The following is a 241,292-nucleotide window of genomic DNA, read 5'->3' as shown; positions in this document are numbered from 1 at the left end:
TCTCTAAAAGACATGAATAAAGCAGAGCGGAGAGAAAGACTTCCATACATACAGTGGGATTGAGAATGTACTATATTAACTTATGCTCCTTGTGGAAGAAGACGAAAGGCACCATTTTACGTCAATGTCTTATAAGCTAAAAATCAGCTGAAAAAGTGGAGGAGACTGAAAATGTGCAGATTGTGGTGAACCAAACCAAGCTAGTTAGTCTGCTAGTCTGTTTTCCAAAAGTATAGGCACTCTTTGTACAACAATCTATAAAGGTCTCTTCTCAAGTCTGGTTCGCAGGCGCCTGTATTTAAATATGGAATGTCACTTTTAGTAATATGTGAACCAATGGTGTTCAGTGTCACTGACATCAAACCAGAGACCATGTGAGTAGGCAAAAACATGGTTGTAACCAGGAATTAACCCTTCAACCATTGTTGCTTAGTTCTATGCAGTTCAAGATACTTTATAATATATATATATATATAAATATAAAAGTGAATGCATCATAGTAATGATTCATAACCAGGTTTCACAATTTTTTTTTATTCAGTCCTGAAATATTCAGCACATTCTGTTCAAAGGTCATACAATCATATATCTGGAGGAAGAAAGATGGCTCAAGTTACTTGTGTAGCTGAGACTAGAACCTCTACTAACCGCCTAAGGTCTGACATGTTTATATACTGTAATAAAAGATGAATGCGGTCCTTTATGCGTTTCCATTGCTAACTTCAGGTTCCTGCATACAATCATCGGTAATAATGTAAACAAGGTGAAATGCATTCCTCAAGTTTTATTTAAAATGAGTTATGAAGGTATCAATAGCAAGTGTTTGTTGTTCTCTGGTTAAATTAGTTACACATTCATTAACACAATTTTATGTAGATCCTTAAAGGGACCCAAAAATTGAAAATCTGTCATTATTTAACCTGAATTTCTCTCTTCTGCAGAACACAGAGAACTGGTAACCTTTGACATTCATTGTATAAACCAAAAAAAAATTAAAATCTTCAAAATGTATTCTATGTTCCTCAAAAGAAAGTAAGACATACAGATTTTGAAAAACTTTTCACAAGACGACTTCACCGTGTTTGGTTGAACTTCGATGACTGGATGATCTGTGCAGCGAAGTTCACAGCATCAGGGTGAATTTCCCGCGGTCAATATCAGTAGGTCATTTAAGGCCACCTAAATGAGAATCAAGACGTTTAAGCCATCTTAGGGTTGCAGTAGTTGTCAGTTCAGGTGCTGTTAGTCTGATCCTGTTCAAACAGAGCCATCGCTAGGTGTGAGCGAGAGGCCAGCCCCTCGAGGTTACTGAGCACACAGCGGTGATAGATGTCCTCACTGAACCGCGGGTTACATTCTCTGTGCACATACTTCTGAACTAGTGCTGGCTCGACAGCCCGAAACACGTGCAGCCCCGAATAACGCACAAAGATCTCATAGACGTCCATGCTCTCAAGCAACTCATCATTGTCCAAGATGTCAGCCGCCATTTTTGTGCGGGCAGCCATATAATCTGCATTGTAGAAGCAGGCTTCTTCAAAGACGTGGCGGTCAAAGTGGCCATCGCGCAATGACTCGGACGCAAATGATGAAGCGGCGGAAGGCTGTTGGTCGCGGTAGACCAGGGCGGGACTGTACTCTTGAAAGTGGATCGGGAAGAAGACCTGCCAATTGCTGATAGCATTCATACGGCAGCGATTAAGGAAGTCAGCATTGATCTCGGTCCAAACGCTGGCCAGGAAGAAAAGGGTGTCTACTGGGTGCTTCTTGGAGATGATGTCCATCAGTTTGACCTGTGTGGGAACTTCAGTCTTTACACTAATCCAAGGAATCTTTACATCACCGTAACGTTTCTCTACCTCACCAATCATGGCTTTGATACCTGAAAAGACGTCCGTCTGGCTGACTCTTTGGGCATCGAAGGGGTCGTACACAAACAAGAAGGTGAGAAGGGCATTGTCATGGGTATCCAGAGCATTCATGACATACATGTCAAGGAAGTTACCCACAAAGTCTTGATCGTGTGCCGTCACAGGGAGGATCACCTGTACCTGAGTCGCTTCTGTTACATATGGCATTGGGATGATCTCGACAGCACTGAGCGGTTTCAGCAGACTCACCCGTTTGGCGATGACCTGACTGTGACCTTTCTGCGTAAAAGCTTCCAGGGCCAAATCCAGCACGTACTCCATGCCTCGTGTGGGATCGAAGCGCCGGTAACCATTCAGCAGACGCCTCTTACGGAAGCGCAACTGAGGCTGATAGCGCTCATTCAGATGCCCCACTGCCATCTCCAGGACTGAACTGACGTCTGCCCTGTCTGCACCTCGAAGCTCACACTTTGGAGAGCTGTCGGCACATGAATAAATGTGCTCTTCGGTGAAGTATTCCCAGCTGATCACCTCAAAGCGAGTTTTGGGTCGGAAAGGTTGGTTGATTCCGATGGGCCAGGTGGCTCCGGCTTTGCCCTCTGGAGTGAGCTCACTTATGTTATTGATCTGGTTCTGTGGCCAAAACAACATAACACGTCATTGTAAGGACCTAAATTAACTGTTAACCTTGTAAAGAAAACAAGTTCTCCTTTCTGTCATTAGTCCAACTTTACTTTAGGTGGCCTTATCTAGTTACATTTAAATTAATCATTTGATACAATCCACTTATTGTGTACATACATGTTTTTACATTGTACTTCTATACATGTAATTATATCTTAAATTAATTTACATGTATAACTAGATTAGATTAGATGTACTTTACTGATCCCCGAGGGGAAATTAGATTGTCATGGCAGCTCAATAAAATCAATAAACACTTGGAATACATGTAATTACATAATTACATTGTTGACCCATTCCTTACACTTTAACCCACCCTTAAACCTACCCAATACCTAAACGTACCCGTATCCCACCTCAATAGCAACAGAAGTATTCTGAGATGCAGTGTGAACACAATAAGTACATTGTACTTATTTTTGATGTAAGTACATAGTAGTAAAATGCCACCTAATATAAAGTCTCAGTATTCCTGTCAATTGTCTTCCCACTTTCTTCTATTATGCAGAAACAAAAGTTTTCTCCTTGAGTCAAAGTCATCCTATCCAATCATATCCAGTTAATTTCCTGCAGTTATGTGATACGTGATGGCTGGCTGACAGCTGCAAACACCGTGCCCCATTACCTATGCCGCATCTTTGCCCAGACATGAAACTCTAAGTGTCGAAGCTAGGCATTACATTAAGTGAAATTTCGTTTGTACTAAAGTAATGATTCATCTTTTTAAAATGCAATGTAAATGCTATAGTCTGACTAAAATCTAAAATATTTTATAACCGGAAAAACATGCATATCGTGGTAATGTGATTGTAACATGTCTTTGTCCACATGTTTTTGTTTCTTTGCTCCCAAAAGACAAGTTCTTAATCCTACAAATATCTGATTAGACACGGTGTCACGTTTACTTGAAGACAAACAGATTAAGACTGCATCTTGACTGAGTTGCAGCTCACTGAGACGTAACATCAGATCCGTGTTCAGAATGCATATTTGTGTAGGTCTCAGTGAGGCTAGTCAAATTTGCATTGAGGTCTTAATATATTCTCAATCTAAAGGTGCTGGTTCTGCATATGATTGTGCAGACATGCAGTCAGTGAATTTAAGGCAAGACACAACAGGTGAGCAGGCTAAACACTGTGTCTTATAGATTCAGCATACTTTCCCCTGTTGATTTATCATTAAACATCATGACACACTGGATTTCTACTAAAAGTTCAAAATTCTTGTTTCTTTTTGTCGGCAAATTAAATGATAAACAAGTTAAAGGTTATTTAAGCATTTAAAGCATTTTTTATCACTCCATAATTCAGAAAATACTTTAAATAGTCAGAAAACAAATACATTTCTACCATACTTTTAAGAAAAAATGTTACCAGGCAAATGTTATATGTACAAACCCTTCTGCAATGTCTTGTCTAGAAGTTAGCAGCTTTATGAGAGTGAGAGAATGTTTTCTTCTATTAAGACGTGCAGTGACATACCTGTAACTGCTGTATTTGTGCATAGGTCCAGTCCAGTTCAATCTGGTTATAGCGTTTGTGTAGGCGATACATCAGTGCAGGTTCAGAGATGGGATGGACAGTAAAGGCGTTCTTAAACTGTGCACTGTCCTCGCGCTCAGGGTCCACGTTCTTCTGCAGCTCAAAGTAACGGTAGGTCATCTCCTACATCATTTTAAAAGATCACAACAACACTGATCATAACCCAGGTTTAAATGGATTCTCTCTCTCTGTGCTTCTGGTATGGATTAATGGATGACGGCTCAAACCACCACAGTTTAATAAAAAGGTTTTAGCTTTTCATTTATGTCCTTTTAAAAAAAGACATTTCCCCACCTGATGCTTCTCCACACAGCTGAGACCCAGGTAATCGATGACGCAGCGACCGAGCCACTCGTCTGGTCTGACACTGAGGATGTCATTTCGGCAAGAGTCGAGGTGGGGCTGCAGTCGAGCTAGCAGGCTACGTGACAGCAGATACCCGTATCCACCATGACAATACCGGGCACGTTCTTCGCCCCCGATAAACTCCTCGGCCCGTCCCATGTACATATCCTGTCCCGCACTAAGATGATTAACCAGCTCCATGACCCTTTCAGCTTGTGTGTATGTATCATCTTGTGCGAGGTAAAACCAGTCATACTCATTGCCGTGGTGCAGGTGGAGGTGGCGTATAGTTTCATACATCAGCCAGACGGGTCGGTCATCACCATGAGCAACAACAGCCATGCCATGCGGTGCCTTTGCACTTCGGAGGCCAGTGAAAAAGAAGGTACGGTGGAAATGGTGAGCTACCGTTTTATTGACAGCCACCCCTAGTGTGTTGAGAGTGGCGCGTGAGCTCAGGATACCCACCAGAAGACGTTCTCGGATGCCCAGCTCTGTGTGGATGTAGCGTGTCCTGTGGCAAACAAACAAACAAGTAGAAAATGTACCAGCATTTAACTGTTTCCAGTATTTAACCAGTTTAATGTTAGTGTACATAAACACTGCCATTCAAAAGTTTGGAGGGGTTTTTTATGGGGTTTTTTATTATACCCAACAAGGCTGTGTTTATTTGATCAAAAACAGTAATATTGTGAAATATTAACACTTTGTGCATTAAACACTGGTTTAGGCCAAGAATCAGGGGATAGAGATCTAAGCCAGTTACAAAGCTGAGAGACAAATGAGGGACAACTGCTACGATCTCTAAAGCAAACCGCTTCAGTGACCCTTAACCTCTGCTCTGACACCCTCGTTCCGTCAACATAATTATAATCTTTTCATACAACTGAATTTGTTATTGGTAATCTGATGGTAATGAAAATGGCAGTGTGCTTAACTCAAAACAGTTTCTGTCTCTAACTGAAGTCAAAACATGACATGTCAAAGTTAAAGACAATTGTGAAGATCAGCTGATATTTTTCTCACAACGATTTCTGTTTACATGTTCAGTTACTAATATCCACAATCATTTTGTAATGCATTATATTACAATATTAATAATGCCCTTCTGTTTATGCAAAGTTGTTTTGTAATCTAAATTGATGCAATTAAACGTGTATTTTTTTAGCTGTTAAGCTTAAAATGAATAAACAGGCACTGTCTTATTATTTTAATGGTGAGTAGTTTTTTTCAAGAAGCTGCAACACAGACAGTTACTGATGTTTCAGTCCCAGTTTACAGAAGTGAACTAAGATTTCCTAACACAAGTTTAACTGTACATCATCTAAAGCTCTCGTGGGGAAGCGGCATGGCTGCCCTGCATATGCAGCTGTGGCTGTTTTTATGAGAGGAATAATAAGACATAAGAGAAGTGATGAAGAATTCATCTGTAAGAAAAGCACAGAGGAAAGGTGAAAAATACTCGGCTGAGACATTACTAACTGACTGCCAAGTCAAACAAACCCAACTCGTAAGTCACAGTTCAATACTGGCTACTAATACCAAATATCATGGCTGATTAATATAATTGTAAATACTTTTAAATCTTTATAGCTCATTGCAATTTTATATTATGGCCTTCTTTCCTTTAAATCCTGAGATCTTGTCAGATTTTTTTATATATATAGCTCATTGCAATTTTATATTATGGCCTTCTTTCCTTTAAATCCTGTGATCTTGTCAGATTTTTTTATATATATAATTTATATATAACAACTAAAAGGACCATTTCTATTTGAGATTTCAGTCCTTTCTAATAAGAAATGAAGCCAAAGTGATATCCAGGGACTCACCTGAGGACTTTCTTGTGTGGTTTGTTGGGGTCCTTGTGATAGGGCACAATGCGAGGCTGGAAGTCCTCATTCCCATCCCCGTCTTGACCATCCTGGACATCCCTGATATGACCACTGTTTACGAGTCTCCCATTGCCCAGTTCATCTCCACAAGCATCATCGGTCTCCCCCTGTGTCCAGGACACCATCAGGAGGCTGAGGCTGCAGCCCAAAGAGAGGCCCAGGATGAGAGGCAGAGCAGGCCGAAAAACAGCCAGGAAAGAAGACAGGCGCATGGTGGAGCAAGCAATGGGTGTCAAGTCTCGACAGGGGTCTCCTTAGAGAGCAGTTCAAGTGACAGCAAATTCTCTTTTACAGATGATCACAAAAGAGGCATCTGACAGGGATTCTGTAAAGGTACGTATTTAAATTCCTGACACTATGCATGCAGTCTTAACATGACCAGTGAAGTCTTCACAATCAGATTAATAGACGACGAAGAAGTCGAGGTAAGCAGTGAAAAGCCAAAACAAAAGGAGGAGCGAGAGCAACCAATCTGACCTGCCACTTCACACATAGTCAGATGACTAACATCAGGACATATGGGTCTGATTTAACATCCAAACATGCAAAACCGAGGCACTACCACTCCCTCCGCATAAATTAACGTTAGTCCACTTTGATCTAGTCAGACATCCCCCAGTACGCGATATGCGTTATTACATTATTAGATGAGAAATCACCTCCACTGGTGATGCACAAGGGTTAACGTAGATCGCTAAGCAGTCGGCACCATTCGAAGCCAACCAGCAAAAACATTCAAGCACAGCTGACCGAGAACTGAAATACGATCAAGTTCAGCATATCTGGGTATAACAGCCTTACTGTCTTCCGAAAGACAACCGACGATGAATTACATTCAATAAAAGGAAGTCCTCCACTGTCTGGCGTAGCTTCGTAGCTGCTTTGCTTGCACAGTGAAGCTGAGCAACATTAGCAGCCACCAACGATATATCTATCCCTCAAAACACAGCAGTAATTCAGATGAAGCCCTGCGTCTCCTCGGAGGATTCGAGGAAATATACAAAAACAATCGCGAAATGACTTTCTTGGCTTTGCTGTGAATGTCTCTTGCATCGTCGACCACGTATCAAGTCTAACTACGGATGTGCTAAAGAGGAAGATTGACTCGGTGCGTTAAAAGGTTCAAACAGACCCAAGGAAACAAGCAGCATGCGCACAAGAGTTCCACGTATACACACACGAGTCCTGCTCCGAGTGCGTTCACACCGAGCCCGGTAGTTACCCTTCAGACAGGAACGACAAGCGCGCGCTGGGGCACAGGTCAAAGAAGCGAGGGGCAGTGACTCAGGGAGCAGATCATAGAAAATAACAGCTACAAAATGGAAAGAAAACAACAACAATAACTACAGAACAATTATCCCCTGGTCCTCAAAAGGTGTCAATTCAAAACATTATAAGGTAAAATAAAATTACAAATTTAATTGTGTTTCAAAAGAAAAGAATGAAAATGATGTTTTAGAAATGATGACATTTGAAGTAGATTTTTAGAGATGTTTATAAGGAGCAAACAAACAGATGCTAGACTGAAACCTATTTCCTCTTACCAGAAATCTTATAGTTGTTTGGTATAGTGGTATTGCTTTAAGTATGGCCCATTGACAGTTTATTTCTGAATCAAGTTCATCTGTCTTTTTCAATGCATTTCAACAAATTGCTTTAGATAAAATGCTTTGATGTGGGCAATAATGAGACCTCTCTCCTCTTCACAGAGATGGATGAGATATAAAAAGCAGAAAATACTGAATGCATGATGCAATGCAAAATATCTTCTTTGATATAATATGTATGTTTCTGTCTTTTTTAGGCCTACTCCTAGTTTCAAAAGGTCTCAAATAGATTTTAAAAATCTACCTAAAGGGGATAGTTTTAATTCGGTCATCAATTACTTAAAATATATAATTAAATTGAATAGTGAATTGAATGGTGGTCATTCTTCATCTCATTTTTGTGTTTCACAAAAGAGGAAAAAAGAGTTGGTTCTGTGATTAAACACTGACAAAATATTATTTTGGGATCAATTCAAGTACTGTAATTCTTCTACATCACATCATGCACATGAAACCCTTAATTATTGTAGTTTTATACTATTGCAATGTTTGGTACTACATATTGCTCAGTTTTAAAATGCATTTGAGTAGACTACTGCTGTTTGATGTGTTGTTGCATATTTATCAATTAAGACTAGTACCTTACCACTGCCATACTCCTAGTAAAATCCTTATCTCATTCCAATGTCATTCAGTACAAGATAAGCAGGTTTTATTAGTACGCAGTTATACCATGCATTGGTCAGCATGTGAAGCTCGGCTCATCTGACCAGCAGGCGGTGATCTGCTCTTCACCAAATACGGTCAGTGCGCGCTGAATGTGCGCGAGCCGCTGCCGCTGCTGCCTGGCGCGTGCTTGGTCCTCAGAAAGGTACGTCCATTCTGCACCTAATTTACTCTGTTTCAGTTTGTCAGTGTTTCCTTGAAACTACCATTACGTTTACATTGTACGTGAGACCTAAATATACTGTAAGTGAGGCAATAGCCGGCTTGTACAGTTTTGTATCTGAGCTGAACGCAGGGCCCTGATCGCCTCATGCTGTCACTTCAATCTGTCACCGATGCCAGGTGTAACCCTGATACAAATTAAGCCATACACGACTGTAAATGTTAATATTTTTATACATATACAAAACTGTAAACTCTTAAAACTAGAGATGTCAGTAAAGCGCTATAGTTAGCTAGCAAGGCCATATGCCGGTGATTTGTCATAAGAGATGTACGAGTTTAATTTGGGTTATTAAACTGCGAGGGTATTTATTTTATGTCATTATATAATGCATGGATGATGTCGCGCTTTCTACACAAGAGTTGTGGGTACACGTTGTTCTTTTAGTTGTTAGCTTAGCCTTGTCTTGAATGAATAGCAGTGTGACGAAGTTAAGCTGCAGTGACACCCACTTCACATGTACATTATTCATTTTCATACACTGCCACTCTTCAAGATCATATCAGCCTCTCAAAAGACACTCAAAGATCGAGGTCCTGCTTTTCATCAACTAAAAACGGTTAACGTTATGAAATTTTGGGGTATGAAATGTACTCAAAAACATCAGCTATGGATATGTTTTTCAGAGCGAGAAGTATTTGAGCGTTTAATGCAATAGAAAGAAGTAATGGAAGAATCTTATAAGCAAGTTCTCTTTGAAGAATGTCCTTATGTCATTTCACAAACCATTGCTTATAAGTGTCTTTGCTGTTGGTTTAGGTCCAATAAAGTGAGGTCAGCTTCATGACACCTTTATCTGTGTATAGTGGAGCAGTAATATATGAGTTCATAAGAGTATGAAAATATTATCATGCTAGACGTGGCATCACATTTTGAACAACAGATTACTGTACTCCACAGCCATGCCGTCAGATCTTGCTAAGAAGAAGGCTGCAAAGAAGAAAGAGGCTGCCAAAGCTCGACAGCGTGTGAAAAAGCATGATGACGTGAATGGAGAAGGAGCGCTTCAAGATGGCCAAGTGAATGGTGCAGTATCTAATGGGGAGACAAATGGAGGTGTGTTTATTAAAATCATACCTAAAGTTAGAAGAGGGCAAACATTTTGACAGTTCACACTCATAAGACAGTCAGACCAATTTAACATCCAACATACCTGTAGCTTTAGCTATTAAGCATAATTTACATTTCTATGTTGCATCTTTCACTTTTCCCTTTAGATGTTGCTGCTCTGACTAAGGAGCTGGATGAGTTTGAGATGCGTAAGATGGAGGCGCGGGCAGTGACGGGCGTCTTGGCCTCCCACCCCAACAGCACTGATGTTCACATCAGTAGTCTGTCACTCACCTTTCATGGCCAAGAGTTACTGAGTGACACAAGCCTGGAGCTCAACTCCGGCCGGCGCTACGGCCTCATTGGCCTCAATGGCACAGGTATGGACGTTAAGGTACATTGGGGCAGATACATCCAATGCTTCTCAAGCTTCATTAAGATTTGCACATAGACCCAAGTCTTAAAGTTAATATGATTTGTGGTATTTATGGTATTTACAATAGCTTATTAATTAACGTAAAAACCTTTTGAGCAAGTAAAACTATTTTCAGAATATTTGGGACATTTTGTAAAATGCAATAAAAACTAGGGGTGTAAGGATCCGTTGATATGTATCGATACATTGATTAAATGTCTAAAAATATATTGATATCTGTAGTATAAATAGACACCTTATTTTGACACTGTCCACATTTTCACCAATGTTCTGAATAAAAACCTGAAAAGCACTGTTTATTATTTAATTTGTGTCTTTGTTATATTGTATTTTTATTTTCTGATATTGCTTGTAATTTGGTTTTCTGTAGTACAGGTTTTTTAGCACTGAGCCCATGGTAGCAGCCAAAAAAAGCACCTCATTTGTGTTGTTTCCTAATGAGGATTTTAATTGTTTTTAAAACATTGCATATTTTAGCACAGAAACCTGAAAGACTGTCTTGACTGTTATCATCTTAAGATTCCTGATCTTGTGTGTGTCTTAATTTTTTCTTTTTTCGTTTCTTTATTTAAAGGAGGCATATTTTTTGTTGTGAATGTCCCAGTTGAATGTGAAAATGTCAAATTAATTGTTCATGCAGTTTTCACATGCAACACAATTGTTCATGTTTTGATTGTATTTGTGAGTTAATAAAAATGTGGATGGTTGTTGAAAATAGGTATATAATATAATAATATCTATATATCAATTGATATTCTCCTGTATCGAATTGTATTGAAATCATATCGTAGAATTTCTGAAGTATCTGCAAATATCGTATCGCAGAGTATAAGAATCGATATCGTATCATATCGTGATGAACCATCTAATTCACACCCCTAATAAAAACTAGTATCTGTAATTTGTTAATTTTTTTTAACCTTTATTTAACTGACAAAGTTTTAGAGAAAAGATCTCCAATGTATCATCAACATAATCATATTTTGTAAATATAAATTGATTTAGATTTGAATGACTGCAACGCACTCCCAAAAAGTTGGGACTGAGGTTTTACATCACCTTTCTTTTTAATCACGCTTTTTAATTGCATCTGAACTGAGGATACTAAATAAAGCAGTTTTAAAAGAGGACCTTTTGACCAAAACAAGAATTCACCTGCTCAACAGTCAGTGGTCAGTGTGGTCATCTTATTCTTCTCTTCATAGGGCTGGGCAATATGGCCAAAAACATAATATCTTTTTTCCATATGATACAATATTAATATTTATCACAATATTCATTTACAGGGAAGGAAATACTTTCCACATGTTAGTTAGACTTTGAGAATGAATGCAAAGGTAACTGGTTGGCTTATAATTAAACCCCACAGAGCTTATATTGTTTCTCCTCTGTGCCCCGCCTTTCTGAAACACATAGATTTAAAAATCAATCAAAATACAATAACAAATTCAATAAAACAGTGTTTCTGTTGCTCAGTAGTAGAGCATTGTGTTAGCAGCGTAAAAGGTCATGGGTTCAATTTCCAGGGGTACACGCATACTGGTAATAAAAATAAATGCATAGCCTGAAAGTCGCTTTTATCCGAACCATCTGCTAAATGCATAAATGTAATGTAAAACCTATTACAAGCGAGCCATTTGTTGCATTCCGTGGAGACATAATAACTGATTATAATGACTTGTACTGTCTTTTTACACATTGCGTTGCATCACTCACGTTTGAATCATCAGTGGTGAATCCTTTAAATATGTAAACATACTTACAGACTGTGAGTCTGAACAGACGGCATTGTAGTCTTCTTTCCCAGGATCAGGAAGCAGTCCTCCATAAAATGCACAGCACACATCTGAATATTTAGCTTGAACTGTTCTGGAACATTGTTGTAAATACAACTTAACCACTGATTTCTAGTTTTGTCTTCTTTTGGAAAACCAAACAAAGTAGTTTTGCTTTCACATTGAAACAGCGTCCCTACAACATGGAAGCGGCGGCGGCAGCGAGAATAAAAATTACGGCTTCTTTCTTTGCGTGAACATTTGTGCTGCGTTGTGCAAATCTTCCCACATGACGTAGACATGTAGGGTGTGTTTAAACAAAACATTTTAGCGGGGCGTGGACAAGTCTTAACTTTCATAAAGAATATCTCTTTGGGTCTGTGGATTTGAAAGTGAAGTGACATTCAGCCAAGTATGGTGACCCATACTCAGAATTCGTGCTCTGCATTTAACCCATCCGAAATGCACACACACAGAGCAGTGAACACACACACACACTGTGAGCACACACACTGTGAGCACACACCCGGAGCAGTGGGCAGCCATTTATGCTGCGGCGCCCGGGGAGCAGTTGGGGGTTCGATGCCTTGCTCAAGGGCACCTAAGTCGTGGTATTGAAGGTGGAGAGAGAACTGTACATGCACTCCCCCCACCCACAATTCCTGCCAGCCCGGGACTCGAACTCACAACCTTTCGATTGGGAGTCCGACTCTCTAACCATTAGGCCACGACTTCCCACAAGTCGTATCACGACAAAGAGAAAGGAAAACATGAAATCGCATCATAAGACCCCTTCAAGTGCCCTATGAAGTCTGTTTTATTTTCCCCTAAATTCTGTTTTCCATTTTATTTCATTTTTTCTGGATTCTGTGTTTTATGGTTCATTACAAATTTATCATAAAAATGGTATTAATGAAAAATACTATGGTTGTATTACATTCCTTAAAAATATTATTATTATTACTTCAGAGCTAAATTTTAGTGCACGATAGTAATATATTTCTGTCATAGTTTCTTCAAATTAAACCGGCTTTTATTTAAAGGCTTAAAGGTTTTTAAGTTTTACTTTCAGTTTTACAGTAGTTTTTGTAAAAGTAAAAGCTGAAAAGCTTGTGAAGTGACTCTTAAAGCTGCCCTGGAGATGAAGTTCATGTATTCATGTCCTCATGTATTGAGATATAAATGCTGAAATCACCGCCAGTGTAATGTGTTGGATATTGTGTATCATAGAAAACTGTGCCATTTATTTTTACAGAGTAAAATACCCTATCAGCTACAAGCACCGACTTGCTGATGTCGCATTTATTTCTGCTGTTAGACAATCCATACAGAGTAAAAATGTCCAAAGCTTATCATCATTATCGACATAAACTGTATCACGATCTCAACATATGTCTACGAATTTTTGCACAAGTAGAATGAGGCCTGGAATTGCATTGCACTTTAACCAGGAAAATAAATAATTTTGATGGTAGCATATGTCTCTGTACAATCATGATATATACCTCAGCCTCAGTGGTACAGTCACACAAATGCAAGTCACCCATGTTTCAAGTTGCATTTCTTGATACAGCAACATACAGTTGTACAGTATGGTTGGTGGTGAAAGACCTAAATTATGTCCAATTCTGAGAAATCTTATTTTTGAACAGTTTGACAATCCTCACAGCACAAATTCAGCACAAAATCATAAGCCAAGCCAAGCTTATATGTATAAAGACAAACGGTGGTCTTTGGTGGTGCTTTTTTTTTACTTTTCACTTTTATTTTGCCTTGTTTTTTGGATTTTGTTGCAGGCAATATAACAAAAAAATTGGTTTATAATAAATAAACAAAGGACAATTAGGCAAGTGAAAACATTCAGTCTTTTTCTTTGTCAATTAAATAAAGAGAGGTTGGGGGATCCATGAATGAGAATATTCTTCAACACTTTTTGTAGGCAAGTCCATGCTCCTGTCTGCCATTGGGCATCGAGAAGTTCCCATCCCAGAACACATAGACATCTACCACCTGACACGAGAGATGGCCCCTAGTGAGAAGACAGCGCTGCAGTGTGTAATGGAAGTTGATGAAGAGAGGATAAAGCTAGAGAAGGAGGCTGAGCGATTGGCTCATGAGGACTGTGAGTTACATACACACACATGCATCAGGTTTTTGCTATACTAATCTGCATGCTGACAAACCTGGTAATTCATCTCTTATTATTGGTTACACATATAAAATGTTAATAATGTGCTATTAATCAATTGTACAGTAAATTTGATTTAACAAGTAGCACAGCACTTAATCGAGTACAACATGTCCCATTTTCTCTATTCTTTTCTCTTTACTGCAGCAGAGTGTGAGAAGCTGATGGAGATTTATGAGCGTTTGGAAGAGTTGGACGCAGACAAAGCTGAAGTTCGAGCCTCACGAATCCTCTTCGGACTGGGTTTCACACCTGCTATGCAGCAAAAAAAACTGAAAGATTTCAGTGGAGGCTGGAGGATGCGTGTGTCCCTTGCCAGGTTTGAAAATGACATTTAAATGTTTATTCTGTGGCAGTACAAAATATGTATTATTTATATGTAGGGCTGGGTGATAAGGGCAAAAATTTCTCTCTATTTTTTGGCCAATTTGCGATATCCGATATATATCTCATTTGCGATATCCGATATATATCTCATTTGCGATATCCGATATATATCTCATTTGCGATATCCGATATATATCTCAGTATTTTCGTTTTTGCATTTGGATTTAAAAAAATCAGTATTTAATATCTATCTATTTCATACCGCCCAGTGTTGTCCAACAAAACAATACATATTAAAGCCTATGAAAACAAATAAAGTTAATGTTACTATGTAGGCCTTTATATTTTGTAAAAAAAAAAAAAAAAAAAAGAGTTAAAATCACACTTCATTCTAAAATTTTAACATTACAATCTAAAAACAAAAATAAGGCTTTTAAAGCAGAAGTTATTTTCTCTAAACTAAAATAAATGAGTAAATAAATAAATGAGTGCGCATGCGCAAGGCGGTGCTCGTTCACTGAAGTGTAGTGAAGAATCCCAGAACAGAAGGGCTATGCACTTCTGACAGAAAAATTTAAATATTTCCATGGCTTTCTAACATTTACAGATGGAGGATATATCTGTGAAATGTAAGTTATGCATTCAGGAAGACAGCACATCTCAAACGAATTAAACACCACGAGTAGCCTGAGTCTCAGTCAGAGGCACACGCAGCCTTTCTGTCTGAGCATATGACGGGCCGAGCCGCTTAAATTACTGCGAAACAAAACTATAAACTATGTCTTACCAGTTTTCAAAGGCCGGAATATGAAGCTTGTCACATGTTAAGAACAAACTGGATTAAGCACTTTCTCCAGCAGCTCAGTCTGTCCTCACTATATTTTCAGATGCGCTCGTATTAAACTACTGTATATCGATATAAATGGTATTGCCTCATATCGAATCGCTTATAAAGAAAATATCATACAAGAATATATCGTACAATCTCAATATACCACCCAGCCCTATTTACATGTAGAAATAGTGTTGAACATTTTTAAAAAGTCCAGTCTTGCTGTATAATGTAGTTTGTTGTTAGAATTGTTTTAAACATTAACATTTTAATAGTTTGTTTTATATATATATATATATATATATATATATATATATATATATACACACACACACACACAGTATATATAGATGGATGGATGGATGGTTGGATCGATCGATAGATAGATAGAGTTGTAATACCACTCACTTTTTTTATTGGTTATCCTCACATAATGAATGGACCAAAATCCAAGAGACTAAAAGTTATAATTTATCAATTTAATACAAACACAGTAGATTTTCTTAATATTTCCATTTTCTAATTTCCCTCTTTCAGAGCCCTGTTCATAAAGCCCTTCATGCTGTTGTTAGATGAACCTACTAACCACCTGGATTTGGATGCCTGTGTGTGGCTGGAAGAAGAACTGAAGTCGTGAGCACTGTCTTGTTTATCTTGTTTATTTCATTGTTTATTCGATTTTCTAGAAACACAAATCAAATGAGATGCAAATTGTCATGCACAGAAACAGAGCTAAATGTCAAAGAGTTTCATGTAACACAGATGCGTAGGAATTGTAGTTTGTCAACAAACAAAATTTTTATTAAGCAAGGAATTGACAGTACAATTCTTATAGATTACAGGGGGTTTTTTCTTCTTTTTTCAGTTTTAAGCGAATTCTTGTACTCATCTCACATTCTCAAGACTTTCTCAATGGTGTCTGCACAAACATCATTCATCTCCACCAGAGGAAGCTCAAGTACTACACTGTGAGTGATGTAGCACAATGTTCACAGGTTTTTTTTCCTTTATGCAGAGAAACTGTTGAAAGCAGTGAGGGATAGTTCACCCAAAATGAAAAAGAAAATCTGTTATAATTTACTCTCCCTCTATATAAACCTCTATGATCTTTACGTCTGTTTTTTGTCGATACAATGGAAATATAAATATTTTTTATACTCCAAAAGTCATATAGGTTTGGAGCAGCATGAAGGTGATGATAAAAATTATGACAGCAGTATGTTGTGTAATGTCATAGCTTTCTTGAAAATGTGTAAGTGCATCCAACTCACAAGCTTTGTTATCCTCAAAAAATCTGTACTATTGCCTTTAACAGGAGACTTGATCCGGAGGCTCCTCTTGTGCTCTTCCTGGTCTAGCAATAAAGGGCCTGAAATATGATGCTTTTATTACTGTTGCTAATTATGAACTGTTGCTGATCCCGAGTCTGGTTTATTAGCACACTCATCACTCATATTAAAAGTAACAAAGGTATGAGAGTGGTGTATGTGCAGAGCCGGATTAAATAAATGGACTACACTAGGCAGGCTGCATTTTTTGGGCCCCCCTCCATCGATGTTATTTATGAATTGAAATCTGAAACTTACCAAAGTTACTAATAAAAGTTAATTCACATTTTAAATAGCCTAGTCTTTGGTTACAAATTGGTTGTGTTGTATATTAAACAGTCTATCAGACTATTTTTTGATATTCATTATTTATACGTCATTACACGGCTCTATTAAATGCTATTAAATTATCCTCATCCATTGGGAGTGTCATTGTTAAGGCAGTAGTACCAGTAAATAACCAATAGGTGTCAGTAAACTATGTAAACAGAGCAAATAAGTTTATCTTATTTGCTCTGTTTACATTTAATCAACACATTTAATTAAGATTTTCTGCAAAATGCAATAGCTTACAATATTTATAAATGTTGTAATTAAGATTTTCTGCAAAATGCAATAGCTTACAACATTTATAAATGTAATTAAGAACAAGAAGGCAAACATGACCCCTTCACATTCATCAAGACCATTTAGAAACTGTCTAACAATAAATAATAATAAATATAAGGATGGAGGATTTAAACTATGGAAAACTAAAGGTATTCAGACTATTAAAGACTTGTATATGGATGGAATACTTCTTAAATTTCAAGAATTGTGTGATAAACACCAGATTCCCTCAAAACATTTTTTTTTATATTCACAGCTTAAAAGTTTTATGTCTTCCAGGTCTACAGATATTATGTACATTCCCAAACTGTCATTAATTGAGGAAATAATTGAAAAAAGAGGTGAAAAGGGCAAATTGTCAAAATATTATAATTTAAAAATGTATTATAATTCTAACTCTAAAGAGTCTGCTGTAGACAAATTAAACGCATGGAGGAAAGACATTCAGGAAGAAATAGAGGAATTTGAATGGACTGAAGCATGTTTAAAGGCGCAAAAACAAATCATAAACACGCAGCTTAAATTATTACAGTATAAATGGTTGACAAGGGTTTATATAACACCTGAAAAACTCAATCATATGTCTAGCAATATTCCTGATATATCTACAAAATGCCAAAATTATAAAGGAACTCTAATTCACTGTCTGTTCACTGCCGCATTTCCCGCCGCATCTTCCACCGCGTCTTCGGGCCGTGTCTCCGGGACTGGCTCGGCCTCTGGCTCTGCTGACTCGAGCAGGTTCACAGCTGTCGGACGGCTGCCCGACAGAAACTTCTGTAAAGCCCCCCGCTGTCTCTTCTTTTGTTCCTCTTCATTTTTTTTCTTTTTACGTTTTGCCACACCCGAAAGCATCTTGAATGTTAGCCTACTCAAAACACACCTGCCTGCTAGCTTTGTTGTCCCGCTCTGACCTCTGACCGCCGCTGACGTCTCCTCGTACTTAACTGGCTGGCGCCTCCATATACAGGTCCTTCTCAAATAATTAGCATATTGTGATAAAGTTCATTATTTTCCATAATGTAATGATAAAAATTAAACTTTCATATATTTTAGATTCATTGCACACCAACTGAAATATTTCAGGTCTTTTATTGTTTTAATACTGATGATTTTGGGATACAGCTCATGAAAACCCAAAATTCCTATCTCAAAAAATTAGCATGTTTCATCCGACCAATAAAAGAAAAGAGTTTTTAATACAAAAAAAGTCAACCTTCAAATAATTATGTTCAGTTATGCACTCAATACTTGGTCGGGAATCCTTTTGCAGAAATGACTGCTTCAATGCGGCGTGGCATGGAGGCAATCAGCCTGTGGCACTGCTGAGGTGTTATGGAGGCCCAGGATGCTTCGATAGCGGCCTTAAGCTCATCCAGAGTGTTGGGTCTTGCGTCTCTCAACTTTCTCTTCACAATATCCCACATATTCTCTATGGGGTTCAGGTCAGGAGAGTTGGCAGGCCAATTGAGCACAGTAATACCATGGTCAGTAAACCATTTACCAGTGGTTTTGGCACTGTGAGCAGGTGCCAGGTCGTGCTGAAAAACGAAATCTTCATCTCCATAAAGCTTTTCAGCAGATGGAAGCATGAAGTTCTCCAAAATCTCCTGATAACTAGCTGCATTGACCCTGCCCTTGATAAAACAGAGTGGACCAACACCAGCAGCTGACATGGCACCCCAAAGACACAGACTTCCCACTGAGGTGGCTTGATACAGCACTCTGGGAACAGCCTGTTCGTTCAGAAATTTCTTTCTGTGTCTTACCCTCTCGCTTGAGGGTGTCAATGATGGCCTTCTGGTCAGCAGTCGGGTCGGCAGTCTTACCCATGATTGCGGTTTTGAGTAATGAACCAGGCTGGGAGTTTTTAAAAGCCTCAGGAATCTTTTGCAGGTGTTTAGAGTTAATTAGTTGATTCAGATGATTAGGTTAATAGCTTGTTTAGAGAACCTTTTCATGATATGCAAATTATTTGAGATAGGAATTTTGGGTTTTCATGAGCTGTATGCCAAAATCATCAGTATTAAAACAATAAAAGACCTGAAATATTTCAGTTGGTGTGCAATGAATCTAAAATATATGAAAGTTTAATTTTTATCATTACATTATGGAAAATAATGAACTTTATCACAATATGCTAATTTTTTGAGAAGGACCTGTAAATACAGTCATGGGCTGGCGTTAATGTGACGTAATGTAACAGTCTATGGTTAAGATAAACATCGTCACTATTTTTAGTTAATTAATAAATATTGAAATAAATTGTAGGTAGGACATTTGTACATTTTATTTTATTTTTATTTTATTTTATTTTATTTTTTTTGTGCCTCCGTCTGGGCCCCATCCCGCCAATCGGGCCCTAGGCACGTGCCTAGTTTGCCTTTGCGTTAATCCGGCTCAGTGTATGTGTTATGGTTGTGTCAAAGGAAGGCAGACGAAGTTAAAAGGTACTACTTCCAATAATCTTGATTTAATTAATACAAGTCGCAAAGCCACAAGAAAAACACAACTGAACTTTAAGTAGAACGGACAAAGGCTTAGGGGAGGACTGAGAGTATTTGAAGGGGAGCAAACAGAAGACCTAATGAGTTAGTTAATCAAACACCGGTGAATTAAATGGTAATAAGGAGTAAAACTAGGTCACGGGAAAACAGGTGAACTGAAAACGGAACAAAACTAAACATAGCCCTAACAGTATGTAATGAATATTTGTTTTTTAGGGTAATTACGATCAGTATGTGAAGACCAGGGAGGAGCTGGAGGAAAACCAGATGAAGCGATACAACTGGGAGCAGGACCAGATAGCTCATATGAAGGTGAAACAGTGTAGCCCTTGTGACCTTATTGCTCTTTTTAAATTGTATTTTTTGTTTCATAGTTCTTGTACTACACTGCTGCTGTTCACCATAGGTATGTCATTGCAAAAATAATGTCATAATTATTCCCCTCATCTCCTGTAGAACTATATTGCCCGTTTTGGTCACGGCTCTGCAAAGCTAGCTCGCCAGGCACAGAGCAAAGAAAAAACACTGCAGAAAATGGTGGCCTCTGGCCTAACATCTCGTGTGGTGAACGACAAGGTTTGTCACATAAATACACACTCTGCAGCTGGTCAGTGGGACACTTGTGTGTTTCTGCATGCAATTTGCTCTTGCCCAAGACCTGTTATCATCATGAGGCATCAGTTGAGAATTGCTGAATCATTTTGTTCAATTGACCAATGCCATGACCAAGACAAAAGAGGTCAAAAGTGAGAACCATGTAAACCAGAAAACTGATAAACACAGGTTTGATTAAAAAATAGTTTTCACCAATAATGTACAGTAGAGCTAATCTAAGATATTTCTTTACAGTGGTTATATGTAATTTCTTCTACAGGAAGTTGCTGGTTTTACTAAAGCTGGGGTCAGACTACAGAAGTTTTTAAATCCTAAGCAATAATGAAATCTGGTTGCAGCACACACATAAGGAGAATCTTCGCAGATTCTCTTTTAAACATGTACACACTTTGCAACACGTTACCAGATAATCCAGGCTGAAAATCGGAACCAAACGAGGTCCTCAACAAGATTTTTTTCTCTGATTCTTTGGAGGAGAAAATCGGTCTAAAACTCCTGAGTCCAGCTGAAGCAGACATTTACTGTAGTAACTATATTAAAGGTATAGTTCACCCTCATGTTGATCCAAACCTGTAATACAGTACCTTCGGAGACTGACATGGAAGACAAGAAATTGTTGAATAAAGTCATTATTTTTGTTTTCTTTGTGCAAAAAAAGTATTCTCTTAGCTTTATAACAGTACAGTTGAACCACTGATGTAACATGGACTTTTTTAAAAGATGTCCTTACTACCTTTCTGGGTCATTTCAGTTGCATTGCTGTCTATGCAGAGTCAGAACCCAGGTAAAAAATAAAGTATACCTGAATGCACAAAAAAAAAAATACTTACAAGCATAGATCTTATTTGTTTGTGCTAAATAAAATTTGAAAAGTTATAAACAATAAATACTCTAATTAAAAGTTAAATGGCAAATGTTAAATGTGTACTAAAATTCACAATTTAACAGTAAGTATACTTTTAGCAAAGTAATTAGTGCTATATTTTTTAATGTGGAAAAATGCTACTAATGGCACAAATAGTGTGCTTGATTGTATTATTTAAAGACGCCATTGACTTGTAGTTAAGTATATCATATAAAGAGAATATTAACAGTTACAAAACATTTGAAATTGATTATTTGATGTATAGAAATATGTGGGCAATACATTATAAACACATTTTGTATATATTTATTATTATATATTATTATATTCATAATTCTATATTTTCTATGTATGATGAGTATATAAAAGTGTATGTAAGATGGATTCAAGTGTACTACAAGTGATAACCAAATACATTTTTTAATGTAGAGATATTATGTAAAAAGCAAATTTTAGTTTTTCATGGTGTCTCAAAATAGCACAGTTGAGTACACTTAGATATTCATAATATTATCTTAAGTGTAACAAGGAGTCAGAGGCGTTCGGATCCATATGCAGCATTTATTCAACAGAATGGTAATACAGGCAGAGATCAGAAATGGCATCAGGTGTGTCAGGGATAACCAGAATCGTAACCAGAAACAAGCAGAGATCGGGACAGGCAGCGGAGAATCAGAGTCGGAATAAACAGTCCAAAGGTCAAAACACAGGAATAACAAACACTGGGAAAACGCTCGGAAATGTCAGACTGGCTAAACAAGACTTCGCAGTGAGTGAGAGTGAGTGTGCTGCTTTTATGTGTGTGTGTAAATGAGGTGCAGGTGTGGCAAGGAAATTGGCTGGTGAATGAGGTGCAGGTGTGGCAGGGTGATTGTGATGCAGTGACTCATGGGTAATGTAGTTCGGGTGTGGTGCAACAGTATGGGAGGTGCTAGTGTCCAAGTGACAACTGGTGGTGAATGGGTGGAATGGTCCTGACTGGAGTGCCCTCTACTGAAGCTCATGGGCACTCCATCTCATGATCGTGACATAGCCCCACCCCAAAGGAGCGGCTTCCAGACGCTCAAAACAATATAGGAGGGCGGTGGAGCAGAGGCGGAACAGGGGGAGGGATGGAGGGCCAGGTCCATGAAGAAGTGCCGTGGTCGGGGACCGGGGCAGAGCAGGCAGAACTGGAGCCCTTCCTGGGCCTAACTCAGGAAAACAGGAGCCCCTCCTGGGCCTGACATAGGAGAAAGGGGCCCGCCATGGGCTTAACTCGGGAACAGGAGCCCGTCATGGGCCTAACTCGGGAACAAGGGTCCACCAAGGCAGAGCAGGTGGCGTGGGAGCCCACCAGAGTGGAGCAGGTGGAGCTGGAGCCCACCAGGGAGGAGTAGAGGACCACCACAGCCGAGAAGATGAGACAGAAGCCCACCAGGGCGGAGCAGAGGACCACCACAGCTGAGAAGACGGGACAGAAGCCCACCAGGGTGGTGCAGAGGACCACCACAGCTGAGCAGACGGGACAGAAGCCCACCAGGGCGGAGCAGAAGACCACCACAGTGGAGTCGATGGCACAGGACAGCAAGTCTGCTCAGGTGGGACTGAAACAGAGAACATTAACAGGTTAATAGCGGCCTCCGTGGCCGTGATGAGATGGTAGCTGGCCTCCGTGGCCATTACAGGGCAGGCGGCGAGTTCATGGAGGACCTCCGTGGCCATGACAGGACAGACAGAGAATTGGTGGATGGTCTCCGTAGCCCTGACCGGAATGAATGAGGGCTCATTGATGGCCTCCCTGGCCATGACAGGATAGGACGAGAGCTCTGAGATTTGACGAGGCTCTGGGAGCTCGGCTGAGATGTGACGAGGCTCTGGTAGATCTGTGGTGATTCGATTGGGTTCATGAAGATCAACTGTGACTTGACTGTGCTCATGAAGATCAACTGTGACTTGACTTCGTTCACGGAGGTTAATGGTGACTTGACTTTGCTCATGAAGATCGTTGGTGACTTGACTTTGCTCATGAAGATCGTTGGTGACTTGACTTGCTTCCTGAGGATCAACTGTGACTTGACTTAGTTCACGGAGGTTAATGGTGACTTGACTTTGCTCATGAAGATCGTTGATGACTTGACTTTGCTCATGAAGATCGTTGATGACTTGACTTTGCTCATGAAAATCGTTGGTGACTTGACTTGGTTCCTGAGGATCAACTGTGACTTGACTTGGTTCCTGAAGAACGACTGTGATTTGACTCGGTCCTTGAAGATCACCGGTGACTAGACTCGGTCCTTGAAGATCACCGGTGACTAGACTCGGTCCTTGAAGATCACCGGTGACTAGACTCGGTCCTTGAAGATCACCGGTGACTCGACTCGGTCCTTGAAGATCACCGGTGACTCGACTCGGTCCTTGAAGATCACCGGTGACTCGACTCTGTCCTTGAAGATCACCGGTGACTCGACTCTGTCCTTGAAGATCACCAGTGACTCGACTCTGTCCTTGAAGATCACCAGTGACTCGACTCTGTCCTTGAAGATCACCAGTGACTCGACTCTGTCCTTGAAGATCACCAGTGACTCGACTCTGTCCTTGAAGATCACCAGTGACTCGACTCGGTCCTTGAAGATCACCAGTGACTCGACTCGGTCCTTGAAGATCACCAGTGACTCGACTCGGTCCTTGAAGATCACCAGTGACTCGACTCGGTCCTTGAAGATCACCGGTGACTCGACTTGACTCTGAAAGGTCAACGGTGACTAGCCTTGGCTCTGGAAAGTCCATGGTAACTAGTCCTAACTCTGGAAGGTCAACAGTGACTAGCCCTGATTCTGGAAGGTCAATGGTGACTAACCCTGACTCCGGAGGGTCCACGAGCACCTGACTAGACTCTGGAGGGTCAACCGGAACCTGACTCGACTCTGAAAATCCAACGGTCACCTGACTCGACTCTGGAAGGCCGACAGGAACTAACCCTGACTCTGGAAGGTCGACGGTGACTAACCCTGACTCTGGAAGGTCGACGGTGATTAACCCTGACTCTGGAGGGTCCATGAGCACCTGACTCGACTTTGGAGGGTTCATGAGCACCTGACTCGACTTTGGAAGGTCAACAGGAACTAGCCCTAACTCTGAAGGGTCCACGAACACCTGACTCGACTCTGGAGAGTTCACTGGAACCTGACTCGACTCTGGAGAGTTCACTGGAACCTGACTCGACTCTGGAGGGTCAACTGGAACCTGACTCGACTCTGGAGGGTCAACTGGAACCTGACTCGACTCTGGAGGGTCAACTGGAGCCTGACTCGACTCTGGAGGGTCAACTGGACTCTGACTCGACTCTGGAGGGTCAACTGGAGCCTGACTCGACTCTGGAGGGTCAACTGGAGCCTGACTCGACTCTGGAGGGTCAACTGGAGCCTGACTCGACTCTGGAGGGTCAACTGGAGCCTGTCTCGACTCTGGAGGGTCAACTGGAGCCTGACTCGACTCTGGAGGGTCAACTGGAGCCTGACTCGACTCTGGAGGGTCAACTGGAGCCTGACTCGACTCTGGAGGGTCAACTGGAGCCTGACTCGACTCTGGAGGGTCAACTGGAGCCTGACTCGACTCTGGAGGGTCAACACATCTCATGATCGTGACATTAAGAAATGCTAAATAATAACTTTTTTTATATTAAGTTCAAAATTAGTGTGTGAAAAATTTTTATCATTTTAAGGACATTATGGAAGTGCACTGAAATAACGTGTATGTTAGTGCACTTTTTCGCCTGGGAAAGCTCTCGGATTTAATCAAAAATAACTTGAAGATGAACGAAGGTCTAATGGGTTTGAAACAACATGAGGGAAAACATTACTGAAAACATTTTTGTTTTAGGGTGGGCTATCCCTTGGGCTCTAGGTGCCACTGATGTTGCTGTTAAAGATATAACCATTGTCAGATGCTTATCAGAGTTTTAACCACACATTTCTCCTTCAGACATTGTCATTTTATTTTCCTCCTTGTGGGAAGATCCCCCCTCCTGTTATCATGGTGCAGAATGTCAGCTTCAGATACTCCAGTGACACAGTGAGTCCACAGCCTTTCAAACAGCCTATCATTGCAGATATCACATTTACACAAAACTGCCTGGTTTGGGATATTCATTTTCGTTCCAGCTCTCTTGGGTTGTCCTTTTCAGTGATTTGTTGTCACACTGTATATGTCTAAATTAGGTATGCACTGATTTACAGTAGTATCAAGCATCAAGGATTGTTTTCTCAAATGATGATGACTATAATGATGACTATAAAGTTTTAATAATCAGTTAAATTTTACAAGATTAGTCAAGACCACGCCACGTATAATATAACTGTAACAGTTATAACAGTACTATAATAATAATAATAATAGGAATTATATTATTTCAAATCATTTTCAGAATTATTTTTTCCAGCTAAAAAATAAAAAACATTGACAGGGCAATTAGAATCCACTTGACTTTACAGAGATCAAGTGTTTAAAGTGTCTGGCGACAAAACTGCAGTATGCTTATAATAAACAGAATGTTATTTTCCATCAGTATCTTTTATAGTTATTGTTCTTGGTGTGAAGGGGTTTTTAGAGTGGTTAGGTCTTGTAAGCAAAGTATAAAATATAACAGTGGTAGAAGCAAATATTTCATAAAATCATTTTTCTTTTTTCTTTTATTTCTTTTTTATTGCAGCATTTTATTTATAAGAATTTGGAGTTTGGCATTGACCTGGACACAAGAGTTGCACTTGTGGGTCCCAATGGGGCAGGCAAATCCACACTTCTCAAGCTACTGATGGGAGAGGTCAGTTATTAAAAATAGGCTAATATGATTGGACCGTTAAAGTCTTTTAAAGTTCTGAACAGTGATTCAATTTTAAAGCCATTGACATTCATTGGCCTGTGTTTTTGTCTCTCATAGCTTCTCCCCACAGATGGAATGATAAGGAAGCACTCACATGTCAAGATTGGCAGGTATCACCAGGTACCGCCTTCATAGAAATATAGAAATATGATTGGTTGTCTTGCTACTTGTGTTATTTTATCCATTTTCACAACAGTCATGTTATATAACATATCTATACAGCTGCATCACAATAAATTAGAATGTTGTGGAAAAGTTCATTTCAGTAATTCAACTCAAATTGTGAAACTCAGGTATTAAATAAATTCAATGCACACAGACTGAAGTAGTTTAAGTGATGATTTTGGATCACATTTAACAAAAACCCACCAATTCGCAATTTCAACAAATTAGAATATGGTGACATGCCAATCAGATGAGATCAAGTTTTGTCCTAAAGTCTGGAGGAAGGGTGGAGAAGCTCATAGCCGAAGTTGCTTGAAGTCCAGTGTTAAGTTTCCACAGTTTTGATTTGGGGTGCAATGTCATCTGCTGGTGTTGGTCCATTGTGTTTTTTGAAAACCAAAGTCACTGCACCCATTTACCAAGAAAGTTTTAAGCACTTCATGCTTCCTTCTGCTGACCAGCTTTTTGAAGATGCTGATTTTATTTTCCAGCAGGATTTGGCATCTCCCCATGCTGCCAAAAGCACCAAAAGTTGGTTAAATGACCATGGTGTCGGTGTGCTTGACTGGGCAGCAAACTCACCAGACCTGAACCCCAGAGAGAATCTATGAATGTTTTTAATTTTGTTATTGGTTTTATGAAGTATTCTAATTTGTTGAGAGTGAATTGGTGGGTTTTTACCAAAGATTTAAACTACTTCAGTCTGTGTGTATTGAATTTATTTATTTTCAATAATTAAGTTTCATAATTTGAGTTGAATCACTGAAAATAAGTGAACTTTTCCACAACATTTTAATTTATTGAGATGCACCTGTATAGATAGAGGCACGTCCTGATTTTGCTGAGTTAGATGTGTTCCTAGCTCAACATATTTTGTTGACCCTGGAACAACATTTTACTCCAATAATATATTCTTGACCATATCCCTACACCTAAACCTAACCTTAACCATGAGTAATCCCTAAAATCAGAGGAAATGATAGATGAATGACACTGATGTACAAGCACCAAACAGTGATTTTAAACGTAAATTCACAAAATCTATAAACTGGTTCTTCAAATCTGATTGGTTAATCACAATGTTGTTCCAGGGACAACAAAGATGTCGTCCCAGGAACATGTCTCACTTGGTAAAATCAGGTTCTGCACAGATAGAGAGATATAGATGGAGAAATATAGATAGATAGATATATGAGAGAGAGAGAGATAAATAATATAGAGAGAGGGATAGATGTATGTTTGTTACGGTTCTGAGGCATAAAACGTACTCGGTTACTAAACGTAACCTCGGTTCTCTCTAGAAGAGCGAACGAGTACTGCGTCTTAGCTAAGACGCTACGGGAAAAGTCTCTTTTCACGAAATACTGAAGCAAAAAATTATCCTTAATTTTGTATTTTTGTAAAGCGCATTTGCAGCAGTACACAGCCATAGGCGAGACGGCTCGCTCGCTCACTGGCTTGTTCTGCGGCAACTGCACAGCCTATCGAGCGCAGGCTGATGCAACATCAGACCAATAAGGGCGCTTCGCGCCCTTCTTGCCACTTCCCGCCGAAACGGGTGTGGCCCAACCTATAAAAGGAGCTCGAAAAGGCTGACTCACCTGATTTATTTAATCGCCGAAGCGAACCAGAGTGAATCGTACGCACGGCAGAGAACGCAGTACTCGTTCGCTCTTCTAGAGAGAACCGAGGTTACGTTTAGTAACCGAGTACGTTCTCTTACGAGAGCTCTCTCGTACTGCGTCTTAGCTAAGACGCTACGGGAACCCGATGTAAAACGCCGTGCGCGCAGGGATCACACACCGATAAACCTGAAGCAACGCCCAGGATATACAGTGCACAGTCACCTGAGGGACTCACAGAGAGTCCGGGACAGAAAAAGGGGGAAAAAACCCTCCGTCCCATATCTAGCAGCATCCGTAGATGCGGCAATATGACATCACACAGCCGAGGCAAGGCCTGACCAATGTGGCAATGCGGGTCTTACGCAATACTGCCCATATAACAGTCGGCAGCGTCTAGCGCTCATGAATTCAGAATTCCCCTCAGGGCCCTGATTCTTCTATACCGACAGCAGCCTTGCTTGCAAGGCGGGAACCTCCAGGTTATAGAACCTGATAAATGTAGACGGCGAGGCCCAACCCGCCGCCATACATATATCCTGCAAGGAGATCCCAGTAGACCACGCCCACGATGAGGCGACGCCTCTTGTGGAGTGTGCTCTGACGCCCAACGGGCACTGAAGGCCCCTGGAAGCGTAAGCTAACGCTATGGCGTCAACTATCCATCTGGATAGAGTCTGTCTCGAAACAGCCATTCCTTTGGAACGTCCACCGAATGAGACAAATAGCTGCTCCGTCTGCCTAAAGGCAGCAGAGCGAGACACATAAGCTCTTAAAACCCTGACAGGGCAAAGAAGACTCGAGTCTCCATCCTCCCCTGACACCGGCAGGGCGGACAGGGCAATAACCTGAGCCCGAAACGGTGTGTTGAGGGATTTCGGCACATAACCGTGCCTAGGTTTGAGTATGACCCTTGAGTCATTGGGCCCAAACTCCAAGCACGACTGGCTCACCGAGAGCGCGTGCAAATCACCCACACGCTTCACAGAAGCGAGAGCCAACAAGAATACTGTCTTGAACGACAGATGCTGAAGGCTAACCGATTGGATAGGCTCAAAAGGGGGACCCTTCAAGGCCTCCAAAACCGCCGCGAGGTCCCACATAGGGACTGACGGAGGCCTGGGAGGATTCAGCCTCCTAGCTCCTCTGAGGAACCGGATGACTAAATCGTTCCTTCCTATTGACTGACCGGACGCCGTTTCAGAAAACGCCGCGATGGCCGCCACATAAACTTTGAGCGTGGATGGGGCTCTGCCCTTATCCAACAGCTCCTGTAGGAAGGAGAGGACCTCCGTCACCTCACAACTAAGGGGTGAATAACCTCGAGCTGTGCACCAGCTGGAGAACACCGACCACTTCGAGGCATACAGACGTCGTGTCGACGGAGCTCTAGCCTGAGTGATGGTATTTAGCACTCCCACTGCGAGATCAGCGGGTAACCGTTGAGTGCCCATACATGGAGGGACCACAACTCCGGTTGAGGGTGCCAAATCGAGCCCCTGGCCTGCGAGAGGAGATCTCTCCTCAACGGTACCGGCCATGGGGCGACATCCGCTAATTGCATCAAATCTGGGAACCATGGTTGGTTCTTCCAAAGAGGTGCCACAAGCAGTATTGAACATCTCGTTTCTCTCACCCGTTCTATCACCTGCGGAAGGAGGGAGACGGGAGGGAACGCATAAAGCGGGCAGCACGGCCATTTCCGTGACAGCGCGCTTTCGTTCTTGGAAAAGAATGCGGGGCAGTGAGCGTTTTCGTGGGACGCAAAGAGGTCCACCTCCGCCTTGCCAAATCTCTCCCACAACAGCCGAACTGTTTGCGGGTGTAGAGACCATTCGCTCGTAGGGACATTGCCTCTGGACAGCCTGTCTGGACCCAGATTCTGCAGTCCAGGCACATGCACCGCTCTCAGCGAGCGCACGTTGCGCTGAGCCCAAATCAGGAGGCGTTCCGTCAGCCTGTACAGGTTTCGGGACCCGAGACCGCCCTGGCGATTTATGTAGGACACCACGGACATGTTGTCCGAACGGACTACGACGTGGTGATCCTTGATATGGGGACAAAAGCGCGTCAGCGCATTCTCCACTGCCAGCATTTCCAGGCAGTTGATATGATGGAGCTTTTCCCGTTCTGACCATAGGCCAAAGGACGGTCTGCCTTCGAGCAGCGCTCCCCATCCCGAAGTGGAGGCGTCCGTCGACACCATTTTCACACTCGGGGAAGTCCCCAGGCTTACACCTGATCGGTACCAGCCGTTCGCTGTCCAAGGTGCTAGAGCCGCAACGCAGCTCTGATCGACCTTGAAATGCAGCCGGCCAGACGCCCACGCTCTGCGCGGCACCCGAGCCTTCAGCCAGAACTGCAGGGGGCGCATGCGGAGCAGGCCCAGCCGCAGAACCGGAGATGCTGAGGCCATGAGACCCAGCATCCTTTGACAGTGTTTGAGCGACACAGTCGCGCCGCAGCGGAAAGAACTCGCTGCGCGCTGAATGCCCATCGTGCGCTGTGGTGACAGTCGCGCCGTCATGGAACACGAGTCCAGAACTATACCCAGAAACAGGATCGTCTGACTGGGGTTCAGCGAACTCTTCGCCCAATTGACACTGAGGCCGAGCTTCTCGAGGTGATCGAGTAAAACAGCCCTGTGGTTCACGAGCTCCGCTCGTGATTGGGCCAGAACTAGCCAGTCGTCCAAATAATTCAGCACTCGTATGCCTCTGAGTCTGAGAGGAGCGAGCGCTGCATCCATGCACCTCGTAAACGTACGAGGAGCTACGGACAAGCCGAATGGCAGGACTGCAAACTGGTATGCCTGGCCCTCGAAGGCGAATCTCAAAAACCGCCTGTGGTTTGACGCTATCTGTATTTGAAAATACGCGTCCTTCAGATCTATTGACATAAACCAGTCCCCTCCGCGAATCTGCGCGAGGAGCTTCCTGGTCGTGAGCATTTTGAAACTGCGTTTCATCAATGCCTTGTTCAGCTGCCTTAGATCCAGTATGGGCCTGAGACCCCCGTCTCTCTTGGGCACCAGAAAGTATCTGCTGTACAGCCCCCCCTCGCTTTGAGCTTGAGACACAGGCTCTACAGCCCCTTTGCTCAACAGTTTCGATATTTCGGCCCGAAGTATGTGTGCTACTTCTGTTTTGACCGTAGTTTCGACGCGCGCTGAGAAGCGCGGTGGGCGTCGAGAAAACTGTAGCGAGTAGCCTCTCTTTATAATGCCTAGCACCCAATCCGAAACCCCTGGAAGCGCTGACCATGCATTCGCATGAATGGCTAAGGGCTGGATGTGACACGCGCTCCATTGACTGGGCAACGGCGGCGCTCGAGTGTGCTGCGCATCTGAGGCGGGGAGCGTGCTGATCACAGCGGGCAGATCGCTCATCCTCGACCCCGTTCCGGCGCTTAACCGACTGGAGGGAGGCTGAGCGGGTCCCGTGGGACTCAATATATCTGCGAGTAACCGTGGGTTGCATGTGTGCACTTTTACCACTTCCAACTCGCCGTCTGCCTGTGCAGAATGTACGTGCACGGGCCTCGTTTTTACAGAAGCCCCGCGCCGTAAGTGACATAGTGTATGTGGGCACTGGGAAGTGGGCACGTTTACTATGCGGCGCGCTCGACCGATCTGTGTCGATCTTATGTGCGCCCGCCCTGTGTGCAGGGCTGTGCTTACATGTGGGGATGGGCACTGGGTAGTGGGCATCGTCACTGCATTTAAAGCACCATCGGCCGTGGCCGGACGAGCGTGCACGGGTTTCGTTTTTACAGAAACCGCATGACGCGTGTGACATAGTAATTGTGGGCACTGAGGGGTGGGCACGTTTACTATGTAGTGTGCGCGACCGACTTGAGTCGACATTATGAGCGCAGGCCCTGTGTGTAGGGCTGTGCTTACATGTGGAGATGGGCACTGAGGAGTGGGCATCGTCACAACATTTATAGCACCATCGGCCGTGGCCGGGACACCAGAAAAAACGCTGTTTTTGTGAAACATCTGGGTAGCCGTGATAACGGCTTTTGTGTGCAGGCAAGCGGGCACTCGTGCAGGCTTGCTCATTGCAGAAAACACTGAGGCAGTCGCAACTCTTGGAACTGCAACAGCGGCGCGCTTGGGTGAGAGCTCGGCCGCAGCGGAACTCGAACACCGGCGCTTTCCCAGCAGTGCTAGGATGCTTTCGGGGCTTCTGGCTTCACCGCAATCCTCTGCCGCGGCTCCCGCGGCGCGGGGCGACGGCTCGAAGAGCGAGAACGGGGTCCCGAGCTGCGTTGCTGACGCTGTCGTGATGGCGCAGCAGGAGGCGGTGGGCGTGACTGAGAGCTCTGTGGGGCCGGTCTAGAGCGGCTAGCTGCAGAACTGGAGCGCTTCGGCAAGAAGTGCTTGAACGCCTGTGAAGCTTTCTGGTCCTCGGCGAATCTCTCCACAAACTCGTTGACGGAAGATCCAAAGAGGCCGGTAGGAGTTAGCGGAGCGTCAAGAAACGCAGCGCGCTCAGACTCCTTGATGTCAGAAAGCGTCAGCCACAAATGCCTCTCAGCCACCGTAGCGGAAGCCATAACCCGTCCCATGGCCTGTGCAGCGGACTTAGCAGCGCGGAGGGAGAGATCCGAAGCACTCCTCAGATCCGCGAGACAGATCGCTTCAGGTCCCATCTCATCCAGCTTGCGGAGAAGATCGCCCTGGAAAATCTGTAGCGTCGCCATGGTGTGTAACGCAGACGCAGCCTGCCCAGCAGCAGAGAATATCCGTGTGAGCAGCGATGACGTCATGCGGCAGGCTTTGGATGGCAACGCCGCCTTAGTCCGCCGTCCAGCAGAGGGCGGGCAAAGGTGCGCTGCTATAGCCTGTTCCACCGGCGGAAGTGACAGGTAGCCTCTGTTCTTAGCACCGTCCAGTGTGGAGAATGCTGGCGAAACAGATGAGCGGATTCTCGCCGAGAATGGAGCGTCCCAAGCCTTCGCCACTTCTTCGTGAAGCTCAGGAAGAAAAGGGGCGTGTTTTGAGCTTGAGGAAGAGCGCTCATCCGGAAGATAGCTACCATCCAGCCGGGAACGTGAAGGGGGCGCTGGTGCAGACCACTCGAGGCCGAGGCTCGCCGCGGCCAACGAGAGTACACGCATCAGCTCCTTATCGATATCCCCCCGTCTGCTGGGCCTCTGAGCAGCTGGCGCGAGATCCACGGAGCTCGTCCAACCCTCACTGCCCGAAGCCAGCAGAGAGCACGTGTCTTCTTCCTCCGACGCGGGCCTGAGATCCACTTCCTCCGATGACGCGTCGGCAAGCAGCGGACACTGAGCATCGGGAAGCGATGCAGGGGAGACCGGCGAAGCGGAGGGAACCGGCGAGCTCGGCCGAGCTGGAGGCGGTTCTGGTAGGCGCTGCGAGCGGCGCTTCTTACGGCGCTGCGGCGCAGCGGATGATGCAGGCTTCGAGAAGTATGCCAGGCGAGTCCTCAGAGTCACCATAGGCATCAGCTCGCAATGAGGACATCCTCCATCAGCGAGCGCGAGCGCTGCATGGTCTTCACCCAGACAGGAGACGCAGATGACATGACGATCTCCTTCGCTGAGCGGGGTTCTGCACGAGCCGCACGAAGGCATCTTTAAAAAGACGCAGCTCTTTTGTGAACGTGCGTCGCAGGGCGAACACACACACAGATTATGACAGAACAAGGATTATAAAGGATATGGGCGCCGGATAGCGCAGCAGGAACGGCAGTGGAAGGCGGCGGTGCCAGCGGCTTCAGGATGGCTCGTCCTGCTGATGTGCTCTTCCAGACGGCGCTTGCTTCCTCGTGATCCAGCGATGCGTGAGCTTCGCTGAAGAGATGAAAATCAGGTGAGTCAGCCTTTTCGAGCTCCTTTTATAGGTTGGGCCACACCCGTTTCGGCGGGAAGTGGCAAGAAGGGCGCGAAGCGCCCTTATTGGTCTGATGTTGCATCAGCCTGCGCTCGATAGGCTGTGCAGTTGCCGCAGAACAAGCCAGTGAGCGAGCGAGCCGTCTCGCCTATGGCTGTGTACTGCTGCAAATGCGCTTTACAAAAATACAAAATTAAGGATAATTTTTTGCTTCAGTATTTCGTGAAAAGAGACTTTTCCCGTAGCGTCTTAGCTAAGACGCAGTACGAGAGAGCTCTCGTAAGAGAACTTGTGATCACATTATTTACGTTTCTTCATAATTTGATTAAGCATGTTCATTTAAGTTATTGTTTGTAATTGCTCTTGTGTTGTGTTTTTTCCTGCAGCATCTGACTGAGCAGCTAGAGCTTGACCTGTCTCCTCTGGATTACATGATGAAGTGCTTCCCAGAAATCAAAGAGAAAGAGGAGATGAGGAAGATCATTGGGCGCTATGGCCTGACAGGGAAGCAGCAGGTATGTGTGTGGTTGTGTTTAATGTGTAAGGGTGTTAACATGAGTCCTGCATTATTTTGAAAGCCAGACAATATAGCATACTACTGTACTTGATAAGTTTTTTTCTTTCTGTTTTAACATCATAACATATCCCCCTTTAACAGGTCAGTCCCATCAGGAACTTGTCAGATGGCCAGAAGTGTCGGGTGTGTTTCGCCTGGCTTGCGTGGCAGAATCCACACATGCTGTTTCTGGATGAGCCAACTAATCACTTGGACATTGAGACAATTGATTCTCTGGCTGAAGCCATCAGTGAGTTTGAGGGAGGAATGATGCTAGTTAGCCACGACTTCAGACTTATTCAGCAGGTATATCTTCAAAGCTAGTAAATATATCAGTACTTAGAGTCTTGTTTGTTTTCATATTTGACTAGAAGTCTGTGATCTGGATTGTGTGATGGGTGACTTTTTCCATCTCATTCTAGGTGGCTCAGGAAATTTGGGTGTGTGAAAAGCAGACCATCACCAAATGGAACGGGGACATTTTAGCTTACAAGGAACACTTGAAATCCAAAATCGACAAACAGACTCATGATATATAAAAACCCATGAGCGCGTTTCCCAACGGATTGATTACCCTCCTGTTTCCCAGATGTGCATGACTGAAGGAGTTTTAAATTGGACAGTGAAACCCAAATTTCCCAACTGTTGATTTGGATTCCTTTGTACTGTCATCTAAAATTGTTGACAACTTCCTCGAGAGCAATCGTTAAAGCGTTCCCTGGTCTTACATCTCTTAATGTACCTCTCAGATTTCCCAGCAACAAACAAGTCTGTTTTATTTAAAACTGTAAAGGCAATAATGATATATTGGAATAAATAGATTCAATTATGTTTGTGTAGAACAGTAAGAACATCAAAGTATGCAGAAAGCAAGTTTTTAGAATATCCCACATCAAATCATAACATACAGTATTCATAACAAAATAATGAATGTAGACAAATAAAATCACATTTTAAAGGCAGGGTCCAATGCTGTTTCATGCATGTTGAGAGGGCAGTCGTGGTCTAATGGATAGAGTCAGACTTCGGGTTCGAGTCTCCCATCCAGCAGGGATTGTAAGTGAAGGGGAGTGAATATTCAGCGCTCTCTCCACCTTCAACACCATAACCGTAGCAAGGCACCAAACTCCCAACTGCTCTTGGGCAGCAATAAAGTTGCGCAAGTGTGTTTGTTGACGAACATTTTAGAAGCAAGGCTGAGTTCAATGCTGGATTTGCACATCGTTTGATACTGAATGATGGAGCAGTTCCAGCTATAAAAGATCCCGGTTATGATTCAGAACTGCTGATGATAAGTGAAACAGACACAAGGTTGAATTTAGCTTCTTATTAGCAGAATCATAAAGCTATATTTTCTTTTATAAATATAATAAAACTAAAGATTTATGAAGGATGCAGTACTACTATAAAGGTTCTCAAGAAGATTAACATGAAATTGGGTGTGTGTTATGCCCTCTTTAAACTAAATGGTGTAATCCATCAATAGTGCATCCGTGTGAATACACATCCACTTGGAACAACAAGGGTGCTGCTGGAGGACTTACTTTTGTTACTTCCTAATTTAACTGTTAGTGCAACATGAGCAAACATTAGGCAAACCTGTGTTGGGGTCATTTTTAAATAGTTTCTCTCCGTAGCCATATGTGCAAAAATGCAGAATACACAAATATGTTAATGTTTCACAATGAGGTACATTTCTCAGTTCTAGTGAACCACAATATCAAAGTCATGCAAAATATCAAGTCATGCAGTGTCCAGTGGTTGAGAAATGTTCAACACTGTGTGTATTTCTAACCGAGCTAAATTTTTTTTTTGAAGATTTTCAGATTTTTCTTTCTTTTATAGTGTCCTTGTTACACATTACATGTACTTACTATAGTAATTAGTAAATTATGCATAACCACATGCAATAATCTTAATCAAAACTCTAATCCCAACTCTTAACCCTGTAATAAGTGTGTCGTTTATTAATAGTACTCAGTACAATTAAACCGTAACAAGAATGCAAAGAGTGAAATAGGCAACCGAATTTCTTCGCTAAATCTGATAAGACCCTCCTTCTAGGAACATCCTCCCTGTTAGGCAGGTAAACATGCAGATGTTCAACTGTCTCTAGTCTTGTGGTTGCACATCTGCATCTCTTGTCTCTTTATATTTCTATAGCACTCAGTGTGTTCCTCTTTAAGGTTCATTTCTTAGTTTATAGTTCTACTGTGTAAAAGGAGTGTGGAGTGTTTGATTGGGAGGGTGAGGGTGATTTGTATTTTCCTCCATGCACATCCTCACATCCACACACACTGCAATATCTACACTGGCTTTGCCAAAGCCTTTAGACTATATGTTTGGGATTCAGTGAGCTGAAAACTGTATGAGCACCAAGTGACTTATTCCTAAGATACAACTGGGAGCACTTTGACATGTGTTCTTAATACATGTACATTGTTTTATAATGGCATACCTAAAAATATGTTCTTATAAAGCAAAAACATGCAACATAATTGTCCTTGGGCACATACTTTATTTTCACTGTAATGCAGTAAATAAATTTGACATTCACTTGCACAGCTATATTAGATTAAATCTTAATACAAGATACAAGATAAATATTTCTTCAAGACTTTGCAGCAGCAGATGTCTCTAGTATTGATTTACTTCCATCTTTTAACAATTAAGGCAACCAAAAATTTGACAAGTCAAAATCCTTTAATAATGAATAATTCTCGTCCTTGTACAAGGAGCCATGTGTCACATGAATGATTCACAGGTAAGATGACCATGTACACATAGCAATATTATACAAAAAGTATTTTCCTCTTGAGCTGCAATACAGTGTTGCTTACTTCCCAGACAGCAATCAGCTTCGGCCCAGAACTTGCCCGCATCTGGCCCACGTGAAATCCATGCGGGCCAAATGTGGGCCAGATCTGGGCTGAAACTGCTTGCTGTCTGGGTTGCAACAGAGATAACAAAATATTAGTGAGTTAAATTAACATCAATTTATTGCAAAAGTAAAGTATTGCAACTTAGTGTTTTTTAAATCAAAATGGTTTGCTCAATTATTTTGTTTGTTTTTTTTCATCTTTATAAAGTAAATCTTTGATGAATGAATACAATCTGCACTCTTGCTCTTGCCGATATTTGAGATAAAAGGTATAGTTTTGATACTCTTAAAGTATCTACATCCACAGCTGGCAGTCAAATTAATAAATATATGAACTTGGATCCAAGAGTTTGGAGTCTGATTGAATACAGTTCCATTTCTCTACACTTTTTACCACATTCTAAAGCCGGAACAGCTTTGATTTCTATTTTAATTAGCCATCTGAGGATAACAACTGGTCAAGTCTGGTGATGAAGCCCCAGATCAGATGGAGGAGTCACTCATCACAGGACTTAATATAACGCAGGTAATACTAATATATAATTCTACTTATTGGCAAAAGATCCTTCCTTCAAATTTTTTTCAAATAAACGTTCTAAAAACAAATTATGAACATAATTCAGTGCACCAAACATGTTCATTTCAAGATGAAAGAACGGGATTAAATGGTGAACAATACTATACAAAGATAATAACTACCATAATAAGTTGCTTGATAATATATATATAGTGCATATAAAATGATAACTTCATTAAACGGAAGTGTCTTACCAAAGTTTTTTTTAAATATGTTTATCTCTTTGCAACATTTTTCTTATCAGGAACATGCACATGTTGTCATTATTGCAAATGTACATGACTCTATAAGAATGTTCAGTATAAATATTGCTGTGATACTTCCTCCTCACGCTCAGTAGAAACAGACAGCTCCAGTGTTTAGGCTCTAGTTATCCTGGTGCAATGAAGCAAAAATCAACCATACATTTGACTGAAATTTTACTTATTTTCATCTTCATTCAAGGAACCTTGGCAAATATGGTCGATAAACCCAGGGTGAGATGATAACTTTACTTGCAATATCAATATTGTCATATTAGTAATATAGTATAACAGCAATAGTACATTTTATATACACTTTCCTCATGAGGTGCAACTAAACTGTTTTAATTTAATTTAAACTGTAACTAATTTAATTTAATTGAGGTACAAATATAATATTAAGCATTATATCATTGCTTCTTTAATAAGTCATGTTAAATAATAATTAGCAGATCTATTTTCTTTTGTTTCTTTCAGTTTGCTAAGTCAAACAAAACATGACAAACGTTTATGAAAATTAACTTAGTAGTAATGTGCCTTATTAAACATCTTAATGTTTAAGATATGTTTTTCCTTGCTCATTTTTCCTCTCAGTTTCCTTGGTCCCACAAGTGGGCAGCTGATGATGTTGGATTTGCGCTTAATGAGGTGATGTCCCTACTGTGTCCAGCAATGTCAGATAATGTCACTCATACCCTTTAGAACATTTATTTTACTAAGGTTTTTTGAGTAAATGTTTGATCTAGGCTACTGTGTTCTGAGATTTAAAGCAGAACACAGCATCTGATTTCTCTGCTTTAACTAACTGATGGGACAGGATGTGTCAGGATCTGGATCCGGTGATGATGGCACAGAGAAGCCATTAAGCATAGGCGATGAAGACAAGATCAGGCAATTCTCAATTTTCATTTCTCTCTCTCCACTCATTATCATCTAAACAAATACATTTGAAATAAAATATAACTTGTGTATTATTTGTTTCTAAAGTTTTCCACCAAAATGAGCCGAGACGATTCAAAGAATAGCCAAGATGTCTAGAAGACCTTGTGGACCAATTTTCTCACGGCCTTTCTCTATTAAACATTTTTGTCTTTATTTTGGAATCATTGTCAGCCGTACTATAACATTTTGTAAAATTAAGTAATGAATTAAAATGTTAGATGCAAACAAAAAACATATTCAATAAAAAAATAATAATCAAATGATATTCGTTGTTTCATTTTTCTTGTCTTCAAATTCAGAGAATAAACTAACATTTAAAAAAATTACAATGTCATTGTTTTCTGAAGGATATTTGTAAAATTATACAGGCAATATTAAGCATATGCATGCATCTGGGATTATAAGCAGGAACAGATCTGAATACAATGTACAATAAATATTTATAACCATAACCCCTATACATTAAGATCACGGTCGTACATGTTTATCATGTATTATCTTGCTCGGGTGACAGTGAATGCTTGGAAATAATAGACTATTTAACTGCCTTTAGTCCATTCTCTCCAAACCTTCTCCCATTTTTTTCATGGACCAACATCTACTGCAGACTATTGGAGAATTTGAGTATTTACATGAGTATAATAAAGGCTACAGACTGGTCAGTGCAAATAAACTGGCTTTTTACTATACTAATTTAATGTTAGTTTAACCAGCATTTAAGTCATTATCTTAACTGCCTCAGAATACATGCTCTCAAGCAATAAGATGTTTTATACTGAAACCCACTTTGTAACTCTACTGTAAAACCAGCTATACCATCCCTATAAATAATTCATTTGTTATATCAGCAGTTGTATTACTAAGTTTAATCTTACGAATAATTTCTAAAATCTTCACCTTTACCAAATTATTTATCATAAACTTTCATCCTTGATCATATACTGCCCCTTTTTGTCTCAGAAAGTAAATATGTCCCTCTGGTGATAGAGGGACCGCACCCCCCCCCCACCCCCACCCCCCCGAAAATATATATTCCAGGCTTTTCAAGGGCCCTCTCTTTGGGGCCCTGATAATCAGTACTGGTTTTACCCCCAGTCCGGAGCCCCTGCAATTAACAGTAATAATAATAAATACAAAACAAAATCCATAGATATAGCTAAGTATAGTTATTTTTTGCACTGAAGTGTGGGATGAGGTAGGGTTATTTTCAGCACTGTAGAGAGTACGCTATACCAGGGTTGCTAAACCTGATCCTGGAGGAGCTTAACTTGCCTCAACACAAAGCTTGTGTCCCAATGTACATACTATCCATCCAAAATTATATGTCATATTAGTAATTTTCAATAATATTTAGGGCAGATAGGGTGGATAGTATGCACATTGGGTTAATTGTTTTGTTCACTGTACATATTACAATTTTATGTGGGATTATTTTCGCACTGATAGTATAGGGTTAAGTAAGCTTATTTTTTCACTGTAGATGGTACAGGGTTCTGTAGGGTTATTTTTTGCACTAATACTAAGGATTATTTTTCAATCTAGACACTATAGGGTTAAGAAGATATTTGTATACACTGCCGATAGTATAGAGTTAAAATACAGGGTTTTCCAGCATTAGCAGTTCTAGCTTGGCAAGCCTTTCCTAAAGCTTAGAATGGAGTCATATGAAGCAAGGCTGTTAATTTCACTTTGCTAGTGATCTGTTGGGAGCTTCAAAACAATTCTGCACGAGTACAGATAGATGTACAGTTATTACTCTGAGGTGAAGTGTTATGGCGGGAACAGAATCTGATGGCGTATGGCAAGCCTTTGTAATATTTAATCTATAAACTGTACTAGTATCTTTTTCCATGCTACTAGTACTTATTTTTTAGATACTAGTATCTTTTCCATTACGTACTAGTACTTATTCATTAGGTTCTAGTGTCTTTTGTGAAGTTACTAGTACTTATTCATTAGATACTAGTACTTATTCCAATAGTGACTAGTATTTAATTAAACTATTCGTGTTAACAAAAAATAGACCAGAGATATCCTGAACTTAATAGATACTAGTACTTTTTAAATTAGCATTTCTGCCCAGTATGGTAATTGTATGTTGAATATTAATGAGCCAGCAACATATAGGAGAGAGATTAAAAAGGAAACAAAAACAATGAGATCAGTTTTTTAACTGTAATTTCGTAAATATAGTAGCCTAATGTGTTTGTTGGTCTTTGAGTGACCTCTGCTGGCAGGATGGAGATACGAAACCAATTGTATTAGCTGTTATTTTCCTATTTTTTCTCCAGTAAAAACAATAAATATCATACACGAGCTGTATGTTAACTTTATTTTTATTTTTTTCATATACAGTCATGCCCAAAAATATGGACACCCTTGGTAAATATGATCAAAGAAGGCTGTGAAAATTAATCTGCATTGTTAATCCTTTTGATCTTTTATTTTAAAAATTCACAAAAATCTAACCTTTCATTGGATAATTATAATTTAAAATGGGGGGAAATATCATTATGAAATAAATGTTTTTCTCTAATACACATTGGCCACAATTAAGAACACCCCTAGAAATTCTTATGAGTAAAATAACTCTAAAGTATATTCACAGTCATATTCACAATTTTGAGCACTCCAGCATGATTATAAACATGAAATTATCCAGCCATTGCTTCCTGTTTCACAGAAATATAAAGAGGAGGGAAAACAAAGCCCAAATGCCCTTAATCATCCATCACAATGAGAAAAACCAAAGAATATATTTCTGAATTGCAGCAAAAGATAATTGAGCTTCACAAATTAGAAAGTGACTTTAACAAATGAGCTAGAGCAGTGAAAATTCCAATTTCCACCATCAGGGCAATAATTAAGAATTTCCAATCAACAGAAAATGTTAAGAAACTGCCTGGAAGAGGACGTGTGTCTATATCATCCTAATGTGCAGTGAGAAGGAGAGTTTGAGTGGCTAAAGACTCTCCAAGGACCACAGCTGGTGAACTGCAGAAAATAGTTGAATCTCGGGCTCAGAAAACCTTAAAAGAAAAATTGTCAAACAGCACCTACATCAACACATGTTGTTTAGGAGGATTACAAGAAAAATTCTCCTAGCTCATTCAAAAACAAACTAAAGCATATTCATTCATCAGACACGACTGGAACTTCAAATGGGACTGGCTTCTATGGTCAGATGAAACTAAAAAATGAGCTGTTTAGCAGCAAACACTCAAGATGGGTTTGGTGAACACAGAGATAAAAAGTACCCCATGTGTACAATGAAATATACTGCTCTATTTTTGATGTTGTGGGCCTATATTTGTACTGGAGGTCCTAGATAATCTTGTTTAGATACATGACATCTTTGATTATATCACATACCAACATATAAAAAATAAAAAAGTAACTGACTCTGTTAGAAATCTTATAATGGACCATGTTTGGATCTTCCAACCATACAATAACCCAAACACAAACCTCAAAATAAATACAGAAATGGGTCACTGGGCACAAAACCAAGCTTCTGCCATAGCCATTCCAGTCCTCTGACCTGAACCCTATAGAAAATGAGAGGAGTGAACTGAAGAAGAGAAGCACCAACATGGAGCTGGGAATCTAAAGGGTCTGGAGTGATTCTGGATGAAGGAATGGTCTCTGATCTCTTGTCAGGTGTACTCTAACCTCATCAGGCATTATAGGAGAAAATGTAGAGCTGTTAAACTGGCAAATGGAGGTTTAAAAAGAATTCAGTAAAAGGGTGTCCTTAATTGTGGCCAATGTGTATTAAAGAAAAACATTTATTTCATAATGATATTTCCCCCAATTTAAAATTCTTATTATTCAATGAAAGGTTAGATCTTTTTTGAATTCTTTAAATAAAAGATGAAAAGGATTAACAATGCAGATTAATTTTCACAGCCTTCTTTGATCATATTTACCAAGGGTGTCCATATTTTTGGGCATGACTGTAGCACTGGTGTTGCAGACACTGAATGTTTTTACATTAATATTCTGTAAAGGACACACTGGTGCTGCAGACACTGAATGTGTTTACTTTAATATTCTGTACAGGGCACCCAAAATCCAAACCTTGTGGTTTTCAGACAAACATTTTCTTTATTTGACAAGAAGGCCAAAAGGTATTAATAAAAAAATTATAATAATAAAACACCAGGTGTGCTGTACTTGAAGGACTGCACAGCTTTGCCCAATGTTTTTTTATTTTCTATTATATATTAAAAAAATCTATTATATATATTTTCTATTATATATTATATATAAAACTAATAATGGTTATGTTATTATTTCTAAATAACACAAGAACTGATGAAGTTCCAGGAAATTCAGCTTTCGCTGTAGATATAGCTGAATAACATTCAGATAGATGTTTTACTGATGAAACTTGATGAAAATAAACAATGACTGCGACAATATATGCTTTTATCTCTGCTCTTCATAAATAAGTACTAGTATCTATTTAATATGTACTAGTATCTAATGAATGAGAACTAGTTTTTAATAAATAAGCACTAGTACCTAATGAATAAGTACTAGTACCTAATAATAAGTACTAGTGTCTAATGAATAAGTACTAGCGTCTATTTAATAGGTACGAGTATCTAATGAATGAGTACTAGTATCTAAAAAATACACACTAGTACCTAATGAATAACTACTAGTACATAAAAATTAAGTACTAGTCACTAGTGGAATACATACTAGTCAACACTCAATAGTTGATATCTCAATGGCGGATCCCCATAGAAGTCAATAGCAAAATGTTTAAATTTGTTACTAGTAACAATATAAAAGTTACTAGTCACTATTGAATTAAGTACTAGTATCTAATGAATAAGTACTAGTGTTTAATAAATAAATACTAGTTTCTAATAATAAGTACTAGTATCTAATAAATAAGTACTAGTATTTAATCAATAAGTACTAGTATCTAATTAATAAATACTACCTAATAAATAAGTACTAGTAACTAATTAATAAATACTAGTACCTAATAAATAAGTACTAGTATTTAATCAATAAGTACTAGTATCTAATTAATAAATACTACCTAATAAATAAGTACTAGTAACTAATTAATAAATACTAGTACCTAATAAATAAGCACTAGTATCTAATGAATAAGTACTAGTATCTAATGATTAAGTACTAGTATCTAATGAATAAGTACTAGTAACTTTACAAAAGACACTAGTACCTAAAAAATAAGCACTAGTAGTTAATGAATAAGTACTAGTACTTAATGGAAAAGATATTAGTATCTAAAAAATAAGTACTAGTAACTTGAAAAAAGATACTAGTACAGCTTATAGATTAAATGTTACAAAGGCTTTCCATAGATGGCGAGCAAACAGCGTCATCAAGCGGTTACATAAGATATTGTTCTTCCAGACAGTGACGTGCGGTTCAAGCAGGAAGTGAGCGCGTTCACATGTGATTGTGTTGTTCTGTTTTGCCGCCTTGACGCAAACTTACTTCACTTACATAAGCTCTTAGTCAACTTTTATTCGTCTCGGATGTGAGCAACAGAGACAAATGATGTCTTCTGACACTTCCACTGTTGGAGGAATCCAGGGTTATCTCCTAAAGCTTCATTCATTCCTTGGAGACACAGAGAGCAGGAACGCTGCTATAGTTTGCCATGACATTATTGGAGACTTGGGGCAGGAATGCATGATAACTAAGAACGAGAATGAACTGGGTAAGAACTTCATGCAAAAAGCATTGCGTTGTGTTTATGCAAAATATAATTATTCTTCATTACTTTTATGGATAGTTAAGCAAAATAAGATTAATGGGGCGCATGCAGCAGATCGACAGAGATTTGAAAACTGTCTTATCTAGGATTGGCAGCTTCATGCACATGAAGTAACCTAAAGTTGTAACCTAAAGTAAAAATCACATTTTAGCTGAAAATAACAACGTTGTCCTTAACCACAAAGAGTGTGCATATAAAATAATTAATGATGTATAGGTATTTGGTATTTATAGGTATTTGCATAAAGTAATCAGTAAAGTTGATCTTGAAATGTCAATATGAATATACTTTCAGTTTTACAGACGTCTTTGCTTTTTGCAAAGGAAGAGGGATTGCTTAGCTTTCTCCGGAAGTCTCTTTCTAATGAAATGGTAAGAGGTGTTTACAAGCAAATTCTAATAATGATACATGGTAAATCATCTTGACATAATACACATTTACTATAAAGTATAGTTATTTCTCCACAGCTGCGAGATGCAAGAGTGGACATTATGAATTTTTTAGGGACGTTTCTGGAGAGAATGTCAGTCATTGTCCGAGGATGGGAGAAGAACTATGCAGTTGAACTTAAGGTACAGTACATTAAAACAGTAGTTGGCAGATTTCTTTCTGTGTTGTTGCCTTTTTTAAGCTTGTCTAAAATGACATATCACATTTGTAACACTAGCTTATTTTGCATGGATAGGACATTTGTATTGTTGTCTACACAAAGGACAAAGCTGCAAAGTGCCGAAACCCTGCTTTAGATCTGCTCATCAAAGTAAGTTCTGTTGATCGTGTCCTGTAACTTGCCCTTGAGACTTATCTTAGACTTGTAGCCAGTTGGCTTAAGGTCTGCAAGGAGAAATATTTTCTCTAAATTCATTATACCTCTGACTTGGAGACTGAGGATCTTTGCTAATGAGATATTTTGATATTTACAGACAAATAGCCTTAACACATCCTACAAATCTCTCTAGATACTGTATCTCACAAAAGACTCCAGCATCTCCCAGGATCTCAAAGTTGGTGATATGTTCAACAAATTTTATGGAGAGTTATCTCAGAAGAGTAAGATACCTGATACAGGCAAGTTGAGGCTAATTATTGTCTTATTTAATTTTCTGTTTTAGCAAAAATATGTTGTCATTAGTCATTTTAGCAAGACTGATGTTATGATGTATTTTCAGTTGCATGTCAGAATACAAATGAATCCGTTAGCACATACTGTATGCATTATTGAAATAAAAAATTCCCTACCAACAGTACTGGGTTGCATTTATGAACTTCTCGGAGTGCTTGGTGAAGTGCATCCCAGTGAGATGGTCAACAACTCTGACAAACTCTACAAGGCGTACCTGGGTGAACTGAAAGGACAGGTAAAGGACGTCCTATCAGCATATGGATTAGTGATCTTATATGTATGTATAGAAGTGCTAAAATCAATGGTTTTCAGATGACATCTACTACAAAGGAACCAAAACTTCCTGTTGTTGCGGGATGCCTGAAAGGAATCACAGCTCTGATGGTGAACTTCACCAAATCAATGGAAGAAGGTGGGCATGTGTAGATTGACTGTCCTGAACTGGTCTCGTCCTACTGTTACTGAATGAATATGCTCACTGCATTTCTTCAAACAGACCCAGTTACGTCAAAAGAAATATTTGATTATGCACTGAAGGCAATCTGTCCACAGGTAGGATTAATAAATGTTGTTAGTTTAGTCTTTTTGCGTAGTACTGTTCACATTTTTTGTTCAGGGCTCCCAAATACATACATTTCTTTCTGCTTTGCATCTCTAGACTGATATGAAACGATATGCAGTCATCTTTGGTGAGTGGAATTTTATATCGTCATGTTTTATGCAGTGCATCCCAAGTGTAGCCTATGCATTGTTTTTTTGTTTTTTGTTTTTTTACTCTTGACAGCCGGTCTCAAACTATTTGCTAAGCATTCCAGCCAATTTGGCAGTTGTCTCATGGATCATTATATGTCTATCTTTGATGTTATGTCCAAACATTGTGGACATATCAATGGAGAGCTGAAAAAGAGTAGTTACACAGCACTAGAGTCTTTCTTAAAACAGGTATTTTTCTGTTTATTGATTATTCAATCTATAAATGTTTTCTTTTCTCTTTTTTTTGGCGGGATGTTTAACTTGGTTATGATGACATCTTCCTCTCACTGTCGTAAAGGTAGCCACTCTTGTGGCAGAGAACATTGAGTTGCACAAGAGCAAGCTGAAGTACTTCATGCAGAAGTTCTGTGCTATCATCAGGACCATGGACTCCACTAATAAAGAACTGTCCATTGCTATCAGAGGATATGGCCTGTTTGCTGCAGTTTGTACATTTTAACAGAATATTAACAATAGTCTATAATCATTATAATTAGGAAGTCAAATAATATTACACTATTGTAGTTTTTTCTATTTTATGTTTATAGTTTTAAATTTTTCTAACTGTGTTCTTTGTTTGTTCACCTCTAGCCGTGTAAGGTGGTGTGCCCTCAGGATGTAGATCTGATGTATACAGAGCTGATTCAGCGGTGCAAGCAGATGTATCTGACTGAGACAGACCGGGATAATGACAATGTTTACCAGCTGCCAAGCTTTCTCGACTCCATAGCTAGTGTTCTGGTGCACCTTGACCGGGTATGAGAAAGCTGTGCAATGCTCGATCTAATCCATTTAAATGTTGATAAATTGGCATTTTAAATAAAGATTCAGTATGTAGGTCAGTTTTTAGTCCTCTGTTCTGTGCTTCTGCACCTAATAGGTGTGTTCATTGTTTTAATACCCCAGAAATTTAGTTTCAAGCATCTCGTGTCATAGAGTCAAATGAATATGGGCAGTTTTTAAATTTTTGTTGCTGTTGCCTTTCTTCAGTCTGTAGTTCAGCTGTTTTCACCGGACAGATTCTAATGTAATTTCTGTGACTGGATGCAGGTCCCTGAAGTGTACACTCCTGTGCTAGAGCGCCTCCTTGTGGTTCAGATGGACAGCTTCCCTCAGTACAGCCCGAGAATGCAGTATGCCACCTGCCGCTCCATCATCAAGGTGTTTGTTGCCATGGCAGTTCGAGGTCCGGTCCTCTGGAGTTTCACTAGTTCTGTGGGTAAGGATGAAATGGAGGTTAGCTTTGGCTGGTCTGATTCATGGTCAGATTTACTAGTGTTCACACTCTCCATTTCCTCAACAACAGTTCACCAAGGCCTGATCAGAGTGTGCTCTAAGCCAGTTCCTCAGTCAGACGTAAGTGTTGAGCTTTTGCTTTTCTGTTCATATTGTGATTATCGTGATATCATGATATGTATCTGCCCATTAGGAGCAGAACATTCCTTCTCAAACTGAGGAGGACTCCACCCTGGTGCGCTCTGGGAAATGGAAAGTTCCTTCCTCTAAGGACTACTTGGACCTCTTTAAGGGGCTTCTGGACTGTGAAAACCTTAAAGTAAGAAATTATTATTGGGTCATTCCGTGTCAAATCAACCAAATTTCAGAAACTTCCCCGGCTCAAATTTCTGATTTTGCTAATATTTTTTCTAAAGAAAGAGAAGCATGTATAGTGATGAAAGCCAAAATATTACATGTCATGGATGAATATTTACTGAGTAATCCACTCTTTTATAGAGGGGGGTGAAAATGGCAATTTTCGAGCCAATTTACAGGTTGCTTAAAATGACTTCAGAAAGATGGCAGCATCATAATGTTACTTTTACGACGAGATTGGTAGGTATATTAGTAAAATCTGTTGACTTTTAGCAATCTTTGTTGCATTATGTGCCAATGGTGACCGTTCAGAAATGGGGAAAGGGCACTTTTCAAGTTTTTTCTCCAAAGTTTGCAGGCCTGTAACTCAAGAAGTATTAAATATATCTTAATGCCCTTTTAGATTTTGTCTCTTAGCAAACATTTCTTTTGGCATCTTAATTTATAAGGCCCTATATGGTTTGGTTCCAGAAATATTGCGATCTCAATATGGCTCCTGGGGTAAATCGTTAAATTGACCATATGCACGATTACTTCCTGGTTTTAGATAAGCCTGCTCAGTCATTTCCAGTCAACTGTACTGTGCTGTAAGGGGAGTCCCCTTTGCTCGTTTTTTCTACATAATCCATTCACAATTTGGAGAAAAGTTTTGTTTGTCTAAGAGGACCATGCGTCCATGCATACCGTTTCAGGAATGACAAACACAAATGTTAAATTTCACGAGTGAATCCATTAAATCATGGCGCGAGTCATTGCTATGATTGACAGTAGCAATGGAATGAATCATCTGAGGAGCCTGTGTCAAAATAGAGATGTGCATTAAATAATTTAGATTAAATTCAGACTAACAAAACTACAGCGGCGATAAGTCTTTGTTGGATAAAACTTAAATTATGTAGTTATTATATTAAATCTAAACATTTCAAAATATTGAATGAATTATTTCATTGTTTTACCAACTTATTTAACTTGTATTTGACTATAGGTATTTAAATAATTCCGAATTATAGGCTGTTGTCAGGCCTTTATTTATTTAAATGACATGTGACTTTATACTTCGATGTGATAAAGTACTAAATTTGTTATAATTAATATCTATTTTATAGTAAAACAAAAGAAAAACTAAGGAGTTTCATTTTCATCTTAAAGGGTTCACCCAAGAATTAAAATTTGTCCATCTTTCACTCATTCTCGAACCATCCTAGGTGTATGTGACTTTCTTCTTTTGTAATAATCCAATCGGAGTTATATAAAAAAAAATGTCCTTGCTGTTCCAAGCCTTTCAATGTGGGAAAGCGGGTGTTTGATGTCAACAGTTCAGAAGACGTAAAATAAAGTGTGCACATCTGTAATAAAACATCCCTCACACGGTTCTGGGGGGTGAATAAAGGCCCCCTGCAGTGAATCCATGCATTTTTGAAAGATAAATATCCAGATTTCAAACGTAATAAACACTTTTTTTCTGACTTATGCTGACTGTTGGGAACCAGAAGACGTGAAGGCAGATGTCGTAGTTCGTCAGTGTGGCGTGGTTCGTGACAACCCCGGAGAGAGAACAAAACAAAAGAAAACGCTGGTCACGAATTAGAAGCACCAAACGAGGATTTGTAAAAAAAAAAAAAAAACGTCTGAGGATTTCGAAATAAGCCAAGAGGAGACTTTGCCAAAGTACATTTGCTTCTACATTTCCCTGAGGCGAACGCCATCCTCCATCATCCGCCAGCACGTGTTCTGCATCCCACAATCAGCATTTATTAAAAAAAAAGTGTTTATTACATTTGAAATCTGGATATTTATCTTACAAAAATGCATGGATTCGCTACAGGGAGCCCTTATTCACCCCCCGAAACCCTGCGAGGGATGTTTTATTACAGATGCAAACACTTTATTTTCACGTCTTACTCTGGAGCCTCATTGAGACTCCCCCTATCTTTCGGACTGAATAATGTAAGGCCTTGAAAATAAAGATTTCAAAAGAAAAGTTTATCAATAACTAGAATCTAAAAATATATTGGAATATCTTTATCTGTAATAATTCTTGAGTTATAGGCACGCAAACTTTGGAAAAATAATATTTATGGCACTCGGACAGTTATGTTCAATGCAGTAGTTTTGACAGAAGGAAATGAGGTGCATCTCTAGTTTCAACATTATTTGTTCTTCAGACATTCCTCTTTAAATGAAAAGAAGCATCATATTTTTGCAAATTGACTGACATTTGGTTTTTGACCACTGAAAATGTGTACAAATTAACAATTTACTCCTGGAGCCATATTGAATTTCCAAAATCTCTGGAACTGAATCATATAGGGCCTTAAAAATAAAGACGTCAAAAGTTTAAGACCCTAAATCTAAAAGGGCTCTAAGATATCTTTAATACTTTTTGATTTACAGGCCTGCAGACTTTGAAAAAAAAAAAAAACTTAAAGTGATCTTTCCCCATTTCTGAACGGTCACCTTTGGCACAAAATGCAACAAAGATGGCTAAAGTCAACAGATTTTACTAATATACCTACCAATGTCTAATATTGCTATTTTGATACCCCCCACCATCTGCAAAAAGTGGATTACTCAATAAAAATTTATTCATGACATTTAATATTTTGGCTTTCACCACTAAATGTTTATCTTTATTCAGAAAAAATGTTAGCAAAAACAAAAATTTGAGTTTTTGTTGCTACTTTACAAATATGTTATTTGCTTAGAATATGACCCTTTAATCACAAAATTTGTTTTTTGGTTTTGTTTTGAAAGTTTAATTTGATGTGTTTTTAGGATACAGGATTCATGGATGGAGCTTCAGCTGCCAAGAACTACAACCTAAGAGACATAAACCGGCATTTATATGATGCACTGGTGCAGTCAGTCATGAAGATTTTGGAGAAACTTGATCTTTCAGTGCAGAAAGTCAATGCAGCTGAGGAGGTACTGTTGCAGTGCTGCACCTTGAATGAACAGTAAAAATGTGGATGGTTAAAGAAACGGAGCATCAATTAAAAAACAAAGATTACTTTTTAATTTGTTTTGAGTTTTGGCCAGTTGAGTGAGATATTTCCGCTTTTTCTTTGGCACAGAGTGATGCAAGTTCTGGATTTATGCCCTCATCTGACCCCACAGCAAACCTTATGCCCAACAAACCCAAAGACTTCATTGCCTTTATCAACTTGGTTGACTTTTGCAGGTGTCAAAACTCTCATTTCACTGGAACAGTCAGACTCCGAAATCAAACAAACAAAACACACACTCTTATTTGTGCTCTTTTCTCATGAGATTGCATACATAATTATTGTTATCCTTTTTATAGTGAATTATTGCCTTCAAGAAAACCTGAGTATTTTACCCAGTGGATGTACCCCCTGTGTCATGAGCTTATTCTGCAATCGATACGTTTCCCTCTGGTCAGTGGCTTTTATAAGCTCCTCTCCCTTTCTATTGGAATTGGCAAGAAAATCCACTATTTTCAGGTATACACTTTCTAACATATTAATGTCTCAATTTAATGTCTTGATACACTTTGACAAAACCAGTCATAAAGCACCTATAATTTATAGGACCTGAAACAAGAGTCGAAAAGTGTCGGCGGTGGCTCAACTATGGAGAACGCCTGTTTTTCGCTGCTTGCAAAATTTGGAAAGGAGGTGTGTTTTTAACTTTTTTTGCCACTTTATTTCTGTATTGGATGCTTGAACATTACAGTGAGCTTTGTTTCAGTCTTAAAGGAAATTTTATCTAAAAGAAAGTTTTGTTCATATGGCCATTTATGATGAATGTGATGATGAAAAGTTTTTGTCATTTCCTCAGGTTTGTGTGCGTATGAAACAATATAAAGATGAGCTCCTGGCTGCCTGTCTGATGTTCATCCTCTCTCTTCATCCTGACATGGTGGCTCTGGATATCAAGGCATATATCCCAGCTCTGCAGGTTAGAAAATGAAAGCCAATTCTGTGATATTTTTTTAATTAATGGCAACTAGGTATCACATTCTGAAATCATTCAGAAACTATTATTAAGGAATGGGATATCATCATCTATTTTCATTGTTTTGGTGGCAGGCTGCTCTGCGGCTAGGTTTGAGTCATGCTCCTTTAGCCACAGCAGCGCTGGATGCTCTGGAGTCCTGGTCTTCTCTTATTCCTGCTGCCATCATGCAGCCACACTACGCAGACATCCTGCCACATTTAGATGGCTACCTCAAAACAACCACTAACTCAGGTCAGTTATTCATAATCTCCTTATATATTTCCTGTACTGTCAAAGAAATGTTCACGGTGTACTTTTGTAAATTTACTTTGAATATATCTAAGGGTCAGTGATTTATTACAGAATTCCTTTAGTAGCTGTTTCAGAGTCATTTTTTAATTTTGTATTTCTTTTTAATCATCCCATTAGAAAAAGATGAAGGCAATATGGAAGTGACATTTGTGTCGACGGGAAGTTCAAAAAGTTATGGAAAAGTCATGATGAGGCTTCTGAAGAAATCGAAACACTTTTCTGTGGTAATAAAAAATCATGTTTCGAATTCTGTCTGTTTTGTTATACTAATTGATTCCGAGATGTAACTCTAAAATAATAATATTGTCTATAGCGATGGTTAATTGGGCACATTGAGAGCAGTGTTGTGATGTTCCTGTGCTCTTCGTTAGGGAGATGAGTCTCCGATTGCTGCTGTGAGACGAAGGGTGGTCCGTCTGCTTGGACACTTGGGAGGACAGCTCAATAGGAGCCTTGTGACAGGTAATCATTGGCTTTTTTAAACATCCAGTACTTGCTAACTTTGTTTGCTTGTTTTTGCTTTATTTTGCTTAAAAACAAGCTCTTTTTAAAGTTTTCTCTTCTCCAACCCAAGCTGTTTCTGCGGAGGACATGATGAAGCGTTTTGTAGCATGGGACTGTGAGAAGAGGCTGAGTTTTGCCGTGCCTTTTAAAGACATGAAGCCTGTGATCTACCTGGACTCCTTCCTGCCACGGGTCACAGAGCTTGCACTGTCCTCCAGTGACAGAAAGACTAAAGTAATCATAGTCCTCAGTCATCTTATCTAGTTTTCTTCTTATTGTTGATAAGGTTCATTAGGGTTTTATTTATTAACCCAATAGATTCAGGCTGAAACTGATCGTTCTGTTTGGTGTGTAGGTGGCAGCGTGTGAGCTTCTGCATAGTCTGGTCATATTCATTGTGGGAAGAGGAGCCCAGATGACAGAAGATGACAAGTCTGCTCCTCCCATGTACAATCTACACAGAAAAGTCTTTCCTGTTCTTCTACGCTTGGCCTGTGACGTCGACCAGGTCTTTTACCTTATATGTGCTCTTTAAATGTGATGAACAGTTTTTGTCCTTTGTCGGAGACTGTAAAGCAGTGGTTCTCAACCTTTTTTGCATCTGAGGTTCCCCATGTAGGCCAAGATATTTCCTCTGTTATACTCCTGTAATGATGACACACCTGCTTCTTTTTTTAAAACATTTTAATTAAGTGTCTAGGGTGTTTCAATAATGAATGAATTAATGAATACATTTTTACATTAAGGTAATTGAATTGTTAAACCCCCCCAAAAAATATGTAATGAATGAGTGAGTGATTTACTTTAAGTAAATTCAAGGAATTTTTTTTTTATGGTTTGCTGAGGTCCCTGGGTTGAAAACCACTTCATGGTTCATGGTTTATTATGAACATTTTGTCCTCTTTCACCAGTCTATGTAACAGTCATGTGTAAGTTTGCCAAACATTGAAACTTTAGCACTTCTTCAGGTCACAAGGCAGCTCTTTGAACCTCTGGTAATGCAGCTTATCCACTGGTTCACCAACAACAGAAAGTTTGAGAGCCAAGACACAGTGGCAGTGCTGGAGGCCATTTTCGTGAGTAAACCCACTAGTAGAAAAACTTTATTTTATTTGAAATTGAGCCAGATGTCTCGTAATTACACCTCTAAATTAGTTTTTAACATGTGCTGTAATTGTGTATGCTTGTGGTGCACAGGATGGCATTGTGGATCCGTTAGACAGCACCCTCAGAGACTTCAGTGGCACCTGTATCCAGGAATTTGTCAAATGGTCCATTAAACAGACAACCCCCAAACAGCAGGAAAAGAGCCCGGCCAACATCAAATCTCTCTTCAAACGTATCTACAGCCTGGCCTTACACCCCAATGTCTTCAAGAGGCTTGGAGCTGCGCTTGCCTTTAACAGCATGTACAGGCAATTCAGGTCAGTGGTCGCATTAGATGGGCTAAATATAAAGCAACACTCCAGCAATATGGTCTATGCCATCTTGAGTAAATGTAAGAAATCTGTCTGTAGTGAATGCAAAGGTTATGCAGTGTTTTTTTCAAATATTATTGTGTTTCTCAGAGAAGAGAGCTCTTTGGTGGAGCAGTTTGTCTTTGAGGTGCTGGTGGTGTTTGTTGAGAGTCTAGCTCTGGCCCACTTTGATGAAAAATCCCTGGGTAAGAAACTAAACTGAACTATTTTCAGTATCAAGACATCTTGTTTGATGGTCATGCCTTATATCTTGGCTTTCATATTGATATCGTCCTATGCAGGAACTGTCCAGCAGTGTTGTAGCTCCCTGGATCATCTGAAGAGAATCATTAAACACAAGGCAGACTCGCTCAATAAGAATTCAAAGAGACGTATACCTAGGTACACGTATATTTAATTGTCATAGTTTCCTTATAAACTTAATTTAAAAATCTATGAGTAATGTGAGTAAGGTTAAAGTGTATACATTTTGTGTCGCTAGCTGACAGACCTGTATTTTCTACTTTTCAGAGGTTTCCCTCCAGATCAGTCCATGTGCTTGTCAGATGTGGTCATGTGGCTGCTGACCCAGTGTGGAAGACCACAGACTGAGTGCAGACACAAAAGCATGGAGCTCTTCTATGAGTTTGTGCCTCTGTTGCCAGGTACTGCCAGGAAATTTATAATGGAGGAAATACAGTGGTTTTATTGCCAACCAGGGACTCTCCTCTGTGGGAATCTCCTTCATAATTTGACCATAGCATAACATCACTATATAAAGAAACGTAAGAGAACTGGCATGAAATGACATTGCCAAATTGTTCAATAAAGCTTAAAATGAACAGCTGTAAAAAAATAAATAAATAAATCACTGGTAACAATTTTTTTGGGCCAATCTATGGAAAATATGTTCTGAATTATTTACTGTAATTTCAGTTGTAAATCAGTACAGGTTTTGTAGAAAAGCTTGTCTTTACATTTTTGCATGGGTGTGATTTAGGACACTTTTCACCTCTAACACTAGGATTGCATCAGAAATGAATATCAGAATTACCATTAAGATTATTAGGAAAAACAAAACATTTTCTTTATTTAACTTGCAGCTTTATTTCTATATGAATACGCAGTGTTTTCTTCCTTTTTTTTTTTTGTCAGGTAATGCTTCTCCTGCAGCATGGCTGGATGAACAGGTGAAGCAACGTGGTCCGGGATTTCTCATTTCGTGTTTAGAGGGAGGCGGTTTACTCTCCCAGCCTACTTTGAGAGAGGTTGAAGCCCCCTTTACCGTCAGAGGCACCTTACAATGGATGGATCTGCTGCTGGCCGCTCTTGACTGCTATAACACCTTCACAAACATGCGCTGTATGCAGCCCCAGAGGTTTCTGGGTGGGTGAATCCACATCAAGAAATGCCTTAACATATATTGCTAAAAAAAAATTCTATATCCCTGAAATGATGTGTAACTGTTAAATTAAGGCTATTACTGTCTGTCTCCCATTCCTCTCCTCATCCAGGCACTAGTGACAAGTCCAGCTTTTTGCCAGCACTCCATTTCTTCCTAACGGAGCTGTCCATGCAGGACGTTCAAGCTGCCAGGGCTTGCTTCAAAATGGGTAATGCCGGTCAGTCACACTTCAGCCCTCGAGAGACAGAGCAGTACAACTACAACAAATGCTCGATCATTGTCAGAATTCTGGAGTTCTCCGCCATGGTACTGCAGAAATGTCCACAGGACCTCTGGAAGGTAAATCATAATAAAGGCAACATAATAAATTGAAAAACAAAAGATAGTGACTTGCTTCAAAACATCCAGTGAAGCAATCAGAATGTTAAACCATGCTTCTCCACTTTCTCTTTAGGTAATGGAGCAAGATGTTTTCAACTCTTCTTTCTTCACACTGTTGGCGCTGACGGTGTGTGAGCCCTCTTCTGTTGGCTTTAACATGGCAGATCTGGAGGTGATGACTCAGCTGCCAGAGGTGTGCACTCCTTTGCTTAAAGCTTTGGCATCAACACCTTACAGGACACAGCTGGAGAGTGGCATTAGGAAGAGAATAACTGTACAGAGGTCTGTTCATTTTTTTGTACGTTTCGGTAAATTTTGTTGTGCTGTTTTGTGGTAGTTTCACCTACTCTTGCATGCATTTGAATCTGGAATCTAGTTTGATTATTCCCCCTAATCCATTTCCCACTTCTTTTTATCATATTGTCTCCACATTTTACATTACAATTTACATTTTATCGATGCCATTTTTAAATGAACAGATTTATTGAGTGTATGGTTGATATATGAACTTCTTCATTTATGTGTGTCTTTTTTTGGACAGTGTGGAGAAGATGTGTGCTATTGATCTGTATGAAGCAGATAACAGGGACAGTCATGCTAGCATGCATCTGTTACTCTTAGCCTGTAAGCAGCTTCACCAATCTGGGCTTCTCAACTCAGTTCTACACAGTCAGGTACACACTGAATTAATGAATGTCACTGTAATTCTGTTCAGTCTATACAATGATTACAATGACACTTAGGTTGTGATGTTTACCGTTTCTCTGTAGGATGCTGGTTATGGTTGCTCTCTGGGCTCCAAACTTCTCACTAGTGTGTATAAAAGCATTGCTCCTGGAAGTGACAGAAAGTCTCTGCCCTCCATGGATGTTGGCAGCAGGAAGTTGGCAGACAGGCTTGTGCAGTTGGCGTTCTGTTTGGGTGATCAGGCACGTTGATTGATTTACAGTTAAAATGAGGGACTAAGATTTTAAAGATCGTTGGCTCTTCGTGTTTTTGTATGCATCTGTTTAATTAATCAACTCTTCAAAAATTATCTTTATTTCCCTCAACAATTCAGAGTGAACAGACTGTTGGGCTTTTGCTGAACACCATTACGCTCTCTGTGCCTCTCTCTGGCAGTCTGAATCCTCACTTCCTCAGCTTCTCTCACGGAGAGTACTTCTACAGCCTCTTTCAGACATCTCTTAATACTGAGTTACTCCGCAGAGTGGAGCACACAGTGCCGCTGCTGCTGGCTTCAGCCAACCAGAACCCCAGCATGGTGAGACTTCAAACTAGACTGGACTATGTTTTCTAAAAGCATTGTAAGCCTATGTAGATTGAAGAAACCACTGGCACCAATGACCCTATGATATGTTAGATTAGCGGGAACTGGAGTCCTGGTGAAGAAATACACCAGCAGGATAAAATGTACTAGCTAACAGTAAACTCTAGTTGTTCTTCACTTATGGCTGAAAGTGTCTATCTTGGTTTACTGACATGCTCTTCATCTGTCTGATTGGTTAGATATATACTACAAATAAAGTGCTATTAAGAACAGCAAGACCATTTTGTGCATAAGCACTGAGATCTGAAAATTTGTTTGCCTGTCTCTTTAGGTTAGTGTGCTGCTGAACGGCATGTTGGACCATAGTTTCCGTGAGCGTTCAGTCAGAAAGTCCCAAGGCTCGCTATTGGCTGAACAGGTGCTGAAGGGTTGGGATTTACTCAGGCCGTGGTGGGAGGGTCCTGCTGCCTCACCTGAGAGCAAAACTTCAGTCCTTTCATTGCTTGCCAAAGTGCTCCAGGTACCACATCAATTATACTTTATTTTCTGTACATTTTCTGTACATGCATGAGATTTTAATCGCATTTTTTCCACAGATCGATTCCTCTGTATGCTCCAATATGGATCACAAAGCATTCAATGCTGTGTTCACCACTTTCACTGCCCTTCTCACAGATATATCTATGCCATTAAATCTCAAGGTAACTTTTTTTCCAGCTTTACTCTGTATTTTGCTAATATGCACTGAAATCTATCGGTTATACACATTATGCTCGTTCTTGTGACAAAATGATACTGACCCTAAAATCAAAACTTAAAAAAAAGTGCATTTTATTGCATGTTTTGGTTTATGGAGTATATATTTCTTCAATTTCTCTGATTTCTCTCTCTTCTCTTCATTTTCTGTAATTAGAGCCAGGCTCTGATCATGCTGCCCTTCTTCACTACATTACCCAGCATGCCCCTGGAGGAGCTCAGGAGAGCTTTGGAGACTCTGGTGGCTGCACATTTTCCTATGCAGTCGGATGAATTCCCTCGCGGATCCCTTCAGTGTAACAACTACATGGACTGCATTCGCAAAGTGAGAAGCTTAAACGAGATATCAGATACCAACGTTTATTCAGCTTAATGACAGTTCTACAGATGCCATGATTTACTTTTTCTTTTTTCTTACACAATTTCTTGAAATCAGTAACTTACCAACAATGACTTAGGTAGTTATTCAATAAGCGAACATTATTCATGTTCTTTTTTTCAAAAGGATAATAATTGGTCGTTCATTTTGATAACCTCAGTTTTTAGAGGCCTTGCAGCTGTCTCAGAGTCCCGTCTTATTGAAGCTCATGGCTAGAGTTCTGTGCCGAGACAAAAAACATATCATGGAGGAGCTCTTTCAGACCTGCTTTCAAAATATTGCTCGCCAGTAAGTTCAAAAAGATTTCATCTTTGTGTCTATATTTACAGTTGCTTAGATTTATTTCTAATATGCATGTTGCATATTATTTCTTATTGTCAGGTCTCAGTTGGAAAGACAGGTTCTTCTCCTCAGCTCAGTCTACCAGTCATTTCAAGCCAAAGATGTGCCTTCAAACTCCATGCTCATGGGTCTTATAGACAGAGTACTGCTACCAATGGCCTCTCACTGCATCCCTCAAGCACTCTCTCAGTTCTTCATTTCTAATATTGCTGATATTATGACTACTCTACAGGCACGCTTCACCAAGGTGACTTACATTGGGTTATTAAAGTACATTAAATATGTTTAGATCCGTTCAAATCTAAAAACATGTTTTAGTGCTTTCATTCAAACATACTGCCATTGTGTGTTTTCCTGTCATGTGTCCTCCAGTCTGTTGAGTCAGTGTTTGAGAGTCAGGTCATGATGAAGATTGGCTGCTATAAGCTGCTGGAGGTGTTATACTCTCGTCTGCCTAAAGAGGAAGTCTATTCTAAAAACTCCGCTATCAACCAGGCCTTCTGTGGCACAGGCGCTGCAGAAGGCAATGAGCTTTCCAAGAACCTCCTCAAGTATGCATTTTGCATCTTTTTTTTTTTTACCTTTTAAAAGCAGATATTACACTTTATATGGTCAGGCGAGTCAACTCTCTTGTGCCCCTTTTATGTTATTAAAGTATATATATGTTTATTATTTGGAAAGTTGTTTCAAGTCAGACAGGACATTATTTCCTTTCTTCATGCTGACTGTGAAGGAATAGTTCACCCACAATTAAAAATTATTCTGTGAAGTAACTCTTTGTATTCTACACAAAGTAGTTTTTTATTTGAGTGAGCTATTCCTTTAAATATGTTTATAAGTCTCAATTAAGTCTCAGGAATCTGGAGAAAACTGCTGCAAATGCCATAATTGTGGAGTAGATGTAATGTTTAATCAATACAACACATGTCAGATCGTGTTTTGAGGCCTTCACTGAGAACATGGCAGGAGAGACGGTTCTGCTGGAGCTGAGGAGACAGTATCACTGTGCTGCGTATAACTGTGCCATCGCCCTGATCAGCTGCAGCTTCAATGAGACCAAATTCTACCAGGGCTTCCTCTTCACTGAGAAACCTGACAAGGTCTGTTTCTGCGCCCACAAAGGACTCAACATCTACTCTGTACAAGCAGCGTTTATAATATTTGTTACATTTATTGTTCTCATTTTTACAGTGTAATTATGATATTTGTTAATTCCTAGTACATTCCTTGCACATTCCTAGTACAAGAGACTTATAACTTCAAGTGTATCCTCCTTTCTGATTGAAGTTGAACTTTTTTCTATATTTGTAAGTTAATTTTGCTGTTTGTTTTTAACCCAGAATCAATTCATATTTGACAACCTCATTGATACACAAAGGGTGTACAACTTTCCTATAGAGATTGACGTAAGTAGAGCTTTTAAATGTGTTATATTTTTATTTGTTTTGTGTTGTATTGTATCATGTTTACTTGCATTTACAGGTTCCTATTGAGAGGAAAAAGAAATATGTCATGATCAGAAAAGAAGTGAGTGGAGAAAATGGAGGTGAGTTGTCTGAGGTATCTACAAGCTGGTTAACTACATGTTTAGAAACATAAATGTCATCTATGAATGTTTATGAAAATGCATTTGTTGTCATGTATATATTCCCGGGCGGACTGCTTTAGCATAAATTCACGAGGCACTTTTATTGCTATCTGCTCGTTCTTTTTCAGATGCACCTGTATACCTCTCCTCTCAGTCCTACATGGCAGACAGCAGTCTCAGTGAAGAGATGAGTCAGTTTGACTTCTCCACTGGAGTTCAGAGCTTCTCCTACAACTCCCAGAATCCTTCAGGCGGGAGTGGCTCCAGCAGGACTCTGGTATGTCTCAGGAGAGATTAGTCGTTTTCTTTCTTTTGTAAACAGATGTTATAGTTTTTAGAATGTTATCTACAATTTTAATGCACAAGTGTCTGGGTTGTTAGGAGCGTAAGGAGGTTGTGTCTCAGGATGAGACTGTGGAGCTTGAGATGGATGAGCTGAATCAGCATGAATGTATGGCCAATATGACGGCACTGCTGCGTCACATGCAAAGGAACAACATCACCCCTAAAACAGAGGAGGTCAGTCGCAGCATGACCTCAAAGGCATAAACAGTTCTGCCTACATATCGAGTCGGAACACTTCTGAATATGTTTGTTTTAGGGAGTGACACCTAGTGATCTTCCTCCCTGGATGAAGTTCCTGCAGGGGAAGCTGGACAATCCATCCACCCCGCTGAACATTAGACTCTTCATAGCCAAACTTATCATCAATGCTGAAGAGGTACTGCTTCAGAGGGTTCTCTTTGCCTCTCTCTGGATTTATCGATATGTTGTGTAGGTTTTATTTGAAATCTTCATGTCCAGATATTTCGTCCATATGCCAAGCATTGGCTGGGCCCGCTGGTGCAGCTGGTGGTTTCCAGTAGCAATGGAGGAGAGGGCATTCACTTTATGGTAGTGGACATTGTAGTGACCGTCCTCTCATGGGCCAGTGTGGCCACACCAAAGGTGTGTATGCGATGGTATTTGACTCATGTATTGATTCTCTGGGTACATTATTTGTAAATATTTACTATGCATTGCACACATTTGAACATATTGTCTCTTTCTTCCCTTGTCTCTCTTTCTGTTTAGGGTAGCACAAGAGATGAGGTTTTGGCCAATAGGCTCCTTGGGTTTCTGGTTAGGAACTGCTTCGACTCCAAACGGGCTGTTTTCCGCCACAACCTGGAGGTCATCCGCACAGTTGTGGAATGCTGGAAGGACTGCCTCAAGATACCTTACGAGTAAGAAACAAATCGATCAAAGTACTTTATTATTTATTAGTTTGTAAATTAGGTGGAAATATTTCAGAATGTGAATATTTCAGTTACTGAAATTCTAGGAGTAGATGTTTGTGATTCCATGATGACCATGCATGCCAACAGAAAGCATGCATAGATGAATGGAATGGATGCAAAATCTCAAAGTTTTTTTTTCCGTTTTCTCCCATAGTTTGATATATGAACGGTTTGCTGGAACTGATCCTAACAGCAAGGATAACTCTGTTGGACTACAGCTTTTAGGCATTGTAATGGCCAATAATCTCCCTCCATATGATGCTGCATGTGGCATTGAGCATGACAGGTAAACATTTTGATATGTGTATTTATGTATGTTGGAGATTGTGTTTGTGTGTGTGTTTGCTTGCATTAGTATTGAATTTATCATACAAATGTTCCTTTTTTTTCTGTTATTATAAATATGAATTTAAAACCAGTTGTCCTCTCACAATTCCTGTGTTACAGATACTTTCAGTCACTGGCAAACAACTTGTCATTCATCAAATATAAAGAGATTTACGCAGCAGCTGCTGAGATCATTGGTTTAATCCTAAACTACATGACTGAGAGAGAAAGTGTAAGTGTGCCTGTTTGTTCCTGCCAAATTGTATCCCATTTTTCATCTGAGATATTTTGTTTTACAATGCAGTATACATATTGTTGTAAATGTAAAGGGGATCTTTAGAAAGTATCCAGTAACTATTGTTTTTCTTTGTTGTAGCAAAATGAAGGGCCCTTATTTAACATTACTATTACGAAGCTCATGGATTTGAGAAAGAAGGAGGTGGATGACAAATTTATTGTTTGCCTGAGCAAAGTGTCCAAACACTTCCCACCCTTAATGGATCGGTGAGATGAAAAGTCCATCGTTTGTAGTAAAGGCTTAATGTTATTTCTGTAAATAATGTTTGTCGTCTTAAATTTCCACAGATTTGTAAATCCAGTTTTTTACTTGCTGCCAAAGCTGCATGGCATTTTGAAGACACACTGCCTTGAATGTGTGCTGAGTCGTGCTGATGTCATCCCTGAAATCTACCTGCACCTGAAGACCAAAGGCCTCTCACAGATCATGAGCCACAAGTTTGTTAATACTGCAGGAGTTCATTTCATTTCCTTGTGATTGTAAAATATTACAGATAAACCCTCTTCACATCACATGCTGTGTCTTTCAGAGATGAAGGCCGGCAGCGGGTTTGTCTGGAAATCATACATAAGATCCTGGCATGTCTGAAAGCCCAAGAGCTGAAGGAGATTTTGGGAACCGTCACAGCATTTGTGTCTCACCCTTCTCCTGTCTGCAGAGAGAGAATGTATGATATCCTGATGTGGATCCAGGACAACTACAGGTAACTAACTCTACAGACCTCCTCTTCTCCAGTCCCGTTTCACTCCTTTTCATCATTCATCACAAATTACTTTTGTTGTTCATTTCCTCTGTCTAATGTGTTTCTACTGATTTCATGCTGTTCTCTCAGTCTCCCAGATTCTTTGTTGTTGTTGTGTTTCTTTTACAGTTGAATGTTTTACATTTTATTATTTCATCACACATGTACATTCCTATTCAAATGTTTCTGGTCGGTAAGATTTATGATACCTAGCTTGCATTTATTTGAATACAAATAAAATAAAAATGATTAATTTGTGAAATATTATTACAGTTATTTATGTAATTTATTCCTGTGACGGCAAGGCTGAATTGTTAGCAGTCTTTACTCCAGTCTTCAGTGTCACACGATCCTTCAGAGATCAGAAATGTTGATTTGGTGCTCAACAAACATTTGTTTTTATTAGCACTGTTGAAAACAGTTTTGCTGGTTAATACATTTGTGGAAACCATAATTAATTTTGTAAGCACGTAAAAGATCAGTAAATGTATTAATACATCTTTGCTAAATAAATCTATCTCTATATTTTTTTAATCTTGCTGAGAGTTACCGCAAACCTTTCAACAGTAGTGTCATCATGATGTGTTTGCAGTGACACTGAGAGCATGGAAGACAGCACCTCTGTTGAAGTGCTCAGTGCAGCCAGAGAAACTCTCCTCCAGGGGCTGACAGATGAAAACTACGGCTTACAGTAAGCAGACTAGTTACCAGCTATGATCATTTTAATTTCACTTAGATTTTTCATAATTTTAAATAAAATTATATCTGAAGTTTCTCACAAATCAATCTCAACACATGACCCTAAAGTATTTTCTCACGTTCCTGTGTGATTTCTCTTTAGGCTTTATGTGCGTAATTTCTGGAGTCATGAGAGCCGTTTACCTCCAGGCACACTGGAGCGCATGCTTGTGGTGCTGAAGTCACTGTATTCGTCCCGCATTGAAGAACAGTTCCTGAGTCTGGCCACTGACCTGCTTCTCGAGATGACCAGTCACAGCCCTGACTTCACACGCGACATCTTTGAGTTCCCACTCTCTGAGTGCAAGTTTCAGGTAAGAAATGTTGTTTATTACAGCATTGAAAAAAATTTACATGCTGTTTATTTTCCCTGGGTCTTTAAGTCATACCTAGTTGTTTCTCAAGACCATAATTCCGATGCTTTCTGTATTCGTATATTCCAGGACTATGCCATTGACTCTAACTGGCGTTTGCGGAGTACGGTCCTCACACCAATGTTTATGGAGACCCAAGCCACCCAGGGATCTGGCATTCAGGGTTCAGAGGCCACAGGAAGCCAGGCAGCCACAGTGAGAGGTCAGATCAGGGCCACACAGACGTCCCTGGAGTTCTCTCAGACTCTGGCTCCTGGTGCAGGTACCTCATGAACTTCAGTTCTTTCACTTTATTATTATTCAGTTGATTTTGTAACAGCAGACTCAGATTGGTCAAAAATGTGAAGAGAAATTTAGTGTAGGTTGACTAAGGACACTTCAGGTTTCTTTCAGTGTAATAACAACCATTTGTTTTTCAGGACGCCGTTCAGCATATAACTGGTTAACCGGCAGTAATGTAGACACACTGGCTGATTATTCGCTTTCATCTGATACTTTATCATCACTCCTGGTATTTGACAAAAAGAGATCAGAACGGCCCCAGGCTGCCTGGAGAGCCGTGGGTGCAGGGTTTGGCTCTAAACGCCTGACCGCTGCCAGTGACGAAACAGACAGTCGGAGTGCAGGTGAGACACCTAAACAATACGTTTGATTTGAATTTGATTCCTGACAATTCGCCATTAAAGGTTGGACTTGATTAGCATCAAGCACTTCCACAGTGAAACTCTGCTGGTTGGTTTTCCCACAGCGGAGCGGGAGCGCCGTGCAGACATTCTGAGGCTCAGGAAGAGATTTCTAAAGGATAAGGAGAAGGAGAGCATCAGATTCGCCAAGAAAGAAATTCAGTCCCAAAGAACTGAAAGGGTAGGTCTTTTTTCATAGATAGGCATGTGTTGTATCATTAATTATGTTTTTGATAACAGTCTGTGTTCTGCAGGAAAGAAGAGCAGATTTGAAGATCCGTCAGGATGCTCAGGTGACGCTGTACCGCAGCTATAGAGTTGGAGATCTTCCTGATATTCAGATTCAGCACAGCAGCCTCATCGCCCCGCTACAGGCTCTGGCACAGGTTCACTGTGATTCAGGATCATTTTAACAACATGTTTGAAAGTAATTTTCTTAATATAGACACATTTATAACCATCGTTTCTTGTTTAAATTTGTTTTACAGAGGGATGCCACATTGGCGAAGCAGCTGTTCAGTTCACTGTTTGCTGGAGTGCTGGTTGAAATAGGATCCAAGCCTAATAAAGAAAGAACTTCCATTTTTAAGGATCTAGTGCAGACCCTGAACACCTTCCTCAACAAGAGCACTGTCTACTTCCCTCCATTCATTTCTTGTGTGCAGGTGTGTGTGTGTGTACACAGTGCAGTGACAAGTGTGTTTATAAACTAATAGAAAGCAAGAAACGGTTTAAACCACTGGTCTCAAACTCAATTCCTGGAGGGCCACAGCTCTGCACCGTTTAGCTCCAACCCTAATCAAACACACCTCATCCAGCTAATCAAGCTCTTCAGCATTACTAGAAACTTCCAAGCTTCTAGTGATTTTGAGATGTGGCCCTCCAGTAATTGAGTTTGAGACCACTGGGTTAAACAGAGTTATTGTTTGCTTAATCTTATTCAGAAATTTGAACTCTGAAAGTCTTTAAATTGGATTATTAAGCTTGTTAATTGTATTACTAGCCCTGATGCAAGTACATTTTATATATAACAGGACATGAGTTATCATCATAAGGCTCTTCTTGGTGTTGAGCCGGCTCTCGTCAGTGCCAGCTGTCTCGCCAGTCTGCAGCAGCCCATGGGTATCCTGTTACTGGAGGAGAGTTTGCTTCATGGCACTGGAACGTCAGACGAACCTCCTTCAAAACGAGCACGGGGCAAACGAGAGCTGCCACCTGACACAGAAAGATGGATCCACCTTGCCAAGTAAGATCAAACTCCCTCAGAAATGTCTGAAGGGCTCATTGTTTCTCATGCTACAGCCTCAACAGTTCTTCTCTAATTTATACTACTGTGTAGACTTTACAGGTCTTTGGGAGATTACGATGTGGTCAGAGGAATCTTTAGTGGCAAGATTGGCACAAAGTCAGTAACATTCACAGCCTTGCAAGCAGAGGCAAAGAGTGATTATGCTGAAGCTGTGAAGCTCTACAATGAGGTACTGATGTGTGTTATCTTGGTCACAAACACAATATGGGAACATAAACCTCCTCAGACGGAAATGATTTTTGTGCAGCAGTAGTAGCTACACACTCTTGTCAGTGTCTTCCTTTTCCACTTTTATGACAGATGGCAACCAGTGCAATACTGGAGAAATCCCTTGTGGTTGCCGTCAGTATTGCTATTTTAAAATGCAACTGTTAGAGAATTCTAATTTATGAATATCTGTTATTTATGCAGTGCTAGTTTCTTTTGTTTTTTAACATATCAGAACATGTATATGAATTTCTGTAAATACAAATATATTTAAAAAATAAAAATTTACACTGGGCTGTATAGCTGACTTTTATAGCTGACCTAATTGTAATGTGCTGTTTTGATTCAACAGGCACTAAACAAAGAAGACTGGAATGATGGAGAGCCCACAAACACAGAGAAAGATTTCTGGGAAATTGCTGCCCTGGAGGCCTATAATCACCTGACAGAGTGGAAATCACTGCAGTATTGTGCCACGGTCAACATTGACGACAGCTCACCTGTCAAGCTAGAAAATATGTGGACAGAGCCATTTTATGTGGTACTACAAGTCATTTTGAGCAGTTTCAGTTTTGCCTATTTTGCCATAGATCATCTGAAATCATGCCCATGATCAAATAATATCTTATCCTACAGTAATTGCTTATGTTTTTGTCTCTAATAGGAAACATACCTGCAGTACATGATGCGCAGTATGTTGAAGCAGTTGCAGCTGGGAGAGAGATCTCAGGATCTGCTCAGCTTTGTTGATGCTGCTATGAAGAAGGAAGAGCACAAGATCATCATGGAGACCCATTACAGTCAGGAGCTGAGTCTGCTGTACATCCTGCAAGAGGACTATGACAGGGCCAAATACTATGCCAATAACTGCATGCAAGTCTTCATGCAGGTCAGTTTTGAGAATAAAGAGCAAATCAATTAGTTGTTTCACAGAAAGTATGCAGTTTTAGATGGAGTGTTACATAGCCATGCAGATAGACACAAACACAAACTTCTATTTGTGTCTGTTCGTCATTGAATAGTTTGAGATCTGACCTGGAGGAATGGAGGGCTTCAGAAATACAAATACCTGATTTTTTTCTCTACAACCTGGTTTTATGTAGAACTACTCAAGTATTGACCCACTGCTGAACCGCAGCCGTCTGACAGTGCTACAGTCTGTCCAAGCTCTGACAGAGATCCAAGACTTCCTGAATTATATCTCAGGAGAGGGTGAGTAATTATGCAAAAATAGTAAATTATGTAAAAACACAACTAGCCCTAAGTATATCTACTTGTAGTAGTACATAATACATTACATGTATTTAATTAATATTGCTTGGTACTTATTTGTTTTACTACATGGTAACAGCATCACTTTAAAGTGTAATTGTATCTGTTCTTAGTCTCGGTGGATTCTCTGAAGTTCATGGTCAGACGGTGGACCAGCCGCTTTCCGGATGCTAAATTGGACCCCATGAATGTTTGGGATGACATCATCACATCTCGGTGAGTCTGGCCATTTACAACACCTTACTGGGAATGCAGATTTCTTTTTGCTGTTATAGTGAAGAAATGGTTCGCCTTGAAATGTCTGTTATGCTATACAGCTTAATTGTGGAGAAAATTGCTTTCATCTTAGTTTTTTTGTTTTTTAGTTGTTTCTTCCTGGATAAGATTCTGGAGAGGCTGACTTCCACCCCTGAAAACAGCATGGAGGTGGATGGTGCAGAGCAGACGAGTGGAGAGGAACTCCGAGCGCTGGTGAACACCTGCAAGTTCAACATGAAACTACAAATGGCAGACAGTGCATGGAAGCAGGTGCTCAGGCTTCACAAATATCAGTGTTGGTGCCTAGATCCTATGTTTGTGTATAAACCACAGAATTACTAACAAGCTGAATGTAATGTGTTAAAATTGTTTGACAGAATAATTTTCCGGTGGCATCCAAGCTGTTGAAGGAACTTCACCGTGATGCAAAGACGGATGATGCCTGGTTGGTCCGCTGGGTCCACAGCTTCAGCCGTTTCACTCACAGGAGAAGCGCTGGACTTGGATCTGCTGAAAAGATTAACGCTTTGCTCAAGACTGTTCCACTTCTGAGTATGAATGATCCCCTTTTGTAATTTCACATCTTTTCAACACCTGAACCAGGCTTACTTTTCATGTTTAAATTTTTGCTGAAAGCAAGTTTAGGTTAAAAACCAAGTGAAAAACCAGTGTATGGAGCGATTTTCATGGTGGCTACATGATTTTACAGTTGACGCTGGGAGACAGAGTGAAGGCTCATCTGCTCGAATGCTCTGTGACCAGAAGATCCTTCTGGGCACCACCTATGACCTCATGGCCAGAGCTGCGGATCGCAGTCCTTCTGCTGTGGAGACTCTCGGGGAAGATAAAGTACAGAAGATTCTCCAACTGTCAGGGGCCTCTTCCATTACCCAGGTGATGAGTTACTTAGGTGTAGCTTTTTGGGATATAAACCACAGAATAGTTAATTGCTATCATTTCATATAAGCTGATAAAGAGATGTTTAGCTTTGCATTGAACCTGCATATTTGTAATGTCCTCAATATGAAAACATCCAGAAATGGCACCATGTTGTACACTACCGTTCAAAAGTTTGGGGTTGGGTTTTTCGGGGGGGTGGGGGTTTGGCAAAAGAAGTAAAAATAATATTATTACTATTTAAAATAACTTTTCCTTTTGCCTTTTATTTAATTTAACTCCTGTCTTCAGTATCACATGAACATGTTTATGCTTAATGTTTTTTGTGGAAACTAATACTTATTTTTAAGATATTTAAATGAATAGAAAGTTCAAAAGAACATTTATTTTTAACATTCAGATGTCCTTACTGAATAAATTGTATTTTTTTTTTTAAATCTTACTCATCACAAACATTTGCACTGTAGTGTACATGTTTGCACCTCTTTAACTGGGCAAAAACACATGCCATCTCTGAAATCAAGGTTAGATTCTTACAGTTTGTACACAAATGATTAATTGTAGTACACTAAGTAGACATTCAAAAGGCCCTTTTTACTGCCGCACGTACCGCGGCGGCGGCGGTATAAAGTGCATTTTCAGCCTTTGACCGCTGAGTGCCGCTTTAACCACAAGTTATCAAACAAGCGCATCAAAGCACATTTTCGCTAATAGACGTCAGTTTTGCCTCACTGATGTGTTAGATTTGACTGCTTCAGTCAGGGAAAATGAAAGAAAAACACTGTAGTTAAAATATTTCATATATTTAATATTTAATATCCACGGACGAAAGTTTGGTACTTATGAAGTAATGTGCAGTTATGTGCATGAACGAATTCAAGCAGGATAAATGTCAATCCTGTGCCTGAACCTGTGATTATATTTTCTCTAAGCTACATGGTATTAAACCATATTTTAGATTTGACACATTTAAAAGGTGTGCAGTATTATTTATATTATATTAATTATGCGCTATATTATTCAAAAGAAATTGTGGTTTACTTTGCATCGGAGCATTAAAAGTGGTAGCCTATTTTAGGGGGGTAGGCTACATGGATTCATTTGCAAAATGTCAATATTTTCATATATTATGCCTATATTTTAATTTATATTTTAAATATAAATATATTTTTTCCTTTAATAAAACAACATGCATTTTTGTTATTCGTTACCTGTCCTTTATTTTGACATAACTTATTGGGAAAAAGACATTTGTCTGTAAACTGATTAAGAAATTGTTGCATGTTTAAATGTGAAGCACTGTATAATTTCGTTCCCATTATTTAGGCCTAATTAGCCTAAAACAAGAAACGAATAAAATTAAACCTGCACGATTAAATCTTTGAAACTCTAAAGAATGGACGGATTAATAAAACGTCCTCACGATTAAACTCAAGTTTATAATTTTCTTTTATAATCAATAAAATACACAAGATGTAAAAAATAGCTTTAGTAATTGACAACTGAAGTGATTTTAAAGGAAGCCTTCTTTACTTGCTTTTAAAGTTGGGCAATAGCATATGGCCTAAAAAAAAAAAAATCCCAGAATTTTTTTTATTTTAGAAAAAAAATCTGATTTATGATTTAAACTGATTTTTAAATCAATATTCAAATGACGAATACATTTTACAAAACAAGTTTACAAAAAAAGTGTGTCTAAACTTGATGACATCACACTATAGTGTCAAATCATCTGAACGCAGTTTCAGTACATTTCATCATTAACAGAACGAGCATCAGTTCAATGATGGGGATCGTGTCCAGTGTATCCATCACTGTGTTCTGTTGTCTTTTGTTGGATCACTCCACTTGTGTCCGGTGTAGACCTGGCGTGCGTTTTTTATTGTTTTATGTTACAGCCCTGCTTGTTTTAATGTTTTTATTAAATAAATATTTTATTAAATATCTTAATGTTAATATTAAATATGACTGCATGGTCATATTATCGTATTATTTACTGCCATGCGACATACAAAAGTAAAGCTTGGCGAGCCGAGCAACAAGATTGATTTTTGGCGGATGTGCTGTGCTTGTGTTCCCGGTCGTCTTCATTTCGTCGGGTGAAACATCTCTCTCACTCGGCAGCAGAGTCTGTGAGCAGCAACAACTTCCCCTCCGCGCGCACTGATACCAGAAACACGCTCCGCCTTCACTCCATGGATAAAGGATTTCAGTATGTTTGAAATGTTATGTTCATAACGTAGCCAAAAAAAAAATTAAAATAAACTTTTTTTCCCTACCACATGCCAAACTAATAACATTGTAAGCATTACATCTTTGGTGATTTCTGCTGTGAAAATTTGTATGTGGTGAAAATAACAGTAAATTTTTGTCAGTTATTTTATCTAAACAGATCGATTAACTTCAAGTTTTCAAAATCAGATAGCATACTGATAATGTAGTAGCACTGTAACATTGCATTTGTTTGAAGACCTTGATTGCATGTTACCATGAAACTAACAATATAATTCGATTTTTTTTTTTTTAATTAACAATTGATGTATAAAATGGGACAGCAACCTTTATGTCAAACACTTTTACGTTGTCCACAACTGAGAAACGCGAGAGGAAGGTATTGCGTAAGAGCGCACAAGTGAATATGAAGAAAATTTTAGGGGGTAGGAGGATTTTTTTATTCTTAAATTTTCATATGCAATGAAAAAAATGGGATAAACACGAAATAAATAAGTAAATAAAATAAATTGATATACAGTATATCCACTTAGCTCACCTGTTGGGTTTACCTCTCTCATTCTGGACACATCCAAATGTTTCTATATTCGTGATGTTGCGTATTTGCAGCTAAACTATTATTTATTAGGTAAAATAGGCTTTGTGGTTCACGTGTGTTTCAGTATCGACAGGAAAAATATTATAATGAGCAAAAATATGCCACAGTAGACCGCTGCTCATGCTGAACTGCGCTGTTTACAATGAATATGTGCACGTGAGGCACCAGCGCATAAAACAGCTGAAATATACCATACTCAATTTTTGCTCACACAGTTAAGTCATAATTGGAGACCATTTGAAAAATCAAGAACAATAGCAGTTAATAAGAATTATTGCTGTTAGTGCGGTCTTAATGCTGGACCGTTCTCATTTCGTTCTTCATATGGAACTTGAAGGATTTTATTTATTTATTTTTGCTAAGAGCATGAATTAAAATATATATATATATATATATAGGAACACGCACATGGATTAGAACATTTAATATTTTTATTCTGGTTTGTTTATATATATATATATATATATATATATATATATATATATATATATATATATATATATATATATATATATATATATATATATACCTAGTAATGACTGTTTAATGACAATAGCAGTAAGACTTTATGTAAAGGTCTTTCTTTTACATTTTTACTGTAGCCTAAGACTATCCCACGTTTTTAAATTAACTCTTACTTTAAATTTTATAATGGTTTTTAAGGATGTTAAAATGTTATAATATAACGCTTTTGATGTTTTACTTGTCCTTTTATCTTCGTTTACAAACCGTCATTTTATTATTACAGTCAGTTCAAAATTCGTCCCTTTGCACCACCTGGCGGTAGTTAAGCGAATTATTTTAACACGCGACTGAATTCAGTTAATGCTGCGGAATGCGCGGCGGTAAAGTCCATTTAGCTTGTCCTCCTACTGTATATACAGATTTATTAAAAAGCTGTTTTGATAATTGTGGGTGTTATTTTCCTGCTCAGGTGGTGGAGGGTCTGCAGATGCAGGCTCTGGAGATGTTGCGAAGTGCTGCACGTAAGGCAGAAGAAGAAGAGCTGTCCTTCAGCCAGCAGCATGTGAACACACATGGTATTGTGGAGGCCTACATGACCTTGGTCAACTTCTGTGATCGAAGATTAAGAGAGAGTGAACAGAAAGAAGAAGGTGAGGCACCAGTGCAGCACCCAACTGTTCTGTTAATTCTAATAGAAAGTTCAAACGAATGTAGAGCACTCTATGAGGATTTGTGTCTTTTTGTGATTCGGTGCCTTCAAGTATTGGGTTGCAGGTGAAGTTGATGTGCTTATAACAACACTTTTGATGTTTGATTCTAGCAATCAGTTCTAAACTGCAGCCCTTGCCTGGACATGTAGTGAAGATGATGCTGAAGGCATTGAAGCTCAACTCAGTTGAGGCAAGGCTCAAATTTCCTCGTCTGCTGCAGCTAGTGGAACTCTACCCTGCAGAAACCCTGGACCTGATGGTCAGAGAGGTGAGGGAAGATCATTTGCTTGGATTTTAGGTCTCCTGTACAATAGAGTCAGCCAATCATTACAGCAAAATAAAGCCTGATGCAAAGCAGAAATCAGTGTCCAAAAGTGCTGAAGCTACTTAAATCAATATTTAGAGATTAGATATTTTAAAAGCTAAATCTGAAGGTATAAGGCATTTAGATATTCTAACATCTAGAGAAGTTAAAGAATTAGCGTGACAATGCTTTATCCTTTATCTTCTACAAGTATACATTTTTCTCTTTTTTTTGATAGGTTGTTAGTGTGCCTTGCTGGATGCTGATTGGCTGGATCAGTCAAATGATGGCTCTGCTTGACAAGCCACAGGCGACAGCAGTTCAGCATGTTATAGAGGAGATCGCAGAATGCTATCCTCAAGCCCTCATCTATCCATACATGATCAGCAGTGAGAACTACACCTTCGAGGAGTCTGCAAGTGGTCAGAGGAACCGGGAGTTTGTTGAAAAGTATGTAAAGGTCTGTGAGGCTTTGTAAGTGGGTTTGCCCTTGCTGGTACTGACAATGTGTTGTTTGTGTTCCAGGCTGAAGTCATTACTGGATAAAGGTGGTGTCGTCCAAGAGTTTGTAGACGCCCTTCAGCAACTTACTAACCCTGAAATGCTTTTCAAGGTACAAATTCCTGAAAAATTCCCTGAAAGACCCATTGGTTGAGCCAGTTTTGAGATGTCAGACCTTTTCAAGCTGAACAGATTGCAGTTTCAGTTTGTGCTGCTACTGGCACAGCAGTAATTATATGCTACATTTAACTTACTGAGACATGACATTTTTATGGCGCTATTGTGGTAGTCTTGATTCTCAAGGAATGGTTTGGCAGGATTGGTGGGATGAGGTGAAGAATCAATTGGACAAACCAGACATGGACAAAAAGAAAATGAAGCAGCTTTATGAGGAAATGGCTGGAATGCTTGGTGATTCAAAGTCTCCAGGATTTGGATCTTTCAGAAGGAAATTCATTCAGGTCCACAACCTATAATATTTATACTTGGGGGTGCCCGATTTATCAAAATAAAACCATAATGAGATTAGTCAGGCCTCTGATGGTTTCTCGGTTTCTTACATAGATACATTTTATGTCCTTGTTGCAGAAATATTGTAAAGAAGTAGAGAAGCTGCTTGGTGCTGGTGGGTCCAAGTTGTATGAAAAGCGAAAAGATAAGGAGTTCCTTCAGCAGGTGGACCGCCTGGCTATGTCAATGAGAAGTTTCCAAAAGGAACCAGGGAACATGAAGGAATATTCACCCTGGCTCAGCAGCTTCAAAACAGAAACACTCAAAAATGAACTGGAGGTACCAGGTGAGTTCAGTTTTTGTATTTTGTAAATGTCACTTCGTTAAAGTTCTGCATTTAGTGTGTTTGTCTTTTTCTCTGGCTCTGGTTTTCTACAGGTCAGTATGATGGCCAATCCAAGCCTTTGCCAGAATATCATGCAAAAATCACAGGTTTTGATGAAAGGGTACGAGAAATAATGTTCTTATTCTTAGACGTCATTTTGAGATGATTATTTCAGTGTGTAACGGTTCATCTTCCCAACCTTAGGTAAAGATTATGTCATCTATTCGTCGGCCGAAGCGCATCATCATTCGAGGCGATGACGAGAGGGATTATCCGTTCCTAGTGAAGGGTGGTGAGGACCTGCGACAGGACCAGCGCATCGAGCAGCTCTTTGGTGTGATGAACATGATTCTCAGTCAGGACACTGCCTGTTCTCAGCGGACCCTGGCACTCCGCACTTACCAGGTCATTCCCATCACAAGCAGGTACTTGGATGGGCTTCTCACGACTCAATTTGTTTTGCTGGCCTGTCTTTAACTGGTCCAGCAGGGTCTTTAATGTATGCTGACATCTACAGGATTGGCCTGATTGAATGGATGGAGAACACTTGCACCCTGAAAGACTTCCTCTCCAGCAGAAGGACTGAACAGGAGCAGAGGACAATAACAAAGTGAATATTCCTTCCTTATTCCAGCAAATAAAACACATCATGCTTTCATACCCTGCACTTGAGTGAATCAATCATTACTTGGTTTAATGTATTTTAGGCCCAATGAGTCCTATGATGACTGGATCAGTAAAGTTGCTGGGAAGGTGGATGGCATTAGACGATATGCTGAACTGTACAAGTAAGTCATCACTTTGTTTTAACATTTGTCATGGGACAGTGACTCAGCATTTTACAACGGCTTTAGAGCATGTATAAATAATAATACATCTTAATGCATTTACATTTGATTCGCTGCAGGAAAGCAAAACGTGTGGACACTGTGAACAACTTTAGGAGAATTGAGCAGATGGTGCCTGATGACTTGTTAAAGTATGGCAGCATTTCACTTATTTTGCGTTATACATTACAGTATTTCATTTCAATGTTACTGATGATCATGCAGTAATTTATTGATGTTTGTCCTAATTCTAAAAGGAATTGATGGCATGAATGCTTATTTTCAGACGTGCTTTTGTAAGGATGAGTACCACACCTGAAGCCTTCCTTTCGCTGAGGTCCCATTTCAGCTGCTCTCATGCTGTGCTCTGCATTAGTCACTGGATTCTGGGCATTGGTGATCGGCATCTCTCTAACTTCATGATTAACACGGAGACTGGCGGTATGATCGGCATTGACTTTGGTCATGCATTTGGATCAGCCACTCAGGTGGGCTTTTTGTCTAGTATTGATTAGATTGACTGACAGTTCAATGATTCTGTAATGAGACAAGTACTGGTACAAAGAGCTACTGTACCAATTTAGAGATACAAGGATGATTAAGAGTTCAGAACAATATCCTGTGTTACATTTTGCATTGTAGTTCCTCCTAGTGCCTGAACTGATGCCATTTAGGCTGACACGACAGTTTTTAAACTTGATGCGACCCATGGCAGAGTCTGGTCTCATTCAGAGTGTGATGGTACATTCACTGCGAGCCTTCAGAGATGACCCAGACCTGCTGCTCAACACCATGGATGTCTTTGTGAAGGAGCCTTCACTTGACTGGAAGGTAGAAGAACTCAATCAAAGCATATCTGAAGCATTTAAACCGAAATGAATAGCTTGCTTTCCTTATTGTCACATACAGGTAGCCCTCAATGTAATCATCACAGAAATCTGCCCTCGTTCTAGATGTTTCACATGTTCCAATTTTTTTTGTTTCACCATTGAGGTCTATAAAAAGCTTAGACAAGAGTCATTATCAGAGAGACAGGCTAACTTAATTGTGAAAACAACAGCTCTATTCTTCATGTTACAGAACTTTGAGCTGAAGCAGCTGAAGAAAGGAGGTACCTGGACAGAGAGTGTGAACACCAAAGAAATAAACTGGTTCCCTCTACAGAAGGTCAACTTTGCTCGCAGGAAGCTAGAGGGAGTCAATCCTTCAGTTATAACAAGGTAGATCCAACCACAATGTCTGGCAAAGAACATCACCATTTTAATATTTACATTGGCAGCATATCATAATAATGTTCACTCACATTAAATTAATACATTTTTCTTCCTAATTTTTGTTAAGTAATAGTTTTAAAAATAATTTTATGGACAAAATAATAATAAAATATAAATAATAAAAAAAAACTTGTATTTTCCAGAAAGACTTTTCTAACCATGTTGACTTATTAATGTTTTAGTGAGGAGCTTTGTCTTGGATTTGAGAAGAACCAGGAGTATAAGGGACTGTTGGCTGTTGCTCAAGGCGAAAAAGAGCACAACATACGAGCTCGACACAATGAGAAGGACCTGAGTGTTGAAGATCAGGTAGACTGTCTGCTCGATCAGGCAACTGACCCCAACATACTGGGCAGGGTGTGGAGTGGCTGGGAACCATGGATTTGAACCAAAGAGTGGGTAACAAAGCATTGAAATAGGTTTTTGTAAACCCTTTCTCATAGTGTGAAGACTGATTTCATGTGCTTTTATAGTAAAGTTTAGCTGTACTGCAGAATTTAACAAGATTACACTAAACGTGCCTCATGTTGTTGAAGGAAACACTGTTGAACACGGTTGTCATATCCCCTTGCACTGCTCTGAAGGAAACCAGTCATCAAATAAAGCATCTATACATGTCAACATTGTCAAAGCCCAAAGTGATCTTTTATGAAAGGGTGAGACTTCATCCTCCACTTATATTTTTTGACACATCAGCTCTTCTTAATCACTGGTGTAAAAATGATGGTGCTGGAAGTAACCACCTTGTTTGGTGGCACAACTTGGTATAGGATATTATTTCTTAATATGGTGAAGCGAAAGTGTAAGTGATAAAACCACCTAGTCAAGTCAATTGTCTTTATTGATCAACAACCTAAGAAATGTAGGCCACAGTTGGATTGGGTCAAAATATCTTCAGGTTTTTCAAAGGCTTTGGGTTTGAGCAAATAAAGTCTGTTGTGCAGGTACCGTAAGGTCAGAGAGATTACATAGAGATGGGTACAGGTTAATACACAAAGCAATTAATGTATAGATTTATATACATGTGTATATATATATTAAACAAAATGGCTATTAAAACCATTACAAGACTGTGCATAGCATTGAGATACAAAACGCAATACTGAAGGCCAATATTTGCGGCTGCAGCACATTGCATGCGTTTTGCTCTATACTGGCTATCTTGTTCAGCCTTACATTTTGGGCCTCCAGCCATTAATAAACTGCATGAGTTTCTTCACTTGAAGTTTGCTTAGCTTAAAGTCTTCTGACAGAATCTCCTCCGTTAGCTGCAGGAGCAAATTTCCATCTATTTTTTCTTGCACAAACAAAGAGAGGACGTCATCTGACATACCGATGAACCGTAGTGACTTAGAAACCTCCTCAATAGAGATACCTGATAGATTGCTTGGTGGCTGCCAAGACACTGTAGCTACAGGATATGAAATGGAGAACACATCTGTAGTGCCGTGAAGCGGTCGATCAAGCGAGCAGCTTTTGGACTCAAGTTCCAGGGCGTCTGTATCAGCTGTGGCTGTAGTAGCGGAATCTGCATCTTTATTTGTATCGTTACATTTAGGGGTTCTTGGAGGCAAGATAGGGCAGGACTGGTTTGGCTTAGTGTTACATTCCTCTGTAGATTTGTCTCTGCACATTTCCATGGTGTAGCTGGTGGATTTGGTGCAAGACTGGGAAACCTGTTGAGCCTTGGAGGCCGCAGCGCCCCCCTCACCATTTGCTCGCCTGCTGAAGTCTAACAAACCTGAGGGACAAGCCTTAGGAGTACCAGGGGTCCTCTTCCGAGGATAACTAGAGTAACTCCTGCAGTGGAGCGGCGTATAGTCCTCACCTTTGTACGTGTCTGCACCACAGAAATCATTTGGCCAGGAAAGGCGGGAGAAAGAGGCATCGACCAAAGGATTGAGGCAAGGGAGAGGCTTGGAGCCTTCACTGGCATCTGGTCTGACCCAGTTACACGGGTAACATGCATGGTTCTGATCATCGGACTCACTCGGAGACTCGCCCTCTCCACCTCTATTGAGAGACGGAGAAGAGGATAGTTCAGTCATAAGAAGTGCAGTTCACATAAAACTAATGTCCATTTTGTCAATTAAAACTTTGCATAACTCACATGTTGTGTAAGCCGGATGAGTAATAGGATAGAGTTGGGCTTGGGGAGCGTGTGTCTGTCTGACGTGGCTTGGCAGGAGGGTATGGCACTGTGGCACTGCTTGAGCCTGCCTGCTTGGAGCTCCGCGGTGGAATCGGTGGAGCGTTCAACAACCGGCACTCCTCCTTCACCTGCAAAGGTAAGAAGAAATAAAACTGTATGGCTCTAAAAATTTGAATATTACAATTACATTATTAATGAATCTGAATGAACACAGACAGATCTTTTAAGACCGTCTGTGTGAATTTATCAAATAGGCCTTGAAAACATAAAATGCGACCTTTGTTTCTACTTGGAAAATAATTAGACCTTTAGTGGTTGACCAACAGAGTACACAAATAAGTCACTATGTAAGCACAGAATAAACTTTGCCTTGCCTAAGATTGGAAAACAGACAAAGAGCCTTAAAAAAAAAAAATCATGGGGGTTTTGTTTTTTGTATGTCGGCGCTGATGGCCTCGTGTGTAACCCGCCGACATTAACGCCACTGCGCTTGGGTGTCTCAAGTTTGAGTCCTGGCTCGCAGGCCTTTCCCGATCTCACCCACTTCACGACCTACTGTTCTATCTAAATAAAATGGCAAAAATAAATTAACTTTTTTTTTTTACATGACAATCAATGAATAAAGATTTCTACAAACACTTTAATTTCAACTTAATATTCATAGTTCCCACTGGAGCAGTGATTTTTACAATTGTTTCTGTTTTACTGGTTAAGGATTTTTAAGAATCATTTTGATTTCACTGATTAATCTTTATTTTGTTAACCCTTGCCTCAACCACAAGAACAATTCTCTCACATTTTGCTATAGCTTGGCCTATGCTATGGCATACAACAATCATTCCAATATGCTGATTTGGTGTGCAAGCAACATCAACACCAAAAACACTTAAGATTTTTTTCAGGCTTCATTGATGAACAGGTATTTGAAATGGGTTTGTCTTTTGTGAAAATCTATCATGAAAAAACCTTACTGACCTCTAACAGTAGTGTAGATTTGTGCAATTGTTGAATACTAGTAACTTTAAATGGTTCTATTTGTTTCAAATCGAGACCATAAGGGTTATAAATGAACTCACAGCTTCAGACTTTGGAGGCACCGGAGGTGGAGGTAGATTGACATCTGCAACAAGCAAGGTGGTTTTGGGACCTGCTGTGGGGTATGGTAGTACAGTCGTGCAGCCAGAGACAGTCGAATTTCGGACCCCCTCGATGTGGTCTAGCACAGATCCAGCATTCTTTACATGATCCAGCCAAAGCTCCTCGTACGGCACGTCTGGTTTAAGGGAACCAGAAGAACTCTCCTGCAGCTCAGGGAACAGATAATCTGCATCCGGAGCTTCGGCTGGCACACAATCTCCACCTAAGCTAACGCAACCCTGAAGATTCACCTCGCTGTTCCCATGGAGATTGTTTCCATAGACGCACACAGACAGCCGATGAAAGGACTGCGTGAGCTCATCTCGGGCTGAGCTTAGAGAACTTGGCAAATGCACCTGAGAGGGGCAGCCATTGCTTCCGCTGCTGTTGCAGATGGCGCTCCCACTTCCCGTTCCACCTGCGCTACTTTTTTTAGGGCTCTTGCCATCGTCGATCCAGTCCACCCGCACGTCACGGACTGCCCTAGAGTAGTCATCGATGTCGAACTGCTCCTGACAGTAAGAAAACCAGCGGTGGACCACAGTCTCCAGCCAAGCTTCTCCTTGAAGCATCCCTTCAGGCACCAGTAAACGAGGCAGTGCTGTGGACACGTGCAAGGGGAAGTGCACTGGCAGTATTTTGTTCGAACGTAAGACACAACACACCACCACTGTCTTGGTCTGGATGTTGACCAGCTTGTATCGGTGGCCCTCGCGGATCAAATGGAGGTCGTGTAGATTACGTGGTGGGCTGCTGGGCACCATGACATTCACAGGTAACCTGGTCTTCTCCACAATTGTGCGAATAGTGTGTTCTCCTTCCTGCATCTGTAGCTCCAGCGGGGAGCAGGAACTGAAGCAACCGCGACACTGGAAAGGCAGGCTGATGCTCTCGTTGGTGCGGTGGTTCATGCAGATAAGGCAGGGCATCTTACCACGGCCAAGCTTACTGATGGAGTTAAGCTTGCCGATGCGTTTGAAGATCGTGTTGAAGCGTGACTTTTCTCGTGATGTTTTGGCATAGAGGATCTCAGCCTGGCCCATTAGTGTCAGCTCATCCCCAGTGCTCAGTGTGATGTTGTACACTTCTGTGTCCTCGTTGGATTCTCCTGATGCCATCTGGGAGAAAAACGACAGGAATTTGAACCGATCAACTAAAAATGTAGTCTAACTAATGATAGTCTAACAGAAGACTGCTACAAATGTTGAAATTAAGAATCAAAGAAATGTTGAATAGATATTTCACATTACAAACACATTGCCTGAGAGCCATTCTGATAAAGGCCTATTAGGTTATGCCAATATTAAGATACATTAGTGCTTAGTCTAAATCTAAGAACAAAACCAGACCTTGACATTGAAGGATATTTCCTCCATGACATAAACTCGCTCAGGGAATGCTTTGGCCACCTCCTCCACACTGTTGAAGTACTGCACTGGCTCCTTAATGTCCCTGTCCTGCTCCAGCAGCTTAAACTGGCCTTTAACAAACAACAGAGCAATTCTGTAACATCATGACATCACTTTCACTAAGGGGTGCATGATAAATGGCATGCGATATTTAATGCGCATCATGTAAGTAAAGCCGGTTCTGTAATCAGCGTTAAATCTCAATCACCTACGCGGTTTCACATGGAGCAGCATTTACTACACAGAGCTGTTGTACTTACATGATGCACATTAAATATCGCATGTGATTTATCGTGCAGCCCTACTGTCATTCCTCAATAATATTATATATACAATACTTTATATTAAGTATAAATCATTTAATGTAGATGTTATTCTGCCAAATCAGTGCAAAGCAAATAATTTTTTTTTTGGGGGGGGCATGTTGAAATTAAATAAAATAACATTTTACCAAATTATCTAAAAATGCTGCAACAGTAAAAGAAGCACATAAAATATGTAGTTTACTAGGTCTGCATGAACCAAATTCAGAGGAAGGTCTTTTTTTTTTTCTTACGGTAAGTGGCCTACTGGTCCCTCTCTATAGTCAGAGGATTGTCAATATGAAGAGACCAATTAGCTAATGAACTCCCAACTAAAAGCAGATGGCAGAAATACAGCAGCACATATCTTTGTTTTTTTCTGTTTTAATATAAGTTCTTCAAGTGTTGGAAAGATGTTTCTATGTACATCACACGCTGCACTACAACAACTGAGTGGCCTTACCCTCATAATGGACAGGGATCTCGATTTTCGGTCCGATGACATAATGGCCCTCCTCTAGGCTATGGGCGGTAATTGTGGTCCACTGCCGACATGAATGAATCAAGAGGTAGTCATTTTCTCTCAGTCCTTCCACCAACTCCCCTGAGGCAAAACAATATCACATCCGTATGGAACAGTTAACTTAATAGTGTGTACTTTTGTAGAGATATATGAAAAATATACAACAGTGCAAAAAAAAAAAAAAAACTAAAGCTGTGCTTAGGGTCATAAGTAATAGCAACTGCATCATAAACAGATTTTAACAGACATGAAGGGCGTAATTGACTCTTATTTAAATACTGACAATGTATTGTTTGTTAGCAGGTCATTCACATAAACTAATACGAGAGTTAAGATGCGTGTTGTGTCTGTTGTTCCCAGTGAGTGCTCGTAAAGGTTCAGTTAGAGTCTGATGATACTGATCTAGTTCCCCTGACATTATGACTTCCTCCATCTTTACACACAGAGGTCAGCTCACACACAACAGCACTTACAGCTTACACTTCAATCTCTTTATCATAAACCAATGAATAATAAACAACTCTGTTAAGTTATAATACTACAGTACTCGAACTTGACGAATATAATTTATCGAGTATAGAAAGCATCCCCCCAAACTAAATATTCACATAAAGTTGCTTGTATGGGATCCTTTCTAAAGTTTCAGACTAAAGGGGTTGTGGAGGTTGTTGTCTAGCTAGAAAAAAAATCTAAGAGGTTTGTAATAGATGATACACATGAAATATTACGAGTCCAGTGTTTGACTGCCTGCAGTCTGTATTTAAATCTCTGGCCTCTGGCTAATATGGGTTAGCCTGCTAACATCTAAGCTTCTCTTTTTCGCATTTTATTTGGCTGTTTTGTCAGTAACTGTGTTAGAATAACTACTAAACGCATCATTCCGAATGTCGACCCTGTAAGTTATGTCAGTTAAGCGCACTGTTTAGGTATCCCACTGAACGGGTTCAGAGACCGGAGGCTCGCGTTAGCTTAGCGCGCGAAGCGGCTAATTATTGGAATTCCACGGGAGAGCGAGCGCCCACGCGCAGCCGCCGCCGCACACAACATCACAACACCAGCACAGCTCCGGACAAACCTTACCGCTGTCCAACCTCACAATCTGCGGCAGTCTGTAGGCACTGACAAGTCTATCCAAGGGTAGTGTCGTCGTACTCCATGTCACATCTTTCAAACTGTTGTAGAGCATAGATCCAAGGTCCATGTTAGCTCGCTAACATCAGCGCGTTAACCCACCGCCGCATGCATCTGCAGTGGAGAATGGCTCTTTCATGGAGAAAGCTTCGTTAGACGTCCTTTTGTTTAATCAAAGGCAGTCGTGGATCGTAAGTGAAGCCATGTCTGCCGACTGTCTATTTACACTGACAGGAAATGCCATAAATCCCAAACGGTGGCGCTCTCGGAGCTGGAGTGACTGTTTCCTCTTCCCTGTCGCTCCAGCGGTTGCTCGGGCAACCAGCGCCCTCACGGTTGTACCGTGGGACATTTGTGACCTGGACCACAAAACCAGTCACTGTGGTCGATTTTTTTTTAAATTGAGATTTATACATCAATGAAAAAAGCGTATTTTTTTCTGCTTTCATGTGGTGTATGGTTTGTTAGGATAGGACAACATGTGGCCGAGATACAACTATTTGACAATCTGAGGGTGCAAAAAAAAAAATCTAAATATTGAGAAAATCGCCTTTAAAGTTGTCCAAATAAAGTCCTTAGCAATACATATTACTAATAAACAATGACGTTTTGATGTATTTAGTGTAGGAAATTTACCAAATATCTTCATGGAACTTGATCTTTACTTAATATCCTAATGATTTTTGGCATAAAAGAAAAATCCATAATTTTGACCCATACAATGTATTTTTGGCTATTGTTACAACCCGTGCTACTTCACCTTTGCAAACTTATAGCTTAAATGGCACACCTCTGCAGACTTTTTAATAAAAAAAAAGATATATATTCATAGTGCACTTTTCTGAACTGGACTCAAATAAAGCTAACACAAGTATTGTGTACTTTTGGACATAGTATCATGCTGGCAATAATGTTTTGTCCTGTTTTTGTTTCCTTCCTGAAAAATTAAGCCATTTAAGACAGACATTTAGGAAACTGATGAAAAGAAATTGAGGGCAAAGAACACAAATCCAGATGCTCTCATGACCCACATTTTAAAATGCAGTGCTTGCTTGTGTACTGATGTCAAGAACACTATTGATTAAATGACCTTGCAGAATGAATAAAACTGAATTAAACTGAATGATGTGTGATTGTGAACATCACAAGAGAACTGGAGGAAAATAATGTGATTTGTCTTTATTTTGAGTATGCTGATAAGCATGCTACAGGGCATTCCAGTAGCTGAAGAGCATATAAACATCTTTTTGATACAACTATCTTTTTGAGCCTTAATCAGAGTGATGTAAATACAAACATACCTGTATATGGTATTTAGGACCCTGATTTTTAGGTTGAAGGTTTTTTTTCTGCAGGCATTGAAGGGCCATGTAAATACCAAAGAACATTTAATTTGGTAATCATTTAGTAACATTAAATATATGAGGGCATCATAAAAGGTTTTTACCTCCTGATACAATCATGACACCACAGCACTTCTTTTGTAAGAGAATCCGAATATATGCTTCACAACCTATAAACAACTAGTATTTTTTTAATCCTTTAATAAATACGCCTTACTAACACCAAAAAGTGAAACTTACTCCACTAGCAAGTGAGGAAATGAGAAATAAAGAAGTCATGAAGCTGATCACTTCCTCTCTCTCAGAGCATGGGCTGGGCTTATCCTCTAAGAAAAGTTTCAGACTGGGCTCACAACAGAGTAGAACAGTGTTCATTTGTTCATCGCCAATAGTCCTCTGAGGGAGCATGTCATTTGTAAGCACTCTCCGTCAGTGGGACGAGGCCGTGGCTTGTGTGGAGCAAAGAGACCCAGCCTCTGCTCTCAGGATATTCCTCAACATCGAGGAGAAAAGCTCCAAGATCTACTTCAACATTGGCTGTCTTTATTTGAACAACAGTGAGTTAGATGAAGCTGAAAAGGTACAGTTAGCTACATGGCAGATTCTGTTTTATGCTACTAAAGAAACAGTCAGTTTAAATAAGATATTTTTAGACTTATATCCTCTTTGAATTATGATTTGACACTGTTTTTGCCATTTAAAGAAAAAGCTTGTGGCTGTAAAAAGGAAGTAAAAGTGGTTTCACTCTTTATGGGGAAATGTGTTTCTCTTATACATATGAAGGCATTTGACAGAAGTATTGGCAAAGACGAGCATCTGGCTGCGGCGTTTTTTCAGAGAGGAATAACATTCTACAAAAAGGAAAGGTAAGGCCATTAAATAAAAAAAATATTTTATGCTGTGTTAGAGGAGACTACAAAACACCACAAACTGTCTCTTCAGGAGAAATATATTGACACTGTTCGTATTTGTATCTTCAGGTTTGAAGAGTCTCTTCTGGATTTCCAGCAGGCGTTCAAGCAGTTACGAGGAAATCAACTAATAGATTACAAACCTCTAGGGTTGAGATATAAACTTTATGCTTGTGAGGTAGGACCAGAGATGTGCCGTACATTGGACACTTGATGTGCACAGAATCTTGTTTTTGTTTGTTAAATCTAATAGTATACCTAATATACTTAATAGTTGTGGTGTGAGTGATTAGTTAATTCCACTTGATGCCTTTTTCAGTCGTATCCGTCCGTTCTCTGATATGGTCATTTTTTCTCACGCATTTTAGGTGCTGCACAACATAGGACTAGTACAGGCTCAGTTGGGAAAATGGGAGAAAGCTCAAGAGAACCTTCTCACTGCACTAAACTTGAAGGCAGACGCCAAGTTCAGCCATATTGACCAAGCTCTGGATGCCATATTGGTATGTAACTGCTAGAAGTTTTCCACATAACATAATTATCAGTCCTACAATTTTAAACATCAGTCATTTGAATAATTTGCACAGTTTTTGCGGTGATATAAAAAACAATTTTAAAATTATTAGTTTAAAAACTATTTTAAATTATTATTAGTATCCAAGGTAACAACATCTGAGGGCATGATATTATATTTGCTGTTGTTTTGTAACATATTGCAGTTTTCCTCATTTGAAATTGGTGAAATCTGGTGTTGCATACTGTTTCTGGGTAGGTTTCATGGGAAGTTGTGTAAGCTGCAGGAGGGTCACAATTCACAAGACCGATGACTTTTACTCAGACACTAGTCACTAGTCATCTTTCTACTTCTTGTGACGTTTTTGTAAGAATTTTAATTAAAAATTAATATGACATTTTAAAATTGTTGCACAAGGATACCCTTGAAAAAGGAATACACTAATCTAAAAAATAATAGTGATAATAAACTCAAGTTATATTACACACACTGATGAGAATTGTGCAAATCAGTATGTTGTTTGCATAAAAACTGTATGTGGTGAGTGTCTTAATGCTGTGATTTCCTCTTTTCAGAAGCAGAAGCTCTTTCCTTTGGTAGAGATTCGAGCTGGGCTGCTGTTCAAACCCAATAAGCACTATGTGGCAGAGCTGGAGAAAAGGGACTATCTTGGAAAAGCCAAGGTATTCCCATTATCACATCAGTACAGTGTGCAATGCTACAGAAGAGATCCATTTTCTATTTGGCCAGTAAATCAGACAAACTGATTAAGATTAATGTTTTGTTTATAGGTTGTGTCTTCTGTTGTACCTGCAGATGAGTTTTCTGGGTTTGCTCCACTTCAGCCTCAAGTAAGTAGCGTTGTTAATAAGTTAAGTAAGTAATGAAATTGTTAATATGTTAATGTTAGCATAAAATAAGCATAACGGGGAGAGGTTTGAAGATAATGTTAATGATACACATTGAGTGTAAATACCCGAAACTGTAACTTTAATGACCACAGGGCATTTCTTTAATTTGTGTATTGTTAGGTTGATAATGTTCCATCTACACCAAAAGTGCCAGAAGTACTAAGGTACGTTTAGGGTCATGGACATGGAAAACTATTTAATGCATCTTAACTTCTAACTAAGCTTAAATATGTTTGCAATTGATGGAGTTTTTGTTCTCTTGTTTTTCACAAATGTAAATGTCATAATCACCAGGGTATTTGAAGGTGAGCCACACACTGTTCTCTATGAGTTTTACCCTGAGACCAAAGAGGAGCTGGCTGTGTTGCCTGGAAACATTGTCTTCGTTCTTCAGAAAGGAGCTGACAACTGGGCATCTGTTGTTTTCAATGAGAAGGTATATTTTTGGTAGATTAAAAAGGAAATTATAAAGGAAAGTAAATTGAGAACAGAAAAAAAGATCCACATGAGAGCTGAAGTTCACTGTCAAGAGAACATTCCAGTGTACAATGCTAATGTAATCACTGTGTGTTTAAGGGACAAATAATAATGCCCTATTATATTTTTTTGGTTCTCTTGTTATTTCTAGCGGGGCCTTGTACCTTATAACTTCCTTGTACCCTTGGATGTTGTTACAATGACATCAAAACCAATGCAGGTACAGTAGCTGCATTTTGAACAACTAATGCAGTATTTCAAACACCAGTAGGGACACAATAACAAATTTAATATTTGTCATACGGTCCAATTTTATGAATTCAAGTGCACCTGGGAAAGTCAGGCATTCATAATTATGTTTAGCATAAGCAAACATGATACATGAACATGAAACATGATCACAATAAAACAGCCAGACAGCAACATATAGTGTTGGCCCAGATCCGGCCCACTTCTGGCCCGTGTGAAATCCATGCAACCCAGATGTGGGCCAGATCTGGGCCGACACTGTTTTTGTTACATAAAGTAAACCATGCAAGTTGAGTGGTTTATTTTTAAATCGATAATGTCCTAGCATTTTTAGCTAAATTACTTGTGTCCTACATTAAGGAATATCACACGTGACCTCTTATAGATTGAACCATTAAATGAAAATGATGATATACCAGCTCCACCAAGAAGAGCACCACCCAGCAGACCAGTGGGTACAGAAGGCCTGAAGACTGTGAATGCAGAGGTTCAGTTTTCCCTACATACTCTTGATATAACCAGTTTATTAACAGTAAATGGATATCAACTAACATAGCTATCACACAATGCTTACATAACATATTGAAAGGCCAACTTTTATTAGATACAGCCTCGTTTTGTTTATGGCATCATGATTATTAGTAATAAGATTATATCTCAAGCTCTGCTTTATTTTTCACAGACTAATAACATTAGGGACTTCTCAGGCTGCATTGTGAAAGTGCATTTTCGGTTCACTATAGCAGTCAGAATTGCACATGGACAATCATATGGCGTCATTCTTCAGACGATAAGCGCTAAACTTAAGCTGCCTGCATCAACATTAACGTTATGGTAATTATACCAATTATAATATTTCCAGCACCACATCAAAACATTTCTGGAGAGAAAAAAAGGTGTAATGTGTTTTTCAGTTATGTCAAGGAAGGTGTTGATGAGAGAGTGCATCTGGAGGACTCTGAAATGGAGGCTGTGTGGAGTAGTGTGAAGGATAACCGTCTTGTGCTGTGGTGTTCAATGACTGAGGTAAAATACAACAGCTTGACTTATCTGCGCTCACTCAGATTGAAATAACGGCATACTATAGCTTACTGTACACTACACTGGAAAATAGTAATAAGACATACTGCAGTTCAGCTTAACCAGTAACTTAACCGCAAAATTTCTTTTCTGGCACTTCCCAAAACTGCTGTCTGAAAGGGTAAACGTGTGCCTCATGAGAAAGTGGTGGCACTGTACTCTTATGCTTCTTCTACCCCTGAAGACCTGGATTTCCAACAGGGAAACATCATCACTGTTCTTTCCAAAGGTAGGAATTGAAACTGTGATGCTTGTAATTTACTAATATTGGCATGAAATACAGTATGAACTATTAAGGAATTTCTATTGACTTTTGTTTCATTTTCAGTCAATGATGAGTGGCTTGAGGGTCAATGCAACGGGAAGACTGGCATATTCCCATCATCCTTTGTTAAAGCACTTAACGGAGATCAGCAATGTGACTAAATCCTTCATCCAACAGTTACAACTAATGTGTTGATTTGATCATATGATATTAATATTGTCAAATTCATGCCAGAACTTGCTGCTTCACTATCTCACTATGGTTGTGCAGTAGTCGTTACACATTTCACATAGTGAAGTCATATTGTAATCAGGAGAATGGGTTTTATTCTGTTTGACATTAAACATTAAATCACTTTTGAAATAATTTACATTTTTCCATTATTCTCTTTCTATAATTTGCTACCATTGGTAGCACAACAGAACTTTACATTCTTAACAAATATGAATTTACCTTCCTTGATTTACACTCACCCTTTTCAATGCAATTAAAACATGTTCCCAAAAGATATTCTGTATTATCACAGACAATTACATACTTTTCAATATATTGATGCAATTCATATGCTGCAAGTGTTGAAGTAGTCCTTTGATGATTTCCAACAATAAAGGACTTTTATGATTTTTGAACAGGTGTTGAAGCATCTTTATTTCCCACACCCTCCTCCTCATAAGCTATAGCAATGCCTCTCTGTCCTTCCACAGCTTTCATCACTGGCGTCTGCCCCAGTTTAGGCTCCAGTCCCTGCCAACTACGGCCAGACAAAAACGATGCTACAAAACAAAAAGATCATGATTACCTTCTGCATTTGCATGACTCAAACTTGTCAATTTCAAGTGACTAAGTTCAAGAATTACTACTGCAACTACAGTTCAGTACGGCCTCAGACTCTATACCTGCTGTGTTTGTATTGGCCACAGTGAGAGTCTGATTTCTGGGGACGAGTGAAGAAGACTCTGATGTGCCCTTTATGATCTCTGATGAGGTTGTAGAACATGTTCGCAAAGCTCCTGTGATTAGAGAGACATCTGTGGTCTCTTCCTCCATGACAGACTGGTCTGGTTCAGGGAAGCCCACATAACTGCTTTCACCTATAATATATGATTCCTGTTAGATGCCTAGAACAATAACATATGCACACAGTGACATCATTCAAGGCTATATTCTTAGTAGAAATATATTTAATGACACCATATCAATGTCACAATACTGTACTAGTGCTCTGTAGAATGACTTGTTGACATACCAGGCAGTAAATCTCTGAAGTCTGTCACATATTCTCCAGTCCACTCTCTGTGCTTATTGCATGCCAACTCCATCTCAAAGGGAGTCACCACAGGTTTGTAGAATTCACTTGAATCCAGCAGTGAGTTCTCTGGACAGGCAACTAGCACGTAAACATCAATTTCCAAGAAGTTAGCAAGCTTGGGAACATTGATCTTTCCCATAGCAAACATATAGCTCTTCTTTCCTGCTTTGTGAATAATGTCTTTCAGCTGCTCTATGATGGTCAGATAGTTGGCGACACCCAGGGTGCCCACCAAAATGCCCACCACACTGGCATCTTTGGCCCGCTCGATGGCATAATAGCGTTTCATCAGTGCCTTGTTGATTTGAACCGATTCCACTCGTCCTTTGTGTGTTTCTGGATTGAATGAGCTGAAGGCACAATGGTTCCAGGTCATCATGAAGTTTGTAAGAGTCAGGCCTTCCTGGCCAATGTAAAACATACCATAATTATCAACACTCTGCCCCGCTTTTACACTAAACTGTCTGCCAAATTTAAAAATGACTCTATCATCCTGTGAATCTATGTGATCACTGGCCACACAGCTGTCCTGTTTCAGCTCAGCAACGCAAGAATGATCTGTTTTTAGAAGGGAGACCACAACATTGGGGTAGATATCACACAAAAGTGTCCTGAGATCACCTGAGAAGAGATGAGATAAATGAACTTTCATGCACACGTTCATGAAAATGAGCATTATTAAACATTAGCATAGACTAAACAGTAACAATTACCTATAGCATGTGTATAGGTGACATCATACAGTATGATCACATGACTTTGGCAGTCAGGATAAAGCTCTTTAAAGGCTGTGGCACACAGCTGGACATCAATCGTTCTCTTCCCAAAAACATACAAAAGCGGTAGTCTTCTGCATGGGCTGAGGCAAGACGGCCCATAATGCACTATGCAGTCTGCTCTCACATGTTCTGCTGCTACCTCATCCACACAACAGCTGAAAAGAAAATAAACAGATAGACGGAAATCTGAGTTCTGCTTGTGCTGCCACACAAAAATGAAGCGGAGTCACTCTGGATAAAAACATCTCTGAAAATGTAGTGTAATGTACATGAAAACAGTTCTTACCTTCCATAGGATGTGTCTCCTAAAATGAATGTCTTGGCTTTGGTTTCCTTCTCTATTTCGGCAGAGACTCGGACGGCATCAGGCAGGAGTTCATCTGGAAACTGTAAGGCTACCTGTGATAAAAACAGACACCCTAAATAGATCGGTTTGACACTTGGTGTGACAAAAAAAAGACAGAAGACGTCTAAAGATGTTGTCTTGCCTTCTTGAACTGATTACTAGTGATAAATTGGCAGGTCTCATCTATCTGATACAGATTCCCAACATGACTGCTCCTCGTGATGAAGGACACACTGATGGTCCGCTGGAGCACTGCCTCACTGCTGCTGCTGAAAACATCTGTCATCTTCTCTCAGGAGTACTCTGGGTCTGAAGAGAATCAGAGTTAAGACTATTCTTCATACTACAGGAGAGACCAAACATGGCAAAGCAATTCACCTTCCCCACAATCACAATCTTATGTCCGGAATATTGACAGGTTTTACATTGTGATTATAACACTGACTTTCCTATAAGTGAAACACATTAATATTTTTAATACACTACTGCCATGTCTTCCAACCCTGAAGACCAGATTTGTTTAACTGCAGTCGACAGGATCATTCGAATGCATTATACATGCATTATAGCTGGCAGTTGCTATCGGAGTATCTACAAGCAGCTAAAATTAGATGACAGATGGATGAATCAATCTTATAACTTAATATGCGTGCAGGCAAATTACATATTATAATTAACTACAACCAAACGCAACAAACCTCAACACAAAAACACAATACATTAGTTTCCACGTGAGCTCCCTGTCTCGCAGCACGGCACGCTCTTCTTCATCGTTCAGCGCCTCTGACCCGCGTTCATCATTCTGCCCTCTAGAGTCCCGGAGAGACACTGACACAGCCTCACGAAGAATCTGCACAAACAACTCAATAATTCAAGACTAATGTTTTATTCATCAGAATAACTGTGACTTACATTGAATCAGGACCATATTACAATAAAAATATATACACTTTTTTTGTACATCTTGTGCGTTTAGTTTTCAACATGAATTGTAATCATTTTGACAAATACATGTAATAATATATTCCTTAAACCATTACCAGAACAACCCAAGGCACTTTAATTGACATCATACAACTGTTTGTCAGAGCTTCGTCACAGCTGTGCCTATATTCAGTACAACAGCACTATTGTAGGGGAAATCGTGGCCTAGTGGTTAAAGTATGATTCCTTACCCTAAGGTTAGTGGGTGGGGTCTCGGGCCGGCAATACCACGACTTAGGTGCCCTTGAGCAAGACACCGAACCGAACACCGCAGCATAAATGGCTGCCCACTGCTCTGTGTGTGTGTGTGTGCACTTTGGATGGGTTAAATGCAAGGTCACCATACTTGGCTGTCTTTCACTTCACACTATTGCTTAAACATGCAGGGTAATTAATCGGCATCATTCCATCACACATAAAAATGTGACTGATGCACAACATAAACAAATGCAAAGTTAATAGCTGTATTTAAAATAAATGGCTATGTATATTTTTTTTCAAGAATCTTTGATTTATCACATATCTTGCACCTTCTTTGGCATATTTGTGTACTGTATTTTCTTGGGATTGATTCATCTGTTGACACTGGTTTTAATAAGCATGAACATCATAAACTAATACAAGATGTAGCACTATGTATATAGGTACTATCTAGGTATGTAAATGTGCTTTGTTTTTTCCTAACAGAGCTTGATACAATAATGCAGGAATCAACATTTTCTCCTACAGGAGCTCTTCTTGTGACCCGAGGCTGATGACACATTTTCTCAGGAAGAACAAAGTCTGCTGATGTCTACATCCATAGCCGATAGAATCCAAGTATGACGGTGAGACACGTGAAGACTGAACCTAGAAAAATTACAAAAATAAAGCATGAATCAAAATGAATACTGAAGTCTCCTACAAACTTGTTCTTTTAATGACTTCATAAATTGATTTGTCAATAAAAGTTAATATTGACTTCCGAATCTGTATGATTAATACAGGGAGATTCATGTGTCTAAAATATCTTTACTAAGACCAGTGGTGGAAAAATCGCAATATACCGAAATATGATTTTAAGTTGCTGATAATTCAAGTGTGCAAACAAGTGAAATTAACAAAATATTCCAAAAAATATAACTTTTTTTTTTTTTTTTTTTTACCTGCCAGATATTTGATGGTATCCAGTTTATGTGACTCCAGCAAAGTCTTCAGGCCCGCCACTTCTGTGTCGATTTTCATGTTAGTCTGTGTCATGTGACGATCCTGCTCAGAATGCTAAGAAAGACTATCCAGGTTAAAACATTTCATACAAAAGATCAAGACGACATTATTGTCCTAAACACTAGCGTGTCTCACCATTTCCATCATTTCATTCCTGGTCCCTATGAGCTTTCTGTCAAAGTCGACTGTCTGTACCAAGAGCAAACATCTCTATTAAAGCATCTCTATTGCCAGCAACAACTCAAATAACCAACAAATCTTTGGATTTCAGAGACGGTGAAGCTTCCAAACCTGTTCTTCCAGTGAGTCATTATTTCACTGTACTTACCAACTCCTTCACGCGGCTTTTTTCTACATTCAAGTCCAAAATGGCATCTGCACGCCTTTTGTTTATCACATCCTGCAGCACAAAGCAAAATGGAAAATTACAATGACTATTGTACACAGTAAAGGCTTATGTATAAGGGTTATGTATGCCTCTTTGGCAAGCTCTGAATAGCAAAGAAAAATATATTTTTCATTAAAAAAATATTTTTTAATTTACTTACAGTGAGTTGTATTCTTAGCTGTGACAGCTCAACCTTGATTTTCTGTAAAATAATTGGACTGGATTAATTGCTGCTGAAAATTCATCTTTGCAAACCCAAGAATTAGATTTTTTTTTTTTTTAAATAGTAAAAATATATCTATTTTTGATCAAATAAATGCAGCCTTTGTGTGCATGAGACCTCTTTAAAAAACTAAAGCATCTTACTGACCCTAAACCTTTAAACAGTAGTGTTTAATCACACTGAATACAGAAAAATGATTTTAAAGTATAACAATGGGGTGACTGATGATGACAATGGATCACACGACACAACCTCACCTCATTCTCTGCTAGTAATGCTGAGAATTCACTCTTCTCCAGAATGATCATGTCCTTTTTTACAGCAGCAATATGAGACATGACTTTCTGTAACATGATTTCCTGTAAAAATTAAACCAGTTAAGTAGAGCAACTGACCTTCTTGACCTGGGCTCTGCTATGAGAGAAGTTGAACAGACAACAACAGAGACATTTTTTAATGTGTCCATTAATAACATCACACCATAATCAACTTTGGTAATCATTTACACAAAAAATGATACATCAAAAGTGGAAAGTTAAAACTTCATGAGAGCTCTGGTTCACAGAAAAGCATGGAAGGACAATGAAAATCTCACCTGCTGTGTTTTGGTAGCCATGTCACCGTACATAACGTCCATGTTTGAATTTGTGATATTTACCATCATATTGACAATGACCTCTGCCTGCTGGGTCACGAAGCCTGAAAGGACACACAAAATTTTGAAGAATCACTGAATTAGGAATTAGCCAGAGCATTTAGAAACACAGACAAGAAATCTTACCGCTTTCCTCAAGCAGCTGAACCATTGCATGAGTGTCAAAGAATAACTTCCTATTGCCAGACTTAGTTATGTCTGATTTCTTCAGGTCATACTGTAGAGTTTTAACTGAGGTACTCAAATCTGAAATAAAGACAATAGGTAACAATTAGTGAGTGGAATATGCAAATCAATGAGAACTGCTTATTAGTAAACAAACAGAACATCCGCAAACCGTGTCACTTCTAACAGCAAAAACAGAGATATGTGCATATACACACCTCTGACCAACATGCGTGAACCTCTCAAGTGCCGGAAGAAGAACTCCGTGTCAAACCTTAAATAATTAGTCCTTCTTCCGTTAAATACATATCTAATCGCTGAGATTAGATGTCTGCTATCTGCAGACCTCATTCTGCTGAAAATAAATACACAATATGTAACGTTAGAGGACTTTATAATGTTGCGGGATCGCGGCGGGGGACCTGATGTGACCGCATGATCTTGCTTTTCTCCTCTGTCTGTGTCCGTCCCCTAAAGTCATTACATACAGCAAAGCTTCTTAACTTCCTGAAATAATCCAGGAGAATTGTATACAACCGAAACTGTAACACATTTGTGTGATATAGTAAAAAAAAAAAAACACTATAAAGGTTTCCAGACTGTTCTAGTTCCTCTGTGACAGAATGCAGAGCCACCTCTGTCAAACTTCCTGGAACAGAGCGCGTAAACAATGACGTTTCACGTACACATGATGGTGTTCAATACAAAACGTACGTACGTTCTGAACGTAAGTACGTCATTAAGTTTATCTTCTATGCTAAAAATGGGCTTCACTTGTCTCAATTGAGTTCCAATGGGGTCGCTGTGTCCATTTCTTTTACTGTCTATTAGTTTAGCTAAGTTGTAGACAGGCATTTTAGAAGTACAAAATAGTGCCTCAAATGATTAAAAATTATTATTTTTATTGTTCCACAATTAGTAAGTGAAGAGAGGTGCTTCAGAACATGTTTATTGTCAACCTCAGGAGGTCAAACAAACGACATATTGTTGAAACAGTTTCCGAAACGTAACACCTCTAAAGCGTAATACCCTGATTGTGTGTATGTGATATTACAACTTTCTACCAATAAACATGAGAAACAGAGACTGACTAAAAATCATTCTGATGTTACCTGACAGATCTTACAACGCATTCAGTAAACTGGTTGTAACAGTTTAATTTTAATTATGCAATTAAACTTTTTCTTACTTATATTTTATTATCAATTAACCTCTGGTGTATTATTAGTGACTGAGTATTAATGCCAGTTAACTATGACTAACATTTTAAAACAAACAGTTCTATAGTTTCTGGCTATTGTTCTGGGTTTGATGTAAACTAAATAATTAGACACAATAGATAAAAACATGGATAACACATTAATGCCCAATGCATTTCTGTTGGTGGTGAAATGAGAAGACAGTACAGACTTGCTAGGCAATTGTTAATGGATTAAATTTTGTGTGAGTGTTGACACTGTATTTGCTATAGGCCTAGTCAAAAACTAAAACAAATGATGACTTCTGAAGGTACAACATGATAAACCAGCTTATGAACAGCACACTTATGTTTATAGACAGCATACTGAAGTACATCAATAAATCAGAAATTAAATCAGATTTTTCTACTTTGCTTGAATTCATTCATCTCTCTTTTGCTATGAAAGATCACGCACCCAAATTAATGGCAGTTTTTTTTATATGTAAAAAGGACTCACAGGCTCTGTTAAGATCAACAGCAAGGAACTGTTACATAGTTAATAAGTACACAGACTGTTGATGTTTGACTGCACACAACTGAAAAGACCTCTGGAAAAGAAAAAGCCTGCACAAGTGAAGATTAGACTTCAGACCAGGAACACCACACACACTGATAGCACCATGGCAAAGATTGCCACACTGCACAGCATCATTACTGCTAACATTTGGCTGTGACTGCTAAAGCCCCGAGCGGCCTCTTCGTCAATGGACAGCAGTGCTAGCGAAGCGCTGTCAGTGCTGACGGGGTCAGCATACTGAGGACCCAGCGCCTCCACTGTCCAGCGCAGCACATTGACCTTCTGCTCCATGTCCTCCAGCGTACGGTCCACCTGTGCTATCTCCTGCTCCAGCTGACTGTGCTCCTGACCCTCCACGCTGGACGTCTGGGACCCGTCACCTGCCTCCTGCAGGTCAGGCAGACTCAGAGCACGTGCTGCCACCTCTGTTGTCCCCCCTGCTCAAGCAAATACATGTATCAGGGCTGTGACAGCTAAGAAGCGGTCACATTTACTGTTACTCTGTGCAAACCAGTCAGTCCAAAATACCTTAAGGGTTTCTCCATATTTAATGTTTAAAGGGAATGAAGTACAGTGCTTTCAATGGATTCTACTGTTGTTTAACAACATATTGATTGTTCAGCTGACTAAATCCCTTTCCGAAAAAAAACAAAACAAAAAACCTTTGAGTAGAAAAAAAAATACATAACATAGTTTTAAAAAGCTGTAAGGCACTGTAAAGACTGTGAACAATGGACATCTGTCAATGGTTTTCCATGGCAAATTTTGCTGAAATTTTGTAAATCTGACATCACCTGTACATTCACATGTTTGAGGAATATACACAAGTTTGTCAGTAGTCTTAAATCTGATATGAAACTGCTAGAGTTATGCACTCTTACCCTGTATGCCTGTTTGCAACATGACACTGTTATTGGCAAGGGAAAAGTGCTTGACCATGGTGAAAACCTTGCACATGTCTGCATGCAAAAGCTCCAGACAAGAGGAGAATGCCACCCACAGCAGCCCTGTTTCCTTCCTCTCAGCTTCCGCTAGGGTTTTATCCCTCAGTCGAGCTGTCCGGTGGTTTCTGCAGGACAGCGCTAGTGTCTGGGCTCGCTCTCGTGTTTGCCGAAGATCACGTCGTAGGCTGGAGTTGTCTGTGCATCCACCAACACAGGAGGACAAGTGCCGATAACATGTCACCACCTGAGTCAAATCAGATCCACTCATATTAATAAAAAAAAAAGGTTTGATGGCACAATATGATTTAATATATAATAACAGGTCATACATTAGTCAAACTGTTCTGAGTGTAGTTATTAATAATGATTACATACCTTATTGACCCAGGTTCAGAAACATTGATAACCTCCATCCCAAGTTTTATAGAGCACAAGGCAGGTGGTTTACTTGACATTCATTAGGCCTTTTTTAGAATAATCAATACTGCTTGTGGTGGGAAAAAAACCTTCCCAAACATCATTATGGATTGACTTAAGTTAGATTAGTTTGAGTGACAAATATTACTTATAAATCTGCTTGTCACAAGATGGCTATTTCAGGATAAGCCTCTGAAACTTTTGGGATCTTGATTTAGTAAGCTACATGCTGTCTATGGCCATGGATTTGAAAAAGATGTAAAAAGATTTGATCAGTGCTAAACATTTTTTACATTTTACTTTAAACTGTATGTCTGAAGAGAATATATATTCATGCTGAAGTAGGTGAATGGAGTAAACAGGTACTTTTGCTGCTCAAATGGAGCATGGATCATCCATTCTCAGAGACAGTGTCTTTTCACCCTAAGGCTTGAGGAACACACCATTAAAAGATGCTTTCATATTCAGCCTGGAAATAAGGAGAAATGAGGACACACACATGCTTTGACATCCTCAATCTAAACCTCAATAAGGTTGTCATCAATGGAAAACAAACGGAAAATTATTTTCTAATTTATGTATTTCAGAATCTAATTGATGTACTCCCCTATTTTTAGTTAGAATTAGACCACACAAGAGAAAATATATGACAACATATAATATTAAGGGAAAGATTTATATGTATGTAGATTTATATGCATAAAAACAGAGAGGTGTGGAGCATTATGATGTGAAAGTCGAGTGTGATAATCCGAGCGATTGACCCCTTTGCACTGAAGCTGTGTGGTTAAGCTCATTACATGCTGCTGAGAGGTGCAGAGATACTGGGGCCTGGGAACACGTCAGGACCCCCTCTCTCCTTTCTCTTTGTGTGTGTGTGTGTGTGTGCCTGAATGACAGCCCAGGGCCTGAGGGGCAAGTTGTGGTCCAGTGTTTGCTTCGCTTCTTCTAACAGTCAGCCAACATGTCCAGAGTGACATTGCAGATTTGTCACGCATACACAAAATTAACTCTAATACATAGAACAGAAAGTTTCAAACTGAAAATACACAATAAATATATAAAAATAAAAACAAGGATTAGTCAGGCAATTGTTAGTCTCCTCTGTCTCAAGTCAAATTAGATTAGGGGCATGTTAAAATAATCCCTGAAATATGTCTGCTGGATTGGTCTGGTTATCCAATCTTAACCATAACCATACACACCATACAGGTGCAAATCATTTTTTTAACTAACATATGGAATATACATTTGGAAAATACAGTCATTTAAAGTACTAAATTACTTAAAATAAATGAATTTGACAGGAAATACAAACACATGAATGTGAGAAGAAATAGGCCTACATTTTCAGTAGTTTTGTAGGCTTGTTGGCTACTACATGTTTTTATTACTTATGAGAACATATAATCAGCGGATCATCACAGTTTGTATGAGACCCAGCAACTTCCCCAGTGGACAGTTTAATTAAATTAGTTTGACATTATCACCAAATAATGAAAATTACACTTTTGATTAGCATACATAGTCTAATAAAATCGTTATTTAACCCTTTAACTTTAATAATGCAATTATCAACTTTTGATATACTGTACTATAAAAATGGCTTACTCTCAATGTTTTATCATTCACCGTCTAGCATAACACATTATGACAATATTCAGTACAAAGGTAATTTGGTAATTAACTACAAAGATAATTTGTTCAACAGACATTAAAGCAGGTAATTTCATGATTGTTGAATGTTTTCCAGTTCTCTTTTCTTTACTTCTCTTTAATCTGAGAAGAAAAAGGGTTGGACAACTTATCACAAATGACAATGCAATTTTGTTTGTTTTATTATTTGAACCACATGAAACTTACCATAAATTGTCTTCAGGGTGTTTCTAACCATTGAGTTGTGTCTCAGACTTGTTTGTCATTTTGTTTCACATCATTCTGGTCAAAGAAAAATGTTCCAATTCATACATACATACATAATGGACTTAAAACCTCACTAAGATTTACTGAGGTGAGATAATTGAGCAAAGAAGAAAAACCCAAGACCTCATTACTCCATCTAATGGCTGACAGACAGCAGACAGAGAGCCCTGCTTGGTTTACGTTATTTTACTAAAAGCTGCACACAAGAAGGCCCTCGCCTGTTTTATTAAACAAACAACAAGCAGTTATGGCTCTAACACACATACATCACATCTAAAGTAATAGTTAGCCTTGTTATCATTTATTTACCCTCATGTCATTTTTTTTTCCAGAAGAGGTATGTGGTTGAATGAATATAGACATCAAACTACTGTACCTCCTTTTGTGTTCAATGCAAAAAATAATAACAGTATATGATTGGGAACAACAGGAGTGTGAATAAATGAAAAACTTCATATATCACTTTTCCTAATAAACTACAAACCCTAGATAAAAACGTATTCTGTATAGATTTATGAGGAGTTAATTTTTATTTTTCATGAGAAATGAAGGCACTGAAGGGTACCTCTGCAAGGTTCGGTGCAACGGTTGTTTCCAAAATACTTTCTTGTGTTATATTTGCATTTAAAGTGTGGTTTGTCATCTGTGGAAAAGAGTCAGGACATATATACATACATATATAATAATATAATTGAAATTTAATCTGAAAGCTTTTAAAGCTCTTTATCTTACTAGAGGTGAGATTTACAGCATGATATAATATAACTGTGGTTCCAATATTACTCTGTTTGATGCAAAAATGGCACTTACCTGCTCAGAATTACTTCCATTGACAGGATTTGTCTGTAGATATCAATGAGACAGTAACTGTGGTTTATTCTCTTAAACAGCAGCTATGGTATGCTAGCATGTATATGAATAAATGTTACGATGTCTCCATCATGAATTAACACAAAATAATTTTTGGGGATGTTCATACTTTTGTCATTTCAAACTGCATTTATAAATACTGTGTCTTGAACACAAAAGGGTTATTGGTTTTGTGTTTAGACTCTTGAAGGCAGCTAATTACCTCTGAGGGTATGTATGTCAGAAATATCTTTGGACTAATCTTTGGTGTCTGTGTAAAAATCAGAAAGTATTATTAAAAACAACACTTGTAGTGATAGTAATCAAACAGTAATAATAATAAAATAATGAAATAATGGCTTTTGATACAATAACAACTATAAAAGTTATATATAGAGCTAAACCAGTTCTGCATGGTACAATGTACATAGGCTTAATGACAAACATATTACTGATCAGTTACTTATTTTATTTGTCAGCCATTTATCAATAATTATAAATATACAGAAATCTCAGAACAGGAAAACATATATTCACTATGTTAGTGACTGATTTTTAATAATTGCAATAAATATTGCAAAAAATATACTAATAACTATTTTGACATACCTCATCCCCTAGAACTGCTACCAAACAGACACACAAAGCACAGATGAACACTTTAGTTTCCATCCTCATTGTCACTGTTTCAGTCGGAGGTTTTGTAGCCGAGATGTCAGACGGGTTTAGAAGAGGTTTTTTTGTGTTTGTGTATTTTTGGAGCTTGTTGTTTTCAACAGGGAGGAGCCTTGAACAAAATGATGGTCATTCAACTGTTGGATCAGTTGCTTTTTTTTTTTTTTATCTCTCGAGATGTCAAAACAAAAATGGACTCTAAAATTAAATCCCTAGAACGCGATTTAGTTTGTTACCATCTTATCCATCAATGCTCCAGATAATGCCAGAATATGTTTGATTAACATACACACATAATTCAGACTTTTTAACATCTACAGTAATTTTAACATGCCAAAAATATGCAGAAATATTGCCATATTGAATTTAACACATTTTTTATGTAAACAGCTGTTGTCGAAATGTAAAATGCCTTAGATTACATAAGTTTAACATCTCAAAATTTTCTAATTTTAACAATATTTTCAGTTAAACAACAATCCACTGAAAGCACTGCACTTCTATATTCTATATATATTATATATTACATATATTTGATCATTACTATATACCATATTGAAACAGACTTAGTAAAAGAACAACCTTTTGGTTTAATGGGGAATATTAAAGAAATTACATTTTCAATAAAGGCAATGGTATGTATTTTAAATGGCTTTGCCCTCAGTAATTTTCTGCATTTATAAAGAGACAAAGCAGCAGACCAAAAAGGTAAACTAAAGACCTTGAAAAAAGCATGTGAATTCAAAACATAGTGAAATGCCTCATTTACAAGGGAACATGTCATAATTCAAGCCTTACTGAATAATTGTGCTGCCTGTATGTCTTCACAAACGAGTTTCACACGTGACATTGTCTGATGGAACATGTGTGGTGCACGATCATTTGGATTAAATTTAATTAATTCATAAAAAAATATGGCACGAGTCCGTTTTGCCTTTGCAATAATTATAAAATCTTAATAATGAAAAATAAAAGAGAGACATAGAAAGAGAGAGAGAGAGAGAGAGAGAGAGAGAGAGAGAGAGAGAGTTGTCACGGCGACACACATGAGAAGTCATGTTTAAGACGTGCTGCTAGACAAAATGCTTGTTTTCGGTCCAAAAATTAGATAAACACCGATTTTTATGAGGAAAATGTAAGAGAAGTGACCACAACACACCAGAGGAGAGAAAAAGAGGAAAAAGAAGGAGAAAGAAAAAGACAGAAGGAAAAAAAATATACAGTTGGAAGAAGGAGCTCAGAAACAGAGCATCAAGCTGAAAAGAAACAAAGAGAAAACAAAGAGAAAACAAAAACAAACCAGAAGAAGAAGATAGAGGGACTCAAGCAAGTAACAGCAAGTAACTGGACACTGACATTAATAAGTTTTAATAAGTTTTTGCATTTATTACTATAAAACAAGTTCCAACTGAAAAAAAAAACAAAAAAAAAACTAATAGCTAACAAGCTAACATTGGACTGTGGTTACCTAGCAACGGCATCAATAACATCAGTAGTGGCAGTTGTGCTGTTAAACAAGGAACACAGAAGTTTGAAGATCAACAACTGTTTCATGATGTCTACACACGCTGACACCATTGAATACCCCCCAGCTATCAAAAGCAAAACTGCAAGAGGAAAATATAAACAGACAATACTTCGAGAGAAACCAGAAATCCTGTTCCTGGACCATTACAAAGATGGAAGGTCCTGTAATTTAATCTTCTGGACTGATGAACCATATGCCTGGCTGAATGTGTTCAGCTCTCACTACCCAGCAATAAAGAGAGCAGGCATTTGTAATGGATGGAAAATAAGTGTACTGGAAGAAAATGACTCTGACACCACCAGAATAACAGTGAACCTGTTCAAAAATGGAACTACCATGATACAAGGCGACCTGAGAGAGTTTGAGTGTGACTTTCCTGCAATGAGACTGAGAGCTGAGAAGGAGAAGGAGGTCCTCGCAAGCATCGCACCAACCCTGGGAGTCAAAGCCTCCTGTTCTGTCCCTCCTCCAGACACACAGCCTGACGATGACACCGATCCTCCCCTGCTACAGCACTCTGAGGCCCTGGACATCATGAGAGAACACTTCTCCCAGTTGGAGATAGAACTGGTACAGATCAGAGAGCAGCTGGACCAACAGCAGCCTACAACACCTACCGTCAGTGACTTCCAGGCCAAAAAAGAACTGGACAGTGTCAACTCACAGCTCAGAGAGTTTCAACAAGAACTAGATCGTCAGAGAAGACAGCTGGATGACCTCAGTGAGGAGATGGAAGAACTTAGGAAAGACAGAGACAACTGCAGAACTGAATTGGCTACTCTGAGAGAAGAGCTACAGGACAGGCTCAGCCTACAAGCCAGACTGAACCCCACACAACCCCCTGTGCCCACCTCTCAGATCCAGACCACATCCAACCAAACTCCCACTACACCTGCTGGAAGAAAACGCAGCCCTTTCCTCCAGGACTCCCTCCCTCTCACGAGCTGCCTCCATACAAACATCCCAAGCCAAGACACTAGTCACAACCCGGCACCTGTCCTAGGTCCTGCCTCTAACCAGACTCCAGTTAGGAGCTGTAGACCTGAAACCACCACCACAGCTCCACATCCAGACCCGACAGCTGAGAATGAACAAACACACACAGGCAGAAGGGCGGACATTATCCTCCTCATGGACTCTAATGGAAAATTCCTAAATGAAAAGACCTTATTCCCAAGGCACAGAACGGAGAAGATCTGGTGCCCCAACACCAGGAGAGCCCTGGAGCTGCTAACAGTACCTGAGCTAGGCTCACCTAGCCACATCATCATTCACACAGGCACCAACGACTTAAGGACCCAGCAAGACAGACTGGCGGACTCTCTTAGGAGAGTCATTGAGCAAGCATCCACAAATTTCCCTACCAGCAAGATAGTCATATCTACGCTGCTGCACAGGAGAGACTTCCACCCCCACACCATTCACAGAGTGAATATCAGCCTCTCCAGGGACTGTGCCCTCAAACCCAACGTGTTCTTAGCCCACCACCCGACCCTCCACCTGGACTGCCTGTATGATAACATACACCTACACAGAAATGCAGTCCCCACCCTAGCTAGGACCCTGAAGGATGTTGCTCTTGGAAGGAGCCCTATTACCACTCCAAGGGGTAACCACACAACACAGACCCCACGCAGACCTCCTAGACCTTCAAGACCATCCAGACCATCCAGACCTCCACCATACATCCACCCCCGGCCATCAGAGAGGACGGCCAGGCCACCAAACCCACCACATCACCAACATCACAACCCACAGCCAACACAACATTGGCCCCCGATACCCAGCCAGAGAGCCCCCCAGCCTGGAGGTCCTATACCCCCCCTCATCCCAACGGCAGAGCCAAGACTACAGGAGCAGCAGCCTACTGGACTGAGCTACGCTACAGCGGCGAGAAGAGCCACAACCCCACCCCCCTCTGGTGAACTCAAAGACATATTACACATGCTAAACCTGCTCTGCTCTCGCCTCATATACCGTCAGGATGAAGAGCAGAGGCCTCTTAGACAAATCAATAATTCATAGTATAGCATATTAGATATCATTTTAAATGGACAATTCTTAACAATATCTCACACATGATACATTATAAAATGTCACTCAAAGTTTAATATTTTGTTAATTTACCTACAACAATATTTTCCTTTTATTTATCTTTTATTTTTTTTTTATTTTTTTATTTATTTATTTTTTTTTTTTTCCTCGTTTGTTACTAGTATTATTATTATTATATTGTTTTAATATCTAGTTTACTATTAGGTGTTAGTTAGGATATAAGGTGTTTGTCTAATTTTTGAACAGATTACACTTGGAGATGAAATCGTTTACAATAACATGTTGGAACATTCAAGGTCTGAGATCATCAGCTTTTGGTTTAAAAAGCAGAAACTCAGATTTTAATAGAGAGTTAAAAGACTCTGACATCATAGTTCTACAAGAGACATGGTGCAGAGAAGATATTTCCACTGGTCGTCCTCATGGCTACACTGAGATCATTATATCATCAACAAAAAACCCCACAATAACTCAAGGCAGAGATTCAGGAGGCATGATTATATGGTGTAAATCAGAACTGAGCCAATCCATCACAGTAATTAAAAAAGAAGAATCTTTAATATGGTTGAAACTTAACAAACAGATGATTTGTGCTGAGAAACATGTCTACATATGTGCCATCTATATACCTCCATCAGAATCCCCCTACTACAACCCAGATATCTTCTCTATTCTTGAGGAGGAAATTAACCATTATAAAAGCATGGGAAATGTATTAATCTGTGGGGACTTGAACGCTCGAACAGGGGAAAGAGCTGACACTATGAACACCCAGGGAGACAAACACTTACCTGGAGGCACCTGCTTCCCCCTCCCTGAATGTCCTTCTAGAAAGAGCTTTGACAAGCTTACCAACACAAGCGGTGTGCAGCTTTTACAGCTATGCCGTACACTGGGTCTGTACATAGTCAACGGCAGGCTACGAGGGGACTCTCTGGGTCGCAACACTTACAGCTCAGCTCTTGGCAGTAGTGTGGTAGATTATTTCATTACAGATCTAGATCCAGTGTCTCTCAGAGCTTTCACAGTCAGCCCCCTCACACCCCTCTCAGACCACAGCAAAATCACACTATATCTTCAAAGGGCCCAGTCTAAGTCTAGAGCCCCCAATGCCTGTGAACTGTTCAACAGCACATACTCATACAGATGGACCCCAAACAGCGTGGGCGCGTACCAAAAGGCACTGGAAAATCAAAACATATATGATTTAACTCATTTATTTATAAATGAAACATTTCCCCAGAATAGTTCTGGTGTAAATTCAGCTGTGGACAAAATCAATTCAATATTTCATCATTTGGCTTCATTGTCTAATTTGAAAGCCCCCAAACCAAAACTTCAACAAATGAACAGTAACAAATGGTTTGACACTGAATGCAAAAACCTAAGGAAAACTTTAAGGAAATTATCTAATGAAAAGCATAGGGACCCAGATAACCACAATATACGCTGTAAATATGAGGCCACTCTGAAACAATACAAGTACACCCTAAAAACTAAAAAAGAACAACACAACAAAAAGCAACTCTGTGAAATTGAGGAATCTTTAGAGTCCAACCAGTTCTGGGAGAAATGGAACAACCTAAACAAAACCCAGCAGGATGAATTGGCCATTCAAGATGGAAATACTTGGATTAATCACTTTAGTGATTTATACAGTACTATTACAAAAAAATAATGATCAGTACAAGATACTCACAAAATTGAAAACTCTGGAGGCGGTGATAAAAAACAACCAAAACCCTCTAGATTACCCTGTCACAGAACAAGAGTTAGCAGAGGTCATCCAGTCCCTGAAAGGAAAAAAGGCTTGTGGTGTAGATGGAATCCTCAACGAAATGATCAAATACTCGGATCATAAAATCAGATTGGCTATACTAAAACTATTCAATACAATTTTATCAACTGGAACTTTTCCAGACATCTGGAGCAAAGGCTTAATAACCCCAATTCATAAATCCGGAGATAAATATGACCCAAATAACTACAGAGGAATATGTATATTCAGTAACCTGGGAAAAATATTCTGCAACATCGTTAATAAACGACTTGTCAACTTGCTTGATGACCACAATATTCTACATAAATGCCAAATTGGTTTTTTGCCAAATTGCCGCACAACGGACCATATATTTACACTCCAGACTCTAATTGATCAAGAATTAAACATTAAGAAAAGAAAGGTATATGCCTGTTTTGTTGACTTCCAAAAAGCCTTTGATTCCATCTGGCACGAAGGCCTCTTCTGTAGACTACTCGAAAGTGGCATTGGAGGAAAAACATATGATTTGATTAAGAACATGTATACAAAAAGTGAATGTGCCGTAAAGATTGGAAACAAACAAACAGCGTTCTTCTCCCAGGGCCGGGGAGTGAAGCAGGGGTGCAATCTCAGTTCAATTCTCTTCAATCTATATATCAATGAATTAGCAAACCAGTTAGAGAGTTCCACGGCACCTGGCCTCACCCTGAACAACACCGAGATCAGAGCTCTGCTGTATGCAGACGACTTGGTGTTGCTCTCACCTACTAAAGAAGGCTTGCAGCAGCACCTTAACCTCTTGCAGAGATTCTGCCAGACCTGGGCCCTGACAGTAAACACAGCGAAGACTAAGATAATGATCTTTCAGAAACAATACAGAAATCAGGTTACACACAATTTCTATCTAGACACCACTAAATTACAACACACAAAAAACTACACTTACCTCGGCCTCAACATTACATACACAGGGAACCTCAACATGGCTGTGAAAGATCTGAGGGACAAAGCAAGGAGGGCTTTCTATGCAATAAAAAGAAACATTAAAATCTATATTCCAATTGAAATCTGGCTAAAAATTTTCCAATTTGTACTAGAACCAATAATTCTATATGGTAGTGAAATTTGGGGGCCAAAACTTAATAATGAATTTGACAAATGGGACAAAACAGTCATAGAATCTTTCCATACCGAGTTCTGTAAGAGCATCCTACAGGTGCAGAGAAAAACACCCAATAACCTGTGCAGAGCAGAGCTCGGCCAATACCCCCTCTTACTCAAAATACAAAAAAGATCAATTAAATTTTACAATCACTTAAAATCAGTTAACCCCCAGACATATCATCACAAAGCCCTAACCTTGCAGGAGCTGAAGCCAGAGAAGAGTTCCCTCAGCCAGCTGGTCCTGAGGCTCTCTGCAGTCACCAGTGCCCAGCAGCCTCAGGACAGCAGCGCCAGCTCAAGCAGACCACACCACATTAGCAACAAGCAGAAAGAAAAATATATCGAATACTGGAAAGAAACCACCAAAACACAAAGTAAAGTACAATGCTATCTGACCCTAAAAAGAGAATTCACACTGGCAAATTACCTGAGAACAATAAAATGCCCTAAACTGAGAAAAATATTGACAACATACAGACTGAGTGAACACAGCCTGGCCATAGAGAAGGGTCGCCACAGACAGAGCTGGCTCCCACCGGAGGAGAGACTCTGCTCCCAGTGTGACCGGGGACAGATCGAGACAGAGCTGCACTTTCTGACCTCATGCCCCAAATACAATACAATCAGACAAAAACACTTTGAAAACATTTCCCAAATATACCCTGAATTCGAAAACATACCAGACACACAGAAACTCCCATACATACTGGGAGAAATGCCCAAATGTGAGATAATTGCTGCAAAGTATGTCTTTACATGCCATGAAATGAGGACAACCAGTGGAACCTCAGATGGATAAATAATTGTATATTTTGATTGTTTGATGTAGATATGTATATGTATGTATGTGTATATATATATGTATATATATATATATATATATATATATATATATATATATATATATATATATATATATATATATATGTGTGTGTAAGTATGTATGTGTATGTATATATATGTATATATATATATATATATATATATTTTTTTTTACATTTGATACTGATTTCTTTTCTTCTTTTTTTGTATAAATGTATTCATGCATTTGTTTACTGTTTAACTTTATTGATTATTTGTTCATTGCCTATGTAATTGCCAATGCTTTGGCAATACTGTACAAGTCATGCCAATAAAGCTAATTTGAATTGAATTGATTGAGAGAGAGAGAGAGAGAGAGAGAGAGAGAGAGAGAGAGAGAGAGAGTTGTCATGACAACGCCATCAACACTAACTGTCTCCAACAGCAGCGAGGCTAATATATGCGCGCGGGCCGCTGAGGTGAGTCCTCGAGACTATTACCTCCACGTTTACTCTTGCTCGAGATTAAAACGCAACTCTTATGTCACACAATAGCGTATACAGACTCGTTTGTGGCGCTGTTTGTGAGAGAGAGCAGGAAGGATGAGCTCGCAGGCGTCTCCAGTGAAGGTGTTCATCCGCATCAGACCCACGGCCCGCTTCGCGCACGAGCTCATTGAGTGCCCACCTGACCAGCAGGTAACCGACGCCCAATCTCATCTTGCTCACATGTTTACTGTAAATATACCAATCTCTTGTTTGGTATATTAGGCTACTAAATGTTTCTAGCAGCCTGTTTTTATTACAACAAATATTTTATAACATATTTTATAGTTTTCAAATATTAGAACCTAGCCAACATTAAAGTTGTCCCAATTTTGTGCGCTCATTACAATCCAGGTTAAATCTGTTTCTGAGAATAAATGTAATAAATTATTTAAAACTTAACCTCTTTAGCTTTCAGTAGAAAAGAAGAGAAACTGAGACACTTTCTCTTCGGAGAAATAACAAAACAAAGGGATCACTCTAACTTTCAAAAGGGAAATCCTGTGCATTCAGAATACTTTTTAAACAACTATTGTCAATGTCACCTTTATTTATATAGCGCTTTAAACAAAATACATTGCGTCAAAGCAACTGAACAACATTCATTAGGAAAACAGTGTCAATAATGCAAAAATGATAGTTAAAGGCAGTTCATCATTGGATTCAGTTATGTCATCTCTGTTCAGTTTAAATAGTGTCTGTGCATTTATTTGCAATCAAGTCAACGATATCGCTGTAGATGAAGTGACCCCAAAAAGCAAGCCAGAGGCGACAGCGGCAAGGAACCGAAACTCCATCGGTGACAGAATGGAGAAAAAAAACCTTGGGAGAAACCAGGCTGGGGCCAGTTCTCCTCTGACCAGACGAAACCAGTAGTTCAATTATAACAATATTATTACAATCTCTTGCATAAAATTAATGCCAGAAATGATTAAATGACACAAGTCTTGGCATCACCAACAGGGCCCAATCCACAGGAAACATGTTTGAATGAAACAGATTGATTGATACCAGTTGTGCCTGTCCTTCTTGTTGTCTCTCTAAGACTTTGAAAGTGAGATCAAGGAAAGACTCTGATAAAGGAAAGAGGAATAACCAGCTGAGCTCATGGGTGTTTCAGCTGAACGGGGTGCTGGATAATGTGTCACAAGAGGACACCTATGATCGTGTTGCCCGGAGTGTAGTGATGGGGGCATTTGCTGGCTACAATGGTTGGTCAATGGATCTGAAATCACAAACATTAACATACGCAGTCTATACTTTGAAAATAAAAAGCTTATAAAATGTGTGTTTAGGTACAATAATGTGCTTTGGGCAAACTGGAGCTGGGAAAACATACACTATGACAGGTGCTGCAGAGACGTACAAGCACAGAGGCATCATTCCTCGAGCCCTACAGGAGGTGATTCAGACTCATGATAAAGAAGCACATAGTCAGTGTTTCAGCTCACGTGGCTCACAAACCATCTCTCATTTCCTCAGGTGTTCCAGGAGGTGGAGCATCGTGCAGATCATACCTTCTCCGTTCATCTTTCCTTTCTGGAAATCTATAATGAGACGATGGTAGACCTGCTCTCCAGCATAAAGAAAGGGAAAAGTTCAAATAGTGGGGTCTTGACCGTGATAGAAGAACCAGGGGGTGGAGTCTCGGTCAAAGGCTTGTCTTTACATCTGGTTCACAATGAAGAAGAGGCTCTTAATCTGCTTTTCGAGGTGAGAGGTCGAGTCATAAAGTCATGAGGTATTTGAGCAGCTTATTAAAAAAGATGAATGCACATTTATCTCAGCAAAAAATAGTCTTTTTCCAGTAAGCAGAGGTCTTATCGGGTTGTGTTTGTACTGTTAGGGGCAAAGGTTAGTTCTTATCCCTCATCACTTCTGTTGACAAATTGGATAATGAAAACAATACGGCATAAGCACCATCAGAAAAAACTGAAACTTCATTAAAGGTCCCATTACAATAAAATGATTGCCAAAAGCATAAATGTCAAAAAGCAAGGTCAAAAGCAAAAACTAAAGTACATTCAGAATTGGATTTTCTTATTTTTGTTAAAAAAATCAGTACATCTGTGATCAATAACATTGCTCCCTCTGCACTAACAGGGGGAGATGAACAGAATCATTGGACAACATGCCCTTAATAAACATTCCTCCAGATCTCACTGCATTTTTACTGTCCACATTGAGGTATGTCCACAACTTGTCTCTCATTAGATTCATAATCTCAAGACTAAAATATAATGAACATCGTCAGATCTTAAAATGCTTCAGTAAACCTGCCTTTTTACACAAGGTGGTACTATTTGGCATGACGTTAAATATGTTTGTGTGTGGCACAGTCTCGCTCTCGCACACTGTCCGATGCTAAATACATCACCTCTAAACTGAACCTGGTGGACCTGGCAGGGTCTGAAAGACTTAGCAAAACTGGGGTGAGTTCTTTACTCTATGAGACTCACAGTTTAACAGTAAACTGTTGAATGTGTAGTTTCTCAAATATTAGCATTATTTGCACTAGTGTGCTAATCTTAATAAGATCCTCAAATGCTTACAATTTACAGTTTTTACTCTCTACTTTCTGTTTTTTACTCTAGTCAGAAGGTCAAGTCCAAATGGAGGCCATGTATATCAACAAGTCCCTGTCTTTCCTGGAGCAGGTCATCTTGGCTCTAGCTGACAGTCGTAGGGAACATGTTCCCTTCAGACAGAGTAAACTTACCCATGCTCTGAAAGACTCGCTCGGTTAGTGTGCTCCTGCAGTTAGCTCTCCCACAGAGCTTCACCACATCAGTTAGAAGTTGAGCCATCAACATGTAAACTTTCATTTTGAACAATGGGGAAATCTTCATTTCTGATGAATAAAAATGAATAATCTTGAATGGGACATGTGTGTGACCTAATGTTTCATCTCTGGCTCAACTGTTACTACACAGGAGGAAACTGTAACACAGTGCTTGTGGCAAACATATATGGTGAAGCGGCACAAATTGAGGAGACGGTGAGATGTGTGTGTGTGTGTTTTTTTTAATAATATATCCAAGTCTAAAAACTATATAAAAGTAAAAAAAAAATCTTGGTTCTCTTGGCAGCTTTCAACTCTTCGCTTTGCCTCCAGAATGAAATGTGTGCAGACAAAGCCGTCAATCAATGAACATGTAGACCCAGTGGTAAGATTTTACGTGTACCACCAAACTAATACTCTGATCATCTAATGATAATATCTAAGATTCACGCGCACATTCAATTAATGCATAACAGTTCAATGCAGAAAACTGTGACTGTTTATCAGCTCCAGGTGCGAAGACTAGAGAAAGAAATCCAGTTTCTTAAGGAGGAGCTGTCAATGTGTAACACACTGGTGAGTACCACCATACACACATCCTGAACCTGTGCCTAAAATCTGATGCTTTTCACACAGTGCGATTACACTCTGGCTTCTATTTTGATGTCCTTCTTGATCGTAGACGTATCGGGTTGGAGTTTCTAACGAAATCCTGTCGGAGAGACAGTTGGAGGAAGTGAGGAGTCAGGTGCAGAGATATCTGTCTGGATTACTGGATGAGATTCCGGTAAACACCATAGTTTATACCTCAGTTCTTCAAATACTCAAGTCCACATTTTCATAAATCAATCTTACTTTATCAGAACTGAATAAATGATTGCATCTTTCAGATTGTGAGCATTACACAAACTCAAGAGGTGTTTGCCCAGTTCAAAAAAGTGGCGTTGTAAGTACAGTTACCTATTGATCAACAATTTAACAATACTTAAAATGGAAGTCGATACATCACTGTAATGTTTGAACGTGTATTGTACAGGGAGCAGCAAAAGAAATTGCGAGAGCAGATCGCTCCGCGAAACCCTCGTGTAGAGAAAGCAATGAACACAACACCATCTACTGTTGCAGAGGTTAGCCATGTACAGATATTTGGTGGACAACAATACTTTAGTGAGAAGTGAAAAGGTAGAAACTGATGTCTCGTGCCTCATTAACTGTGCTACAGGTGCAGGGGTCTGTAGGTGCTGTTGGAGAGGTGGACAGTTGTGGATATGGCCTTGGTTTAGCTAAATCTTCACAGAAACATCAGCGAACTGTGTCACCAAAACCAAGTAAAGCAAGAAAAGACAAACAGATCAGCAGGTGACAATCTCTTTTCCTATTGTGCGAGACAGGATGTGAAGTATTCATGTTTAAATCTAGATATTCATGTTCAATTACACAAAGTAACATTTTGAAACATAAGGAATCATACACTTGTAAATATTTACGGAGAAGAACTGCACACCATACAATACACGACTGAGGATCATGCACAACCAGTCATTCTGAACACAACACACTCACACAGAAACAGGCACTTCATTAATAAGAGATGTATGATAAAAGAACACAGAATGTTCTAAAATCAGCTCAAAACATCAAACATGTTTTATATCATAATCTGAAGCTAAAGAATCAGAGTCTGTGCCCATTAAACATCGCAGGTTTTTCTGTGAAATCTGTCAACTCATCAACTTTTGGCTATCGGCAAAATCTGCAGACTCAACCAGACTGTGCAAAGTGCAAAAGATCCTAGTCTTTAGTTTGCCATGTTCTGTGTCAATAAACATGATGAAATCTGTGTGAAATAGAAGAGAGTGTGATGCAATTGTGTCCATCTACCCACTTATTTCAGAGAAAAATTTCTGGGAATGTAAATATTTGTACTTAATTTGAAAAAATAAAATCAAACAGCAAAGAGCATACATGACAATCATTATTTTTGATTAATTTAAATGTTTAACATGATCTTGTTCTAAAAATAATTTCCACTAAGTAAAAGGCCATATTAGTACACTATGGTCATCAGACAATGCCTCCATCCATGTATATTAGTAAAAACCACAGGAGCATTTGAAGAAAAGAAAAACGAACCAAATTTTGACTACAAGACTGTGATTTATGGTACTTTGAATCTTATATTGAACAGAAAGGAAGGAGCAGCGAGTCAGCCGCCAGTGGAAAATATAACTGTGCAAGCCGAGCAGCCTCTTAACCTGAGTGAATCTGACATGACCACACACGAACCCCCAAAACAAGCTCCAGAACAACAACAACAACAACATCCCAGAACTGAGTATGTACTTCTGTACACTAGCAGACCGGTGAGCTCAGGCGACCTCTGCTGACGGTTCAAAGTACTGTGGCTAATAACTGTAGACTTTGAAAATAACTGTCGAATTTAATGTATTTCTCAGCTCTCCTCCACCCAAAGCTGAGGCATTTGAGGATTTCAAGGCAGAAAGAGGAAGTGAGATCAACCGCATACTAAAGGAAAACAAGACTGTGCTGTCGGAGCGCACGACTCAATTACGCGTACTCACAGATGTCATCAATACCACGAAACAGGATCTTGACTACATTACATATGAGCTGCGACAATTCAGAGAGCGAAAACAGAGCCAAGGTAAGTATCACATGATGAAGCTACATTGATTTGCCCACAGCAGGGAAGTGCAGGAATGATAAGACTCAAACAAGCTTCTTTCTGAATGAGATGTAGTTATCACATGGAACTGAAGGCTGCTGGTTTCATAGGTCAGTTTGTGAGCTCAGAGGGAGAGCCTGTGCTGGAGGAGGCTGAGCTCTCTCTAGTGATGCAGCTAAAAGAGCTGAAGAACCGTTATAGACAAACCTACGAGGATTTCAGAAGCACAAAGACAGAAGTCAGCTACTGTCAGCACCTGGTGAATCAGTGCCGCACACGGCTGCTAACAGGTGAGTTCCTCTGCTTCTCCACACAGCATATTGCTATAGTTTCTCCATGGTTCTCAGGCTTCTGTTTTTGATGAGGAATTAAATCACTCCACCGATTCAGATAACTACAATTGTTATACACATTCATCGTCAACATTTAGCATAACAAAAACACATTTATTTTCCTGATTTATACAAATATATTCATAATAGAATTTACTGCACGTCACTGTAATACACAAGCTCATCTTTCTCTAATGCCATTATATATTTTTTTTGTGTTTGCCAGAGTTTGAGAGATGGTACAACGAGTCGTTCTTGTTTCCGGATGAAGTGTTGTCAGTCTTAGAGACCGGACCAGTTCGACCAGGTCACATACCTGTGGACAAAGCTTTAACACTGGTCAGTAACATTCAGGGTTGCCAGGTCTTCTGCCCAACTAGCCCAATCGCGTTTTGAGGAGGGGGGGGGGGGTCCCACGGAATAATAATGTGAATAAAAGACACATTTTGATGGGGTTTCCTGGCAAGATTTGCATTCCAGGGGCTAAATATCTCGTCACTTGGTCGCTTCAACCCGCGGCAACACTGTCAAAGTAGCCCATTTCCGCGAGAAAATGTTTCTCAACATATTAGGATTTCTAAAGGATCGTGTCAATAAATGGATCAAACATACAGTAAAACAGTAATATTTTAAATACTGGTGAACATTACTTTTTTTTTTTTCAAAACATTACAAAATCTTACAGATCTCAAACTTTAAAACTGTAATGGATATACAATCTATTAAAGGGCACCACATATATATATATATACAGGTCCTTCTAAAAAAAATTAGCATATTGTGATAAAGTTCATTATTTTCCATAATGTAATGATAAAAATTAAACTTTCATATATTTTAGATTCATTGCCCACCAACTGAAATATTTCAGGTCTTTTATTGTTTTAATACTGATGATTTTGGCATACAGCTCATGAAAACCCAAAATTCCTATCTCAAATAATTTGCATATCATGAAAAGGTTCTCTAAACAAGCTATTAACCTAATCATCTGAATCAACTAATTAACTCTAAACACCTGCAAAAGATTCCTGAGGCTTTTAAAAACTCCCAGCCTGGTTCATTACTCAAAACCGCAATCATGGGTAAGACTGCCGACCCGACTGCTGACCAGAAGGCCATCATTGACACCCTCAAGCGAGAGGGTAAGACACAGAAAGAAATTTCTGAACGAAAAGGCTGTTCCCAGAGTGCTGTATCAAGGCACCTCAGTGGGAAGTCTGTGGGAAGGAAAAAGTGTGGCAAAAAACGCTGCACAACGAGAAGAGGTGACCGGACCCTGAGGAAGATTGTGGAGAAGGACCGATTCCAGACCTTGGGGGACCTGCGGAAGCAGTGGACTGAGTCTGGAGTAGAAACATCCAGAGCCACCGTGCACAGGCGTGTGCAGGAAATGGGCTACAGGTGCCACATTCCCCAGGTCAAGCCACTTTTGTACCAGAAACAGCGGCAGAAGCGCCTGACCTGGGCTACAGAGAAGCAGCACTGGACTTTTGGACAAATTTTGCATGTCATTCTAAAATCAAGGTGCCAGAGTCTGGAGGAAGACTGGGGAGAAGGAAATGCCAAAATGCCTGAAGTCCAGTGTCAAGTACCCACAGTCAGTGATGGTCTGGGGTGCCATGTCAGCTGCTGGTGTTGGTCCACTCTGTTTTATCAAGTGCAGGGTCAATGCAGCTAGTTATCAGGAGATTTTGGAGCACTTCATGCTTCCATCTGCTGAAAAGCTTTATGGAGATGAAGATTTCATTTTTCAGCACGACCTGGCACCTGCTCACAGTACCAAAACCACTGGTAAATGGTTTACTGACCATGGTATTACTGTGCTCAATTGGCCTGCCAACTCTCCTGACCTGAACCCCATAGAGAATATGTGGGATATTGTGAAGAGAAAGTTGAGAGACGCAAGACCCAACACTCTGGATGAGCTTAAGGCCGCTATCGAAGCATCCTGGGCCTCCATAACACCTCAGCAGTGCCACAGGCTGATTGCCTCCATGCCACGCCGCATTGAAGCAGTCATTTCTGCAAAAGGATTCCCGACCAAGTATTGAGTGCATAACTGAACATAATTATTTGAAGGTTGACTTTTTTTGTATTAAAAACTTTTTTCTTTTATTGGTCGGATGAAACATGCTAATTTTTTGAGATAGGAATTTTGGGTTTTCATAAGCTGTATCCCAAAATCATCAGTATTAAAACAATAAAAGACCTGAAATATTTCAGTTGGTGTGCAATGAATCTAAAATATATGAAAGTTAAATTTTTATCATTACATTATGGAAAATAATGAATGTTTATCACAATATGCTAATTTTTTTTAGAAGGACCTTATATATATAATTCTCGCATTTTTTTACAGTTTTGTAACCTATTTTAATGTCAAGGAGTGGAGATCTTAGTCTGCATCATACCACTAGATGAGAACATCTCAGGAAAGGTTTTACTTTTATTGCAAACAATATAATGAGCAGAATCTATTCAAAGTTTGATCATGTGAGAGACTTGAGTGCTTATGTCTGATGTTGCATTATTGGACAGATGGATGATGAAGAGCACAGTGATGGTCTCCATCACAAGCTGCATGCTGACAGTACGGTGTCATTTTACAATGCCTATAATAGGACTCTAAAGAGGGTAAGACATTTACACTCACCCGATACTAGCTTTCATTATTCAGATGTCAAATGATGCTGAATGCAATATAATGAAGTTGTCTTTCATTTACAGAGAGGAAGCAGACAGGTGTCTTGAAGTCCAGAGTCTGTGAGGGGCAGCAGGGGTAAAACAAAACTTCCTCTTCTCGCAGTCATCTGACGCAGGTCTCTGTATGCTCAGTCTCAGTCTCCAGAGTGAAGAACGTTTCCATGAACGCGTGAAATCAGTAGGACATATGAAAACACCTGCTATCTGAAATCTGCTTGTGCTGTATCATGTAATCGATCCTAAAACTTGTAATTGATATTGTTAAAATATAAAGACAATCAGTCTTAAAAATTTTTTTTCAGTTTCTGAAAATAACATTTTTTTTTAACTGTTCATTATTATTGTTAGTTCTCTGTTAGATGTTTTTAAATATCAGTTTACACTTTACAATAGATTTCCCAGTTTGATAAAACCATAGTTCGCTCTAATCAGAGGCAAGAACAACCTCAATACATCAGGTTGTTAAATGAAAAGTAAACTTTATTATTCCTGAACCACAAAATAGACTTCTTTGGTTGTACAAATTCACTAGTTACAGTCCTGAATGAGCTCTATATCCCCAGACCTTTATTCCCACCCTCCCCTTTAGCAAAAAAACAAAAACAAAACAAATAATCCTCTCAACAAGAAACCAAGACAAGAAAACAATAAGAGAGTTCAAACGCTTTTGCTTTGAAAATGTAAAAATGTAGTGAATCCCATTATCCCATTGGTTACAGAAAACCAACTTCTTTCTTTTCAAACTACAATTAAAAAAAAAGTACAATGATGAGCAATCCCAAACTGTTATTAACCAAAACTGAATTTCAGTCAACACAAAAGCTAAGATTAGTAAATAAAAAATAAAATAAACGTTCATATGTTTGACAGGTTCATCGGGACACAGTGTTGATGGCAGCTAGGGTGGTGAACAACTGATATGAGAACAGTGAAATAAAACTGTTTATTTGAAGAAGTAATAAAAGTCTATCATATTAGTCCTCACACAGGATTGACAGTAAAATTGCAAAATTGCAATAAGCCAATATACAAACACAGGGATCAGTCAGTCAAGACCCTGGTAGAATCATCTATACCCTCCAGACTTTAGTTTGGTCTCGGGGCAGAAAGGCTCAGATTCAACTCTGATTTTTGCTTCTTTTTTTTTAGCATTTATACATTATTCACACAATCAGCTTTTCAGTGGCTTTAAAACTATTTAAAGTGTAGATTAGAAAACATCTACTACCTTCACACACGTCAGAATAAGAGAAAGAAAAGATATGAGAAAGATTCATAGATGCCAATAGAGATCAGATGTTTTCAGATGATTCCTCCCGCTCCCAAAAGTGTACCTTATGTTTATGGAGAGGTAAAGTGAGGTCTGGCGAATTATGAGTTGTTAAAGAGTGAATTCTCCACTCTGGTCACTCTGTGTAGCAAAGGGAATGATTCAATGCATACATGGCCCAGAACAAGAAGAAGAAATAAAAATGGAGGACGCGTTTTAGTGTCCTTGAGGAAGAGGATCACCAAAGGAACACAAACTTGTGAAACCATTATCCACTTCATTTTACTCTCCTAGTCCAGTAAAGGAAGACTAGAAATCAATTAAAAGGTTTAGACTGACACTACTCAATACAGTAGGCCAGACTTTATGATATTTCATGACCATACATATTACCAAAATGTTTATAACAGATCGTTAAATAAGGGCAGATGCAACCTCTCAAAAATAGTACATTCATTTGCATCACCTTAAAAAAACCGATTCTGTTTTGAAAGTGATATGGATATAAAATGGACATTTTATATCCATATGCCAAGGCCTCATTTTTCAATTTTAAAATGTTGCGTGCAACAAAATTTATCCCAGAACCAAAAATCGAAATTTGTCACAAAATAACAAGTAATCAGCTTATACATGTCAAAAAGCCTTAATTTGTTCCTTTGTTGCATTGGAATCCCATTGATTAAAAGCAGTATATTACATTAATAAATTACATTTAAAGGAATAAAAACTTTTTTCTGAATGTGAATTAAAGCAACACAAGTGAGAGTCTGGCTTACATGGGGCAGTGAAGGTAGCAGTATGTTGTCTGCAAACTGAATCTCCCAAAACAAGAACACGGTTACATTTAAATAGCTCCTTTTCTGCCATTCCACCTTTTCATTTCCAAAGGAGGTTTCCAAAGTGTTAAGAAAGAAACCCACAGCATCTCTTAAAATAACTCTTCTGACAGATAGAAAGCTGGGTAAAATGAATGAATCAATCCGCCATCGTCTGGAATTATAGTAAAATCTGAGCAAAACTAGCGTTTGGGAGACTCACCTCCCACCCCTGTGTTGTGGGCACTGAAATAAGAGTGGTTTAATATCGGTGTACAATGTGTATTTCAGAGCATCTCTTAAGCATTATATGATCACTATGTGTGTTTTATCTTCACAGTTCAGATGCATTAGTGTGTGAGTGTACAGTTATGTGGGCACAGGAGCCTCCAGGCTGCGGCGGCCCTGTCGTAGTTTGCGCTTGTTACTGTAGAGAGCCATCTCCTCTAGAGCAGATGTGGTGGCCAAAGGAACTTCTGGATCTACAACAGACACTGAAAGGAGAGAGACAACAAATCTATTAAATATTACTATCTAAAGAGGAGCTGCCTTCTTTGTAAAGCACCCCTTCTTTCACTGAAAAGAAGAAATTTGCATCTTCTCATTGATAAGTGACAGCTTTTATAAATGAGAATGCTCTGCTTTTATATATGCTTCTATACCAGGAGTGGCCAAAGTCTGTCCCAGAGAGCCACAGTCCTGCAGAGTTTTGCTCCAAGCCTAATCAAACCCTTGATTATAAAGTTAATCAAGGTCTAAGACAAGGGTAAGTAGAAAGCTACAGGCAGCTTAGTTTTTATCAAGGCTGGAGCAAAACCCTGGAGGACTGTCTCTCCATGACTGACGTTCCATACCACCCCCTTGTCTTTAAATGCATGTAGATTTCAGTTTAAATCCCACAAACTCCCGCAAAGTTTTGTAGCATAAGCTGTAAGGCAGAGCTGCACACCATGCAGAAACCCCCCTGCAGAGCACCTTGAGTACACTCTTATTTAGATTACCAAGCACACAGGACAAAATATATCTGCATTGTACAGCAATGCTTTCTGGTAGGGCTGCACAATTCATCGAATTTCTAATCACAATTACAATTATGGATGACACAATTACGTAATCATTCAAAGTGGCAATTAATCGTTCAAGGTTCACTAATGTTACTGTGTGTGCTTAAGATGTTTTTTTTTCTATCTACATGTTATCTTAAGGGGTTTCCCCATTATTTACATTTTAGTTTTAGTATAACATTAGGATTACATTCATATTTTAACTTTTTTATAATTTAAAGAAACCAATCCTATAGAAAAGCACTCAAGGTTTTTCAGTTAGAGTGTTTTCAGCTTGTTTATTTTCATATAAAAATACGGCATGCAGTTGCATCAAACAATGGTATAAACAATATTCAATGTAAATTGTGATAATCATAAATAATAATCGCAATTACAATTTCAAGGGAATAATCGACAATTATGATTTTTGTCAATCGTGCAGCCCTACCTTCTGGATTATGAGATCAATCCCTATTTTTATAAAAGTTGTAGTGACAGATCTCCTGTTAGACATACAAACAACCGGTTCACCAATTTTTCAAAATATAAAACATGCAAGCTTCAAAAATTACTGAAATTAATTAAATGTTTTTACTACCAATGCAGCAGAGAGACAGCATTTTTTGGACATTGAAAATTGCATGATTATGCAAAATTGGGATACACAATATATTGGTACCATATCAGTTATTGGCTAAGATTAAAGATTTTGAAAGAAATGTATATTATTACATGGCTTTCTGGAATATTTGATTCCGATTATAAATTTACTGATAATGACTTCACGAACAACAACACTGTTGCCAGAATGTTTGTACATTATAAAGGATTTATAATATATATGTTTCATCACAAATCAATATTTATTGTTCACATGATTTAGTAGAAAAGCCATCTAGTAAATAGTATGACTGTACATAATCTCTTAAATCTTCATCTTTTTTAAAACGTCAGCCCAAATTAATATTTCATTTCCAATTATTTACTCATGTGGCAAGAAGCTGTGTAATAAGTGGGATAAATGTACATCCAGCTGGTTGACAATGACAAAAACAACTGGCAAAATAATTTTTGCAATAACCAGCTGGATGCAGCTGCCCTGAAATATATATGGCACCATTGCCACCATCTCAAATTTAATTAAGCATTAAGTTAATCTTTGAAACAAATAATTTAATAACACTGTTAAATGTAATCTTTAACACTCAAATGAAATCTTATACAGAACTAGATACTGTCAATTTACATTTTAAATGATTGGTTTGCGCTTTTAGGGTTTAAAATTTAATTTATACAGAATTTAATATGGATAATTGTTATCAGCCATAATATCAAAATAAAAATAATTATCAGCTTACAATTATCAGAATTTTAATATCATTGCATTCCTAGTTACAGTACCCATTGTGTCAGCCAATGCTGTGACACACTGCACCAAACAGAAGATCCATTATAACACTAATGGTAATGTTACGGCAAACAGCAGCATGTGGCATCACATTCAGACTGCTAGAATTGACATGCAGTTCATGTCGTCAGGATGTGTTGCAGGTAAAATTGTTTGCCGGAGATATTAGAGAACACTCCTATTTTGAAAAATTGGTAGAACTCTTAATCAAGTAACCTAGATTCTCGAAAAACAAGTTAAAGAATGAAAGCACAGAGAAACCCATTGCTAATTTGAACCTCCTGTAGATTATACGTTCTGGCCCATCAAACAAGTGCAGTAAAGCAGGCATCTTATCAAAAACCAATGCATATGCACACACACACACAGATCTCCTACCAAAATTAGTAGAGCACTTATCCAAGGAAGTCGCCTGTGTCAAGAGGATAATAACTGTGAGCCAAGTACTGGTGAACACAGCATATAAAAGACTAAAGACCCTTTAGACTACAGCACTGTGCCACACATGAGGAGATCTTACCTGGGTTACTGGAGGCATCATCCATGAAGCGCACGTCATCACCTGCAACAGGAGACTGCAAGAGAGAGACAGAGCGTGAGAGGAGGAAGCAGAGATCAGTAAGAATTCATCAGCTCCATCTCTCTTTCCGCCATAGCAGACAAATGAAAGAGTGAAACCTTTAGGTGTCTCCCAAGAATAGCTATTTTTGGCTGAATTGCTAAAATGCTGAGTGTAAATAATTCTAATAATTTCTCATTCAATCTAAAAGACAAATGTGGATGACCTAGATGAGGTCTTGTGAATGGCACGGGGGTTGTTTGGATCAACACGCTCTTGATATTTGAACCATAGAGCTGTTCTGGGAGACGCCGCTTCACCTTCACCTGACCAGAAAGCACCTTGTAGGGGAGCTGATACTTCAAAACTGAGTTTAAAACAGTCCAGAAAGGCTCACACCACTGCTGCGGACAGACTTACTGAGGCACATTTAGATTAAAACCCTTCAGATTCCCGTTTCAGGTGCATAAACCTTGCAAAATCTTCCTCTCTTAGAGCCAGGGATGTGTTGTTACAGGATTGGCCTAATAATGTCCCAATAATTACCCACAACACAACCTTTACCATCTTTTCATCTGATCATTTTAAGAAATGGCAGAAAATGTAAAACATACCAACCTCTGATTTTCACAAAGTCCACTTAAAACTTCACAAGTCTTTCCAAACAACACAGGCATGCTGTACAAACCTTCACCCCACCACAAATATTTTGCCAACAAATTCTTTCATTTTTTCTTTTTCAAAGGCTCAAAAAAAAAAAAAAACCCTAAGAACAGTTAGGGTGAAGGTGCTTCTTCACACATCAAGTCACATAACACAACATAAAAACTCACAACACACAGTCGATTCATGGCAGTCTCAAAAGGCCACCAAATAACACAAGGGTTCACCTGGCGTCCCGTACACTGCATTGCTTGAATACAGTGTGCAGTAAATTAAGACTAACTAGCTGGCATTTTAAATGACCTGCTTCTAACATGATTCAACAAATCAAACAAGTCTGGGGTCGGTACGTTTTTAAAAAAATGTTTTTGTAAGAAACATAACACTGCAAAATAGTATTAGAATTTAAAAGGCCTGTTTTCTATTTTAATATCTTTAAAGATGTAATTTATTTCTGTGATGATAGACCTTAATTTTTAACCAAAAAAAAAAAAACCTGGTTAACAACTAGCAACAATGAACATTTCTGACACAGTAGTATTATGGGGCTATTGGCTATTGTGAGCGAAACACAAAATTTAAAGTTTTGGCTGAATATCAGAGGGCAAAATGCTTGATAATGAAAATGGAAAAATATAACAACATTACAATTGTAATTACAGAAAATATTTTGAATATTAGAAAAGACAATATATACTATTACTACGGTTAAAAATTTATAGCCTGAATGCACTGTAAGTCGCTTTGGATAAAAGCTTCTGCTAAATGCATACATTTAATTTAATTTAATTTAATATGTCACTCTGGTTGCAGGCGTTATACAAGGCTGCCATGAGGGGCCGTTCGCATGCGCGCTCATGTTCATTATTTCCAATGTAGGCGTGCGGTATGCGCGCTCATAATGGAAGCGATGCGCACGCGGTGCGACGCACTCGTTTTTTCCAGGCGCGTCCGCACCCCATCGAGATAAAAACATCTCAACTCTCCAGAATGCCGCAAACGCACCGCGGGTCATGTGACAAGAACTAACCAATCAGCTCCATCCTTTCCGGTAACAACGTTGAAAGCTCAGCCAAGATGAAGGAACAGCTGATCATAGCTGTATATGGATATCTATTTTTAAATAAACTTCGTAGCAGAGCTACTGAAAGCGATTTTTAGTGCTGCAAATCCATTTATCCTTTGCTGAAATTTCTGCGTCTTCATGGAGAGAGCAGGTCATGGTTGCTTAGCAACAGTGTTGCCAGACGTACGATAATTATCGTATTTGTACGATAATTTTGACCTCTGTACGATGTACGATCAATAATGAAAAAAATTCCATAATGTACGATCATTTCAGAATTTTATGAAAATTTAAATGATGGTAGTTGCAGTCATAGGGCTTCTTTTCTCATACACGAAATCGGCTCATTACAGACACTCTAAAGGCGTTCGTGTGCACCTCAGAGTGTGATAAGAATGCAGGAGAGTGCCCTGCTTTAAAGCCAACGAGCACATGTTGCAGTCCATGACAGCAAGAACCCTTTCAACATCTGGCAACACGCAGGATTCCGATGATAGCGGCTCAGATGTAGAGTTAACTGCACCACGCAGCAACAGCTAAATTTCTTCTTCATTGGACACGACAAAGCAAATGTTAAAAATAATTTTAATATGTTTTAATATGCGCCGCGACGCAGACAGTCACTGAAAATAAAGGGATAGTATTTTGTCTCACTGCTTCCGTACAACAATAAGCCTTGTTATCTATTATGGTAATTTGCAGGTGTCAAAATATTGTTGGTTTAGAATAGATATAGAATAGAACTGTTTTGACTCATGTACGATAATTTTGAACTTCTGGTACGATACTTGGACATTTCCAATCTGGCAACACTGCTTAGCAACGACAGACGCCAGCGCAACTGCCCGAGCGCTTTGGAAAGTAGGCGCGATATGTGAACGGCCCCTAACTTATTAGACCCATTTCTGTCTGAACAGGACAATGTGAGTCACATCCTTTAGTAAAACCCCATACATGACATAAAGACATACTATTCCAGCTTAACTTAAGTAAATAATGCAGGTCTTAATCATATGCCCCAACCACTACACTCAATAAAAATCAATGGAATTTAAAAACGTTCTGCATTAATTAAACATTCCAAAGAAAGATTTGCTGATTGCTGTCACTGAAATCATCCAGATTTAGCTAATTTGATTGTCATGTGATATGCTGAAAAAACAGTAAATGCCAATTATGGTTTGTGTCAGTCTCACAGATTTGGTGGTCTTTTGGTCTGGTATCAGAGGAAAAGTATTAGAACATTAACAATCACATGCCCAATTTCCCTTCATACAAATATCCAGAATCACAACCACAGAACACCAATACCAAGAAACACAACATTCCTTTGCTCCCATGACCCCCTGCGTCCCCAGTAGAGCGGTCTCTCCCAGTGACACCACATGAAACAGCCACATTCAGCTCTTTTACTCAATTTGATAATCAAAAGAATGGCCTTCACACATGTTGTAGGAGTCAGACCGGTTTGGCTGTCTGAGGGCGAGTGCTGTGAGAGCGGAGGGAGGGAAAGGACAATGCAAAGATGTTTGCCATTTGAGTGTCTTAGCGCATTAATATGTTACCCCACGTTTTGGATCAACACAAAGCCCATAGACCAAACTATAAACCCCACCTCTACACTACATCCGCATACCCAGAAGAGAAGCACATGGTATTGACAATGTAAGTAGATTAAGAACGGGATGTGTGTTAAGCTGTGGAAATGAACCTCAGAGCCGAAAACGAAACCCAAATCGCTGACGACTATGATCCAGAATGATGCTTAAAGCTGCAGTAACAAAAATGAGCATGCTGCTCACGCTGGCAAACACAGGGCCCTGACAGTTCAGTTTGGACTAGCCATCGGAAGGACCAGGGAGAGGAGGAGCAGGGGAGCAGGGAAAGCCAGGAGGACAGGGATTGGGCAAGCTGCACTCCTCGACGCTTGGCATGCAGGCAATACCTGAATGTCGTAAACGGGTTTGGAAGAAGGAATGGCAGCAAATTGTCGGTAGTCAAACTTCTTTTCTGACAGGGACTAAAAGGACAGCAAACAGGCATAAGCAGTGGAGAAATGGAGAGAGAAAAAGGGGGGAAAAATCAATATCACAAAATAGAGATGGCAGGATGGATGGAGGGAAGGACAGAGGGTGAGAAGCAGAGATGTGTAAACATACAAAAAAAGGAGGAGAGAGGACAACAAAGAAAAGAGATAAAGGAAAATTTCATGGATATTGCTCTATATGCTATGGACATGACTGTTAAAGTAAAGAATGACTTTATTAATGAAAGTAAAAAATAAAGGTACTAATTGATTTTTTCTCCCAAAAACAAAATAACTGGTGATTCAAAATGTGCTTTTTGCTTTGTACTAAATGGAAAAATGAAAGGAATTGTCTCATACCAGTCTGCCTGGTGAAGTCACTGTCCGTGGACTGATATCTGTTTAGGAAACAAGAAATACATTTAACACAACTGAACAGTAACACACAACAGAGAATACACTGGCTTTGTTTTACTGACAAAGGTAAATGAGATGGTCACCTTCCATTGGTGTTGGAGAGGGTGTGGGCGCAGGGGACGGCGACTCTGACAGCTGATCCAACGTCCCACGCTTCTTCCCCTCTTTAGACTTGGCAATGACCATCTGGGCCTTCAAAGCATCCTGCTCCAGAGACTTCATCCTGGAAAGACAGTGAGATATAGTGAGACACAGAGAGTGAAAGGAGAAAGGCAAACGGTGCGTGGAGAGAGACAGGATGAGAGATGAAAGATAAGCAGAGATGCTGCGCACACTGAATGGTTAATACAGGAGAACAAGTTAATTTGGTGGAGGCTGTCAAAAAATGTGTCCAAGTTATGAGCGAATGACACAAACTAGAGATGCACCGATTAGCTTTCATCCTATAAAACACTGTAAAAGGTCAAGGGGAAAGGAATACTAAATAGGCAATACTGGAGATAATTCACCCATTATTTACAAAATCTGCATTTTTGGGTATTATTTTAATGACCTTTCTTTTTCAGACCACAAAAAATGTGCTTGTCTAAATAATGGCAGTGATTAGTGACCAGTTTTAACAAAAAGATGCAAAAGTATCAGAGTGATCCCACACAACTCGTGACATATTTGCCAAGGGCACACAATAGGGTTTTGTAAAAAGACAAACAAAAAAAATCATTAATTGCTTTGAGAAAACCTGACCTTGGCCATTGTAGAGAAAGACTGTGTTAGTGCAGGGTGAGTAAATAATAAAAGTAAAAGTTAAAAAATAATAATAAAGTTTTTTTTTTTTTTGAACGAACTATCCATTTAAGCCAGCCAAGACAATTAGCTTTGCCAAACTTCCTTAGATTAGAGTTAATCTCAGTATTGTGCACTCAGTCCATGCACAGACCTATATTGCAAACAAAAACCACAAAAATCCCAAGCTCTAATCTTTATCTTGGTAATGTTATCGTGGTATCATTTCAGATTTAGCTAAACCTAAACATCACCTAAAAATCATCATCCTGTGTGGATGGCCGTCTTTTTAAGGGGAAGTCGTGGCCTAATGGTTAGAGAGTTGGACTCCCAATCGAAAGGTTGTGAGTTCGAGTCTCGGGCCGGCAAGAATTGTAGGTGGTGGGAGTGCATGTACAGTGCTCTCTCCACCTTCAATACCACGACTTAGGTGCCCTTGAGCAAGGCATCGAACCCCCATCTGCTTAAATGGCTGCCCACTGCTCCGGGTGTGTGTTCACAGTGTGTGTGTGTGTGTTCAACTGCTCTGTGTGTGTGCACTTCGGATGGGTTAAATGCAGAGCACAAATTATGAGTATGGGTCACCATACTTGGCTGAATGTCACGTCACTTTCACTTTTTACCACATGCATTTAAACTCTGCCTACAACTGAAAAATGTCGGGTTTTAACAAGCCGCACCATTTTTATGGAAGCCTGTTTCCACCACAGAATAATAATAAAGAAGAATTGTTAGATATAAACTTGCAATTCTGAGAACAGTCTTTTTCTCCCTCAGAACTGGACTTGATTTTTCAATCTCACAAATCAGATTTTTAAACTCGCAACTGCCATTTATATCATTGTTTATATCATACAAGTCAGAACCGAAAGATGTAAACTCACAATTGCGATAAAAAAAGTCAGAATTTTTAGATAGTCACAATTACATTTGATATTTTTTAATTCACTGGTGGAAATGGGCTTCCATAGCGTCTATATAAAGGTAACCAGCACCAGTGCTTTTAATGAAGATCTTGTTAAAGTCTATAACTAATATCAGTGCACCTCTAATAAAACAACTGCAAGCAACTTGAATAACGTAAAAAAAAAACGCATGTTATTTGGACAATGCAAGACTTTAACACAGATGAGAGGCAAAAGTGATTTAGAAGAGAGAAAGAGTGAGTGTGCTACCAAACTAAATAATAAATAAAATAGCACACGTGCAGAAGCAGAACTAGGTTCTTGTAGGACACGTTTATCGTTTAGAAAAAGCCCCTACAAATATTGTTCACCCTTTATACATTATGCACTATAAAATGTCCACAAGCACCCCAAGCGGTGTCAAGCATCACAGCTAAGGCCCCATGATGCTTTCTGGCTGTTAAGGGCAGACCTGGGCTGACAGGAAGAGGAGGAGCAGGAAGTGGGAGAGGCTGCAGCGCTGCCTAGAGAGGCCCTCACACGGGACTGGTAGAGCCGCTTAGCCAGGTCTTGCTCATACTGCCTTACGTCCTCCTCTAGACCATAAGGCCTTGGGAGCAGCAAGAAAGTAAGAAGGTAGAGAGGATAGAAGATGGTAACACACAAAGAAAAGGAAAGAGAGGAAAGAGACTACAGATGAAAGAAAACACTCTGAAAGGGACATTAAAGATTAAAAAGGGAAGGTCTACATTGAAACTCAAGGCCTTCAAAGACAAATCCACAATATGAGATGGGGATGTAAAAATAAAATATATAATTTCATGGATTCCTATATCCAAAAAATGTGGAAATGGCTTCGAAAGCCCCGTTCATCAAGGGGAGGATGAAATTTAAATACAAGCGGACAGCTCTTTAGAGATCGGCATTACAGAGGAGAGAAAAACGCTCCTGATATGACGTAATTCACAGTCGTACCTGGCTGCTCTCCACATGGCTCTCTTCTCTGCTTCCAAGGCTCGTTTTTCAGCAGGGGACAGCTCCCTGTCCACGGCGACACTAAGCTCCGGGCTCTGCATGCGGAGGCGGTCTTGATGTCTACGCTCTGCTTTGGCCGTCCGAATGGGAGCCACAGATTCACCGGGATAAACTGGGATCAAACTGTTTAGACAAACACTGAGTCAAGCAATACGAATATCTCAAAAATTGCAAAGCTGTACAGCTTTAGGTTTTAGTGTTCCTCACCCTGTCATAGAGTTGGGTCTCTGTTCCAGTCTGAAGCTGTCTTCCATTGAATTCCGCTGAGAGTCTCCTTTACCATCCACGGAGGAAGGACTGGATTAAAAAATAATAAATGACTATTTTATTACTAATTAATGTTTTGTTGCACCTTTCAAATTTTGCGGTCAGTAAGATTTTTAAATACTTTTTTCAGCTAGGACAAATTAAACTGATAAAAAAGACACATTTATAATTATTTGTGTAAAAAAAAAAAAAAAAAAAAAAAAAATTATATATATATATATATATATATATATATATATATATATATATATATATATATATATATATATATATATATATATATATATATATATATATATATATATATATATATATATATATTAGTGCTGTCAACGTTAACGCGTTAACGCATGCGATTAATTTTTGTCTGGTTTAACGTGTCAAAATATTTAACGCAATTAACGCAGCATCCGTATTTTCTGCCATCCGTTGGCTAGCTTTACATTATATGATCACGCTCTTATTCATTTAAATGCTTTTAAACATTTCAAGCACGGCAAGACAAAAGAGAATGCGCTGTCTGTGAATGCCCTTATGTGACACGTACACACACACACACACACACACAATGCATAGACAGGGCGCCAGAATCCAGTTCTCTTAAGCGCTTGAACTAACAATAAACATCCCAAAGTGCCAGTTTTGTCGATTATTCTCATAAGAGCAATCTTAAATGATTTATATAAAGTCTAAAATGAACAAAAAGAGTTGTGAGAGAATGAGGCGAGATCCATAGACAGTATATAAACGGTGAGATCCGCGTGTCTGTCTGCTCTTAAAGGGACAGCAGCCAATAAAGCTTCCTGTCAGTAAAGTTAAAGAACAAAGGGAACAGAGAAAATGACTCGCTGCTCTTGACTAAATAACTTTTGTAGATTTAATAAGGACTAACTATTTAATTTATAGTTTATGCAGTGCAGACTGCATATAACTTTGATAACTTTATTAAATTTCTGTATATTTCCTAACTGTTAAGACAGGAAGGGCAGGAGTAAACATGACATTTATTATGGGTTTATGTTAGCATTGTTTTAAGTTTACTTAAATTAAAAACGGTTATATTTTTGAAGCCTAATAATAAATGTAAAAAAAAAAAAAAAATCAGTAGCTGTATTAATATCAGTAATACTAGCCTTCATTCATAAAAAGATGCCATTTAAACAAGTATTTAAAATATAATGTCTTTATGTTGTTTCTACATTAATTTGATTAACTGTGAAATTATTACATTAAAAATATATTAAAAACATACAAAAACATTTCTTTTTTTATTGCGATTAATCACAGAAAAAATGTGTGATTAATCTAGTTAAAGTTTTTAATCGATTGACAGCACTAATATATATATATACTTATTTTAATAATCAAAGATATATAAGAATTGGAGTTCTAGATGTTCAGTGTGTTTTGTAATCAGAACTTCAGCAAGCCAAAAAAAAAAAAAAAACGGCAAAAAATCTTTGAAACTTTGAAATACTAGCAAACAATTGAGCAAACGTGTAGCTCACCCGGAGCTGCCATAGTGGCTGGGAGGTGTGGCACACTGCCTAAGAGAAGGGGAACTGTGGCCTCCCAAGCTCTCCACCTTGTACTCCACACCATCGAGGATAACCTTTCCGTGAGCCTTCATATCTGCCACCTGCTTAGCCAGATCTTCCTCCTCATCCTCCTCATCTTCATCCAGCATATACTCTTGTGCACTCTGTTCAATTCGTTTTGCTGAGGAAAGTCATTGACAAACTATTTAGCATGATTCCACAGTGAACTCAAGCTTGCTGTAGCTTAACATCAACGTTTGACAACTAAACAGACACAAACCTTCTTCCTCTTTCATTTTCTTCAAGTCATCTTCTCCCACAAGTGAGATGCGAGGTTTGGGTTTGTCTGGTGTCTGCTGCTTCACATCAATCTCAAAATATTTCTGCCTGTCTCTGAAGGAGCGCTGCTCTGGGCTGTCTCTGCCAAAAGAGGAGGGAGTCTGGGGGAGGGACGGAGGGAGAGAGAAAGAGAGAGAAAGAGAGAGAAAGAGAGGATTCAGATTTCAGATCAGTTGTAAAGAACACTGTACACGCAACCAAAACTGACATGCACTGACATGCAAGAAGTCGTCGAGTTAATTCTGAAGTTCAGACAAAAATTAATAATTTGCACAAAGATACCAAAACTTTGCCGATCCGCCACCATCAGGATGATGACTGCATAATATGCTGCAACTGCAATTACTGCTCTCCTGAAGCCTCTTCTCACCAAAAATAATTGCTTTGATTCAGAACACCGATCAATCAAGTTCCCATATTTTACCAAAACGCATGCTGCCAGATGATTGGGCTTTCTTGACATTGCGGACACACAATTGATCACATTTCTTTGCTGCAGTTCAAAGCGACACATACACCTGCACCACCACCACTCAAAAGTTTAGATGAATCTGAAGTGTCAAACTGGTTCTGCTGGAGATCAGCTGGGTACCTTCGACTCCACCGAGGGGCGAGACATGTGTGGCACGGCTGCCAGGCTCCTGTACTCGCGGCGGTCAGATGAGAGGGAGGGACGAGCCCTGAGAGGACCACTGCCCTCACCATCAGCCTCATCCATAAACACCTCATTATTCAGCTCAGGCTGAAAGACCCATCATGTACAGCATGTCAACACCACACTTGCAGATAATATTGCGCAATGAGTTGTGGTGAGACAGTACACACCAAAAAAGGGTTATGTGTCAGGCTCATTCAAAAGTCATCATCATGAAGAGGAAAGGATGGAATATACCACACAACTTTTAAATTCTGAACACAATATGTATCAAGCAGTGGGTAATTCACTCATTGATTTGCTTATCATGAAAGTCTCAAGAAACCCTAAAACATATATAAACTGGTTGCACATCAGTGAAAACAACTTTAGCACTCATTATGTCTATTATTAAGGTAAAAGTGGTTATTTTTTCTTTAGTGCAATTTCATCCAAGTTGAACCAATGTCACGAAAAGTGCCATATATGCATTTATTTGCAGTAGTGATTGGCGGCTGTGGCTGGAGCTTCTCTCAGCATTATTCATGAGAATAAAGTCTTACGATTCAATCTCTGCACTGTATTATGCATGAGGTTGTATTACAGCGGAGAATTCAAATCTCATAAAAGACTTGGCTCTGTCAATTCATCTCTATAAACAAGACCGTAACAATATTTAATATGTAACAAGACGTGGAGCGTGCATGAGAGAACTGTTTCTTATCTGGACCGGAGCAAGGGAGCAAGTTTATGTGAACATATTTCATATTCTCTCATAACGACCACCGTGTCTGCACACATAACATGTCTTCTTTAAATAAAAGATGCAAAAATAATAGCACTGATACAGCGGTATGACTGATCATGAACACGATGACAACGGATTATTGTGGTACACAGCAAATGATACAGAATGAAAATTCTAAGAAATCCTAAATTTTCTTTCCATTTTAAAGCTATTTTAATATTAAAGGGTTAGTTCACCCAAAAATCTAAATTATGTCATTAATGACTCACCCTCATGTCGTTCCAAACCCGTGAGACCTCCGTTCATCTTCAGGAACACGGTTTAAGATATTTTAGATTTAGTCCGAGAGCTCTCAGTCCCTCCATTGAAGCTGTGTGTACGGTATACTGTCCATGAACAGAAAGGTAATAAAAACATCATCAAAGTAATCAATGTGACATCAGAGGGTCAGTTAGAATTTTTTGAAGCATCGAAAATACATTTTGGTCCAAAGATAGCAAAAACTACGACTTTATTCAGCATTGTCTTCTCTTCTGGGTCTGTTGTGAGCGCGTTCACTGCAGTGTAGTGATATCCGGTTCACGAACGAATCACTTGATGTAACCGGATCTTCTTGAACCAGTTCACCAGATTGAACAGAATCGTTTGAAACGGTTCGCGTCTCCAATACGCATTAATCCACAAATGACTTAAGCTGTTAACTTTTTTAATGTTGCTGACACTCCCTCTGGATTAAAACAAACCAATATCCCGGAGTAATTCATTTACTCAAACAGTACACTGCTTGAACTGCTGTGAAGAGAGAACTGAAGATGAACACCGAGCCGAGCCAGATAACGAACAAAAGACTGACTCGTTCTTTTGTGAACCGGTGAACCGTTTTCTTCAACCGGTTTATTGAATCGAGCTGTCTGGAAGAACCGGTTCGCGGAAAAGAACTGAACTTCCCATCACTACTGGTGATCCGAAAACCGATGCAACTGGTTCTTGAATCAAGAACGAGTCAATCTTTTGTTCGTTATCTGGCTCGGCTCGGTGTTCATCTTCATTTCTCTCTTCACAGCAGATCAGTCAGTGTACTGTTTGAGTAAATGAATTACTCCGGGATATTGGTTTGTTTTAACTCAGAGGGAGTGTCAGCCACAGTAAAAAAGTTTAACAGCTTAATTCGCGAACCGTTTAAAACGATTCAGTTCGATTTGGTGAACTGGTTCAAAAAGATCCGGTTACATTGAATGATTCATTCGCGAACCGGATATCACAAACTGCTTTGTTTTGAACTCTCTCACAACAGACATGGAAGAGAAGACAATGATTAATAAAGTCGTAGTTTTTGTTATTTTTGGACCAAAATGTATTTTCGATGCTTCAAAAAATTCTAACTGAACCTCTGATGTCACATGGACTACTTTGATGATGTTTTTCTTACCTGGACAGTATACCATTCACACAGCTTCAATGGAGGGACTGAGAGCTCTCGGACTAAATTAAAAATATAAATAACTATGTACCAAAGATGAACGGAGGTCTTACGGGTTTGGAACAACATGAGGGTGAGTCATTAATGACATAATTTAGATTTTTGGGTGAACTAACCCTTTAATTTGTCTGTATAATGAGTGTGGGTAGGTGTAGTTCTGCATTCATTGGTTGTTGTCTTCCCTCTTCACACCCTCTACACTCCCACTTTTCCACAGTTTTACAAACCAATTTCTGGAGTCTTTTTCAGATCGAATGTGTGAAAGACCAGTGCTGAAACAGGTTTTTTTTTTGTCACTTTAAAGTCTACTTTGTGATTCTGTTGGCAAACAAGTTTATAGTGCATTATATTCAGCGTGTTTATTGATAGCGCAGCAAAAATAGACAGCAAAGCCTTCACAAGTAATGCAAGTACAGTGTATCTGGTTGCTACTACTTAAATGGTACATGAATGTGAATTTGTACGTTTACTACAGAAATGCTAAAAAGTTTGTCTGGCCAAATCGACTGGCTTGGTTTGACCCCCCCCCCCCCAAGCTCAAATGTCAAGCTACATCTTTGATAAAAACAATGTCTGTTCTAAAACTGGCTCAAAACATGCTTGATATCCTCTGACTGAACAGCATCTGGAGAGTCTGCGGCCATTGAACACTACACGGTATTCTGTGAAATCTACTAGTGTCGATTGATCAAAATTAAAAATTGGAGCAAAAAAATCTGTGAAGAAGTCAAATAATGTATTCCAGCTTTAAAATATCACTTCAAAAATGATACAGATCACAAATGAACACATACCTCTGGTGACGGTTGCTTTGCGCTGACATTGTTCCGCGGAGAGTAAAGATCCTAACAAAATGAGAGTGAAAAGGAAAGATTCAGTCAAGACATTTTATACAAACAAACCTCAGACACAAGACTTGAGTTGGATGAAAGGAAACACTTTACACACAGCAAGGAATCAAATATCAAAACCAACATCAAACGAACAAGTGACAGATGAATGAGACACATAAGTGTCCCTGTCAGATGAACTCCTGGAGTCGACACCACCATGAGTGACTCGTGCACAACGACAGCAAACAAGCTCCAAAAAGGAACAAAATGTCCAACGGGAAGACCAAGCACTGGATGACGGGGGAACCACGACATGCTCACAACCTTGAGGAGCATTTGTCCTACCTGTGGGGCTTCCAGTACAGCCAGGGAGTGTGGCACAGCTGCGAAGGCCTTATATACCTGCTTGATATTGATGGGGTATTCCTCATGTGTGTCAGGGGATGGGGCACTAGGCTGTATGAGGGGTCGGGGAGGTTGAGGACAGAGGGGTGGAAGGGTAGAGAAACAGACAAAGGACAAAAAGGATGGAACAGCTAATGAGAGACAGAGCAGCAAAGGCAGAGCACAGGAGGAAAATGCAGGGCTAGACCACATGCAGCCCGCGCGTTGCGATCATGTCAATGAAAGGATGGAGGGAGAGGAGAGAGTTTGATAGTATGAGGGAGGTCTGTGGTTATGGTGATGACTCGGGGTAATATTTTGGTTTACAATGGTATCCTGAGATAATGTGAGTGTAAACCTTGCTTTGCAAACAATGTGGTTTATGTGATTAGGGGAAGAAAAAAAATCCAAAAGAGGCGCCGTTTGACAGAAAACAGGCACAATGTAACTTGCAGTGAGAAGTCGAGAAGTCTTTGTTTTTTTTAAACAACCCGTTTCTTTGACCTGGATTATTCTGTGACCGTTTGTAAGGCTTAACAGGCACAGCTGGAATGCATATGGAGGAAATAAAACAACATTCGAGTTTTGTTGGTCTTTAGGCATTGGTGACTGAGGATGAAAGGGGGCCCCATTAGGGTTCAGACAGTGGTGAGGGATCTTACAGTGGTCTGAGAGTTGATGGGAGAGAGGCCATGCTGGAAAGGGTTGGGACTGCTGTTGCCATCCTGACTGGCTGGAGACACAGCGGGTCGCACCCGAGAGAGAGGCTGGATGGCACCAGGTTTAGTCTAGAAAGAGAGAGAAATAAAATTGACAATAAATCCAGCAATCAACCACAAATTTAAGCAATGTTTCCAACATAATATGGCTAGAAATGTTATACGAATCAATATTTTCATTAACTTGATCTAGCATAATTTACATGTTATCTGCATATTGGACACTCACTGATGAATTATCCTTGGTGTTTGCATTTGAAGGGAAATTAATGTTTGACTGAAACAAAAAAAAAGAGAAATATGAACATGATATAAAATTAAGATTAAGAAAAACAAATCACATGGGATTAGCTTTCTGATTTTCTGATGAGACTTGAACTCATTAAATTATATTAGTGTTCAAAAGTTTGGGGACAGTACAATTTTTTTTATATATATAAATTAATTGTATACAACAAAGATGTATTAAATTGATCAAAAGTTACAGTAAAGACTGTCATTTACTTTGACATTCTTTTCAAAGAATCCTGGAAAAAAAAACTCTAAAAACTATTTTCAGTTATGATTTCTGAAGGATCATATGACACAGAAGACTGGAATAATGGCTGCTGAAAGTCATCACAGAAAAAAATTACATTTGAAAATACACTGAAAGAGAAAACAGTCAATTGCATTAATATTTCATAAATCTTACAGATTTATCTGTATTTTTGATCAAAGGTATGTATATTCTTGGTGAGAATATGACAAAACCTACTGACCCCCAACGTCTGAACAGTAGTGTATATAATGTTATATACACTTCATTTGATTCACAAGGCCTTGATACACCGTGTTAATTTACCAGGCTGCGGTTACACTCTCAATTGCTTGGTTTGGTGGAAATACTAAATAAGAGTCAAGCATTTCACTGCTGCAGACAGCATGAAAAGCAGGACATGCTCAGAGTTACACAGGCCCTTATTCCATTCGGCTCTTAACATCTAATGCAAAGCTAAGTGCAGCTAGTGCAGGCCATACAAGGGCTAGTCAGCCCACTTACATATCGAACCTCCCTTCCAAGCATCACAGAGGAAGATTTGTGGGACTGCTGAGAAATATGGAAATGTCATGACGAGGGGTGGAATGAGAGCACAGGCCATCAACCAGAACACTACCATAAAGAACATGTAAACTAGGCCTGCCTTTGACCATGCAAAAACACCTGCATAAATCTGTCCAGGCTTATTCATGGTAATGTTTGACAGTCACGTGACAAAACAAATGAGAAATGAAAGGGCTGATGATGAAAGGGGAGTGAATACACTCTGAAACGGTACTGACCTGGGAGTTGTGTGGAGAGTGTGCAGCTTCTCGGACAGGACTGTCAATCCTGTGAGGCTCCGATGGTGAAGACTGCAATACAAACAAAAGAACATCCATCACAACATGTCACGAGAACTGGAGAAGGAAAGAAATTGCTTGAGGTCAGGGAAGTATTTCACAAAGCAAGATGAGGCCTGCTGTTTTCAATAAGCAAAATTGGCCAAATTACAAAGTAGTGCATTATGAATAAACAGTAGTGCATTATGAATAAACAATCAGGTGCAATTTTATTAAAGCGGATTATCTTGATTTGAGAAAAACATTAATAGCAAACCATAAACAACTACCTTAAGCAAGTTATTATAATATGCTTGCACACTGCAGTTGTTGTATTTCTTGCTCTTATGATGTGATTGATGACAAACGTGTTGTATTACGTGCCACAGATCATTTGAAATCAAGCAGTGGTGCCATAAAATGCATTTTTTCAAACTGTGTCAAGAACAATGTCATGCTACAGAAAGAGACAATGTGTCAAATGTTACTTTAGAGACCATGGTGTTATATATTCCTGGAAATGATTGGAAGCCAGTCTGTATTCAAGGTGAGAGGCCTTTACCCTTCACCCTTTTTTGTTTAACACCTGTTGACTTCACATTCAAAGCATTCTCAGTCTCTCTGGGAATGTTCAAATGCCTCAAGACCATAGGGTTGCACAAACTACAGGGTCCCATTTTTGTATCCGCTTCATTTTCAGCTTCAGTCATTTTCTAAATATAGGAAATGTGTATATAGACATTGTTGTTTTCAAAGACATCTGTAAATCTAAAGCCGCTATCAGCAGAAATCTTTGGATGATATTTGAGAATGAAGTGCTGTGTTAACTCTAAATAGCTACTGATAACACAACCATGCTAGACCAGAAACACACTCAGTCAGAAAACACACTCCACAAGGCTGCTTGCCTTGCTGTACAACCAGGGCTGCAGCTGCCCATGCCTGCCATAACCCACAGGTGGCCCTGATAAAATGCGCTCGTCAGGAGGGCAGCCTTTGCTCTTGCGATTAGCCACAAGGAAGGGATTTTCACTAAAGCAGATTGGCTGGGAGTCCACAAGACATTCTTCTTCCTCTTTAGCTTCTTGTGGGACTCCTGGAGCTGGGAGGGGGTCCCATGTGTCAGCTTGGGGAGGTTTTGAAGCCGCTGAACTTGCGGCTGGGCAGACTGGAGATGAAGGGAGGGCAACAGGTTCTATGTGGTACATAGAGGCATGGACTTTCTCAAAACCCAGGGGGTCTACAGGGACAGCCGGCATGGCAGCCTCCATTGTGAAGAATGTAGCAAAGGAGGGAGAAAACTGAGGAATGAGAGAGAGAATATTTTCGACAGACAAAAGGGAGAAATAATGTGAGATGGAAACAAAGACAGATAAAAGAACAGAACAACTAATGATATACAAAAGGAGGAAGAAAATGTCATGGCATCACAAAAAGATTAGAACACAGCAAAAGGAAAAGCAAAGAAAGGAAAAGCAGTACAGAATGAAACAGATGGGTTTAGTCTGTCAGAGTTGGAAGAAATAACAGCCATGCTAAAGACATGATCATCTCCCAGTCACGACAATTCAGATGAGTGAGGAGCTAAATACAGCTATCCCATCATCCTGAGACATCTCACAGTAGAAAGTCACTCAATCCAGAAGAACATCTGCATTCAATCTGCCTTAATGTGGACTTTGCTTTTATATTTTTCAGTTTTAATTTTAGTTTTCATAATTTTGTGCTTGCTTTTTTAAATATATATTCTTTTAAGATGATATTTTTATGTCTGGTTTAGTTTATGAAATGTAAGTACTTAAACGTATTTCATTTAGTTGCCAAAGCAACATTTTCAATCTAATATTTCTACAATTTACCTCAGCTTTATTCAAATTATCAAAAATTATTTTTATTAGTTTTAGTTAACAATAACACTACTCTTAATTATGACAGTTACTACATTTTACTTTATTAGGGACTAGGGAGGTATTTATAGTTTAAAATGTTATTCGGCATTATGAACTACCGTGAATGCTTGCTTTAAACACAACCTAACAGAAACCATATCAAGTAGATTTTAGCAGTGCATGTAACAAACACTCACTAATGAGCCCTTACCACAAAACACAAACACAAACAACTGTCATTACTATTAGAGATGCAATTTTATAAAGTGTTATGAAACTATACACCGGATTGTCAACACAGTAAAATACAAAATCAATTCAGGTGCAATTAGTGGCACATTGTGATGCTAAAGATGTTACTGTCGCATACAACTAATGGCCTCATACTGATAAAAGCTTTATTCGCTGGCTCTTGTGCCGATAAAAGACACCGCTCTGATCTATCAATAGCCATGACTAAACTGTACTTCATATAACACAAAATCATGTGAGGGAGAAAACCTTGCGCTAGTGTTTCCCGATCTAAGAGCCGTCCACCCCCTCTCCATTCCTCACTAGACTTCGCTAACAGCTGCTACTGCTATGTAGGTTGAACATATCTAGAAGAGAGACAGAGGCTAAAAATGCTTACAAGGGACAAGGAATATATTGTAGTTTGTAAAAACAAGATATAAAGCTTAAATTACAACTGTTACATGATAAAACATTTACTGAACATCACTGAAGGCAATAAATCCTGAATAAAATGTAACCAGTTTTACACACACATACACACACACACAGAAAAGAAAAGATGGAAAAACTAGTACGTCAAGGAGGTATGAGTGCTGAAGAAATGACAGAGAAAAACAGAGTTGTAGAGTAACAGCAGTGATACACTCACAGTAAGATGACCGAAGCAGATTCCAAGCGGCTTGACTCTAGATAACTTAACTGTCAAGATCCTTCAAGGGTCCCTTCAACCTCAAAGGCCACACCCACCCATTAACTCATTCAGCCAATCAGCTCACATTTTAAAATAACTTGAGCTACTGTCAGCTGTCGGCAAGCACCTCCCCCTCACTCCAGCTCAAGCACCAGCAAATACAATCTGTATTCTGTCAGAGGTATGGCTGGAATGACATCCAACCCTGCTGCTGCTGAAGACTAAAGCCAGCAGCTGGACTGCTTCACCTTTGGCACTACTAGTACAAGTAACGCTACTGGACAAACATATAGCTTGACCTGACAAGAGTTTTTGAAGACCGATATGTTAAGCATTCAAAAGCAAGTAAGGAAACATTTCTGCAAGTTAGGTTAACTTACTCGATTAACTCTCTGTAGGCTAGTGGTAGGTAGAGCCGCCAGTGTCTTGTAGTCCAGTTTCAGTGGTCCAGTGCTCAAATTCTGTAGAGAGAGGGTTAGAAAGAGCATAATGAATGATCACTGTTCACTGAAAGAACATGTTCTAAACATTAATTAGATTCTTTCATTAAGCATGAGGACACTGGTTCTAAAGAGCTTCTAGAGCTCAGAGGTTCAGATGTGACTCAGTTGTTCATGTTCGAGGTGACGGCAGGTCCTGTGTTTCGCTCCTGGAGCCCTAATGTGGGCTGTAAAGACAGGGAGGGCTTAAGGCCTCACCTCAGTTTCCTCCTCCAGCAAACGAGTTGCCTCCTCACGCTCCAAGCGCATGCGCTCCTTTACCGAAAGAGGGAAGGCAAGGAGGAGTGGGGGGATAACGTTTACCCAATCACACACAGACACACATTTTGCACACACACACACACGACATCCATTGCACAGATGGGAATGAGGTTTATGTGATGCAGAATCGTGGATGAACAATAAAACCAGGGACCATGAAGAGGCAAGAACATATTTAATGAAGGAGATGAATGGAAAGAGCAGAAACAAAATGTGATGTTTGGAATGAGCAGCACCCAAGATCATTCAGGAGGGTTTCGGGGATAAGAGGGGCATAAGATAAGAGTAAGAGGGGAAGAAAAGGACAGATCCACAAACATTAGTTGCAGTTATAGGAAATATTTAGAAGTGGTCGTCATTTTGATAGCTTATTCTTCTTCTTATTTTTATTATATGTTATAAAAAGGCATTTAGGGGAGGAAATTACTCACCACTTTATCCATCTCCTCCCGTTCCCACTGGGACGTCTCTCTCACCATCTCAACCTCCTGCAGGAAAGGTCAGACAGACAGATGTTATTTCTCCATGCACTCCTCTGCTGTTCCTGCTCTGTGTGAAGCATAGAGCTCACCTTCTGCATGATGTCAATCTCTTCCGGACTCAGGTCTCTGTCGACTGATGAGATGCTCTCCATACTGTTCTTACGAACAATACCTGCCGCAAACGGGTTTGCAATAACACCAGGCGATGCCTGAAAGAAATAGCAAAATATGAAGTAGTACATGCATGCATAATTAGAATGATTCCTAAGGGATCAAGTGACACTGAAGACTGGAGTAATGGCTGCCGAACTAAAAATACTACTGTTTTTACTGTAACTGCAATCAAATAGTGCAGTCGTAGTACTTGTAAGAGACTTCTTTCAAAATCCTAATTATTCCAGACTTCTGGCTGGTAGTGTCAATACATATTTTATTACATGTATAATAATTTAAGTCACAGTTGGACACCAGAGAAGATCTCATGTTTTCCTGAGCTGTATAACTAGGTCTTTACCTCGATGCCTGCAGCGTTTCTTGGGTCAAAGCCATCACACACAAGCATGACCAGAGAGTCACCGGCAGCACGCAAGACCCTCACTGCTTCCGTGTGCGTCATACCCAGCAGACTGTTGTTGCCCACCTCAAGAATACGCATGCCTACTCGCAGTCGATCATCCCGTGCAGCTGCTCCGCTCGAGCTCACCTATAGCAAGGAGTAAGAGAAAAAAAAAATCAAGGACTTAAATGACTGATGTTGTGAGGAAGTAATGAAGTAGGTAACTAGACCAGTATTTTTTATGTTGTCAGAATCCTTCAGGGTTTGTGTCTTATGTCATTGTATTGGTTACCTTGGAAATGAAGATTCCCTCATCTGTGGGGTCAAAGGGGTTGCCTGCATGGCCTTTAGCTCCGCCCCTGATGCTGATGCCCAGCTTTTCTCCAGGCTGCTTGTGAATGACAATCTCCTGCGAAATCAAGAAGGTGTGTGAGGGTGTTCTGGTCTCATTTAGAGGCTCAAAAGTTTTTGAGATTGAGATCATTACCTATCAAAAGTTTTTAGGTTATTACCAAAAAACTCGAAGTATTTGTACGAGTGTATTTCTCATTGCAGACCATTTTGGCAGATTTTTAGGAAAAGACCAAATGTGATATTTATTAGTGCAGGTTTTGCTTACACTTGTCCTCTGCTAGTCAGAGTGTATACCTGCATGCCAGGGGGCGAGGGATCTCTGCGCACAAGCATGCGGATCTCCTGCTTGTTGGAGAGCAGGGCTCTGACAGCTTCCTGATGTGTGGCATGTCGGAGGTCGATGGTGTTCACCTCCAAGATTCGATCGCCCACGCGAAGTCCACTCTGAGAGGCCAAGCCATTGGGGATGACCTACCCAGAAACAAAAAGGTCAGAAATCTATTCGGACAAAAGCGTCACAGAACACAAATCATGGCATTAATTTTTTGACATAAACCTGCAACATCCAACCTCATTTATTTTACCTTTGAGATGAACACCCCTGGCTCATTAATTCCAAACGGGTGGCTGGCATGATCGCTACCCCCTACAATGCTCAGACCCAGGGGACCACCTGCTTTGATCAGCGTCACTTCCTGTCCAAAAAAGGAGGACAGATTTTGCAGTAGATATACATACATATACATATATATATTTTTAGAATGTTGGGGTTGGTAAGATATATATATTTTTTGTAATGAAAAGAAGTCTATCCTGTTTACCAAGGCTGCATTTATTTAATTAAAAATACAGCAAAAACAACACCAATGTTGTGAAATATTACTATAATAAATACGAAAGATAAATAATCTTTGAAATTAACCAATAATTATAAATGTGATTTATTTTTAAATTAACATTACTATTTAAAATTATTATTTTTAATGAAAAGAAGTATCTCATGTTCAGCAAGGCTGCTTAAAATTATAATGATTAAAAATACAGCAGAAACAAAACCGTAATATTTAAAAATATTACTACAATCTCAAAAACATTTCTTATTATTGTTAATGTTACAGCCTGCTTAAGTGCTGTTTAATATTTTATTATTATGGTATTCTTAATCTTCATTTTTCTGTGGAAACTGTGGCATTGTGTTCAGGATTCTTTGATGAAGACAACGCTAAATAAACAGCATTTATTTTAAAAGCTTTTGTAGTATGAAATGTCTTTACTGTCACTTTTGATTCATTTTAATGTAGCCTAGCTGACTAAAAGTATTAATTTCTTAAAATATATATGTATATGTACGGTATGTGTAATATGTATATGTATCTTACTGACCCCAAGCTTTTGAATGGTAATGGTAAATACAGTCAAACTGAACGTTCAGTTATTTGAAACGGAGATGCATCTTCTAGGCAAATCTACACAACTACATGAAGTGGGCATGAATAAAAAGGGAACATTAATTAAATGCAAAAGCAATAGAGTAAATTTTAAAAGCCCAAATCACAATCCTAACACAATAAATCCACTACGCAATGTTCATACCGTGCACCATTTTCTCTGTTGAATGAGGCATTAAAACAGCAAGATGAAGCTGTTATGAGATTAAACTAGTTTTAAATATTTCCTCAAATAGGGAGAAAAACACACACTCTCTCTCTGAAGGTTCAACGTCATTGCCTTGTGTCCAGCTCTCACCTCAATGGGGTATTCATCCTCCATGGGGCAGTTGAGATGGTTTCCAAGGTGCTCATCTCCTTCCTCTTGCTCAGGTGAGTCAGATGGCTCTGGAGGAGGGGGCGAATGAGGTCGAGCTCGAGGGGAGGCGGCCCCTGCACTGGCCTGGTCCCGTTCGACCAGGAGGGTGATGGTGGGGGAGGTGCCGGTAAGCAGCAATACTGCCTGGTCATGTCTGGCCTCTGTCATGTCTACACCATTGATCTGGAGCAACAGCCAAACACCAGAGGATCATAGAGGGCCAATACACCCACAACGGGCATATGAATGCCCCTCATGCTGAGCTTGTTACGTCTTATTGGCTCTTTAATTACTACAGGCAGCATTTCTTTTAGCTGGGTTTTCAAGAAACATTAGAGTCCAGGTGTTAGTTGAAATATGTTCCTGTTCAGGACTGATCTGGATCATCGTGTGACAGCCAATGTGGAGCCTTCTCATGCATTCAAAGAGAATGTGATTTCCACTTCACCTACATATACTTGGTTTTGAAAACCTGGGTTCTCAGTGAAAAATCATGCATCAAATCAAAATGTTGAGACACATTTGACCAGGGGAGTGAAAAGGAAGGGGAATGTGCAACAGAAGAAAGAGGAAATGCTGGAGATGCTTTAGGTAGCAAGATCATGTGTTGTGTTAGAGAGAGTATAAAAAGAGCAGCTTCAAGAAAACCATGACCAAACTCTACTACAGCTTGTCATATTTCAATGAATTCCAGATATATCTCATATACTTTGATTAGCGGACCTTGCATTCACAAAGTGAGCTTAGTCCAGGGGAAATTACTGGTATAATGGTAACATGCACTTTAAAAGTTTGATTACAGATGTACTAAAGAAATAAAATACCTTTTAAATATGCACACTTTAGTCTCACTGAAATAGTATCAGTCTGGTTTTTGGTAAGGCAGACTAACAGATCTGTATGTGACTGTAGCATCTTGACATCAAAGTTACTCAAAGTACAAAAGGTCTCGGGATTGAGCGGACATGCAACCTGCATTTAATTCCATTAATAAGCATCAACTCCATTATAACTTTGTATATAAAAGTACTACTGATTCATCACATTACTATTACTATGGGTCTTTAAATACTAGCCTTTAATTGTGATATGGCTCATGTCTTGACACCACATGCTGTGTTGAAACTGTGGTCTAATGCTGCTGCAGTTTTGTGCATTTTCACAAAGACTGTACAATATTTGAGATTCTCTTTGTAAAGCGAAGGGATGTGGCCTAACCTATCCTGCTTCCCATGTAAGGGAAGACTACTCTTGATTTCTGGTTACTTTGTTTAGCAGCTGGTGACAAACAAACAGAGGTCAGCGCTGACCATTCAGTACCGGCGCTTACCACAGGGTGACAGAAGGGCCACTGCTAGGGTAACGCATGCAGCTACCATGACAGCAGAACAAGTCAAAAACCTCCCATCACCACACCCGACACCAAGCAGGAAAGAAGTGTGTTAGTGGAACACATGCAAGGACAGAGGGAGAAGCAGCAAAATCTCAAAATAAAGAGAGGGCTCAAGGGAGAATTATAACTGTTATAATGCTGAGTCGCAATACAGGCAAAGTGACTAAGAGTTCACAATTATGAGGTTATGGTGTACAGCACAGTAAAACAGAAGACTGGGCTAAAACTAACTCTGACTAACTCACCCATGCAGTGAGCCGGTTAATAATGGCTTATTATTAGTAGTAGTACGTTTCTCACAATGTAAAGTGTCTATTTAGATCTAATACCCAGGAACAAAACATTTTTTAGACCCACAAATGTAGATGTTGTCATTTACCCACACCCAAACCCATTTGACTTTATTTTGTAAGACAAAACATGAGACTATTTTCTTCTGTATAATGAAAGAGAATAGTGACTTTCTAGCGTCAAAAGGGACAGTATGTGTGCTACATTTAAAACCATACAATAGTATTGTGTGAAAAACATGGAACAAATTCTGACAGGTTTTTTTAAACTGAGTTAATTATAACATTTACTATTTTTTGAGTGAACTATCCTTTAAAACCTTAATTAAACTGATAAGCAACATTAACTAGAGAGACGGATGAACTCACTGATATGACCCTGTCTCCCACGTGCAGGATATTGTCTCTGTGAGCAGCTCCTCCTTCAGCAATACGAGAGATGAAGATTCCCTGAGAGAAAAGCACAGCCAATGATGAACACCTCTCAATTTTCCCATGAACACCAAGGATGCATTTATTTGACCAAAAATACAGTAAAAAGCATGATTGTAAAATACACAAAGAAACATTTACAAAGAAGTGATTGATTTTTGATGATTTAGAGCTACCACTCTTGGCAAAAAACAAATGAAAAATAAAAAAAGTGAATACAGTATAAAGTAGTTAACTAAACTAAATAAAACAACAAAAGAAAAAAGCTTCTGAAAGTGTATCCTTGAATAAAAAAAAAAATCTAGAACTAAAGTCTCATCTGATCGACACTCTTTTCATGAGAACCAAAAGAAAAGTAAAGAGTCCTAGGGGAGTTTCACAAAGAATAAAAACCGGTAACACACGTGTAGTAACACAATGCTAGTATCTCTTGCAGTGCTCTGTTAGCTGCTGACTGGTTCAGTGCTCCTGTACAGCTGTTGAGAGCTGGTCAGTATGCTGGTGTAACATGCTGCAATGCCTCAAGCCTCTAGAGCAGAAATGATCCCGCTGACCTTAGCTTAAAATATACCTGGCTTGCTTTTAGTGGTTTATTATATGGGCTTATGTACAACTCTAAAGATGTAATTCAGACCATGTAGTATTAAAAGAACAAACTATTGATGACCTTAAAGGCCAATTGATTCTAAATCTCAACAGTTTAACAGAGTCTGCAAACGGTCATCACTTTCACAGTATGTTTTCTAAAACTGGGATCGGAACGTTTCATGATGAAGACTCAAAGCAGCAAACAGACCAGCAGACAGTAAGATCTACTTGTTAGTAAAAACAAGCACAAATGTCGAGCAGAAGGACAAAAACAGGACTTACAATTACTCAGCACAGAGTGTGTGCATGTGCTAATGTGTGACCGTGTCTCCTTCGTGAAAGTGGTGCAAAAATGTGGCCATGTCAGAAAGATAGAGGGCAGTATGATGTGTGTCTGCAGTGGAGATCCAAAAATACTTCATCCCCTGCCATCCGATAATCTACTGGCCCTATCAGGTGTCAGTCCCTGTAATTCTAATCATTGCCATCTTGGTCAGCCATCCTAGAGGTGCTGAGAAGCATCATGCAGGAGCTTACGCAGTCCATATGCTTCTGCTAAACATGTTAAACATACGGAGAGAGCGGATGACATCCTGACTTTCCTTGAACCACACTGCACAACCTGACACCGACACAATGAACACACCATAAAATATTCACAACAAGGCAAGACACGAGTGTATATGCAAGAGCGTCTTGTGTTTACCGTGTCTCCTACTCGGTACAGGGTCGACCCTTTCCCTCCAGCAATGCTGAACCCTAAACCTTTATCGTTGCGGATCAGACAAGTGGCTAGTTTCAGCGTCGGTCCAGCGCTGACAGCAGGAGAGGCAGGGTCCAGGAGGAAAGGCACCCCACTGGACCGTCTCTCCCGGGGGAAATAATCATCTTCTGGTCTCAGTGGCGTGGTGGTGATGGCGTTCTCTGGTTCAACCATGCGTTCTCGCAGAACAGTCATAACCACGGCCGCCCCTGAATTGCGCAGGGCCTCGACGGCTGTGTGATGCTCTGCTCCGTGCAGGTCTACTCCGTTCACCTGAGAACAGACGAATGCAATGATAGAGGATTTAAGGCAGCGTGAATGACTGGTTCTGAATGGGGCAGCTCAAAAGAGAAAATGGAACTAGGTGTTCACCTCAAGAAGTTTGTCTCCCACTTTGACCCCAGCAAGAGCTGCAGGGCCTTCTTCTGATACTCTAGAGATGAAAATACCCTGAAAAGGACATACTGTACATTAAAACAAACCACACAGACAAGCATTTACTGAAACTCATCTATTGTGTGAAAGCTCATTGAAATGTACCTCATCATCGCCTTTATAGGGCGTAGATCCTTTCCCCCCTGCTATGCTGATGCCCAACCCACCGGTCTGCCTCAGGATAGTCAGGGTCAGCTACAGATGAAGCAGAGAGATCAGAAATTCACAGACAAATGCAGAATGAAATACTTCAAAACGTTTGCTATGATATGCGTGGCTTGACTCACAAAACAAAAAACAAAACTAAAAAAAGTTTTCATGCAGTGCATGCTTGTTTAGAAGGTATTTATAATATGAATGACTGCATCTCTGTTCAGACAGATCAAATATATTGTCCCAACCAGCCTTCTTTCCTTGATGTTCACAATGTGTTCATTTACATACATTAAAAAATGAGCTCTAATTTATGGATTATTGGACACGCTTTTCATATTCAGACATGCATTAAAACCCCAAGCTGAAAGAGAACACAGAAGTCCAACACCTCTGTTGAAAAGATGAGCACCTGATGTTTCCAAGCTGGGTCAGCCTGACTGCTTTTGTCTATTTATTGAAGCAGTTTGGGAATGTGACAGACTTAAGTGGTTTACCCAAATCTTTTCAATCTTTGGAGTGGAAAATTCAACACTACAGTATTATAAAAAGAACTGGTGTGAACTGTACATGATGCACACAGTTAAGGCAGGATTCAGGAATATGCCAGACGATGAAGATTTTGTAAATGGTTACAGAGAAAAACTGGGCAACATAGACTTAACTGGAAAAAAAGTCTTGAGCCCACAAAATATTATGCGGTTTTAAAATCTGCAAGCTGGCTCTGACTTTTTGCAGCTACAATGGATGTCCCAGACTGTAAATCAGGGCAAATATAGAAAAATCTAGACAAATGTAGTGTATTGTATTCCAGCCTTTACTCACACTGGACAGTTTATATGTACAGACACCATAAAGTCTATACATAATGTACGTTGATCTATTCTATACAGAAAGTTTGTTTACATGCACATCTTCAACGGGTTCTGCATGTATAAAAAAAAAAAAAAAAAAAAGAATCGTAAGTAAACAATTTCATTATTAGACTAATGTGATGAGAGATGGGCCAGTAAAATTTTGTTTTAACGTTTTTGGATTCTGTGCTCAACAGCATTTAAGAACAAGAACAGCATTTATTTGAATCAGTAAGTTTACTGTTACTTTTTAAGTTTAATGCATCCTAGTCTTACTGAATTCAAACTATAGGGTATATAAAATTATTAACACCAAGAACAAAGTTGCTCCAAGAATCAGGGAAAGACATTTGATTGAGTAAAATTCAACTACTTTAACAGTATATTTAATATTTAACATTTGATCAAATAGTCAAAAGTCTGAAGAATCAAGGAGAGGAGGCCAGCATTGCTGGGACAGGACACCAAGGATCTGTTTGATTTATGCAGACTGTATAAAGAACACATGCTCAAGTTTGAACATCACCCGTCTCAAAACTTGCATTGATTCAAGTTTTGCAGATTAATGGCAGAAGACTCCACATCTAGTTCAATGCTACTGAACATTGTATTGTAACACATTCATGGTCTAAAAAAAGGAGACCTAAGCCAATTCAATTCATAGTTATTTGTCCTTTTTTTATAATGACATCAAGAGAAACAGAAACATTTTTTAAAAACTAATAACAGTTCAACTAAGGACAATTTAATCTTAAACCACTTTACATTTGTACTGACTAAGTGATGGCACACATCACCAAACAATCACACCGTGACATACCCAATAGTCACAAAATGAATGGGACTTTTTTTGTGTGATGGACTAGATGTGGTTGATTCTACAACAGCAGCCATGCAAAGTAAGTGGGTAGATGGAAAAACACAAAACTTAAGTGAAGAAAAGAGAACAATGTTCTTGGACAATGAAATCTTTGGAGACATACAGCCCATTGTTTGTCTAATATACAGTAAATAAATGCTCAGCTTCAGGCATATTAAACAAAGTGGAAAGTAATGAACTTATGTGGTCTAATGCTATGGCTGATGGTCACTTATCTTACATTGGCACTGGGTCAGGAATTAATTAATTAAAGAAACAGAACTATCCATTCATTAAAATACAACAAAAAAATAAAATAAACTACAAAAAAACATGTATGACATGGATTAGTGTATTCAAATGACTGACCTATCGCCTTGTGATACATCAGAGAGGGTATCAACACTATGTTGAAATTAGTTGCATGACTGACAATATGGTACTATTTACATATTTTTATATTGCACTTTAAAAAAGAAACAAACAATAATTTGGTGGGTTTTGGTTTTGGAGAATCACAAATCTCACTCCATCTGATTTACGTGCAATTATACAATGACTGGTGTTTGGGGAACCTGGAACATCAGTCATATTTATGGCATATATTTTTACATGGCAAGTAACAAATGTTAATTATTTCATTACGGAACTACAAACAACTTCTTGTGTGATTATTGTTCATTTCAATAAGACAAAACAGAGACATTTGTAATATGATGCAGCCAAAAATAAATAAAAGTTTCCACTATGTGCTCCTTGCTCCTAGGTGGCAGAACCTGACAGTGGGGTAGGCGGTGGAAGAGAGGGAAGAAATGAAAAACAAGAAAAAACGGTAGCAGACAGTAATAGAACCTAGTTTGGAGACAACATGGTAATGGAAACACAATGTTTCTTTAAAACTTAAGGGTAATTATTAAGATGAAAGACATAGTTTATGACATGCTTTCGATAACCACAGAACACCTTGGTCAATAGACTTACATTGTAACTTCATTACTGCAAAAGCTTGACTTTATTTTTTGAAGTACTCAACCCAGATTATTCTTCATTAACAGCTGCACCATGACCATCTTCTCCAAACACTAAGATCTATTACAGCTGTGACTTAGAAGTAAATGTTAGTCAGCAATTTCCCTAGCCATTCGGTATGGATTAATGAAGGAATTTTGTGGTGGGTCATGACTCCCTGAACTGCAGTGAATGATGAGTGAGTAATGAATGAATGATCAAAAGAGGGAGAGAGCGAGGAAGAGAGCGGGAGTTTGGGCGGAAAGAGAGTAGGTACAGACCTCTTCCTCCTCAATTCGAGCAGGCTCAATCAGCAGATTATTGACTTGATCAAATGACACCCCCTGTTAGGACAGGAACCAGCGAGAGGGCATGCAGATTAGTCAGGCCAAAAAAAAAACAGAGGTTGTATGACTGGAAATTAAAATAAATCGAATAAACATTCACACAGGTGACTGAATGACAGACAGACAGACACAGACACACAGCCACAGTTAGACAGGGCTCTTCCAAAACCACCACATATACAGCACACAACACTGACATACACACTGAAAGAGCTTTCAAACAACAGCACAGCTCAGTTCTCAGACTCATGAAATAAAACGGCTATTGTCTGGAAGAGCTTGCTATTCATACAGTATCTGTACAATAACAGAATATTGCAATTCTGAATAAAAGTAATTTTACAGTCACATCAAACTTTACGAATGAAGTCTAAAATGTTTAGCAATTTAATAAGACATGACAGGGAAAATAAAACAGCCCAACTGTCTGGATTAAGCAACCCAAGTTACAGGTCGTCAATATTAACCCCAGACAAATCACTAGCGTGTCAATGCTATAAAACACAGATATAAAGCAATTACCAACATGCACACAAATCTCAGTATTCACAAAGGAACAGCAATTTACTTTTTTTCAAACTGAAAACATGCACACACAAGTCCTGCACAAGCATTCCTCAGCCACTCATGGAGACCACACACACACACCTTGGAGTTCCTGACCACATTCAAAATATTTTAAACCAGATATATATATATATATATATATATATATATATATATATATATATATATATATATATATATATATATATATATATATATATATATATATATATATATATATATATATATATATATATATAAATCTTGGCTTCAAAGATTAATTTTAAATATGTATAGCTGAATGAAATCATATTTCAGAATTCAATGAATGATTGCAAAGCATTATGTTGCATGTTGGTAGGAAATAAATTCTCACTTTCAGTGGTTGTTACTGTAAAACCTCTAAAGGATTCACTGGTTAAAGTATGCATTTTAAAGACCAATGAGAGTCCTCACATTTCTACACAATAACAATTATATATATATATATATATATATATATATATATATATATATATATATATATAAAAAATAAAAAACAGTGGAATTGTTCATTGATGTGAAGATCAGGTATAATTTAAAATGATCAGCACACAGACAGTTGTGGAAAAGGTGGGCAAAGAGGGCAGTGTGCACTGATTTCCCCAGGTAACAGAGACAGCAAATGATGATGAGAAGCAAGAGCAGTGCTCAACGGGGTGGAGCCAAGCTGTGGAGGAGGAGCTAAACATAGCCAAAGGGTGGGGCAAAACAAGGAGAAACTTTTTCATTTGAGGTTCTGTCCTTTCAATCAGACCAAAGGCGGAGGTCATCTTAAAACAAGCATTTATCAAACAGACAAAAAATGTGCATGCTGCCAATATTCATTCCAATGACACAATGGCTCTGATACAATGAATGAATCTGAATGAACAAATATCGTCACAGAGGGGTCTAAAAGTGTGAGACAACAAACTAAAACAAAAGTGAGACGAACCAAAAGAGATTCTAAAATTTTCTGTACAGTACTGTTCGAAAGGTTAGAGGTCAGTAAGAATTAATGTCTTTTGATCAATAAAGACAGGAGAGACTGGTCGAATGATATCTATATATAAAAAATAAATGTAAAATTTAAAATATTACTGTAATTTTAAAATTGTTCTTTTAAATTTCAATAACATTTCTCAAAAATCCTAATCCTGTTTTTACTGTGTTTTTGTTCAAATAAATGCAGCCTCGGTGAGCCTTTTACTAACCTTAAACTTTTGAACAATGTTATAATATTCAATTTTTTGCTGATAATATAATTTTGCATTAAAAAATGTTAATTAAATTTGAAAAAATGTAAAACGGACAGATTTACACTAGGGGTCTCAAACTTTTAGCACTGTATTTTGTATATCTTAGACTGAAAAAATTCCACACTCTGCACTAAGATGTGTGAACAAATAACTCCACTTAAACCCTCAGACAATATAAATTGATTTCAGCAACTTTTAATGAAGAAACTAGGATTTCCCACACCACTGCTTCTAGAAGTGAGCCCTTCTTACCTTCACTGGCTGCAGGGACGAGTTCATCTGACTCAGCCTGCTGTCTTCTAACTCAGCTGCTTCTAGTCTTTGTTGAAAAGGGGTGTTGACTGTTACTCCTCCCTCGTCCTCCTCATCTTCCTCCTCCTCCTCACCATCCCTCTCGTCCTCAGGGGTGTGAGCAGTAGGTGAGAGGCCGTCATGACTGAAGCCTTGCAGCAGAGCAGCAACAGTCTCCGGTTTGGGCAGCTTTGTGATCTTGAAGTGCTTTTTGTAGTGTGGTGTGTCTTTACGTATGAGCCGCTGTTTCTCTGCAGGAAAAGATGGCGTTCGAGGGTCTTCATCACTCCTTTCAGCATCTTCATCATCCTCTTCATTCTCATCTTCTTCCTCCTCATCACCCCCGCGGATGATGGGGTCTTCAGCAAAGTGCACAGTAGGCTGCGAAGGCAAGAAAACGGTTTCTTGGATTACCAATGCATCGACAGAATCAGGGGGGGGGTTGTGGCAGAAGAACTTTGTGAAACAAATTGTAACATACAGAAACCAAAACATTATCTTTACAGTAGCTTGCACTTGTACATTAGAGGTCAGTTACATTCAGGATGTGCTGAACATACTTCATACATACCTCAGTATACTCCACCTCCATCTCATCCAGCTCCTCCTCTTCTTGACCCTGACCATCATTAATCTCCACACCTGTACTGTTTACACCTCGCTTCTCATCCTGAGAAGTGGCAGAGGCGGTGCTACTGGATGCCTGAGAATCATGACTTTGATTGGATAGCCCACTCAACCGTTTTTCCTGTGAAAACCATTATATATAATCAATCAATGGAAAAAAAAAACTGAGCAGTTCGTATTTAACAATTAAATAATAAATCACATATACTTATATACATATAATTTACACACACACACACACACATATACATATACATATATATATAACTGTTTGTTTGTAATATTAAAAATATGACAAAGGCCATTTTAGTCAATTTTATCCTAAGAGACATACAACGTTGATTTATGTTAACAGCGATATATTTAATTCATGCCTGAAGTCTTGATCTTTTTTAAAACCTGGTATACTATCAGTGCACCATAGTTCTACAAATAAACTGATTCTGTGCATTTATTTCCATTCAAATTGATGGAAACTAATAGAAGAAAACAAAAAATAAAACAAAACAATTATGCCTTTGACTGAATTTACCTCAGAGTCCGGGGACTCCAGATCCTCATCTGGCTTGGCTGTATAAGCCTCATTTCTTCTGGCTTCAATGACATTCTTCATTACCTTCAACTCACTGGGATGAGGTGTGGCTCTCCTATGAAGACCCTGCTGGTTCACATATACAGCATGAGTGTTAGCACACTGTAAACAGTTTTCCAGAAATCATAAACATCCTGTACACATTTCCACGCTCACCCTCTTCTCTGCCGCACTCTCCTCATCTTCCTCTTCATGTTTGGAGTCATCCTGGAAGTGAATGACCGATACCCTGTTCAAATTAGTGTCTGTGGGCCAGGTTTCATCAACGCTCCTGTCCAGTAGATTCTCTGCAAAGTAGATTACAAAATATTGCAATTTGATGCGTGTCCTGGATTCACAATGGGTGTTGTCTTCAGTGCCTGACCGATATGGGTTTTTTGGGGCTGATACCGATATTAGGGAGTAAAAAAGATACCGATATATCATCCAATATTCTTTGTTTCTCCTTACTGTTCTCTGTTCCCATGCTGTACAGCTGTCCGAGGCTAAGACTACAAGAGCCCGAATGATATATCGTTTTGCCGATATTATTGGCCAATATGAGCCTGACGCCTATATATCGGTATTTAATTAATATATATTTTTTTTGTATATATATATATATATATATATATATATATATTTTGTAACATATAATGCGATAAAATGCTCGAAATTGTGTGATTACAGTCCAGACAGTCCTCTTTGTAGTGCCTTTAAATTAGGGCTGCACAATTAATCAAATGCGATTGTCATGCACATCTTTTCAGTAAAGCCAGTTCTGTGATTAGAAGTAAAACAGCAGCATTTACTACACAGAGTTTCAGATCTCTGGCAAGCTACCGGGAGGAAGGATTTACTAAATCGAAGAAATTGTTTGCGATAATGAACTACGGTTCTGTGTAGTAGGCCTAAATGCTGCTCCATCTGAAAGCACATGAAAATACCGCATTTAATAATACGTTTTTACTCCAAACTCACTTCATAACATCAGTCGAGTGTTTGAAATAATTCCTTCTGTGAGATGATGTGGCTTCTTAAAAAAGAATAAGGCACGCAACATATTTCATAGTATTCTAAGCAGTGATAAAGGTCATGTCGATTAGCACTGCATTATAGATATACATTATTATAATAAAAATTATAACAAGAACTCATTCAAATTCTCCCTCTGGCTAATCATAAAACTCAAAAGTCACATGTATCTAAATGCCAACACCCTGGAAGCAAATAAGGTATCAGACTGAATGCAAGTGTGACCGTTTTGTTTGTCACCTTACAGGTGCTGACTGATTTTAGACTGGGCAGCACTTAGTGTTCAGTAAATTGATACAGAGATTATGATGAAGGCGGGACAACATGCTTATTTTAACAGCTATGTCTCTGTACAAAAAGCAGGAACAATCTCATATTTACTGATGTCTGTAAGATAGGGGTGTAATGGTATGTGTATTCGTACCAGACCGTTTCAGTACAGGGCTTTCGGTACGGTGCACGTGTTCACCGAATGACCGAATTTAATATTTTGTGTGCGGAACATACTGTAGGTAAATTTTCGTGTTTCCACAAAAACATATTAAGTGGCGGAAGTCTCTATGTTCAGCGCAAATCCCGCCCTGCAGCTGATTCTAAAGTTTGTGAAAGAGTGTGAACATCACTACAACTAGGAAAAAAAATGACCGTAATTCAAATGCAGCTCCCGTCGGCATTTAAACAGACCTTTGCTCTTAATTCCGATCCGGCTAACGCAATAACGAAATCTGAGCAGGTCTAAAAACTGAAACTGTTGATGCTGCACTTTACACTTTGGAAAAGTTATATATATATTTTAAATATGAGCAGGCCTACAAGCTAGGATTGGTAATGCTGCACTGTAGTCATAGTTATTTATTTATATTTTTCATTATATTTTATTATGTGATATTGGTTTGAGACTGAGAGTATTTTATTTAGTGGAGAACTTTGCAGCAGTATTTTATTTCTTATTCTTTTTTTTATTTTATATATATTTTATTAAAAAGTGTTTAAAAAAAAAGTGTAAACAAATTGTAAAAAAAGTTTATAGTAATAAACAACCTGCAGTTTAATGTTTGCATTTCTTTCCCTTACTGTACTGAAAATGAACCGAACCGTGACTTTAAAACCGAGGTACGTACCTAACCGTGATTTTGGCGCACCGTTACACCTCTACTGTAAGAGGGATAGAGATTCACCAATGCTGTCTGGCAAGACTTCCAGGAGGTTCTCAGAGAGCAGCAGGTCTGTGAGGGTGATAAGGCCACTGATCTCTGTGGGAAGCTCTGATAGATAAACCATATATTGCCATAGTCGTGTATTTATTAGTCACGATGAATCAATGAAAGCATTTAAATCTTCTGTTTATTCAGCAACCGTCGGGTTTCTTCTGCGAGGCGTATTTGGAGTTTCCACGCGAGAGCACCCTCTGGCTTTCGGATAGAGATTTACTACTGATCACAGAACCGTGCTTCACTGACAAGATAAGCATGACATTCGCAGCTTCGGTCTAATCGCGATTTCGATTTATTGTGCAGCCCTAATTTAAATGCACTTTTTCAAACAAAAAGGACTAACACAGAATGATTTAATTTTTTTTTCTCAGTCAAATTATCTGTTCCTGATTAAAGGAGCTATGTGGAGGTTTTTACTTAAAAAAAAAAAAAAAATCTTTAAGATAGAGTTTTCATTTGTACATGTATGAGCCAACCATGATGTAAAAAAAAAGAATGACACCTCGACTGTCCACCACGGTTGCCTCTATCAGCCTGTAGGCTTAATTGTGTGTGGAGGAGTCGGGCCCGAATTGGCGCGAAATTTCACAAAATGTGACGTCATGCGTGTTCTCGTCTACTTGGGCTTACAACCGTACGGCACGCCAGCCATTATAGTAAGCAGCGGCAATAGTGTTATCAAATGGACTCTGCGGTTGGAAAGAAGCGACCAGCCTCCAACACAATTCAGACACCCACGGACACTCCTCGTAAATTAAAAAAAAAAGAGCGTGCGCACTGAGAACGAGCATTAGATTGGCTGCAGTTCCTCTAATGGCCACTGGTGTCAGTAACGGTTAGAAATTTCAGAACCTACGCAATGCTCCTTTAAGTAAAGAGCTCCAAGTCAGAATAATCTGCAAAGTGGGGTAGACATTTAGCCTGGATATGCAAAGCCTCTCTGGGTGTGACTTGACAGTTCCATTGACAAGTGTCTTACCAAGGCTCGATGAGGGTTGCTGAGGCAGCAGGTAGCAGGTGAGAACTTTTTCCCCAGTCTGCTCATCGTCCTCTGTCTGGAACTTCAGCATGGGCTGAGACTGGTTCTCTGCCAGCCACATAGCCTTCAGGTTGAGATTGGCCAATGCGAACGGTAAATTCTGCAACCTTTGACAGACAGCAAGAAGTGAAGAAACTTCAGTGCATGAAACAAAAAGCTGGTAGCAATTCTTATGGTTACTCTGACATCTAAAACCTGTGAAATAGAGGATGCATTTTCACCTGTTGCCTGCCACGTCCAGCACATGTAATTCTGTTGCATTGGCGAGCTCAGGAGGTAGTTTTGCTAAACGGTTATCTCTGAGAGAGAGCACGTTCAGGCTGACACATCCTCCCAGTTCTGCTGGCACGCTGCTCAAGCGGTTTCGGTCCACATTCAAGTTGGTCAACTTCTTCAGCTTCCCAAGTGAGCGAGGGAGGGACTGAAAGAGAAAGTTTTCACAATGGGCTCTGCTCTGACACATCTGCTTTCCTCCTAAAATTTGGCAATGCAGTCCTGCTAATATTGTTACGATTAATTGTGATTCCTCATTTATAATTATTTCAGATGAAAGCATCCTTTAAACAAACAAATGCAATGTAAATGAATTTTAATCTACAGTCGTGGCCAAAAGTTTTGAGAATTACATAAATATTAGTTTTCAAAAAGTTTGCTGCTAAACTGCTTTTAGATGTTTGTTTCAGTTGTTTCTGTGATGTACTGAAATATAATTACAAGCACTTCATACATTTCAAAGGATTTTAACCACAATTACATGACATTTATGCAAAGAGTCAGTATTTGCAGTGTTGGCCCTTCTTTTTCAGGACCTCTGCAATTCGACTGGGCATGCTCTCAATCAACTTCTGGACCAAATCCTGACTGATAGCAACCCATTCTTTCATAATCACTTCTTGGAGTTTGTCAGAAGTAATGGGTTTTTGTTTGTCCACCCACCTCTTGAGGATTGACCACAAGTTCTCAATGGGATTAAGATCTGGGGAGTTTCCAGGCCATGGACCCAAAATTTCAACATTCTGGTCCCCGAGCCACTTAGTTATCACTTTTGCCTTATGGCACGGTGCTCCATCGTGCTGGAAAATGCATTGTTCTTCACCAAACTGTTGTTGGATTGTTGGAAGAAGTTGCTGTTGGAGGGTGTTTTGGTACCATTCTTTATTCATGGCTGTGTTTTTGGGCAGAATTGTGAGTGAGCCCACTTCTTTGGATGTGAAGCAACTCCACACATGAATGGTGTCAGGATGCTTTACTGTTGGCATGACACAGGACTGATGGTAGCGCTCACCTTTTCTTCTCCGGACAAGCCTTTTTCCAGATGCCCCAAACAATCGGAAAGGGGCTTCATCGGAGAATATGACTTTGCCCCAGTCCTCAGCAGTCCATTCACTATACTTTCTGCAGAAGATCAATCTGTCCCTGATGTTTTTTTTGGAGAGAAGTGGCTTCTTTGCTGCCCTTCTTGACACCAGGCCATCTTCCAAAAGTCTTGGCCTCACTGTGCGTGCAGATGCGCTCACACCTGCCTGCTGCCATTACTGAGCAAGCTCTGCACTGGTGGCACTCCGATCCCGCAGCTGAATCCTCTTTAGGAGACGATCCTGGCGCTTGCTGGACTTTCTTGGACGCCCTGAAGCCTTCTTTACAAGAATTGAACCTCTTTCCTTGAAGTTCTTGATGATCCTATAAATTGTTGATTTAGGTGCAATCTTAGTAGCCACAATATCCTTGCCTGTGAAGCCATTTTTATGCAACGCAATGATGGCTGCACGCGTTTCTTTGCAGGTCACCATGGTTAACAATGGAAGAACAGTGATTTCAAGCATCACCCTCCTTTTAACATGTCAAGTCTGCTATTCTAACCCAATCAGCCTGACATAATGATCTCCAGCCTTGTGCTGGTCAACATTCTCACCTGAGTTAACAAGACGATTACTGAAATGATCTCAGCGGGTCCTTTAATGACAGCAATGAAATGCAGTGGAAAGGTTTTTTTAGGATTAAGTTAATTTTCATGGCAAAGAAGGACTATGCAATTCATCACTTTTCTGCACATCATAAAGAAAGTGCAGTAAGCAAATAAAGGCAGGCATAACAGATATCAGGTGATGCAGGTTTTGTACCTGGAGAAGGTTCTCAGTCAACATAAGCTCTGTCAGGTTCTCACACTCGCCAAGAGAGTCTGTGAGATGCACCAAGCGGTTCTGGTTCACTTTCAGAATGGACAACTTCTTAAGTGAGCCTGTTGAAAAAATCACGGATGCCTTGAAATAGGTACAAAAAACTACTGTAGTCATATTAAAATGGTTTCAAGATGAGCACTGATTTAGGACAAAAACATGAATTTTTAATTAATTACACAGTATACGTAAGCAATGGCAGCTGAAATAAAAAAACAAACATTAACCTTAAACTTGTAATGACTGTGCAGCTTTATGATGACCTAAATCTGCTGACACTAGGGGGCAGTGTTGCGATTCTCTAATCAAGAAAAACAATTCTCAACTCAACTTTAAACATTGACTATGATCATAACAATTTAAAAAAGTTCTAATTTAGACAATTTTACATTATTAAAGGTGTATCTTATTGTCCTGAAATAAACCAAATATTTTAAGATTTTTGTAACATGTAACCTGATTGGAACTTTGACACAGGATGATTCAAATTCTCCCTCTGACTCATGATAAAACTCACAAGTCACATGTATCTAAATGCCAACACCCTGGAAGCAAATAAGGTATCAGACTGAATGCAAGTGTGACCATTTTGTTTGTCACCTTACAGGTGCTGACTGATTTTAGACTGGGCAGCACTTAGTGTTCAGTAAATTGATACAGAGATTATGATGAAGGCGGGACAACATGCTTATTTTAACAGCCATGTCTCTGTACAAAAAGCAGGAACAATCTCATATTTATTGATGTCTGTAAGAGGGATATAGAGTTTCACCAATGCTGTCTGGCAAGACTTCCAGGAGGTTTTCAGAGAGCAGCAGGTCCGTGAGGGTGATAAGGCCACTGATCTCTTTGGGAAGCTCTGATAGACGGTTCTCTGACACGTCCAAGCAAACCAGCTGCCGCAGGTTCCCCAGCTCCTGTTAAACACAGAGGTTATCTTTCAGTCAGCTGAAAGTGAATTAAAGCACTCTAGTTTCCACTTCAGTTATCACCAGAACAAGCACATGGCACATGCATTCAGCTGTGCTGAGGGTAAACAACATCTGCATGAATTTGAACCTTTATCTGAACTAGATATTTTAAACCATCAAGACAGAGGACCAGTATGATAATGAGCCAATCTGAAGCGGTCTGTACTCACAGGAGGTAGTGAGGAGAGCTGGTTTCTGTCCAACCAAAGCTCACGAAGATTGGGCAGTGCCCCAAGTGTGTCAGGCTAAATGGAAGAATAAAAAAAGCAGATTAAAGACAGGATATGAGGCAATGAAAATGAGGCAAACAATAATTTACAAAAATAAAACAATATTTAATGTTAAATTAATTGGCAGGCACTGAGGTTCAGCAATGGAAATGATACTCAGAGATCCACTGGGGCAAACAAAAATAACAAGCACTAAATAAACCTAAAAACATGGCATGCATGTGTGTGCATGATTTCATAACTAAAACATCTCAGTTATTCTCAGGACCAAACAAACTATCCGCTTCTTACCAAAACTTCCAGTACATTGCTGCCCAGATCCAGCTGTTCCAGTTTAACCAGGAAGGAAAGAGAGCTAGAGGATGATCGAGACAGGTTTCACATTAATGTTATTTTTCCCCATTGTTTGGGGGTGTAAATGCAGAGCATGAACTATGTGGATCTATGTGTAGTTTGATGGGAAAACACTCACGAGGGTAAAGATTTCAGTAGATTCTCCCTCAGTTCTAGAGTCACCAGGTTTGACAAGCTGAGAGAAGAAAAAAAAAAAGAGAAAGAGTCGAGACTGAGTGTCAGATGGTGAGTGTGTCGCTTAGTTTGGAAGAGTAAGGGGCTCCTCCATCTGCATGACATCTACAGTAGCCAAAAACCACGTGTGTGAGTGTGTACATGTGTGAAATGGAGAGTGACAGTCTGTGTCTGTATGTAAATTGGAATGGGAACTGGCTATAAAAATGATGCATCCATGCATTTAAATATTATAAAATATGCATAGGTATTCCTCTTTGATGCACATTGCTTTTATCCATTACTTTAAATGCATAAAATTATGGGTTGCATTGTGAGGCTGTACTACATGCATGTAGTTTGATATTAATGATTGACATAACAGATACATATTATGATTTTGCTTTTTAAATCTATCAGCACGAAATAAATATGAACCCTATCTATTTTCTAAAAGCATGTTACAGATCGTATGTGAATAAGTGATCTATGAATAGATTCATCAAAAGATTGACTACATAATGTTTAATCAAATAAAAATGATGGAATTCTACTGGACAACAGATTAATAAAGCAAATTCACCATCACCATTCACCTTCATTTCTTCAATAATTGATTACATGCAAAAAATTATTTTTAAATTTTTACCCAATACAGTTTCTTTTGGAAGGCACTTTTTTCAAAATTCTATGCTGTTTTATAAAAAATCTAAAACAACAACCAACTAAAAACAAACCGCCTGGAATAGAATGTGTTCATATCGACTTACTTTCCAATGTCATTGGGTAGAGACTGCAGCGACACGTCATTGAGTGATAGGTGAGCCAGTCCTCTGAGCTGTGAGAAGCCATCAGGCAACCTGAGACCCACAGAGACAAAAGAAAAAACGAGACGCACAATGGAAAAAGGTTTGGTCTGTGAAAGCGGTTACTGCTAACAGCAGCGCTCATCTTCCTGCTCTAATGTAAATAAGGAGTGGGAAGCACTTGAGTGATGAATTAAGTTGACATTCTCCATAGCAGTGTGCTCTGACTGACCCAAACAAAGTGCCTGTTACATTCTCACCTGCTATAAAAATAACATTACAGCATTTTAACAGAACAAATGATCATTTGTAAACTGTTTAGAGTCAGACTACTCTCTTCCCAACCTTTCATAATCAAGAAAGTGTCATTTGGTATGAGCCAGAGCTTTGGGGGATTTGGGGGTTCTTCAAGAACACTAACCTGGACAAGGGGTTTCCGCTGAAGTCTGCAATCTCCAAGGCCTGACAGAATTTAATGTTTTCGGGAATCTCAGAAATATCTGAGAGAGAGAGAGAGAGAGAGAGAGAGAGGCACAGTCAGCAAGATATACTGAAGGAGTGTCATGACAAACTGAGCACTTTTTCAGGCTTCTTAATAATGGCTACCAGATGGCCTGGAGGAACGGGAGGAGAGGGTGATTTGACTGTGGTGAGTCGTCTGTAAGTGTGTGTGTGTGTTTGTGTGTGTGTGTGTGTGTGTGTGTGTATCTTATATGGGATCCGAGCTACACGTTAGGGACCTAGTGAGAGTCGCTTCGTTTGCAGAGTTGCAGAATATAACACTGCACAGTATTAAATACAGACCAACATGTTCAACATCCCCACAATCAATCCTGAGACTAACAGAAAACGTCCCTCGGCACATGAGAAGACAATTGGGTGTTGAAACCGATGTACACTTCTTAAATAGGCATGGCTCAAAGACAACATTCCAGAGCACTGTGTAAAGAAACTTTCAAGTGGCACACAGGATATGTGTGTGTAAATATCTCTAGATGGGTGCAGTTTAAAAGCAGGTTTATTTTTCAGCAGCAGTGCACATTTAAGAAAAGGTTCTACACACCATTTCTAGAGATGTCTAGCTCCACCAGCTGTGTGAAGTTGGCAACGTCGGGCGGCAATTTTTGAATCTCATTGTCGCTGAGGCCCAGTTTTCGCAGATTGTGCAATCTGAAGAAAGGCTGAAAGGTAAAGAAAGAGTAAGTATTAGATAAAACGCAGTTATATACTGGCCAGACAAATGCATCAAGGGAGAAACGATATAGATAGGCCCCATATTGGTTACTATCTCCTTATATAGGATATTAAACGGTTTATGCATATTTTAGCAACAGCGATAGATTATTTACCCACCCTCACTATCACAAATCTGCATTTGTCTGCGCAACACAAAAGATGATGATACCATTTTAGTGACCACTGACTTCCCTTTTATAAACAAGAAAACTATGAAGCTATGCTCAATTTATTTTTTTATATTACATAGAAGAAAGGAAGTCATACAGGTGTGAAACAACATGAGGATGAATAAATAATTAGTCAATATTCATTTTTGGATGGTTATCCTTTTAAGAGCACTCACTCTTGAAGAGGGGTTCCCTTTTAAGAGCTCATCAGCATTTATTGGTTATTACAGGCCAACTGGTATCTGTCTTTGTTTTTTTTGTTTTTTGCATAACATTATATCTAACTGATTTGTAGAAATCAGTGTGGCTGGTGAAAATGAAAAACACAGATGGTTCAAGTGCTACTAGACACTGCATGGTGAAAAATATCGGAGCATTGAACGATTCACAACAAACAAGGTTATACACTCAATCCTATGCTGCAATTGCAAACAAAACTTTTATTTGCATGTTATTTTGAATGAGCCAGACTGTAAACTAATGACCAGTGCACAACTACCTGACAACAGATCTTCCACACACAATTCTATAAACAGTCATGTTAAGTGAAGACAAAAGTTTGCGTGTCTGTTTTTGCACACCATGCTACTTTATCAAGAGCTTGCTTGTTAGTTGGTCAAATTCAGTACATTCCTGCTGCTGCGGCCCTTCATGCCCTCTTCTCTTTTTATGCCGGGCTGGCCGCTGATCACCAACAGAGGACTTACTATGTACTGCCAAGAGCAAGGCTAATACTGTGAGGTGTGTGTGTGTGTGTGTGTGTGTGTGTGCAGTTGCATGTTGTGACTCTGATTCACTAGTACACAAGGCCAAAACATCAAAACTCTGTAAAAATAGAAAATGGATGTAAAATAAAAATGAAAAATGATATCAGCACATGGTTGTGGGAAATGTGACTCAACCAAACAACAGTACCACCTCCATGTAAGGCAGTGGTTTTTAACCGGGGGGCCGACTAAGCAGACTTCTTCATTTAAGAAATAACTGTAATAGAATATACTACTTATACAATAAAAAAACAAAAATTATTATCCAATAAATCATGAAAGACTAGAAAAGTCATGGAATCAAATTGAGGAATCCTGAATAACAAGCTCTTAAAACAACTGGAAATCTAAAAACTTAATTATTTAAAATTTTAATGATTATGCTCTTATCTATGGATGTTTACGGTTTCTCTACAATAATATTTAAAAAGATTCCGTCACAGCAGCAGATATTCCAGAGGAAACCTTCTAGCCTACATGGGAATTTTGATGTGGGCAACAGGGTACACCTTGTCAAAAGGCTGAGAAATGCTAAAGGTGCTCACTTGTAAAAATGGCACTTCATATGAAAAACATGGAAGTTAATAATGTTGCAAATGTAAATGAAATGTTTAAAATCTCTTCTATCACTGCAATTGTTCACCACTGTGGTTCACTGTGGGCAGCTGGAGGCTTTGCTGCCACCACCGTTGTGGCAGGTGACACGTATCACATGACTAAGCGATGGGAAATGTGAGGTTGGTTAGAAATGAGACCAAAATACACATAGAGATCAAGTAATAAACTCAGTACAGCTGCCACATACAGGACTGAAATAATTGAAAACAAGTGGTGTGATGACACATGGTTGAACTACACACGTCACCTTAAAAACTCAGGGGAAAACACTGAGATGCCTTCAAACAGAGGCCTGCAAAACACGTACCAGCACTAACTTCCTTCAATTATCAACACGGCGGGCGCAGGGCAGAGCATCACATCACAGGCAGGTGCCTGACTGTCCTGAGTGGAAGCCATGAGGTCTATTGGTGGGAGGAGGCTCTCTAGTGAAGGCCTGATTATAAACACACACAAAGCGGCTCATTCATCACTGTGGCCAGATGCCAGGCAAGCCCAAGACCATATAGTTACCAATCTACTGCACTCACACACTCAAAAAGCCACTCTTTTCACTATCCAGTAATCCATCTGCCTCCCCAGCGTGTAAACAGATATCTATTCAGCATCTATTAATTCCTAAAACTTCACTACACGGAAACAAAAGTCAGACATCATCACCCTGAAGTGAGTTTGAGTGCCTTTAATCCAGACTGACTTGTCAAGCATACTGACCGTTTGCAGCTGCTAATTACACACACCACTGACAGTTACAGGCATTCTGACCATGCTGGAGATCCTAAGGATAATCCGGCTTAACAGCATCTATTTGCATGTTTGTGAAGTGAGTGGGTTTAAATAAGTCATGCTAATTCACTAACTTACAAAGCCGATTGTTGCTTTAACTCTGAAAAAAAAAATGTCTATAAAAGATGCATCTCAGAAAATTAGAATATCATGGAAAAGGTCTTTATTTTTTGTAATTTAATTTAAAAAAGCAAACTTTATTATATTCTAGATTCATTGGACGCAAACTGAAATATTTCAAAAGTTTTTTTGTTTTAATTCTGATGATTACGACTTACTGCTTTGGAAAATAAATAAAAAATCAGTTTCTCCAAAAATTTGAATATTCCATTTTGACCTTGATTAGTTTGATCAATTTTGAGTATAAATACTGGGTACCTCTTGGGCTCGTTTAGAATATGCAACCACAATAATGGGAAAAGACTACTGACTAGACAGTTGTCCACAAGACAATCATCAACACCCTCCACAAGGAGGGTAAGTCACAGAGGGTAATTGCTGAAAGAGCTGGCTGTCCACAGAGTGCTGTATCAAAATATATTCATAGAAAGTTGGCTGGAAGAAAAAAAGTGTGGTAGGAAAAGGTGAACAAGCAACAGGGATGACCACAGCCTTGGAAAGATTGTCAGGAAAAGCCGATTCAAGAAGAAGAGTCACCACACTCCGACGTCTTCAGGAAAAGGGCTACAGCTGTCACATTCCTAGAACCAAGCCACTCCCGAACCACATCAGAAGCATTTCACCTGGGTTAAGGAGAAAGAGAACTGGACAATTTTCAAATGAAATTAAGCATTATTAATTTTTCATGGTATCTTCAGATCTGAAATAGAAACTTATGAGACATGTGACTTTCAACCCATTACTTTTCTGGATTGCTCAAGGACTGATTTCATGTATTTTTATGTGAAAAAAAAAAAGTGGATGATGGACAATAAAACCAAAAGGGTCTTCTTTCCAAAGACAACAAAATTGAGTGTGTAGCACACTGAAGTCAGGAATAGGCATGGGCCGATTACCAGTTCAAGGTATCAAGGTATACTGTGATTTGAAAACTTCATGGTTTCAAAACTACTAATTACTAATTCCATTCCTGCGGTATGCGTTGTTTTCCATTTCTCCTCAAAGACTGAAAGAGTAGGAATCCCTCAGGCTGAGTGCAGTGTAGAGAGTAGCACTGACCCCTCTTCCTCCTGTTGGTGTGAGTGAGCGGTCAGTCACATGTGTGTAGGATGGCCGAACTTAAGGCCCGGGTACACTTCATATTCAGCGTTCCTTTCCATCTCACGCAAAGCCGCATCTGCACAGCTTTCAAAAGTACTCAGCCACAGATGAGCGCGGATGGATGAGCTCACATGCACAGTACCATGGGGTGTGCGACTGTCCGCGAGCCTACTTGATGAAAATAACAATGCCGATGGTGCGTGTACAGCTGAAATGTACTTTGGTCTTTACGTGATCGGCAACAGGTGTTTTTTTTTGCCTTTTTTTGCGTTGCAATGCAATCATTTTCTAAAATGCCATTTATGTGAAAATATAAAGTATGTTAACGTCGATTAACACAGACCAGAGATGCTGAAGATGGACACACAGAGAAAAATACTGCAGCAGGCAGATCATTCACTGTTCATGATGCACGAACGATTGGAAGAAAATCCCAAATATTGATTTGGGGGTTTATATGATTGTTTTTCTGAGGGGAGCTGACTGTATCCTGAAACGTTTACGTGGTATAATTTCACAAAGCTTGTCAGAACATTATATTTTTGCTTCAAATTGGGTTATTATTAAATCAAATTATGTGTATGATTATTATTATATAACTAAATGGTATGAAATTATATAAATTATATGTATATGAATTTTATAACTAAAATTAAATAACTGTAATTACAGATTTAGGTAAAATAAAGATGTCAGTCTTCCTTTTTTTTCTTTTTAGGAAACAAATCAAAGAAAAAAAACAAATTCTACTGTTTCTAATATTCTGTATGTTGATCAAAAACAAAATATATCGTGCCCAGTCATTTAAAAATAACACATTGTAACAACAATACTGTGATACCGTGATATTTTTGCTCAAGGTTATCATACCGTCAAAATCTCATACCGGCCCATGCCTAGTCAGGAAATATTACAATTTTAAGTTACAAAGTTAGGCAGGTCATTTTCAGCTGTGAGTCCCATAATTGGGGGAGCTGGTTAACAGGTTAAACACATTCAAAGCACAAGGGAATTTTTCTCTAATGAGAAAAGGAGCTCTTCTATCTAACAGCTGCTTAAAGGCATAGTGATCATGTCCACATTCAAAAACAAAACAAAAGTCACAGCCTATACTGTCCTGGTCTAAGTGACATTAACACAAAAGCTGAAACTTAAAACACATCGTAAAGGTTTCTCTGAGAGTAAGGCACTCATGCATATAAAGACTGAGAAAAGAGGACTAAGATGGGGTGGGGAGTGAATGAATGAGAAGAATAGTTGGCTCAGGCATCCAGGTCAATAGAGAGACTGCTGTGTGCTAGTCAAGTGACTGCTTACCCCATGACTTTCTCCAATTAAACCATTACAGCCAACCCTTCAGTCACCAACATTACCAAACATTAATTCTCCCTGGAAAAGTGACTAAAGACAACACTATGTTTTATACTACGGTGCTGTTGAATGCTTGAATCTGAGTGGCTGAAGAACGTTCTAAGGTGTGTAAATATTTTCAGGGAAATGCACAGCGAATGTAGTTCCAGGCAGCTCTTGACTGCATTACAGTTTCAAAAATACAAATACAGTTCCTTTTTATAAATAAAAGTTATTATAGATTAGTGGTTATTTCAAAGGTCTTACAACAGCAAAATAACCAAAACCCACAACAACACTGCCCAGACACATACATATATTAACTTAATCAATAGGATATAAACAACAGAACATTTCCAATCTTTGCCACAAAATGACATTTTATAATGTACATAAAGCATGTACACTCCTGTTCTCTTTCTCCCTTACAGACACGCACATATGGAAACATAATACACGTGTTAATGCTGTTATTGCTACTCTGACAATTTTATCAGTAAAATGGTTTAGGAACTTGAAAGCTATATTACATTTCTCAAAAGCGAAATGTAATGTGTGCTGTACGTGAAGAAAATGAACTTAATTTTTCACTATAAGAAGAGATGCTGCTACCTAACACTTTTGAGAAACACAGACTAAGAGAGGCAATTTACACAAGCTCTCTCTCTCTCATAACTTCGTTATTAGTAGGGCTGGGCAGAAAATCGAGTTTGTACGATATATCAATATTTTTTTAATAAGCGATTCGATATGAGGCAATACTGCCTATATCGATATTGCAATAGTTTGATACGAGCGCATCTGAATAATAGCAGTGGATGCAGAGTGAGCTGCTGCGGGGAAAGTGCATAGTCCAATTTGTCTTAAAAATGAGACATGCTTATAAATAACTGGTAAGATACCGTTAAAACGTACAGTTTAAAGAGGCTCACAAGCCATGCCGCAGCACTTATTATTAAAAATAGATAAGCACATTAAAATATATATCTTACATTGTAAAAATAAATAAATAAATAAATAAATAAATATATATATATATATATATATATATACACACACATATATACACATATACATGTATATGTATGTCTATATATATATATATATATATATATATATATATATATATATATATATATATATATATATATATATATATATATATATATACATACATATATATATATATATATATATATATATATATATATATATATATATATATATATATATATATATATATATATATATATATATATATATATATATATATATACATACACACACACACGTGTATATATAAAAATAGCTAGGGTTAGGCCGATAGACGATGCCATCTTCCCTCGCCAATGGCTGACAGACATCACGATGTTGAGCCGGCATCGTGATGCACCCTCCATGCCGAACTCCGAATCCCAATTCCGTGCTCGGGAAAATAAATTAAGTGTACTACGGAACCCCTAAAGGGAATACATATCCTATGAGATGGGAGGATGACAAATGTCAATACTTTCACTTGCAATTATATCGGCATCAGGGAGTCCCTATTAATATGCAGGGCCTTGAAACTCTTTACTTTCACCTTCGAGATTTGCGATCATGTGGACTCTATACCAGGGGTTTTCAAACTGTGGGTCGCGACCCACTCGTGGGTCACGGAATGGAACAAGGTGGGTCGCACAAAGTCACTTGGCTGCAGCTAATTTTGCGTTTCAATGACACACAGACACTAACACAGTTCAGTCTAGGGCTGCACGAATGTGACGAGTGGGGCGGGGCCTAGTGCCATGGGAACAGAGCTAGGCCGGTGGAGTGATTGGGAAATGAGCAACACTCACCGGTCTCAAGAACCACGGAGGAGATCGGAAAGATACAAAAGAGGAGCGATGACAGTGAAGGACGAGAGAGGACCAGGCCTGGGTTTTATTTTGTGTTTGTTTTTTATTTGTGCACGGCAGTCATCCGAGAGGGGCTGTCGCGCTGTTTTGTGTTTATTTGGTTATTAAAACTTTGTTTGATTGTCCGCCGGTTCCCACCTCTTTCCACGAAGGAGTCATCGAGGCGGTGGGCTGGAGTGAGTTCGCCCCCCCCCGGCAACTCACTCCAGCCCACCACATCGAGCACCCTCGGCGGCAGACTCCTTCGCCCTGCTCGATGGCACTGCGGATTCACCCCAGCGGCGAAGGATCTTCGGCAGCGCGCCCCTCCTTCCTCCCTGGCTTCGGCACCAGTGTAAAACATTAAAATCTTCACAATCACAGGAAGAAGGAGGCGGGAACTGGGAACCCACTCATCACAACGATATAGCCCACCAACATTAATAATGAACTGCAATATCCTTAGTGTGATTTTCAAATTGCAATTAAGTCCGTGTGCGTTGCGTGTTTTGAAGGTCTCAGAGCAATGTCATTAAAAGGTTCAATCGGTCTTTTTTTACCTATTTCACAATTATTTTAATCTCCAAACTGTTTTAGATAGTTCTGCTTTGCTTCTTATGCTTTTCTAAAAAAGTGTTGGATTGTGCTCCGTTCTCGCCGACACACACGGAAGGATCATGAATGCAACAAAACACAGCAGCGCAGATCACACTTCACTGGAGTGAGCCTGCTTCACGTTTTTATGGACACTACATATTTTAACGCCAGTAAACAAAAATTAAAACTTGTAAATTTGTAGTGAAATTTTCAGTTGTACTCTAAAATAAAATGGTTATTTTTCTTAAATACTTAATTTCTGTCATAAAAATTTTAAGTAAGATTAGGTTTAAAGTAATTTCACTCGTTGTTTTTTTTTTTTTTTTAATATTTTGGTGGGTCGTGAAATATATTACACTTGTCTAGGTGGGTCGTGGAATGGAAAAGTTTGGGAACCACTGCTCTATACTACGGAGCGGCAGTACCTACCACACATTTTACAAGATTAGATATTTGTCAGTGGTGCTCAGTATCTGCAAATTATTTGCCATTGTCCTATCAGTCATCTCTCCTGACTTTGTATAAGTGATACGTTAACTTTCATGTACTGTAAAGTTCTACAGGTAGCAAGCGGCTAACCATGTCATTTTAGTGGCTCCGTAGAACATGTTATTTGTTTTCCTTGCCTATCTGCATACGGATTCATGCCTTGGTCACAACCCCTAACCCCACCCCCTGATGTCATTGTCCATCACGATGTTTCATTGTAGACATCGTCCGATGAGAATTTAATGCCAAACCTCTGTTACTAGGTCTAAATGACGTTTTGGAATTAGCAACAGGGGTTGGATGAGACGCGGAAGAAATTGATCCTACTCTCAGTAGCATTTTAAGTACAAAAACTGGACTAATGTCTTGGAAAATATCATCTGATCAATTTCTTGAAGTGTGACAATTGTAGTTAAGAAGAATAACTGACTCTGGACTGTTGGATTATTAGAAAAATAATGCACACTCTGCATCGCATAGTGGCTGCAGCACCACCTGGGGTGTGCATTATTTTTCTAATAATCCAACAGTCCAGAGTCAATTATTTCTTACTTAAGAGCCACTACACTGACAGATGTCTCTTACACCATTATATCCTCTCTGTTACTTTACGGCAAGGCGATAACCAACACAGACTTTAAGGGTGACATGTCTAAGGCCAAATTGTCAAACCCACATATTTAATCTTCTTGATGCTGTTCTGCTGCACTCTATTATGCACTGCTCTGTTTTTTAGGTGACAAAAAGATACATATTGAACTGGCCAATCACAAAGAAAGCAGGCTTTCTGTACAGTAACAAACTGATAGACATCATCATGTTAATTCCCTCAACTTTTATATAATTAATGCTTAATGCATCCAGGAACATTTGCAAATACACATTAAGTGCAGTAAGAGCACAAGCTCCTGAACTTAAAACACCAATCACATGTGCATTGTCATCAATCATGCTACTCTTCTTAATGGCTCATGCAGTATTACAGATTTAAAAATGCTACTTGGCCAGAATGGCTCCTACATGGCCTCCTTCCTTCTCTTTGAAAGAAAGGATGGCACGCGGGGTGTGAAGATGGGGGAGGAGCAGGCAAACAAAGCTTTGAGATGGTTCTTCTTTTCAGCTGTGAATAAAGAGAAGACAGCCGATTGTGGGATTGGTCCCATCAGTAACATGGCCAAAAACCCCAAAATGTGAATGCACATACATGCAAACAATGAAATGGGGAAACCCATTTTATAAGTCCAAACTCAAATGCCTAGTTCTGCTTTGTGAGACAGGAACAAAAAAAGAAAAGAAATCAGTCAAATTAAAGGTGATTTTTTTCCCCCTGTCCTCTCTCTGACATGTGAGGATTACACTGAGGGTCCTACATATGAAAAAACCCAATGCCCTCTTTTCCCTCCTCTTTTTTCTCAGCATTGGGACAAAGCCTCTGAAGTCACACACAGTGCGGTCAATCAAAACTAAGACCACTTAGCTCCTCCCACTAAAGGCACCAACAGAGTGAAGGACTTTTCTATTGTCCACAAGCAAAGGGCACAGGCAAACCTAAAAAAAAGAGAAGACAAAAGATGGCAAGAATGTGGGACACAAAAGTGAAGAGATGAGAAATGAGGTCAGGAAGGATGGAGAGCAGGAATTAGGGAAAGGGAAAGTGAGCAAAAGAGAGGGAGAGAAAGTGGTGGATTATTAATGAGCAGAGAAGTGGGTTGATGATGGATTTTCATGGCCGATACCGATTTCTTACAAGCAAACTGGCCGATTCCGATACGGATTTCCGATTTTCTTTCTTTCTTTTTTTTTCTTTAAGCAACAAACAAGAAAGAAGGAAAGTATGCATAAACAATATGTTTATTTGGTATTTAATAGGCCAAACTGGCTTTTGGCTATTGAAAACAATAACCGTAACCATCTGAAATTAATGGCAGTATCTGCACAGTAAGTAGCCTACATTCAATACAAACATAGATGGTACAGACATCAGCATTTAGCTTTTGTTTTTGAATTGGGTTGAGACTACACAGAACTGGCCTTAAATTAAAAGATTAACTGTAACCATGTGAAATTAAAGGCAATAACTGCATAGTTCTACAATCCAAACAACAAAATCAACACAGCATTCAGTATTTTAGTTTTTAAATTTGGTTTTAAATAAAAAAAAAGGTATTTACCAGTGATACTAAAAAGTATGCAATATAATACATTTTTCCAAAATGTTAAAATCAAATAATGTTGGTGCAAATAAAACAAGGATTTAAATGGTTTCATTCATCCATCCAATTAAAAAAAAAAAATAGGGTGATGATTCACATCTATATTTTTTTTTTACTTGAGCCAATGAAAAATAAATAACTATTGTCTCAAGTTAAAAAATATTGATTTGTATCATTACCCAAATTTTTTTTAATTTGATGAATGAAACACTTTTTTCATTGTGCTACAGCTGGTGATTTTTAAATCAAATTAAGTCGATGTAATTTTAAGGTAAAATAAAAATAATCATCCTATACAGAACTGACGTTTACTTCTGTCTTTTCAAACGTGTATGTAAGTTCTACTTTACAAAAAAAAAGCAGCATTTCAGTTTTGTCACAGTTTAGTCTGTTTCGTTTCTCATCCAACACGTGAGAAGTTGAGCTGAACATCGCTTCACTGTCTCCGCTTGTGCAGGGCGCGGACCGGTACGGTACGCTCGCACAGGAAAGGGACTCTTATTTTGTGCGCAGTTGGCAGTTCGCTTGGCAGTTGTCGGCAGTTCACTTCCTGCTATCTGTGCCTCAGACGTGTAGCTCTGCGCTTCCTGTGCTGAACGGCTGCCCGTGTCCTGCGCACAGATTTCGAAATACTTCCACACAAATTACATGGTAGTGAATGATTACAATGTAGTCTGTGCACGCGGTCGCACTTCCGGAAAAATCGGAAAAGTCGGAAAAGACCAAAAACCGGCCGATTGCCAATCGCGTATTTTAAAGAATAAAGGGTCCGGTTCTGATTTATGTCCGGTCAACCGGTGCATCCCTAGTTTATTAGTGACTCTGTTCATCCCACTGTCAAGCATGTTGACTGCTAAAGGTTGAGTGACTTTCTAAAAGTAAAAAGCAGGTCTTGAATAACAGACAGACTATACAATTTTTACTTCTAATATCAAAAGTTTAATAAAAGGCTCAGTTTTGAGGAGAGGATAATTGTCTAAAAGGAGTGTCCTGAGCCAAACGAATCTGGCAGGCCGACTGCAGCTCCGTCACTGGAGCTATTGTGCCACAGGGGGCCCGTGGCAGGACAGCAGAAGTGTCTGGATCAGCAGAGTACAGCATTTCTGTCTTGCAGATATTTCTCCAACATAAACAGCTCATCTCACTCTTCATATCAAGCATGTTTATCTTGGGGAAAAAAAAAATACCAAAAAGATCAATCTCTGTGACTAGGGCTGTGCAAAAAATAGAAAGCGATTTTCACGCACATCTCATCAGTTAAGACGCTCCTGTAATTAGTAGCATATCTCCAGCACGTGCGTTCGGATCAGGGTTGCCAGGTTTTCACAACAAATCCTGCCCACTTGCTACTCAAAACTAGCCCAATAGCGTTTTCAGGAGGTTCCCCGATAAAAATTGCTTCCGGGGGTTAAAATATACATTTTTTAGCAGGGTTGGCTTGGTAAAATTCGCATTTTAGGGGCTAAATATCACGTTATTTGTATTGGGGTCGCTTCGACCCGCGGACATGAAAAACAACCACAGACTTGGCAACACTGGTTGGCATTTACTACACCGAGCCGTAATTCACTGAAAATCTACACAAAATCGATGTTAAAATCGCAGGCGATTCTTTGTCGATTTTGAAAACGATATTGTGTTAGTTATCGGTAGACTACGGCTCTGTGTAGTAACTGCCGCTACACCTGAACCAGTGTTGCCAAGTCTGCGATTGTTTTTCATGTCCGCGGTTTGAAGCAACCCCAATACAAATAACGTGATATTTAGCCCCTAAAATGCGAATTTTACCAAGGCAACCCTTCCAAAAAAGGTATATTTTAACCCCGGGAAGCTATTTTTATCAGGGAACCTCCTGGAAGCGCGATTGGACTAGTTTTGGACTAGTTTTAAGAAGCAACTGGGCAGGATTTGTTGTGAAAACCTGGCAACCCTTATCTGAACCCACGTGCTGGAGATATACTTCTAATCACAGGAGCATCATTACTATTTTTTGCACAGCCCTATCTGTGACTAATCAATGGTTTAAATTATCAAAGCATATTGTTTGCAGAATATTAAACAATGGAAATTCTGGGTCATAATTAATTACCCAGTACCCAACTGATTAAACACACATGTAAGAGAGTTATTTAAAATTTCATGAAACTTGAGTTTGAGTCACTCTAAGAGCTCTTAGTTTCTAAAAAAAATAATTTAGAATCAACATATACTGTTATCACACTGCTGAGGTGAGGGTACAGTCAAAGATGATGGTTTATTCAGGACTTGCAAAAATTATTACAAATTATTCAAGTACACAAGGTAAAAATCAAGTATTATCAAAAAAAAAAAAAAAATCAATATTTGATCTGAAGCTGCTCAAGATCACTAAGCCGAGAACAGAGACCAAGCAAAAGAGACACAAAACAGCAGCACAAGTCTCTCCATTTTAATTAGACGGTCACATGAATGCTGGTTAGAAATGGAATATATGTGAAACTCAGATGTACAGAGTTAGATGGACTGAAGAAACCATTGCCAGAGAAACCACCCAACAAGCCTCTCAACACAACTAACTGCTGAATGATCATGGGAAAGCAATCATTTACTCTTGCACTATTTACTAAGAGAGAGAGAAAGTTTGGAATGGAGCCAGACTTGAAATTACCTCTAGAGGACTAGTTTTACTTGTAAAAACTGGAAACATTTGTACCAAGGTTAAAAAAGGTAATATTCCATTTCATTTAAAGAAGTCTCTTAGGGTCACCGAGGTTGCCTTTTAGAGATCGACCGATATGGGTTTTTCTATAGCCGATGCAGATGTTTAGAGGTCAGGGTCAGCCGATGGGTGATATGTGCTGCCGATTTTTAGGGCCGATATCTTGAAGTTTTCCCCTTCATTTACATGCTAAAATGTTACACTAATAATAAGTGGATGCACAACATTTCTAAACTTATCATCATTTATTGAGCACTGACTTGAACCATCTCTCGAATCTTAATTTTGTGCACTGCACGGTATTAAAATAAAAAATGTATCCAAACTTAACCAAACAAATCAATAAACTCACCAAGTATTAAATTATATATATATATATATATATATATAAGTCAATAATTTACATAAAAGTTTTAGAGCATTTATCAAGTAGAATTTTTCAAGTTTGTTGGTACATAAATATAAATTTAAATATACATTTAAATAAAATAAATACAATTTTATAAATAAAAATCAATTCAACTGAAAAATATTAAATATATAAAAAATAAATAGTCTTTGTCTAGATTACATTAAAAAATTAAAAAATATTATAGTTTAACATTCAGATACTTTGCGAATATGGAATCATTTGGATATGTGCAGAACGAGTAGGGATGGGTATTCGTTAAGGTTTTAACGGTATTACTACTCTTACCGATACTGCTTAACGGTTCGGTACTTTAACGGTATTCTTATTGGTACTTTGTGTTGTACTTCAACTTCAATGTTGTTACGGAAAAGATGAGGAAGCTTGTTTGGTAAGATAAAATGTGCACGATAACATTATTAAGCAAATCTCTTCGCCATCGTCACTCTTTACTATTATGCGGGAGTTTTCATACTGTTATGTCTGTGCGTGCGCCGCGCTCGTTGTGGTGTGTGTGTGTGTGTGACTGACAGACAGCCTCCGCGGCGTGCATTAGAGATCTCGCAGATCTCACAGACAAACGTCTTAATATGATCGCACATTAGAAATGTTTGGTGAGATAAAATTTGCACAATAACATTATTAAGCAAAAATACATAGTACATTAATTTTTTCCCCTCCAGTACCGAAAACAGAACCGATACCATCAGATCTGACTGATACTACGGTCTTTCATAATTTAGCCCCGGGACCATTTTAATACCGGGTTTCGGTACCCATCCCTAAGAACGAGACGTGAGCAATAACCTCCAAATACATCCAAACCCGCGCTCGCTCGTCCTCGTATGCAAGCACTCATGTGCTGTCACGATCTAATGCCGGATTTTTTTAAACAAATAGGCCTAGCGGAACACAAAAATTCTAAATCGAACATTTTCCAGAACAGGATCAAGCAAAAAAGTACTGGTCATAATACTTGCATAAAATGTTTGATATGAAAAAAGCAGTTCACTGACTCAGACTAAAACCCCTTTAATTCGGGTGAGAAAGCTTCTTGTCCAAGTGGAAATTATCGAATACTGACATCCCTAAATGCAAATGAGTTGAATGGAAACCTGGCTATTGTCTGCATCAAACCATGCTTCCGAACAAATGTCATTCACCGTTCTGGGCAGCTCCAGGATGGCTGTCTCTCCGAGCACGGTGCTGTCTGTGAGCGGGGTGGAGTAACATAGCGCTCAATCACACTGCAGTGTTTGTGAGAGCTGCCGACCTTAATCTCCCAGGACTGTTGTTGAATCTTCCAAAGGTTTTTGCTTGGGGTCCTTCACATGCGGCAGCTGCACTTTCCACCACGCCAATAACACGGGGCTGCTTGCCGTCGTGCCTGACTTTAAATCGGATATCCGCCGATGCCGATATATTAAAAAAAATGACAAATAACGGCTCGATATATCGGTCGACCTCTATTGCATTCATTTGATAAAAATACAGTAAAGAGTTTTATTGTAAAATATTACAACAATAATAAAAAAAAGCTTTTAAATTTGAACATTTTAAAACCTTTTTTACATTTTAATTTATTCCTGTAATGGCAAAGTTTAGTTTTCAGCAGTCATTACTCCAGTCTTCATGATCCTCCAGAAATCATTCTGATATGCTGATTTGCTGTTCAAGAAACATTTCTTATTATCATTCATGTTGAAAACAGCTGTGCTTCTTAGATTTTTGTGATACATTATCAGGATTTTTGAAGAATAGAACGTTCAAAAGCACAGCATATATTTCAACAACTTTGGATTAAATTAATTCTTACTAAATAAAAAAAAATATTTCTTAAACATTTTTGAACAGATACAGGTTTGTTTGTTTTACCTGCAGCATGTATGAAAGTACATATTTACATCAACAATCAATTAAAAATTGTTTCTTTAAACAAAACTTTTTTGATAAGAGGACTAGTCTTCCTGTATATGATGCCAGAAATGACTCTCATCATAAATCACATTGTGCGGATACAAGTGCCAATTAACAAGAGGAAATGGGTGTGCAATGCAAGCACAAATCACACAGTCTTCCTCTCCTTTGTACAGACTGTTTTGATGCAGACAGCCTTACTTTGTCATATGCTGTTCAGGCTGAGGTGTCACTGCCAAACCAGTGAAGTCAGAACAACAGGAGGAGAAGAGCGTGTCTCATCCACAAAGGCCTCTGCGATTGAGCTACAACAAACCATTTGATTTGCATTCTAAACCAAATTCAAATGAGAGGCAGAGCTCAGGTGAACCTACAGATGAATTGCCATTAAAAGGTGAGCTGTCATTTTTTCAAAAGTTAAAATACTTCTCTTATAATGAGCTTCCAAGTATAATGAGTAAAGACTCGCTTCTTAAAATGTTCAGATACCAAAAACTGTAAATCAGTTCCAACGAGAACCAAAATGAAGTCTAAGATGTCAACTACTAAAACTAATGTTGTTAGTTTGAGGCAGTGATAACTGTTTGTCCAAACATGGTCCACAAAAGGTTTTGGAAACCTCTAAAATACAATGACACATTTCACCTTTAAACTTTTAACTAGACCCCCTTTAATGGGACTCACAGCTGAAAATGACCTACCTATATATATATATATATATATATATATATATATATATATTAGAGCTGAAACAACGAATCGATTTAATCGATTAAAATCGATTATTAAAATAGTTGTCAACTAATTTAGTCATCGATTCGTTGCTAAATAACTTTTATTTGCCGTAAGCGGCTCATTTCGTGCATATTTCAAATCTGCGGTGACCAAAGTGTGGCAGTAATGAGCCACCGGAGGTTTTACTCAGCCAGTACAGCAGGAGAAGTAGCGAATAGCCAATAGCTGGCCTTGTTTTATGTCACGTGCTTCCCGAACAGCGTCTCTGCAGCATTCAGCGTGATGTGGGAGTACTTAACTTTGAGCCTTCAAAAAAGAAGAGTAACCTGTAAACTCTGCACTACTGAACTGTTTAAGGGGACGTTCACATATCGCGTCTTTTGCGCGCTCAAGTTCGCTATTTCCAACACCGCACCGCATCGAGTTAAAAACATTTCAACTTTTCAGAATGCAGCAAGCGCACCGCGGGTCATGTGACAAGAACTAACCAATCAGCTTCATCCTTTCCCTTAACGTTAAAAGCTCAGTCAAGATGAAAGGAACAGCTGATCATAGTTGTATATGGATTTCCAGCAGGTTTTTTTGTGTGTGTCCAATTTTTTTTTCTGGACAACCTTCTGATGGATTTTACTTTCAATTGTGAGTTCCATTCAGGTTTCATGCCATTGGCACTTTTTTCGAAGGATTGTTTACAATTTCACAGCAAAAGCTATAAAGCTGTTTCCCAGTAAATAATAAAATACAATGCACTGCAATTTTATTCTGTTTTATCCTTATTCTTCGTGAAAATATGTTCTGAAAGATTCCATAATAAGCTTTGTTCGGGATGTTAAACTACTTTAGTAGCTCTAAGGACTGTCATGGTGAAAACATTATTTGAAATCTACTTGTGAAATTTGCTAGAGTATGGGTCAGTGTTCTGATTGCAGAAGAGTTCGACAAAGGATTACTAACACAATAAAACAACTCCAGGTATATTTTTGATGAGGATATGACAAAATGGTTAAAATCTCTTAAAAATCTATGCTGAAGGATAAAGACCATTTATTAATAATTTACTTGGGGAAAAATGGAAAAAACTAAAATATAAGTACATGAACCGATTAATCGAAAAAATAATCGACAGATTAATCGATTATCAAAATAATCGTTAGTTGCAGCCCTAATATATATATATATTTAAAAAATGTATGGGTTGACACTCACATGTCTCATGAGTTTCTATTTCAAATCTGAAGAAGATACCATGAAAAATGAGATTACTGCAACCATTTTTATGAGACTATGTCTTGAAGTGCAGTCATTTGTATACAGTGAGAACAGTAGTGGGGAGAGAAAACATCCCTGAGGAGTTCCAGTGCTGGTTGTGATAGTCCTGGATGTGAGTTTTCCCAGCCTCACTAGCTGCTGCCTGTCTGTCAGGAAGCTTGTGATCCACTGACAGATGGACGTGGGAACGGACAGCTGGGTCAGTTTTTCTGAGAAAAGGTCAGGCATGATGGTACTGGAGGCCGAACTGTAGTCCACAAATAAGATCCTTGCATAATTCCCAGTTTTGTCAAGGTGTTGCAGGATGTAATGCAGTCATGCAGACATAGCCGGCTGAACGAACTGTATCAGTGCACTGGATCAATGCATTCTCTTAAATTGACAGCACTTTCTTAAAAGGGTCATATAATGTAATTAATATTTTTCATTTCTCTTTGGAGTGGTACAAGCTCTGTAAAGCTGCAAAGACTAACGTCTCAAATCCAAAGAAATATTCTTAATAAAAGGTAACAGTTAACCAAACCCCGCTAAAAGGGCTCATTCTAAAATGCCCCCACATGTCTACGTCACAATGTGGGAAGATTTGCATAACTACGCCCAAATGTTCATGCAAAGAAAGGTGGTGTAACTTTTATTCTCACTCTTGCCAACGGCACCATGTTGTGGAGAGATGCTGTGTTTCATTGTGAAAGCAAAATTACTTTGTTTGGCCTTACAAAAGAGGACACAACTAGAAATCATATTTACAACACTATTCCAGAACAGTTCAACCCAAATATTCAGATATTGTTTTGTTGTTTTTATGACTATACACAAATAAAAGTAGACGCGTTGTAGTTTCAACCGATGCCTTATTCTTATCTTTACGATCGAAACTGACAGAGTATTTTTAGTTCTTTTCGCGGTCATTAAGAAAATACAAAGACCGCACCAGTGAAATTTTTAGTGCGAAGAGAACTAAATGTACTCTGTTCACTTCGACTGTTCATAGGGCTCAATTTAAACTGGAATATCCCATATATTTTCCTTGCCCTAAGTATTTAGTACAACAATATAGTTGATGTTGTATAAGGTGCCAGCTTGTTCAAGTAGAAAGAGATGACACTCTTGTTGTTGCTCATCCCATGTTTTATTCAGAGCTGCATGCGTGTTCCTCCTGTTTCTGGCCACAGTTTCATTCTGCTATTTGGATCTGCACAGTTTTACCATTGCCATCAATCTGTCACACACACACACATTTTAGACATTTTACACAACACTGATATACTACATTTATGGACAATTGTGTCAATTGCACATTTGCTAGAATGGTGTTTGAACCTGCGCATATCTTCGTGTCTGCCATCTGTGAAACACAATACAGGAAAGGCATTTAGTCATGTGACCAATCCAATCCCCATGATCAGTAGTAGCCAATTTCCACTGGATGGAGAGTGACAAAAGAAAGTGAAGAAAAACAGCAAACTGTGCACAGTATAGCCTGTCCTGAAACGACAGCTAGAAGCAGATAAGCACAAAGCCTCATTGTGAAAGCGAGTGTTTGTAGGTCTGTCCAAAAATCATGTGGTCAAGTCTCTGCAGCTCAAGCAACATTCCCAGAATTCAAGTTCAGAACAGAAAAACACATGCAATAAAACCAGAGAGTACTCAAGGGGGCAACAGAGTCGCTTCAAACAACTGTGCCATTTACATGGATGTGCTATTATGCAGGGAGCTATAGTTATAAATGTTTTGTAAATTTGAAGGGGTCATTGAATGCCCATTTTCCACAAGTTGATATGATTCATTAGGGTCTTAATGAAAAGTCGATACTTTATTATCGTTGTTCAAGTTATGAACGAAATAGACGCTGTTTTCCTGCACTTTCTCTTCAAGTCTCCATCATTTCTCTCTCTCGCGCGCGTTTATCAGGTGTGTGTCAACACTTTAACATACTTTTGTAAAAACTTCTCAGTGGTAGTGTAAAACACACCCTTTTTATCTTTTATCTGCTCTGTTTACAGCAAAACGTTTTGGTACATTTTCCTTTAAATGCTAAAGAGCTCTGCTGACCCCGCCCTTCTCTTCCATGGGGTGACACGCAGTTCTCAGATATATTCTTCACAAGATATTCTAGTTTACCCCTGCTCTTGCGCCAAAACAATGACAGACTGCTGGAAGCTTAATAAGGGCGGGTCTAAGGTAAAATGCCACTCAGTGTTTCCCACAGAATTAGATTCTATTTGCGGTGGTGTGGTGTTTGGGGACCGGGGGGTGGGGGGGGTGGGGGGTGTTAAGTTAAATATATCATATATATATATACACATGTATATATCATAAATATATCATATATTTTTTGTACACATTAAGTACACATTTCCATTGCCAACACTTAGTGTCAGATACCTTAAAGGGATAGTTCACCCAAAAATGAAAATTCTATCATCGTTTACTCACCCTCAAGTTGTTCCAAACCTGTATGAGTTTCTTTGTTCTGTTGAACACAAAGGAAGATATTTGGAAGAATGACAGAATCAAACATATCTCGGTCCACATTGACTTCCATAGTAGGAAAAAATATATACTATGGTAGTCAATGGGGACCGAGATCTGTTTGGTTACAAACATTCTTCCAAATATCTTCCATTGCGTTCAGCAGAACAAAGAAACTCATACAGGTTTGGAACAACTTGAGGGTGAGTAAACGATGATAGAATTTTCATTTTTGGGTGAACTATCCCTTTTAAGACATTGCTATTGCTACATTGCTATGCCATTGCTACACTTTCTATACTATGACTGCTCCACAGACTTCTTGTTGCAAATTTTGCTCACACACCAGGGCTCCAAACTGCGACTAAAACGGTCACATTTGCGACCATAAATATTAAAATGTGAGTGAAGTTTTTGCTGAGGTCGCCACTGGCGACTAGGCCTATGTATTTACATGCTATCTCTTAAAAAATTGCATGTAATGCCTTTTTTCCTGATTGTTTTGCATTCACATCTTTTGTTATGTTCGCGCATTGAGAGAATGCGCATCGAAGGTTTAGTGGGAAAAAGAGTTTTAAACAGTCCTCATCTGCTGCGCAGCAGCGCTGACACACACCTGATAAACGCGCGAGAGAGAGAAATGATGGAGACTTGAAGAGAAAGTGCAGAAAAACAGCGTCTATTTCGTTCATAACTTGAACAAACTACAACAGGTAAAGCTGTCATCTGTGTGGATATTGGCAATATCGTTAACAGTTCTCGTTTATAATCATAAGGCTTCTTCTTAACAAGATCTTAGTCCATTCTGTTAATGCATGAACTTCATTATTTGAAGCGCACATGCCGTCCAGTAATCGCAAAAAGCTTTGTGCTTTGTTACTTTTTAATTTACAAAGTATCAGCTTTAAAATTATTCCAAATTCATTACAAAATTCAAACAATAAATACAGTTTTGGTGCTCTTTAAGGGGCCGTTCACATATCGCGCCTAAAAACGCATGGAAAACGCTAGGCGCGCCGCTTTCTGATTTTTTTTCCAAAAGCCTTCGGGCTCTTGCGCTCCTGAGGCATCTGCCGCTGTTGACCAATCATGACCTGCTCTCTCCATGAAGATGCGTAAATTTCAGCAAAGGATAAATGGATTTGCAGCACTAAAAATCGCTTGCAGTAGCTCTGTTACTAAATTTATTTAAAAATGGCTATCCATATACAACTATGATCAGCTGTTCCTTCATCTTGGCTGAGCTTTCAACATGGTTACTGGAAAGGATGAGGCTGATTGGTTGGTTCTTGTCACATGACCTGCGGTGCGCTTGCGGGATTCTGAATAGTTGAGATGCTTTTAACTCGATGCGGTGCGGGCGCGCCTGGAAAAAAATGAGCGCGTCGATTCCATTATGAGCACGCACGCATACCGCGCGCCTACATTTGAAATAACAAACTTGAGTGCGCAAAAGACGCGACATGTGAACGGCCCCTAATGCGGAAGGCGCGATCGCGAGTAGTGCCTCAGTTCAAGCAGCACGTGAACCTATCATACCTTGCTCTTTACTACTAGAGTAGATATTGAACATGAATTAACATCAAAAGGTAGGCTATTTTATAAGAGATTCTACAGTACAACACTTTCAATTTGCGGAAAACGTGTAAAGCTTGTAAACATTGCAACCTAATATTAACCTCAGTAACCTTTCAGTGTCCATAAGCTCATCAGTCAGCTAGAAAAATAACTATAAAGAGGAGCATTTTGCTATATTTATGAGCTATTGAATTTTAATATTTTTACTTAACCTGTTGTCTACATGATTCAACTCCTCCTATAAAATTTAATTTTACTAATTAAGAAAAACAGAAAATGTGAAAGACATGCACTCTTAAAAATAAAGGAGCTTAAAAGGTTCTTCACAGAATAATTTTGGTTCCACAAAGAACCATTCAGTCAAAGGCTCTTTGAAGAACAATCTCTTTCTGACCTTTTCATAATCTGTTATTGTCTTCAAATGTTAAAGGTTCTTTATGAAACCATTTAGACAGGAAAAAAAGGTTCTTCTATGGTATCATGAAGCAGCTTTATTTTTAAGAGAGTATGACAACATTTACAGGATGCATTGAGGAGGACCCCAAACTATACTCAGGGGCCAAGTAGGCTTGTTGCGATAGTCGGTGTTACCGGTGATACACGGTGTTTAACCCACCTACCGGTCATAGCACTTGACCACCGGCACCGTCCCTATCGTGTTGAAGTTTTAGCCAATAGCAATAAAGCACTTAATTCAGTTAGTGACTACGTGCCTCCGTAATTTAGCGTAAGCGGAACGAGCGCCGCAGTAAAGCAGCAGGTGTCCGATTTAATTTATCATTTGAGGAGAGTGAGGCGAGCTAACTGGCAAAGGATGGCGGAAGATCTGGTTTCAAAGCGAACTGTTGCAATTTAAAATGAAGGTTTTTCGTTTATTGTTTCTCATTTAGCCTATTTATAATTTTTTTGTACGGTGTATGCAGTTAATAGGCCTACCTCTTTTTTTTAACAGCTTAACTTGAGTTTAATTTTTATTAGTTTTTTTTTGCACTTAAGTGTCCAGTGATTATTCGGGTAGGCTACCTTATTTAACGAAGTTTTTGATGTTCTGAAAAAGGTAGGCACTTTATTTAACGAATAGTGAATTTTTTTATATAATTTCTTGTTTGATACTTGCACGATGTGTGCAGTGGTTCGTTTTGTTAATAAATGCACTTTAAAGGTGTTTCATAAGTGCTTTTGTTTAGTTTTTGCATGGTGTGTTAAGTTATTATTCATTTTGCAATAAAGATGTGTAATACAAGCAAGTGTTTTATTGTTTTGTGTATTTTTATTCCATGATATTTATTCCATGATATTCCATGATTTTTGGTCCATGATATTGGTACAGATTTTGTGTAATAAACAACGCATGACTGTATGTTTCAAGTTGGAAAAGACATTTAGCTCCCACTTTAAGTGAACCTTCATTCCCAGGTCATCTACAAGATGGATTAAAATGCTGATAAAGTCAAGAAAAGATGAGACATAAACACGTCAGTATGATTAAAAAGTTAAAATGTAAAATAAATAATTTAAATAAAACGCATAAAACATGTTTATTCTGTGGCACCTAAAAAAATCATTTGGCACCTAAGTTATTTTCTTATAGGAGCCAATGGCTCCTTACTCGATTTTTTTGTTTGGAGCCCTGCACACACACAAACCTGGACCTGGAGATGGACACACACACACACTCAAACTCACAAACTTACTGACACACTCAAACACAGACTCACACACACACTCAATCACAGACTCAGACACACACCAAACTGGACCTGGAGGTGGACACACACAGACTCTGACACACACACACCAACCTGGAGATTGAGGTGGACAAAAACCAACACACACCAACCTGAACCTGGAGATAATAATAATATAATGTTTAGTCTGGTGGCTGTGATATATATAAACCTACCAACGTCCGTTGCCATGATTTTTGGAATGACTGATCGCGAGAGGAAAAAAATGACGTTTTAGTCGCATAACGGAAATGCCGTCATTTCCCAATAGTTGTTTATCGATATTTAGAAAAAAAAACACTAAAGTTTTGCGCAAATCTGTAATGCAAACGCGACAGCGCTTAACATAGACTAACTTCTCAGAGTTATATTGAGCAACAGTGTTCATTACCAACCATTCAACTCCGGATTGATTCTGGAATCTTCGCTGGGGGAATAAGCATTAAGCACCGGTCCGGCAACAATCCATCCTCTAACGCATGCTCATGTTTTGATTCAGATCGTGTTCGAAGAGGAGGGGCTAGTCGTGCGTGCCTCCGTTGTCAGTTTGTGAGAGGGAGGGAGCAAGCAGCGCACAGCTCTACAATAAAATACAATTGTACCCATATTAAATAGTTTTAAAATCTGAATCAATCCGTGGCGGTCAGCATTGATATTGTGGCGGGCCGCCACAAATTAATGAATGTATGGGAAACCCTGCCACTGTCAGTCAACAATCTTGGGGGGGGCCTCAGCTTCTTGTCTGTGTGACGTCACACAGACCAAGGCTGCTCGCACGAAAGTTGACACTGGTGCTTTAACTTAGATCCATTTTGAGTCAGCTGTAACAGTCCGACCACAATTGTTTCGACGCCAAAGTAGGGACACAGACAAGAATGTTTCCTAAGAGATTGATCTATGGTGAACGTGTTTGTGGATCTCTCTGAACATCCATCAGCTCTTTTCAGTACAAGTCCATTCTAACGTAAGGGTCATGAGTAGTGCTATGAGCATCAGATAAACATAAGGTCATGTACAGGTCGTCATACTGTTAGCAACAATAGTCTTGAGGCTTTATATTCGTCACTCATTTTAGGGTTGGGTGATATGTGGAAAAAATTCATCTCTGTATTTTTTTTGGCTGAATCACAATATACGGAATATATCTCGGCATTTTCTACTTTTTGCATTTTATATGTGTGTTTTTCTTTTTTTTCTTACAGAATTATTATGCTTCTACTTCATTGCCTTCAGTCTGGCGTGTATGTGCATGGCTGCGCTCATTCTAAATGAAGTCTGTGAAGCTTAGCGGAGAATCCTAAGGCAGAGGGCTGACAGCAAAATGAAAAGTTTCTATGACATTAGGGATGCTACGATTAACAGTTGAAAATCAATTTAAATATGTGACTATTCAAATTGGTTGAGATGCTAAAAATAAATAAATAAATAATATCGCAATTCAGTTAGGGTTAGGAGTTTATATGAAAGTATGTCTGAGGGGAACTTACTGTTCTTAGAAAAGTTTAGATGGTATTTTTTCTTTTCATCTCGTCTCTGTATAATGCATACTAAAGTTCATAAGTACAGCGCTGCTTTGTTTACAGCGAAAACCAATGAAATTCTTTAAGCTCCATCTGCTGGCAGAGAGTGAATCTGTGTCTCATTCAGGTCGTTTGCCGTTTGTTTCATGCATTTATTTTTAATGTATAGTTTCATAAAAATCATTCTGTTTTTTGCTTCAAATTTCAAAATTACACAATCTAATTTAGATTAAAAACTGCTCATGTTGCAAGTATTCAGCATCTTTGTTTGGATCATGATTAAAATGCAGTGGTTGACTGCCTCTAAATTTTAAATGGAAAGAGCACAAACAAAGCCTTGTTTTGTTTATATGAAGAGATTTCTTTTATTTGTGTTATTTAATTGATTTGGGCCTTGTTTTAAAAATTCAATTTAGTTTTGTTATTTACATTTACATTATATTTACATACACAGAGCCGTTGTTAACTGAGAAGATGCGCCAATAAACGCTGAAAATGAACGTGGATTTGCACATCTTCTCAGTTAACAACGGCTCTGTGTAGTAACAGCTGCTCTATGTGAAATCACGCACCTGAGGGAATTAACCGCTGATTAGAGAACCGGCTTTACTGACGAGATGCGCATAACGATCGGCCGATCATGATCGGAGCACCCCTATTATTTACAAGGCAGCAGTAAAAATGTATGATATTACATGTACATATCTATTTTTTTTTAAATCAGTCTTTTCACAAAAACACAAAAATGAAAGAAAAGGAAAGACTTAGTTTTCCATGCTTTCCTAGAAATAGACATGTGGATGTACAGAGGGCACTGCAGCCTCCTGTACAGTCATATCATGTCTGCACTTCATCAACAGTCACATGTAAACAAAAGCTTTGCACGTACACACGCCCAAACACAAATACACACAATTCCCAATACTTCCTAGTCATATTTCTTTAAAAGATGCAGAGTGAGGACTGAAGTAATACAATTTTGTAGACAATTTTTAGATTGTGAGAAACACTTCCTCACAAGAAGGGAATAAATACAAATGTTTCCCAACCAGCAGTGATTTGCTTTTTCCTGAAACATGGTGGATGAAAGGCAATGCTGGAGGCTCAACCACCAAATAGACTCAACACATCTGTTGTAACCTGAGCTTAGACAAACAGTCATGAGGGACACTGACCAGTGACCAGACACATCACACGTGCTGTTTGAACATCCTGAGATCCACTTTCTTAAGCTAACTCTGAAGCCAAGCTGTAAGATCACTGCTGAACTGTTACTAGTGAACAGACTGATGGGAGTGGAGCTCCTCCTCCACTTACAACTGAGACAAATACTGGAGGAGTTCAAGCATGATGATTAGTACTGTTTGAAATGCATACAACAGACCACACACACACACACACACAACTATAAACACCACATTCTTTTAATGAAGAACTTCTGCTAAAATGTGCCCTCCACAGACAAGTCCCAATTAATTTGATTTAATTAGAAGCTTTAGTCTTAACAGCTCATGTCAAGCTAACTGAGCAGTAATAGACAAAATAGATAAATGTATAGTCCTATGAAATTCATTTTATTTTCTGAGCATCACACACGCTTAAGTATGGGTCCGTCTGCATATTTATTCACACAGAGACACGCAGAACATACAGGATTCATATTTAAAGGGATACTCCACCGTGTTTTCATATTAAACTATGTTTTTCCCTTACCTAAGACGAGTTGATACATACCTCTCTCGTCTCAGTGCGTGCACTCAATCTTTTTGGCGCGCGGTGACACTTTGAAAGCACTTAGCTTAGCCCATTCATTCAATATGGGCCAAGAAGAGAAGCTACCAAACACCTCCACGTTTTCCCTATTTTTTTCCCTAGGACGGTAACACAAAACAAAACGTTGCACTTTTCTAAGCGTGTAAAATGGATAACTATATTGTATGGCGGAATACCATGGCAAGTGCTTGTAAGCACTTCGTCTTGGCGCAGTAATATCTTCACTCGTGAAAAATCCTCTCACCGGCCCCCGCTCCCTCTAGTGAAGATATTACTGCGCCAAGATGAAGTGCTTACAAGCACTTGCCATGGTATTTTGGTAACAACTAATCGATTTAATCAATTATTAAAATAGTTGGCAACTAATTTAGTCATCGATTAGTTGCTAAACAACTTTTATTTGACGTAAGCGGCTCATTTCATGCATATTTTAAATCTGCGATGACCAAAGTGTGACAGTAATGAGCCACCGCAGGTTTTACTCAGCCAGTACAGTAGGAGAAGTAGCGATTAGCCAATAGCTGGCCTCGTTTTATGTCACGTGTTTCCCGAACTGCGTCTGCAGCATTCAGCTAGATGGTAGGGCAGTGGAGTAAGCTTGAGAAAGAAAAAGAAAAAAAGCGGAAGATAAAACTAATCGAACGAAGTCATCCAAAGTGTGGGAGAACTTTACTTTGAGCCTTCAATAAAGAAGAGTAACCTGTAAACGCTGCATTACTGAACTGTTTAAGACTTTTATTTGTGCAGATTCTCCAGTACAATGTTGTTTGCAAATGTTAAGTCGTAAAAGCTAATAACATTGCTTTTTGACAATCTTTTAATGGATTTTACTTTAAAATGGGAGTTCCATTCAGTTTTCACGCCACTGGCACTTTATTCGAAGGATTGTTTACAATTTCACAGCATAAGCTATAAAGCTGTTTCCCAGGTATAAGTTGTGTGTTTACAGGAAAAAAATTATAAAATGCAATGTACTGCAAATTTATTCTGTTTTTTTCTTATTCTTTGTATAAATATTTTCTGAAAGATTCCTTAAGCTTTGTTCGGGATGTTAAACTACTTTAGGAGCCCTAAGGACTGCCATGGTGAAAACATTATTTGAAATCTCCTTGTGAAATTTGCTAGAGTATGGGTCAGTGTATTGATTGCAGAAGAGTTTGATAAAGGATTACTAACAAATAAAACAAAACTCCAGGTAGATTTTTGATGAGTTATGACAAATCCATGATTAAAGTCTCTAAAAATCTATGTTGAATGATAAAGACCCTTTGTTAATAATTTAATTGGAAAAAATGGGCAAAACTAAAATATAAGTACATAAAGATTAATCGAAAAAATAATCGACAGATTAATCGATTATCAAAATAATCATTAGGTGCAGCCCAAATATTTTGTGAAATGTCTCAATGTTTTTGTCTATACAACGGAAGTCAAATCAATTGCACACTTATGCTATACACTTATTATCAATCCGCACTACAAATGTGAGGTATATCTGCTACACAAAATGTAGCAGATTATGATGGCAGATTCTACATTTGTGGGACAGCATGTCCAAACCAGACACAATGCAAAAAATCCCATTTTCGACTTTTCGATAATTTTTTTTAGATTACATCAATTCGATATTGATTCTCAAAGCTGCAAATCGATCTTTTCCGGTATTTATTTCAGTAAACATTTAAAACAAAATCTGATTAATAGGAATCTTTTCATTAGTCTTCTCCACTATTTGTTACCCTCTGATTTACCTTGTGCGATGTTGCAACAGGAAGCCTGTCATTCATTCAATGCTTATGGCAGAGATACTGTTGAAAAGAGCCAAGAACAAAGCAATCAGCGTGACCTGCAATGCTCAGATAAAATTCTATAGTAATACTAAAAATCTGTGGAATCATTTCACATCATGCGCAAAGTCGCCATAATTTCTGCAATGAATGAATGAATGAATGAATGAAGGAAGGAAGGAAGGTTGGTGCAAGGCACTGTTTTGTTTACTACACTGTTTTGTACACTACAAATATCGGCTGCTATTTAATAGGCATCTTGTCAGTAAAACTGGTTCTGTAATCAGCGGTAAATCTCTACATGTGCTTGATTTCACATGGAGCAGCATTTATTACATAGAACCGCTGATTACAGAACCGGCTTTACTGACAAGATGCGCATTAAATATCAGCCAATTTTTATCGTGCATCGATAAATATCTTTTAAAAATAATTAATATTTTTAATTATTTTTATTAAATATTTATTTATTTGTGAAAAATACTTGGTCATCTAAAGTATGTTTATTTTTACATATTTTTTTAATCCATCGTCAAATGATTTAAAATTTCTTAAATATTAATTAAAATAAAAATTATATCGGCAATTAGCCCCCCTGCTTTCCAAGATATTGGCATCAAAAAATAAAATAAAATATCGGTCGACTACTACATACATACATACTATTAGTAAAACTTTATTTTTAAAGGAATAACCACATTTGTTTTCCTTATTTTAACAGTAATCCTCTGTTCCGCAGCACTTTGTTTGCCAAAAAGTAAAAGGGTTTTTCATTTAATTAGGAGAAAATAAATGAATGTTTTATAGCTTCATCTGTTTACCAGACAAATTAAGAAGAGCATTTTATATGGCCATATTATTGTTTAAAAATGGACCCTATATATATAAAAAAATAATAGGTTTAAAAATACAGGCTGTACAGGAAGCACCACCCAATTGATCAAGTGACCTCTCTCTTGTCTGGTTAATACAAAATCTCAGGTTTACACAGAAGAGCTTGTAGAGTCTGACTGGGCCACATTGTTAGAAAGAGAAAGAGAGCAAGTGAGAGATGAGTTTGAGATGGCGAAGGTTTCTCTGGTTTCAGCAGCAGTGTGATGGTTAGAAAGGCTTTGCAAAACAAAAACACTACATTCCTCAGTTCTCTCCATTATTCCCACTTCCTGTCCACCACAGCACTCTCAAAACAGAGGAATCAACAAGACAAACACACACGTCAACAAATCAGCAGTGCCTGAGCCCTCACTCACTCACTCACTCTCACACACACCCTGTGGTAAACAAAGGGCCATTTTGGTCTGTTTTAGGCACTGTGCGTGTCGAGGCACTGAAGGAGTCATACGCTGACAAAACGGGATGCAGATATAAACACAGACAGGCAGAAACACGCATGAACAAGCACACAGAAAACAGTTCTTCTTTCGAGTCCATTAAACTGGTACCATTTTAGTTAAGTCGTGATACATGAAAGAAACTTTTGGTTAGAGCAGTAGACCAAAACACAGAGAAATAACTGCTAAATGTGATCATATTTGGTTAAACTACACTGAGATTGATTTCCTGGCTGTTTCAACATTCATAAAAGAATAATACTCAGGTTTGTTAAACATTCAGTAGTTAAGAAACTGGGCTGATAATACAAAAGGTTGCAGGTTCAGTCCCAGTTGGACAGCTTTCACTCCAGCCCTACAATTTGTTATTCATGTACCTCCCACAACCATCTGTTAAATGACAGTAGCCAATCAATCATTTCTTCTTCTTGAAGGGTCCTATGTGCAATCACTTTTGTCTAGAAAAAAAATATTACTGGTGATTTTAAAGATTACATCCAAGCAAAAGATAACAGCAAAAAATAACCAGTATAACACTGATATATTGTTCATGTGTAGTAGTGCACAATTTTAATGTCAGTCAAACAAAACGTAAGAAAAGACACATCTGAAAGGACCTCAACACAATGAGTATCACAGCAGTTGTCCAACACTGCCAGCTGACAGTCATCATTTATTAAGGTGGCATTTTAAAAGCTCTTTCTCTAGAGCTGGACTACAAGTGATCAGTCAGAGTGCTTGACCACCAATGAGATTAAACACAATATGAAAGTGCATAGCTGATGAACTTCCTTTCTCTATTGATTGAGAGACCTTTGCTACTTTGCTTGTCACTGGAGTCAATAAAAGCATTTTCACATGACAAATGCTCAATTTTAAAAAGCAAAAAGTTAATAAATTAGATAAAGCTTAATAAAGGTTGTTCAAAACAAAAAGTGGCCAGTCACTACACAAAGTTTTCTGTTTGTCATATCAAGTCAGAGATCAGTAAGGTACCACACACCCTTTACTTTGTCAGTGTGGTTCATGCCAAGTTGAGATTTACAGTCAAATGCAAATGCATCTAACTTCCAACAAAGATAAAACGTAGGAGTGGGAGATGCTACATGTCCACATAGCAACAGCAGTGTGCGCTCCACGTGGGCTCGCCTTGCATCCCGTGACCATGGAAACGTGAGTCTGTGGGGATTTGCTATACAGCTTCTGTGTATTGCATGAGTCATCAACAAGAACAAACAAACTGTAGAGAGAAAAGACCACTAGCACATAGTATCAGCACGCTGCATCCAAATCACTCACTCAAACATACGGTCCTATGCAATCAGTTTTAGTTTTTCCTAAATTCCATTTTATGTTTTTCAAAATTAATTCTTTTCTGTTTTAATTTTTCTGGATTCAGTTTTTTTTTCATTTTAATTTTTCTCTACTCCTTTTTAATAGTTAAATTGCATTTTATTAATCAAAAAGCATGTCTAATTAATTAAAATCATTAAACTTAAACCTTTTCAAATCAATTAATTATAAGTTTAACAAAAAATTCTTCTTTAGGGCCTTATGAAAATGTTTTTTTTTTCTCACCACATTTTACTGTTACCAAATTCTGTTTTAGCAAGTCTAATTATTTAAATGTATAGAACAACTTAATTTACTCATTTCTTTCTTAAAGTAGCATTATGATTTTTTCCCCCTCAGAAATTCTGTTGTATTTAAATTATTCTGGTTATCAAATGAAGGCTTAAAACTTTAATTTCATTGATCTTTTAATGATTGAAAATTGAGTAAACTTTTTTTGTCAAACAAAGGGGATTTACTATTAAAATTAAAACATGGAAGAAATGTTGTGTGATTATTCCTTACAAAATAATGTTTGTTTTATTTTAGTAGTAGGCTATGTATATTCTACTGAAAAATTGTAATAGGCACAATGTCATCAAATCAAAATGGACTTTTATTTTGACGGGTTGCCGTGAATATCTCTACAGTTCTGTGTATGTTATATGATGCTAGTTTTACTCGAATCAAACGGTCAAATGCTCATAAAGTGACTCTCAGAGCAGTTCTAGAGATGTTCTTCATGTGTTTATGTCCTCATTTAGTGAGACGGCAGACGCTGAAATCACTGCGAGCGTCACGCGCGCTTCATTGTGTGTAGTAAATGAAACCATGCGTCTGCATCAGGGGTGTAACGGTACGTGTATTCGTACCGGACCGTTTCAGTACAGGGCTTTCAGTTCGGTGCACGTGTGTACCGAGTGACCGAATGCAATATTTTGTCTGTGGAACATAGGCACATTTTCGTGTTTCCAAACGAACATATTAAGTGGCGGAAGTCTCCGCGTTCAGCGCAAATCCCGCCCTGCAGCTGATTCTAAGGCCGGTGACACACTGGCTGCGTGGCGTGAGTGTGCGTTTCTGCTGCGTGTCAGTTGCTTCACGTTTTCTGTGTCTTTACACACCAGAATCTTTCCTGACGCGGCGCTGGCACGCTGCTGCTGCTGTAGGGGACATAGAGGGTGGCCGCCGACAGACCAGGATCTTGTCTTCACGACGACAATATCTATACTTCATGTTGAGCATAAATATAAAGCCTACTGATAAAGGACACCGTCAACAGTATTGACGGCAAAATAGACTATGTTTGACAGGTGCAATATGCCAGTGTGTCACCGGCCTAATGTTTTCAAAGGGCATCACGCGAGTGTGAACATCACTACAACTAGGAAAAAAACGATTGTAATTCAAATGCAGCTCCCGTCGGCATTTAAACAGACCTTTGCTCTTAATTCCGATCGGTCCAACGCAATAACGAAATCTGAGCAGGTCTAAAAACTGAAACTGTTGATGCTGCACTTTACACTTTGGAAAAGTTATATATATTTTTTAAATATGAGCAGGCCTACAAGCTGGGATTGGTAATGCTGCACTGTAATCATAGTTATTTATTTATATTTTTCATTATATTTTTTTATATGATATTTGTTTGAGACCGAGTATTTTATTTAGTGGAGAACTTTGCAGCAGTATTTTATTTCTTATTCTTTTTTTATTTTATTATAAATTATATTTTATTATTTATTTTATTAAAAAGTATTTAAAAAAAGCGTAAACAAATTGTTAAAGAAAGTTTATAGTAATAAACAACCTGCAGTTTAATTTTTGCATTTTTTTCCCTTACTGTACCGAAAATGAACCGAACCGTGACTTTAAAACCGAGGTACATACCGAGCCGTGATTTTTGTGTACCGTTACACCCCTAGTCTGCACCATTCATTAACAGACACACGCAGAACATGCAGGATTCATACTTAAATGTACTTTTGCAGCTTAATATATACAGATATTAATCTATATCGCGATTTAAGTGTAATTACCTACTTTTGATTAATTCATTCAACATTTTACAAGTTCCGTGACATTCCGCATTAAACGGAAAGAGTGAATTCCATTTTTATAAAAGGATTCCGTAATTCCGTCTGCGTTTTCTGCATCGCAGAAATCTTAGGGCCCTAACTCAAACATGCTTTACCACTTTTATCAGGAAAACACACCATTTATATAGGACAAACCTGCCCAACCCTTGTCTTATTAATAGCTTACTGCAATAAAAGGTCTGAACCTTCTCAGACAAAGCAGGATATCAGAGCTCAGGCGACAGGGTGCCGCCATCTACGGTAACAGCTATCCCAGTATCTGGAGGAGATCAGCCAGACTGGGCCATCTGTACTGGAGTCTGTGTGTTTACTCTGTCCCACAGCATGCACGGACAATGTGCTCCACACACACACACAGAGATTTACATGACAGGTGTTGAGGCAGATAGAGGAGGAGCTGCTGGAAGGGTCAGATCCATGGAAACGTTCATATTGTGACAAGTAAACAGTAATCATGAGGATGTGCTTGGGGGTGAAGCACGCGCCGTCTTGAATTTACAGTAACCGTGACCCGTTCAAACGTCTAGACGGCCCAGGTATCAAGACTCACAAAAACTGCAAATATAAATAAAGTATGCACCAAAACAAAAATTGGACAAAAAAGTGTGACCAGGGGCTGGTTTCATGAAAATCATCTTAGGAAAACAAGAGAAGTAGTTTGTAATATTTTAAATATATATATTAAAATATTTTAAGAATGTTTTTTCTTTGACAGGCTTTAGTATTAACTGATTGTATGAAGGATCTTAGTGATAACATTTCAACACATCAAAGGCTGTGTTTTTGTGGTCCTCTTCCAGAAAAATGTAATAATCAAAAAAAGTGCACAAAAAAATGAAGCCCCTTATTGACTTGTCTTTGTATAGTGGTTTCTGAATTCAGCAAAAACTCATGAAATGCACAATTAAGAATTAAGAAGTTTTTTTACAATACTTTTTAAGATCTTTCTTTTCTTCGTTTACTCTTAAGTTTTGCCTTTAGAACAATCTAAAAAAAAGATAAAGAAATATTTTACTCTATTGTTAGGCTAGAAAATAAAAGAAAATGGCAGAAATTTATTCTTAAAGTTTTATGAGTTTGGCCCCAAAAGCCACAACCCAAATCTATAACGTGATAAAAAAACAATGAAGCTAATTAATCTAAATAAACAATATGAATATTATCCAAATCACTGACCAATAAAAAGAAAATGGACAACTGAAAAGCAGCCATGAACATGAACAGATACACCCCGCTGTGGCAAAGTGTATGTGCTTAAAAGCCTGAAAAACACAAGCAGAACAGTAAAGCATTAGGTCTAGAGGCTGTAAATGATTACAGGGTCCGTTTCCTGATCGGAGGTGAACACAGGGAAGTGGAGCTTGAGTCAAGCGACTGTACTAAACACTGACGTTACCCTGCTGGATGATGACTGGTGCCGCCCATGTTTACCCAGAGAGAGACAGGTGAATGGCTCATGTTTCTGGTGCAAGCGTGTGAGATTAAAGGGACATGAAAACAGATGTACACGCTGATCTTAGAAGTTTACAATGCCACCAAGCCTACATACTTTCTGCAATCAATAGCGAAGACAGAAATGCAGATGCCAGCGAGTGCGTGAGTCTCAGACAGGGTGAGGGGCTTCCAGTGTTAATCCTCCTCCGGAGAGGGGCGGGGACAGGATGTGTGAGCCAGCTGCTCCTCGGCTCAGACAAAAGGAAGCAGGGTAACACATTTCAGGCCGGTTTAAGTTAAGTTAAGGCTTCTCAGGCTACGTTTTCACAACAATAATGTAGTCAAAATTGGAAAAGTTTACAAAGGAAAACTTTTCCAAAATTGGAAAAGTTTATAAAGTTTCACGGATACAAGACAACGTTTTCAAAATGATTCGCTTTACACATATCCACAAAAATGGCCAAAAACGCTGTATTACATATGTCAGGCCAGTAGTTGGCGCTGTCACCTTGTTAGTAAACAGTACCTGTAGGAACGCGATGATATGTTGTATATGATGCGTCTCCGCTGTTGGTTGTAATATTGGTGAAGTAAATCCACACTTTGCTGAAGAAGCATTAGCAAACTCTTGAGCAGTAACAACAGTACCATGTACTCCGCCATTGTTGTGTATGTTTGTTCAAGATTGCCTTTACAATCGGCATGTACCGCGCGTGTCTACATACCTAACAAATACTACACACGCGCATGAAGTCATTGTTTTCAAAGATTCCCTTATTGTGTATTTACATGGAAACATGCACTTTGAAAATCATTTTCAAAGATATGCATTTTCAGTCCCCAAACAACCAACACGTTGTAAACACATTGTCGTGTAAACGAACAGGCAAAACCCAAAAAGTTTCCAGTTTTGGGCTGAAAATGTTATGGTGTAAACAGTCCCTCATTCCTGCAGCCAAATCTAGAGCATAGTCTCACAAAACAAGTGACTGTGAGATGTTTGAAGATGACAGGAGAAGAGACCATGCTCATTGTTTCTGGAGGAACTGGCAGACACTGCAAGATTTCAGTGCCAACATGTTAAAACACCACTGTCCTATTCGTACCCTTAATCAGAATTACCTCTCTTCAACAGGATTCGTGTTTCACATACATCAGTGCACCTGCTGCCACTATATGATATGTTATAAGGTATTTCATCTTCAACCGAGAAGGACCGATATTGCTTCATGATCATTAGCCATACAGGCAATGGTCATGGAAACTGGTAATGTTTTTTCAAATCTTCAAAAACATTTTTGAAAGGTAGTGTGTGTTATACACACACATGAACCATTTTATTTAAAAAAAATCATGTTCTTTAAATTACTACAGAATGAAAACATTTCAGTAACTTTCAATGCTCAAACTAAAAATCTTTATCCTAATTGTTTATGCTGTGGTGCTATAATAAATGTAAAGGTAAGCAGAATTCTGAAGTGAGCAAGAGAACAGACTGTGTGAAAGAGGCTCAGCACAGTGTGTCCTCTGCAGTCTGAGCAGCACGAGAACAGAAGTGAGAGGGAGGAGAGGGATGGGGGATGAGGGTAGGTTTACTGCAGCACACACAATGGCAGCTGTGATTTATGTGGACTGCTGGCCCAGTTCTGTGGGCCGTAGGGGGAAGCCCTCACTTACTAACATCTCATGTGCTTGCTCACAAGACAGAAGCAGAAAGTCAAGACAATGACCCCGACTAAACAAGCTTTGACTGAGGTACAGTATTAAAACTACAGACCCACTTTCGGATTCACTCGGATCCCCTCAAATGAGGTCTTTGTTCAGGGCTCTTTTGTGGTTTCTAAAGGCACACCATGTCGGCTATAAAAAACTAGCGTCGAGGAAAGCTGACAGTGTTGTCACCTCTCGTCGGACAAAAAAGCTGCGCTGGAACACACCGCACAGACTACAGCCGACGGCAAACTAACACGTGCGTTCTGCGCATGCGTGAGAGGAACAAGCTGTTCATATCAGCAGCTATTGACAGTATATATTATCATTCAAAAGGAGAAACCAAAACGAGGATATACAAGATAAACGCAGATATACAAAATGTAAAAGCACCGTTTGCTTACCATTTTGAATATGAGTAACGTTACTAATTTAATCATTTTAAGCTGCTCATGTTGTTATGAAAACATTTGCGTGTTAGAATGATTGGGAAAGATCACAAACAGCCTTCTGTCTGTACTGCCTTCATTCACATGCTTGTTTTCATCACTTTTGCTTTAATTCTCGGCACCGCTTGTTCGCTAAACTGAACATCCAATCAGAGCTCTCACTCTTGCTGACGGCCCCTGACGCTGATTAAACATGTTGAATTGGGCAAACTGCCGCCGATGTGAGCCCGACAAGAGGAACACACCACACAAACTAGCCCGACCGACGCCCGCCGTCGATAATTTTATATAAGCTTATAAATGATCAATAAACACTAATGTGTAGTATGTTCCAAGCTAATGTCCAAATACCATATTTCAATCTTTCCAAAGGTTCAAGTACTGCATGTTGGCATTCTGTGAATTATTATTTGGAATGGGAAACATTTACACAGTAAAATACAGCAAATAATTGAAGTTTAGCAGTCAAATTGGCAGAAAAAGTCAATTTTGTAGTATAGGATGCTACCAATATTTTGTGTAATTATATAAAACCATTCAAATGCTTGAGGCATTAAGATTAAATTCTTTCAAATGCAGTTTCCTTCAATTTATCAAAGAATTAAAAAAATAAAATAAAAAAGATGCTATCACTATTTCCAGAAAAATAGTAAACATGTTTTCAACACTGATAATAATAAATGCTTCTTGAGCAGCAAATCAGCATATCAGAATGATTTCTGAAGGATCATGTGACAATGCTATGCTAATCACAGGAGTAAAATAAAATTGTAAAATATATTAATTTAGTTTTTATTGAATTTTTATCAAATAAATGCTGCCTTTGTAAGACAAAAACGTTCTTTCAAAATTAGGGGTGCTCCGATCATGATCGGCCGATCGTTATGCGCATCTAGTCAGTAAAGCCGGTTCTCTAATCAGCGGTTAGAGAACCAATTCAGGTGCGTGATTTCACATAGAGCAGCTGTTACTACACAGAGCCGTTGTTAACTGAGAAGATGCGCAAATAAACGCTGAAAATGAACGTGGATTTGCGCATCTTCTCAGTTAACAACGGCTCTGTGTAGTAACAGCTGCTCTATGTGAAATCACGCACCTGAGGGAATTAACCGCTGATTAGAGAACCGGCTTTACTGACGAGATGCGCATAACGATCGGCCAATCATGATCGGAGCACCCATATTAAAAATAATAATAAAAAACATTATGAACTTCAAAAGACCTAGTAACAAGTAAAGAATCCTCCACTGAGAATTGCAAAGCAATGGATGGCATGTCACAAGCTGGGTTTGCTATTGAAAACATTACTGGCTGTTCTCAAGATGCTCTTGTAATCCTATTGGTTAACACATATCTTAAATGGTTTTGCTGCATGTGGTATGATGTAAACTGGCCAAATAAAAGAGAAGGGCTTACAGTTCGGCCTCACAAACCAATTAGGCAAATTAGTGAGTAATGAACGATTATTTTAACACCCTACCTGCTGCAATTACAGTACAGCAAAACTGCACCATGTAATAAAACTCTCCTTATGTTTGAAACATTACTGTGATGAAGAGAAACTAGAAAATGTTTAAAAGCTTTAAAAATATACTTTGTTGACATAGGAAAACACTAGCATCACCCTCAAGCTGCTGTATATTTCATGGAAAACGAGCACTGTATGTACACTTGGAACAGGACAGCTGCAGACAGCCACTCCACTCAAGAGACACTCGAGGGACAGGCTTAGTGGGACGATACGGCTCGTGCAGCAGAGAGAGGGAGGGGACAAGGGGTTAAACATGTTTTTACAGATGAATGAAAGCCATAATCGGGCCCAGGGCGGTCACACAAAGGAGGGATGCTGGGTTGGGGTACAGTAATGGCAAAATGAGCCATTCACAACAACAGAAACTTATGGAGGGAAAGAAAAAAAAAACTCAGATGGCCCATTTTGTTCAGTATGAATCAGCTTCAACACAAACAGTGTACCAAAAATGACATCAGCCTGGACAATGAAATTGCTTGGTCTAAAAAAAGGATTTTAAAAGTATAAAACAAGCCTGTAATTGCTCAAAATTAGGTATCACTATACATCGCACAAAAATCATGGGCAAAAAATTTATAAAAAAAAAAAAAAAAAAAAACGCACAGACAGAATACAAGAACACATCTTGTGTGAAAACCTCAACTTATTAAACCTTGTTGTTTTTTTTTACAAAAAGAGTGTGAACGTGTAAACATGTCCAAGGTTAAGGGAGTTTTTCTTATATAATATAGTTTGAGATTTGATCAGGTGTCAGATGACAAAATTTCACATTTGCAGAGTAATTTTCACTTGCAAATGAGTGAAACGCTCACACTGAACAGCGAAACATCCCATCAAGAAGAATTAAACAACTTGTTACTGCTGCTATGCTAATTTAGAAGTGTAATATTTTCATGCACACCAGACAAAAATCAGCAAAAATCTTTCTAAGGCCTAAAAAAAAATTTGTTTGGTTCCGGTTTCCGACCGACCCTGTCAATTTATGTGCGACCCAAATTTATTTTATGAGACTGGGGAAGAACGGTCTTTCACACATCGTTAATTAAATTACAGTTTCCTTTAAATGCTGTTTTACACTTAAGTAATCCGTTAAAAACCATTAAGTATTGCATCAAAACCCTTTAACTGTCAATTCCTAAAGTGAGCTATAACTTAAGGTTTGGAAATCGTAACATTAAGAGAAACACGGGGGGAGGGGGGAGTAAACAATATATCGCGGAACAGAGAGGGCACTGACAACATGCTGACAGACAGGACATTAACATTACCAGCTTACTTTTAATATGAAACAAAGTCTCATTTGGTTATTTCACCTTTCAAATGTGGTCATTTTTAAAAGAAATGTAAACAATAAATACCGTTTTGTGGCTCTTGAATGTGTCGAACAGATCGCTGTAAGTTAGATCAGGGGTTTTCAAACTGTGGGTCGCGACCCACTTGTGGGTCACAGAATGGAACAAGGTGGGTCGCACAAAGTCACTTGGCTGCAGCTAAATTTGCGTTTCAATGACACACACACACACAGTTCAGTCTAGGGCTGCACGAAAGTGACGAGTGGGAACGGTGCGAGGCCGGTGGAGTGATTGGAATTGAGCGACACCTGCTCGACTCACCAGTCTCGAGAACCACGGAGGAGATCGGAAGGATACAAAAGAGGAGCGTCCGTCTCCCCGGCAACTCACTCCAGCCCACCGCCTCGAGCATCCTCCTTCGCCCTACTCGATGGCACTGCGGATTCACCTCAGTGCCGAGGGATCTTCGGCAGCGCGTCCCTCCTTCCTCCCAGGCTTCGGCACCAGTCTAACACATTAAAAACTTCTCAATCACGGGAAGGAGGAGGCGGGAACCGGGAACCCACTCGTCACAATGATATAGCCCACCAACATTAATAAGGACTGCAATATCCTTAGTGTGATTTTCGAATTGCAATTAAGTCCGCGTGCTTTGCGTGTTTTGAAGCGCGGGCGCGCACGAGTTGTAATAACAGTGAAGGTCTCAGAGCAATGTCATTAAAAGGTTCAATCGGTCCGCATTATTAAAAGAGAAAAACTTGCTCACTTCAATACACTATATTCCGCATGAGATTGCATACACCAGAAAACAAATGTTACGAAAACGGTTTCAGGTAGGCCATGTTCATTCATTTCTATCGTCCGTTTGAGCTCTGTGCACTTTTTTCGTTCGGGAAACGGTTTGTAAAAAGCATTTCACATGTACAGGGTGAGCAGTGCACAAACGCAGGGTTAATTGTAACACTACAAGATTTAAACATTTCCACATAACAAAATGCACAAAAAAATAATGCAATACTCCTTGACGTATCATCTCTTTTTAGAGAAAAATTTGCCAAAGTTCAGAAATCTTTTGAAGATATTGCTGAACATTAATTTAACCATTGCTAAAATAAATTTCTGCCTGAACTTAATGTCATCCAGTTTTTTTTTTTTTTGTTTATTTAAAACGAGACACATGTTTATTATTATTTTTTACCTATTTCACAATTATTTTAATCTCCAAACAGTTTTAGATAGTTCTGCTTTGCTTCTTATGCTTTTTCTAAAAAAAGTGTTGGATTGTGCTCCGTTCTCACCGACACACACGGAAGGATCGTGAATGCATTTTCTGCAACAAAACACAGCAGCGCAGATTACAGTTCACTGGAGTGAGCCTGTTTAACGTTTTTATGGACACTACATATTCTAAAGTCTGTAAACAAAAATTAAAACTTAAATATTAATAGTGATTTTTTTCAGGTGTAGGCCTACTCTAAAATAAAAAGTTTTTTTTTCTTAAATACTTCATTTCTGTCATCAAACTTTTAAGTAAGATTAGGCTTAAAGTAATATCAACCTTTTTTTTCCTCAAATATTGTGGTGGGTCATGAAATAGATTACACTTGTCTAGGTGGGTCGTGGAATGGAAAAGTTTGGGAACCACTGAGTTAGATCATCAGTTAAAACTAACTGATCGTCTCTTGCTTCTAGTTAATTTATAGCATCAAAATCAAATAAACCACATAAATGAACATCATAAAGAATGTTGTTTGACTACAAAAAGATGTCTGTACACTCCGTTTTTCAAGTTCAAATCCTCCATGTTAATCTACTATGAGATCGCCTGTCAAACTCCCGCGAAGGCTTTTTGTGTGTGTGTGTGTGCGTTTTGCGTGTCTATGGCAACAACAGACTTTAAACGGGAATACAGAATCACTGTCGTAAAAGTACCGGTACACACATTTAAAATCAGCGCGCGCGTGTGTGTGTAAAACTGCCACTGGAGAAAAAAAAAATAAATCCCTACCGACCAATGACCTCAACTGACAACCAACCGGAACCAAACTTTTTTTTTTTTTAGGCCTAATTCTTCTGGACGTCACAAAGAGAGATTTACCTTTAATTTGCCAAAAACAAGTAAATGACAATGGGCATGACGGAAAAGTTCAGCATTTAAGTGAGAGCACAGCAACTAGATGAACGTAGAATGAAATGAATGTTTGTAAACAAATGTATGTTCAAGCTTTATTTAAATGTGTCCTTATTGCTGTGTAATGTCAGCTGTACTAAGTAATATTAATTAAATATTAAAAAAATAAATGTATTTCATGATCTGGGTCATTATTTAATACAAAACCACACATAATGTTTCTACTGTATCTCTGTCAATCACTCTGATATTTAGTTAACATTAGTGCTGTCTGTCACTATCTTTAATCAGTTCTGTGAATGACTGGATGGTTATTCTTTATAAAGTAGCAACAATGTTGTTTGTAATAACAGAAATAATAACAGACTCGTTCGTTAATGGTGAGATCAGATCTCTGTGTGGAGCATTGGCTGTTTTCAGACTGCTTGTGCATTCAAAAATCTCACCAAAATGAATGTTTGGGAATGTAAACTGATATCATCTTCTACTGACACACTTCAACAAAAGATATAAATAACTGGCCAAACAACATTCTTTTAAGTGAAAATACTAACTTGCCTAAGACTTTTGCACAGCAGTATACGTATAAAGTACAAATAAATTAAGTATATTTAAATAAGTGTAATTAAAGTATGTGTTCATATGTGTTAAGGTCTAGATTGTCGCTGGAGGAAACATCTGCGTGTGATGAGCGGTGAACAGCGAAAACTTTACAGTAGATGAGAAACCGATTACTCCCCCGTTACCTTTGGTAAACTGTATTTATGACAAAGAACTGCACAGATACAGATATTCTGACAATCTGTCGATAAATCACACACCGTTTTTGTTTGAGTCCGCTCGTGCTGCTCCACGCGGTCTGCGGATTGAAGAGCGTGCTGAAAGATGGAGAGGAGACCGGTCTGATCCCTTTTTTATATGAAATTTAAGGGGACAGACTCTGAGGCGATCGTGAATTTGAGTACAGTTTACGGAGCTAAATGCTATAGCCCCGCTAAAAAAAGCCTAGTGACGACCGTGCTTCTTGTGTACATTTCAGAGAACCAGGACAAATATTTCAAACGATTGCCCAGGCATCAGGCAAACTTTATAAACCATTATGTCTAGCTTCTGTTAACTGTCGTACGTGCATACACGAGAGAGTGGCGTTAAAGCGGATGACCTAGTACTCTGGTGAGAAGTGATGAACTTTGTAAATGAGTGATGAATTTGTAAAGAAAATGTTTGCAGATTTAAATAAGGACAAAACTTTAGGTTAGCATATTCTCACCGGAGCTTTATGCATAATTACACATAAACTCACTGTTATTACTATAGCAAAAGTACGCAAGTAAAACTTTTATTTATTTTTTAATTTGGACTTAGCATCCAAAGGCACCCAGTAAGAAAAATGTGGTCATGAAATTTTGCCTATAACATCTCTTTACTGAATTTCATGAATCAAGAATGCATCAGGTTATAATGTGAAGTATCGTTTCACACACTTTCAATGCACAAACATGTAGTTCACAGGTAAGAGAGGAACACCTGCTATGAATGAACATTAGATGTGTAGAGCAGGGCAGGGAGTAGCCCTACATAGATTAAACCTGTTCTGCAGAAAACAGCACAAATCTGCCACAACACACACACCCCCGTTCAGCCTTTCAGAGGGCCATTGTATTAAGAACCTCTATTACAACAACTCCTTAAAACTCAGGCACATACTTGAGCTGGAAAAACCACTTTCTGTTTCAAAGCAATTAAGCACAGCTATTATAGGCAATAGGTAAAATATGCCATTCGATTTCCTTGTTTCGCTTACTTCTACGGTTAGAGTTCAATACTTTGTTTCCTGTTAGTGGTGTCAGCTGATTTACTTTATGTTGTACCAAATGGTCTGACAGCATCTGTTATCAAAGAGCTGTATTGGGTGCCGATAAAACAGAGGAAGGCTTGAAACCTTGACCTAAAATCAAATAACAACACACACCTACTATTTTACATATTCGAAACTCCAGCTGCATAATAAACATTTCCTTCTCTTTCTTCACAGTCTTCATACGAATCAATGCTGACAGAGCTGTGATAATAAGCCTGGACATTTAATATGTGCAGCCAGGTGGGAGACGTCAGATTAGCTGAAAGAGCCTACTATGTATCCAGTCACAAGATCTTCCACAACTGTCAAAGCCAAGAAGCGTTTCTACCTCCCAAACCCTTCAGGGAAAACGTACAGACTTTACATTTCTCAAAGCTTCCCCAGGAACCTCCTAAACCACAGACGAATGCGTGTGAGATACACTTGTTAATGATTAAACTACAGCTAATGCCATTTCTGTGCTTTGTGAATGTGGAGAGGGCATTCTGGGTTAATCCAGTTAGTGCTCAACATCTCCGAAGTGAGGAATTTACTGTGACGAGCGGGTGCTCGACTGTCACACAACAGGACAGAAACAGTGAGGATTAGGGATTGCATAATGACTAAACACGGTGGAAGCTTCATGTTGATGTTTTCGGAGGGTGCGATGGGGAATTCCTCGAATGTTGACTGCTTCGGCCCACAGTTTTATCAGCTGCAATACAGGAGTTTCAGTTCCCAGACTGTTTAGCAACATGATTTTCCATGTAAACCAACTCCTGGATAAAGCTGAAGGCACTTTGTGAGCCACCCAGGAGCTCATATCAAAAAAATGAATTGGCAGAACATTTGAAGTAATTTGCTTCTCATCGGTTTCTCTGAGAGGTAATTTCCCACACTTACTCTTGCTTTGTGCCCTGCTTTAAACTCTCAAAATTTCTATTTTTGTTTTTGCAATAATGGTGCATTTCTGATCTATACATATCCAAGCTTTAAAGTGAACATAAGCCGTTCAGGTGAGGACCCTAAACCTCCATCTGTTTAGCTTAAAGGTCTGTGCCAGGCCACACATATGAAGCTGAAGTTTTTACATAAACCATCTCCTACAGAGAGCCTCAGCCCAACATACTGAAATACTTGACATCGGCTCACACCCAATTACAAAGGGTCACGGCCCGAGAAGAATTAGCATGAGTCATGGTAAAGTGCTAATCCCAAATCCTGCACTAGGACCATGTTCATGCAGCTAAATATGGGGACATTATCCATGCTGAAAAGCAGTCTTTAAGAAAAACGGGAAAGGCATCTGATGTTATACTGAGAGAGTATCACAAGCAGAATGAGTGCAGCAGAGCGTCCAGAGTGGGTCTGGGGGAGAAGCAGCTGTAAGCAGCTTAAAGCCCATCTCAAAGCACATGGCGGAGCACCGACACACGGAGTCACCATATGGCCTTCTCAAAAGCACAGGCTCAGGCCTGCTGAGACCTTCCGTCTAAGCGTTACAGTAAATGTGTAACAGAGCACCACTCGGACGAAAAGGGCACTACTACAAAACCTGGAACAAGTTAAAGAGAGAAAAAAAAAAAAAAAGATCTACAGGCAAATAATAACTACAAACTTTACTTGAACATTAAATGATGGCAAAAATACTTAAATACAAAAAAAAAACATTAATACATGCTCACACTAAAAAAATTGAGAACTGACATTTTAATATTTTTGAACATCTTATGCTCACCGAGGCTGCATTTATTTGATAAAATATACAATAAAAACACTAATGTGTTAAATATTACAATTAGAGCCCGACCGATATGGATTTTTGGGGGCCGATGCCGATATTAACTCGAAAAGAGCCGATTTATAAGCCGATATTTTGATTTAAAAAATAATCTGGATATTAGACCCATTTCCTATAAACTGCACTTACACAACATTCAATAGCAAAATATCTGCCTGTTCTATGTATGTGGGCTGTATAAACCATTTTCCAGAATGGATTTACAGATTACAGTCTCGATGAATAAACAATTGCACATCAAAAGTATATATTTTTTAATGATCAAAAAACAGTCTGGTTTTAAACATTTAACACTTTTACTTTCTTCCAGTTGAAGCTGGTTTTAACAGTCTGTGTGTGTACTGTAAATAAATTATAATACTAAAGTTAAAGTATTTGCAGAAGTAGTCCCACACTTTGCTGCTACAGCATTCACCTTTTTCAGCCATCTGTAGGCAGAAAGAGAGACAGAGAAAGAATAAGCATGTGTATTAATAATATCACCATGTATCATTACTCATGTCATCATTAGAATTATAATAATAATAAACAGGGATCTCCTACATAGGCAAAAATGAGAAATATATATATATATTTTTTTATTTGTCAAGCAATAGGTATTACCTACTTATATTTAACAATATTATTTCAACATTTTCCTGTTATGTCTGTAAAGCTGCTTTGAAACAATATGTAAAAAAAAAAAAAAAAGCGCTTGTTCAGCTCACATTTATTTACATGTCCCCTCTGGTTTAATCATTTCTGACGCACCTACTGTAGTTACTGTAACTACACTATATTTGCTCTCACATTACATCGTCTTGCCTACTATTACCGGAAGATTAAGGAACCAATTCGAAGTTGAATGGTTAACGTTAGTGTCATGAACACACCGCTGTCAATTTTGAGAAGAACCACCTTCAAACAAGTTAATAGCAAGCATTTAAGGGGCCTGCTTAAAAGGAAGCTATTAGCGTTAGAGTAACATAACCAGCCTGAATTCACCAAATTGTTCTCTGGACCTGAGGGTAGCCTCTTAATTCTCATCAGCAGGACTAGCGCTATCGCTCGCTTCTTACAACGGGACAGATACACATGTTTGCTCCTGACCGAAAGGAGGAGGAACAGACTATGAAAGAGCTCCCGCTAAACGTTTTTAAAACTCCGCCTATGCCATAGTGCAGCGCAAATCGCGTTGTATCTGAAGGGCAACGCTGAGCCCAGCGGCAAGCGCCGTGCATACCGCGTCCTGTGTGAAAGGCCCAATTACGCGGTCATTATGTGGGAAACACACCGCAATAGAATAAGAATAAGTTAAACGCTAACGTTATAGTTTGACCTCCTATTAACGTTCGCGCTCTTCCACTGATAAACATGGTATTAGCTTTGTGGCTAATCTAATATTGCAATGCATTAGCGGCTGTAAGTGATGTTACAGAATATTTAGAAGTGATAATGATAGGACCGTTAGCTAGAACTACCACACAGTTTTTATATACAGGGTATGAACTAAATCTACAATCATTTCACATGACGAACGACAGACTCACCGTCAAAACAGTTGATCGCTTTCTTCTGTAGTGGACTTCTGGCGCTGTTGTTAACTCTGGAGCTGCAGAGCTCCCTCTGGTGGGCACACTATGCAACACTCATAACTAGAGCTGAAACAACGAATTGATTTAATCGATTAAAATCGATTATTAAAATAGTTGTCAACTAATTTAGTCATCGATTCGTTGCTAAATAATTTATTTGCCGTAAGCGGCTTATTTCGTGCATATTTCAGATCTGCGGTGACCAAAGTGTGGCAGTAATGAGCCACCGGAGGATTTACTCAGCCAGTACAAGAGGAGAAGTAGCGAATAGCCAATAGCTGGCCTCGTTTTATGTCACGTGCTTCCCGAACGGCGTCTCTGCAGCATTCAGCAGGATGTGGGAGTACTTTATTTTGAGCCTTCAAAAAAGAAGATTAACCTGTAAACTCTGCACTACTGAACTGTTTAAGGGACCGTTCACATATCGCGTCTTTTGCGCGCTCATGTTCGTTATTTCCAATGTAGGCGCGCAGTATGCACGCCCATAATGGAAGCGACGCGGTCGCGACGCACCCGTTTTTCCAGGCGCGTGCACACCGCATCGAGTTAAAAACATTTCAACTTTTCAGAATGCAGCAAGCGCACCGCGGGTCATGTGACAAGAACTAAATAATCAGCTTCATCCTTTCCCGTAACAACTTTTAAAGCTCAGCCAAGATGAAGGAACAGCTGATCATAGCTGTATATGGATTCCCATTTTGAAATAAATTTAGTAGCAGAGCTACTGCAAGCGATTTTTAGAGCTGCAAATCCATTTATCCTTTGCTGAAATTTCCGCGTCTTCAAGGAGAGAGCACGTCATGGTTGCTTAGCAAAGGCAGACGCCTCAGGGGTGCTTCTGCACGAGCGCTTTGGAAAGGAGGAGAAAGCGGTGCGCACAGTCTATGGGTGCGCCTAGCGTTTCAGGCACGATATGTGAACGGCCCCTAAGCCTTTTATTTGTGCAGATTCTCCAGTACAATGTTGTTTGCAAATGTTTAGTTGTAAAAGCTGATAACATTGCTTTTTAACAGTTAACATTTAAAGCTTTACAAACATGTTCTGTGATCAGTTTGTCGTTTACCAGTTCATAATTCAGTCGTGCAGCCTAATTATGACTGAATGAGAGAGGTAAATGTTTAAAGATATTTGAAATGCACTTTTTTTTTTTCACTGCTCTTTTTCACACAGCAGGTTTTTTGTGTGTCCGTTTTTTCTGGACAACCTTCTGATGGATTTTACTTTAAATTGTGAGTTCCATTCAGGTTTCATGCCATTGGCACTTTATTCAAAGGATTGTTTACAATTTCACAGCATAAGCTATAAAGCTGTTTCCCAGTAAATAATAAAATACAACGCACTGCAATCTTATTCTGTTTTATCCTTATTCTTCGTGAAAATATGTTCTGAAAGATTCCTTAATAAGCTTTGTTCGGGATGTTAAACTACTTTAGGAGCTCTAAGGACTGCCATGGTGAAAACATTATTTGAAATCTCCTTGTGGAATTTGATAGAGTATGGGTCAGTGTTTTGATTGCAGAAGAGTTTGACAAGGGATCACTAACACATAATAAAACAACTCCAGGTATATTTGTGATGAGGATATGACAATGCAAAATTATTAAAATCTCTTAAAAATCTATGCTGAATGATAAAGACCCTTTATTATTAATTTACTTTGGGGGAAAAATGGAAAAAACTAAAATATAAGTACATAAACCGATTAATCGATTAATCATAAAAATAATCGACAGATTAATCGATTATCAAAATAATCGTTAGTTGCAGCCCTACTCATAACATGAGTGAAGCATGAGACTGTTTCTCTCATGTTTCATCGGCCGTTATAAATGCCGATGCCGATTTAAATGCAATTAGCTTATATCGGCCGATAATATTGGCCGGCCGATATATCGGTCGGGCTCTAATTACAATGTAAAATAACATTTCTATTTTATTTTTTAATCATTATTACACATTTTTTAATTAAAAGCTGAATTTCAGCAGCCATTACTCCAGTCTTCAGTGTCACATGACTCTTTAAAATTATTCTATTTGCTGCTCAAAGATTTCTTACAATCACAGTTGAGAAAAGCTGCTTAATATTTGTTTTCATGAAACAAATGACACATTTTTTTCAGAATTCTTTGATGAATAGAAAGCATTTATTTAAAAAAGAATTTTTTTTTTTTCTTTTTCAGATTACTCTTTTTTTACTATTTCTTAGCAACAATTTAAATGTTATTGTCAATATTACACTATTTAATGCATCCTTGCTGAACAGAAGTATACATTTTTCTATTACTATCTACTTTAACTAGTACCAATCAAGTGTTCAAAAGTGTTCATTTAAATTTATCAATTGTGTGTGCAGCCAACCTACTATTAAATTATATTAAAACATCAGCGTTAGGTATATATCGAACATCACCAGCAATCTCCCTAAATCTGAGATGTATCAGTCGACCACTTCTGATCTCCAGACCTTTTCTCAGACAAGAGCTGCCTGAGTTTTCATCTCTCTTTCACTCTCTCTCTGCCACAGGGCTGAGGGGAAGCCATATGCCAACTGTCTGCACACAGTATACACACACACACACAGACCCCCAAGCTCAGGTCCTGACCTGTCCACTCAGATCAGCTATTCCACATCACGGTCAAAGGATCCTGTGCCGTTCTGTCTGACCCTCTAAGCAATGCTGCCTGTAGACTGGCTAACACAGATTGAGTCTTTTGCCAGTGAGGCTATGCCAACAGCCCGAGCATTATACGGCCTACAGAAGAGCACTTCAAATGACTGGATGGTAGTTAACAACATCTTACAGTAGTATAAATGTTGAATCAAGCAAGTTTGCTTATTTTTCTATCAGTGTACTTTAGGGAATGCTAGCTCTGGCAACCCACCAACAGTCTCTCGTGACCCCTATGTGTGGATGTAAATGCTCAAAGTTAAAGAACAATGCGTGTGTTTACTGTATGTAAAGACTACTAGACCTGATTCACAGCCAAGTCAGCAGGATCTCTCTCTCTCTCTCTCACACACACACACATTAACAAAACAGAGGAAATCCAAATTAAAAGGACAAAGCAAACAGCTTTTAGTGTGGTTAGTGAGACAGATGTGTAACACACTAAAGTATCCCCAAAGGAGGATAGACTGTCAATGTTAGGCAGCATGTTAGTCTCTTTTTTTTTGCCATTTCTCCACAAGAAACAGATTATTTCTTCACTTCTTTAAGTGTAAGGTATGCTTGCAACGGCTTACAAAATCTGCAACACTTATTTTAACATTAGTACAGAATAATTCACACAACATTTGACTAATTCGTTTTCAAATGCTCATATTACTGGATGAGAACCTTATTATTATATTTTTTTTTTTACAAACACTTTAGGCTAAACCATAGTTTTTCATACTTTGAGCTATTTCAATTTTGAGCTATTTTATATCCATAACGTCTTCTTTCAGACTAGTGAAATGAAAACATGCAAAACATGCATTAAATATTTATTTCAATGCACTTTATATAGTTGTTGCAAATATATATTTCAATTAAAATAGCCAACATATTTCTTCCGTTTTATCAAAATGAGCTTTTTTTGAGTTGCTCTTTACAGCTGCAGATACACAAAACTTCCTGTTGTTGTTTTTTTCTAAATAATTTTTACAGAGGGCTTTATTCATATGTCTTTTGTATAACATTTTATTACTAAAAAAATCTGGCTGAAGACAAGTGTTCCCCTCTGTAATATATCTTTAAATCTAACCGGTCAACAAAGTGAAACAAGAGCTTTGAATATGGCTTTGCAATTGATTGCATATTTGATTAGAGAATGTCTCCTTTGCATATCTGAACACAACATTTCAGAAAACATGTAATGCAAAACAATTGTTTTAATGCACTATAATCAATCATAAGGGCAAGTATGGTGAAATCGTTGGGTTTAAAAAGCTGTTCACCTGTGGTGTCTTGCTCTAAATCACTTTAAAGAGACTGTACCCACACAAATACACCAAGAGAACACAAAACTTACAACCAAAGAAACATTTTACGAACCAAGCATATAAGGGGACTTCTTAAATGTCCCTGATATTTCAAGCTTTCTATGAACGTGGCAAACTTTGAAACAAGAGCAACAGTTTGACCACATTCATGTGCGTCACAACAGATCTATGCATAATTTACAATTGAGGCTGGCACGCAGGGAGACATGCACACATGAGAGTAAGTGATGTGTCTTACCTTGGGCAGCTCTCTCAGCTGGTTGGCGTCCAGGAGCAGCTCCTCCAGACTGCGGTTGTAGCGGTAGATCTCGTCGGGCACCGCAGTGAGCGAGCAGTGCCGCTTATCCACGGACTCAACGTGACGGTTACACCGCCACAGCGGGATACACTTCAGCATGTCCCGGAGCACTCAGCCCCTCCGCATCGGGGACTCACTCAAGCAGCCAAACGACGGGGTACAGGCTGGTCCTGCCGTCTCGCAACTCCCTGGACTTTATCCAGCAAAACCAGTCAAATAAAAGCCCCTGCGCGAACGGTTCTCCTGCAAATGTCCACTAACTCCAGTGATGGCAGGGGACATCCAGAGGATCATACACAAGCCGAGTCACTCAGCACATTCACAGTTTGGTTAAACAGAAGCCGAATGAAGTCAACAAAACACACATTATGTGCTAGATTCAGTTTTGCAGCATAAACAGCCCCCTCGTTGAATTAAACGAGATGATGTCGCACGGAATAAGTGACTCCGCGTTCACATACAGAGGTGTTCAAATACGTCAGACTCGTCGGTTCATGTCACGCGCTCTTTTATCAAACATGTTTTGTCTTGTAATAATAAAAATAGGTCTAATAATCATTCTAAATTGTGCTCGTGAGGCTGCTGTAACGTTACACACGACGTTATGCTACAGCTAACTCATTAGCCAGCTGCAGAGCGCTATAGTCCGCCAACCGCCGCAAAACACACCAGTCAGCCTCCGAACAAAAACAAAACAACTCGGAACTACTTACAGACGTGTGTATCGCTGAGACACGAGCGATCTGCTATTTGAGATATCCCATACACAGCAGCAACAGGCTAGAAGCAGCAGGCCGGTTGTGTGTGTATGTGGGGGGCTGGGCTGATCTCCGCCGCTCCAGAGACACTCCACCGGCTTTGTGCTCCTCTGCTGCCCGTCCTGATATCGAGTCCGGGCCGATCCGTCTCAAACCTCTCTGTCCTCCTCATACAGTTGGTTGGCCTCAGGACGCCCGCTACGCTCCTCCTGGGCTTTCTCTGCCGCGGGATTTCCTGCTCTTGTAGGCGAGTGTGTGGAGGCTCTGAGTTAAGGCTTCAGGAGCTGATCCATTCCCAGCTCCGCCTCACTGTTGTGAGTCTCTGCGTCTGAGCGTCTTTCGCACGCACGGCATCGCTCTCACTCCTCCGGATGGCGACCTCTAGGAGTCTGGAGGAGGAGAGGAGCGCTGGAGTCTGGCTTAGTGCACTTGCGCCGTCCTGAGGAAAGAACCGTGCGTGTACAGTCGGGACTATTTGTTTTATTACCGAGTCACTACAAACACCATGGTTTTCATGTGATATTTCGTTTATTAGTCTATTAAAAGACAAGTTGTCTGTCGAGTACAGCTGAATCACTTATCTTTAATGTTCTAGAGTAAGCATGCTAAAATGCCTTAAAAGACAACATTCTACAAAACAAATGTTTTCTCTCTCTCTGGGTGTGTGTGTGTGGTTCTCAACTTACTCAGCTTTTGACTTGAACTTTTGGCCCCCCTATTGTCCAACACAGCATTCAGAGGCCCCACATGTTGGCTCAAATATTTCCTTTAGTATTTTTAGCTTCTTTTGAACAGAGACTGGGGTCCTGATATATTGACAATAATTGAACCAGAAGCATTTTGTGATTCCAAAAGATTCAAGATTTGATTCTTGACTGTTATATTTGAATTAGCCGTCAGACATTTAAACAAATTGTTGTCTTGAAGAGGCCTGGTCAGAAAGTTTGAAGTAGATTTAATAGTATTAAGTTAGAGGGTTTTCATTTTGAAGTAGTTAAAAGTCTAAGTAGTTTTAAAACAAGCTATATAGATAGAGATATGAGAGAGATAAGATTTTGATTGATTAAGATTGATATACTTTATTAAAAAAAAAAATAAGTTTGAAGTCATATTACATTTATAAAGCTCAGTGGAAAGTTTAAGTATTAATTGATTGCTGTGGTTGCTAGTTTGTCATTGTTGAAAGCTCATGTTGCTAACAATCTAGATCCTTTGACAGTTTGTCTATAACCAGGGAAGAGGAACCTGTTAACAGCATCATGCACTTGATTTTGAAAGGTTTGGAGGATCATAGAGCTTATGCTGGTTTACTTCATCTATTTTAGTTCATCTCTTAATACAATTCAACCTCATATGTTGATTAAAAGCTGGAGCAGTTGAATGTTAACCCATGTATTATAAATTGGTATTTTTCTCATTTGTAAAGGACAAACCTCAGTGTGTGAAGGTAAATAATTGTCTCTCTGGTTAGTAGGGTTTTGCAAGAGTTGTGTCTAGGTCATTGTTACTAGGCTATTCAGGATGGTTGCTGTGTGGTTTTTAGGACAGATACAGATAGATACATACATTTTTACATCAATTTCTTAAAGATGTCTTTAAGCCTAACTATTTGGAGCAGTAATACACTTGAATACACTCTAATGTAATACTACACTGAAATAATTGTATGTAAATGAGTTATGACTAAGCAGCCTGCTACTGTACCAGAGCAGATAATCTAAACTTGCACTCACTGGGAAAAAAATAGCGAGGAATGAAAAATATCCCACACTAAACACAAAAGCACACAGAGATTTTATAATATGAACCAGCATTAGATGGGAAACATGCTAGCAATAAGCACTTAGCTTGTTTCAACCCTTGGTCAAAAGGTTCATACACATTGTTTGATAGTTGATACTCTAAATACTAAATATATCTGTATATTTAGCTTTCATTTAGTTCATAATTATGTAAACAAATAGGAAAATGTAATTTTTTTTTTGCTAAACTCCAAACATTACCTGGCAATCATCTCAAGTTGTATGTTCTACTGTGTGTGTAATGTTGTGTGTGTGTGTGCGTGTCGTACATCAGAGAAGTGGCCTCATCCAACCATACATATTAAAGACTGGGACAACACTGCATATTAGAGAAATTTATTGTTATGGTAAAGGCAGAACCAATGTCACCAACACAATGTTTAGGGTCTGAACACAACGTCAGTGGAGAAAAAGTTACCATTTGTAAAAAAGTGGGGTGGGAATGGGGAAAATTGCATCTTTTCTTCAAAATTAGAAAACAAAACCCTGCAAATGATAATGACTGTTAAAAAAAATGCAAGTCTTATACAGTAGGTGACACAAAAGTAAATGTACGAGGAGCATGTTTTTTTGTCCTATGCTAAATCCCACCATTGGGATTTTTCCAATAATATTATCACTATCAACATCAATAAAAAAATAATTACAAGTTTCAAAGAGGCCCAGATCTCAAGCAGCAGTGATGAAAGCTGAGTGAGTTTGAGTGCCAAGAGACAGGGCCAGTGGCCATTTCGAGACAGTTTTACGCAGAGAGGTCACTGTTATTAAAACGCTCTTGATCGTACAACTCTGCAACAACCTTGCGACCTGCAAACCAGCGGTTGTTGAGAGCCTGGATGGCCTTGTTCATTTCATCGGCATCAGAGAACTCCACAAAAATCTTCACTATTATCTCAGCACCGTCCTCATCACCCTGTCGTTCCTGGTAAATGATAACCCGATTAACAGCACCATACTTCCCACATTCCTCCATCACTTCACCTTCCAGGTCATCATCAATGTCCTCTGGGCCCACCATGTTGCGTAGCACCATAACTGTTGATGGCTGTGGTTAAAGAGTGATACAAAAATTGGGGTAAACTGATAAGCTATATGACTGGGATACTTCACGCAAAAATAAAAATCCTGTTGTAATTTATACAACCTCAAGTTGTTCCAAACCTGTATGAGTTTCTTTCTTCTGCTAAGCTCAAAAGAAGATATTTTGAAGAATGTTGGTAACGAAAATGTTGATGGTCTCCATATTATGGAAGTCAATGGCTATTTAAAACATCTTTTGCATTTAAAAGAAACAAGGAAATCCTACAGGTTTGACAACACATGGGTGACTAAAAAAAAACAGCATTTCAGTTTCGGGTGAACTAATAACTAGCTTAATTGCCTTTAATAACATTTTATTTTTTTTGCAGACACTGATTTATTCCTTCAATGTTTCATGACAGTTTTCAAAAATCAGATGTATGAAACTTTAAGGTCATTTTTTATTATTGCTCTTTACTTACTCTTAGAGCTTGGACCTATGTACACTTGTGTCTCTAATCTTTAATATATAACCTAGGTATTGCTGTCTAACCTTCGACTGCGTGACTGTCTGTTTTCCTCCACTTGCACTGACGCTTAGCTGCTCCAGTTCACGGTCCTGTCCATTTCCGACTGGCACACTCTGATCTTCAGTTCGCATGTTGTCTTCCTCTCTCTTCACTTCTGTATGCGTTTGTGCTGTAGATGTTGGTGTTCCCACAGATGCAGATGTTGTGACTGGTGGGGATGCTAGTACTGGGTTGACCAAACCAACCTGAGGGACTACAGGGAGAGTGGGGCGAGCAGGTGTCACACCTATCAAATGGATTACAGAAGAGACATGAATGATTCAGATAACATTTCTATCAATTCTCCCATTTTACAGAACAATATTTGAACCTCTTATATTGTGACCGCTTCAGCCAGCTAGATTTTCATGATTCTGAAAGTCTGCTGTATAAGGTCTCTGGTAATGGTATCTGTTTATACCAAAACAAATGTCCAGTAAAAAATGTCGTCCAATTTTGGCATGTGGTATAAATTAAATGAAAATGCAAATTCACACTCCGGCAGTAGGTGGCACATTTAGGAAAACAGAAATAAAATGATACACAACTTTCCGTTTCTGACCTATTTGACACAAAAAAGATACAAAGTCAAAGTATTCATATTTTCTATTAGCTGTTTAGATTTTTACAAACTACTAAATTGTAGTTTCATGTTAAAGCAGGGATAAACAAACGAAACAACAACAACAAAAAAAACTTGACTCTTACAGGTTGGCAGTTTCACTATGGAAAAGACAATACAGAACCAATCTCTGTAAAAAAAAAAAAAAAATTAAACTTGGCACAAGAATGTTTATGTTGGTCTGAACAGATGCATTAACAGCTGTTCAACTCAATGTAAAATATTATTCCCACTGAACAATCATTCCGATGTGCACAGGCCTGCAGATGGTTAGGATTTCAATTCAAACTGTACTGAGCTTCGAAGATGTGTTCATTGATTTTTGCAGACCTGTGATGATGCCAGGAGCCTGGGCAGCCAGTACGGCCTGTGGAAGTCCCATTTGCTGACTGAGAATGTGTGCTGGTGAAGTGAGAGAACCCAGCACTGTCGCTCCAACAACAGCCTCCTGCAAACAGCATCAAAACAATGTGAAATCTGACGACATATACATAGCATAGCTGTAATTGCATCAGCACATCAACAACAGTTTCTCTGAAATCTACCAATTTGTCCTATAATGGTAAGCTAGTGTTCAGCCTGATCTAAGGTTTAATTCTCACCTGGGCAGTGATCTTGGCAGTCGCAGCAGCAGCCGCCACAGCTGCAGCAGGAGGCAGACCTCCAGGGGTCGTAGGTGTCAACAGAGGTATAGGAGGAGTAACAGCCTTCCCTACTCTTAGGTACTGACCTCCGAGGTCAAACAGGTTCATAGAAGACACGGCATCCAGCGATGACTGAGGCTTTTCATATTCTACCCATGGAGAAAGCGGTTCCTCAATCTAAGCTTATGATACATTTTCATACCTCACATTTCTGGAAGCTTCATAAAATCTGTCTATATAATTGGTTACTGCATTATTCTTGCATATTTCAACTGGTCATGTCTATAAGTATAAAGCATGGAACAGCTTCACAAGGAAATATCTGGATCTGGGAAGACACCTCATAAACACATGATGCTGGAACACGAAGTGAATAGTCAGTTGCACAGAAGTAAAACGCAATGCAATGACTTTCTCCACATAAGGTTTACAGTGCTTTCTAGACGGCTCACCAATGAATCCGAAGCCCTTGTGCTTTCCCGTGGTGGGTTCCCGTGCCAGCATACAACTTTTAATCTTTCCAAAGGCCTCAAAGACACTCTTAATGTCGTCGTCAGATAGATCAGGGTGGATAGAGGCTACATAGATTCGGTTGAAGGCACGTGCCTCCTCTGCCAGTTGGTCGATGATGGGCTGCGCCTGTCCAATGTTACTTGGCCGCCCCACCTACAGTACACATACCAGCACAGGGGCCACTAAGTGGAAGTGTATGAAGTGTGTGCTTGTGTATGTAAATGCAAAAGTGGTTGAGAAAAGAGAAAAAAAAAACCCTGTACCAGTCTGGAAAGAGACTCAAGTACAGTAAAAGAAAAATATATTGCAGCTAATCCCTTTAACAAATTAAGTTATTAAAAGACCCTTTCTCCAAGCTAGCTATATGCATACATGTAAAAAATGTTCTGAGACCCAAGCGTCTCAAATATCTACATTATTTTACAAACTCATGGCAGAATAAAATCAAAATGCAGAAAAAAAAAGAAACCAAAAAAAAAAAAAAAAAACCCTGTATTGATGACAGCACTTTAACATTAGCTAATTCTTGCCTACAGATGGTCACTGTGAGAGCACGGAATGTGTTAGATGGAAAAAAGTTGATTCATGAATGCAATATGTCTGTGATTGATTAAAAAACAGTTTTTTGTATTGGTGGCATCTGTGCTGCAGTTGGGGCGGCCAAGCAAACACCAGCCAGGCGCAGCCCATCATCAGCACATCCCGGACAGAGAAAAGCCCGTCTCAAACAAAAGCTCCCTCTGCAGCTCCTAGAGAAATGGAGCTCCGAAAACAAACAATATGACAGTGTGGAAGCATGGCATTGCATACACTCACATTCAGGTTAGAGGAAAAGATATGCACATGAAAAGGAGAGCATTTACTCAAGTAACACACACAAAAGCAACAAAACAGAAAAAAATAGCTCACTGTCAGAAAGCTGTTAAAAAAAAGTTTAAGACTGATTGTCCTGCTTGAAACCCACCTTAATGTTCCTTCCACCCAGCATAACGGAGTTCATCTGCTCCAAGGCCAGCTGAGCTGCTTCTGGAACATCATACTCCACAAAGGCAAAGCCCTGAGACAGATTTTTTTTATGTGTCCAAGGTTTACATGCTTTCGACAAGATATCAGCCTTTAAAAGCAGTGTGAATCTAACAAATGTCAAATTCAACACTGAAAATAAGAAAATGTTTCTTAAACACCAAATCAGCATATAAGAACCATTTATGAAGGATCATGTGACACCAAAGTCTGGCATTATATTAAAAGTTATTATCTTAAAATAAAAAGACTGTAATCCAAATATTATTTATTGAACAAAAGTACAACAAAACACAACCACTACTGTTTGCAAGTGTATTATTAAAAGGGGCCCCTTTATCCTGCTTTTACGTTATCTACACGGGTTGTGCGTGTGCACTACCTGTCAAAAGGCTTATATTAATGCCTCAAAATGAGTCTTAAAAGTTACCAGAGGTGCAACAGCACGTTCATATTTATGTTTGGGCTGCACAATTAATCAAAAGCCATGCACACTGTCATGCAAATGTTGTCATTGAAGCTGGTTCTGTGATTAATAGTAAATCTCCATCACCTGCTTTCAGATGGAGCTGCAGTTCTCTGACAAGCTACATGACATGTTTTTACTCCAAACTCATTCATCATGTCAGTCGAGTGTCCTTCTAAAATCCTTCTGTGAGATGTGGCTTATTAAACCATAATTAAGGCACAATATTTCACTGTATTCTAAGCAGTGATAAAGGCTATGTCGATTAGCATTTCATTATAGATATACCTAATTGTGATGAAAATTAAAATAAGAAAAACTCAGATAAACCATATATTGCCGTAGTCATGTGTTTATTAATCACGTTGAATCAATGAAAGCAGTTAAATCTTCTGTTTATTCAGCTACAGCTTCAGACATTTCCTAGATTTCTTCTTCGAGGCATATTTGGATTTTTAGCGCGAGATCGCCCTCTGGCCTTCGGATGGAGATTTACTGCTAAATCACAGAACCGTGCTTCACTGAAAGATACGCTTCTGCCTAATCGTGATTTATCGCCTTTGTGATTTAATTTTGACTAATTGTGCAGCCCTAATATATGTTTTCGATGCATAGTGCAAATGGCTGTCCTCTTGTGTTTTTTACACGATGTGAGCTAAATGAAAGTGTCAGAAACCGAAGTCTGTCTGTGTTGTCTGTCTCCCCTCTTCCCCCTCTGCTCACAGCACACCATGCCCATTATTTTAGCGGTTTTTAAAACTGTGGTGAGAACTAACCGGTGCTGAAGCAGGGGGTTTCATTACCCTTTTTTGACTGAAACTTCACAGTCACAATTATGGGGACACCGGAGACTTTTATTACATCTTGTAAAGGGGCATAATAGGGCCCCTTTATTGAATTAATTTAGCAAATTTTGGACATAAATATGACTCAGATATGCATACCTTGTGTTTCATGGTGACAGAGTCCCAAGACATATCAATGCTCTTAATGGGACCAAAGGGGGCGAAGGCCTGCCGGATGGTATCTTCCCCCAGCTCGTAATAAATGGAGCCCACATACACGCGACACATGATGGCCAGAGCTCGCTGCCTCTGTGCTGCCACCTGGCGGTCATGAAAGGAAGAGACAACAACAGAGAATATTAGCTTCTGAACAATAAAAAAAAGAGGAAAGAAACCACAAAGCACCAGAGACAATGAGATCAAATATAACAAGGGATTAAACATTTTTTATCTTGTTTTAGTACTAGTTCCCACTTCATTTGGTCCTCTATACTTACTCATTACTTACTTCACTTACCATTAACGACAAGCACAGCAACGTGAATTAGGAACATGCAGGCTAAAACATGTAGAGTTATAACTGACCTATATTCTGTCCAAGAATACTGATAGCCTAAATAGTTAATATATGGAAGTAACCCCTAAATACCCTGGATAATGAGCGGAGGTGAAATCAGATCTCTTTTCATGAGGTGAGCTTTTGGACTTACATATCAGATCACTGTTGAGGGAGAATCAGCACAAATCTATCCGTTTAACCCTTTTAGTCCAACCAAACAACACATTTATCATTGTTTAACCATTTATAATTCAAGTTTTGGATTGCATGTCAGCCACATGACGAAAGTATGCGATTACACACAAGGCTCAAAGTTTAGGCAGATTCAATTTGGATTGTCGTAGTGACCGCTAGCCCTCTTTCACAGCAGACAAAGGAGACATTTTTATGCCACAGCATATTCACAAAGGAGAAATGGAGCATCCACACCATTCACAACACACAATTCCCACGAGACTTCTTAGGACAAATGGAGCTTCACGTAGAAAAATTAACTTTGATCAATGAGCAGTGACAATGAGGGCGCACACACGGGTGGCCATGCAGTGATTCAGAATGGCAAATATGGAATGGACTGTCAGTAAATGAAGAATGTCCTGTGCAATCCTCATATTACAAGTCCTCTATCCTGTTCCTGTAATTTAGACCAGCTCCCATGGCATTCATTAACACTGAAACACTACAGTCAGTTCATGGAGGTAGTTCATGTGTCATCTTGCAACCTTCTTAATGAAATAGGTGACCAAAAACAAACACTCCATTCACAACAAAGCCATGTCTGCTTTTTAAATATGCTGCTGCAAATGTCTAGTGTAACAGGCCAATACCGGATAAAGAAGGCTAACAGTCATTATGCCAAAACGCGTACAGAAGGTAAATAATAGTTAATCTATTGACCGATTGTAAAGATGAGAGAGGATCTCCAAAGCCCATTGTCACTGCTGCCATCTGAAACACAGTAAAGATGGAAAAGTGCTGAAAAAGGTTAGATATCTCTTTTATCCTTTGCAGACAGACATAGTATTCCAGACAGTCTCTCTGACTGGTCAATGCCTCCGAATTCAACTTTAAACTCTGCCCACCTCATTAAAACACCCCTTAATTTGACTGAAGACCTGAAACATTTGACAATTAAAGCAACAGAGATACTAATAGGCATTATGTTCAACAAAGGCAATGAGTAGGCTGCTCAGATTTCCCATCTGTTCACAAAGTCAAGAAATAAACTGAGCATAGGGTGTGTATGTTTCCTTTGGCTAACTGCTGTTGACTCTTCAGACATTATGATGTCTGCTTGGGTAGTGCAGTACACATACGGTGACCAATTTCTGGATTTTGTTTGATTTTGATCAAACAGAAACACATTGCAGACCTCAACCAAACTGGCAGAGAGGGAGGGCAAACAAATGCATGAGGAGTTATTTCAGTGAGTGTTTCGGTCTAATCTTGGGGCTAATCTGACACGATAAAGAGAGCATTCACAAGACTTGTGATGTGTGAAACAAGAAATAAAACGGACAACCTGACCACCTAATGTAAAAACTTGCCATTATCAATGGGAATTTAAGGCTCGCAGGATTTGCCCTTACAGATAATCACATTGTTTAAACAAACTGATCATTTAAAATTTCCTGAATTTTCATGAATCCCTAATGCATAACTAAAAGATTATCACCCAATATTTAGAGAAATAATATGCAAGTCTGAAAGATCAGTTCCTTTTTTGCAGACTTGCTTCAGTGAATTCAGCACTATAAATTCTGCACCAGGAGGTGACGCTTTATAGTTTCAGTTACGCTATTGGTTTGACAATCAAATGTTTCAATTCTCTCAAATAAGAAAACAACATTCACGCTGTAAAACATTTAAAGCATTCTGCATAATCAGATCATAATATAAGCTCACCTGTAAATTTGTGAGCTGCTGTTGCTGGTGGGCGATGGTCTGTTTCACTAAAACACTCTTGATGCTCTGTTCCATGGCATACTTCTTAGCCTAAAAAGAGAGAGAAACACAGGCTTTTAACACAGGCTATTTAAGTTATATCAATATAAGGGTGCTATTCACCCAATTTTCATGTCCTACTTATCTGAATGCTTATTAGGGTGTTTGTTTAGCTTCAATTCATTACAATGGTGGACATGCTTGTTTGGAGGATTTTTTTTTCTTCCATCTAACAGTCCACCAGAGACAGCTGCTGGTCAAGTTTGATTAAAAAGTGAACCTAGAAAAAACCAAAACATTTTGGAGGAGCCTATGGATTGGAGCCTACAAAATCAAAAAAAAGCTCCAATACGACTTATGGAGAAGCATCCTGTGGCACTGCCTCTTTTAATTAAGAATCTATTTTAAGATGGAGCTGTGGCACAGCAGTAGCACACCCACTCTTGACACACTGGAGCCGGTGACCTGTACTGATCCCATTCCCTCTCTCTCCCCAAAACTTTCCCTCTCATGTCTCTAACGAATATATAAAAGCCCAAGAATGAAGGTGAATAGATGCTCCAAAGATAGCAAGTGTATTGTTACACAGGTACACAGAGCGACAGAGAGAGACCGGGGAGCCGGATTTAAACTCAAGCGCGTTTAATTGGTTAAGGTAGGAAGACACTGCACTGCTGCAACATCGGTCTCCTCAGAGAGAGTCTCTTCTCAAAAACAGGACAAAAGTTTACAGCTGTAGCATCTGATATTTCTGAACGCCAACCTGCACTAAAGACTTATGTGTCTTAATGTTAAGACTTTTGCCTTTATGTATTTGCTGTGGTTCTGTGTTCAACTGTTCAGTTAAAGTTTTATTAAAATGTTTAAGTAATAGTAACTGTATTTTTTGTAACGAAAAATGCATAAAAATAAGGCTATTATAGAAACACTGAATTTAAAAAAATTGCTTACCAACACACAAACCATTCACAATTGCTAAATTGGGCGAAAATAGAAGGCTCCGAGTGATACTAAATGAAGAGCCAAAAGAGCTGGCTCTCTCAAATAGCCCTTCATTTAGGGAGCCGAGCCAAATCTTTGAAAAGAGCCTGACTTCCCATCACTACAAAACAATAAAGATCTCTTCTTACCTTCTGTAGCGCCTCCTGTTGCTCTGGAGTAAGAGGCGGTAATACAAGCTTTGCGCCTGTGCCTTGTCCATTCTCCATCATCAGACCTTTGCCTCACTGAGAGAAAGCAATACAGTAGACATGGAATTAAGACAGCACATATTAAAGTATTTCCAGATCAGATATCCCATCTACACAGCAACCATCCATTCCACACATCTGAATTTATGACTTCAATCTATAGCATGCCCCATAGAAACAAACAGAAAAATACATGTTCATCAAAACCAAATGTATTGAAAATTATATGCAAAGGAAAGATTTTGCATCTTACCTATGAGGCGAACCGTATTATGCCAACCAGGATTTTGAAGTTGTAGAGACTTGCTGGCAAAGCACTCACAATTTTACAATGATCTGTGGTTCATGGAAGTGCACACATCATAATAATTTAAAATCACTGTCCCAAGTGCAATAGGAAGAAGCTGTAGATAGCTGACTTTCTTCCATGGAACACAAAAGCCTCAGTCACCAATTACATTTAACCAATTCATCTCCTTTTGTGTTCCCCAGGAGAAAGTCAATCATATAGATTTAGAAAAACATACACACACACACACATATATATATATACACACACATATATATATATACATATATATATACATATATACATATATATATAAAGACAGAATTCTAGGGGAGCTGTGTCTTTAAGCAACTGCTAGTCATCATTATCATATCTCCAGTACCACTACATTATTGTCTTTCCTTAAAGTAGCATGGTGCTAAAATACTGAACGCTTTTCGTGTTCAATCTATCTTCCTAGTAGGTTATTTCCTCTACAAGATGCAAACTGGTCAAATCAGAATGAAACAGAAACCTGCTTCACAAGGCAACATTATTCATACTGAAAACGGTGTTCACGTAAAAACCGTTACAAGAAACACTGCACAAATGGACAATTCATAGTAACCTCCATTTGCATTTTGCCTTTTCTGCTTTTTGTGGGTTAGCGTAAACACAAAATCATCACTCAAGTGAACTGAGGGGCTTTGCACCTTCAGATAGTTGTATATCAGCACAGAAAGGTTAAAGACACGCAGTGGCGCGCTCGTGCTGGTACATTAACGTACACCAGCAGCGGTGCTAGCTGACTTACAGCTGTTCAATACTCGGCCTTAAACTAACGTTAGCGGCGCAGGATCCATTGGCTTGCGTTACTATCTTATATGCGTCTTAAACAAGCTGTATCCGTTCCTTAATATAAGGTAAATCCCAGATATCCCCAGAAAAACACGAATGAAAAGGAGAGCAATATGCTAGCCTGGTTAGCAATGAACAGACGCCTAGCGAGCTTTCATGCAGGCCTCGTGTATGCACGACTTGAGATACACTGGAACAGTAAGACGTTCATTCCGACTAAATTCACTCAGAGTTAACTATAAGCATGGAGATGTAAAAAAACATTTCTATACTGAAGTAAACGTGTTAGGTAAGCATCATTACCGCAGTGTTCCGCGTTACCGCCATGTAGTGATCAACATTGAGGACTCTAGAGACAGAGACACAGCGAAACCGGGAGCAGCTCGCGCCCGCCTCTCACTGGACCACTCCGGTCACGTGATCGAAAACAGACGCTAACGAACGAACACTTCATACATTTTATGAATGCGTTGTTGAGGCTTATCACCTTTGACGAACGTTTTTACTTTTGATATATTTCACTTTATTTGTTTATTTATATGGGAAATGTGAGTTTGGTATCAGAAAGACTGCTATTTGAGCCATTACACGCCCCCTGCAGGCTTTATATCTCAAACCAGCAGCACTTACGTCAACTGCCTTTCCAGTTTTGTCAAAATCACAGAGGATTTCAAAGAAGCATCTTCTTCTCTAGTGCAATAGCAATCGCTTTCTTATTTAAGTATACTGCCTCCGCCAGGTTCAAAATGGGAACAGTTTAAGAGACATTGCTCTGTCCAGCCAGGGGGGCAGGGTTTCATATTTTTTTGAAGCACCCCTAGGCGCCGCCATTGGCTAGCGGACCCCCACCTGCCGTTAGCATTCCATTGACTTCCATTCATTTTGGCGTCATTTTGACAGCGAATAACTTTACATCTGAGGCGTTTAAAGACTCCATTTGTCCATTAACTATTTCTAAAGAAACACGAAAATGTATACAAGGCGCTTTCTATCTTACGTTACGGTCCCGTAGAAGCAGTTTTTGTAAAAAATAGGCTAACGATTGCGTCATAACCAGCGACTCTCTGTCGCACAGTAGAGAAATTATATGGACAGGAGGAGAAGCTCGCAGGAAATCTTTTACTGTCTATGAGACTATCGGGGGGACGTGGAGGCATAAAGTCAAGGGAGATAATTAATCAGAATACTTACCAAAACTTGCTCCTGTTCACGCTCGCCTTCTCTGCAAGATTCGGTGGGTGATTCAGATTTCTCTTGGCACAGCAATTAGAAGAAGTACAGGTGCTCACGTGACATCTATGTCATCAAGCTCAGTTTGAGTCTGCGCAGTACACCCGACCCCCAGGAAGTGCGTGCTTCTAATTGACTTCATTTTTTTCCGTTGAATCCAATGGGGTTGCTGTGTCCATTTCTTTTACTGTCTATGTGTCCAGCGTGTTCTGGTACAGTGGCCGGGAGTGGCCATGGTCGGTTCACTTATTTTTGTCGTGGCTACAACCAGGGGGGCAGGGTTTCATATTTTATTGAAGCACCCCTGGGCCCCGCCATTGGCTTGCGGACCCCCACCTGCTGTTAGCATTCCATTGACTCCTGTCTTAAATGCATTTGCAATTTTCATTCATTCATTCATTCATTTTTTTTTTCATTCATTTTGGCGTCACTTTGACAGTGAATAACTTTACATCTGAGGCGTTTAAAGACTCCATTTGTCCATTAATTATTTCTAAAGAAACACGAAAATGTATAAAGGGCTCCATTACCTCGTATCTTACGTTATGGCCCCATAGAAGCAGTTTTTGTAAAAATGGGCTAACGGTTGCATCATAACCTGCGACTCTCTGTCGCACAGTAGAGAAATTACTGTATGGAAAGGAGGAGAAAATCGCAGACAATCTTTTACTGTCTATGAGGCTATCAGGGGGACATGGAGGCATGAAGTCAAGGGAGATAATTAATCAGAATACTTACCAAAATTTGCTCCTGTTCACGCTCGCCTTCTCTGCAAGATTCAGTGGGTGATTCAGATTTCTCTTGGCACAGCTATTAGAAGACTTACAATTGTCAGACAGGTTGCTCACGTGACATCTACGTCATCAAGCTCAGTTTGAGTCTGCGCAGTACGCCGGACCCCCAGGAAGTGCGTGCTTCTAATTGACTTCACTTGTCTCCATTGAATCCAATGGGGTCGCTGTGTCAATTTCTTTTAATGTCTATGGCTACAACCAAAGTCCTTTTAGGCAAGTCGTGCCACTCGGCCACCATCTTGGCAACGCCTCCGGGCAGCCATTTCAGACTAACAAGACCAGGCTCCCATCTAAATGAATGGGCATAGAGTCAGAACTGCATTTTCACTGGTCACCGGGACATAAAAACTACATGTATAGAAACAGCAGTAAAATATAATAAAAATCGCTGAAAAATGTTGATGACTTTGCCCCAAAATAAGGTTTAAACCTTTTTTCTGCACAGGTTATACTTTTACTACGCATGCGCAAGGGTTCCTCAACTGTGCGCAAACGTCAGTGGAACCAGTCGATAGGCTTAAATGTTTCCCGACTTGACTGTTAAAAGCAGATGATTGGCTTTCCAGCGGGAGGGGCGGGACATGTGCATATGTAGCCCTTATTACAAGGTAGTAGTAATAATGTACATAGGTTTAGTAGTCTTAGAGATTATCATTAATACGAATTTGAACCAGAATCAGAAAACGCTAAATTTGTTAAGAGCCTGAGAATTGAATATCAATAAAAGGGATACCACACCAGAATGACAGTTTGCATAACTTGTATTAAATACACAGGGCTGATACATGCATATAAGAGCACATTTATGGAAAATAACAAACTAAAATAATAAAGTGCGCACATAAACAAAACCCTTTTTTCAGTTTCTTTGAGCTCACTTCGTTCTCTGTTCCACTTGCCTTTGTTGACAAGAGTTAGTTTTCACTGTTGGGGCCCCTTTTTTCTTTCTTTTTTTTTTTTGGGTTAGTGTTTGTCCTACCACCCTGAAGATGAAGATGATGATCCTGGCAATCTGTCTAAAGTCAGAGTCACAAACACGGTTGGCTCGCCACCCAGCCACCCGGACTGGGAATCTATGAATCTCTGGGGGAACGTCTGGAACGTGTGGATCTGTATCCCTCCGTGGAAAGGATCTCTGCACGATGTTCCCAACTCTTTACCAAAACCTGACCTATAAATAAGGCCAAATCATTTCTCTCAATTACCATTCAGTGAATAAATGGACTGCTACATGCTACTATAAAATAAAATGAGATAATATTTCAGTACACCTATAATGCAATATAAAAATCTTTCTCTCGTTGTACAACAGCTCATGTTTCTTCTCAGGTATCAAAACTATATGAATTTCTCACTAGTATCAAAAATACATTTACATCAAAAATTGTATCCTTCATAAAGACACACATTTCTAATTAAACTGTTACGAAACCTTAGTAATATTAACAGTTTGAAGAATAAAACTGCATGAATTGCATGTACACAATTATCAACTTGTATCACTTTAAATTAGAGGCATTAAGGTGTCAGCGTGCTTATTTATCCCCCTCTGCAACGGTAACAGTGGAAGGAATGCACTAAAAATTTACCTCTTTAAACTCCAGTGGCCACAATTAAATCCACAATTTTTAACATCATTTAACAAACTAATCATTTAATAACAGTATGGAAATGTAATATTTCTTTTTAAAACCCACAACAAAATATTTTTTTTTTGGTTTCAAAGGCATTAATCAGTATGCAGCTAACCTATCGTGGCTAATCACCCTATTAACATATGAACACAGCAGGCTCTCTACCTTTGCTTTACACAATCAACACCTTTGCATTGATTTACCCATTAGCGCCGATTAACATAAATGCTAGCGAACTCAGAGTAAACTCAGCAGACTAGGTTAAATGCAAATGGGCATCAAAAGCCTGGCCTGTTAAAATGAATGCTCGCGAACTCAGAGGCCTAGCGCCAGATAAACAACTCACCATTTTAGCGGAATTCACTGCCTTTAGCTCGATGACAAACAGTGGATTCAGGCACAGCTCTCTTTTACACTCAAGTGGATAATGCAGCCTCCTATGCTTGAGTGCAAGCGCCAAAAGAAACGTGCAGTGATGCAAAACTAGAGGCGTAACTGTAACGGAGCCTATAGCTAGCAGCTGATTGGTCAGCTCACTGCCTCATAGAGTTCACCCATTTGCTCACTTACAAGTCAATCAAAGATACAAAAATAAAAGTGAACCCTTTTGTGACTTTGTTAGACAGCTAAATTGGGTTTCTCATTATTAAGCCTGGCTACACTCTCCCCTCTTGAACTCATGTACGTCCCTGTACATGGCAATGGTTAAACTTTTAATCTCAGGGTACAGAACAGGAGGATATAAGTTTTCAACCTCACTTAAAATGTCAGCCACAGCTGTGGTTAATCCATGAAAGAATGATTTAACAATTGTGACAAAGGACTTTCCAAGTTCAGTATAGTCAAGTCTCTTTGATGGCTGACGGTTTCTCTCTGATCTCCTGACTGTTGCATTCTTTCTTTCCTCTTCTGGTTCTTTACTTCCATTGCGACTCATCTCCTCTTCATTCTCTAACCAGTCAGAGAACACTGGAAGCTGCTCATTTCGGAGGTCATCATCAGGTAAATTTTGTTCCTCCGCAGCGTTTTTATTATCAGGTAAGTTACTTTCGGTCATAACTATTTCATCAACTTGTTCATCAAGCATGATGTGAGAAGACTGTCTGAGGCACAATGGGACATATCAGGAGCTTTATTAATTTCAGGAGTGCAATTAACATTTTGAGCATTTACAGGACTCTCGACAGGACAATTGCTTGGAGGTTCAGTATGCTGTGTATTTTGCACGGTAGACATAGTTGGATCAGGCTGCACTAGACTGTCACAGACTGTGGGGACCTGAGCATTTGGGGGTTCTCTGAAACAGTAAGCAGGAATGATTTCATCCTCATCGTCTGAGAAATTATTTTCATCCACAGTAGGATTTGCACGGGTTGCTGGCCTGCGCCTTACGGGCTGCTGATCAGGCACCTTGTTGACCTCTGTAGGCAAGTAACCACATGGGAGTAGTAAGTCCCTATGTAGTGTTCTTAAAGGACCATCCTGATTTTCAGGTCTGACTGTGTATACGGGCAGAGTACCTGCTTTTCTCACCACCACATGGACAATTGACTCCCACTTGTCTGAAATCTTATGTTTTCCTCGAATACGAACATTTCTGACCAATACGCGGTCTCCAGCTTCCAAGTCCGAAACAGTCACATGCCTGTCATACCTCATTTTGTTCTTGCATGCTATCTTTGCAGCATTATCAATTGCTATCTTGTAGCTGTCTTCAAGTCGTGACTTAAGGTTTTGCACATACTCCACGTGTGATGTATGTTGACCCCCTTGCACTGGCAATCCAAGTGCCAAATCAACCGGCAGATGAGGCTGACGTCCAAACATCAGTACATATGGTGTGAATCCTGTCACCTCATTCCTGGTGCAATTATAGGCGTGGACCAGGGGTTTTACAAAATCACGCCAAAGAGATTTGTCTGGGCTTTGAAGAGTACCTAGCATGTCAAGTAGGGTGCGATTAAATCGCTCAACAGGGTTGCCCCTTGGGTGGTATGGGGTTGTTCTTACTTTATGCTGGCCACTCGACAGAGCTCTTTTATTGTGTGGGACTCGAAATCGGGTCCTTGATCACTGTGTAACTTTTCAGGGATTCCATAGTGCACCATAAAGTTCTCCCACAGACACTTTGCCACTGTGCGGGCCTTTTGGTTAGGTGTTGGCATGGCAACCGCAAGCTTTGTAAAGTGATCTGTAATCACAAGTATGTCTTTGGTCCCACTTTTGTCAGGTTCAAGAGAGAGGAAGTCCATAAAGAGCAGCTCAAGGGGTCTGGTGGTTTTAATGTTTACCAAAGGCGCAGCTCTCTCAGGCAGCGCCTTCCTCCGTACGCACATGCCACATGTTTTGACTTTTCTCTCAACATCCAAAGCCATTTTTGGCCGAAAGAATCTGGTCCTTACAAGATCCAGTGTACGGTCAACCCCCATATGACCGATTGTGTAGGCTGGTCAAAACTGTGTCTCGAAGTTCAGCTGGGAGCACAAGCTGATAAAAGGTCTGAGAGCCCACTTGGCGTCTCCGGTACAAGATGTTATTAAGGAATTCAAGGCGATTTAACTCCCTCAACAACAGTGGAAGCTCAGGGAGTTCATGTCGCAAAGTTGGGGGTGGTTTATCTCCCTGCTCGATCTGGGAAATGACATGCATTATACTTTGATCAGCTCTTTGTTTACTCACAAGCTCTGTCTCAGTTAAGTGGGGGATAACTGGCAACCCACCAAGGTGATCTTCTTGCCCATAACTGTCAGGCACAGTTGTAGCTGAAATGGCAAGTGTTTCAACTAAAGCAACACCACCTGTAAAATCTTGTCCATCATAATTGACACTGTAAATGAGCTGCCTCTCACAGATTGCTTGCACAACATCTTGATCTACTGCATCTATATTTTCTGGATCAGAGAGGTGACCCTGCGCTCTCTCTCTTTTTGAGATTTAAGATCATCAGCCAGCTTCCCATGAGGCCTGCGGGACAGTCCATCTGCATCGCCATTTTACTTTCCTGGACGATAGAGAAGTTTGAATGAGAACGTGGACAGCGCTGCCAGCCACCTATAACTTGTCGCATCAAGTTTTGCTGAGGTCAGTACATATGTCAGCGGATTGCTATCAGTAACAACAGTGAAGTGGTTGCCGTAGAGATAATCACTAAACTTTTCTGTCACTGACCACTTGAGTCCCAAAAATTCCAACTTGTGTGCTGGATAGCGACTCTCACTCCTTGACAACCCTCTGCTTGCATAGCCTATGACACGACACTGGCCCTCCTGTTCCTGATACAAAACAGCACCGAGCCCGGTGGTGCTTGCATCAGTGTGGAGTACATAGGGCTTCTGGGGATCAGCAAAACCTAACACAGGGGCGGAGGTAAGGCTCTCAATAACCAGGTCAAACGCTTGCTGGCAAGCAGGTGTCCAGCAGCTCCCAAAGACCTCCTTTGGGTTGCGGTACTGACCGGCTTTCTCATCTGACTTTAATTTCTTGTGAGGTAACCAGAGGTTAGATTGTGGAGGGGCTTCACGATGTTAGAGTAGCCTTTAACAAACCTCCTGTAGTAGCCAGCAAACCCAAGAAAAGATCTCAACTCTCGCAGGTTGTTTGGGATTGGCCAAGTCTTAAGAGCAGTGATCTTCTCCGGATCAGTCTCGACTCCATTCCTGGAAACCACATGCCCAAGATAACGGACTGATGTTTGGAAGAAGAGACACTTTTCAGGCGATAATTTCAACCCAAACTCTCTAAGGCGTGTGAGCACCTTCATCAGCCTTGCTTCATGCTCTTCTAAAGTCTTTGAAAACACAATCAGGTCGTCAGTAAAGACTAGCACGTCCTTTAAATGCATGTCCCCCATGCACTTCTCCATTAATCTTTGAAATGTACTCGGCGCATTTGTCACTCCCTGAGGCATTCTGTTAAATTCACTCAACCCAAGAGGACACACAAACGCGGTCTTTGGTTTGTCTGCTTCCTCAACTTCAATCTGATAATAACCAGACTTTAAATCAAGGACGGAGAACCACTGGGAACCGCTGAGCACTGAGAATGTGTCTTCCAGCTTTGGAAGAGAGTATGCAACTCTTATGGTCTGGAGATTCAGACGCCTGTAGTCTATGCACAACCGGACCTGGCCATTTTTTTTCCTGACCACCACTATTGGTGATGAAAATGGTGACTCTGACTCCCTAATGACTCCTGCATCAAGAAGCTCCTGAATGTGTTTGCGAACAGCTTCGATGTCTTGTGGCTGTATTGGTCTAGCACGCTGTTTAAAAGGAGTTTCATCGGGCATGTTGTTGAGCTGCTGAGTGATGCGTCCTTTCCATTTAGATGGAATTGAGGACTCACCGAAATTGAAGTTTAGCTCGTGCTTTTTGTTTGACTGAGCCTCTGGTGACTTTGGGAAGGGTTCTGATTGTTTTACTATACTGTGCTCCTGTAACAAGATGCTCTGGTAAGCACTTATCTCTGCAATCGCACATTTAGCGGGAATGACTATGTCATGGCCAGACTCATTGTTGATGACCACTGGTAGTTTATAGGGCCACTGCTGGGGAATGTCGACTAAGCTAGCTGTTACCAGCAAGCCACCCGGCAATGAGGGTACGGATGGCTGCTCAATGACTACGGACTTCTCATTCTGCAAACAATAAGCTACAGCAACTCCCTCAACTACTACACTTTCACCAGCAGGAATGACTTTAGAGCTTCTGCCTTGCAGTGTTACTACGCTGTGGTGACTGTTGTTGTTCTGTTTTTGTCTAAGCTCAAGACATTTAAGAACTGCTCTATAGCCATGTGGGATTGGTTGATGGTGTGTCAATCCGGCTTCGGAGTACATGTTATACAATACATCAAGCGTATTGGTGCCTATAAGCACAAGAGACTGTGAAGTGGCTCGAATGTCAGGAACAACCAAAGCGAGTGTATTTACATCCATTGACACTTCAATAACCTCTTTTGGAAAAGTCACAGTCATTTCTATGTAACCTAAGTAGGGTACGGACTGTCCATTTGCTCCCTCCACCTCTAAGAGATCATGTAGTGGCTTAATCTCCTGCTCTGAAAAGTGCTGTTCATAAAATGATCAGGGAACTGTTGTTACTTGGGAACCCATATCAAGTAAGCAGTTGACTTCTTCACCTTTTATGTTGACTTTTGCTGTACTCTTAGTTCCAACCAACCCCTTAGGAAGTTTAAAAGGGTGGTTCTTACTTCAATGTTTTAGACTAGCACATACTTCAGCCTTGCATTCGCTGTTTACGTCTGAGGGACGTTGTTGGCTCTCTTCAGCCCCTGTTTGTCCCATAACAGGAACTGCTAGTCGTTTAAAGGTAAGTTGAGACTGTTTTGTGTTTCCTAAATGTGCTGCTTCCCCTCTAATTGTTTTCTCTTTTCAGCTACTAAAGCAGAGTTTGTCCTGTCTGTGCAAACTGGGGCAATGTGCCCAACCTCCCCACAGTTAAAGCAGCACCAAGGCCTTGGTCTGTTAGTCTGCTTTTTCTTGGTCTGTTTTTGCATATCTGTGTTAGCACTGACTAGTTTTTGTGCTCTGCCTGGAATTTTCCCTGTTGCTCCCCTGTTATCAGTCCCCTTTGTCTTTTTCTGTGACATAAAATTGGTTAATTGGCTTTGTAAACTAGCTACTTCCCTCCCAAGATCCTCAATAACACTGAGACTGACCTCTGACTTCTCTTTTGACTCTGCACAGGCCCACGCACTTTGGAACTGAAGCTGGCCACGTTGCCTGGTGGTGCCCATGTGTTTTTTCATGCGATTAGCTTTTGCTAACTGCCTGTCTTCTTCTGTTCTTAGTAACAGCAAGAGGTCAGCAAATGAAGGGGGGTTGCTTTTCTTCTGCTCAAGTTGCAAGCTAGAAAGCAAAGCATTGTCCCAGCATCCCCCACAGACCTGTTTGAGTAAGTATTTATCTACCTCAGCAGGTGCAGCCCCACCCCTTCTCACAGCTAGGTTCAATGCTAATTGCAATCGATGAAGATAAGTGGAGGGTTTCTCAACCGGATCTTGAAGGGTGTTCATGAACTGGGCAAAAAGTTCTTCCCCATCCTCAACAGTACCAAAGGCTGAGTCCAAAAGCTGCAGGTAAGCGGTGGGGGGTGATCCAGGCTGTAGCCCTTTGACCACAAGTTGAGACTGTTTTGTGTTTCCTAAATGTGCTGCTTCTCCTCTAATTGTTTTCTCTTTTCAGCTACTAAAGCAGAGTTTGTCCTGTCTGTGCAAACTGGAGCAATGTGCCCAACCTTCCCACAGTTAAAGCAGTACCAAGGCCTTGGTCTCTTAGTCTGCTTTTTCTTGGTCTGTTTTAGCATATCTGTGTTAGCACTGACTAGTTGTTGTGCTCTGCCTGGAATTTTCCCTGTTGCTCCCCTGTTATCAGTCCCCTTTGTCTTTTTCTGTGACATAAAATTGGTAAATTGGCTTCGTAAACTAGCTACTTCCCTCCCAAGATCCCCAATAACACTGAGACTGACCTGACTTCTCTTTTGACTCTGCACAGGCCCAAGCACTTTGGAATTGAAGCTGGCCACGTTGCCTGGTGGTGCCCATGTGTTTTTTCATGCGACTAGCTTTTGCTAACTGCCTGTCTTCTTCTGTTCTTAGTAACAGCAAGAGGTCAGCAAATGAAGGGGGGTTGCTTTTCTTCTGCTTAAGTTGCAAGCAAGAAAGCAAAGCATTGTCCCAGCATCCCCTACAGACCTGTTTGAGTAAGTATTTATCTACCTCAGCAGGTGAAGCCCCACCCCTTCTCACAGCTAGGTTCAATGCTAATTGCAATCGATGAAGACAAGTGGAGGGTTTCTCAACCGGATCTTGAAGGGTGTTCATGAACTGGGCAAAAAGTTCTTCCCCATCCTCAACAGTACCAAAGGCTGAGTCCAAAAGCTGCAGGTAAGCGGTGGGGGGTGATCCAGGCTGTAGCCCTTTGACCACATCGGCTGCAGGCGAAAGAAGACATTCAAGGATTCTCCTTGAGATCTGAAGATGGGACATGCTGGGATCATTTAAAAGCAGTTCGATGTGTGAGCGCCAAGAGTCGTAATCAGCTTCGTTACTGGGTCTGGGAATCTTTCTAGAAAAGGAACGAAGCCTCACTGGAGATTGCAATTGTGGGCTAACATCTTCCCTCCTTACAATATGCTCAACCACCACCTTCTGTATTTCTGCTGGGTTTATGTCACTCACTGAAAGGGTCGGAGCTTTCCCTCCATTAGTGAACAATACTGAATCAGTGGTACTTAAGCAATTTCCTTCTCGTGGGGCATCCAAGAGTGAGACGAGGGGCTGTTTATCTTCGCAGGTAGGAGGTTGAAATGTCACAACTGGGGTCTCAACATGTGAAGGGGAGACTTCTATACCTATGGGTTTCATAGCTTCAATATCTTCACCAATCTGTGACATTATCTCTTTCAACACCTCCCTATAGTCTTTGCCACTTAGCTTGGCTAAGCTCTTTAACTCAGCTAGATATGTTTTTGTAACATTACTGCCAATCTGCGTTGTGTACACACTGCTTAATGCTTTTACAACATATTTAGCACATAGATCACCTTGCACTGTGTATGGCAGAAGTGGCTCTAAGTTCACTAAAGCTAGACTGCTCGAAAACTCATTGATCAGGTTTTGGTAAAATTCGGATTTAAAATCATCAACAAGGAGGGCTTTTTCGATGAAACCGTACTTCTTAAGGAAGTCAACAACTTGCTCATCCTGATCTGCTACCTGGGTTACCCCACTAACGATCACTGCATTCAGAATTTTAACACCTGACTTCTGTATGAAGTCCATTTTGAATATTCTTTCAATATTGATATTCAATGTCTCTGGCTCCTGGCTGGCTCGCCAATTTTGTAGCCCTTATTACGAGGTAGTAGTAATAATGTACATAGGTTTAGTAGTCTAACGTGGTCTTAGAGATTATCATTAATATGAATTTGGACCAGAATCAGAAAACGCTAAATTTGTTAAGAGCCTGAGAATTGAATATCAATAAAAGGGATACCACACCAGAATGACAGTTTGCATAACTTGTATTAAATACACAGGGCTGATACATGCATATAAGAACACATTTGTGGAAAATAACAAACTAAAATAATAAAGTGCGCACAAAAACAAAACCCTTTTTTCAGTTTTTTTGAGCTCCCTTCGTTCTCTGTTCCCCTTGCCTTTGTTGATAAGAGTTAGTTTTCATTGTTGGGGCCCCTTTTTTCTTTCTTTCTTTTTTTTTTGTTTGGGTTAGTGTTTGTCCTACCACCCTGAAGATGAAGATGATGATCCTGGCAATCTGTCTAAAGTCAGAGTCACAAACACGGTTGGCTCGCCAGCCAACCACCCGGACTGTGAATCTATGAATCTCTAGGGGAACGTTTGGAACGTGTGGACCAGTATCACTCCGTGGAAAGGATCTCTGCACGATGTTCCCAACTCTTTACCAAATCCTGACCTATAAATAAGGCCAAATCATTTCTCTCAATTACCATTCAGTAAATAAATTGACTGCTACAGGCTACTATAAAATAAAATGAGATAATATTTCAGTACACCTATAATGCAATATAAAAATCTTTCTCTCGTCGTACAACAGCTCTTATGTTTCTTCTCAGGTATCAAAACTATATGAATTTCTCACTATTATCAAAAATACATTTACATCAAAAATTGTATCCTTCATAAAGACACACATTTCTAATTAAAGTGTTATGAAACCTTAGTAATATTACCATTTGAAGAATAAAACTGAATGAATTGCATGTAAACATTTATCAACTTGTATCACTTTAAATTAGAGGCATTAAGGTGTCAGTGTGCTTATTTATCCCCCTCTGCACCGGTAACAGTGGAAAGAATGCATTAAAAATTTACCTCTTTAAACTCCAGTGACCACAATTAAATCCACAATTTTTAAAATCAT

General features: G+C 39.3%; 11 protein-coding genes and 1 long non-coding RNA gene across 31 annotated transcripts; 4 read left to right on the top strand and 8 right to left on the bottom strand.

Annotated features, from left to right (window-relative positions):
• Positions 1-518: 518 nt before the first annotated feature.
• chpf2 (chondroitin polymerizing factor 2) lies at positions 519-6,962 on the bottom strand. The gene is made up of 4 exons (XM_059533743.1): positions 6,274-6,962; positions 4,391-4,955; positions 4,037-4,219; positions 519-2,504 (listed from the first exon to the last, which is right to left on the bottom strand). The coding sequence occupies exons 1-4, from the start codon at positions 6,546-6,548 to the stop codon at positions 1,233-1,235; spliced, it is 2,295 nt and encodes a 764-aa protein (XP_059389726.1). The 5' UTR covers positions 6,549-6,962; the 3' UTR covers positions 519-1,232.
• A 2,741-nt stretch (positions 6,963-9,703) lies between these two features.
• On the top strand, positions 9,704-35,260 carry abcf2b (ATP-binding cassette, sub-family F (GCN20), member 2b). Its single transcript, XM_059533732.1, has 14 exons — positions 9,704-9,888; positions 10,050-10,262; positions 14,033-14,215; positions 14,429-14,600; positions 15,978-16,073; positions 16,306-16,408; positions 20,101-20,196; positions 20,341-20,460; positions 25,328-25,417; positions 26,055-26,165; positions 26,283-26,345; positions 34,262-34,390; positions 34,534-34,737; positions 34,854-35,260. The coding sequence occupies exons 1-14, from the start codon at positions 9,735-9,737 to the stop codon at positions 34,968-34,970; spliced, it is 1,851 nt and encodes a 616-aa protein (XP_059389715.1). The 5' UTR covers positions 9,704-9,734; the 3' UTR covers positions 34,971-35,260.
• Positions 35,261-44,487: 9,227 nt separating this feature from the next.
• On the top strand, positions 44,488-77,417 carry prkdc (protein kinase, DNA-activated, catalytic subunit). Its single transcript, XM_059533712.1, has 86 exons — positions 44,488-44,783; positions 45,135-45,211; positions 45,308-45,412; positions 45,526-45,600; positions 45,800-45,908; positions 46,086-46,198; positions 46,276-46,375; positions 46,460-46,515; positions 46,622-46,652; positions 46,748-46,905; positions 47,015-47,161; positions 47,308-47,472; positions 47,767-47,935; positions 48,023-48,072; positions 48,146-48,271; positions 51,085-51,234; positions 51,384-51,490; positions 51,614-51,773; positions 51,861-51,947; positions 52,111-52,230; positions 52,362-52,521; positions 52,699-52,805; positions 52,953-53,043; positions 53,156-53,319; positions 53,441-53,593; positions 54,054-54,161; positions 54,283-54,509; positions 54,654-54,748; positions 54,845-54,944; positions 55,074-55,207; positions 55,698-55,928; positions 56,057-56,286; positions 56,402-56,610; positions 56,870-57,002; positions 57,099-57,257; positions 57,389-57,592; positions 57,930-58,118; positions 58,195-58,299; positions 58,512-58,679; positions 58,894-59,021; positions 59,115-59,322; positions 59,448-59,626; positions 60,007-60,175; positions 60,416-60,481; positions 60,558-60,621; positions 60,792-60,940; positions 61,045-61,182; positions 61,265-61,384; positions 61,468-61,611; positions 61,738-61,889; positions 62,098-62,229; positions 62,391-62,502; positions 62,647-62,774; positions 62,856-63,005; positions 63,098-63,271; positions 63,903-64,001; positions 64,152-64,362; positions 64,492-64,684; positions 64,842-65,048; positions 65,171-65,286; positions 65,360-65,491; positions 65,594-65,770; positions 66,140-66,351; positions 66,445-66,583; positions 66,974-67,162; positions 67,286-67,510; positions 67,725-67,833; positions 68,007-68,109; positions 68,259-68,421; positions 68,529-68,703; positions 68,861-69,045; positions 72,813-72,993; positions 73,164-73,321; positions 73,596-73,807; positions 73,883-73,970; positions 74,176-74,319; positions 74,447-74,654; positions 74,747-74,814; positions 74,898-75,118; positions 75,211-75,303; positions 75,401-75,481; positions 75,601-75,672; positions 75,807-76,008; positions 76,163-76,351; positions 76,601-76,740; positions 76,977-77,417. Exons 1-86 carry the CDS (start codon positions 44,618-44,620, stop codon positions 77,179-77,181), a joined length of 12,348 nt encoding a protein of 4,115 aa, XP_059389695.1. The 5' UTR covers positions 44,488-44,617; the 3' UTR covers positions 77,182-77,417.
• A 200-nt stretch (positions 77,418-77,617) lies between these two features.
• Positions 77,618-83,743, bottom strand: garem (GRB2 associated, regulator of MAPK1). The gene is made up of 6 exons (XM_059533722.1): positions 83,398-83,743; positions 82,258-82,398; positions 81,433-81,563; positions 80,023-81,201; positions 78,905-79,074; positions 77,618-78,807 (listed from the first exon to the last, which is right to left on the bottom strand). Exons 1-6 carry the CDS (start codon positions 83,516-83,518, stop codon positions 77,967-77,969), a joined length of 2,583 nt encoding a protein of 860 aa, XP_059389705.1. The 5' UTR covers positions 83,519-83,743; the 3' UTR covers positions 77,618-77,966.
• Positions 83,744-85,112: 1,369 nt separating this feature from the next.
• Positions 85,113-89,827, top strand: ncf2 (neutrophil cytosolic factor 2). The gene is made up of 14 exons (XM_059533687.1): positions 85,113-85,371; positions 85,575-85,657; positions 85,772-85,880; positions 86,071-86,205; positions 86,792-86,899; positions 87,008-87,067; positions 87,248-87,291; positions 87,422-87,563; positions 87,756-87,824; positions 88,239-88,340; positions 88,536-88,687; positions 88,768-88,879; positions 89,054-89,162; positions 89,262-89,827. Exons 1-14 carry the CDS (start codon positions 85,198-85,200, stop codon positions 89,357-89,359), a joined length of 1,497 nt encoding a protein of 498 aa, XP_059389670.1. The 5' UTR covers positions 85,113-85,197; the 3' UTR covers positions 89,360-89,827.
• dph2 (diphthamide biosynthesis 2) lies at positions 89,510-92,476 on the bottom strand. Of its 2 annotated transcripts, none has more exons than XM_059533665.1 (7): positions 92,331-92,476; positions 91,775-91,941; positions 91,573-91,685; positions 91,221-91,441; positions 90,445-91,128; positions 90,095-90,289; positions 89,510-89,971 (listed from the first exon to the last, which is right to left on the bottom strand). In XM_059533665.1, exons 2-7 carry the CDS (start codon positions 91,916-91,918, stop codon positions 89,814-89,816), a joined length of 1,515 nt encoding a protein of 504 aa, XP_059389648.1. In that variant the 5' UTR covers positions 91,919-91,941; positions 92,331-92,476; the 3' UTR covers positions 89,510-89,813. The 2 variants fall into 2 exon arrangements, with proteins under 2 accessions (XP_059389648.1, XP_059389657.1); XM_059533674.1 differs by having other exon boundaries at positions 92,352-92,472.
• Positions 92,477-93,079: 603 nt separating this feature from the next.
• On the bottom strand, positions 93,080-95,617 carry mcur1 (mitochondrial calcium uniporter regulator 1). Its single transcript, XM_059533699.1, has 9 exons — positions 95,472-95,617; positions 95,215-95,334; positions 95,029-95,132; positions 94,691-94,792; positions 94,371-94,412; positions 94,151-94,222; positions 93,958-94,011; positions 93,762-93,876; positions 93,080-93,465 (listed from the first exon to the last, which is right to left on the bottom strand). Exons 1-9 carry the CDS (start codon positions 95,602-95,604, stop codon positions 93,410-93,412), a joined length of 798 nt encoding a protein of 265 aa, XP_059389682.1. The 5' UTR covers positions 95,605-95,617; the 3' UTR covers positions 93,080-93,409.
• Positions 95,618-96,913: 1,296 nt separating this feature from the next.
• Positions 96,914-98,991, bottom strand: rgs9bp (regulator of G protein signaling 9 binding protein). The gene is made up of 2 exons (XM_059533653.1): positions 97,892-98,991; positions 96,914-97,447 (listed from the first exon to the last, which is right to left on the bottom strand). The coding sequence occupies exons 1-2, from the start codon at positions 98,283-98,285 to the stop codon at positions 97,080-97,082; spliced, it is 762 nt and encodes a 253-aa protein (XP_059389636.1). The 5' UTR covers positions 98,286-98,991; the 3' UTR covers positions 96,914-97,079.
• Positions 98,992-99,718: 727 nt separating this feature from the next.
• Positions 99,719-101,420, bottom strand: LOC132123104 (uncharacterized). Of its 2 annotated transcripts, none has more exons than XR_009426463.1 (5): positions 101,367-101,420; positions 101,105-101,137; positions 100,860-100,937; positions 100,224-100,309; positions 99,719-100,138 (listed from the first exon to the last, which is right to left on the bottom strand). It is a non-coding gene; the product is annotated as an uncharacterized LOC132123104 (long non-coding RNA). The 2 variants fall into 2 exon arrangements; XR_009426462.1 differs by having other exon boundaries at positions 99,719-100,150; positions 100,235-100,309.
• Positions 101,421-109,546: 8,126 nt separating this feature from the next.
• Positions 109,547-119,465, top strand: kif9 (kinesin family member 9). Of its 2 annotated transcripts, XM_059533631.1 has the most exons (21): positions 109,547-109,607; positions 109,683-109,826; positions 110,719-110,884; positions 110,969-111,075; positions 111,156-111,386; positions 111,777-111,860; positions 112,013-112,105; positions 112,268-112,415; positions 112,607-112,671; positions 112,763-112,840; positions 112,963-113,031; positions 113,138-113,242; positions 113,346-113,401; positions 113,492-113,582; positions 113,678-113,814; positions 114,644-114,790; positions 114,912-115,120; positions 115,252-115,431; positions 115,700-115,812; positions 118,015-118,110; positions 118,204-119,465. In XM_059533631.1, exons 2-21 carry the CDS (start codon positions 109,731-109,733, stop codon positions 118,225-118,227), a joined length of 2,295 nt encoding a protein of 764 aa, XP_059389614.1. In that variant the 5' UTR covers positions 109,547-109,607; positions 109,683-109,730; the 3' UTR covers positions 118,228-119,465. The 2 variants fall into 2 exon arrangements, with proteins under 2 accessions (XP_059389614.1, XP_059389619.1); XM_059533636.1 differs by lacking the exon at positions 109,547-109,607 and having other exon boundaries at positions 109,622-109,826.
• scrib (scribble planar cell polarity protein) lies at positions 119,109-216,886 on the bottom strand. Of its 16 annotated transcripts, none has more exons than XM_059533532.1 (47): positions 216,394-216,886; positions 215,625-215,872; positions 164,732-164,849; positions 164,090-164,168; positions 163,633-163,722; positions 162,828-162,884; positions 162,647-162,710; positions 162,296-162,370; positions 161,927-162,071; positions 161,098-161,216; positions 159,199-159,398; positions 158,918-159,084; positions 155,867-155,997; positions 155,651-155,779; positions 155,063-155,239; positions 154,453-154,872; positions 152,309-152,371; positions 149,259-149,348; positions 149,091-149,168; positions 148,662-148,991; positions 147,305-147,385; positions 145,193-145,435; positions 144,031-144,141; positions 143,741-143,917; positions 143,385-143,501; positions 143,051-143,239; positions 142,626-142,745; positions 142,486-142,542; positions 141,992-142,048; positions 141,674-141,754; positions 138,441-138,512; positions 138,160-138,207; positions 137,347-137,394; positions 137,061-137,186; positions 136,360-136,470; positions 135,976-136,026; positions 132,912-133,061; positions 132,261-132,420; positions 131,951-132,161; positions 130,383-130,472; positions 130,116-130,298; positions 129,613-129,750; positions 127,536-127,675; positions 127,396-127,433; positions 126,955-127,029; positions 123,242-123,296; positions 119,109-120,761 (listed from the first exon to the last, which is right to left on the bottom strand). In XM_059533532.1, exons 2-47 carry the CDS (start codon positions 215,781-215,783, stop codon positions 120,637-120,639), a joined length of 5,745 nt encoding a protein of 1,914 aa, XP_059389515.1. In that variant the 5' UTR covers positions 215,784-215,872; positions 216,394-216,886; the 3' UTR covers positions 119,109-120,636. The 16 variants fall into 16 exon arrangements, with proteins under 16 accessions (XP_059389515.1, XP_059389529.1, XP_059389521.1 ...); XM_059533575.1 differs by adding an exon at positions 123,100-123,133 and having other exon boundaries at positions 120,623-120,761; positions 215,625-216,886; XM_059533546.1 differs by having other exon boundaries at positions 138,160-138,204; positions 215,625-216,886.
• A 1,678-nt stretch (positions 216,887-218,564) lies between these two features.
• Positions 218,565-229,134, bottom strand: puf60b (poly-U binding splicing factor b). 2 transcript variants are annotated; one of them, XM_059533520.1, is made up of 12 exons: positions 229,009-229,134; positions 227,833-227,915; positions 227,520-227,615; positions 226,351-226,440; positions 225,343-225,393; positions 224,046-224,207; positions 222,577-222,669; positions 221,552-221,765; positions 221,058-221,248; positions 220,786-220,903; positions 219,818-220,080; positions 218,565-219,289 (listed from the first exon to the last, which is right to left on the bottom strand). In XM_059533520.1, the coding sequence occupies exons 3-12, from the start codon at positions 227,598-227,600 to the stop codon at positions 218,987-218,989; spliced, it is 1,566 nt and encodes a 521-aa protein (XP_059389503.1). In that variant the 5' UTR covers positions 227,601-227,615; positions 227,833-227,915; positions 229,009-229,134; the 3' UTR covers positions 218,565-218,986. The 2 variants fall into 2 exon arrangements, with proteins under 2 accessions (XP_059389503.1, XP_059389507.1); XM_059533524.1 differs by lacking the exon at positions 225,343-225,393.
• Between the last annotated feature and the right edge of the window lie 12,158 nt (positions 229,135-241,292).

The sequence above is a fragment of the Carassius carassius genome, chromosome 3 (genome assembly GCF_963082965.1).
Source record: "Carassius carassius chromosome 3, fCarCar2.1, whole genome shotgun sequence".
Taxonomy (NCBI): domain Eukaryota; kingdom Metazoa; phylum Chordata; class Actinopteri; order Cypriniformes; family Cyprinidae; genus Carassius; species Carassius carassius.
This window is presented reverse-complemented; position numbering and strand designations above follow the sequence as displayed.

Bases quoted from the DNA above. Each gene is read 5' to 3' on its own strand.
- chpf2 (XM_059533743.1), bottom strand. From the start codon at position 6,548: ATGCGCCTGTCTTCTTTCCTGGCTGTTTTTCGGCCTGCTCTGCCTCTC. The intron at 4,956-6,273 runs GTGAGTCCCTGG...TGTTTGCCACAG, and splicing joins CCACACAAGAAAGTCCTCAG to GACACGCTACATCCACACAG. The intron at 4,220-4,390 runs GTGGGGAAATGT...AAAATGATGTAG, and splicing joins GCTGTGTGGAGAAGCATCAG to GAGATGACCTACCGTTACTT.
- abcf2b (XM_059533732.1), top strand. From the start codon at position 9,735: ATGCCGTCAGATCTTGCTAAGAAGAAGGCTGCAAAGAAGAAAGAGGCT. The intron at 16,074-16,305 runs GTGAGCACTGTC...TTCTTTTTTCAG, and splicing joins CTGGAAGAAGAACTGAAGTC to TTTTAAGCGAATTCTTGTAC. The intron at 20,197-20,340 runs GTGAAACAGTGT...CATCTCCTGTAG, and splicing joins ACCAGATAGCTCATATGAAG to AACTATATTGCCCGTTTTGG.
- prkdc (XM_059533712.1), top strand. From the start codon at position 44,618: ATGATGTCTTCTGACACTTCCACTGTTGGAGGAATCCAGGGTTATCTC. The intron at 54,749-54,844 runs GTAAGAAACTAA...CGTCCTATGCAG, and splicing joins CTTTGATGAAAAATCCCTGG to GAACTGTCCAGCAGTGTTGT. The intron at 57,003-57,098 runs GTACACACTGAA...GTTTCTCTGTAG, and splicing joins ACTCAGTTCTACACAGTCAG to GATGCTGGTTATGGTTGCTC.
- garem (XM_059533722.1), bottom strand. From the start codon at position 83,518: ATGGACCTTGGATCTATGCTCTACAACAGTTTGAAAGATGTGACATGG. The intron at 81,202-81,432 runs GTCTGGTTTTGT...TTTTTCTCCCAG, and splicing joins AAATATCCTTCAATGTCAAG to ATGGCATCAGGAGAATCCAA. The intron at 79,075-80,022 runs GTGAGTTCATTT...TTACCTTTGCAG, and splicing joins TGCCTCCAAAGTCTGAAGCT to GTGAAGGAGGAGTGCCGGTT.
- ncf2 (XM_059533687.1), top strand. From the start codon at position 85,198: ATGTCATTTGTAAGCACTCTCCGTCAGTGGGACGAGGCCGTGGCTTGT. The intron at 88,880-89,053 runs GTAAAATACAAC...GCTGTCTGAAAG, and splicing joins TGTGGTGTTCAATGACTGAG to GGTAAACGTGTGCCTCATGA. The intron at 89,163-89,261 runs GTAGGAATTGAA...TTTCATTTTCAG, and splicing joins CATCACTGTTCTTTCCAAAG to TCAATGATGAGTGGCTTGAG.
- dph2 (XM_059533665.1), bottom strand. From the start codon at position 91,918: ATGACAGATGTTTTCAGCAGCAGCAGTGAGGCAGTGCTCCAGCGGACC. The intron at 90,290-90,444 runs GTATGTCAACAA...CATATATTATAG, and splicing joins CTTCAGAGATTTACTGCCTG to GTGAAAGCAGTTATGTGGGC. The intron at 89,972-90,094 runs GTATAGAGTCTG...TTTGTTTTGTAG, and splicing joins GGCCAATACAAACACAGCAG to CATCGTTTTTGTCTGGCCGT.
- mcur1 (XM_059533699.1), bottom strand. From the start codon at position 95,604: ATGAGGTCTGCAGATAGCAGACATCTAATCTCAGCGATTAGATATGTA. The intron at 95,133-95,214 runs GTAAGATTTCTT...GTGTCCTTTCAG, and splicing joins TCAGCTGCTTGAGGAAAGCG to GCTTCGTGACCCAGCAGGCA. The intron at 93,466-93,761 runs GTAAAAAAAAAA...TAATTTTTCTAG, and splicing joins TACCATCAAATATCTGGCAG to GTTCAGTCTTCACGTGTCTC.
- rgs9bp (XM_059533653.1), bottom strand. From the start codon at position 98,285: ATGTATGACCTGTTATTATATATTAAATCATATTGTGCCATCAAACCT. The intron at 97,448-97,891 runs GTAAGAGTGCAT...TTGCTTGAGCAG, and splicing joins GTTGCAAACAGGCATACAGG to GGGGGACAACAGAGGTGGCA.
- kif9 (XM_059533631.1), top strand. From the start codon at position 109,731: ATGAGCTCGCAGGCGTCTCCAGTGAAGGTGTTCATCCGCATCAGACCC. The intron at 114,791-114,911 runs GTATGTACTTCT...TGTATTTCTCAG, and splicing joins CAACAACATCCCAGAACTGA to CTCTCCTCCACCCAAAGCTG. The intron at 115,813-118,014 runs GTCAGTAACATT...ATTATTGGACAG, and splicing joins TGGACAAAGCTTTAACACTG to ATGGATGATGAAGAGCACAG.
- scrib (XM_059533532.1), bottom strand. From the start codon at position 215,783: ATGCTGAAGTGTATCCCGCTGTGGCGGTGTAACCGTCACGTTGAGTCC. The intron at 162,072-162,295 runs GTGAGTACAGAC...TGTGTTTAACAG, and splicing joins AGCTCTCCTCACTACCTCCT to GAGCTGGGGAACCTGCGGCA. The intron at 127,030-127,395 runs GTATGAGACAAT...CTGTCCTTTTAG, and splicing joins TGACTTCACCAGGCAGACTG to TCCCTGTCAGAAAAGAAGTT.
- puf60b (XM_059533520.1), bottom strand. From the start codon at position 227,600: ATGATGGAGAATGGACAAGGCACAGGCGCAAAGCTTGTATTACCGCCT. The intron at 225,394-226,350 runs GTGAGCTTATAT...ACTGTGTTTCAG, and splicing joins AGCAGCTCACAAATTTACAG to ATGGCAGCAGTGACAATGGG. The intron at 222,670-224,045 runs GTATGCATATCT...AATCTGTCTCAG, and splicing joins CTGTCACCATGAAACACAAG to GGCTTTGCCTTTGTGGAGTA.